This window comes from Ailuropoda melanoleuca, chromosome 4 (genome assembly GCF_002007445.2).
Source record: "Ailuropoda melanoleuca isolate Jingjing chromosome 4, ASM200744v2, whole genome shotgun sequence".
In the NCBI taxonomy this organism is placed as follows: Eukaryota; Metazoa; Chordata; class Mammalia; order Carnivora; family Ursidae; genus Ailuropoda; species Ailuropoda melanoleuca.
Genome location: NC_048221.1, coordinates 79,987,487 through 80,263,164, shown reverse-complemented (window position 1 = coordinate 80,263,164; position 275,678 = coordinate 79,987,487). Strand labels below are relative to the sequence as shown.

Below are 275,678 nucleotides of genomic sequence, written 5' to 3'. Positions count from 1 at the left end.
AAAAAAAAAAAAAAAGTATGGTTTTCAAAAGGATGAAGAGAATAAAAGTATTGTCTTTAGCCTTAGAAAAGAGGGAACATAGTTAACTAGCTTACCAAGTATCTGAACCCTGTTCCACAGTGCGCTGTTCTAATGAACCAGAGATCGACCTATATTTTTTTCCTTAAAATTTTTGGTGAGAAACTGATAAAATGAGTAGGGTTCACAACACCATCCTTATTGATATGATTGAATTTGTTTTTCAGAAAATAATTTTGAGTGGTTGATAAAGGTACATTGAATCCCAAAACTTAACTCATCTTTTTTTTTTTTTTTTAAAGATTTATTTATTTGAGAGAAAGTACAAGTGGGGGCAGGGGCAGAGCAAGAGAATCTCAAGCAGGCTCCCTGCCAAGTCTGGAGCCCCACATGGGGCTCGATCTCAGGACCCCAAGATCATGACCTGAGTCAAAACCAAGAGTCAGGTGCTTAACCGACTGAGCCACCCAGGTGCCCCAAAACTTAACTCATTTTTTGTTCAGTATACAGCCCAGAAACATTTTACCTGGGTTTCTAGTGTTTCTTCTTTGCGTATTATTTAACTGAGATTTCCGGCAAAACTAGTTTAAAATCCTTAAAAGCAGCAGATTATGGTGTATCCTTTAAAGAAGTGGCATGTATGTTTCTTCTTAATAAATTCCTGAATCACAACTTCACTTATTAATAATGAGCGTACTTCACACCCAGGCATTTGCAGTTATTATTCAGAATGGTTCATTTAGAATTTAAAAGAATTTAGAAGTTACTGCTGTGAGTTTGTTTCACAAAAATTACACCATTGGAAGACTGCGGAAATAGGTGGAATTCAAGTTAATAGTTTATCAGATCTGTGTATGTAATATAGTCAAAGGAGTCTTGTGTTTATTATTTAGGTAAGACTTATCCCATTTTGATGCCAGTTAAGGAGTCATTAAGTAACACCTAAAATTTGTTAAAAATGTAATTTCAACATCTGCCTTCTAACTAGCTGTGTGCTCTTCATCAGGTCATCCAACCTCTCACATTTTCAATTTTCCTTTTCTATAAAATGGAGGTAATAAAAACTAGTTCATAGAATTGTTAGGAGGATCAAGTGAAACTATACGTTAAAGCACTTTTTAAATTGTAAAGTGCTATGTAAATGCAAAAAATAAACAGAAGACATAAACTAAATCTAGTTACTTTCAGATGTTTTGTAGCCCCCCAAAAGGGTGCCTTTTTATTCCATGTTTTGTCAGGAGGCCTGGCTCATGTGTAAAGAAACCATTTATTTTTGTAATGTGATTTTGAAAAACCTTTTTTAATCAGCGTTGGAACTATAAAAAAGTTATTTTACGTTTTTCTCCACTAACAATCATTGAATCATATTTGAATTGTAAATTTTGTCCTTATACAGGAAGATATCAAGTCTCTTACTGCACATATAGTTGAAAACTTTTATAAAGCACTTGAATCAATTGAATATGTTCAGACATTCAAAGGATTGAAGACTAAATATGAGCAAGAAAAAGACAGACAGAATCAGAAACTGAACAGGTATTGTTTAAATATATTGCATTTATAGTCTATAAAATTATATCCAAAATCTTTTGTTTGGCTCTGACATAAGAAATTGACCCAGGAGTATTCTTTCCATCATTAGATACTACAGGGTTGTGTAGAAGGGTAGGATATTCTCCCTACCCTAAATCTTCTATATGAAAAATGCTGCATATCATAAGATAAATTTTTAGTTTAATTTGCAGTGTTTTGGAGTGTTCTCTGGTTACATCTTATATCACAGTTGAGGTAATTATGATGTAAATTATACATAGTTAAAATTACTTTAGCTCCTCTTGGTTATACATATTTATTCTCAAATTTAATCTGGTCACAAACTTTAAATCATTACTCAGTGTTTGTGATGTTTCTTACAGTGTACCATCTATATTGCGTAGTAACAGATTTCGCAGAGATGCAAAGGCCTTGGAAGAGGATGAGGAAATGTGGTTTAATGAAGATGAGGAGGAGGAAGGAAAAGCAGTTGTGGCACCAGTAGAGAAATCTAAGCCAGAAGATGATTATCCAGATACTTATGAAAAATTTATGGAGACAAAAAAAGGTATTAAAATTTCAAATTTTTGAATAATGTATCATTTATTAGGTACAGAAATTATCAGTTGCTTGTGAAGGTTTGGTCATAGTATATAAAGCATGAAAGACATGAATTTTATAGTGAATCAGGACCTTTTAAAATTTCCACATCTGTTTCCAAATCTGGGAGTTATTTTCATGTTTTAAACTGTTTTTCTTAAAGCTTGCCATTTTGTGATGCTCTTCATTTGCTATTCAGAATTACACTGTCTACTTATACATTGCCTTCTATGAACAATCTTGGATTTATTTCTGTACTGAAATCTCCAATTATAATAGAGGCCATATAGATCATAGAAACTTTCCAGAGCACTTTGCCTTTTATAGCTGTGAGGAAACTAAGTTCAAAGAAGTAACTTTGCTCTTTGAAATTTGAAAATCATTATAAAAATTTCATAAAGATATACTATCAAGAGAAGTAACATTTCCCATCTTTCAAATATGCTTAAGTTGTTTATAAAACTGAGATCTTACCTTTCAAAAGAATTAATCACATTAATTTTATGGCCTGAAAAATCACCATTATTGGAGTACTGTCCTGCATATATCATATAAATGTTTACTAACAGTTTACATTTTGAAAGGCAAAAGCATTTCCTGTTTGTGATTTTGAATGTGAGATTTTCTAAAAGCATTTCTCCTTAGTGTTTCATTGATTCATTACATTTTTCCTGCAACTGTTGTTCCTAACCTCACTCATCATTTACTCATTAATGCCCAAAGTTCTATTTACTTCAGCCTGGCAGAGCAAACAGCCCACCAAAATGTCCTAAGGAATAGGTAACTTTTGGTAGCCTGATTCTTCTGTCTTTATTCGTTACAGGCACTGCCCTGACTACTGTGAAAAGGGGCAATGATGCTGTACTTGAAGTACTGTATCCACTTAAGAATCATATACAAAAAAGTAGCAACCAGATATGAAAGGATAGTACACACCTACGTCATAAGAGAAACAGATAAAGGAACCTGGAATATTCAAGAAGTAAAAGACTGATAGACATGATCATAACATTGTCTTTAGGCATTTGAAATACTTATGGGGGAGATTATCAGGTCTCTCAAGGACTATAGAAGTAGGGTCAGTGCAGTAAAGAGAACCTGCAGAGGGACAGTAGAAGGAAGAGTCAGACAGGTAATGAATCCTTGACACGTTCTGGATACAACAGTGTAGAATTCTAGTGTAGGATGGCTGATTCTGGTATATGATTCTTAAGGCCTTTTCTAATCCTGAGATTTCTAAGATTCCAGCTCATTAAAGACTCACCACTGTACACATCATGCTCTACTCTTAGCTCTTATGAAGCAAAAGCAGTGTTTTACAAGTTCCTAAGTTATTGTTATTTTCAGTTGCTTTGCTTATTAGGAATATTTACTGAGAAAGATAAAAATTTTACTTTCACTTTAGCAAAAGAAAGTGAAGACAAGGAAAACCTTCCTAAAAGGACATCATCTAGTGGCTTCAAATTTACTTTCTCCCACTCTGCCAGTGCTGCTAATGGAACAAATAGTAAATCTGTAGTGGCCCAGACACCACCAGCAAGTTCCAATGGATCCTCTTCCAAAACTACAAATTTGGCCACATCAGTAACAGCCACCAAGGTATGTGAAATTATTCTGTACACAAACTTTGCTTTTTCCATCTTTAAAATTATTTCATGTTTACTAAGAAAATTTGGATAATAAAAATAATTTCAAAGAAGAAAAGAAAGTTGTACACATTGTCATCGGAGAACATGACTGCTAATAACATTTAATTGATTCTTTAGGTATATGGGTTTATCTGACATGTAATTGAGGTCTTTCTATAAACACAGTTTTGTATCCTGCTTTTATTTTTTTTGTTAAAAGAATGTTTCTGTGTTACTAAAACACTGTGGATGACTACAGAATTTCATTTTATTTAGCTGTATTATAATATTTCTAAGTAACCTACCCAGTAATATTTTGGAGCACGTAAGTTGATTCTGATGTTTCATTGATAGGACTGCTGCTGGTGGTGTTGCACTTTATTTTCTTGAACTGATGAGTAGAATAATATTTTCATACATACTGTCAAATACCTCCAGGAAGTTTCTACATGTTTACATTACCATAAACATTGTATGAGTGTGCTTGGCTCACTGCAGCTTTGCCAGTGTTATTATAATTATTTTTAATCTTTGCCCATTAGGTAGTGGAGACAATATAGATCTCATTCCCAGTTGTGTGTCCTTTGTTAGTAGCAGAGTTGAATATTAGCCTTTTGAATTTGCTCTTCTGCAAGTTGGTCTGGTCTTTTTTTCTCTACTATATATTTCTTGATAACTTTCTCTTTCTAGAGTAAATAATTGCCACCATTTTTTCATCTGTTGCAATAGTTAGGTGCCTGTCACTAATTCTTTATTACCTTTCAGGTTAGTTTCTGCCTTCTCTTGACGTCTCCAGTCTGGTTCCAACCTAGATCCTTTGTTCTCTAGATTTGCTGCACAGCTCTTGTCTTCAGGCTGCGGAGGCCATTATCCTGATACTTCTTTTGCCTCTCTTTTTCTTGTATTGTTTCCGGGTCTTATGTCTCTGTACTCTTTCTTGATTTTCCCTCCCATTTTGGTGGAGCACATGCTCTGATCATTGTTTTCTGAGAAAAGAATCCCAGGAGAGGTAAAATTTGAGCCCCTGCATCTATGAAAATGTGTTGATTTCGTTCTACTTGACTGCCAGTTTAAATGAATGTAGAACCAAATCGGACATCATTTTCTTTTAAAACTTAGAAGTTATTATTGCCAAGAAATCCAAAGACATTCTTATTTCTGATCCTTTGTGTGTTGAGTTTTTATTTTCTTCTTGGAAGCAGCTAAACAGTCATGTCCTTCAGTTTGGAAACATTTTATATTATTTCACTGTAACTTACTGTTTGGATGTTGGGCCCTCTATATTGATCTTATAATTTTCATAATTTTTCTCTCCTGTTACTCTTTTTTTTTTAATCATCTTGTTCTGTTTTCTGGGTTATTTCTTGGAGTTCTTAATTCATTATCCTTCCAAATAATTTTTTACTAACGACTAAGCAAAATCAAGTTCAAGCACCCACACATTATTCACCCTTTTTGACACTAACAGCAGATTACTGAATACATTTGTACTCCCTCTTTTTGGGGGGACAAGGAGAAAACAGTGATTGCTCTTGAAAAATAAATTGCTCATCACTCTAGATTATGACAAAAGTTTGAAATTCACTGTCTGTTGATTGCCACAGTTGAGTTGATTAGTTCTTAAAATTAAATAGATCAGGTGTGAACTTGTCTGTTTTCCTTGGCAAGGCATTCTAAAGCTCTAATATGCTTTTAAAAATTGCAGTCTTTGAAAACTTGATAGTTTTCAAGGCTGGTGAGACATTAGCTACTAATGAAATTACAAAGATTTTTTTTTTAACTTAGCTGTAAAACCACATTTTCCTTGAAGAAGAATATTTACCCCAAAAAAGAAAGAAAAATGCTTACAAAATCATAATCAAAAACTATTAGTGGGTGCTAAAACAAACTCTTCTTTTGCCACAGATTAACAAAAGAGAACGCTGAATCTTGCTTTCTCACTTAACAAACTTACCTGGGTGAACTTTCCATATTAGAACATAAAAGAACTTCCTCCGTAGAATTCCAAAGTATGATATACTTTAATTTATAACTAACCCTCTTGATGCATTTTGAAGTTGTTTCCAGTTTTTTGCAGTTAAAACAAATGTGACTTTCTGCACAAAAGATTTCATATCCATGTGTGTTTCTATATAGAATATGCATTTACAGTTTTGAGTCGTTATTGAATTTAGTCAGTAAAATGGAAATATGTGGATAGTTCCTTAACATGGTATATCTGGCCAGTACCAAAAGATAGCTTAATACTTATGGACATATTAGAAGCATTCCCACCAAAGTTGGGAACAAGGTAGGATACCATTATGATTGCTATTATTTTTTTTTTAAGATTATTATTTATTTATTTGATAGGCAGCGAGAGAGGGAACACAAGCAGGGGGAGTGGGAGAGGGAGAAGCAGGCTTTCCGCTGAGCAGGGAGCCCGATGCAGGGCTCGATCCCAGGACCCTGGGATCATGACCTGAGCCGAAGGCAGACACTTAATGACTGAGCCACCCAGGAGGCCCTGATTGCTATTATTTAACCATTGTTCTGGGGTCATAGTCAATGCAGTTAGTCGAGATAAAGAAATTAAAGCTATAAAAATTAGAAAATATAAAAAACATCACTTTTGCTGATGATTTTGTAAAATTTTATTAATCATGTTTATGGAAGATCTGTCCTTTATTTTTTGAGTAGAGGATAATTCTTGAATTCTCTCTCCTTATGTTTTTTTAATATGATTAATTATATTAATAGTTTCCTAACTTATAATTTGTTAGTTCATTCGTTTGATTCAGAAAAAATGTCATTGTGTATTCGTAGGTGTTTGTTATCATTATTCGTTTTTATCCCTTCCTTTGTATTGGAAACTTTTCTCAAGGGTAATTGGCATAAGTGATCTTAACTGCAATCTGAGAGTTATTTTAAAACAAGTATGTTTATGTTTGTATATTAAAGTCTGGAATCTGTCAAATGCTTTACAGGGTGCATATCTGGATTTAACTTCTAATATTTCACATTTTATATTTTTATTTTCAATAGAAATTATCATTTTAATGTATAGGAGTTTGTTTATGGCATATATGTATAGATAATAGAGATAAAATTGATATTAAATTGTGTAGCTGTTTCAGATAGAATATTTATTAATCTTAAGCAAAAAGTCATTTTAAATGTTACCCATTGGAAACTGAAATGTTTGTACATTATGATATATAATCTGTAATCCTAAGCATGATTAAAACTTTCCTTGATAACTCGTCATTTTTGTGAGTATCAGACTGGTGCCTTTTTAGAAGGTAATTATATCTTCTATCTCCTCCCGTTTGGCTTAGAAACCAAATGAATAAGAATTATATTAGTAATAGCAGCAAATGGCAATTATTGAACACTAACTACATACCAAGCACTGTGCTAAGTGCTTTTTATGTTTTCTTTTCATTTTATTTGCAAAATAGTTCACTGAGATCTAAGTACTGTTACACAAATTTTACAGATAAGGAAAATGAGTCATAGAGATACTAAATCACTAGCCCACAGTCATACACCTAAAAAATGGTGGCATTGGGGGGCGCCTGGGTGGCACAGAGTTAGCGTCTGCCTTCGGCTCAGGGCGTGATCCCGGCGTTATAGGATCGAGCCCCACATCAGGCTCCTCCGCTATGAGCCTGCTTCATCCTCTCCCACTCCCCCTGCTTGTGTTCCCTCTCTCGCTGGCTGTCTCTATCTCTGTCAAATAAATAAAATCTTTAAAAAAAAAAAAATGGTGGCATTGGAATTTGAAATTAGGCAGACTACAATCAATACATTCTTAACCAATTTAGCCGTACTGCCTCTTGCTTATCAAACTTAAGACTTGTGTGTTATTAAGCTGAGAAAGCAGGTATAAGTATATGTGGTACAAATAAGTTTAATTCCCAGACTTTCTGATAACGGTTTCTAGCTGCTCAGTGGGCTTTGTTGATGATTACAGTGGTTCAGTTATATATTGGCAAAGTGTTACTGCCAGATGTCTGGGTTCTTTAGAACTTAGCTTTGAAGTATGAGTTATTTTAGTTGTATTTATTTATCCCCTTGAGTCTGAAGGGTTTAAACTAAATCCAGTGTTTACAGTAGCACTCTTAACCTGTGGGACATATGTATAAACTTCATGGGATGGATTCAAAATTAGTGCAAACCTGAGGACATTTAATTTCCTGGGTAATGTCTAGAGCTTTAGTAGGTTTTCAGAGGGGTCCATGACTCATAAAAGGCTGAACACCTGAATTACCTCATCCTTACTTTCCTTTTGGTTAGAGAGATAGCCCTAAATTTTTTAGTTGTTTGTTTCAGGAACCAATTTATTTGTTTATTATTATCAAGAGCATAATGAAAACAATGGTATGCACTTAGTAATAAAATACATATGTGAAGTACGGAGACAAAAGGAAGCCCTGACTGACTACCATCTCTAATTTAAACATACAGAAATGAACTAGTGCATTTCCACAGTCCTTCCAGCTCCCCGTGTCATGATGATTTGTGAGTCCTGCTATTTGGAGATAAATTTTTCCACAGTGAAATTTTGCTGAATTGAATTGAACTGTGAGGTATCGTTAAAAATCCAAGAATAAATAGAAAAGTTGAGGGTAACTTAAAGTGCCACCAGTGGTACCAAGTGTTCATAATTTTCAAGCAGTTCCTTTATCAAATTCAAATATATCTGTTTTGAGATATGTATGATTAGATAGTTTAGAAGAGTTATTTGTGATGTCTTTAAAAGTGACTATTTATACTAATAATTTTTTTCTTAAAAGTTACATATGTTAAAAAATTATTTTTATTCTTCAATAGGGAAGTTTGGTTGGTTTAGTGGATTATCCAGATGATGAAGAGGAGGACGAAGAAGAAGAAACATCTCCCAGGAAAAGACCTCGTCTTGGCTCATAAAATATTTAGTGGGGATCCTCAGTGCGTGGTCTTACTAAAATGCTGCAGCTGTTCAATGAGCTGAAAATCTGAATCAGAAAGCTTTCTCACTTGAACTTATAAATATACATGGAGTAGCAAAAGATACTCAGTATATCAGCTAGGAGAGTTTAGTTCTGTAAAAAACCAGGCTTCCCAGGAACTTGATTGCTTGCTAGTAATTAAGGGGTTTGCCTTTCAGGCTGTCAGAAAAAAGAAAAAAAAAAAAAAGGATAGTAACCAGAACCTGGGAGATAGCTTCTTCCCGAGGAAACTATCAGGTTTGGGAATGGCTTGGGGGAGGGAACAAGGTTAATAAAATATTAAATGCAGGGTTGCTCCAGGGGGGTATCCGATCTAGAAACAATTACAAAACTTTAGTTACAAACCCAATAACATTACTTGTGTAATGGTGCTGGCCATGTTGTTCTTTTAATCAGTTGCCTCTTTTTAAAAAAAAATTTTTATGAAAACCAAATTCAACTATCATAAAAATGAAGTTATGCTCTTGGGACCATTTTTTGAAGATTAACAGAAATTCAGCCTTATAGGTAGTTGGAGGGAAGTATTCTCTGTGTTACAGTACATGTTGAGATTTCTACACCAGGAATTTTCAGTATGATTTTGATGAAAACTAGCTGGATTCAAAATGGACAGTCTTGTTAATATAACTTTACAGCACTTTTAGAGATAACTGATGCCAAGAATCAGTACAGTAGTATTTCGAAATGATTTTCCCTAGAAACTTGGGAGTGGATTGAACAGAATGTTTCCAAGTGTCTCCCAGTACATACAATCTTTTGTGCAAGATACTTTGAAGTCACTTTCTGCTTTGTTCATAAAGTTTCTCTCTCCAGGGCTGCAAGCAAGTTTTAAAGTATAATTTATAAAGACTCACATACAAAGACTAGTGCTGAATTAAGTGGCATTTAATATCTAGAGGCCATTTTGATCCAGGAAGTTACTTCAGTATCAAAGTCAGTATGCAGCACATGAAGTTTTTCCATAAACAAACAAGGGTGTAATATGAAAGCTGCTTTTTTTTAAAGAGTAAAAGCACATTCCATGTACGTAAATGAATTTAAAATAAGTTGAGGCAAACAGTTAAGAGGTTTTATTTTTAGAACAGCAAGTTAACTGTAAATATTTTAATGTTAGTTCGCTCATCTATGATCTGAGATCATGCTGAAGTGAGAAAAAACATCCCCCAAACTACAATTTAAAGCATTGGGAAAAAAACCTAAAAGCAGGAATTCCAGCTACAATCTTCAGATCACCCTTGTAATGTGTTATGGGTCCATTTTTCCTGGAATAGCTTAAACTGAAGCAGTTTCCCCTGTTTTGGAGATTTTGTAGTTAATTTTAATTTTGGCTATTGTTTGGAAAAGATGGGCTGTCTGTGTAGATATGAAGTATAGTTTTTCCATAAAACAGATGTTTATTTTGTATTAAAAATACCACTGTACTTGTTTTACACCATTTGTATACATGTGGTGATATTAATGCTGAACTGTAAAATTCAGGAATTAAAATGTGACCCTGTAATTCTATGATTGTTGCTTTTGTTTGGTTTGTTGTAAATATAAGTTAACTCCATTTTGAGATTTGTCCATTTTATAGTATCTTTTAAAAGCCAATAAATTATCCATAGATATTTATTATAAACCACTAAGTCCTACACCAATCTGAATGAAATAATTCTAAACAAACGAAGGTTGACTGCACTTTAAGAATTACTGATTCTACTTACAGAACGTGTGCCTTGGGCAAATGAAGTCCGAGCACCAAAACGTCACAGCATGGGGCTAGTCTCACCTCTTTGATTAGAAGTACATATAATGAAAAGGACCTTCCACTTTATAAGGCAAGTGACTCAGGATAATTTAAACTAAGATTAGTAAAGTTACCATCAAGCAAGTTCTGTGGCCCTTTTCACTCTTCTTAGCTCTTAAATTTCCTCTTGTCATCTAAGAAACCCAGGCTTAAAGCATTTCCCTATTTACTCTTGACTCTTCCTGATTAAGTAATTTTAAAGTTCCAGTAGGAAGTATTATCTTTATACCTTATGAAATTTTTCTTTAATTTTCCTTTCTGAAGAATTGCCACAAGTCAGATATTTAAATCATCATCATCATCTTAGGAATCTTTCTTATCATCGCAGAAATGTGAATGTTTTGTTGACTTACAGGATAACAGTTTTCATGGTACATATGCTCACCCACAATGATATGAAAACAGGGCTTAAAATATCCCTTGAAAGAATAACTATTAAGTTTCCACATGTTAGCTGCTGTCTTAACGACTACCCTCAGGCAGATCAGGATTTTTATATCTCCATCTTCACTCAGTGAACCAAGCCAGAGCCCACATTTGTATGCCTGAGGTTCTCTTAAAATTATATCTGTAAACATGTATCCACTATAAAAACTATTTTTAATAAAAAGTTACATGAAACAGATTTCTGTGTTTTAATCACTAGTTTTTCCTTTTGTCCATCTAAGTGATGAAAATGTACCAAATGTAATGCTGGTTTTTCTCTGCAGGTTGAAGACTGGAGCTAAACAAATTTTGGTATCCTTTTTAAAAGTTTGTAACTGTAGATTTTTTAAAGAGATAAAATGGAATTATAAATTAAACTTCAGGAGCAACCCGTGACTAGAAAAGGGGGTGCTTGCTGGAAGACACAATACAGGAAGTTTTCTGAAAGAAGGGTCTCTCCTACTCTTCTGGTTCTCTAAGCAAACAGAAAACCACCCAGGACCACTTCACGTAAAAAAAGACCTACTACACCCATGGCTGCATTCTCCTCAGTAATCAATTGTTCCCTTTACCTTGTTTAATAGTAGCTTTTCTAGAAAGAGTAATTGAATATTTTTAACATCCCTCACATCCATTTTCCAAGTGCTGTTTGCTCCTGCCCAGGAAAACTGGTCTGATTGGATTTCTTCTTGGTATACCCACAACAACTCTAACTCACCCAGTCTCCATTACAGCAGCCACACATTTTTTTTAACTGAACATTTTGATAATGTAACTTCCCTGCTTTAAAACTTTGCGGTGACTTCCCACTGACATAATAAAATTTAAAAGCCTCACATTCCTTACAAGGCCCTGCAATTCAGTATCGTGCCTATCTCCAATTTCATAGGCCAGCCCTCTGCTCTCATTCTGTGTATACTCGCCATACTGCCTGCACCTCACTAGCCGCCTCCTTTCCTGCGGTAGGACCTGAGTTGTTCCCTCCCATTTCTCCCTGCAGCTAGCCTCCCAATCAGCTTAAGCATGGCTTTCTCAAGGAAGCTTGGCCAGCTCTGCTTATATTACTGCACTTCTCCCTTTGTACACTTGGCTCTTCTGGCCTTCCTCACTAGCCCCGTGAAGGCAGGGACCCTGATGAAGTTGAATGTATCCTTGGCAGCCAGCACAGTGCTTAGCACAAACAATAGTAACCAAGTTTGAATGAATAAATGCACTATCAGGTTTCTATACCCTCTCTCTCAGCCCAAGTAGCTGTCTTCCCCACCACTCTTTACCTCGAAAGTTTAATAAAGTAATAATAATGAGCTATATTTGCATTTACAAACACAAGTATTTGAAACTAACAGGCTCAGTTTAAGGATTAAATAATTTATTTTTAAGAAAATTTGAACTTCTGTTTTGCTAAATTGTTTTTAAAGTTACTTATTAATAACTTCTTCTTTAAGTTTCTCTGCAAGCAATCTCCTCTTTAGTAATGTTTGCTTCTCCTCTGCTGTCATTTCTGGTTTCTCTGTCATTTCCTTCAAAACAAAACAAAAAAAATTGGCTAAGGTGTAAGATGGGTTCATTTGTCCAAAATTCCCAACATACTGCCTCAAAGAGCATTTTCAGTAAATAAAAAATTAAAAAGCTACATGGTGACTGGGTTCCCTAAATCTCTTCTTATGCAAAAATCTCTTAGGGAAGAAGGCCTCTTGGAGGTGGTGCGAGGGTACTGTGGCTGCTTTGTGGATAAAATATTTCAAAAGGCTTAGGTCAAATAGACTGCTGACCCTTGAGCACTCAGAGCAGGCAGGACAAGTAAACAAAAAAATGTATAATGAAACCGCTATCATTTCAGCCTCACAAAATCTTCACATCACAACCACTTCACTGCCTAGAAAAAACAGGTGCTACAGTAGCAGGGAGGTTAATATGACTGCATCTACAAGCAACGTTCATTACCAAGGCTGTCTTGCACACATTCTGATTTTGACAATTCCAAACCTCTAGATTTGCAAAGTTTGACACATTAAAGCTAGCCATACCTCGGCCTGCCCAGCAGATTTTCCTTTCTGCTCGGAATTTTGTATCTGCTTAGTCTTCATATCCTTTCTCATGGACATCAACTTATCTCTCTTCTGCTTGAGGTAGCGCTCTCGTTGTCGGAGCTCTTCTGTTCCAAGTGTTGATAAATTCTGGGTCAAAAAAGAGAAGGAATTATTTAAATTCAAGTCCACATAATAAGCGGCACAGATAACCACTGGCTTATTAAACTCAAAATCTGAGTTCAAGATAACAAAAGCCAAGCGTATGGCTGTTCACATTGTTTGTTCCTAGTACTTTGTCATTTTGTTCATAGTTCTTAAAAAGTAATGTTTTTTACTTACTGCTATTGGTCCTTCAATGCTTGCATGTTCTAAGCCAGGGATCTTCAGGCCTTTTTGTGGGAAGGAGGAAGTTTCAGGCAGCATTTCCAGCTTTCTTGCCAAAGGTTGTACTGACTGATTAGCAAAATGCACTTTAACTTCTGGCAGTAATTAAATAAAGACCAATTAGAATATTATAAGAAATACTAAGTATTAGGTTGGTTCACCAAAATGCCTAGTGTTTTTTTTCTCACTGTTTTTTTTTTCCTCACTTTCTGTCAACACACACTGATTCAATGCCTATATTGTTTCAAACACTGGGTGGGAACAATAAACATGGTTTCTGTCCTCAAGAAGCTTGAACTGTTACTCATGAATAATGACATTTCAACAAAAACCAAGCTCCTGCTGTTTGGCACTACAGCTACAAGAAGTATAATTCTTGTGTAAAGACTAAACTACACTACACTGTAGTACAAGGTTGCCTCATAAGCTAAACAAACAGGACACTAAAATCCCTTACTGGTAGTGTAATTGGTTGCAGAACTTTTGCTTACAGAAAAAACTTATGTAAATGATCCTGTATTTTCAAAACAATGAAGTTAAAAGCTACAATTTTTTGTACTGGACAAGTAAGTGCCAATAATATCAATAATCTTTGTAATACATACTGAAGATAACTTTAATAAACCTACTAACACTAAGAAAATGTAAAGAATTTAAAGTTAAGTAGAACTTAGATTTAACAGAGCACTCAATATTTTCCAGTTATTTGGTGACTGTGCTAAGAGACAAGATTAACATGCTAATTGCTTTTCTGAGCCATCTTTTATTATAGGACAGGGCGATTTTTTTTTTTGGAAGATAAAACATTTTCAGGGTAAGTACATGAACTATGAAAGCGGAGTACGACAAGACTCATAAAAAAGATAGCAAGAACTAAAAGGATGTGCGAACATGATATACATGTCTCAAAATGTTTAAAAATCTTGATAGCACAGTAAAACTGGAAATACAACTCTGCAGGAGCAAAAAACTTGCCAAAGGACCACGGCTTTAGCATGGAGTGAGTGCACTGAGGGCAGTGCGAGGGAGGCTGGAACAAGAAACGCTCTTAAGGCTCTTGGACAGTAAGGAAAGTCTCCATAGAAGAGATGAGGCTGTAGCTAAGCTCCAACCAGCCGAGATAGGGAGCTAAAGAGCTTAGAAATAAAGACACACTCAAGCAAGTTGGTGGCTGCAAACAAGAGTTAAACATGCCATTCTTACTGATGTTGACTTGACAGAGAGGAAGGCTTAGCCCCCACATATGGAAGCACACACCTGAAGAAGGGACAATTCCATTCACTTCTGAGGAGGGGGATCCCAGGCACATAAGTATTTATATTCAATTCACGTACTTGTTCAGGATAGTTCTTGCCTGGAGTGTGTTAGTTATGAACATCTTGTATATCCTAACTCACACCTAGAGAGGAAAGTACTTGAAACCAAAACACTTATCCTCTCTGATTTCTAGGAAAACCAGGGAGCTTAAAGAAAGATCATCTTATCTCTGGCAACTCTTTGCATCAATCTGAGAACAGATGCCATCCATTTCTAGCAGGAACCAAGGAAACACAAAAAAAAAGGAATTAAAAAGGAAGTCAGACTCCTTTTTGATTCTTCCCAAATTAGATCTTCAAAATGGACTTCCATCACTGTATGAAATGATTTCCTGGAATATCAGATATATCCATTTTTAAAAAATAGAATCGTTTTTGAAAACTAAAGTCATTACTTTAGAAATTATTTGCCATCTGTTCTGTGCCACCTATGTGCATACCTGAGTTCTATGTGGTTTGAGATTAAGGTTTCTAGATCTTCACTTAGTAGTCAGATAAGGAACTAGACAAAACAAATGTATTCAAATTATGTCAGACATAAGACTGAAACAGCGTGTACTTAGGTCTGTACAAAACAAAGTTAAATTTGGGCCAGCAAATTTAAAAAGAGCTCAGACAAATCTAAAGCAGGTGCTTTCATAAACACCTGAAATTATTCTACCTAGAATCTGATTATGAAAAAAGAAAAATGGCTAAATTTGCTAGGAAGAAAGAAGCAAGGTAATTCCATAAAACTGCTTCTGTTTCATATGCCCCATTGTTTTATCAACTAAGAGTACAGTTCCTTAAAATCAATGGGTAAATATCAAACCCATCTCATCTCAAGTATAAAAATTCTTCTAAAGTGTAAAAGAACACAAGATTTAGAGGCAGAAGACCAAAGTAAGTTACAGTTTTACTACTTAAAAGCTCAGTGATTTTGGACAAGTCACTCAATTTCCTCGAATTTCTTCTCAAACAAAAATAATAAGACAACAGAAAAATAAAGATCATAACATCCACCTCACAGTTGTATGGCTTTCTTTTTAAATGAGAAAAGAACATTTATTTAAAACCAGAGAAATGCATGATAAAATGAATTGAATTCATGATCATGACTCAACTTCTGTTTCAGAATTACTTGTTTTCTTATAAAGAAAATGAGAATGTATTGAAAATGGATTTGCCATATTTCGTACAAATTCATCCACAAACATTTTCCACAAGGATTCTCATCAATTTTAGTTTCAATATTTCCTGACTAAACATCTGGATCAAATGGCTACTTCTTGTTTTCTAGTTTTATGCTTTAATTCATTAGGAAAATAACTTAATATAACCTTTCCAAGTTCAGCTTCTAACTCACAAACACTATGTAACTGCGGTCAAGGAAGAGAACACAAACGCGACGTGCACGTATCTTGGATGCCATGGCTGTGGCACAAAGGCTGGTGGCCCTCTCAAGGAATTTCGCTCACTGCTCTGGGTTCCAGGTTTCGCTTAGAAATCTGAGGACTACACCCTCTCTGTCAGCTGAGTATTTCCTACCTGCAACCTCCATAGCTAAATTAAAAAAGAATTTCAAATACCAATGGCCATTCAACACTCCCTCCCAGGGGTTTTGAAGATTAAGTAGGTATGAGAAAGTAACTCTTACATATCCATCTTGTTAGCAAAAGTTCAATACACTTCAACCTTACCTGAGGGTGGGTGTGCAAAATGTTCACCATCCTCTTGGGAATTCTTCATTTTTGCAGTTTCATTAGCATGCACTGGAGGCTCTTCTGTATCAGCCTCTGATAACTTCAAAAATCCATAATACAATTTAAAAAAACATATAGATTAATATTGACTAATTCACTACTTAAGGGATCCAAAGACATTACTTTAAAAATACATTGTCTACTAAATAGATAATGAACAAGAGATTTTCCAAAGTTTTTAAGATGTTTCCAGCATTTTATATCTTTTCTTGAGGTAATAAACATTCTCTAAGTGCTAAGAGTAACTAACTAGTATGTCTAGGACTTTGGACTTAGCAAGAAGTTAGGTTCAAACCCAGGCTTCACCCTTACCACTCCTGTGACCTTGAGGAAGAGACCAAAAATACTCTAATAAGAGAAAGAAATCCACTGAATTATAAGGTGTTTTGCCACTTAAAATAATCTATATACCACTACCATGGTATGCCTCCAGAAGCTATAAATGGGTTTATTTCCATTTCTAAAATGGGATAGTAGATTTAAACCAAATAAATCGTTTAAATCTTGGAAAAAACTAAGTAAACTGGTAATTTTTCCTAAAAACTGAGGAAAATGTAAACACATGTAGCTTATTAGGTAACTCATGTCATAAGCCCCTAGATGCTGTGTAATAGACACAGGAATCCTCATTATCACACTATCAGCTCTACTCTTGTGTGCTTCAAAATTTCTATAATAAAAAGTCTTTTTTAAAAAAGTCTTTAAAAAACCCATACATATAACCCCTAAAACATAATATTATTCAAGAAGCCAAACATAGTTTGCTTATAAGTCAGAGAGTTAATACTAATGTCTTCTGACAGCAGTTTTGAGCTGATTTCTGGGTTTTTTTTTTATCATGTTATGTTAGTCACCATACAGTACATCATTAGTTTTTGATGCAGCATTCCATGATTCATTGTTTGCGTATAACACCCAGTGCTCCATGCAATATGTGCCCTCCTTAATCACCGGGCTTAACCCATCCCCCACCCCCTCCCCTCTAAAACCCTCAGTTTGTTTCCTGGAATCCATAGTCTCTCATGGGTTCATCTTCCCTTCTGTTTTTCCCCACTTGATTTTTCCCTTCCTTCTCCTAATGTCCTCCCTGCTATTCCTTATGTTCCACAAATAAGTGAAGCCATATGATAACTGATTTCTGGTCTATACTCTTAAAAGGTTTTATTTATTTATTTATTTATTTATTTATCAAAGAGATAGCACAAGCAGGGGAAGCGGCAGGCAGAGGGAGAAGCAGACTCCCCGCTGAGCAAGGAGCCTGATGCGGACCAGTCCCAGGACCCTGGGATCATGACCTGAGCTGAAGGCAGACGCTTAACTGACTGAGCCACCCAGGCATCCCCATTCTATACTCTTATATTTAAAAATATTAGCATCTATGAATTGCACCTCCATTTACTAAAAGGAGATTTATTTAAAGATACATAAATCACCTCTTAATCCTAAAACATCTCTATTTTTTCTACTCTTCATGGGCTACCTTTCAGTAAAATAAGGCTTTTCAAAGACAGTGCATGATACACGCGTGTATAATAGTGTTTGAAGGAAAAAAAGGAGAATGACTTTTGAGTGATCGAGAGAAAGTTTATACTCGGTTTCCCTTTCCCTTCAGAGAGATCTGGGAAAACATAAGAAGAGAGGCAGCTAGAGCAGAGGAGAGGAAAGAATAATTATTAGCTTCCTTCATCTCAGCCAGATACATGTTTAATTTATCCTTAGGGAAGATTAGGCACTTTATGAAAACAGTTCTTAATGGAAAAACAGTATGCCAGGGAATATCATAACTGACTCATTCTGCTTCAGGCTGATAACGTTCAAGTCTTCAAGGGACCCTCAAGGGTAACTGTAGTTGCTCTTTCAAAACAGTAAAAGAATCAAAGAGAGGGAGAAAGTAAAATATTATTCTTAATTGTCCCTTATTCATAAAATTAAGGGGAATTTTTATAAGGAATCCCTCATAATATGAATGATATTACAATTTTTTGTAGTTCATCTCCGTGTTTAATGGGTACTTAAAAGGTAGGTTGCTGCATGGGTTATAAAGTGAATATGGTTATAAAGTCACATATAAATGCTTAGAATTGCCAAGAGAATATAATCCTCTGAGGAACCGTGTAGTTCCACAGAAGCAGCAAAGCCAAGGTATAAACTTAAGAGATAACAGCAATGAGGGGCCCCTGGCTGCTCAGGCAGTACAACAGGCGACTCTTGGTCTTGGAGCCATGAGTCCGAGCCCCATGCTGGGTGAATTTACTTAAAAAACAAAGGGTAACAGCAATGAAATACTTCTGTTATACTAATACGTTCTGTAAGCACCTGCTTTTTTCTCTTCCTTTCTTCCTCCTGGTCATATTCCTCTTTTGATTTTCTGAAATATACAAAAACAAGGTAGAAAAGTAAATTTTCTTTTTTGGTCAAAGAACAAATATCCAACAAGCAACATGCTAAACTAAGCTCACAATATGTGCAAGGAACTTTGAACCAAGATGGAAATAATCAGGCTTTTCTTAAAGCAGCTTAGGGTTGAGGACAAGATGGCTAGGGGCAGAACTATAGGATGCTAGAAGATGGCCCTACGTGTGGTTAGAGTTGAAGAGAAAGGAAGGGCTCCCAAAGGACAAGGCCCCATTCCGCAGGTGACACAAATGGCTACAAGTATCCTTCTGCCCTAAGCCTATACATTCTCAAAGGAGATTTAAAAATTAGGTATTGCAATTGCTGCTCCCTTCCCAAACTCCCAGAGGGGTCAAGAGACAACAGTCTCAAGGGAAAAAAGAAATGCTCCTTTAGAGGCCTGCATACTTCATGCCAGGAATTTGGCTGAGAATCATGTAACTGAGGCAAGGAAGAGACTGGCAAGACAGTCATCTGGGATGGACACTTCCCACTGTCCACTTTTCCCTTGCAGGTTACCTGCCACCCTGTCAGCTATTTGGTCTGTGGAGTGTGAATGAACATCCAGCCTCCTGCTGTTAGACACCTGCAATGAGCCATGTCTAAATACCAACGTCCAGAATCCATGGAGTGTCTTGCTCACCAGGCTGGGTCTACTGGCTGTTTCCTGTTCCCATGGGGGGGAGATAAGCCCCTCCCAATTAGGCAGATATGGTAATGAGACACTTGAAAATCATTTCTTCTGTCCATTAAAAAATGTTATACACAGTTATAAACAAATACAATGATAAATCATTTTTATGGGTTTCAGGAGAGAATTTAGTTATTTTTCACTAGTTCATAATATTTTGAGGGTAGAAAACATATACAGATCATATCACAATATTACTAATGATTCATTCAAAAAACAATTAAAGAAGGATACCTAAGAACTTCCCTCAGGATTTTCATCTCTTCCTGTTCAAGGTCACGGACCATGTCAGAACCATCTGTTAAGCAGTCAGGTAATACACCTGTTCGAAATCAAAGACCACACAAAAGAATATGAACTCAACTGAAAACATTTATTGCTCAGCATTCTAACTCATCAAGGAGTACAAATTAGTTTATTAATAGCTTTCACTTAAAAAATATTCTTAGCTATTATCTAATTATTGTCTTTTTTACTTTTTCTTGTTTTACAGAATCAGGCCCACCAAAACCCCACAGTATTACCTAGAAATTCTCTTAGTAACTATTTGTATTACCTATTAAAAATAACCATAATATAGCAATTAAAATTAGTTAATATAAACTATCACCTTCCCTAATCATATACTGAGGATAGACCACTGAAATCATTAAGCTCCTAATAATGAAAGTATGCTCTCAGAAGTATCTCTTAAGTGTGAAAAGAGTTTACAAGACAAAATATAAAATACTCTGTTAATTTAAACAGCATGTTAATACTCTTCATTCATACTACAGCAAATGCTGCTGAAAAGGGCCCCGCTTACTACATGGGAAAAAGCACGGTGCTAAGCACTCAGGGGGAATATAAAGATGAATAAAACAATTTCTGCCCTCAGAGCTCCTATCCAGATATTGGGCCAATATCTATAAACCAGGGCAATACCAACTTCAGCCCAATGCAAATAATTCATGGCAAGTAATTTTAAGTATTGGTTGAATTTACTTTATTACCTACATTTTCCTAAGAAGCAGGTAGACTGGTAATCAGTGTTCTATTCATATCTATAATTAGTATATTCCCACAACATCGGCAGCAAGTCTCTTAATTTTTACCTTCCATTTCTTCATCCACAGATGACTATGGGATTTTGGATCTGCTCTAAATTAAGGTAGCTTCATTACTCTAATCCCCTTGATGTTTAAATACCTTTTTTAATTAAACTTTTTATTTTGAGACCACTGCAGATGCACATGCAGTTGTAAGAAATAATACAGAGAGATGCTCTGCATGTACCCTTTATTCGGTTTTCCCCCCATGGCCTCACAACCAGAAAACTGACATCTATAAAACCAATCTCAAGTGCATTTTTGCACTTTTTCCAGCAAAAGATATACAATTAGTATTCTCTGGTAGTAGTTCTGGGGAAAATTAAAAGAACTAAGGAAAGAATGATACAACAGTATGCAATACTTTAAAACCATCAAAATAATGCTCTGATTTGCATTTCCCCCAAAATTCTTTGATAAAATACAACCAAGAATCCAGAGAGCCTTTGAATTTTTCTTACCACAAAGACAATTTTCAAACAGTCTACAGTTTTGAGTATACTCAACATTGCTGTCAGGTATTAACTCCTGGATCTAAGTTAAGCAACATTCTTAAGTGCAAGTATTAAAAATGCTATGGCAGAAACTAAGTATTAGAGTTTATTTAAATATAAGCCAACAGTCCCACCCTGTGGTTTGACACCAGCCCTATTCCGCGTCATTGCCTCATCTCCCTTGCTAATATAAGCCAGATTTGTTAATTATCACACCACCAAGTACTTAGAGGCCAAGCCCTAGCCCACCACAGGAGAGTGATTCACAATCCTGTCTCATCTCCCGGGCCAGAGGGTTTCAGAAAAGCATGTGACCCCAGTCTTGACCAATAGGACCTAAAGGGGAAGCTCCTGAGGGCTTCCCTGCAAGTTTTGTCTTGCTAACAAAAAGAGATGTATGGGAAGAAATACCCCTTTTCTTCAGGAGATGCTATTGAGTCTCATGCAATGCAGCTAGAGGGCAATCAGGAAAGAGGATCCTAGAACAGCAGAGTGTAAAGATGCAAAGTGTCAGCGTTCTTGATGATATCGCTGCGTCACCAACTTAACCAACATGGACTATCTTCCTTCCCTCCTTCCTCTGGACTTCTTGTTCTGTGAGAAGATGGTTTCCTACTGCTTAGGACATTTTCATTGAGGCTTTTTCTGCTAATGGCAGCCTGAGGCATCTGGCTGATACAAGCTATATGTACTTCGTCCCTTTATATTAAAGTCTAAATGAGTTTCCAGTTAAATTCCAAATTGATAACTATAAGGAGTGCCAATATCAAGTTCACTAGCTCTTTTATCAAAACTGATTCCTGGGACTCCAAGGTGGCTCAGTCATTAAGCGTCTGCCTTTGGCTCAGGTCATGATCCCAGCGTTCTGGGATTGAGCCCCGCATCGGGCTCAGTGGGAAGCCTGCTTCTTCCTCTCCCACTCCCCCTGCTTGTGTTCCCTCTCTTGCTGCCTCTCTCTCTCTGTCAAATAAATAAATAAAATTTTTTTTAAAAAAACAAAAAACTGATTCCCCCCTAAACAATTTTAACTATAACATAAATAATTATTCACATCCTCTAACCCATAGGTCAGAATAAAGCATAATTTCAGAAACATTCAGAGAAAACCATTTTATAAAGTAAACCATGGTAGAAAGACAGACTGTTTTCCAAACTTATTTACACCAAAGCAACAGCACAGTGTCATCCATCATTCAGGGTTAGGGTGATGTTATCTCCTACCCACAGACATCAGCTCTCTCACCTGCTGTGAACAGCACCCTAGGATTTTACAGGATGGTTATGGCTATGGTTGGGCTCTAAGAGATAGTCTCTACTCCAGCACCCTAGGATTTTACAGGATGGTTATGGCTGTGGTTGGGCTCTAAGAGATAGTCTCTACTCTCATAATGAGAGGAGAATCCACAAGGGCCCCCTCACCAGTGCAATGTTTGCCCTGCAACAATGGAAGCCTCTTACTGCATGTTTCAGACCCTTAAAAGCAAACACTACAACTAAACTGTAGCTCTCATGTCTTCAAGAAACAATTTTTAAAAAGGTCCTGCTGCCAAACCATTAACGAGTATATAGGCATGGTCAAGAATATCAGTGCAGTTTATCGAGCAAAGGAACACATAGATATTAAGGTCACATTACGAGGGCCAGAAATCTGAAAGGAGGTAAGAATCTGGATTGAATCTGGATTGAAAAGGAGATCATACAGTAAGAAGTACGGTGAGAAACTCAGACATGTTGAGTCAAGATGTCAAATGTAATTCAAATACACAAGAAGAGAACAAAAGCAGGATAATCTAGGGGCAAACTGAAATTAGACAAGACAGTCAGGGAACAGATTAACTAAAGAGGGCTAGTAGGGCTTTGAGTTCCGTTTTCCTTTCCCTGATGGTAGTGTGATCATACCTGCCCATTGCCCTAGAACAGTTCTCAGTTTGGTCCCAGGACTAGCAGCATCCCTGGGAACTTGTTAAAAATGCAAAGCATTTGGTCCCACCCCAGACCTACTGAATCAGAAGAGGGAAACAACCGTATGTGTTTCAACAGCCCTCCACCTACTCCCAAAGCTCACTAATGCTGGAGAGTCACTGTCTCCTACAAAGGTCCTAACAATGATAAGCCCGAAGGAAAAGACTAGTCACCTTCTCTCAACAGTAACTAAAACTGTGACCATTCAAAAATATTGAATTTCATAAACAAAATGGCTAGGAAGAAAAATCAAGCCCCTGAGACCTAAAACATCATTAAATCAAATTCTGGTCTGCTTTCTTTGAGATAGCAAACACAAACTGATCAGGAAAGTTTACATTCTTAAATCTCTTCAGTTCAGTCAGCAAACTTGAAATACATGTATACAAAGCAGCTACATTTAAGACCATAATAGAATCAGAACAGTCAAAACTGAAAAAAAACCCACATTTAGCACTTAGATTTCTAAATTCAACATTTTACCATTTCTCTCTTGAATTATTCGAATGGCTTGCAGCTGCATTTCAATGTTTTTCTGGACCATCATTGCTTTAAAGATAGTAAAGTCTTCTGCTGCCAACACAGGTTGCAAAATGGCCTACGGAAAGAAGTCTGGAAGTTAAACGAAGATTCAAGTTTTAAAACTATTTCCACACAGATCATTTCTATGGCAAATCATTTCTATTAATTCAAGAATGCTGTATTATTATTTATGGTCAGATGACTCAAAAGGAAAATTTTTAAGATTTTAAAAGCCTTTAATGTAAGGTTCTCAAGAGGCTGACTCCCCAACCCCCAGGCCTCCAAGAAGCTAAGGCTGACAATGGTGATATATTTTCCAAATGAGCCAGTCCTGAGTAACTCTGAAAAACAACACACAAATTAGGCTTACTTTTTAAGGTCACCACTTCAGTATCTAGATTTGTTTTGCAGCCAAAATAACGATACCTATTTGGTTTTATTTCTATCACCTGAAATTTACTGTGAATAATAAATCGGTAACTACAAAATTATCCCTTAATTAATAGAAGTACCATGTTGAATAAAAGGAAAAGAAAAAAAATGGAGTCTGGAAAATAAGTGTAATGAGATATTAGTCATATGAGAACACAACCGTCTCGTATGTAGAAGTTTCATGTAAGAGGTAAGTTAGAGGGGCGCCTGGGTGGCACAGCGGTTAAGCGTCTGCCTTCGGCTCAGGGCATGATCCCGGCGTTACGGGATCGAGCCCCAACGTCAGGCTCCTCTGCTGGGAGCCTGCTTCTTCCTCTCCCACTCCCTGCTTGTGTCCCCTCTCTCACTGACTGTCTCTATCTCTGTCAAATAAATAAATAAAATCTTAAAAAAAAAAAAAAGAGGTAAGTTAGAAATTATGATGCAAAATTATTTTCTGGATGAAACAAAATGTGATAAATTAAGGGAAATAATGAAGGCATCTACCCTGGAGTACCCAAATTAACACTTCCTTAACTACTGGGAGCTATTGCTGTATTAAAGAGCAAACAATTCCCAAGCTAATTAATAATATGTAGAATAAGATTTGCAATGTGTGAAAACCCAGAAGCAAGCACTCAAATTTTAGGCACCTGACTAAAATCTTATTTCAAGCTTTACGTGATATTAATGTAAAAGCCGAACACACAAAATCATGCAGAAGCAACCAAGGGTGTGCTATTGTCCACCAGGCAGGCTGCAGCAACAACATCAGACACATCAACAAAAGCTCTATCAAAGAGCTCTAAGCAAAGAGGAAGGAGCCCTCCCCCCAGCAACCAGCTCACACCCTAGGCAACCGCAGTATATAGCAAAGCAAAACAAAACTCAAAAGCAGCTCTCTGACATTTATGAGGAGCCAACTGCAGAAAAAAATGATGGAAAGTTTCTTTCCCCTAAATTCACATACACTGTTCAAAAGACCCACAGCAAGGCATAGCAGATAGGCTTGACTGAAAGTTGCTGCCCAAATCTCAGTATTGAAAACACTTGTGGACAGTCTCTGTGATAGATTAGTGATGTCTGCCAAGACAACTTTATGGGCTTAAGTCCCCTGTAACTTTGTTCTGGGGCTTCCTAGACTCCTTAAGGACTTTATCCTCATCAATAATAAACATTTGGGGGCACCTGGGTGGCACAGCGGTTAAGCATCTGCCTTCGGCTCGGGGCATGATCCCGGCGTTGTGGGATCGAGCCCCACGTCAGGCTCCTCTGCTGTGAGCCTGCTTCTTCCTCTCCCTCTCCCTCTGCTTGTGTTCCCTCTCTCGCTGGCTGTCTCTATCTCTGTCGAATAAATAAATAAAATCTTTAAAAAAATAATAATAAACATTTGAAGAGCAATGCTGTTAACAGCTATTAACAATGTATCAACTGGAGCTTCTAACAGCAAGTCAGAGTTTGAGTTGATCCTAACATGTGTACCTTGATGCATCTAAGAAATGCGTATTCCTAAGCTTTTCCCTAAACATAATGAATTTAAATTTCTAGAGGATGGGTGCCGTGCTCACTTCGGCAGCACATATACCAGAAGGTGGGTGCCTGTGCATCTCCACAGATAATTCTTATAACATTAAACCTCGAGAACCATTGACACATTGGAAGAAAATGAGCCCTTGATACCAAAAGCCATTTCCAGCTTAACCATGCACCAGCTGTGTGACTCTGGGAATGTCATTTAGTCCTCCGAGCTTCAGTTTCTTCATCTGCAAATTGGTACTATAATAATAATAGTAATACAGTATTTTGTTGCATCTAAGACTCCAGATTAGTAAAATAAGCCTTTACTTCTTGTACCAACTAGGAAAGAAAAAAAAAAAAACCCTGCCAATTAAATTATAAAATGTCATTCAGTGCAAAATACATTCTCATTTCAGAGGTATTACGATATGAAAAATTCGCATTTTAGCTTGAAAAAATATAATACTAGCTTTCTGGCTGGGTTCTGGTCCTGTTGAGGCTGGTTAAATATCAAAATGGTGTACTAAACAACTTTACAGCAAGGGGATTCTTCTGGTTCAAGGAAATGGATAAGAGCTTCCAGTAAAGGCACTTAGAGGAACTAAATACAAGAGTTACTTCAAAAAACTGGCAAGTACTTTAAAAACAACAATAATCATAAGTATCCATTAAATTAATTGAAATGTCAAACTACTTTGACAGAAGACTATGAGGTAAAGCAAACGTGATGGTATCGATGTTTGAGAAAAGCACATTAACAAAAAAAAATGAACACTGAGTATTTAGGAATCTGATTTACATGAGTTTATAAGACATTCAAATATATTCACACTCAGCCTAAGGTTATCCTATTATTATATCTGCTTAGAGTTCATCATACCATAGTTTTGAAAGGTACAAGTGATTTCATGTACTTACACTACTCCATTAATAGACTGAACTACCAGGAGAAACAGATGAATTCGTAATTATAGTTGGAGACTTCAATACCCTCTATCCGTAATGGACAGATCCAGCAGGCAGAAAAATCAGAAAGGACATAGTTGAACTGAACAGCACCTTCAGTCAACCTGATCAAATGACATTTCTCCCAAGACAGAAAAATACACGTTCTTCTCAAGCACACATGAAAAATTCACCCAAAACAGACTACATTCTAGGCCATAAAACACAACTTAATAAATTTAAAAGAATAGGAATAATACAAAGTATCCTCTCAGACCACAATGGAATTAAACTAGAAATCAATAGCAGAATGATAGCTGGAAAAACCTAAAATAATTGGAGATTACACAACACACTTCTAAATAACACATGAGTAAAAGAAGTACAGTTCACCCTTGAACAAGGGTTCAAGGGGTTTAGGGGCACTGATCCCTACGCAGTCAAATAACTGCATATAACTCTTGACTCCTCCAACTTAACTACTAATAGCCTACTGATGGCCAGAAGCCTTACCAATTACATAAACAGTCCATTATCACATATTGCATATGTTATATGTATTATATACTGCATTCTTACAATAAGCTACAGAAGAGAAAACGTTATTATGAAAATTATAAGGAAACTAAAAGGCAACCTCCTGAATGGGAGAAGATATTTGCAAAGGACATATCCAATAAAGGGTTAGTATCCAAAATATACAAAGATCTTACACAACACCAAAAAACAAATCATCCAATTAAAAATGGGCAGAAGACATGAACAGACATTTCTCCAAAGACATATGGAGTGGCCAACAGACCCACGAAAAGATTCTCAATGTCACTCATCATCAGGAAAATGTAAATCAGAACCACAATGAGCTATTGCCACATACTTGTCAGAATGGCTAAAATTAAAAACACAAGAAACAACAACTGTTGGCAAGGATGTAGAGAAAATGGAACCCTCGTGTGCTGTTGGTGGGAGTGCAGATTAGTGCAGCCACTGTGGAAAGTACTATGGAAAAATAGAAATATTATAGGACCCAGTAGTCCCACTACCAGGTATTTACTCAAAGAACACAAAAACACTAATTTGAAAAGATATATGTACCACTATGTTAATTGCAGCATTATTTACAAGAGCCAAATTATGGAAGCAGCCCAAGTATACACTGATAGATGAATGGATAAAGAAGAGGTGGTATATAATAGATATAATGGAATATTATTCAGCCATAAAAAAGAATGAAATCTTGCCATTTGCAGCAACATAGATGGATCTAGAGAATACAATGCTAAGCTAAATAAGCCAGTCAGAGAAAGACAAATACCATATGATCTCGCTCATATGTGGAATTTAAGAAACAAAACAAATGAACAAAGGAAAAAAAAAGAGACAAACCAAAAACAGACTCAACTACAGAGAATAAACTGATGGTTATCAGAGGGGCGGTGGGTGGGGGAGGATGAAATAGGTGAAGGGGATTAAGAGTACACTTATCATGATGAGCCCTGAGTAATGTATAGAATTGTTGAATCACTATATTGTACACCTGAAGCTAATATAACACTATATGTTAACTATACTGGAATTAAAATTTTAAAAAAAGAAAATCATAAGGAAGAGAAAATACATTTATACTGCTGTGCTGTATTTATTTTTAAAAAATCTGTATGGAAGAGGACCCGCAGAGTTCAAATCTGTGTTGTTCAAAGGTCAACTGTAGTCTTAAGAGAAATTTCTTTTTTTAAAAAAGAAATTTTTAAAATTTTTAAAGAGAAATTTCTAAAATATTTCTAACTAAGTGAATATACAACTTATCCAAATTTGTGAGGTGCAGCAAAAGTAGTGCTCAGGGGAAATTTATAGCATTAAAAGCATATATTTAAAAAGAATAAATATCTAACATCAATAATCTAACTTTCACCTCAGGAACTACAAAAAAGAATAAATTAAATCCAAAGTAAGCACAGAAAAAAAGACAGTAGAAATTAGAGAAGAAATCAATTAAATGTAAAATAGAAAATCAATAAAACTAAAAGTTGATTCTTCAAAAATATCAATAAAACAGACAAACCTCTAGCCAGGTTAACTATGAAAGAATGAGAGAAAAGACATAAATTATTAATATCAAGAATGAAAGAGGGTGCATCACTACAGATCCCAGAGACATTAAAAGGATAATATAGAAATATTATTGACAACTCTACATCCACAAATTTTATAACCTAGACGAAATGGACCAATTCCTTGAAAAACACCATCTGCCAAACTCACACAAGAAGAAATAAACTATCTGAATAAGGTAATAGATAGATAGGAATATTCTATCTATATCTATATCTATTAAAGAGAAGGAATCAATAATTAATAACCTTCCAAAACAGAAAGCACCAGGCCTAGCTGGGTCCCCTGGTAAATTCTACCAAATATTTAATGAAGAAATTATACAATTCTCCACAAAAAAAAAAAAAAAGATAAAACTTTGAAGAAAAGTTATAGATTCATCTTATTTCTCAAAAGAATAACGATCACATATTTATTTGCAGAAGTTATATAGCATAACCTATAGAACTGATGTAAAAGCCTTTCTACTGATTCAAATTATTAAGGAAGAAAAAGTATGACTTTGAATTCTACTATCTCTTCTATATATAACTTACTTAGTGTCCATGCTAGTGTCCCAGCAACCCTCCCTGCATGATTCAGGTTAGGATTTACATGTATTTGAACATGCATATGAAAATTAACCCTTAGATAAGAATCCTAAAAAAAAAAAAAGGAATTATACCAATTCTTCACAATCTCTTGTGAAAATAGAAGCAGACAGAGTACTCCCTAACTTATTTTATGTAGCCAGCATTACACTAATATCAAAACTAGACAAAGACACTATAAGAAAGAACAATATCTCTCATGAACACAGACATAAAAATACTCAACAAAATATTAGCAGATTGAATCCAACAATTTATAAAAAGAATTATATACCATGACCAAGTGGGATTTATTCTAGTTATGCAAGGTTGGTTCAACACCCCAAAATTAATTAATGTAATTCATCAATCACATCAAAAGGCTAAAAAAGAAAAATCATATGATCATATCAATAAATGAAGAAAAAGCATTTGACAAAATCCAACATCCATTCATGATAAAACTCTCAGCAAATGAGGAATAGAGAGGAATTTCCTTAACCTGATAAAGAACATCTATAAAAACCTGACAGCTAACATTATACTTAATGGTGAGAAACTAGATGCTTTCCCTTAAGACCAGAAACGAGTTCCCTCCCACCACTCCCATTCCACATTATACTGGAAGTCCTCGCTAATGCACTAAGAAAAGGAAATTAAAGATACAAAGATTAGGAAGGAAGAAATGAAACAGTTTTTCTTCACAGATGACAGGACTGTCTGTAGACAATCCCAAAAAATCAGTTTAAAGAAACTCCTGGAACTAATAAGTAATTATAGCAAGGTTGTAGGATACGAAGTTATTATACAAGGTTTCCTATATACTGGCAATGAGTAATGGGAAAATGAAATAAGAAACAAAATACAATTTACATTAGCTCCACAATAAAAGAAGGTACTTCGGAATACATCTAACAAAATACACAGAAGATCTATATAAGGAAAACTAAAAAACTCTGATGAAAGAAATCAAAGGTAGTGTAAATAAACAGAGAGGTATTCTATGTTCACAGATAAAAAGACTCAACATCGTTAACATGTCAATTCTTCCTAATTTGATCTGTGGATTTATGCAACCCAAACAGAATCCAGCAAACTATTTTGTAGACATCAACAAACTGATTTTAAAATTTATGTGAAAAGTCAAAAGTCCCAGAATAGCTACAAAATACTGAAAAAGAACAAAGTCAGAAGACTGACACTACCCGATATCAAGACTTACTATAAACTACAATAATCAAGACACTATTGTATTGATGAAAGAGTAGACAAACAGATTAATGGAACAGAAAGAATTTGAAAATAGACCAACACAAACATAGTCAACTGATCTTTGACAAAGAAACAAAGGCAATCAAACAGAGAAAAGATAGTCTTTCCAGCAAATGGTGCTACAAGAACTGGATATCTACATGCAAAAAAAATGAACCTAAATACTGATTTACATCTTTCACAAAAATTAACTCAAAATGGAACACAGACTTAGATGTAAAAAAAAAAAAAAAAACCATAAAACTTCTAGAAGATAGCATAGAGAAAATCTAGATAAGCTTGGGTTTGGCGATGACTTCTGAAGATGCAACACCAAAAGCATAATCCACGAAAGAAAACTGATAAATCACGGACTTCATTAAAATTAAATTAAAAAAAAAAAAACTTCTGCTTTGTGAAAGACACTGTTAGAGAAGGAAAAGACAAGCCACAGAAGAAAATGTTGTGAATATTTGCAAAACACATATCTGATAAAGGAGATTTGTATCAAAAATTGTATATAAAGAACTCTTACAACTCAACTACTAGAAAACACCCCAATTTTAAATGGGCAAAAGTAAACCACTACACACCTAATTAGAATGGCTAAAATCCAAAAAACTGACTATACCAAGTGCTGCTGAAGAAGTGGAACAGGAACTCCTGTTCATTGCTGGTGAAGATTTTAAATGGTACGGCTACTTTAGAAGAGACTTTGGCAATTTCTTACAAAGCAAAACTTAATCTTACTGTATGATCCAGCCATCTTGCTCCAAGGTATTTATTTGCCCAAATGAGTTGAAAACTTTACGTCCACACAAAAGCCTAAATATGAATGCTTGTAGCAGCCTTTTCATAATTACCAAAGACTGGAAGACACAAAAATGTCCTTCAAAAGGTAAATTAGTAAACTGTGGTATATCCATAGAATGGAATGTTACTCACCAATAAAAAGAAATGAACTATCAAACAACAAAAAAACATGAAAGAACCTTAAATTCATATTGCTTAGCAAAGAAGCCAGTCTGAAAAGGTGCATGGTATATGAATCCAATTATATGACATTCTGAAAAAGGCAAAACTAGAGAGCCAGTAAAACACAGTGGTTGCCAGGAGCAAGGATAGAAAGGATAAACATGTGGGAGACAGGGGGATTTTTAAGACAGTAAAACTATTTTGTAAGATACTATTTTATTGTTAAAAAACTATTTTGTAATGGTGGATATATGACATTGTGTATTTGGCAAAATCCACAGAACTGTAGAACACACAGAGTAAACCTGAAGTTAATAATAATAATAATAATGTTTCAATGCTGACTCATCAATTTTAACAAATCTACCACACTTATGAAAGATGTTAATAATAAAGGACACTGTACTGTCTGCTCAATTTTCTGTAAACCTAAAACTGCTCCAAAAAATAAAGCCTATTAGGGTGCCTGTGGGGCTGAGTTGGTTAAGCCTCCGACTCTCAATTTCGGTTCAGGTCATGACCTCAGGGTTATGAAATCAAGCTCCGTGTGGAGCCCTATGTCAGGCTCCGGCTCAGCTTGGAGCCTGCATGAGATTCCTCTGCCCCCTCCCCCTGCTCTCTCGCTCCCGTGTGCACATGTGCTCTTGCGCTCTCTTTCTAATAAATAAATAAAATCTTTTAAAAAAATAAAAAATAAAGCTTATTAATTTTTTAAAATCTTACTAGTACTCACAGGAAATATTGTTAATTATCTTGTATTTTTAGAAAATGAAAGTTACACCACATATGTAACATTTCAATGATACAAGTTATTGGAAAAACAGCATAATTTTACCAAATCACTATCATAACACAAATGTTTCTGAAAGTGTTAATTTTTATGTTATAAAAGTCAAAGCAAATCAAGTAAGAAACAAAAGCAAAAAATGCCGTTTGTCTCTTGCCATATAGAAATCTTTTGCAATACAGTACATAGAAATCAATGATGAACTTTATCCTCAACAAAAAATCACAAGGAAGTCACTATGAAGGAAGTCACTTTTGCCTACTTTAGTTGGAAAACACCACAAAATTACAAAATTCAACTGAAGATGGCTGAAATAATAAGTATCTCAGTAGTTATTATAGTATCATATTTTCTGAACAGTTAATTCATGAGACTGTTTTAAGAAATCACAGATTGAGCAGAAAAACATGCTCTTACAGGTTTTTTGTTGTTGTCTTAAACTAGAGTTCTTCATCTGATGCACTCTGCTCACTGAAGTCAGCAGGAGTAGAACGGAGTATGGCAGGAGCAGTGGCCTAGGTGTAACAACTACCAAACCAGGTGAAAAGAAGTTTGTTAAGTGGGCTTTAGCAGCATAATTCAATGGGAGCTGATTTAAACAATCAAAACCAAACCAAGTAAACCAAAACAAAATAAAAATTACCTCCTCAATAACCTAGGACAAGCAACTGGTTCCTTGAGTTAATTCTTAGGTACCCTATATTGGCATAATGGAATCAGCATTCTGATCTTTCTGTATAAAGACTAGATTCTTGCTGCAAAGCAGTAAATAAAATAGCGTTAAGCTGTTTTTCTGGTAATGGAGATGGCCTTGTGCTGATTCAGTCATGTTGCTCTTCAGTATCCAATGCTAAGTGTTTGCTCCAGAAGAGAACACAGCTAACTAGTACACATGGGGATTGAACCAATGACCCTGGCCTAATTAGCACACTGCTAATCAACCACCAAAATAGCTAGTATTAATTAGGAGCTGTTTCCATTTATACACCACCTTATAAACGTCAGGAATTGTGCTAAGTGCTTTATGATCATTATCTCTTAAATTTCACAAAAACCTTTCAAAGCAGATACTATCCAGATTTTACAGATGTGGAAACTGAGAATCGGAATGGATAAGAAAGGAAAACAGCTCAACAATCTTAGAGCTACTAAATGAAAGATCTAGGACTCAAATCTAGGTTGGTCTGTATCAAAAAGCTTGCCTCCTTGTACGTAGCAAGACCATATTACCAATCAACTCCAAATGAATCAAAAGGTTTTGTATTCAGAGCAAAAGAGAAAGATGTGTTACTCTTGATCTGAAAACAATATTAAATTGTTTAAATTTCTGAACATCTTAAAAAATTGTTTAAATTTCTGAACATCTTTAAAATTCTGAACATCTTCATTCAATTTAAAGTTATCCGAATAATGAAAACAATAGGTGGATATGTCTGCTATTAGCATGAACAACTTTATTCACAAAGTAACTCAGGCTCATTCACAATGACTTAACTAAGAGGTTGACAAATATTAACCAAAGTAGAAAACATTCCTGAAAAACAAGGAAAATAAAAACAAATATCAACATTTTATAAGAAACCTAAATACTAGTTAATAATTTTCAAATTATTCCTGCCCACCTAAAAAGGGTAAGAAAATAATGCCTGTTATTATTCCTTAAACTTATAGTACACATAGAATCAAAGCTATTGGTGAACTGTAAAACAACTTTCACTTTATAGCATTATTAGCTAATAAAATCAGATGTTTGTTTACATTAGTTGGGGCAAACCAATAATATTTAAAAATATTTTTTCAAAATGTCATATTATATTAAGGATGTTCTATCTCTAGAATTAGAGATGATCGCTAAATAAGAAAAACTTGCATAACAGAGAACTATAGCAGGAAGTGCTGGATTAAATAGTAGTCAAAGCACCCTCTTCTAGGCCATGATAAGAAGATAATTTAAGTTAATCAACATTTATTAAGAACTACCTACCAGTAACTAGGTTCTCATCTATGTGCTAGACCCTGGGAATGAAAAGATACTAAAAACAACTCAAAGGGATTTATTATCTAGAAAGGAAAACAGACTTGTAAGAAACTGTAACTCGGGACAGAGTACCAAAAAAGTAAAAATCTCCAGTGAGGTAGAATGAGTGCCAGTCTACCCTAGTGTACTAGAGTTCAGGAAAGCTGCCACAGGAAGTAACATTTTAGCTAGGCCCTCATGATAAGAGGGATTTATCTGGTAAGGAAACGATACTGAGCTGGGGAGATGAGGGCCAAACGCTCCAGGGTTAGGGAATAGCATGAGCAAAGCCAGATGCATGGGTGCTTACAAGATCAAGGGGCCTGGAATGACAATAGTACATAATGTATCAGGAAACTACAGCAGGAGGAGACTGAAAATATAATTTAGGGTCACGTCAGAGATAATCCTCACTACCACCTGGCCAAGGAATTACAGTTTATTTAGTAGAACACGGAAAGCTAAAACAACTTGTTGAGAAGGCTACTTGGGTAGTAGTAACATATCCCTATCCTGAACTTCGGAGGACGGGCTTGCCTGGGCTCGTACCCTGCACTACTACTTACTTAGCAGTGCACTTTGCACCAGTCACTGAATGTATCTGTGCATTAGGTTTTTCATTTCTAAGTGGAAATAAAATAGTGCCAAATTCTTAAGGGGCAGCAGGAAGATTAAATGAGGTAATACATGTCAAGCGCCTAAAACAGCAGCTAAGATGAGCCCTCAGTAAATATTAGTTATAAATGCACATGATATTTAATTCAAACCAGCACTGCAAAACTAATGAGACAATAAAAGTAGTTCCAGGGGTACCTGGGTGGCTCAGTCAGTTAAGTGTCGGACTCTTGGTTTTGGCTCAGGTCATGATCTCAGGATTGTGAGATGGAGCCCCATGTCTGGCTCCATGCTCAGCACAGCTTCTGCTTGGGATTCTCTCTCCCCCTCCCTTTGCCCCTGCCCCTGCATTCTCTCTCTCCCTCTGTCTCTCTCAAAATAAATAAATAAATGGATTGTTAAAAAATTTTAAAAATTTAAAAAATAAAAATGGTTCCAAGAGAAGGAAGCCCGAGGAACTGTATACTATAGAACTGCTAAGATTAAAAAAGGGGCAACTGAAAAACTGTCAGAGATCTATATAAATAAAACAGTAGTATATAAACAAAACAATAGAACAGTATATATAAATAAAAACTGTGATCTGTTATAGTTCTGCATTCAGACAGTTCCTTTTAACTGCGTTAGTTCATTAATGCCTCAAATTATCTTTTTTTTTTTTTTTTTTGAGAGGGCGAGAGGGAGGAGAGGGAGGGACAGAGGGAGCAGGAGAGAGAATCCCAAGCAGGCTCCAGGCCCAGTAGGGAGCCCCACACACTGCTTGATCCATGACCCTGAGATCATGACCAGAGCTCAAATCAAGAGTGGAACACTTAAACAACTGACCCACCCAGGCGCCCCATACATTATCATTCCTTGAGGTAATTATAAAAAAAAAACCCACATGTGATGAATTAGCTTTTCACTCATACAATGTCTAAAATAGTACACTTCAACAATCAAATATAGCAAATTTAAGTAAAATGCTGGACATTTTTATTAAAACTGTATGTTAGCAGAATGACACAAAAGCAGAACCTGTGATGTATGGGTCTTTGCAAGAGGAGAAGTGCATGCTTCTTGAAATTGATCTTCATTAATTCCAATTTCTTTGAGGTAACTTTCCAACAGCTTTTCAACCTAGACAGAGAAAGTTTAACTTTTATAGTTTACATAGAAAAATTCCAAATGTTGAGTTTAGAAAAGAATAATCAAATATTTATTAATCTACATAAAATTATATTATATGGCAATGACAATATCTTTCAAAAAAAACACAAACAACGAAAAGTTAAAATTTTTGCAGAGAATCAAATGAAATTTTATTTCCTCTACTTGAAATAATTGAGGTCAGGGTTATGACAGTCAATGTGGTACAACTCTTCTGCTACTCAGAGGCATTTTTAAAAATCACAAGACAACCATGGCAAATTGATCATTAACACTTCTCTAGATGCATCAGCAGAAGATTAATAATAAAATTTAAAGATTAGATGCAAGATCCCTTAAAATAGTTGTCCTAAATTCATTTCTTAGATTCTAGAGTAGAAGAAATAAGAAGTCAAAAGGATGAAATGCTCAGAGAAGCCTTAGGGCCTGATAGAACTGGTAGTACTATTTGGGTAGATTGGATTTTTTTCATTCTTTTTTTTTTTTTTTTTAAGGAGGCTCTACTACCAATATGGGGCTTGAACTCACAACCCCAAGATTAAGAGTCACATGCTCTACAAGAGAGCCAGTCGGGCCAAGAATGGATTTTCTGAATTAAAGAATTTTAAAATGGAAAAAGTCCATGTTTTTAATTTAGAAACAGTATTAATTTTTAATATTATTTTAATTACCTTCAAAAATCAGTGGAAAAAAATACTCACTAGTTCTTTGTATTCCTGATGAATCTCTGTGTAGGTCAATTTGCTTTCTTCTTCATCATCAAAAACTAAATTTAAAAGAAAAATATTATTGTATACTGTACAAAAACAAATCATTTCATTAATGTAATATAAAAGTGCACTCCTTACATCTTACAAGAGAATTCTCATTCTTATAGCTCTTCAGCTTTGAATTCTTTGAATTAAAAAAAACTCTGTGTATATATATCTATATGATATATACATATATGTATATTTGCAATAGTATTTTATATATATAACATAAAACAGTGTTAATTGTGAACAAGTTTTTTCCTATTTAAGATCTATTTCAGATGTAAGACAAACACTAATTTGTTACTTTCAATAATAAAAGGCAACAATTTCTTTATAAACTTTTAATGGAATATTATTAATAGTTTTTAAACATTAATTCCTTTTACAACAGGCTCCAGATTATGTTTTCATACTCAAAATTTGCTGATGCAAATTTTACTGAAAGTGACTAGGCCATTTTTGTTCCATATAAATCAGTAATGAAATTAAAATAAATAAAACCAAAACAAAAGTTTACTCAATGATCATATGTGTGAAACAATGTGGATTAGAAAGATCTATATCCCATCAAGAAGCTACAATCTAATTAAGGAAACAGGCCAAATTCATGAATTGTTAACAATAAATTTTTTTTAATTCCCCCTAAATGATCTAAAATGCAAAATAACTTCTTTAATTTTCTATTTAAAGCTCTTCAATGACTGTTCTTTGCCTAAATAATAAATGCAAAATCCTTAGAAGGCCAGACAAAACCACCAAGTCTCATCTCCCATCACTCCAAAACTCAAACTTTGCACTCTTAACATACACCACTACTCGGAATACCACCGAACATAACACACACAGTGCTTCAAACTCCCGTACATTTGCTCAAGCGTTCCTAGGGTTTTTTGCCTTTACCCAGTCCTCTTCTCCCAACTATTCTTCAAGACATCACAAATGGCATTCTCCAAGAACTGCCATCCACTCCCAACTCCTGGGCTGGTTAGATCCCTTCCTCTGAACTCTTAAGATAGCACACATTGCCTTCCTTTATTATAAGACCTGCCACTTTAGATTTAAATTCCATTTACCTGCCTGTCTTCCCCACTAAATCATAAACTTCTCAACCACAAGGATTTTGTTTCATTCATCTTTCTATCCCCAGCTTCTGGCCCACAGACACTCAATAAGTGTTAATTGAAATAAATGCTGATATCACAGGTTGTACAAAACTAATCTTTAAAGAATAGCACACTGACAACCTAAAGTCACTGAAGTATTAACACTTATTTCTTTTTTTTTTCATATTTTTTTTAAGATTTTATTTATTTATTCGACAGAGATAGAGACAGCCAGTGAGAGAGGGAACACAAGCAGGGGGGAGTGGGAGAGGAAGAAGCAGGCTTATAGCGGAAGAGCCTGATGTGGGGCAATCCCATAACGCCGGGATCACGCCCTGAGCCGAAGGCAGACGCTTAACCGCTGTGCCACCCAGGCGCCCCTAACACTTATTTCAAGTGACACTGGGCTGTTACTTCCACTTCTACTGGCATCTTCTCTGTATAACACGGGGCAAACACACAATATAGCAGCAACTTAAACTGTTTCCAGTTCATTCTAAAACCAAATTAGTACATTACATATGTAGAACGCTGAGGATTACTGCTTCCCTGTAAAATTACACAATCAGATGTATTACTACTGAGATGCAACCACTTTTGACATTTGGGGATAAAAAGAGCAATGCTTTTTTTTTTTTTTTTTAAGATTTTATTTATTTATTTGACAGAGCGAGAGTGCACAAGCAGGGGGAGCAACTGAGGGAGAGGGAGAAGCAGGCTCCCCTCAGAGCAGGGAGCCCAATGTGGGACTCCATGCCAGGACCCTGGGATCATGACCTGAGCCGAAGGCAGATACTTAACCATCTGAGCCACCCAGGCGCCCAAGAGCAATGCTTTAATTTTTTTTCATTTTAGCATTTAGTCTCCGAGGGGTAAATGAATCAAAAAGTAACATAATTCTTTTTTTTCTCCCAAAGGAGGTCAGAATTCCACATGCTTCATCCATCTCAGAATTTTAAATTCTTAAAAAGATCACAAATCAAAATTATTTTGAACTTCTTTAGAAATTACGCATAAAATCAATACTTAAATACTAACTGAATTTTGATTAGGGCATAGTTTTGATTTGGTAATGAAAAGATCCAATGGTCAAACTAACGTTTATCTTTACCAGATTCATGGACTCTTAGGGTTGAAAGGCCTCTTAAAAGGTCATCCAGGATAACTAACCATTTGATGGTTGAATTCCCCTCTATAACATCTCCATTAAGTTGCTGTCAAATCCATTTAAACACTGCTACCCTCTGGAGAACTCATTAGCTTCTGAGGTTGGCTAACTTAACTGGTATACATTCTGCTATGGAGCACTTTCTTCATAGAAATTTGTCTGTGGCTTGTACCCACTGACCCTAGCTCTATGCCACTGAGCCTTACAAAACAAGTCTAAACCCTCCAACATAAGGCAGACATTCAAATGATTGATGGATATTCCCACCCTACAAGTCCTGCCTGCTAAGCAACCATGGTATCAGTTGGGCATTCATTCATATGACATGATTTCTAGCTCCTTTCCCATAGGTGGGTTCCAATTTGTCTCTGAGAACTGAATGCAGAATCTAAGCGTGAATGATCAGGGCCTGGAGGTCCTTTGCCCTCATAGGGAATATTATGCCACCTTTATATACTTCACTTGTTAGAAGATACCCCCCATTTTTGGTATATCTGAGAGTCCGAGTGCTCAGTAAAGGCAAACAGGCCACTGGGTCGCCAGCTCTGGGCCTGCTGGAGTAACAGCATGCCCTCCCTTTGTGATTAACTGTTTAGATCAGAAGCAACATAGGCAAACCAACACCTCTCCTCCCCAGTCCCTGGGGGAAATTGTTGAAGCCCACCCAAACAGTGCACCTGCCCAAGGAAGAAACGTGCAGGATAGGGTGAGAGACCGAACAGAGGACTGAAGTCTAATGATTTTCGGATGTGTGCTTCGGCCCAGGGAAAGGGGAGTCCCCGTCTTCAGTTCTGCGAAGGAGGACACTGGCGCAGTGACAGCAATATTTTCTACAAACCAGCTCTGAACCTGGCCAACAGGGGTAAAGACCTGAGAGAGGAGAGACGGTTCGTTCGTGGCGACCACTTTCCTGCCGATCTCTGGTGAGAGAGAGGCGAGAAAGAATTGTCGGTTCGGGATCTTGCTTTTACCTTCACATTTCTGCTCCACAAAGTCCAAGATGGGGATGCACCAGTCCGGGCCTCGCAGGAACCCAGCGATGCTCTCCACCACCCATTCCACCTCATCTTCTTCCGCAGCCATCCCGCTCGGGGGGCGCCGCGGAATCCTAGGCCAGACTCCCGGAGCCTGCGTAAGGCCCTTGGGCCGCAGGGGGCCGAGACAGAATGGGAGAAGAAAGAGTGGTCCCCGCAATCGCCCTGCTACCTGGACGAAACCTACAAACCAGTTAACGTAAAATGGTCGCTATGGCAACACGCGCAGCCGCCCCTGACAGCCTCCCGGAAGTGAAGACAGCTTCCCCGGAGCCTGCGATCTCAGGGAGGGGCATTTGAAGAACGCTTCCGATTGGCTGGAAAAGGACAGTACCGGATCAAAAGATAGCCTTCCGCTCATTGGCCCGGAGTTGCTAGGGCTGAGAGCAAAGGTGTCGCCATTGGCTGGAGGCCCTAGAAGGACTAGATGTTCCCTCTTCGAAGTGCGTGGGAGTCAAGGCTTGGAAATGGCGCAGTGAGGTACCTGGAGTGACGGGTCCTACCCCTGTAAGGGCTTCAGAGGGTTGGGTTCACCGTTGTATAGAATGCGTGTCAGTGCCAACCATTTTCAAACCCACTGGGCCAGAAATCTTTGTTAATAGAAGGGTTGTTTGAAAATACAAAGCCAAGCCTCGTAGCTCTGTAAGATTTGCTGATTGGCTCTATCTTTGCATCTCATAGCTCCAGGCCGGTCTTTTCACCTTTCACGGGTAAATAGAAGAAACTAGAATTAGGAGATTTTCAAGGGCAAAATCTAACTTAATATTCATTTAAATAAATGTTTGCATAGCCAAATCTTATGTCAGACAACACTAACTCAAATTTTTAAATTAGGGTCCATTGTGGAATGGGTCTTCAGAGGTCACTGCCAAGGTGTTCGGTGACCCCAAATCTCTACAACAGCCTTATATATTGTTATACTAGGTATTCAAGATCTAATTGACTATTAATCAATTCATGAATGAGGCCGCAACCTATCTGGCAAGTAGAAGAGAGTTCCAAAGGGCTACAGGAAAGGAAAGGTTTCTAAAGGCTTTTTAAAGGTTTTAAAGGTGTGGAAAAAAGGAAATTGTTAGCAAAGAATCCATTGTTTGAGGCAAGGTCACCCTCCTGAGGGGGACGGAAAGAGTTTATCAGTAAATTTCCTAATGCTGACCGAGAAATTCCCATGTTGACTGGTTAGAAGTTAGGTTTCTAGGCTGAAATGACAGGTTAGGTGGGGTTTTTTTTTTTTAAGTCTTGGTTTACTGGTTCTGGGCCTTAACCTAAGTGACACCATTTTGGTCCTGTGGTTTTCTTTTTAACGATATATTTATATAAATGAGATCATATTATATGTACAGTCACGGAACTTTTTTCACTGTGAGGTCACTTTTCGTGTGAAAATATAGAACTACTTTTGCAGCTGCATAGTGTTCTATAAACTACCATTTAGTCTATTTTTACTTTGTGTATATATATACACACACAGTATCTTAGTGGATGCAGAAATGTGATCATTACTTTGCAGTCTTTTTCTCCCTCCTTGATGTGGGTGTATGCTACCATTTTTTTCTTACAAACTGCTGAAATAAACATCTTGTGTGTCACTAAGAGCTGTTGATTTTATGTGTGTCACTAAGAACTGTTTTTATTCTAGGGGGTAGATTCCAGCAGAATTGCTAAATGAAAGCATAGATGTCTTGATTTATTCGACTAATCTTCAACTGCTAGATTAAATTACTTCAATGTTTAAAACTCATATCATAAACAGTTCTGTAATGAACATAGTTCACATAAATTTTTGAACCCAAATCTCATTATTTCCTTTGAATAAATTCCCAAATGGAAAATTACTGAACTTATTTTTTAAATTCTTCTGAAAAATGTCTTTGCCAATCTACTAGGTCAAAAATAAAACATAGTTTTAGTTTGCATTTTTTAATTTGAAATTGAGCATTATTTGACATGGATTAGCCTTTGTGTTTGTTCCTGGGTTATCTTTCCATATCCTTCGACCATTTTTTATTGGGAAGTTATTTTTTATTATTGATGTATAAGAGCTTTTTATACAATATTATAAGAATTTTAACCCTTTAACACATGTTGCAGTGACATGCTTGTCTTTTGTCTTTTAATTTATTTCGTTGTGCCTTTTGCTATATGGAAGTTTTGTATTTTCTGTGTAGACTTGAAATGGGAGATTATAAGTTAATTTTTTTCCTTAGTGAATAGCTATGTTCCAAACACCACTTGCTGGAAATGGGTGTGATAAAGTGTTGTGGTTTTTTAATTACCAAGTAGAGGTAAAAGGAAAGAAGGATATCATCATTCTTAAGCCAACCTATTGTGACACCAGAGGTGGATTTCTGTAGTTTATTATTCTGTTTTTCTGTTTCCTAAACCAGCTTAAAATAGAAATCCCACTTTTGTTCTGCAAGTTTCCTCTTTTCATAAAGAAGTTGCTTGTATGGTTTCTAATGAGCCTAGAGGCCACAGAATGCTATTCAACTGCACTTGGCATTACTTGGCATTAGAGTCTTCATCTTCAGTGTCTTCCAAGTGCTTTCCCATTTCACTAGAAGCAGACAATAACTGGGATGCACAAGCTCTCCTTTGGTTTATTTTCTTGGCCTTATTCCTGAATGTGGACAGTGTGGATTTCCTCAGGCCTTGAATTTTTCTCATTTATTTCAAAACCTTTAAGTGTTTCAACTTTCACCTCAAAATGTAAGGCTTTTCTTTTTATTCACTACTTGGGATTCTTAGCACCAGTATGCTCATACAGTTTTAACAAAATGCATTCAACATGTTCATCATGAAATAACACAAACTCATCAGAACAATGCACGTACTTAGGGCAGCGCATGTGGGTGCGCTGGGGTAAGAGTAAGAAGACAATGTGGATGTGTGTTGTGCATTTTACCCTAGGTTACTTTGTTCAATCAAGTAGTGTTTTTCCAGTTTCACAGTAGTGCAAAGCATAGTCCTCTCTTGAAAAATCACGACTTCTTATTTTGGCAGTTATATTACTTTTTATCTCCTACATATAAACAGATTTTCATATTGAAGGCATGTGTTGTAACAAGAGAGACCAAAATAGATAACATACACACATAAACATATATATGCACTCTTCACACACAAATATATATATATGTATATATGTATGTATGCACACACACACACACGTAAACATACACCCCCCTACATTACTTTTACCATAGGGTTGATATGGGTTTAATTATAGAACACATAAAAAGCACTTGGGACCATGCTTAGTAGTTAGTAAATGCTCAATACATATTAGCTATTACTGTTATATATAGTGTAGTTTTTTTTTTTTAACATCTTGCAGTGTGGCAGTAAGAAACCATTCTTTTTATTTTGCCTTTCTCCTTCCCCTGCAAGTCATTTGTGTTCTTCATGACAGTTCTGCTGAAATCTGCTCCTTTCCATCCTCTGTATGGGAACTGAGCCTCTGCCTTATGAAAGGGTCCAATCTTCTTTTTGAAGATTTATTTACTTAGAGAGAGAGTGCACGCAAGCAAGGAGAGGGGCAGAGAGAGAGGGAGAGAGAGAATCCCAAGCAGACTCTGTGTTGAGGGTGGATCCCAATGTGGGGCTCGATTCCATGACCCCAAGATCATGCCCTGAGCTGAAACCAAGAGTGAGACCCTCAACTAACTGAGCCACCCAGGTGCCCCTATAAAGTCCAGTCTCAACAAGATGACTGCATTCCTTTAGGTTTTTCAGGGACCGTGTGAGTAACAACTGCTCCCATTTGTGTAGTGCTTTGTAGTTTACATAGGGATTTATGTCTATTTGACTCAGTGCAACCTTGAAAGCTAAATAAAGATGGTATTAAGATTTTTCCCATCTTACAGGACTGCTAGGGTTGCTGCAACAAAGCACCACAGACTAGGTGGCTTAAATGACAGAATTTTATTTTCTTACGCTTCTGGAGACTAGGAGTCTGAAATCAAGGTGTCAGTAAGGTTGATTTCTTCTAAGGCCTCTCTTCTTGGCACGTGGATGCTGCCTTCTCATTGTGTTCACATGGTCTTCCCTCTTTACCCATCTGTATCTAAATTTCCTCTTCTTATAAGGACATCAGTTGGAGGGGAGACAGAATATGATATCCTGAAATACGCCACTTTCAGAATATTGATTATTTTGAGCTGAAATGGAGGCAACTGAGTGCTCTCTATTCTCTCGCCATCTGCATAAAAGTAGGGCATAAATTTCCTGGAGAGTACCAGGAAGAGGAGAGGTGAGGAGAGCACTCTTATCACTGCAGGCGAGGAGTCAATACTGAGATGAGTTCGCATAAACAGACTTGACTAAAATAACGCTTAGCTTACGTTAAAAGATCTTTGTCCCCCACACATATTTCCTATTCATTTTTGCCCAATTAATGCACTTAAGAAGCCCAAATCCCCTTTCCTTTGTCTAGTTACTTCTACACAATTTATAACCTTCTGTTAAAAAGGTATGTAAGCCCCCAAGTCTGTCTGCTCTTTGACTTTTTTCACTTCTTTTCTGTGAAGCCCCCATGCATATACAATTTTGTTGATACTTAAAGTTAGGTATTTTTCTTATCCTGTTATTCTCTCCTGTTATTCTTTTGTCAGTTTAATTCTCAGGCCCCAGCTACTAAACCTAAGAAGGTAGGGGAAAGGTTTTTCCTTCCTTTCATAGTCATACTGGATTAGGGCTCCCCGCCTCAGAATGACCTCGTTTTAACTTAATTATCCCCATTTAAAGGCCCTCTCTCCAAATACAGTCAAATTGTTATGTAGGTGGTTAGGATTTCAACATATGAATTTGGGGAGAGCACAACTCAGCCTACAACAGATGGGAAAACTGATACTTTTTGAGGTCCAGTTTCTTGCCCAGGGTCAGAGCAAAGTCAGGGTTTACACATCCCTGTACTTGCTACTTAAACAACAAGGTACTTTCCAACTTTCACTTTATAATATAGCACAGAAATTTTTCTATATCAGTGGAAATACATGATTCTTTTTAATGTTATCTAGTGTCTTAGCTCAGGCTGCTATGACAGAATACCAAAGACTAGGTGGCTTATAAACAACAGAAATTTATTTTTCACAGGTCTGGAGGCTGGGAAATCCAAAATCAGGATGTCAGCAGATGTGGTGTGTTTGGCAAGAGCGCACTTCCTGTTTTATAGATGGCTGTCTTCTAGCTGTGCCCTCACAGGTGTAAGTAAGGGAGCTCTCTTGGTGTCCCTTTTATAAGACCACTAATCACCTACTAAAAGGCCCACCTCCTAATACCATCACATTAGGAGTTAGGATTTCAACATATGAGTTTTAGGGACAGACAAACAGCTACTTTCCCCTTGTATAAACATAATACAATTTAGTTAAACAATCCCGTATTGACCTAGGCTGTTTCTTGCTATTTAAAAAATAATTTAAAAAACTATTTAAAAAATAATTCTACAGTGAGCATCCTTGTAACTAAGTCTTTGCACCTAATCATCATTTTGTGAAGACAGATTTCTAGAAGTAGAATTGCTAAATCACACCATATGCAGTTTTTAAAGACATTTGTACCTATGAAGGTTTTTTTAAGAGAAAGTATTGTGCATTCTGCAATAATCACAGTTAAATGCTAAGTAATTCTTATCCTTTACATCCATGAGTCTACACATCCATACACGTGCACAAATATATCCCAGATTGGAAATTGCCAGTTTAATCAAAGTATGACCAGAGAAAAGTGAGTTCTGGAGGAAGCAGACTCTTTAATCTCACAAATATATCTCCAACACAATGCTTGGTGCTAAGAGACCCACAGTGAGTATTTGATGAATATGTGAATATTGATCAGAATATATAGTGCCTCATATTTGCCTAAAAATAATCCATTTCTTTTTTCTGACCCTGGGAGTGAGAGTAAAGGCATGACTACTGGCAGAGCAGGTTTTGTTTTTTTTTTTAAATATTAACGAAACATGCTTGCCATTCTAGATCAAATGGCTTACAGTTATTATTAGCAATAGGCTTAAAAATGCCTGTGCAATAGAAATGTCATCTTCATATATAATTTATAGAACAGGTAAAACATCACTAATGAACTATCTAATTGCTACTCCAAATGGTATGATTTCAAGTAAAGTGAGAGGGGGAAAAAGGTCACTGCTTTAATCCTATAAATTGCTTTAGTCTGGCTATAGAACGACTTTTTAAAAGTTCTAAATTACAGGGGCGCCTGGGTGGCACAGTGGTTAAGCGTCTGCCTTCGGCTCAGGGCGTGATCCCAGCGTTATGGGATCGAGCCCCACATCAGGCTCCTCTGCAATGAGCCTGCTTCTTCCTCTCCCACTCCCCCTGCTTGTGTTCCCCCTCTCTCTGGCTGTCTCTATCTCTGTCAAATAAATAAATAAAATATTTTTAAAAAAAAAGTTCTAAATTACAGGTTATTTGCAAATATCTTTTCTTGATTATTTGGTCTATGTAACAGCATAGGGATGGAGGAGGTTTCCATGGGTTGGCAAATAAAAAATTACCCGCCGTATCTTCAAATTCTCCAACGAATCCTTGGATTTTTATTGCATGTGCAGATGTGGCATCACAGAATTTTCATTCTCCTTTCAGTGTCTTTTGTTTTCTGCTCCTCATAATCTATAAAATATCTAGCAGCTTGATATAAAATAGCAGCAAAGAAGGGGTGCCTGGGTGGCTCAGTTAGTTAAGCATCTGACTCTTGATCTCAGCTCAAGTCTTGATCTCAGGTTGTGAGTTCAAGCCCCATGTTAGGCTGGGTATGGTGTCTGCCTAAGAAAAATTAAAAAAAAAAAATAGCAAAGAAATAACGAAAACACAATGACTTTTCAAATCATGGCTAAATGCATACATTTGGTATAAAATGGTCATAGCTTAAAAACCTTTCTTTATTGGGGGCGCCTCGGTGGCACAGCGGTTAAGCGTCTGCCTTCGGCTCAGGGCGTGATCCCAGCGTTGTGGAATCGAGCCCCACGTCAGGCTCCTCCGCTGTGAGCCTGCTTCTTCCTCTCCCACTCCCCTGCTTGTGTTCCCTCTCTCGTTGGCTGTCTCTATCTCTGTCGAATAAATAAATAAAATCTTAAAAAAAAAAAAACCTTTCTTTATTAATGGAGTGCATACCATGTGCCAACCACTGTGCTAGACGCTCAGAATAAAGAGCTCTGGATCTGGTACCTTCTCAATTCCAAGTGCATGACAGATTGCTTATTTTCATTTCATCTCTAAATGTTCAGGGTCTTTTTGTGGCATTTGTTCTTTTTATTTCACCTCCCTTTATTTATTCATTATGGGGTTTTTTGTTCACTCTTTTACTTATGTGTGTGTAAATAATTTTCATATCTTTTTTCCCTTCTGTTTCCTTCTACCTTTTATTACCTGCTAAGCTGACTCTTACATTTGTCTCCTATGTGTTTTCTCACCTATTTTTGTTTTGTTTTCTTCTAACTATTACTGACTTTTGGGGAGGGTAACTAATTTATAGACCATGTTTATAGTGTTTTATATCTGGTTTTTGTTCTCTTAAAATCAGCTGCAGTCTAGGTTAATGGCCTCTAAATTTTTTTGACCAGATAATCCATCAGTAAAAATTTTTTGAGTACTCCCCTTAATATATGAATATATATTTACTAATGAGCTACATAGATGTACATACACATATGTGAATATACACAGTTGTATAATAGACAATTTAAAAACAAAACCTGAAAAATTGAAATTGACAAAGGGTGAGATAAAAATATATAGGTTGAAATTCTAATTTTCCCTGAGTACCAGTGGATCATCTAGTGCACCCACTGTGGAAGCCCCTAGTTTGGATTTGATAAACTTATAGCTTGGTCTTCTATCATTGTAAGGAAGCCACTGAGCAACCTGTTTGTTCTATTCCCTTTTGGAATATTATGGGAGGAAAGAGTAAAGACAATTTTGAGAGTCATCTTTGGAGTCCAGCACATTGAAATCAAAATTCTCAAACAAAAAGAGTAATAAATGCCTCTTGTACCTTCAGAATAGGTAGAACCATCCTATCTGGGAACCATGCTGATGTGGGAGGCAGTAGATAATTAGCTTAATACCGGAACATTTCTTAAGGATGGCAGGGAAACTCTCTTTTATTTATTCATTTAAAAATTGTATCTTTATTGCTTTTTCTGTTGGAAAAGTAATATATGTGCATTGAAAAAAGCTCAAACATTATAGAACTATACAATGAAGAAAGTGAAAGTCTCCAATATGTTCTACCACCTAAAGAAAACCACTGTAATTGTGTGGTTATTGGCCTTCAGATTTTTTAAATGCACATGTTAACGTGTATTATTGTCTTCTTCAACCAAAATGAGACCATTCCTATTTATACAACAGTTTTTACTTCATTTTCCAAGAATATCTTTCAATAGTAATACAAAGAAGTTGTTCTTTTACATGGATGCATACTATTCCGTTTTATAGGGATATCTCTTTATTTTGTTTATGCTCATGCCCAATATTTTGCTCTTATAAACAATGCTACAATAAACAATAGTATACATGTATTTCTGCATTCTTGCCTGAGTAGTTTCAGAAAAGAGAAGTGAAATTCCAGGTGTAAGGATATGAAACATTTGTGGAACATTAAAATTTTCTATCGGTACTACCAAATTGCCCTGCAAAAGGAATACCAACTGATACTCCCACCAAAAGATTTGTGTGTTTATTTTTCCACACCTTTTCAGCACTAAAAACTATTAGTGTTTTAGTGATTTTTCGTAATGTGAAAGCTAAAATATATTTACTTGTTTTTTTAAATTTTATTTATTTGAGAAAGAGAGTGAGCATAAGCATAGCGAATGGCAGAGGGAGAGGGAGAAGCAGTGGAGCTCGGGCTCCATCCCAGGACCCCTATGATCATGACGTGAGCCGAAGGCAGACCCTTAACCAAATGAGCCACCCAAGCACCTCATTTACTTGTTTTAATTTGCCTATGTTTTATTGTTAATGAGATTGTGGATTCTTTCATATATTCACCAGCCATTTATATTTGTGAGAGCAAAGATTCTTTGTTTTGTTTCCTTTTATTGCTCAAATTTGCAAATATATACAAAAGAACTACCATGCTTCAACAGTTAACATTTTTGCCAAACTCAAACACCATGTCATTCCATATAAGAGTGCTTTTAAGTAAGACTGGAGGATATCATTTAGCGCCCTTTGATCCAGGCCCTCACCTCTAATTCCTTGGCTAACCAGAAAAACTGTGAACTAAAGGAGTAATGAGAGCCAACCCTCGGTGTCCTGTAGCAGTGAAAACCAAGTTACTGATGCAGGCCACCAGATGGCAGACCACGGGGAAAAAGAAAAAGGAGAGGAAGAAATCTAAACCTACCAAGACCCAGCTCCAGGATGACCAAGTGTTACAGAACTTGGTTTCCTGTTAGTATTGGGGGAAGGGAGGGAAGATTAGTCAGAGGCATTGTTTTAAACCATAGTAATGTACTTAATTATCTGATAGTAATGTGGTTTATTATGTGATGTATTTTATTATCAGATAAAATATCTTTTGTGTTTTTCCCCTATAAAGGTTATTACCATTCTAAAGGCCTCCAAAAATAATGTCTTAATTGGAATTGCACCAAACCTATAAGTTAATTTGAAAAAAAATCAAGATCTTTGTATTTCTTTTTCTCATGAGAGAACATGATGCTCTCCCCACTTATTTAGGCCTCCATTTGTATCCCTTATTAAGGATTGCAGTTTTCCTTATAAAGATCATGCATATCATTCATTAAGAATTTTACTGGGGGAGGGCGCGCCTGGGTGGCTCAGTCTGTTAAGCATCTGCCGTAGGCTCAGGTCATGGTCTGAGGGTCCTGGGATCAAGCCTCAGGGTCCCGGGATTGAGCCCCACGTCAGGCTCCTTGACCGGGTGGGGAGCCTGCTTCTCCTCTGCCTGCCGCTCCTCATCCCCGCTTCCCCCCACCCCGCGCTTGTGCACAGTCTCTCTCTGTCAAATAAATAAATAAATAAATCTTAAAAAAAAAGAATTTTACTTGGGGATGGGTTTATTTTACGTATTTCTAACCGGATTTTGATGATTTTACAGAAATATATTGGTATTTGCAGATTAAATTTTAATTTCATTTTTTATTAAAGTAGCTATAAGTTAGTTCTTTCTAGTTTTCTTGCTATGCAATTATGTAATCTGAAAAATACCATATTGTATTTGCCTTTCCACTGTTTATTTCTTTTATTTCTATTTCATGCGTCATTATATTGGCTAAAAAATGACATAAAAATGTAAAAAATTAATAGTAATGATAAATAATATAGCTTTATTACATATAATTGAGTTATTTGGAAAAGATACTCATGTTTATTTTAAATTTATATAATGGCATGTTTTTATTAAGAATATAAATGGGTATTGAATTTCATCCAGTGGCCTTTCAGCATCTCCTGATAAGATCACATACTTTTTCTTATTTAATCAATTTATGTGGTTATTTTATTAATGTTTCCTTATATTGCCAGTGTTTTGTGTCTAATATTCATAAGTAAGTTTTGTCTGTAAATTTTGGGGGAGTGTCATATCTTTATTGGATTGTAGTGTTAGAGCTATATTTAGCTCATAAAAGAATTGGATAACATCCAATAATTTTCTGTGTTTTATGTTCCAGAATAAATATATAATGATTTTTATCTGTTTTATTATTATTATGTTCCAAGGCAGTTCTGGAAAGAATGCTATTTTTAAAATTTAAAAATGAAAATCAAGAAATGCTTGTATTACAGTAGAGACATTTTTACAATTCAGAACCTTAAAGAGCTATAATAAAGGTTATTTTCCCCACCCCAACATGTTAAAGAAATGCCTGCCAAACCCATTATAAAAGATTATCTCTGTCTGGGTGTGCTACGGATTACACTATTACATAAAGCAGACAAAATCCTTTATTTTTCTCAGCTGTTCTGCTCAGTCATGGAAAGAATAAAATTATGCCTAGTGATTCAGCATCTGAAATATTATACCAAGTCAAAAGTTGCTGCCTATATAGTTTTCACAAGAAGCTATTGCATTTCTCAGGTTCTGGTAGATAATAATATTCCAAGGAAGTCTTTCTTGGTTGGGGGTGGGAAGCACTAAAGAATTTGACCCTTGTTTTATCTGGCTATATGACCTGCCTCTAGAAGTAAGTCATGGCTTGGATAATAAAAAAAGTAGTTGTGGTAAACTTCTACATGAATAATATTGATAAAGCTTCATTACGACCCTTCTCATGACCAGTCACAACATTGTTCAGCAGAACTTTCTGGCATGATGGAAGTGTTCTGTGTGTGCAATGCATACCTGTGTCTGTTGTGGCTCCAAGGACTTAAAATGTGGCTAATGCCAATGAGGAACTGAATTTTTACTTTTATTTAATTGTAATTAATTTAAGTAGCCACAAGAGGCTAGTGGTTACCATATTGGACGACGCAGCTTCAAAGCACGAAATTGAATGAGTATAAATACATTAAGGACCCAGAATGTTTTCAGCACGAAACATTCCTTATTGTGCATAAATAAATTTCACTTGCCAGTATTTTGACAACTGAAAATCCGTATCGGTCTCTGCTCTCTCCTCCAAAATCACTTATGCGTGCATTTAAAAAGTTGGTTTAATACTCTTCTCCTGTCTGAGACACCTTTTCCCATTCTGAGAAGTCTCTGTTTTTCCTCTCACTGGCATTTTGCTATTGTTGCTGCTCTTTGTTCACATGCTTTCAGCTCTGCTGTTAGGTGTCTTTGTAATTTCGCATCTGAATTTTTGTTAGTTTCTTTAAATAAAGCAATTGGGTTTAAATACTGACATGAACATGGATATGACATGTATGATGATGGATAATTATATCAATAAACCGGGCATGGGTAAAAAAGAGTGATCAAGAAGAGTTGGCAAAAAATGTAATGAGAACTTAAGAATAGAATTGGCGCTTTAGTATGGAAATTGCAGCCATATCATTGAACTCCTTTTCAAAGATGAAGCCATTTCACTGAATCCATTACTGTAATTACACTTTAAACTTACTAAAAATGTGTATCGGTATACACCAGTTTTACACGTAGTCTCCACACCCAGCTCCATTATTATTAAAATTTTAAGATTTGGTGGTTACATGATTATAGCAGTACTGCATTGAGTTGCTTCTTGTATTTCTGTAGGAGAAATTTGAACATATATTGGAAACTTTTTATGGTTCCAAACGACCTAATAGGATCAATGAATTATTTCAGTGAATTATCTTTTCATTAACAGATTGCAAAGTATTATTTTTAGAGAGGTTGAAACAACCATTCATTTGAAGATAAAGCTTCATCATTTAATAAATTAATTCATCATTCAAGTCGTAATCTTCAGCAGTTGAGAATAATGGTAGCTACCTAAATATAAAAAACCAAAAGCTCGGGGCGCCTGGGTGGCACAGCGGTTAAGCGTCTGCCTTCAGCTCAGGGCGTGATCCCGGCATTATGGGATCGAGCCCCACATCAGGCTCCTCTGCTATGAGCCTGCTTCTTCTTCTCCCACTCCCCCTGCTTGTGTTCCCTCTCTCGCTGGCTGTCTCTATCTCTGTCAAATAAATAAATAAAATCTAAAAAATAAAAAAAAAACACCCAAAAGCTAATTTTTTAATGAAATTACCTGTGGCTAGAATCCAAATATTGAAAACACTGAAATATTGGACTGCCTGGGTACTTAAAAAAAGAACCCAAGTTTCTATCGAGATGCTGAGACTGGTGGTGGAGGCCAACTCTCAGAGGGATGAAAGAGGTGGCAAACTCTTCAGGAAGGAGCAGAAACGAAATGCTACACCTCACTCGGATCAGTAACTGAGATTAGCCCAACATTTTGATAAAATATAATCTTATTCCCTGGGTCCCCCACCAACTCACAAATTTAAGTTTGCATTGTATCTTAGGAAAAGTTTTGCTAACAAAATAATGGCATGAACACAGGAAATAACAAAAAACATGAGACGATTCTTTTTATCTGTTTTTGCATGATTACTTCATTTTAAAAATGAATGTAATGTAAGATCATTTTTTTATGATGGCTAATAATATTAGCTGTTTTTGCCTGTTTGTTTTTTCAGGTAAACTTCAGAATTATTTTGCTAAGTCCTCCCAGAAGTATTTTTATTAGGATTTTGCCTAATAACTTGAAGTATATTAATTAATTGGTGGGGGAAATGACAGTATTAAAATATTAGTCTTCTGAAATATAACTCTTCTTGTACTTAATATCTTTCAGGAAAGTCTTCTCATTTTCTCCGTATTAATGATATATTTTTCATTAAAGGTCATTAACATATATTCATGTCTGCTGCTACTGTAAATCAGGATTCCTTTTTAATTATATATTTCAAACTGGGTATTGTTGGTACATATGAATGTTATTTCAACTTTATATATTTCCAACCATTTTACCCAAACTTTTAAAGTATTCTATATTTCTCTCCCTGAAATGGAAGTTTCTTTTGTTGTCTATTCTTTTTTTTAAGATTTTATTCTTAAGTAATCTCTACACCCAGCGTGGGACTCGAACTTACGACCTGGAGATCAAGAGTCGCATGCTCTACTGACTGAGCCAGCTGGGCACCCCTTGTTGTCTATTTTCTTAATCAAAGTAGAACCTACTCATTTCATACATGTCATGTTTATTACAGTTTGAGACTTACTAGGGTTGGGAGCACTGGCCTATCACGTGTAGACAGACAGAAGGCTCTTTCTAGCAGATTTAGGATAACAAAGGCAAATCATACTCCAGAATATCTACAGATCAACTTAGAAATAGTAATTTCTGAGGTGTCTGGGTGGCTTAGTCAGTTAAATATTCTACTCTTGATTTCAGCTCAGGTCATGATCTTAGGATCCTGGGGTAGAGCCCCATGTCAGGCTCCCTAGCCAGCAGGGAGTATGCTTGTCTCCCTTTCCCTCTGCTTGGTCTCTCTGTCTCTCTCTTTCAAATAAGTCTTTAAAAATAAAGATTTAAAAAAAGAAATAGCAGTTTCTTCTCAGACATTCAAGGATGCATAGGGAAGATTTTGTTAGAGAAAAAATTACCCTACGGGTGTTCAGAATTTGTTGCCATAAACTTCTGAAGCTTTTGAAGATGTTACTGTTATGTTGATGTGTTGGCAATAAAGTAGGCATTTAATTTAATTGAATGAATGAATATCTGTAGCACTTTGTATGCCCTGAGGATATAGTGATGAGCAAAAATAAAGCTTAAGGGAAGATAAGACATTAAATGCTCACCCAGATAAATGCATCATCTGGTCCTGGAGTGGAGAATTTTAGGAATCCAGAAATTGTGGCAGCCACAGGAACCCCTTCAATTTGACCTTAACCACCCACAGGAAATCTAACCCTAATTAATGCTTTTTCTTTTAGGATTTCCCATCTGAAATCCCTGATCTGTGAAACAAAGGCTGGAAATAGACTTTAAGACTGTCCTACTGGACACATTTGTCAAACAGATGAAGAACTAGGTTAGACAGCCCCTAAACCATCACTCCAAATTCAGTTAGATAACTAAACTTTCTCTTGCCTGACCAACTTTGTCCCCCACTTGCAAATTATGAAATATTCTCAATGCCTTTTCAAGAAACTAACAGAGCCTGAGACCTCAGTCTGCAGCATCTCTGAACAGCAGATCAACCTAGCTATTTATATTGCGCATTGGCTGAGGACTTTTCACTTGCCCATAGGCACTGTTCAGAGTGTCCAGACCACACACTGGGTATATCTCAACTGTACCCTTGAAGCGGGACTCAGTTGAACTCCATGATCCATTGCTTTTGGGTGGAGCTCCATGTGCCTAGGACTAGGAAGTGCCTAAAACCTACCTGATAACATATATAGTCAGTCCAATTAATCCAGTCAGGAAAACAGAAACCACTGTACATAGTTCAAATAGAAAGGGATTTAATTCTGGAAAATGGTTACAAACATGTTGTAAGGGCTAGAGGAGAAAGGGAGAGAAAGAAAGGAATGTCACCCAGAGATGAGCAAGCTGCTACCACCACTCCGCCTGGAGCCCTCCAGCTGCGTGTGCTGCCAGAAAGTTACTGTGTGGCCTGTGTTAACTCCACCTTCAGAGAAGGGGCTCCCCGTGGCTAGTGCCAATCTGCCATTGAGACTCTTCAGCTACTGGGACCAGACTAGAATGGCTTATTCTTTTCTCCCACCAGTGACTCCCATTGGCCACATCTGACTGGAAGCCAGTGGGTAAAGGATTTGGGGAATGGAGTTATAGGCTTCCAGCCCCTGCAATTACAGACTACAGAAGGGAGAGTGTGGCATTGTGCCAACAGAAAGAAAAAAAAAAACCTGGCACAATAACATCATTTAGGTAGATGTTTATCATTTTTAATCATTTCTGTTTGGGGGATAATTACTTCTGAATGGATTGGCTAAGTGTAAAGGACTAATCACTTTCTGATTATTTCCTGAGAAATCTTGCTATTGAGGCTTATTAAGGTGGCCATAGCACAGACAGCTAGGGAGCCAAGAGTGGTGGAGAAAGGGAAGAATGGACAGGACAGAACAGGTCCAGGGGCAGACATCTGGATAATTGATCTGAGAGGCCAGCATGCATTTTGAAAAAGACTCCACCTTTCTAATGAGAAAACATTTTGCCTCTAAAATTGAGGACTGAGGTAGAACAACAATAAAAACCTTTTCTTTTGTCTGAGTAGCAAGAGCCAATGAGTTTCACAAGAAGAAAAAAATCTAGCTTACTAATTATATGTAAAATCTCCTTTAAAATAGAACAAAAATGAGTCACCAAAAATACAAAAGCTACATACATTCGCATCCTTCCATGTTTTTAGATAACTAAGTAAAACAGCATAACAACGTTATGTCCCCAAATTAGCTTCCTTTCATATTCCACCCAGGGATATCCACTAGCATTTGTAAAAAGCGCACATTACCATCAGTTGATACCTGATGTGGAATTTGTTAAACTTCTTTGTATTTCCTCCACCCTCACTCTGATTCACAAAATGCTTTGTTGGAGTTTACTGAGATTTTGTGGCTTATCTGACTCACAAATGAGTTCATTCCTATTTTGTTAGTTGGCATATAAAACATTCAATGAGCAATGCTGAGCAGGATGATATTCTATGAGTAAATATGTATAGATCATTTCAAAGATTGTTTTGAAAATTATTTTTAGTAAAGTACATTTAATTTTTAGAATCTTGGGAACTTAAAACATTAGGCTTTAAAATGAACTTTGTCTGCTCCTTGCCAGAGTGTATAAATGGGAGTTATAGATACCTTAAGTTAATGACTATATTTTGTGGGGTACCAATCTGAAATGTTGTTCTAGAAACTTCTGTCAGAATTATGAAATATTTTAGAATTACAAAAGTTGGAATGGGTTTCTGGAACTACTTTTTTTTTAAGCTGCCACTTGCTGTCATCATGAAATACATACTATTATAACCCAATGAAAATTAATATAAAAATAATAAAGTAAGTGTATATATATTTGCATTTAAAGTTTTCACGTGATAAAAGGAAGAATATTTTGGTCAGGTATTTATGTTTATGCACAATGCTCTCCCAGTTCTTATGGAACTGAAGTAGTCGATTCATTTAATAATTAATCCTCCTAGGAAAATACTGGAAAGGTAAAAGCAGTGGATCAAGTTATATTGGCTTGTGTAACTTAAACTTTCCCCTCTCTCCTCTTCGAGGTAGTAGGGTGAACATTCAAGACACACTCCTAGAGTGCTTTCACACACTACCAGTACTTACTTGCATTCAGGCCATCTGCACAGGTGTGGCTATACTGTTTGTTCAGACAATGAAACATGTCCATACCCATTGTGGTAGGTAGAATAATGGTCCTCAAAGCGTCCACTCCCTCCACCTCTAGAACTTGTGAAAATGTTACCTAACGTGGCATAAAGGACTTTGCAGATGTGATTAAGAATCTTGAAATTAGATTTTTTATATTATCCAGTGAGCTCAGTCTAATCACATGCCTCTTTACAAGGGAACTTTTTCCCAGCTAGGATCAGAGAAAGATGAGACTATGGAAGAAGAGTTAGAGGGAGATACAATGTTGATGGCTTTGAAGACAGAGGAAGAGGCCACAAGTCAAGTAATGTGGGCAGCCACTAGAAGTTGGAAAAGGCAAGGAAACAGAATCTGCCTTAGGGCCTCTGGGAGGCTCTGTTGACGCCTTGATTTCAGTTCAGTGAGACATGAGCCTGATTGGTGACCTACAGAACTATAAGATAACAAATTTGTGTTGTTTAAGCCACTAGATTTGTGGCAATTTGTTATTGCAGCAATAGAAAACTGATTATACATAAAGCCACTGCCTTAAGCCCACTTGCTGCCTTGGCCATCCTGCCCTTGCACTGGGACTCTTAAGCCAGGAACAAAAGGGGACACCCCTGGCATAGCAGAGTTCCCTAGAGCCCTGTTCTGACACTGCATCCAGCTTTTAGTTCTGACGGGCCTGTGTCCAAGCTTTACCAGTGTGAAATGTTTTGACCATAACTTTTGATTACAGGGACCTAAATCAGTGACTTTCAAACTTTTTTGACTCCAACCCACCTACAGTAAGATATACATTTTGATGTAAACCTGATATACACACAATTCACACACACACACACACACATTATATAACTCAAAACCAATGTTTCATGAAACAGTGCTTATCTTTACTACATGCTCTGTACTCTGATATTTTCAATTCTATTCTCTTCCTTTTTTCTTGAGACAGAGAGAGAGTACATGCGGACCTCAAGAGGGAGGAAGGGGCAGAGAGACAGGGAGGGAGAAAATCTTAAGCAGGCTTCATATTCAGCACTGAGTGCCATGCGGGGCCCATATCATACCCCTGAGATCAAGACCTGAGCCTGGTTAAGTATCACTTAACCAACTGAGCCACCAGGCACCCCTATTCTCTTCCATTTTTTAATGTAAATTGCAATCCACTAAACTGATTTCATGATTCCTTAGGCTGCAACCCTGGACTGAAAAACACTGACCTAGATCATGACAACTCTATGGTCAGGATGTAGAATTTCTGCTGGAGAATACATTCTGTTTTATTTTAAAGGAAGCATAAACATGTGTTCAGAACTTAATTTGTTCCTATATGTAACCTTAATTTGTTATTGTTATTTATTAATGTACCAAAAACATATTGGTTTTCTGAAAGTGAACGTCAAACCCATGATAGTTTATAATCAGTAAGAGAGAAGGACCACAACAGGGAGAAACAATTTTTAAATGAATAGTCATTGGGTACATGTATTTAGTGTTCTGTTTTCTATGTTGTATCTCTCTCCTTTTTTTCCTTATTGCTATTTATAGCAACAGCATTATTTCAAATACTTATAGTTCGTTTCAGTATCCCTGAATTTAGAGGTCCTGGAGGAGTTTACACATGCATTTAAAATCATATTTGTTACAATTCAATTAGCTTTTCTAGGTGTTGGTAGCAAAAGGGTTTGAAGCTTGTGATACATTAGTTAGCTTTCACTAGGTTATGAAAAACATCCACCCAACTCCCGGTGGCTTATGACAGCAAAGTTTTATTACTCAATCACCACACATATTGGCTAAGCTCTGTTCTGGGATCTTCATTCTGGGTTGTAGACTGAAGGAGCAGCCCTCTATATGAGACACACTGGTTCATGGCTAAACCCTGGGATGTTTCTTAAAGCTTCTGCTCAGATGGGGGGGGCATACATCACTTCCACATACATTCCACACACAAAGCAAGCCATAAGGCTAAACTTGATGGCTATGCAGTGGTGAACACAATCTGTTTAAAGGCAGAGCAACAGATAATAGGGAACAATGGTATAATCTAGGCCTGTGTTCGCTCCCATGATGCTGCAACCAGAAGGGTTTATCCTTGCATCTCTGTCAATTCAAAACTCTATTTTATTGTTGGATTATATCTGAGACTTACCATTATAGCATTTATGCTTCCCTTTTTAATGTATCTTCAATCACGCTATAATGTTGTTTGTTTCCCTTAATGCTTTTTGCTATAAAATCAGTTGTGCTATCATGTTTTTATAGGCCACACATGGCTGTGGCTACCATAGCTTATAATAACATTAGGAAAACAGTGTTTTTCTAGCTTAGCCTACACTCACAGCAATGCAAGACCCCATTTCTCTCTCAAACCTCACCAGGCACAGCATGTGCTTCTGCAAGGAGTCCAGTGGTGCCCAGGAGGATCCCTCCCGGGACCTGTGCAGCCTTCCTAGCCTGCTGAGAAGAGAGCAGTGTTCCCTCCCACCTCCAGATGTCTACAGAGCACAGCTGCTTTGCACAGCTCACACCTTCAGAGGCTCCAGGGATTTCACTCTTTTCTAAATTAATAGCCATCCTTCCCTAGGGCTTTGGCTCAAGTTTCTAGTTGCTGGGACACCACTGGATAGAGAATAATATGATTAATACTCAAAATTACTCTGACAGCCGAACCTTCTATTTCAATAAAGCTTCTCTCTCCCTCTCCCCCCTTCCCCCTTTTCCTTCTCCCTCCCCTTTCCCCTCTCTCCCAGCCCCTCCCCACTCCTCCTCTGCTGTGGATGCTTGTATATCCTCCAGTAACCAACTCCATCCACCCTGGAAGCTGTGAAACTGATAACATTTAAACATCAGGTTTTTATTATGCTCGTACAGGCACTATGAATTGTAGGCCATTCCCCTTGCTTTATTAAAATTTTCTTCTTTTAAAAACTCGATAATCACACATGGGAAAAATCAATAATATAATAGGGCTTTTAATGAAAACCATTGTCTACTGCCCCATCCTCTCCCACCCCTAATTCGATTTCCCAAAAGGAACCACTTTTAATTGTTTCTGTTTCAAGGTTTTTTAGTGGTTACTTCCCTAGTTCTAAATAAGGGGACTTTCCTGCTATTTCTTGATTTATTGGTAAATCAGTACATTAGGTGAGAAGGTTAATACCCCTATAAAGGTTGACATTTATTTTTTCTCTAGTAACCCATATTTAAGTTTTCCCTGTTTGTTTCATAGGCTGCTTCTAAAAATTAAAAACTACTGACAATAACAACAATGTAAATATTGTAACTACGTAAATATTGTTGATAGAAATATTAGATACTAAGATTTCATTTTCCTGTCCACAGGGACCCTTAGAGATCATGTAAAAAAAAGATTGCTCAGATTTAAGATACCAATTTTACTTGGCTGGTTTGATTTTATATTTCCATCTCTTTTCACTTAGGCTGAAAATCTGGCTTCAATGATGATAACATAACAATCAGTACCTAGAGCTCTGTTACTCTCTTTTCCCCAAAAGTTTATTTTCAAAAATGTCAAACCTACAAAAAAAGCTAAAAAAAATAGTACAATAAATGTCTGCACATCTTTTATCTAGATTCATAAATGGTTAAAAAATTGCCACATTTGCTTTATTTCGCTTTTATTTTTGCCGAGTCATTTGGAAGCACATTGCAGACAGCTCGACAATTCACCACTTGCATTTTCTCCTACAAGGACATTTTCTTACAAAACCGAGATCCCATTATCAGACCCAAGGAATTTAATATTAACATACTGTGACATGACCCATATCCAGATTTCCCCAGTTATCCCCCAAAATGTCCTTTGTAGCTTCTTTCTATCTAGAATTCGATCAAGCTCATTCATTACATATAACAGAAATACCTCTTTAGTCTCTTTTGTTGTCCCTTGCTTTTTTTTGGATGGGGGAGAGGGGGTGTTCAGTACATTTGACACTTTTGCAGAGTACAGGCAATTGCTCTGTAGAAGAATGCCCTACATTCTGGATTTATCTAAGTCCTTCGTCATGATTAGATTCTTAAGATTAAACATTTTTTGTAAGAATATCGTAGTAGAAGTATGCACTTCCCGTCGCATCACATCAGAAGACACAAAATGCCAGTTCATCTCATCGGTGATGATGCTAATGATCATCTTCTTCAGACGGTAGCTGCTAGAATTTCTCCAGTGCAAAGGTATCCTTCCCCTTTGTAAAAAAACAGTCTATGGGGTGACTCTTCAAGACAATGTAAATCTCCTGTTCCCCAATCACCTTTAACTTGATGGTTTTAGCATCTCCTGATGACCCTTGCTTGAATCCGTTACACTGAGGTTTTATTTATTTATTTATTCATTTACTTAAACATTTTGTTTATTCATTTGCGAGAGAGAGAGCACGAGGTGTCGGCGGGGGCGGGGGGTGGGGGTGTGGTGAGGAGGGACAGAGGGAGAGGGAGAAGCAGACTCCTTGCCGAGAAGTGAGTGTGAAGTGAGCAGAAGTCCCAGGACTCTGAAAACATGACCTGAGCCAAAGGCAGATGCTTAATGGACTGAGCCATCCAGGCTCCCCTAAACCAAGATTTTTTTTTAAAGATTTTATTTATTTATTTGTTTGGGGGGGGAGGGAGATAGAGCATGCACAAGCAGGGGGAGCGGCAGGCAGATGGAGAAGTAGGCTCCCTGCTGAGCAAGGAGCCTGATGTGGGACTTGATCCTAGGACCCTGGGATCATGACCTAAGCCTAAAGGCAGATGCTTAACCGACTGAGCCACCCAGATGTCCCTCCCCTACATGGAGATTTTAAAATGATAATTTTTTAAATCATTCTTTCATAATGACTGCATAGTATACCAGCCTTTAGAATTGTATCATTATTTATCAGTCCCCTATTGATGGATATTTAGGTTGTTTCTGGTATTTTGCTTTTACAAACAATGCTGCAAAGAACACCCTGGTATCTGTATGCAAACGTGCAACTATAATTGTTAGATGAATTCCAGGAAGAAAATTTGCTCCATCAAAGGCATTTAACGTTTTGATAGCTATTGCGATGTTACCCCACCACCACCACCACCACCAAAAGAAGGGATACAGATCTCCATTCCCACTATTAGTGCATAAGACTGCCAATTGTTCCAATTCCCTGATTTTTTTGACTCTATATTTTTGCTTTATATGTACTACCACCTCCTATTTTTCCAGCTCACTCTCTCTGTACCTTGACTCCCACAATTCCACTGCTCCTGAAGCCTACAGGTTTTCACCACTCTTCTCTACTTCCTCAGTTTATATTCCATGCTCCATCATTGTAATTACTCATTTGCATATTCACTCAAATCCCTTACTCCTCTCTCCCTTCACTGTACTTCATGACCAAACTCCCACCCCAGTTAAAGCCAACTCTCTTCCTGTGTCATACCCGGCAGCTAGATATGACTGGAGAAAAACAACTCAGCAGAAGACACTCGCTGTAAACTCATGACCTCAACTTCAAACGGGCCTTTAATAAAGTCCCAGTACGTGCTCTAGCCCATTCCTCTCTGCCTTTTCTAGAGGGCCGTTTCATTTCTTTCCTTTCTCTTCAACCTCCAACATCTCCTGATCTCCCATTGATGATTTTGCCTCCTGCCTCACAGAGAAGAGAACTTGCACAGCGACCACCACAGCTACTGGCCCACCAGCTTCCTTGCCCCCAATATTCTGCCCTCTGTCCTGTAACTGAATATGACTTTGGTTCTCCTTTCTCGAGCCACCCCTGTACTTGTGCATTGCATTCCACATACTCAAGGTTCTCTCTCCAGCAATTGTTCTTTCCCTCTCCTGCATCACTGAGGTTTTCTCCATACTGAATCATTCCCATTAGGATCAAGCATTCTGTAGTATCTCCCATTTGGGAAAGAAAATCATCTATTGACTCCAATCTCTTCTACCCAGCATCCCACTTGACATTATTGTAGTGAATACTATTGTGCTCCATCAAGAGTCCCTCCTTAGGGCCAAAACTCCTATTCCCCAGCTGCCGGGAATATCCCCTGCCATTAGCTCACAACCACATCATTCACTAGGATCACCTCTTGGCCACAAAGAACTGTCTCTCCTAAAGCTATAGCTCCTCCTAAGAGGCAGCCCATGAAGTGACTGTCTAAGGCAGGAATACAAAGCCTGGCCCTCTTGGCTCAAATTTGGGACAACTCCAAAGAGTCATTCCTGCTCCAGAACTCCCCATAGGATGACTGAGGCCTCAGCTGAAACTTCACTAGGTCAGCTTTTCCACTGTCCAGTCTTATCTTCCTCACTTCCTCAGAGGTATCTCTCTAATAAACTTCTGCGTGCAACTTTCCCCCTAGGAATTTGTATGTCGGGAACTTAGAGTAAAACAATGGTCTACCAGAGGTGGCAGTAGCCTCCAGTAGTTGTGACATTTACAACATAATTATAGACTATTTATTTGTTTAAAAAGCCAGGTCATTTGTTCTGTAGAATTTTCCATATTCTGGATTTGGGTGATTGTGTCCCCGTGTGTATTCTTATTTCTGATACTTTCTGTAAACTAGTAGTTATAGGAGAGTATAACCAGTATGGTAATTTTACTCTGCTAGATTAATTAGATTCACCTCCACCCATTTAAACCCGTTATTCTGAAACTCTTTTTTACTTTTTTTTTCCTACGCTGTAAAATTTAAATATTGATTATCTGATGCTAAGAGATAAAAATCAAAGCTCCCCATGATCAGGAGAGATCATTTATGATTGCATTCCACTGCCCCAGCTTCCAAACCCCTTCCACACAAACCCACACACAGACTTCATATATGTAACCGAAAGGCCTTCCAAATTCTTAATGAAAACTGGGAACAAATAACTGGAGAATGTGTTTACCTAGGTTTACAGCCTTAAACACTAAACACCTTCCTCTCAAAGCAGAGTATGATTATCTTGTTCTCATCAAGGAAGGGAACCAAAGAAGGGATTATTTGCATATAGAATTCCATGTTGTTACTAATTTTAAAAGCCATCCTGGCTTTCTTCTGTCAAATGGTTTGATTGTGGATCACATTCTTTCATCGACAGCTGGTGTATTCTAAGTCAATTAATCAACATGCATTTATCAAGCACCTGCTGTGTGATCAACGTCATTCTTGGAGAATTCATGCTGATTAAATTCTCCCTAAAACAATCAGGAAGCTGTATCTTATTTCTGCTCTGCCCTCATCCCCACCCCCAATTCACACAAATGCATTCCAAAATCAAATAGATGCTCTTTTTGTAACAATTTACTGTTTTGAATTATCTACACAGTGCTCCATTCTGTTCGGAGTTGATAACACTCTGGACAATTATGATTTTTCTAAGGTACTAAAAGCACTTTTGCATAAATGTATATACCCTTTTGTGTAATTATGTTCTCTTATGTGTCTCCTTTTAAAGAAATCTAAGAGTTTTTGTTCATTTTATCTTTTTGTTAATGTCATTACAAGTAACAGAAACCAGCTAGAGCTGGCTCAAGAGAAAATAAAAACTTATTGGAAATCTTTTAGGCTCTCTCATGGAATCCAAGAAGAACTAAACTACCAAACGGGTCTCTGGAAAGGCAGAAGACAGGGAAGCTCTGGGGACCCTGACAACAGCTGCTCACAAATCTTCCCTTTGGAATTCTGCCATTAACAGGACTCAGAGCCAAACGTCTCTGATCTCTGTGTATCTCAGTTCAAAATTCAAATTCTCGGGCAGGAGGATCTGATTGGCTGTGCTGTGATCAGCAGGCTGCTGCTGCTCCAATCAAGGATGGCCAGGAGACAGGGTTGCTTTCTCCGTATGTGCACCTCTAATGCAGAGCCACCAGCCGTGTGTGGCTACGGAACACTTGCAAGGTGGCTGGGACACTGAGGAAATGAATTTTTTCATTTTACTTGTTATTCTTTTAAATTTTGAAACTGAAGCAATGTAAAATATATTTCCATTACCTACAACTTCATTGTTTGGGTGGAACCACATTTTTACTTTAATTGCTAAAATTTACCATCTGAACTGAGATGTGCTGCCAGTGGAAAATACTCATCAGATTTTGAAGACACTGGTGAAAAAAAAAAAAAAAAAAGGACAAAGAAGAAGAAGAAGAAATATTCCATTAATAGTTGTATTTATTTTTATTTTTATTATATTTTGAAATTATAATATTTTGGATATCGTGGGTTAAATAAAATATTAAAATTGCTTTTAACTATTCTTTCTACTTTTAAAAAATATTACTACTGGAGGATTTTAAACTATGTATGTCGTGCACAGTATATTTCTCCTGGACAGCATTCTTCTTATAGCTATGAAGGATCCATTTCTGAGGACAGGGGCAGTTCCAAGATACTAGACAAAAATTCGCAGCAGAACAGACACCCTCAAAGGGGTCAACTACATAGTACAAAATAACAGATTTCTGGGATAACCTAATGTACTCAATCGATAGTGGAAAACATCTCTTCAGCATTGTTTGACTACTTCATTGCAATATTCATTATATCACTAAGGAATATTGAAGGCTTTAGTGTTTGATGGTACAAATTTCTGTCCAACATTTCTAAACAAAGCCTCTGTTCTCATGGAGCTGAAAATCTGCTAGAGGGGAGAGAGCCAATAAGCAGGTAAACAAAGACATAATGCTGTGATATTAATAGATGCTGGGGAGGGGGAATGTAAGGAGACAGAGAATGACAGGGGATGTTCTTTAGCCAGATGATTAGGGAAGACCTTCCTGATCACTGACATTGAAGTAGAAAGTAGAATAAAGGAGAAGGGGTGAGTCATATGACTCTCAGAAAAAGCAGTCCTTCAGGCAAGTGGAATTGAGTTCATCATGTTTCAGGATCCACAGGGAAGCTTCTGAGGCTGAAGAACAGAAAGGGGAACAAGGTGGAAAGTGAAATCAGAACAAGTCGTCTAGAGTAGGATTGTTCAAGGCTCTCAAGACAAGTGAGTGGAAGCTCTTACAGTGTTGAGAATCGCATTTACATTTTCCTTGGGTCCACAAATTGTACAGGCAAGACCTGATGTTTTATGACCCAGTTTTCATGTGGATTTTTGTTCTTATGGTTTTATCAAAAATTATTGACTATTACTTTACTTCCTCACCATCTGTCTTATGAAAAACTAATTTTGAAAAAAATAAAAATTTATGAAAAAAAATTGGAAAAATTAAATTAAATCCAGAGCTACTTATCTCCTGAATTAATTTGAGTCTTGAAAAACTTATGTGTCCTTTGCTTGAATAAAATGTTTGTACAATTGAGCTGTAGAACAAAATTATTAACCTTAGAGAATCCATTTTATCCATGATAGAAGTCTTTGTAGTGATTAAGCATACTTTCCAAATTTCTTGAATGCAAAGCTTTAGAAAAATAATTCACTCAGCTGCCTATTGCCCAGACACTCATAGAACCTAAAGGCAACCCTAAAGGAGACATGAATGCAGACACACATAAATTCGTAAAACTTGCTAAGCATATGCATGAATAATATATATAGAAGAAGTATATATATAAATAATAACTGCTGATTACACATACTAACTACCATTTTTAAGGCATTTACTATATATCATTCACCTGTGACAATCTGTACTAGTCTGCTAGGGCTAGCAATATGCCACAGACTGGATTATTTAAATAGAAATTCATTTTCTCACCTTTCAGGAGGCTGGAAGTCTAAGATCAAGATGTCAGCAGGTGTGGTTTCTTCTGAGCCCATTCTCCTTGACTTGCAGATGGCAGCCTTCTTGCCATGTCCTCATGGGGTCTTTCCTGTGTGCATGCTCAGTCCTATGTCTCTCTGCATGCACAACTTTCTTATAAAGACAGATTGGATTAGGCTCCACCCCAAAGACCTCACTTGAACTAAATCACCTGTTTAAAGATCCCATCTCCAAACACAATCACATTCTGAGTAACTGGGGGTAAGGGCTTCAACAGATGAATTGGAGGAAGAGGGAAAGAAGCAACTCAGCCTATAACACTGCCACTTACCTATGAAGATAAAATATTGGATAAGATGGTACTCCTAAAATAGGTGACAATGTGATGTGCTATTATAGAAGTATGTAAAATTGGTCACATATCTTGGAAGCACAGAAGAAAGAGGGCAGATTCTTCTTTGATGGAGGGCCTGGAAGTAATCTGAACACTTCACGGAGGTGGTTACATTTGAAGTGGCTTCAGAGGACAATTAGGCAGGCATTGTATACGTTGTGCCAGCACCCATGGCCACTGTGACTAAATTATACGTTGCCCCTTAACTATTCAATATATTATAATGAGAAATAAGTAAGAAGCAGTAAGATGCTATGTAAATGTTCAGTTTTTCTTTCTTTCATAAGTTAATTAGCTAAATTACTATATTCCCTATTCCTCCAGAATACAAATTGCTAAACAAAAATCTAAATACATAATATCCTGTTTGCCTTCTTAACTTATAGGCTAATGCTTGGCAAAATATTTTGTTATTTCCCTTTGCTTTTCTCACCTGTCTTTGCTTTCTTTAAGTTTTACAAAATAATTTAAATAAGTCTTGAATCTTTTTTTCTGGGATGGAGGAAGAGATTCTACAGGAATTTTACATGTGATTGCTGTGCTGAAAATAACTACTAATTGTGGCAGGAACTTTATGGAATATATACTTACCAAAGTTCTGTATTTCTCTCGGGTTAGAAAAGTCCTTGAATTGACTTCAAGGTGAATTCTTTATTGCTCTTTTGTTATAATACCCATGAAATTGTTCTCTTAAAATGAAAGACACTTGCAAATTTTTTTTAAAAAGTTCTTCTATCAAGATAGCTTCTATAGGTCTAAAGATCTTTGTGTAGGGGCGCCTGGGTGGCACAGTGGTTAAGCGTCTGCCTTTGGCTCAGGGCGTGATCCCGGCGTTATGGGATCGAGCCCCACATCAGGCTCCTCCGCCATGAGCCTGCTTCTTCCTCTCCCACTCCCTGCTTGTGTTCCCTCTCTCACTGGCTGTCTCTATCTCTGTCAAATAAATAAATAAAATCTTTAAAAAAAAATAAAGATCTTTGTGTAAAATTGCATAGCCACTTTTAACTTTCCTCCAAATTATTCCAGATATTACTCCTGGAGAGAGCTTTCTTTTCCTAGCGAGAACTTTTGGGTTTTGTTGACATGCTTTTCCCCCCAGAGAAGTTGGTTGGACAGGAATCAGTTTCTGTGGTCTTTTGTGGTTTCTCTGGCTTACACTATGATGTTTGGAACCGATCTGTAATGTACTCAGAAATTATATTCCCACTACCTTTGTAAGCATGTCACTGGAATAAAATCCCAACTCTACTCCATTAGGAAGAATTAAAGTTTTTCTACTAAGTTAGAATGTTTTCAATTTTCTTATACTTTTCTCAACTCTTATTGCTGTGAAAACTACATCCTGAAGTGAATGTATGAAACTATATATAGCTAAAACACGCTAGGGGCGCCTGGGTGGCACAGCGGTTAAGCGTCTGCCTTCGGCTCAGGGTGTGATCCTGGCTTTATGGGATCGAGCCCCACATCAGGCTCCTCTGCTATGAGCCTGCTTCTTCCTCTCCCACTCCCCCTGCTTGTGTTCCCTCTCTCACTGGCTGTCTCTGTCTCTGTCAAATAAATAAATAAAATCTTTAAAAAAAAATAAAAAAAAATAAAAAAAATAAAACACGCCAAACAAATAATAGAGACTCTTCCCTAGAGGAGCTCATAATCACAGAACAAGTGGCATCTTGACAACTTGTGTTGTTTTTGCTGATGAATATTTTATCTTAAATATTAAAATGCCACATTCCTCATAATTGTCATAGCTTAACTGGAAAGGACTTGAAAAATATCTTGTTTTAAAATTTAGCAGATTAAATGCAATGTGCTACCCTGGATTTGATCCTGGAATAGAAAAGAACATTAGTAGAAAACTGGTGAAATCCATATAGGGCCTGGAGTTTAGTTAATAGTAACATACCAATGTTAATTTCCTAGTTCTGACAAATGCACCCTGGCTAGGTAAGATGCTAACGTTAGGTGACATTGGATGAAGGACATACAGGGACTCTCCATGATACCTTTGTGACTTTTCTGTAAATCTAAAATTGCTCCACAATAAAAAAGATTATATTTTTTTAACTGAAAAAAAAAATTAGCAGAATGTTGAAGTTATATTTTCCAGTCTATCTCCATGAATAAGAGGGGCAGACCCACAAGTCCAGGGAGCCGGATTGGATTTGGGACTATGGGGGAAAACAAGGCATAGAAGCAAGATGCAAAACCAAAAAGGCTGGAACCGAAAGAGCTTCCGGGTGAGGAGGTTCAAAAATGACAGAGGGCTCTCGACTGAAGAGGAAATCCTCTAGGTTGCCAGTATAGGAAGTCACTAAATGCTAATATAAAGCTAGAAGATTATGGGGCGCCTGGGTGGCACAGCGGTTAAGCATCTGCCTTTGGCTCAGGGCGTGAACCTGGCGTTATGGGATTGAGCCCCACATCAGGTTCCTCTGCTATGAGCCTGCTTCTTCCTCTCCCACTCCCCCTGCTTGTGTTCCCTCTCTCGCTGGCTGTCTCTATCTCTGTCGAATAAATAAATAAAAATCTTAAAAAGATTTTAATAACAGAATATTTTATAAACACAAAACATGTGGATAAGAATGGTGATGGGTAGTAGGGAGGGCACGTATTGCATGGTGCACTGGGTGTTATACGCAACTAATGAAGCATCAAACTTTACATCGGAATCTGGGGATGTACTGTATGGTGATTAACACAATATAATAAAATAAAATTAAAAAAAAAAAGAATGATGGATCACGCACTGACAGATGCACCTTTTAAATAAAAGTGCTTTTTAAATGTAGACTGTACCCGTCAAACATGCGGGAGCTGTCGGTTGTGCAAAGCGAAGGAAGTCGCTGAGAATTTACACAATCAGCTCTTGCCTTTCTGAGGTTGTGAAGTGGGGTGGCAAAGTCTTCAGCTTTCCTCGTTCTCTGGTTCCGGCTCTTTCTCATTCTGTTTGAGATCACCCTGCAATTTTTAAGCATGAGGGTGTGATCCTAAGAATCTTTTCTACTCATACATTTTCAGTTTTAAATTGGCTAATTTTTATACGAAGTGCTAACTTCTTTTAAAAATAAAGGTAAAATGGTAGCTCCTAGTCGACCTCAGCATGGATGTCCAGCCCTCCTGCGCCTCTCCAGTCGGCCTTGTGCGATCGGAGGTGGGCACACATGACCTGGTCCAATCAAAAAAGGCACCCGGTTTCTGTGGACATACGGACATACCAGGATCGCGCGAACGTGGAGAAGCCGAACGTGGAGGAGCGAGGAAGAACCCCGCTGGGCTAAGAGGAAGGGACAAGCTTGAATCCACACTCACCTGTCTGAAAGCATGAAGGCAACAGCCAACGGTGAGACCCCTTCTGCCTCTAGCAAGCATTCCAGGACCACTGAGAGTCAAATAATTCTTGCTGAGTTGAAAAAGCTGAACCCTGTGTCTCAATCTAAAATTAATACAAAAGCATGAGGCAGGAAACACACCAGAGACTCGGTAAAAATTAGGGAACCGTGTCTCCATTGCCCCTTTCTCTTATACAGCTGTGCTCTTCCCTGCCAAGTATAATTAGAAGTCATGTCCATGGCAGACTAGGGGCAGGTTAACCATCATGGGAGAGAGCCCACAGGGTGGGCAAAGCTGAGATCTATTGCTAAGAAAATGAAACTATGGGGACAAGGCAACATTTCTGGTATTGGTGCTTAGTTTATGAAATCTCCACATATGAAATTGGCAAAAAACCAGCTGAGATCTGAAGAGGATCGTATTGCCAGAAAAACCCAACTTGGAAACAAAGCCCTTGACCGTTCAAAGCCTAATATCCAGGCTCCATAATGAGAGCAACAAGAAGTTGGGGGCTAAGGCGCTGCCATCCTAGAACATGATGGGGAAGGGAGACTTGTTTCCCACATGTGCGGATCTAGGGGCAGCAAGGTTGAATCACTGAAGAACTTACTTCACTGCAAGGGAAGCAATTGGGATGCTATTTCTATTGTAGGCCCAGGAGGAGCCCCCTTTCCACCTGACCAGGAGGAAAGCCTATGGCCCAGAGATACTAGACTTTAAGACGAGGTAGTCACTGGATGAGACCTTACGTTGTCTTGTTGCGAGATGAACAGTACGTGGGGCTGTTAAATTAAATTCAGGGTGGGACATTTTTGGAATTTGCCTTTCAGAAAGGCAAAAGTGTGAATGGTAACGGTGAACTGTGATAGCGTAAGTGCTGCCCGATACCTTCCTTAATTTGGATGGCCATAATGCTATTTCTTTCTTGTGGTACCAGATTCTCTCTTCTGGGACAGATATGGGCACATGCCAGAAGCCCACCCAATCTTAATCCTGCATTCCCCAGACATGGTGATGAGTATAGAGGTGGGCATGAGACCCACACAGAGGCTGTGAGTCCCTCACAGGGTTTGATATGTAGACATTGGGGGAGACAGGTCTCTTTGCAATGAGATTCCTACAGCAGATGCTGTAAGCCTAGAGCTGTGGGCAACCTAATTCTCTGGCAGTCTGGAAGAGGGAAGAAAATGAGGTCACTACACAGAGGAGGCTGAGCTGAGATTTGGGGGAGGGTGGAAGAGAGAGACTTGATGATATAATTTCCACCTGGGCTTGAAACCAAATCTTTCCATGAACTTCTCTTTCCCTCCTTCTCCCTCTCTGTTCAAATCCTTTCCCTTTTTGGCTTAAATTAATTTGAGTTGTGTTTCTGTGAATTTCAACTAAAGTAGTCTTTATGTATTTTTATTTTTCTAGATATAAAAGTAATGCATGCTCACTCTAAAAGGAATTTGGAAGATACAAGTGAGTAAAGAGAAAAAAGAAAATTTTTCTCTCATGCTTTGAGTATAACCAGGCTAACATTTTAGAAATTTTGCAGTATTTGAAATGCTTGCTTTACATTGTTATGATCATGATAAATTTATTTTGCATAGTTATGATTATAATAAATATTCAAGCTTAATCTCCTGCTTTTCTACTTAATATTATAACATTTTCCCATGTTCTTAAACACCTTATAAATAAAATTTTCTAAAATTTTCTCAATTATTTGATACTTTTGAAATACTATAACCATTTTGGATTATAACCCTAGCATTTGTTTTCTGAAATATAATTACTGGGACTAAATATTAGAATATTTTAAAGGCTCAGGATATCGGGGGGGGGTTGTTGAGGTTTTTTTTAAGATTTTTAAATTTATTCATGTGAGAGAGAGATTGAGAGCATGAGCCAGGGGGAGGGGCAGAGAGAGAGGGAGAAGCAGACTCCATGCTGAGCAGGGAGCCCAACTCAGCCCCAATCTCAAGACCCTGGGATCATGACCTGAGCCTAAGCAGATGCTCAACATACTGAGCTACCCAGGCGCTCTGGCTCATATCTCTTTTATTTTATTTATTTTATTTTTTTAACAATAAAACTTACATTTATTAAGCAACCACTGTGTGCCAAGCAGCAAGGAGGGGTCTGCATGCCAGCCAAGTCCCAGTGTTCAGGGCCCCCTCCAATGTCATGATCTATTTTAAATATGATTCCTTATTTAGATGAATACAAATATACACAAACGAGAATTCTTTCTTCGTGGATAATCAGGATTAAGTGAATGAAATATATAGGATTAAGTAAGAGGGAAAATATTAGATAGTATTAGACCCTCAAAGAATAGTTCCTTTTAAGGAAAAAACTATCATGAATTAACCCAATTCAGAATTTAAGCCACATAAAATAATAGAAGTGAAAAGAAATAAAAACACGGATATTCAATGATGACATATATATACATTCCTCCCTAATTGACATAATATTTTAAAAGTGTAATTTTACCATTTTTCCATCATGAAAGTAAGATATAAAACAACACATGATACCACTGACAACTATTTTTTTTTAAGGATTTATTTATTTATTTGAGAGAGCGAGCGTGGAGGGAGGGGAAAGGGAGAGGATCCCACTCAGACTGCAGGCTGAGTGCAGAGCCCTATGTGGGGCTCGACTTGGGGCTTGGTCCCATGACCCTGAGGTCAGGATGCTGAGATCATGACCGGAGCCAAAACCAAGCAAGAGTTGAATACTTAACCCAACTATGCCACCCATGCATTCCTACCACTGACAGCTTTTTAAAAATGATAATGTGCATTGTCATGGACATACAAATACAAAGTTGGGAAGGGTACAAATTAGTTTAACCCTTTGGGGACAATTTGACAACTATTTTATTTTTTGCTTTAATGAATAAGTAACCAGTCATTTAAATTGCTTTATAATATTCCATTAAGTGCAAATATTTACTTAATCTATATTCTATTTTTAGATATTTTGATTGCTTCTAGCATTTTACAATTACAATAATGTTTTTTATGTATTTATTTGTAGTAATTTAATGCATTTTATATAATTTTAATATGATTTATTATATTTAAATATATTATGAATTATTTTTTTGGACTGATTCCCAGAAGTGAGATTATTGAGTCAAAGGTAACTGAATCACAATGAAGAAATCAAACATTTTCTGGTTCTTGATGGAGATTGCCAAATCACTTTTCAGAAAGAGCTTATCAGTGTACCATGCCAACAGCATCTTGCCCCTAATCTAATCAAATTAATCTATTACATTATTTTAATAATGTCTCTAATCTATTAAATTATTTTAATGTTTTGTTCATTTAAGAGGTGGACATTGGTGGTTTTAAATTTTTTAATTACAAGCAAGGATCAATTCTTCCTGAATATTTGTGTAGTTATGTTCATCTTCACTTACATGATTTTTTTTTAAGATTTCATTTTATTTATTTGAGAGAGTGAGAGAGAGAGCATGCGGCACACATGAGTGTGTGAGGAAGGTCAGAGGGAGAGGGAGAAGCAGGCTCCCCCCACTGAGCACCCAGGTGCCCCCAAACTGACCATTTTAAGAGTGAAAAGTGATATAAATACTACATTATACTGGGACAGGGTATGTAAACTGGGATGGTGGCAAGCAAATAGCAAAGCATGGTGACTTCTTTTTTTTTTTAAGGAATTATTTATTTGAGAGAGAAAGAGAGTGGGTGGTGGTGAGGGGCAGAGGGAGAGGGAGAAATTACCGCAATGTCTCACTGACAGGACAGTAAATCCAAGTGCTCCCCTGGTACAGAAACCAAATGAGCACCCTAGGGTTTCCCCCTACACTTCCCTCTTACTTCCTTGTGTAGTCAAGGGGTGGGCATGAGACAAAACTAGACCAAGCTACACTTTCTGTTCTGAAACTCTTTTTTTTTTTTAAGATTTAATAAAAATTCTTACTGTGGAGAATGTAGACATACACAAAAGTGGAAAGAACAATACATTAATCTCCATAAACTCTAACTAATTCTTAACAATGATTATTCTGACTTATCTATATACTTCTCCATTTCCTCCAGGTTGCAGGGTTTTTTGAAACAAATCTTACAGATATAATATCAAGGAATATTTTTCCCTGTATTACCAATATAAGCCATTATACTAATACAAGTTAGTTTGATGAAAATACTGCTTTGTGCTAGAAATGATACGTTTAAAAGTCCTTTCAGTGCCCAGTACTGAAACTGACAACACCTGAAAAAAAGTATTTTCTTCACTGGAGGAAAAAAGAAATGTCAAGGTCTGGTGACCTGTGTTTCTGTAACTCTGTCTATCTCTGTTACTCCCAAAGTCAAACATTGTTGCATCAATTTTATTTAACTTGATCAGATTTATTTAAGTCTATATATTATCATGTATCATTTAATCCCTAAAAAGATTAAAAGCTATATATTTATGTTTCATTGCTCTAAAATTACTCTACTGAAATTTTCAGTATTTGGCTATGTTAAGATTATTGTTAATTTTTTCTTTATTGTGGATATATATATAACATAAAATATGTTATTTTAACCATTTTTTACATTTTTTATGATTTATTTATTTATTTGAGAGAGAGCATGTGAGTGAGGGGAGGGGCAGAGGGGGAGAGAGAGGGCCCAACACAGGGCCTGACCTCATGACCCTGAGATTGCCACCTGAGTTGAAACCAAGAGTTCAACATTCAACGACCATGCCACCCAGGAACCCTGTCATTTTAACCATTTTTAAGTGCACAATTCAGTAACATCAAGTACATTCACAATGTTGTGCAATCAGGGACTTGATATTTTGAGCAGCATAACACAAGGGGAGAAGTACCCAAACCAGACCACCCAGGGATCCCTATTGCTGAAACCCTCAAGATTGGAGGAAACGAGCTGTATAACCAATACTCACTGAAAGTTGCCTTCTGAACTAGTTGGGCTAGTTTGGACTTTCCCTTGAAAAACATGATTGCTTCTTCCTTTTTCTTCCTCTGGAACTTTAGTTATAAATGTCCCAAGGTTCTTACAACATTACAGCCTTTATTTATCTCAGAGAAAAATATTGTCCTGTGAACTTTACAAAACACAATGTTCTTGTTTGTGTTTCCACTTGAATATGTCTGAGCCATCTCCCCTTGCATAACGCTCTCTCTGGACATCCCCAAAGACGAGGAGTCATATACTCAACAAACAACTGCAGAACTACAGACATCTAACGGCATCCAGCATGTCCTCCCATCCACTTTTGCATCTCTTTTTTTTTTTTTTAAAGATTTTATTTATTTATTTGACAGAGATAGAGACAGACAGCCAGCGAGAGAGGGAACACAAGCAGGGGGAGTGGGAGAGGAAGAAGCAGGCTCATAGCGGAGGAGCCTGATATGGGGCTCGATCCCATAACACCGGGATCACGCCCTGAGCCGAAGGCAGACACTCAACAGCCGTGCCACCCAGGCGCCCCCACTTTTGCATCTCTTACCTTATATGTTTGCCTGAAAGGTTTTTTTTAATTGAGGTAAGATTCACGTAAATTAATAGCCATTTTTAAACGTATTTATTATTTTAATTATTTAATTATTTTAATTCTACTATAGTTAACATACAGTGTTATATTAGTTTCAGGTGTACAATATAGCGACTCAGCAATTCCACACATTATCCAGTGCTCATCACAAGTACGCTCCCAATCCCCTTCACCCGCTTCACTGGTCTCCTCGCCCACCTCTCCTCTGGTAGCCATCAGTTTGTTCCCTGTAGTCAAGGGTCTGTTTTTTTGGTTTGTCTCTTTTTTTTTTTTTCTTTGTTCATTTGTTTTGTTTCCTAAATTTCTTAAATTTTACTGTGATCATACGGCATTTGTCTTTCTCTGACTTATTTCACTTAGCATAATACATTCTAGATCCAACCATGTTGCAAATGGCAGACGGACACTTAGGCTGCTTCCATAATTTCACTATTGTAAATAATAATGCAATAAGCATAGGGGTCCATATATCCTTTCAAATTAGTGTTTTTATATTCTTTGGGTAAATATCCAGTGGTGGAATTACTGGATCATATGGTAGTTCTATTTTTAATTTTCTAAGGAAGCTCCATATTGTTTTCCACAGTGGCTGCACCAGTTTGCATTCCCACCGACATTGCACGAGGGTCACTTTTTCTTCACATCCTCACCAGCACTTGTTTCTTGTGTTTTTGATTTTAGCCATTCTGACAGGTGTGAGTTGATACCTCATTGTGGATTCGATTTGCGTTTCCCTGATAGTGAGTGACATTGAGCATCTTTTCATGGGTCTGTTGGCCATCTATATATCTTCTTTGGAAAAGTGTCTGTTCAGGGGTGCCTGGGTGGCTCAGTCGGTTAAGAGTCTGCCTTCAGCTCAGGTTATGATCCCCGGGTCCTGGGATCGATCAAGCCCTGTCTTGGCTTCTTGCTGCTCGGCAGGGAGCCTGCTTCTCCCTCTCCCCGCCCCCTCTCTTATTCTTTCTTGCTCTCTCAAATAAATAAATAAATAACATCTTTAAAAAAAAAAAAGGAAAATGTCTGTTCATGTCCTCTAGCCCATTTTTTAGTTGGATGATTAGTAGTTGTTTTTCTTCTCCCAGCACCATTTGTTGAGGAGACTTTCTCTCATTGCATATTCTTGCATACTTAGTAGAAGATTAACTGACCATATAATCATGAGTTTATTTCTAGGCTCTCTATTCTGTCTCTTGATCTATGTGTATATTTTTTGTGCCAGTACCATACTGGTGTTTTGATTACTACAGCTTTGTGGTAAATCTTGAAATCTGGGATTGAGATACCTCCGGTTTTGTTTTTCTTTTTCAAGATTGCTTTGGCTATTTGGGGTCTTCTGTGACTCCATACAAGTTTTAAAATTATTTGTTCTAGATCTACAAAAAAATGTTGTTGTTATTTTGATAGGTATTACATTAAATCTGTGGATTGCTTTGGGTAATATGGACATTTTAACAATATTGGTTCTTCCAATCCGTGAGCATGGAATATATCTTTCATTTGTTAGTGTCATTTTCAATTTCTTTCATCAATGTTTTATAGTTTTCAAAGTACACATCTTTCACCCCCTTGGTTAAGTTTATTCTTACTATTATTTTGGGTGCATTTTTAAATGGGATTGTTTTCTCCCTGCTCAGTGTGGAACCTGCTTCTCCCTCTCCAACTGCTGCTCCCCCTGCTTGTGCTTTCTCTCGCTCTCCGTCAAATAAATAAATAAAATCTTTGAAAAAAAAAATATGGCCAACTTAGTGAGTGTGGAGTGGTATTTCATTGTGGTTTTAGTTTGTATTTCCCTAATGACTAATGATGTTGAACATCTTTTCATATGCTTGTTGGCTGTTTGTGTATCTTCTTTGGAGAAAAGTTCGTTCAAGTCCTTTGCTCATTTTTAAAATGAGTGCTAACCACTTATCTGCCCATACCTTGATCTTGGATTTCCCAGCCTCCACAGCTATGAGCAAGAGGTGTTTGGTTGTGTATGGGCCACCCAGTCTATGGTATTCTGTTGTAGCAGCCTGAATTAACTAAGACAAAGGCATGACGATTTCTCCTATGTTTTCTTCTGAGAGATTTTTTTAAAAGATTTATTTATTTATTTATTTATTTTAGAGAGGGAAAGAGAGATCACGAGCAGGAGGGACAGAGGGAGAGGGAGAAAGAATCTCAATCCGACTCCACTTTGAGCGCAGAACCCAACACAGGGCTCAATCTCACAACCCTGAGATCGTGACCTGAGCTGAAACCAAGTGTCAGATGCTTAACCAACTGCACCACCCAGGTGCCCCTGTTTTGAGAGTTCTATTGTTTATAGTTTTATAGTTTGCATATTTAGGTCCTTCAACCATTTTGAATACATTTTTGTATATTTTCGTATATAAATGTACTTCATTTTTTTGCACATGGATATCCAGTTCTTCCAGACCTATTTGTTGAAGAGACTGTTCTCTCCCTCATTGAAAGGTTTTGAAACCTTTGTGAAAAATCAATTCGCTGTAGGTATATGTGTTTATTTCTAGACTATGAATTCTATTTCATTGATTTAAATATCTCTCCTTATGCAAAAACCACAGTATTTTGATTACTATAGTATTGTAGTAAGTTTTGAAATTGGAAAGTAAGTTTCCCATCTTTGTTCTTTTTTTTCAAGATTGTTTTGGCTATTTGGGATTCCTTGAGACCATATATGAATTTGAGGATTGGCTTTTCTATTTCTTCAAAAAAGGCTTGGAATTTTGATAGGGATTGCACTGAATCTGTAGATCACTTTGAGAAATACTGTCATCCTCATAATAGCAAGTCTTTCAATCCATAAATATGAGATAGCTTTCCATTTATTTAAGTCTTCTGTAACTTCTTTCAGCAGTGTTTTTAATTTTCAGTCAGTAAGTTTTGCTGCTTCTTGGTTAAATCTATTGCTAAGTAATAAATTAGCACCAACCTCAGAATTTCTGATTCAATAGAACTAAAGTGGGGTCCAATAATTTGCATTTTTAGCAAGTCCTAGGTAATGCGGATGCTGCTGGTCTGGGGGCCACATTTAAGAACTACTGATTTGGGCTAAGACTCAAGTGATAGATTTTTGGGAAAAAAATTCTCCAGGTGATTTTCAGTGTGTAACCAGGATGGAAAAATTACTTTCCTAGTACTATTTCCTCTCTAATTATAGAGAGACAGAGAGTACAGAAAGCCTAACCCTCCTAAATCAGGACACTTCGATTGAATGACAAAGTAGGGAAGGAAGAAGGAAGGAACACCAGATAGAGTCCCAGGGTGAATCAGAGACTCTCTGACAGTTTTGACCTCCATGGTGGGAAAAGAATGGTTGGACTCAGTTCCTAAATTTTACTTCTGCTCGGTTTCTAAATTTTACTTCTGTTCAGCTTTTAATCTCTACTTTTCTATGATTATAGAACTAGGGGAAAAAACTGTTTCCTGAAATACTATTTGACATCTTTATATCTGGATAGAAGTGCTATCCAGAAGCTTTACTGAGTATCTAATACCATAGGAACGTCGATAACTCCTGGGATGAATCTTGCTTTTATTCTGGCTCTGCCCTTCCATCTGATAAATTATTTCTTGAATTCAGGTAGCAACTGTTTAAAATAATATGGTCAGTAGGAGATGCAGCTAAAGAACATCATTCCCCCTTGCACTAAACCATTATTGATCATATGAACCAAGGCTTCTCAACAAAATGGCACACATAGAAATGATAATACAGTGTTTGTATTGCATACTGGGGCAAGAAGCTTACAGCTGACAATAAGCAGCCAGGGGTTCTGACCAGCTGCTTCAAGGACTTAGAGCAGTCAATATCTCAATGAGCTAGAACCAAACCCGTTGCTTAGAAATCTCTGATGTAGCCAAAGTATCCATCTACTTCATATAGTTGCAACCTTCCATAATACATAGTGTTTAAAAAAGATATCCTCAAGAAGCCATTGTTGAAAAACAAGAAGTCATTGTTGGCTTAACTACCTTATAAATAACTTTATCTAGATTTGTTTAATTGTGCATTTACTCATGATATGTGTGAATTTGTTCCATGATACAGTTGTATGATAAATATTGCTGCAGTCCTGGGGTAATACAATGGCTAAATCGTGGAAGGAGCCGAGATGCCCTTCAACAGATGACTGGATAAAGAAGCTGTGGTCCATATATACAATGGAATATTACTCAGCTATCAGAAAGAACGAGTTCTCAACATTTGCTGCAACATGGACGACACTGGAGGAGATAATGCTAAGTGAAATAAGTCAAGCAGAGAAAGACAATTATCATATGATTTCTCTCATCTATGGAACATAAGAACTAGGATGATCGGTAGGGGAAGAAAGGGATAAAGAAAGGGGGGGTAATCAGAAGGGGGAATGAAGCATGAGAGACTATGGACTCTGAGAAACAAACTGAGGGCCTCAGAGGGGAGGGGGTGGGGGAATGGGATAGACCGGTGATGGGTAGTAAGGAGGGCACGTATTGCATGGTGCACTGGGTGTTATACGCAACTAATGAATCATCGAACTTTACATTGGAAACTGGGGATGTACTGTATGGTGACTAACATAATATAATAAAAAATCATTAAAAAAAAAAAGTCTAGAACATTTAGGGAAGGCCAGGGTGGTTACGACTTCAGGTGTTCCATAATCAGAAACAGTCCCTTGAAAACAGGTGACTCTACTTCCTCATGCCAGACTCAAGCGTGGGCAGGTTTCCCAAGCCAGCACCCTTCTGGGACTCCATGCAGACAGCTCCCCATCCACACCTTGTGTATAAGTGGGACACAGATCTCTGCCAAACCCTCCTCCCCATCCCCTTGGGGGAAGCTCCCATTTAATTGCTTTTTGGGTCCATGTATACTTTTCTTCAGGCCAATACAAAGATGATGGAAATGATTTCTAATAGGTGAGAAGATAAATGTAGTTTTCCTAATGGAGGTGGAATAACCTTTCTGTTTTCAGTCTTTTAAAGTGAATGGCTAAGAACTGGGCCAAAGATGCTGCTGCATGAGCAAATTAGCCTGCCTCCAAAGAAAAAGGTCTCTGCTTCAGGAACACGTATTTACAGCTGAAGCTCAAGAAATTACATGGTGAAATAGTATTTAAGATTAAAGACTTTTCTGGGGTGCCTGGGTGGCTCAGTCAATTAAGCAGCTCACTCTTGATTTAGGCTTATGTCATGATCTCAGTGTTGTGGGATCAAGCCCTGCATCAAGCTCTGAGCTCAGCAGAGGGTCTGCTTGAGATTCTCTCTCTCTTTCCCTCCCCTCTGCCCCTCTCCACCCCACTCATGCTCTCTCTCTCTCTAAAATAAATAAGCAAATCTTTAAAGAAAGAGTCCTTGAAGACTCTTTTTTTAGTTATAGAAATTCTGCTTTTATGTAAAAATGTGGGATACTCTAATTATGGACAGATTATTGCTAGTGATACGTACAGTGATAGAGGTTTTCCATATTCAAATTAAAAATAAACTCTTTCAATGTTAGGTGAAACAGGTCTGGGGCTAGAAGGGGAGAGGTGGATCTGCACAGCGTTTGAATGTGTGAGTTGGTCTAAGTGCAAAACCAGAGGTGGACTGCAAGCAGACATAAAAACTAATGCCCAGAAACTAAGCTGGATTAGAACAGGAAAAAGAGATCATAGAACTGTGAAACTAGAATCAGGCATCACGAAACCAGACTGGATAAAATCCCAGAGACAGTTTGAGAATCTAAGTCATCAGGGGGAATGGAGCAACTTCTCTCATCTTTGAGATCTGATCCAAGCCAATTTGTCAGTTCATGAATTGCCAGCTTCTTCTAGTAAAAATAACGGTAATAATTCCAGATATTGAAGGTGGTTCAGAACTCTCCTTAGGATAATGCTTCCTCTCCTACAGCATCATTACTATGATTTCTTATGACATAATCCAGTCTCAGACCTAAATTTTCCACAGATACCAACATGTATTAGCCAAGAGGCTGAAGAGAGTGGTCACGCACACACAGTTCCTCTGAACTCAGTGAAGTCCACACATCTTGTTCTTGGCAATCTAGCAAGATAACTTGCCGGAAGATTCACTTGGAGGCCAATACACTGTAGGCTGACAGGATGAGTCAAACTTCCAATCATCTCAAGTAGAAGAATTCTGTATTAAGAAGGGTGACACACGGGGCGCCTGGGTGGCACAGCGGTTAAGCGTCTGCCTTCAGCTCAGGGCGTGATCCCGGCGTTACGGGATCGAGCCCCACATCAGGCTCCTCTGCTAGGAGCCTGCTTCTTCCTCTCCCACTCCCCCTGCTTGTGTTCCCTCTCTCGCTGGCTGTCTCTATCTCTGTCGAATAAATAAATAAAAAAAAAAATCTTTAAAAAAAAGAAGGGTGACACAGAAGGAAACAAGTTAACGCTAGAGGCACTGGGTGCTCAACGGCTGTTGGGCTTCTGGGCTGCAAGGTGCTTATCCTCCATTTATGCAAAGTGGAAATAGCTGGGTAGTATAGTTATGCCCGATAGTACCGTTATGCCTGTAGTTATAGTTCATTATAAAAAAAATACCTGCTATCTCTTGGTGCAGGTTCAGATAGCAATATGTAAAGTACTGCACAAGCCTCCTTTGAGGGATGGACTAGTGATTAAGGTCCTTGGACCTGCTAACTGATCACCTCTACCTGGGGTGTGGACTCCTGACCAGACTGTTAAAAATGTTAAATCATTGCCTCTGGGATGTAGATTAATGTATGAACACCTTTACATCAAACCAGTGTATTTTTAAGCAAATTCCAGACAAAATATCAGACACCTTTAACTAATAACGTTTAAATCTAATTTTATTTCTCACAGTATTTTTTTTCCCTCCCAGGGTGGAAGTGAGATTGGTTTTAAAAATAGTTACCATGACTCAGAAATGGAGAAAATGCAGTGTGCCTTACTATTAGTCAAGGGGCAGAAATCCTACTCAAATTAATTTAAGCAGAGCAGACATTAGCAGATCGCGGTCCTGGTGAGAATAGGGAAGGATCCAACCAAGGCACTCTGGACCCAAGGACTCAAAGGATATTGAAACCTCTTCTCATTCTCTTTTTCTGTCTCTCTTTCCCTCTGCATTGTGTTTCTGCCTCACAGGTCTATTTCTTACATTTTGGCCTCTTTCTCTTCTATTTCTGAAAAGACTTTTTACAAGGCATTCAGCCCTTTTAGCTTCAAGTCCTAGCTCCATGACCCCAGAGCCAGGGGGCTCCTCTATTTTAATTTATTTCTTTAAGATTTATTTATTTATATGAGAGAGAGAGAGAGCACGTGCCTGCGACAATGGGGGGGGTGCCGAGGGAGGGATGCTCAAGCATACTCCCTGGTGAGCTAGGAGCCAACTCAGGGCTTGATCTTGAGTACCTGATGAGGAAAGACGTGGGTTATCTCAATTTGTGTCGCCTGCTCTGGATAATAACCCCTGGATCCAACCCTCTGGCAGGAGGTTGAGGTACCTCAAGTCTGGGTCACTTGTCCTGTGCTTTGAGGGTGGGAGAGGACTGTAATCAAAAGAAAGGGTGGAGCCAAACAGCCCCAAACTACCCTACTTCAGCCTCCCCCACCCTCCCTATTCTTTCCCTGCTTTCCTTGGCTTGTGTGTGTTAAATTGGATATTACAAAAAACAAGAAGAATTAAAACTTTTATGTCTTAAGATTTTGTAGCACATAAACTTTGATCCACCTCCTGTTTTTAGCTTGCAGAGACCATGCAGAACAGCTGGCATGAGAACTTTCTGGGATTTCCTCCCCCTTCCCCCCACGATACCATTACAATGGAAGTCTGAAGGTTTTTATAAGCAGAGGTGGGCTAACATTGATCTGGGGGGAAAAATGCCAATATGCCATAGCAGCAAATATCATAACCAAAATACATGTCCTTGAAACATTGAAATTAATTGAATTGGGGACTGGTTAAGATGGTCTGTTTGCACTCTTAATCATCATCTATAGATTTGAAGCTCCTGGGTTTTCCTGGTGAATGATGCTCCTGATAAATATCTTTCTGTTTTGTGGACAATAAAATGACTCAACAAATGCCATATGTAGTATTTAGTTCTCAAGGAGACCTACGGCCTAGTTGGAACACATCCTATTTGCCGTGCCTACTGGAGGGTAGAATGAACAGATTGCTGGTAATAGCTCACTCCACATCGTGTCTGTCAGACATCATGTGCCAGGTGAAAAACTGACCACATGCAATGTGGACACCGTTATTTTTCCACTTCTCTCCGTTACTGGGAAGCTTCAAAGAAGAACAAAGAGAACAAATTGTGAGAACGCTATTCAAACAACAAATTGTGGTGAGATATCTGACTATTACATTATGATGACTAATTTATAGCAGGGTTGATTAAAACTTGACAAATGGTATCAGTTGCAATTTTAAGTGTTAATAGAAACACTTTGACGTCATTATTCGCAACTTTCTGGCATAAAATTCTATTATTAAATAGATTCTGAAGAGCAGTGCCACTGCAGCAAAAAGACATTCCTATTCATATAGGAAAGACAGTGGCCTAGTGTAGGTGGATCAGACCAAAATAAAAATGGAGTGACAAGTGATAACGTCTAACTTCTGCTACTTAGGACCTAGTTGGTTGCTGAGAATTGCACTTAGGATACTGAAAGTGCATACTGTTCTGTGTGCATGAGTGGTATAGCACCTGGATACCCAAAGTGCAGGATGGGGTCCTGCGGCAGGACCCAGGAGCTTGTTTAAAATGCAAATGATTTGGCCCTACTCTAGACCCACTGAATCAAAAATTCTGGGAGCCGGGCCAGCAATCTGTGTTTTACAAGGCTTCTGCATGCTTCTGGTGCACCCTAAAGCAGAGGAACACCATCCTAATTAGTGATGAGCACCCTCCTGGCGGCTTGTGCCACTGCCTGAGCGGTAGAACTTGGTGATGTAGATGTGTGTGACGCACGGCTCTCCCTGTCTGCTGTTGCTACTCGCGGCAGTAGACCTCTAGTAGACCTCTAGTGTTGCAATGACTTCTTTCACCTAAACCACACCCCCCCACACACACACACACTAGATGGGTTGAGATAGTCTCATTTTCCTCCTCCATTTTTGTAAGTCATTCACAAGAACTTCTCAGGTTGTTTTTCCTTCTGGAGTTCTAAACTCTGTGATCGTTACCCAGTGCCATATAGAGACAATGCTATCTCTAACAGCTGATACTCCTAAGGCATCTTTTCTCTGTAACAGTTATTCTTTGAAAATTCATTCTTATTTTTAACTATTTTCTCACAAGACTGGAAGACTTGAATTTCCTATGTTACTTAGTACCAGGGCAAAATCATTTCAGCATGTGTTCTAGCCAACCCTAGCCAATTCACTCCTTACTATTCATATATTAATTAAAACTTAAATTGTAGAAAGGTACTTTTTGAACCAGTGATCAGTCAGCATCAACAAATACTTAAGTGTATGTTACAACCTATACGCTGTTCTAGGAGCAGCAGAATATACATAAAGGACCTCAGAAATGATCATCATTTAACAAAATAGTCAAGGAGAACATATGAACTTGAAAAATTTAATGACAGTATCAGGGAGGAGTAGAAGAGCTATCTCTAGGCATTATATGATTAATTATAAAATAAATGGAAAAGTCAGTGGAGAGGAAGAGATCACTGGATTGAATAGATCTGGGCAGGCTTCACTCAAGATTCCTTCCCTGTGCACATGTTTACAAAATACCTGCTCCAAGAAGGGCCTTGTGCAGGTGCTGTAGATAATGTGGGACTTGAGCCAGGCATCTGGGAAAGGCAATTCAAACGTCAGGAACAGCACGAGCAAAGGTGTGATATGAGGACTTAATACAGTAGGTCTGCCAACCTTATCCTCACCTAGACCCATAACTGACCATCGCCAACCCCTGGGTGTATGGTCTTTGGAAGTTGATGTTGAATTTTGATGATTTTGTCATATACACCTGGAACAATGGCGTATGATTTACCAGCTCGTCAGAATTGCTTTGCACAAACAACAAGATTGCTGGTGTGCACTGGTTTCATTGTTAGGGTCCTGAGTTTCAGTACAGTCATGTACCAGAATGTGCCTATGTGACCAGACCTTCATAAAAACCTCAAACCCTGACACTTGAACTGACTCCCCTGAATGAGGACATTCTGCACATGTCCTCTGCTAGAGAGAAAGCACATCCTATGTGGCCCTAAACAGGGAAGGACTTGAAAACTTGTGTCCGATCTCTCTGACTTCTGCTGACTGCATTATCTCTTTCCTGCTGCTTGTTCTCTGTACCCTTTGCTGTGGTAAACCTTCGCCATGAGTGTTACCTGATATTGAGTCTTATAAATACTTCTAACGAATCGCCAAACATGGGTGATCATGGGACTCCTGAAACGTGGTATGCAACAAAATTCAAAACGCACATGATTTTTGGGGGGCGGGCAGAGAAAATAAATATTTAGATCTGTTGGGAAAATTCAATTCTTTTATTATTTCTTTTTTTATTATTATGTTCAATTAGCCAGCATATAGTACATCATTAGTTTTTTATTAGTTCAGTGATTCATTAGTTGCATATAACACCCACTGTTCATCACCACACATGCCCTCCTTAATACGCATCACCCAGTTACTCCATCCCCCCCATCTCCCAGAAAATTCAATTCTTGATTGTTGAATATAGGTAAAGAGTATGTGGGTATTCATTGTACTGTCAAGGTTCTTGTAGGTTTGAAATTTTTCAAAATCTAAACTTGTAAAAAAAAAAGGGGGGGGATAGTATTAGGAAAAGACTAAATACTAAGAAATGTTAGCAATTTAAAAATCAATTATTGCATACGTGCCTGGGCATATTTGTACATAGAATCATAGAATTTTAAGTTGTCTTGAAGAATAGAAGTTTTACGTGCCACCGTTTAGTCAAACCTATCTATCTTTTCTTGTTTGTTTGCATGTATATTTTGGCGAGAACTCTTGTCTTGGACAGATGGGGGGCTGAGGGGCATGGTAGAGCCCTGAGTGGGCAGGCTGGAAGCAGGCATGAGGCTGTGATAAATGGAGCCAAGAGGATAATTACCAGGTCAGTTTCCTATGGAGTTACTGGGTCAGTAGTGCCAAGACCAATAGTCTAGGGTCAGGATGCCAAAATCAGAGAGAACAAGGAGAAGAGGAATCTCAGGTTCAAAGCTGATCTGTCTGACAGAGCAGGCAATGCAAAGAGAGTTCAAACAGGGAGGAAGGCAGATGAGCCAAGAATGATCTCTGACAAAAAATACATACAGCCACAATTTCTTTTTTAACCTGGTTACTGCTGAAAGAGTTGAGTATAACCTGGAGAGACCGATGCAGCTAGGGAGTGGACATTTGTAAGGTCAAAGAGTTCTGTCTCACTCTGAGATTGAATCAATCTTTGCTTATATTTTCTTCTAGCTTTATTTTTTGAAAATTTACACGTAAGTGTTTAACCCCTCTAGTTAAACTATAATATCTATACGCATGGGTGAGATTGGTTTATACTGTGCTAGCTTCTTCAGGTTTTATTAATAGGCTATGCATAGTGGTCAAGCACATGAATTCTGAAGTCAGACTCCAAGGGTCCCAATCTTGGCTCTATCACCAATAAGTGGCAATATTACTTAACCTCTTGATATCTCACTCTCTTCTCTATAAAATCCAGCTAAAAATATTACCTACTATAGGAGGTAACTATTCTTGGCACAGTTCTGATAGAAGGTAGGTACTTTATAAGTTTTAATTCTTTTATTAGTATTTGCAGCATCAGAAGGAATTACAAATAAGAAAAGAAGGAAGGCTGGAATGAGCCCTATGATGTTGGATTGGAATAAAAAGTATCAGAAGCAGGACAGGTAAATAGAGTTTTTTGCTGTTGTCCCAGCACAGAATCAGTTTTGACAGTCATTCACAGGTGAGAATACCTTTGTGGGTGTCTGGCAGTCCATTGGAGAAGTTCCAGCACATCACCGGAACAAAAATCTGAGAATAGACACAATGAAGAGGGCAAGAAGAACAGTTTTACTTTATTTGCATAAATTCTGGGGATCTGATATACAGCATGGTGACTATGATTAAGATTACTATTATCGTATACTTGAAATTTGCCAAGTCTATAGATCTTAAGCATTCTCACCGCACAGACAAAAAATTTTTATGTGAAGAAGTGTATGTATTAATTGACCTAATTGTGATAGTCATTTGACAATGTATACATGTATCAAATCATGTTGTACATTTTAAATATATATAATTTTATTTGTCAACTATACCTCAAACTGGTTTTAAAAAGTTTCAGTATGAACTAATGGTTTTTGATAAATAAAGAGAGGTGTATGCATATATATAGATATAGATATTAATTTATGTGCATAAAAATATATTTCCTAGCTCTGTCTGCTGAGAGGGCCTAGAAACAATGATACTGCAGTAGCAACAAACATACTTGGTGCCCAGATTTTGTTTGATAAATACACTTTTCCAAAAAATAAAGAGAAACCTAAGCTCCTTAGAGAAATGGCTGATTCCAGGGTCTGAAACAGAAAGAGAACAAGAGGAACCTGGAACGATCTTGTAATGCCAAAAAGTAGGTGGTCAAAAAATGATGGGGGCATGTTGAAAGAACATAGGAACCAATATGAAGGGGGTCCCAGTGACCAAATCTGGGATGATTTAAGGAACAAAATAAATCATGATAATAACATATTTATAACCCATGGAATAAAAATAATGTCCATGAGGCCATCTCATAAAAAATTGGTGGAGTAGGGAAAGCTCTTCATTATAGTAGAATTTCAAGGAATAAATGTTGAAGAAGTGATGGAAACAGGTAATCACCATTTGCCAAACACATAGTAAACATTGTTTCAACCAAGAATCATTAATGGATGCTAAAATCAGTGGGCTAGAGTGTAGAGAAATGGGATTTTTACATAATGTCAAAGTATCTCCCCAGAAAATACTTACTGATGAAAAAGAGAAAAAGTGTCAAGGTCACGACAGACGAAGGAAAGTTAAGAAACTATCCCAGATCAAAGAGACTGAGAAGACATGATAACCGAATGTGTTGTGTGATCCTGAGTTGTTGCCTCCTTGTCCAAGGAAAGGAAGACATTAGTGGACAGTTGGCAAAACCTGAATATGGTCTGTAGATTAGTTAGTGGTATTTATTGGTGTTATTTTCTCAGTTTTGATCATTTTAATGTGATTGTGCAACATTTAACATTTGGGGAAGCTGAGTTAAGGGTATACAGGAATTCCTCATACTATTTTTGCAACTCTTTTGTAAGTCTGAAGTAGTTTCATAATAAAAAGTTAAAAAACAAAAAAAAAATTTTCCTGGTCACCAAAATCTTTCCAGATTCTTCTAAGATATGTATTAGTAATAGACATTTTATATACAGGCAGCTTGGTTCTGTTTTACAGAACTGGGATTGTATTATACATACATACTTTTTTGTTTCCACTCAAGAACTGTATTCAATTCTTTTTGGGTGTTGGCCCATCTCACAATGATCTAGTTTAACTTCCTTCTCCTTGAAGATGGGCCCCAGACAACCATCTCTCTACTTGTATGACTTCATTCCCTAGTCACAGATGATCACATCATGGGTAGAAACCCAACCCTGCTCCATCTGATGTTTTCTACCAGGAATTTGAAATTGGGGCCATAATATTCTTTTTCAGACTGATCCACTGTCTTGAGTGAAGGAAAGTTTAAAACTTCAAAGCAGGAATATAGCTGGAAACTGATGGGTGAATTGAGCAGCAGAGATGGTTGCCAGGCAAGAAATGACAATTCAACAGAGAAGCCAAGACAGGATATGAGAAGGCATTTCCTGGGTTCCTGGTTGCTAACCATTTTAATATCCCATGCTCCGTCTGAGGTACTTCTGCCCTCAGATTCTAGAAGACACATTGAGTCCTTAGAGTACATTCTCCTTTCCAGCCCTGGCCAGCTGCCAAGAGGCAGACACCACACTAGTTATGTTTACAGAAATAATTTTATATATAAAGAATTGCTAACTAGGTACTGATGAATTGAAAAGACAAAAAGAAATCATGAAGGTATCACAGAGGTAGCAACTGCAGGAAGCAGATACCACCATTAGGGTTGGAGGGAACAGAGGAACATGGTTGGGACTGTTAAAACTTGAAAGCTTGGAGGAGGAACCAGGAAGAAATGCTTCAAGAGTCCCAGCCGCAGCAGCACAAAGCACACTAAGGAAGGTGCATTGGAAGCAGAGAGGCAGTCAGAGGATAATTGGCTGGGCAGCTCAGATCATTTTCTGTCCCTTGCAAACAAAGGGTTCTAACGAACAAAACAATATTTTATGCAAATTTTGCATGGTAATATATACATTCTCCAAGAGGATTTCAAATGGTTGCACAGTACCTAATTATATACCTGTACCCCAATGATTCACAGGCCTCTGCTTTTAAATCTTTCGGTTGGTTTTAGTTCTTCACAATTATGTACAACATTGCTGTGAACATCCTTCCATGTTCTTCATTGTACATTTATCTTCATATGGTTCTTTAGTTCTCTGAATAAATTCATAGAACTTGCAGGTCAAGTAGATGCACATTAAAAACAAAGCTTTGTGTATTGAAAATTGTCAAATCTACAGAAAAATTACATGAATAGTACAATTAAGCCTAGGTTCAACAAGTATTGACTTTCTCCACATTTATTTTCTTTTTTCTTTTTTTTTTTTTTTAAGATTTTATTTATTTATTTGACAGAGATAGAGACAGCCAGCCGAGAGAGGGAACACAAGCAGGGGGAGTGGGAGAGGAAGAAGCAGGCTCATAGTGGAAGAGCCTGACGTGGGGCTCGATCCCAGAACGCCGGGATCACGCCCTGAGCTGAAGGCAGACGCTTAACCGCTGTGCCACCCAGGCGCCCCTCCACATTTATTTTCTCTTTCTTTCTCTGAATCATGTAAGAGTAATTTGCGTATAATAAAAAGATGTACGCTTTATAGTCATTTTAAAAATTTAATTCCAGTATAGTTAACATGCAGTGTTAGTTTCAGGTGTACAATATAGTGATTCAACATTCTGTGTGCCAATTAGTGCTCATTATGATAAATGTACTCTTAATCCCCTTCACCTAATCTACCCATCCCCCCACCAGCCACCCCTCTGGTAGGCTATCAGATTGTTCTCCATAGTTAAGAGTCTGTTTTTGTGTTTGTCTCTTTTTCTTTGTTCACTTGTTATTTTTTTCCTAAATTCCACATATGAGTGAAATCATACAGTTTTTTTCTCTGACTGACTTATTTCACTTTGCATAAAAGGGTATGCATTTTAAAAGCTTTTAATTCATATGGCCAAAATGCATTCCAGAAAAATTGCACCAATTTACACCTATTAACGGCATATGAAATTGTTTTTTCCCTATCCGCTATGCTTCCATTTCTGGCCAAATACAGTCTTAATTACTGTAGCTTTAAAATATAATACATTTTGGGGGCGCCTGGGTAGTGCAGTCATTAACCATCTGGCTTTGGCTCAGGGTGTGATCCCGGTGTTCTGGGATCGAGCCCCACATTGGGCTCCTCCGCTGGGAGCCTGCTTCTTCCTCTCCCACTCCCCCTGCTTGTATTCCCTCTCTCGCTGGCTGTCTCTCTCTATCAAATAAATAAAATCTTTTAAAAAATACATTTTGGAGGCACCTGAATGGCTCAGTCCGTTAAGCATCCGACTCTTGATTTTGGCTCAGGTCATGATCTCAGGGTTGTGAGATCGAGCCCCATCTGGGGCTCTGCACTGGGCGTGCAACCTACTTAAGATTCTCTGTCTCTGTCTCCCTCTCCCTCTGCCCTTCCCCAACCTCTAAAAAAAAAAAAATTAATACATTTTCATTATCTGGTGGACCAAGTTCCCCCATATTTTTTCTTTTTAAAAATTTTGTTGATTAATCATTCAGATATATGTAAACATCATTTTTAAAGATTTGAAAAGTTCCCATGAAAAAGGTCCTTACAAGTTAAAATTGCATACTGGAAGTATTTTTATGGGTGAAATGACATGTCTAAGACTTGCTTTATTCTTTTTTTGGAGTAATTTTATGTACAGTGAGTTGCCATTATAGTAGGTATCCTGGATATCTGCAGTTAAGGTAGGTATCTTGGATGACCCATTCAAGGAAGTTCACTTAATCCAACTTAATGAGGCTAATATCCTAGACGTACTGACGGAAACACTTTCGACGCATATTAAGGTGGTATTTCCGGATCAGACCGGGGCGGTTTGAACAGACACCGCAAGAACGCAAGAAGGAGAACCCAGGCCACATTTCCTCGGATGGCTCCAATAGAGCTGCTGGTGACCCATCTTGCTCTCTCAGATGCAATGAGGCAAAAAGTAAGATTTGCTTTAAAATACACTAGCCAAGAGAAGGAAAAATGGGGGCAGGATGTAAATAGATAATACAAGATCAGCAAGATAGTGATAACTATTGAACTGTGTCATGGGTTTATTATACTAATTTCTCTCTGAAATTTTCTGTGCTAAAAGGTAAGAGAAAAAGAAATTCTCTTAAAAATTTCATTAAATAATAGATTAAGGGCACCTGGGTGGCTCAGTTGGTTAAGCATCTGCCTTCAGCTCAGGTCAGGATCCCCAGTCCCAGGATCAAGTTCCTGGTCCGGCTCCTGCTCAGCAGAGAGTCCGCTTCTTGCTCTGACCCTCCCTCCTCTTGTGCTCTCTCCCTGACTCTCTAAAATAAAATAAAATAAAATAAAATAAAATAAAATAAAATAATAGATTAAATAGGAATCACTTGCCGTCATTACTATATAAAATCTTGCTCTTAGTATTCACAATATATTTACTTATTGGCTTAATCCCATAACAGACATGAAGTAATTTCAGAATTTCTAACTCATTCTCTTCTGAAAAACAGAATTGTTAACTCTAGTACGATATTCATGCATGGTTCTTTTTCTTTTCAGGCTTAGTGAAGGGTGTGCAAACTTTTTCTCTGAAGGGCCAGATAGCAAGTACTTTCAGTTTTGGGTGTCATACCGTCTCTTTTACAACTACTTAACCCTGCCATTGTACTTCAAAAGCAGCTATAGACAACACATAAATGAATAAGTGTAGGTGTGTCTAATAAAACTTAACTTGCAAAAGTAGCCAGTGGACTGGATGTGGTCCATAGGCCGTAATATGTCAAACACTGCCTTAGACTATGTAGTCAAAATATTGATGTCCAAAGTTACCTGGATGAGTTTTCGTCTGTCCTTGTTCCTTCAGTGCGATTAGGTTATTCTTTTGTAATATGGTTGGGTTCATTTGTTACTATATGTATTCCATTTTGGTGCCTCTCACATCCTGGTTGAGTTAAATAATTTATTTTTTGTGTATGTGAAACATTAAAATGGTTCTAAAAGTCAGAGCTATACAAGGTAGTTTACCTCCAAAAGTATCAGTACCCTCTCAATCCTTTTACCCTGTTCCTACTCCTCTTCCATCCTTTCCACTTTGCTTCCACCCACTCCCTGTAGGTAAGCAGCCTTACTAGTTTCCGGCTTATTCTTCCTCTCCCCACTCCCTTTCCTTCTCTTCCATTCCCCTTCCTTTCTTTTCCTTTTCTGTCCCTTCTCCTCCTCCCCTTTCTCCTTCGTCCACAAATAAGCAGACACAGATGTATTTCCTTTTCCTGTTTTTCTTACATGAAGATAAATACCTTTTTGTATTTTGCTTTTTACACCTAAAACTTTTATCCTGAAATCAATCCATACTCGTTCATAGAGATCTTTCTCATTCTCTTTTATAGCTGTGTAATATGCCTTTGCGTTGTTGCACTATAGCTTGTTCAATTATTCCAAGAGGAGTTACTTTTAAATTATATACAGTTTTTTAAAAAAATGTTTTACACAAATATACACATATCAAATTATATGACATATCAAAGTATACAGCTCAATGAATTTTCACAAACGGAACTCACAGGGTAACCAGGTCAAGAAACAGAACATTATTAGTGCCTCAAAAGCCTGCCTTGTGCTTCCTTCCTGTCACTGTCCTCACTACCTACGATAACTAACTGCTATCTACTTCTAAGACTAAAGATTAGTTTTATCTACTTTTGTTCTTAATATCAATGGAATTTTCCAATATGCACTCATTTGTGTCTCACTTCTTTTATTCAACATTAGACTGTGAGAATCATCTATATTGTTCTGTGTAGATCATTCATGTTGCTGTATAGTATGCTATTTACCCATTTTTTAAAAGATTGATTTATTTATTTTAGAAAGAATGGAGAGGGGAGGAAGCACATAATCTTCAAGCAGACTCCCCACTGAGCACAGAGCCCAGCATGGGGCTCAGTCTCAAGACCCAGGAGATCATACCTGAGCCGAAATCACTAGTCAGATGCCAACTGAGCTACCCAGGCACCCCTTATTTATCAACTTAACTGTTGATGGGTATTTGGGGAGTTCCCAGTTAGGAGCTATTACAAATAGTGCTGCCATGAACATTCCAGCATGGGCCTCTGGGACACATAGTTACACATATCTATTGGATATTTACTTAGGAGTGGAATGACTGTATTACAGAATATACACATTTGGCTTTAGTCTATGCTGCTGAACGGTTTTCCAAAATACCCGTTTACACTCCCACCAGAAATATGAGAGCTCTGTTTGCTCCACATCCTGACCAATCCTTGGCAATTTCATTTTAGCTTTTCAGGTGGGTGTGTAGTGGTATACCACAGTGATTTCAAGTCACATTTCCCTGATGATTAACAAAGTGGGGTACCTTTTCATATGTTTATTGACCATTGGGATATGCTGTTTTATGTACTATCTGTTCAAATCTTTTGCCCTTTTCCTATTAGTCTACATTTTCCTTTTTTTCTTCTTCTAAGAACTTTAAAAAAAAATATTCTGGATACGGGTTTTTTCTTGATATCGTAGGTCGGGTTCCCCAGGAGGAGATCCTGAGATGAGGATTCTAGCGCAGGAAATTTAATTAGAAAGTGCTCCCTGGAGAAAAGAATATGGGAGTATGAGAAGCAGGATAAGGAAGGGGAAGAAGCCAAGCAAAGGTATGACGTCAGGCAAAGTCCCACTGAGGGTAGTCTGTCCCCCAGGGGACCTCTGGGTTGTTAGTTATACCTCAGAGTTTGTCCCTGATTTAGACAAGAGAGCTGGACTTTCATACTCCTGATATGTAATTCTGATACATGCTACAATATGAATAAACTTTGAAGACGTTATGTTAAGTAAAACCACCAGAGCAGAAGGACAGACATTGTATGATTCTATTTATGTGAGGTACATAGTTTAGTCAACAACGTAAAGACAGAAAGTAGAATGGTTACCCATACCTGGGGATCAGGGAGAAAGAATGGAGAGTTATTATATAATGGGTACAGAGTTTCAGTTTGGAATTATGAAAAAATTCTAGAGATGCATAGTAGTCATGTTTGCACCACAATGTGAATGTACTTCATGTCCCCGAACTATACAGTTTAAAATGATTGAAATAGTAACTTTTATGTTATTCATACTTTACCTCAATAACAATTTTTTTTTAATTAAAAGGATCATAGACATGATCAAGTGGGATTACTCACTGGGATGCAAGGATGGCTTAACATATGTAAACCAATAATTGGTTTGATTCACCACACTAATAGAATGAAAGATTAAAAAAAATATGATCTTGGGGGGCGCCTGGGTGGCACAGCGGTTGAGCGTCTGCCTTTGGCTCAGGGCGTGATCCCGGTGTTGTGGGATCGAGCCCCACATCAGGCTCCTCCGCTATGAAGCCTGCTTCTTCCTCTCCCACTCCCCCTGCTTGTGTTCCCTCTCTCACTTGCTGTCTCTGTCAAATAAATAAATAAAATCTTTAAAAAATATATGATCTTGGGGCACCTGGCTGTGTCAGTCAGTGGAGCATACACCTCTTGATCTTGGGGTTGTGGGTTCAAGCCCCACGTTGGGTGTATAGAGATTACTTAAAAAAATAAAATTAAAAAAAATTATGATCTAAATAAATGTAGCAAATGCATTTCCCAAAATCCAACACCCTATCATGATAAAAACTCTTAACAAATTTAGAAAGAACACACCTCAGGGGCGCGTGGGTGGCACAGTGGTTAAGCGTCTGCCTTTGGCTCAGGGTGTGATCCTGGCATGATGGGATCGAGCCCCACATCAGGCTTCTCCACTATGAGCCTGCTTCTTCCTCTCCCACTCCCCTTGCTTGTGTTCCCTCTCTCGCTGGCTATCTCTATCTCTGTCAAATAAATAAATAAATAAATGAAATCTTAAAAAAAAAAAAAGAAAGAAAGAAAGAACACACCTCAACATAATAAAAGCCATATATGACAAACCAGAGCTAACATTATACTCAATGGCGAAAGGGTAAAAACTCTAAGATCAGGAACAAGACGAGGCTGCACACTCTCATCACTTCTATTCATTACAGTACTGGAAGTCCTAGCCAGAGCAATTAGGCAAGAAAAAGAGATAAAAGACATCCAAAACAGAAAGGAAGAGTAAAACTGTCTCTATTTGCAGATGACATAATCTTTTATATAGAAAATCCTAGACTCCATCAAAAACCATCTTAGAACTAATAAACAAATTCAGTAAAGTTGATTATACAAAATCAACATACAAAAATCTGTTACATTTTTATAAACTAAGAAAGATGATCTGAAACAGAAATTAAAAAACAATACCATTTACAATACCATCAAATACAATAAAATATTTAGGAATAAATTTAACCGAGAGGTGAAAGATCAGGTGGAAGTTCCAAACTATAAGATATTGATGAAAGAAATTGAAGAAAACAAATAAATGGAAAGACATCTCATGTTCATGGATTAGAAGAATTACTATTGGGGCGCCTGGCTGGCTCAGTTGGTAGAGCATGCAACCCTTGATCTCAAGGTTGTGGATTTGAGCCCCATATTGGGTGTGGAGATTATTTAAAAATAAAATCTTAAAAAAAAAAAGAATTACTCTTGTTAGAATGTCTAGGGCGTGATCCCAGCGTTATGGGATCGAGCCCCACATCAGGCTCCTGTGCTGGAAGCCTGCTTCTTCCTCTCCCACTCCCCCTGCTTGTGTTCTCTCTCTCTCTGGCTGTCTCTATCTCTGTCAAATAAATTAAAAAAAAAAAAGAATGTCTATACTACCCAAAGTGATCTACAGATTCGGTGCAATCCCTATTATAATTCCATTGGCATTTTTCACAGCAATAGAAAAAATAATCTTAAAAGTCACATCAAACCACAAAAGACCCCAAACAGCCAAAGTAATCTTAAGAAAAAATAACAAAGCTGGGTGCATCACAATACCTAATTTCAAACTTTATTACAAAGCTATAGTAATCAAAATAGCATTGTACTGGCATAAGAAAAGACATAGACCAATGGAACACAGGACAGAGCCTAGAAATAAATGCACACGTATGTGCTCAACTATTATTTAAAAGGAACCAAGAATCCTCAATGGGAATGATAGTTTCTTCAATAAAGGGCTTTGGGAAAACTGGATATTCACATGAAAGAATGAAACTAGACCTCTCTTTTATACCACTCACAAAAATTAACTTGAAATAGTTTAAAGACTTGAATGTAGTACTAATAAAAGTAGAGGAAGAAAACATAAGGAAAAAGTTCCTTGACTTTGGCAATGGTTTTTAGGATATGGCACCAAAAGTGCAAGCAACAAAAACAAAAATAAAGTGGAACTTACACAGACGAAAAAGCTTCTGCACAGCCAAAGAAACTCACCAAATTGAAAAGGCAGCCTACAGAATGGGGGAAAATATTTGCAAACCATATATCTAATAAGGAGTTAATGTCTAAAACATAAAATGAACTCATACAATTCAATAGCAAAAACAAACAAAAAAACCCCAAAAAACAAACAAAAAACCCCCAATCTGATTAAAACATTGGCAGAGGATCAAAAAGAAATTTTTCCAAAGAGGACATACAGATGGCCAACAGGTACATGAAGAGGTCTTCAATATCAGTCATCACCAGGGAAATACAAGTCAAAACCACAATGAGGTATCACCTCATACCTGTTAGGAAGGCTAGCATCAAAAAGACAAGAAGTAACAAACGTTAGCAAGGATGTGGAGGAATTGGAACCCTTGTGCACTATTGGTAGGAATGTAAACTGGTGCAGCCACTATGGACAATAGTGTGGAGGTTCCTCAAAAATTGAAAATAAGGGGTCCATGGGTGGCACAGTCAGTTGGGCCATAGACTCTTGGCTTTGGCTCAGGTCATAATCTCAAGGTCATGAATCAAGCCCTGTGTGGGGCTCTACACTCAGCGAAGAGTCTCCTTGAGTTTCTCTCTCCCTCTCCATTTGCTCCTTTCCCCAGCACGTGTGTACTCTCTTTCTCTCTAAAATAAGTAAGTAAATCTTCGTTAAAAATTTGAAAATAAAACTGCTATATGATCTAGCAATGCCACTTCTGGGTTTATATCTAAAGGAAATAAAATCAGGATCAAGAAGAGATACCTGTACTCCCATGTTCATTATAGCATTGTTCACAATTGTCAAGACATGGAAGTAACCTCAGTGTCCACTGATGACAGACAGAAGGTTAAACAATGGAATATTATTAAGCCATAAAAAAGAGAGAAATCCTGCCTTTCGTGACAACATTGATGGAGCTTAGGGGCATTATACTAAGCAAAATAAGTCAGACAAAGACAAATACTCTGTATTCTTACAAGTGAAATCAAAAAATCTCTTGCAAGTAGAGAGTAGAATGGTGGTTGCCAGTGATTGGAGAGTGGAGGCAATGAAGCAATGTTGGTCAAAGTGTACCAGTTTACAGCTATAAGATGAATAAGCTCTGGAGATCTAACATACAGAATGGTGACTGTAATCAACAACACTTTATTATGTACTTATAAGTTTTAAGAGAGTAGATCTTAAATGTTATCACCACACAGAAAAGAATGGTAATTATGAGAGGGGATGGAGGTGTATCTTGTATTGTAACCATTGTGCAATAAAAATGTGTATAAAATCATCACTTGTACACCTTAAACTTACATATGTTATATGTCAATAATATCTGAAGAAAGCTGGAAAAAATTTTAATTGGTTTCCATCTCATCTAAATTATGTTCTAAAAGCTTTTTAATTGACATGTAAATGTAGCCCTGGTATCTTATTAAGTGGGAAAAAAGACTACTATATATTGTCTATGATATGATCTCATGTGTGTGCACATGCGCAGGTGTGTCTGCGTGACAGTTTGGAAGCATCTAGGTAGTTGAGATATTGAGTGGAATTTTTTTTTCCATTTTTTTTCCTTTTTCTCTTTTATCTTATTACCTGTAGTGTCTGATTTTCCTGCAGTGAAGACATATTCTTACAAGGTAACTTACATAAATATGTTATAGTTTTTGTTAATGTGTTTATTATTGAATATATTAAGAATTGTGAATTAGCTCTGTGTATATTTTGTATAACACATGTTAATATTATTTATGCATTGGGACCACTACATTAATGGTAATTTAATTTTATTTTTATTCTTACATTATGAATTTCTTGAGATTCTTTTTTTTATCCTCTACTCTTAGCGCAGTGACTGGCACACAGTTGCAATAGAAACGGAAATACTGCAATACTGTCAGCTAATGAAGTATGGAATAATGCCCTAGACAGTAACTTCCTTTCCTTTCTGCCAATAGAGGGCAACATGAACAAGTTGCTGGATTGGTGATCGTGTTCATCTTCTCACATCTATCAACAAAATTCAAGAAAGTCAATATTAAACTTTCAACAAACAAAAGCAGCATAAGTTGAATCTATAAAACTTTAGTAGGAAGAACTCCTGTCTGGCTTCTCTGCCTACAGTCTCACCTCTTTCCAACGCCCCCACTACAGTGCTGCTAGAATTTTCCTCTTAAAGGAGAAATCTGATATTCCCTTCTCTGTGCGTGCGTGCGTACGTGTGTGTGTGTGTGTGTGTGTGTGTGTGTGTGTGTTTTAAGCTGCAGTTGAACCCTATTGCCTATAGGAAAAACCAATTCTTTAGTGTGGTATTTTGCTTTCTTTATGATATGACTTCAACTTTCATTGCCCACCATTCTCCACCCCTGGGAAAGTATGTTTTTTAGCCGCATGAAGCTATTCATGACTTCCCAAACACCCTGTGCTCCTCTGTAGTTTGATGCATTGCTTCTGTAGTTTTCCCACCAAAAATTCCCTGATCCTCCTCTCCCCATTAAACATCTACTTTTCATTCAAGGGCTGGCTGAAAAGTCATCTCTCTGTGAAGCCTTTCTTGACATTCCATTAAAACTGAACCTTGTTTTTCCTTCAAATGGCACATATCACGCATTGCACTGTTTTAGAATAGCTGACTATAATGTCTCTGAAGGTTCATGTGTCATAAGGAAACATCTTGTTCATCTTTGTATCCCTAGTGCCTGGGTCATAATAAATACTCAAAATGCATTTTCACTGGCCAGAAGAGAAGGAGCTAAGCAGGAAGTTCTCATATTGAACAAAACACACTGGATAAAATTTTAGATTGACATTGTGGCATGTAGCTGGTGCTTCTCACATGTTCAGGAAGTATCAGGCATTACTAAAGGGTTATTTTTTTTGAAATATACAGGAATTTTTTGGTGAATTTGAATTTCTTCACCTCTTCTTAGTGGCCAGATTTTTTATGTAGTACTTGTCAAGAGAGGGTCCTTTCATACAGAAGTGCAGGGATATTATGTCGTTTAGAGTGTGGAGAAATCCTAGTAGCACCAAGTCACTTGATTTCTAGGCCAGGTGGAATTCCACTTTCCTGCTTCTCTGGAGACAAGGGATGATCTACGGTCTGTGTGTACTCGGCACACTCAATAACCGATTCCAGTCTCATTTACGCCTTTATGCTGAGATCAGCATTTAAGAGTACAATGAGGGAAGAGGAAGCATTCCTTTCATGATTCCACCTCAGACTTGAGCACCACACTATGTTTAAAAACACATGATATATATACCGGTAAGTAGACACAGATGATGTTTTGTAGAGGTAATCATTACTATACCATCTGTCAGGTTCTGCAGTTGGTTAAAGAAAAGAAAAGAAATTCGTTTGGCAGGAGTTGCTCCTCACAAAATCCTGTTGATTTTTGCCAATTCCGTGTAATTCGATATGCCCTTGCAAAATGAGTAAAAGAAAAGTGCTTTCACATTGTGCTACAGGAAAAATATGGCCATTGTTCTTATGACCCTTGTTAAATAAATTTAAAAAAAAAAATCAAGTGTGAGTTAGAGAGGGCCATAGTAAAAAAGAGAGGGAGAGAGAGAGAAATAAAGGAGAGACAGCTGGGTAACTAATTCAGAATTACCAAAACTCCAAAGTCGTTTGTAGCTATAATATAATTGATATACTATTGCCCTATCTTAAACTAAAAAGAAGAAAGGTGAGATCTAAAGCCTTCTGGGATCAAAATATGCCCATTGCAGGACTTGGAAACCTGTTGTTAGACTTACGCTAGTACATTTCCACAGAAGGTGTGCATGTGATTATGAAAGGTGACATTAACGTGCAGACGATTTCTTCCTAATTTAGACTCAAAGTTTTCACATGATTAATGTGAGATACAGAAGATGGAGCCAATATTACCCACTAACATTATTGCAGCCAGTTCCATGGCTGTCTACTATGTTGATTTCACAGTGATTTTGGAAGAGGCTAATTGAAATTTATCAAATACAAGTAAAGAGCCTAATTCTGATTTGTTGTCCATTTTACTTTCATTAAACAAAATGATGACTAAGGATTTCAAATTGGAATACATTCCAAACAAACGTTGGTGAATGGGTTTTAGTGAAGGCTGGTTTGTATGTAGTGCTTCCAGTTTCTGCTGTGAGTGGAGGATACAGGTAAGAGAATTACAAGTAACCCATAGTCATATTAGCCTAATTTTGTTATTTTCTTTTAAAATAGTATCTTTTAATAAATTATATTTCCTGCTACTTACAAATCAAGTCATTTAAATGAAAGTTATGAAAAATTAGTTATTTTCACAGAGTTATTCGTTCAACTGCTACAGAGCACATACTATGCAGGGTGCTGGTACTATAGATCTGTCAGCAAAAAAAAAAAAGTTTTGGTTTATACCTTGCATGAACAGGTCATATATGTCAGGGTATAAGCCACAAATTTTGTGGCATTTTATTTTTAACATGTTAATCAGTTCCCTCTGTTTCATCATGGCGTTCCACCAAATATTTAAGCTTCTGTTAATTTGAAAAGAATTGCCCTCTTGTTTGGCTATCAGAGAAACTATAAAAATGGTTCTAGGTGTTATCCACACTTTCCACATGCAACTCTGTGCTAGATAGCTTCATTTTGGGGTTTTAGTTCCAATCTCCCTCTGTCTTTCTCTGCCAGGAGGCTGACCTCTGTGGCCTGCATCATCTGGGTTCTCTTGCTCTTTGCTTCTCATGGCATTCAGCAGCGGGGAGCACTGGCTGGTAATATAAGTGAGAAAGATAGAGACATTGGGATATTCTTTCCCAATTTTTTCTTCTGCCCCATGATGATGGCAGTGGCCCCATTCTCTGTGGACCTAGCTTCTGTCCAGTCGCTCCTCTAATAAGACTGTGGTCTTGCAGAATTCTGGTAACAGTTTCATCCTCTTGCCCCTTCTGGCGGAGGACTGAAGGGGATCCCCGCTATTGCTCATCTCTGGGCGCTTTACCTACCCTCTGTTGGTTCACTTAACTCCCCACACCTTAGTTGTCCCTTCACAAAATTCTGTTTAGTTAAGCACCTTCAGAGTGCCCCCTGTTTCCTGCTGGGACTCAAGAGAATTCCCCCCCCCAACAAAAAATAACTTCATATCTGGGGAAAGGTTTTCCGTGGTAACACGAGAGATTGAGAGCAATTTGAACTATATCTGATAAGCCAGAATGATGGAATTCCGTTTCCAAGCAACTTGAAGACCGTCTCTTCTGCACTTCCAGAACATAATTATACAATACAGTTGGGTGGTTAATTTAATTATTTATAAAGTTAATTAACTGACTGGAAAAGAATTCAGTCCTGATTTTCCGTTTTACTTTGCACCCAGTGTAAATAGAATGAATAGTAGTTGAGAGGTGGACAAGCAATGGCCTAGGGGCCGAACCTGACTCACTAGCTTTTTTTGCAAATAAAGCTTTTCCACAACACAGCTTTTTCTTTACCCATAGTCTGTGGCTGCTTTATGCTAGCACGGCAGAGGTGATCAGTTGCAACAGAGACCCTATGGGGTCAGAGACCCACGAAGCCTAAAATATTTACTACCTGGCCTTTTACGGAAAAAGTTTGCCCCCCGTCTGAACTAATTGATTGAATGATGTATTTGCCATTTTATTTCATTTGGCCTCATTTAGATATAACCTTCTTTGTGTCTTGTATATTCAGTATGCTATCTTGCACATATGGTAGCTCAATAAATATTGATTAATGAAGAAGGTGAGAATGCACTGACAAATATAGAACTCATAACCTTAGTTTTATTCTAAATTCAGAGAATACATTTTTATTCTTTTGCAGTTCTACATCTTTTTCTAGGAGTAGAAGTATTTAATTGTTTTAGCCCACATTTATTTTCAGTAGCCTAAAAGCACCAGTGCTTTCTGTAGAAACCTACTTGCTGGTTTCTGTCTGTTTTATTAATGATCCATCATTTATTCTGACATAGGCTAGGTTCTGTTTTAATCAGGTAATGCTGATGCCTGTCTCTAGGATGTAAATGGGTAGAAAATAGAAGATGGGAGTAGGCTTACAGTCAGAATAAGAAAATGATTTTTCCCCCTTTTAAAAGTCCATTGTATAATATTTCTCCTTTTCTATACTTGTTATTTTCTCCTCTATCAGGTTTTCATTTGCTTAGTAGCTTTCCATCAGTAGCATTGGAAGTAGGAATGAGTCACCACCTATTGCATGGGATTAAGGAATTAAAGGAGGAACCATGCAAACATAAGGAACTGATCACCTGATAGGACAGTCATACCCTGGAAATACCTGGTAAGTGACCATTAACTTACAAGATTATTTCACGTCCTATCACAGCAAACTAGTTAAAGGAGTAGGATAGCACCACCTCACCTAAGACCAAGAAACTGAAAGAAAGAAGAAACATTACACCAAGAGACACTTTTAGGCATACCATAAATACATGGACTATACTCATAAGAGAGCCTATCAGGTTCTCACTAAAAAATTATTCATTCTTTTAGACTGTTTTAACAATCTGTGAATTCCCTACACACAGAAAATGAGAAGCAGAGAATTAAAATGGGGACTATCAATAGAGATATTGTCAGCAACAAAAACCGAGAGCTATTCAATGTAAAATTCAAAACTCAAAACATAGCTGTCTTGGGTTTGTGAATGTAGGTCAAACACTCACGCACTTCTTAAGGGCCTGTGAAAGCATAATTATATTAAAAGCACAACAGTCATTTAGGTCGATTGTGAGGTTATATTTCTTTAATAAAAGGTCAATTTCTGTTCAGAGTATGCTGTCCAATAAAGTTTAGACAGTGATACCTTTCTAGAAGATTTGCATCAAAATGATAACAACTGAAACACAGTCTGGGTGCTGAAAAGGTTAAATACCATTTATATGCTGCTGAGAAATAAAAGAATACATGATGTTTACATATTCTCCTAAGATTTTCTCTGAAAAAAAGTTATATAGACTTGGGAAAAACCTATCTTGAAAGCCATTTATTTTATGATCTCAATGTCTTTTTAGTTCTTCAAATTCACTAGCAAGCAGTAATCACTTGCTTATGCTTCCTCTAGGTCATTAAGTTAATTAGAATAGTCCTCGGAAGTTGCTTTGCTGTGAGCTCTTGCCAATTGTTAGGAATTTAAACCGGTCACCATGTTGAAAGAACACTCTTTGACATATTGACTGAAAGTGCCCATAATAGCAAGGGGCTGTCCTAAATGCCAGGGGCACAAGGATGAATTTAAAAATGTCAGTCTCCAAGAGTTCCCCATTTACTCAGAAGAGCATGTCAGCAAATCAGTGCCATTTAGAGCAAGTTACAGAAATAAAGGGAGGTTAGATACTATGCAAGGCACAAAACAGGAAGTGGTCAACTCAACCCAAGGAAGAAGAATGTTTCACAGAGACGGGCACTTGAATCCTGAAGGACGAATGGGAGTTGACCTGGTGAGGAAGCAGAAAAGACCTTTTCAGACAGGTGTGGTAGCATGAAATATAGTGGGGAATTAGTGCTGGTTCACTTTGTTTGCCACAAAGCAGTAGGGCATTTGAGAGGAACCATTGAAAGTGGGCTGAGAGGAGGACCCCTCTCTCGGCCTCGTCATCTCTTTCCGAGTTTCCTTCCCTCTGTGCAGTTTACATGTGGGACAGAGCAGGTCTACTGTCTAAGCAGATGCCCAGTAAGAAATGATACCAGTATGCCCATTTTACAGTTGAGGAAACTGACGCTCAACTGATGCTCAAAGAAGTTAAACCACATACCTAATTCTTCTCTCCTTCTCATTAGATAACATTTCTCTTAAAACTACGTTAGATAATTAAGACATATGCCTTTTGTGATCTTAGGTGAGTTTAAAATCTTATTCATTAGCTCAAGAGGACTTAGAGATCTTGTTGAAAAGTGTATGAGAGATTGGATATCTTGATGGCGTTTCTTCTTATATATTCATGAAGTAATGGTGCCAATCTTTAAAAAAAACAACCCAGCTTTTTTGAGAATTGACAATTCAGCCGTGTAAGGTATCCAGTTAAATGATTTTTAGTATATTCACAGAACTGTGCATCTATCACAACTTTAGAATATTTTCATTTTCTCAAAAAGAAACCATGCATCCCTAAGCCACTAACCTCATTTCCTCCCAACTGCCCCAGATCTAGGCAACCAGTAATCTACTTTTTATCTATACAGATTGGTCTCTTCTGGACATTTCACATTAATGGAATCATACAACATGTAGTACCTTGTGACTGGTTTCTTTAAACTTAACATTATGTTTTCAGGATTCATCCATGTTGTAGCATGTATCATACTTTATTCTTTTTTATTGCCAAAACATTCTATTTTATCGATACAATACATTTAGTTTATTCATTTATCATTCATGGACATTTGGGTTATTTCCATTTTTTGGCTATTACAAACAAATGCTGCCATTCTGCTATTGTATTTGTGTTATTTTTGTTATACTTGCTTATGGAGTGATTAGCTCTGTAAATATGTGTCACCCAATATGTGTTTGGGGTGAGTCTATCACTTACTATAGTAGATCAGCATGGAGGTAAACATGGGTGCTTTTGGTATACAGGTAGTATCATGTATGTGTAACCTGCAGGGGAAGCCTCAATTATAATACACAGGAGGGAATCTTTCTCTAGCGACTTCTAAATGGGATCATGGTCCATAACAAACATTTAACTTCTGATCAGAAGAGAGCTGAACAAATAACTTGGGACCTAGTCAGATAGGTATGATTTTTCCAAAGTCCTTTCCTGTTGGATTTAACTTTCGAAGAAAGGATGAATTCAGGATAAATAAATGACTACCAAGGTAAATAAAAAAAAAAATACCGGGAAGAAATCTTGAGTAATCTCTTCCTAAGTGAAAGGAAGATAGGAGGAAACTTTTGGATTTAATCTTACAGGATGTTGCAATTTGAGGACCATTAAATTGTGTATAATGTACAATCCCTTTTTTGCCAGACAAAGAAGTTTCCTGATTGTACTCTTGAGATATTATAAAGCATTTCTAAGGCTGCTGTTAAACTAGGGAATTGTGAATTGGTAGGTTTTCAAATAAGTTACTCCAGACCTCAGTCTGGTCTAAAGCTTCCTGTTTTTACAATTAACTCCTCATGTTTCTTTGTTGAGTGTGTATGTGTGCGTTGTGCGTGTGTGTGTGTGTAAAAGCTAAAGATAGATCAGGAAGCATCTGGGGCCATTTGGCTGTAGAAGGGAATCCAGATTTGTGAGGGCTATCTACTACATGTAAACTGAATACACAATTCTATCTTAATGTGCTAACCCTTCAGTCATCACTGTCCAAAATGCCCCTAGCTTATTGTACCTGGTATTAATTCTTTATGAGTTTTTCATCTATGGATGAAGCAAGTGGGTATATCTGAGGATAACCCCCAGTATACGCATGAACACTTCCATGTTGTTTGGTTGAGCTTCCTAGGGATTACAAAGAAAAGTGGGCATGTCAGGCATTGGGCTGCTCTGAAAACCATGCTTTCTTCTTGGTGCCAGCTCTTTCTTGGTCTGCCTTTCCAAATAAAGGATTGTGGTTAAGAAAGAGTCATCAAGAGCAAAAGGAAAAAATTGCTAGCGACCAGGATGACCCAAAGCTGTGTACTAGCCCAGGCAACGCAAGGCTCTACTCTGTGTACACCTTGCAAAGTGCCACATGAATGCATCCTAACTTTAATTAAGATTCTGGAAGGGAATTTCTCTAGTCTCAACAGCAAGATCCTTTCTCCTCTAACTAAAGTAGGAGAAGTTACATTTCAAGTTTTTTCCTAAAGATTCATTTGGGGGAATAATGATGAAAAGAACATCAATAACATTTATGGAGCACTTACTATAGATTGCCATTTAATTTAACCCTATTATTAGCCCTGTTTTATATATGAAGAGAGTGAAGCACAGAGAGGTTCACTAGCCTGCCTAGGCTCACACAGCTGGGAAGTATCAGAGCCTGGAATTGAAGCAGGCAGGAAGACTCTAGAGCCCATGCTCTCAATTACCTAATTAAGAAATTTTGCTGTTTCTTAGTGTTATAAAATATTTTTACTGCTACTTTAAAATATCATATAAGTACTCAAAGTAGAGATTTATGTAAATGTAAACAGCAAACAGTACAAAACTGTAATACTATATTTATTTTCTCAAAAAAAATTTGTTTTACATGCCCATTTTGTCCCAGGGAAAAGGTTTTTATGTTCCTTCAAAATGAGGAGTAACATTTGATTTTGCTGGGGAACTGTTACAATTACTTTGATGATTCCAGTCGTGCATAGCATAGAGATTTAAGACAAATATGTAATCTGTTTGTCACCCATCTTGGATGGCTTCCAGATGTTTCCTTTTAGTAGTTCTTGATTTTGTTTGGATTTTTTTTTTTCAATAGCCAAATAGTCAAACAACAATGTCTGAATCACGTTTGCTCCAGTCAGGGAATACCAACATGCTGAAAGACAGCTTTGGTTATTTAAAATCCTACTACATTCACTTGCAACTTTGAAGAGCATTCATGCTTTAGTGACCTGGATTTTTTAAAGAGAAGAGGAAAAAAGAAAAAAGCAAGCAAAACCAAGTTTGCAGCTTAAGTCCCTCTTTTGCTATTTGCTGCACTGAGTTTTCCTACTCCGTTTTGCTGGCGAAAGCACGCTTAAGAGATCAAATCAAACTGTCCGAAAAAGGCTGTCTGCATCCCTCCTGTTTAAAAGAGAAGGATTTCGTTCCCTCTCCTTCACACATCAAAGAAGGCACTCGGGGAGGAAATAAACCATAATTAGGCATGAGCGACCGAGCAGACAGACCCCTTCCTCTGCCTTCCCCATCCCCGCCCCCCACGCCCTGGCAGCAGTCCTGAGCTCAAGCGAGGCGCGGGTCACCGCAGCAGCTGCAGCGAGCGCGCGTCCACGCCCGCGCCCGCCGCCAAAATCTGGGCGGCGGCGGGCCCGGCCCGGGGGCGCGCGCGCTCGGGAGCGCGCTCATGCAGCGGTTTTCTTCTCCCACAATCCAGAGGCTGCGGCGCGGGAGGGGCGGCGAGTCGGCGGAAGGATATGGGCGCGGAGGGAGAAGCGCGCTCCCTTTGACGGAGGGCTCGTGGCTCTGGTTGGGCGGCGAGGAGTGGGGTGTGATGCGGCACTGCGGTTCTGAGGCCGTTACTCCGGCTCCTCCAGAGAGGGCGGAGGAGGAGGCTGGAGCGCGGCGGTGATTTTGTGCTAGGGCTTCCCAGAGGCGCGCTGAAAAGGCTGCGGGGGTCAGGAAACTGGGGGATTAGGGACAACATTCAAGCCCCCACCCCCCGGGAGGGGAAGGGGGCTGGAGGCGAGGCTTGAGGGCGGCGGAGAGATGGTGTCTGCTCGGGGAGAAGGGGCGAGCCCTGCCTGTCGTTGGTGAGGGGCTGCGGGCAGGGGAGGCTCCGCGGGTCGAATCGGTTCCATGCCCACTGGTGGGTGGAACGTGTTGAGCGGAACGCGGAGGTCCAGCCTGGCTGCCGCTCGGAACCCGTAACGTGGTATCTAACGTGGTATTTCGTTTAGACCACGTTGGGATTAATTCATTGCGGGCTGCTTCGCTGGTCTGGTTCCTCCAGGAGCTGGGCAACCTTGACGGGCTTTTTGTCTTGCTGCTCCAGCCCCCTTTCCCTTCCTCCTCCTCCAGATGCCTTTTCTCTGCCCCTCCTCGCCCGGTACAGACATTTCCAGCGCAAGCTGCCGCTCGTGGCTGCTGTCGAAGCCGCGTCTCGGGTTTTCGACTCGTTCCCCTCTGGGGTGTTTTTTGAGGAGGGAGAGTTTTTCTCCCCTCCACGATGGGATTTTCTTCCTGTGCCAAAATGGACTTTCATTGATTTCTACTTACTTCTTCAACGTTTAGTGATCTATTCCGTAGGCGTATTTTTGTGGTAGTTCCCTTTTTCAAATACATTATCTGTAAAATGGAGAACGAGATTTTTACTCCCCTTCTGGAGCAGTTTATGACTAGCCCCTTGGTCACTTGGGTAAGTAGGGTGTTATTTATTGTATATTTTGCTGCATTATTTGTGGCTGCAGAGATGGAGACGGGCGTTCGTGCCCTTATGATCATTCTGTTCTAGGTTAAAACGTTTGGACCTCTGGCTGCAGGAAATGGGACCAACCTGGATGAATATGTGGCTTTGGTGGATGGGGTATTCTTGAACCAGGTCATGCTCCAAATGTAAGTGTTCTTTTCTTCTTCTCTAGGTAACTTGTTTTTTTTTTTAAAAAGGGCATACTGAAAACTTAGAGACTTTATGTTTGAAGCTCCTAATTTGGATCTTTGGCCAAAGGAATTCAGGTGGTTTAAGAATTGGACCTTGAAAGGGGTGATAGTCTTATGTGCCCACCAGCCCGTTTATCACAACCTAATAATTATACCTGTTAGAATTGTGAAACTTTAATTTTTATTCTGCAAACCGTATATTGTCACTTATTGTCTTCAGTGCTGAAATCCAAACCACATTGTCCTCTGATCATTTGGTAAGAAGAGAGAGAGAGAATATGAGAATTGTTTCCTAAGGGAGAATAAAGCCTCTACTGTGAAGTTGTGTGTATTTGATGCAGAAATGTTTCTTATTAACCTTTGTATCTAAAAATAAGTGGCTCAAATTTTGAAACTAGTGAAGTAATAACAGATTTCAGAAGAGAAAATTTCAAATAGTTCTGATTGGTGAGAACTGTTGCTGTAGCATTTAAGTGCGTACAGTAACTCAAATCTTATGAGATTATTACGTGAATTAACAGATTAATATTTGGGAGATCATTTTAAGGTATTTTTAAGGCTAGTTGTGAAATGCCGGTAACTGACATCTTGATGACAACGAAATAATGATTTAGTGGGAAAATCTTTGTCTTTTATGTTTGTGATATTGGGTTGTATTAAGTAGGAAAGTGTTTTTAGGATGGGAATTGATATCAAAATCATGTTGGTAGCTAGATCAGTGAAATAACCATTTTTATCATTATAGGTGTTGTAGCACACATGCATTCTAAGTACATCAGTGTAGGTTTTCTAAGTACGAACTCTGAATGTTATAGTTGTACTCCAAAATATGTGTATTTAGCCTTTTGTCTCTTGAATAGAATCTGATTACAAGAGTAGTTTGTAACTTTCAATTTCAAGGCATTCTTACCTTTTATATATGTGGGAATTAAGTGCATTGTTAATAAATAATTGTTACTAAGGAATAAGTTCACAGTGAATAGACAAATAACATAAAGTATCATTTCTGTATTTTGTAGGAAATTGTTTCTTTTTAGATTTTTTATTTAAAAGAGGTAGAAGTCAAATTCAAAAGTGTTCCAGTGGTAACTTCTCAGTCTGTGTGCTCAGAGATATTTGTAGTCTGTGTGCTGTTTTTCATGTATGTGTTGATCCTTCAGGGAGGTATTATACTACTGTATGCTTTCTGAAGGTGTTTTATTTGTATAGGCACCCAAAGAAATATATATATATATATATATGTTATTTAAATGTGTGTATATGTTTTTTTCTTTAAGAAAGGAAAAAGGAATGTTGACATTAATTATTTCCAGGGATAGTAAATATATTTTTGGCAGCTCTCTCCCTGAAACTATTTTTTATCTTTGAAATATCCCACTATTCCCTAAGCAAAATGGTAGAATAATTAAATTGACTTCTATTTTAAGGAACACACATGACAGGAAGGGTAGCCATTACAGTAGATACTCAGAATTTGTTCCCCTCTCTTGTTTTTAGACAGAAAATTTGAAATTGTATTCTGAACCCTTAAAAAAAATGTTTTTACAAAATAGGAAAATACATTATTTTAGTTTACCACTTTATTTTATTTATTTATTTATTTATTTATTTATTTATTTATTTATTTTTAAAGTGGGTTTCATGCCCAAGGCATGACCCTGAGATTGAGAGTCTCATGCTATCCTGACTGAGCCAGCCAGGGACCCCTTGTTTTCCACTTTAATGTTTTTTTATTTTAATGATTCTTTTTCCAAAAAATACTTCAATTTTTTTGAGTCCTGAATAGTTAGCGGAGGTGCTAAAAACAGACACTTTAATTTGTTTCCACTTTGAGTGCAGTTTTATATTTAAAAATACATATGTATATTTTGAAAGTAATGGTGTTCAAAATAGTGCTTGCCAGGGTTTTTTTTGTTTTGGTTTTGGTTTTTTTTTTTGGGGGGGGGGAGGACTAGCTCCATTCCAAACCTCAAATCTGCTTCTGTTTTCAGTTCCACCTCTCAGTTTCTTCAAAAGTTTTTTCAGTGTCCTAATTCTGTTCTGAATGACCTATATAAATTAAAGGAAAAGAAAATTAAGAAAAAAAAGGAAGAAATAGGCATTAGTTTTTTAAAAATAGTTTGCTAAAATAAGATAAATTTATTTTAATGAATTATTTACCTAATAAAACAACAAAATATACATTGTTTTTAAAGCCGTATTTTGCTAACTTTAAAATCATTAAGATTTCTGGTAAGTACTTCACTCAAGTTAATGTTTGATTTAATGTACTCTATTAAATTGTCAGTTGAAATTGTACCCAGTAAGTTAAACTAAAAGTTAGACTTAGTGTAAGTCATTTCTGACTTTGTTCTGATTTGTTTACAGAATTTGTGAGTGAGAACCCTTTCTAAATGAAACTATATACTTTTCTTCATGTTTGTTTTGCTTGGAGTTCGTTGAGCTTCTTGGATCTGTGGGTTTGTAGTTTTTAACAAATTCAGAAAAATTTTGGCCATTATTTATTTAAAAAAATACATATTTATAAAGATTTAAGTGTGTGTGTATTTTTCCTGCCCCCACTTCCCTTTTTGGAAGTCCAATTACATGTAAATCAGGCTGCTTGGTGTTCACTGATGTTCTTTTCAGTTTTTTTCAGTCTTCTCTGTTTCATTTTAGATTATCTTGCTATGCCTCCAACTTCATTAATCTTTTTTTCCTGTAGTGTTTAATTTGCTGTTAATTGTGTCCAGCATATTTTTCATTTCAGACATTACAGTTTTATTCTAGAATTTCAGTCTTTTTTTATATCTCCCATTTCTATAGCTTTCATGCTTTGTCTTTTCTTTTCTTTTCTTTTTTTTTTAAGATTTTATTTATTTATTTGACAGAGAGAGACAGCCAGTGAGAGAGGAAACACAAGCAGGGGGAGTGGGAGAGGAAGAAGCAGGCTCCTAGTGGAGAAGCCTGATGTGGGGCTCGATCCCAGAACGCCGGGATCACGCCCTGAGCCGAAGGCAGAAGCTTAACGACTGCGCCACCCAGGCGCCCCATGCTTTGTCTTTTCTGTAGCTTCTTGAGCATATGGAATATAGTTATAACTGGATTAATGTTTATTTCTACTAATTCTATCTGTATCATTTCTAGATTGGTTTTGATTGATTTTTCTCCTCATAAAGGATTGTGTTTTCTTGCTTTTGCATACCTGGTAATTTTTTATTGGATCTTAGACTTTGGAATTTTACCTTTTTGGGTGCTGGGTATTTTTTTTTTTAAAGATTTTATTTATTTATTCGACAGAGATAGAGACAGCCAGCGAGAGAGGGAACACAAGCAGTGGGAGTGGGAGAGGAAGAAGCAGGCTCATAGCGGAGGAGCCTGACGTGGGGCTCGATCCCATAACACCGGGATCACGCCCCAAGCCGAAGGCAGACGCTTAACCGCTGTGCCACCCAGGCGCCCCAAGGGTGCTGGGTATTTTTGTATTTCATTAGGTTTCTTGAGCTTTGTTCTGGGATATAGTTAAATTACTTTGAAATAGTTTGATCTTTTCAGATCCTGCTTTTAAGTTATATCACATAGTACCACTTTGTCACTCTACTGGCAAAACCCTCTGAGTAGTCTGGGTGGTAAGAACAGGAGCTATTCCTGGACCTGTGTGAGCCCTGCCTGGGTGGTGTTCCCTCTAATCCTTTTTGGTGGTTTTTTCACTGTTCTTGGGTAGTTTCCTCACATGTAGATACTAAAAAGTACTCACGGAAGACTTGAGGGATACCCTCGGCAGATGTCTGGATTTTTCTGTGAGCCTCTCTACTCTTAGGTACTCTACTTTGTATATGACAGTCATCTTGCTGTTTATAGATTAAGTTGCATCTCACCTCAGGGAGGTCATTGCTCTACCTGTGTTCTCCATCTCTGTTCTGTGGCCTAGGAACTCCTTCATGGTACTAAGTTGGGGCAGTTGAGGATTCATCTGGTATGTTTCCCATCTATCAGGGATCTACTGTCCTTTGTTGCCTGATGTCCATTGCCTTGAAAAACACTTAATATATTTTGTCCTGCTTTTCCAGTTGTTTCAAGCAAGAGGGTAAATTTAGTTCTTGATATTCCATCTTGGCCAAAGTGGAAATCTATTTATATACTTATAATTTACATGTTTGGCTTGCTACTCTGGTACTCCTGCTTTCAGTTGTGACATAGAAATTTTTTATAGAAGGCTTATGGTAGAATTTTTTTTTTTCATCTACAATGTGTACTAAAAGTAAGAATACTGATTAGTGACTTTGGATTTGCCATTTTGGACCTTGTTTATATCGACTTCTTCATGCAGTTTACCACCTCTGCCTTATAATTTTGAAATCTGTTCACTGGCTTGGGATTCACTGCATTTAGAGATGAATCCTGGATTTCACTGAATAGCTCCTTGAATCAAAGAATCTCTGTAAGAGCCTGTGACATGGCATCAGTCCTCTTTAATAGGAAGGGGAAGCTCTTTAGAGATTGGGAATGATGGGCCAGCTCTTCTGCATGCCGCAGGGCATTTCTGTACTTCAACCAAATGAAATCTTTCTTTCTCAGTGCTAGTTATCGGACATAGGGCTCTATCTCTCTATATATTGGACTCTGTCTTTCATCTTTATTCCTAGCATAGTGCTTGACATACAGTAGGTACTTGATATACTTCTGTTGAATGAATGAATAATGGAGAGGTAATGTGGTAAAGTCTATAATGAATTTGGGCTTTGAGTCAGACAGACTTTAAGTCAGACAGGGTTTAATTCTCACTATGATACTTGTTAGTGTATGACCTTAAACAATTTACTTAGCATTTTGAAATCTCAGTTCCTACATCTATGAGATGAAAGATGATGTTTCTTTCATTTAATCTAATAAGGCACAGATGGTATCTATTTTCTGTTTTGTTGACCACTGTATCCCCATTGTTGGTTGCTGTCATAAGTATTATCATGTGCTAGGCCATACCTACCTATTTCTGTTTTGTCAAACAAATCATGATCATTCACAGCTTAGTTTTGCATAATCTCTGTTGGTGTCACCTCTATATAGCTGTATGATCTTTAGCAAGTTACTTCTCAATTTCATTTCTAAACAGGATAAAAAGAATCACATATTTATGAGAATCAAATAGGATAATTTGTGCACAGTGCTTAGCATGTAGCATGATTAAATTATTGTTAGTATTGATCTTTGTTTTATTTCTATTATTATTATAATCATTTTTCCGTACTGCCCTTTCCCCCTTTTTTTTGCCTAGCAAGTTTTTACTCATTCTGTGACACCCTCTGAAGTCTCTTGGCACAGTTAGTTGCTCTCTCCCCTATCGTCCCATATCTGTCTTTACCAAATTGTGTTAAAGTGCTGCAGCTGCTAGATAGTTAGCATTTAGATGCTAGAGATTTTTGTTATGTGTCACCAGCACCTAGCATAGATTTGGCATGTCACTAGTTTTTATTAAATGTCAAAGGAATGAATGAAACACTTTAGAATTTTATTAACTTTAAAAATTTTGAGAACTCTAGTTTTAATATTATAGAATTTAGTTTGTTTTACCTTTTTTTTTTTAAAGAGAGAGCGAGAGAGAGAGCATGAGCAAGCGTGAGTAAGCATGAGTGTGGTGGGGAAGGACAGAGGGAAAGGGAAAGAATCTCCAGCAGACCCTCCCTGAGCAAGGAGCCCAGTATGGATGCGATCCCTGATCTCACAACCCTGAGATCATGACTGGAGCTGAAACCAACTGAGCCACCCAGTCTCCCTAGTTTGTCTTCTATTTCTCTCTTCTTTTGTTCTTTCTCTGTCTTGTTATTTAATTACTTTTATTGAATAGTTTCCCTACCTATGTTATGTCTAGCTTGAGTTGAGGTTGTAAGAACAAGTCATAATCTATGCTTTTATATGGTATCAGGATATACAGTGACTGGGGTCCCTGGGAGGCTCAGTTGGTTAAGTGTGTGCCTTCGGCTCAGGTCATGATCCCAGGGCCTGGGATCGAGCCCCACATTGGGCTCCCTGCTCAGTGGGGAGTCTTCTTCTCTCTCTGCCTCCCTCCCACTTGTGCTCATTCTTTCTCTCTCTCACTCAAATAAATAAATAAAATCTTTAAAAAAAAATATGCAGTGACTTCAGTTTGGCTTCCAATAATGTTACTGATGATATCCAACATATTGAGATTTTTGTCCACAGCCGTATATTGGACTAAGGCCTTTAGAGCAGTCTATTGTGGTTGTCTGATTCTCTGATTCCTTATCTAGTTAAGCTATAAAAAGTGATAAGAACCTAGAGAACAGAAAGTAGTTGCTACATATGGGAGTATTTTTTAATTTTTTAACTGAAAATTTTCTCTATAATATGTATTAATATGGGAAACTCATAAAGGAACAGCAATTCTTTTTTATTTTTATTTTTTAATTTTTTATTTTATTTACTTATTTTTTTAAGTAATCTCTCCACCCAGTGTGGGGCTTGAACTCACAACCCCGAGACTGAGTGGCACACTCTTCCAACTGAGCCAGCTAGGTGCCCCAAGGAACATCAGTTCTTAACTACACTCTTTCAGGACACAAGTTAACCTTCTTTTAGGATTTGTGAAACAGACTGGTCCCACTCTAAGCATAATATTTCAATATTTTAAAATGATATTTGAGATTTTAATTGATATTAAGAGATGTCTGTTTAGTATTTAATTTAGTCATTACCAAGCTAGCTATTTTTAGAGAGTTGGTATGGTATAGAGGAAAAAAACTACCTTGAAAGTTATAAATTTAATTCCTGGATCAGGATGGTTGGTGGAGCAGTCAAAACACACACATTTCCTGATTAGATTACTATATTACATGGGTGTGGTTTGTGGCACCCCCGAAACATTTACAATATAGCAAAACCAAAGATCACTGATCATCATAAATACTATAATTAATGAAAATTTTGAAATATTGCAAGAATTACCAAAATGTTACACAGACACACAAAGTGAGCAAATGCTGTTGGAGAAATGGTGCTGATAGACTTGGTTAACAGAAGATTGTCATAAACCTTCCATTTGTAAAAAACGTAATTATCTACAAGGTGTGGTAAAGTGAAGTACAATAAAAAAAGGTACGTCTATATTCTCTTTCTTCCTTATTTTATTCCTGTGCTATCTTAGCTCTATTTTGCTAGTTCAATATTTAATAAAACTAGGTTGATGAAACTCATCAACTTTATTCTGACACTTGTGAGACTCAGGGAAGCATTCATTTACCACAATAGGCCTAAATATTTAAAGGTTATAAACTAGGCTAATAAATTGTTGACTATGTTCTGATCTTTTATCTTGAAAAATATACCTTCATAGTGACTTAAAAGGAAAGATTCAAATTAAGAATTTATAGAATTGAGAATTCCAATATTCAGCTTCACATCAGAATGTTATGGAGCCCAACCTCCTCCCCACATCCGTATCTCTAACACCACAGAGAGGTCTCATGTGCATGCCTGTGGACATCCTGCATGCATGCGCAAGATCCAAGCTCTTCCAAACAGCAGTCCTTTTTTTTTTTTTTTTTTTTTAAAGTTTTTTTTATTTATTCGACAGAGATAGAGACAGCCAGCGAGAGAGGGAACACAAGCAGGGGGAGTGGGAGAGGAAGAAGCAGGCTCACAGCAGAGGAGCCCGATGTGGGGCTCGATCCCATAACGCCGGGATCACGCCCTGAGCCGAAGGCAGACGCTCAACCGCTGTGCCACCCAGGCGCCCCCCAAACAGCAGTCCTTGACACAGGGGTATATACATCAGTAGCATGGTCCATCCTCAGGACAGACCTAGGAAAGATTCCTGTGCAAGCCCTGTAATTGGGTTAGAGATATTTGGGCAAGAAATTCCAGAGTTCCTGGTGACTGCAGTGTCATCTAGAAGGGGAAGTGGATGGATATATCCTCTTGTTTCCATAGATTGCTTGTCCAGTGGTGAGGGGCATGGCCTGAGGAGGGCCAGAGTGGGTCTCGGGGCTGAGATCTGTTTTGCCAGAATCTAAATACAGTACTCAGTGAGAAGGGTGAAGGGATGGTTCTGTCAAAGATCAGTTTAGTCAGTGAGTAGTTTCTGAGTGCTCACTGTATCACAAGCTATCTGGTAGGTGCTGGGATATGATGCTGAATAAGGTATGATCTTTGCTCACTAGTAAGGGGGACAACATGCAAATAAACTGCAGTGTGCTACATGTGTTACATAGTGGAATTATGTTCTTGAAATAATGTTGGCACAAAGAGGAAGAGGGAAAATTTGAACTAGGACATGAGTTGAATAGGACCAATTTGGTAAGTTGGAATCAGAAACAGTGGGAGTAGGAGGAAAATGGCATAAAAAGAGGCATGGAGATGTGACTAAAAACAGTAGAATCAAATAACTATAGGTTATTTTGTATAGCCGAAGCATAGATTTTTTTGCACATAGGAGATGAGTTTGAAGAGGTGGGGATTGGGAGACTGTCCTTAGATACCATGTTAAGAAGATTGGATTTTTTTCCTGTAGAGACATGTGTTACTTCAGAGTCTCTCTGGAGAAACAGAACTATCAAGGGGTGTGTGTGTGTGCGTGCATGCATGTGTGTATACAGAGAGAGAGAGAAAGATTTATTTTAAGGAATTGGCTCATGAGATTGTGGAGGATTGGGTAGTTTAAAAATTGATGGGGCAGGCTAGCAGCCTGGCAAGCTGGAGACTCGGGGAAGAATTGCATTGAGTTCAAAGGCAGCTTGCTAGAAGGAGGTCAGCCTTTGTTCCAATAACACCTTCAAATGATTGGATGAAGCCCGCTCACGTTATGGAGGGTAATCTGCTTTACTCAGAGTCCATTGTTTTATGTGTTAATCTTATCCAAAGAAACACCTTCACAGAACATCCAGAATAATATTTGACCAAATATCTATGCATTGTGGTCCATCAAAGTTGACACATAAAATTAAACATCAAAGCTAGTGTTTCTTAAGCTAGGTCCACAGATATTTGGGGGGGGGGTCTGTGGTAATTTAGGAATTTTAATTTTGTGTTTTCATTTCAGTAATTTAAATTCTTTTTCCAGAGGTGGTAATAACAAAGTTCTTTTGCAATGATAATTCACAATTGAGAGATTTTTTTTTCATAGAATAAATAAGACTGGTGTCTTAAGTCACTTTCTCATACTGGGTCTTTGGACTCTTAGGATATCTGTAGACTAATCCTCAGAGATTCTTTTTTTTTGTTTTTTTTTTTTTTAAGATTTTATTTATTTGTCAGAGCACAAGCAGGGGGAGCGGCAGGCAAAGGAAGAAGCAGGCTCCCCACTGAGCAAGGAGCCCTATGTGGGACTCGATCCTGGGACCATGACCTGATCCAAAGGCAGACGCTCAACTGACTGAGCCACCCAGGCATCCCAAATCCTGATTATGGGTAATTTTGTTTTTTAAAAAGGTGTCATTACCTTATTTCAGCTTGAAAAACAGTAATATAGGCTATCCAAATCATAAAAGGAATTGAAACAGATAGCATTTGCATTTTAGAAGGATTGAATTTGGTGCTTAGGGGGGCCAGAATAGAGATAGAAACAGCATTGATGTTGAAGTGATAGGGAAGAGAGCATGGAAATAATGGGACTTGGTTACCAATTTGATACGAAGAATGAGAAAGGGATTACTGGGATGACTACTTTTTACTTGGGTAAGGAGCAGATGGTAGTGCCCTTATTAAGTAAGACATTACAGGAGGATAAAAATTTGAGGGGAGGGGAAGTGTAGAAAATAAGTTCTGAGTTAATTTTGGAGTGTCTGGTGAACAGAGAAATATCTTGTGGGCAGGTGGATATTCATAGGTTTGGCGCTCAGGGGAAAGGTCTAGAATAGAGAGAGATACAGGAATTTGCTTTTAAGTTTGTGATAGAAACTAAAGACATGGTGTCAGAAAAAAAACACAGAAGGGGCCAATGATAGATCCTAGGAAACAACAACACAGCAACATTAAAAGGCTGGAAGTTTGAGGAAAGAAAGAAAATTCACAAGCCTGCTGGGAGGAAATCACAAAGGGAGTCAGTTAAAGATGAATGCAAATATTGTCATGTAAGGTTGATGCCTTATCTGAGATTTGGAAAGCACGTATTTGTGGTGGAGCCAGTCAGCATAGTTGAGTAACTTACCCAATGATACTTCACTGCTCAGAAACTGACAAAAAGATCTGTAGAGTTTACTCCGAATTGGGGATGGATAATGTAGACAGACGTAGGGTGGGGTATCCAGGTGAACAGTTGAAATGAATAGAGTGTGAGCATTAAAATGAGGAGGAAAGCAGGTGTCATCAGGAGAAGACTGATAGACTGGAGGTCACAATAGGATGAAGGAAGAGAGTAGGATTAGAAGGAGAAGGTGAGGGGCGCCTGGGTGGCACGGCAGTTAAGCGCCTGCCTTCGGCTCAGGGCGTGATCCTGGCGTTCTGGGATTGAGCCCCACATCAGGCCCCTCCGCTATGAGCCTGCCTCTTCCTCTCCCACTCCCCCTGCTTGTGTTCCCTCTCTCACTGGCTGTCTCTATCTCTGTCAAATAAATAAATAAAATCTTTAAAAAAAAAAAAAAAGAAGGAGAAGGTGAGAAAGGGTGACTAGGAGGTTGAAGTCAGAGGGGACTTTCAGAATTTGAGATTTTGAAGGTTGCAGTTCTGAATGATGATTTAGGGCCAAGGTTAGACCTTACTAATGGGTGGATAGAATGGAATAGAGTGAAAATAGCTAAGGTTGAGAAAGAATTTATTTCCTTATTCTTGGTTTCTTGATTAAGACCAGTGGTAGAAATGAGTATTTTGAAAGCTGGGAAATAAATAGCTAATTTTAATGGTGTTATAATTAAAGGAAAATTTAATAGGAAGGAAGAAGACTAGCAATTTTAATTTTTCATATTAGTATACTGCTTGTTTTAAACATCTAACTTTCTGGAATATCTCAGTAGTCTTTCAGGAAATTTAAAACAATAGTGTATTCTTAATGTAATTTGCTTTCCTAGTGAAGGCTAGAAAAAAGTGAACGTCACGTTATTATTGACAACATGACTATTTTCCTTTCCTTGGGTGGTAAAGGACCAAGGAAGATAATTTAGTTTTAGGTGTTGGGTCCTACTCATTGTTTAAGACCTGGATTACTACAGAGTTGTGGAGGATAAGAAATTGTGAAGAAAAAACAATGGAGGCAATATTCCAATCTATTTTTGCCAAGACTGGTTATAAAAGGGTAAACCACAGTAAATTCTCTGTTAACTTGAATGGTGAGGAAAAATGGAGTGTTGAGTTTTCTCATAATTGAAAGTTATTTTTTTTCCAACTCTGTATTTTAAATCTTTGCAAATGAACTGTATTTCCACCTTTGTAAATAGAATATACATGTCAGTTGTTTTAAACTTAGGTCTTTGTGTAAAGTATTGAATATATATATAATTAAGATGAATCCAAGGGGGGCGCCTGGGTGGCACAGCGGTTAAGCGTCTGCCTTCGGCTCAGGGCGTGATCCTGGCGTTGTGGTATCGAGCCCCACATCAGGCTCCTCTGCTATGAGCCTGCCTCTTCCTCTCCCACTCCCCCTGCTGTGTTCCCTCTCTCACTGGCTGTCTCTATCTCCGTCAAATAAATAAATAAAATCTTTAAAAAAAAAAAAAAAAGATGAATCCAAGGGCACCTGGGTGGCTAAGTCAGTTAAGGGTCTGCCTTTGGCTCCGGTCATGATCCTGGGGTACTGGGATGGAGCCCCACCTCCCGCTCCCTGCTCAGCCGGAGGCCTGCTTCTCCCTCTCCCTGCCACTCCCCCTGCTTGTGCGTTTTCTCTCTGTCAAATAATAAATAAAATCTTAAAAAAAAAAAAGAATCTGTAATGAATGGTGAATGATCCCAAGTATGTATTTGAAAGCAAATCTCTTGTTATTTTTTTTTCTTTTTTAATTTGTATGAGTTTTTTATGTTTTTTTTTTGTGAGTAAAAGAGAGGATGTGTATGTTAGTGTGAGTAGATTAGGGAGCCCTGCTGTTTAGAAGTTAGTTAGAAGTTAGGTTTGGGGGGCACCTGGGTGGCACAGCGGTTAAGCGTCTGCCTTCGGCTCAGGGCGTGATCCCGGCGTTATGGGATCGAGCCCCACATCAGGCTCCTCTGCTATGAGCCTGCTTCTTCCTCTCCTGCTCCTCCTGCTTGTGTTCCCTCTCTCGCTGGCTGTCTCTATCCTGTCAAATAAATAAATAAAATCTTAAAAAAAAAAAAAAAAGTTAGGTTTGGCCTCTAGAGGTATAGATAGGGAAGTCAAGGGAAAGAAGTTAGATTTTTTTTTTTTAAGATTTTATTTATTTGTTTGAGAGAGAGAGAGGTCAGGTGCGTGCGCAGGAGAGCAAGGTGAGGGTAGGGAAAGGGACAACCAGACTCCATGCTGACCGCAGTGCCCAATGCGGGTCTCAATGAAGGGTTCAATCCCAGGACCCTGAGATCATGACCTGAGCTGAAATCAAGAGTCTGATGCTTAACCCACTGAGCCACCAGGTGCCCTAGGAAGTTAGATTTAATTCAAACCTTGAAAATGATTGGACTTGAGCAGCCATAGGTGAGGGGAGGAGGGTATTTTAAGCTGGGGAATCAACATGAGGAAAAAGCATATTATACTTATGATTTGGGAGGTGGTGAGGAGACTAGCCTTGGTAGAGGATCCATCCAAGTTGGGAAATAGAGTATAAATTTGCATAGACAGAGTAGGCCAGATTATGGGAAACTTGAAAAATAACCAGTATGATTTAGGCTGCACATGGCAGGCATTGTAGAGCCATTTAAAATTACTTATTAGGGAATTAAAAGTGTTAGGAAAATCACTTTGCTGTTAGTTTGTAGGATAGATTGAATATGGACTCTATTTGTTCATCCTGTATTTATGAAGCACACTATATACTATTGCAGTATTGAGACTACATCAGCAAATCAGTGAAACTTGTGCTAGTGCTTGGCACAAAGATGAGGAATAGGCAGGAACAAGTAGGTGATAGTAGAAGATAGATGGGTAGTGACGGATAGCATTCTGTCCTTATGGTGGTGAGGTTCTGTTCTAGTCAGGGTAGGACGTATGAGTGGAGAAGAAGCAGCAAGTTCAAGAACTTGAAAAGGAATTGATGGAATTCTAGATAGTGTGTGAAAGGGAAGAATGAAAGATGATATGCCAAGGTTAAAGCTGAACAGACAGACTTAAAATTATGTATTTCTAGAAAAGTGGATGTTAAGTTTGGATACTTAATTTTGCGTGAGAAAATAAGGACATTTATTTTATTTAACTTGCAACTGAAAACATTTAAATGTGTAATATAGCAATATGTTTTGACAATGATGCCTAATTTTATATGAGAAACATTTCAATAGCTATGTATTTGTACTCTTGTTTACATTTTCATTACTGTTAGTACATATTTCATTTTTTTATTTAGTGAAATAGTTTTGAGGTTATTTTAATTCTTTTGGATTGTCAGAATGCTTTAAAGTCTGCATTTATAGGATCTAACTTATCTAGGAGATTTAACAATTCCCAAAAAATTGAGCTGCATTTTAACTACTCAGTTGTTAAAATTTAGCCATCTTTGTGTTATACTTCTATTAACTGTAATGATTCGAAGTTTTTGTCTGTGCTTGTAGAAAGAGCTCAGGCCAGTGTTTTGGGGCAGTGCTGTTCTCAATAAATTTTTCTGTTACCTGAGAGTATTCATATAATTGCTCTGTTTTATACTTTATTCTGAAAAAAGTCTGTTACTGAGTTATTTATTCTGGAAGAGAATTTTGGTCTTTGTATAGTTCTCCAGAAGTTTTGTTTTTATTTTTGTTTTAATTGTGCAATGCATAAATTAAGTCCAGTATTTATTGAGTGTTGCACATTTTTCTTTTGAATATCCCATTATCCATCAACTTTGCGTTCCCACCTGCTTTCACAATATTCTAAAATCTTATGTCATTTATTCCTCTGTCTTCTAAGAACCAGGGACCCATTTTATTAAATTGGAGGTTCCTAAAACAGTTAATTTCTCTTGAGCCATTTGTAGACCATGCTGCAAAGTCTTTAATTTGTCTGTTAATAATTCCTTACTTCCCTACTTGTGTACCTTTCCTCTACCTTGGTTTTCAGTTCACGTATTTTCCAATACGGTACTTGGTTTGTGTATGTGGGTTGTATTTCCTTTCTATTTTGCTAGTACTTTTTATTGTATTCTTTCATATCTGTTTTTAGCAGTGCTTTTTTATTGGATTATCTTCCCCCCCCCCTTTAATTGGTGGGCTTATAATGGAGTTAGTTTGTGATCCCTTTGGAGCCTTTTATGGTACACTGAAATGAGCAAATTAAGCCAATATTGTGGTAATTTTATTCTGCTCCTAATAGAATTCTTATAGGGACTTTTACAGTAATTCTGTAGAGGGACTTTTTTTTTTTTTAATATTAGAGAAACTGATGATGCAAAAAGATTTTCTTGAAATCCCTGGGTGGCTCAGTCAGTTAAGTGTCTCTCTTCGGCTCAGGACATGATCCCCTAGGGTCCTGGGATCGAGTCCTGCATCAGGCTCCTTGCTCAGCGGGGAGTCTGCTTTTCCTTCTGCCTGCCGTTCCCCCTGCTCGTGTTCTCCCTCTCTTTCTCTGACAAATAAATAAGTCTTTAAAACAAAAAAAAGATTTGTTACTGAATTTTAAAATTTCTTATTTAAGGTAAGTTTCTATGGCTGTATATTTTAGTTAATTAGAAGAGATTGTACTTTTTAAAGTTTTTTGTTTGTTTTTTAATTTTAGAAGGCTTTCTTGCTTCTCAAAAATAACCATTATACCTGTCACTGGTGATTAATCAAGTGAACTACTGAAATTATCCTAGGAGGGCTTATGGACTTAAGATTAAGAATTCTTTCTCTATTGAGTTGATAGTATGTGAGTGAAAGCTGTACCAGTCAAATCTATCACTGATCAAGTAAAATACCTAATTGTGTATCAGCTCAGTTTGAGATTTCTTGAGTCTCTAGAACTGATTGGATTTGGAGCAAATGCTACCCCAAAATACCAACTAAAACAAATTTCTCTCTGACCCTATGATAAGGTTTAAGGACAATGGATGAAGGTTCTATCACAGATCAGTGATGCTTGTTGGTGCTATAAACTGTTTTAGTTACTGACCATGTGGTTGACCACCATATAAAAGAATGTTCTCTTACCTTAAGAAGACACTGATTAGCCATAACAACAAATCCTCAGGTCTCCATACCAAGAACAGGAATTGATTTGCCTAGTACTGCATCTCAAAGTGAGACCTAACAGACCCCAGCTAGTCTACAAGGTTGAAATTATTTTTATAAAATATTAAGATGTCATCTGCCTTCTTTGCTTGTGTTGCGAAAACACTGATGGTGCAAAAGCAAAGATGGGTAAAACTGCTGACACCTTAACATGAATCAAGGAGTGGTACCAAGCTGTACTGATAGTCATTATATTCTTCACTCTGTGTACTTTGAGTTAAAAAGAAATTGAGTTTCACTTTAAAATGTTCTTGGTGAAGCAGTAAAAGTTATTATATTGAGCCCTCGCATATATTTGTTTTTAATATTCTATAGGACAAATTGGGACGTATGCATAAAACACTTCTGTTGCATAATAAAATGTGACAATTATCTCAAGGAAGAGTACTTATAAATTTTTCTTGAGTTGCAAGCTGAAGAAGTCTCTGTTTTGTGGAACACTTTTTTTTTTAAAGATTTTATTTATTTATTTGATAGAGACAGAGACAGCCAGCAAGAGAGGGAACACAAGCAGGGGGAGTGGGAGAGGAAGAAGCAGGCTCATAGCAGAGGAGCCTGATGTGGGGCTCGATCCCATAATGCTGGGATCATGCCCTGAGTCGAAGGCAGACGCTTAACCGCTGTGCCACCCAGGCGCCCCTGTGGAACACTATTTTTGTTTGAAAAAATGACTAGTAGACAAACTGGCTCTTCAGGCTTGATTATTGGGCAGACATTTTTTCCAAAATGAACAAAGTGAGCCTGCCATTTCAAGGATAACAACTGATTGTGGTGTCTGTGATAAAATTTGAATTACAGAAAACATGAGCTTGGTAGCTTCTCAATATTTAAAGACACTTCAGATGAGATTGGAGGTGATATTAATTAATGTGATTTTTCATATTGAATAATAAAATGTTTAATGTTTGGAAAATCTGTATAACTCAGTGGACAAATATTTTCAAAATGACCATTCATGATAAGAAATCACACATATGTAAGACATGTATTAAACGTGCCAGATAGATCAATGGATTTTAATGTATAACAGTAAGAAGAGTTCGCTGATGGGGTTTCATATTCTATATTGCAACCAACCTTTAAGAAAGTACTACTGTACTGAAGTTTGGTAGTATCAAAGAAGAATATCAGTAATTATCTGAAAGGGCTAGCTATTGAAATATTCTGCATATTTGTGAGAGGTCAATTTTTTTCACATATTTTGAACAAAATAATATGTCACAACACATTGGATGCAGAAGCAGATTTAAGAATCCGCATGTTTTCTCTTAAGCTAAACATTAAAGAGATTTACAAAGTTGTAAAAGAATGTCACTCCCCACTAAAATTTTTTGTTTTTGGAAAAGATAGTTATTTATTGTAAAAAATGTTAATATACAATGAATTTGTTATTTTTAGATGGATTAATAAATTATTTGCTTTAAAAAAAATAAATAATTTGCTGTTCTTAATTTTAATTTATGACATAGTAAATATACATAAATATAACTCATCTAAACAAAAGCTCTTTAGAGTTCTCAGTAATGTTTAAGAGTGGAAAGAAAGGGATTCTCAAATTGAAAAGTTGGAAAACTGCTAACTTAGTATTTGAAGGGCCCATGTGGCTCATTATAAGAAGTAAAAAGTAAATAGATATTCAGTCATTTTATCCAACTCACATAAAACCAAAGTTAATTATATGTATAGTATTGAATTTTTATTCTTTTTGTGTCCGTTTGCAATTTTTAAATTAAAGCATTAGTTCTCTTTGTTAAATCAGTGAGTATAATGCTGCTAGTTCAGTCACGGGCTAACTAGAAAATGTCATAGATATTTTTCAACTTTTGAAGGTAACTTAATGTGTCTTAAATTATGAGAAAGCACATGAAGGAAAGCAGTGTGGAGATCTCTGTGTGGTAATTATGTGTTACACACCTCCAAAAATGACTGCTCAGTCTTTGTAAAGATCAAATTAGTTAATATATATGAAAATATGCTGTAGATATATACAAGATGATATTGATACTAGGTTTTATTGGTTGCCATCATGTGCAGTGACTGATGTGAGAAGGGAGAGAAATTAAGGTGAAGGGATACTTTTTTAAAAAACCACTTATTTCCCTGGGGTGCCTGGGTGTCTCAGTCGGTTAAGCGGCTGCCTTCGGCTCAGGTCGTGTTCCCAGGGTCCTGGGATTGAGCCCCACGTCAGGCTCCCTGCTCAGCGGAGAGCCTGCTTCTCCCTCTCCCTCTGCCTGCCGCTCTGCCTGCTTGTGTTCTTTCTCTATCTTTCTGTCAAATAAATAAATAAAATCTTTTAAAAAACCAAAAAAAACACTTATTTCCCTGATATACTCAAGGCAGAGATATCTTACTGCTTAGATAACTCTATATGGTGATGATGCTTACCCAGTTAATTATTTTTCATAAAGCAATCCTTCTGGTATATGCACATTTGAAGTTAGATATGCAAATACTTACCTCAGATGTTTCATAGTGACATGCAAATATTATGTAGTTATATGTTACCATAAAAATATCTCAAAATTTTTTAAAAAATTCTGTTACGTGGACGGCACTGGAGGAGATAATGCTAAGTGAAATAAGGGGGAATGAAACATGAGAGACTATGGACTCTGAGAAACAAACTGAGGGCTTCAGAGAGGAGGGGGGTGGGGGATGGAATAGCCTGGTGATGGGTGGTAGGGAGGGCACGTATTGCATGATGCACTGGGTGTTATATGCAAGTAATGAATCATCGAACTTTACATCAAAAACAAGGGATGGTACTGTATGGTGACTAACATAATATAATAAAAAAATATTAAAAAAAAAGATACCATTGGAAAGTTTGGTTCTATTACCAAAAAAAAAAATCTGTTACAACTAGTTTTATATTAGAATGGCATGATCAAAAACATGAGCACATGTAGTTGTGAAGCACCAACACTAAACAGATGGTCCAGGAGGATACATAACAGGCTTGCAGTCTGGGTAGAAGAGCGCAAAGCCATTAAAACTATCAGATTTCTGTTTCTCATAGATATTAGTCAATGAATAAGTAAAGACAGATTCCTTGGTTATATAAAGACCAAATCTTAGAATGTTAGTGTTGCAGATTTGCTAACTTTCTCTTCATCTTTTACCCTAATTTAAAAATTACTATGTACAGTGGTAGATAATACTATTGTCTGCTTATTGAAATTAATGCATCTTGTCATAAGTAGGTCATTTATAAATGTAAAATTGCTTGAGGCCCTTTTATTGCCATGGTGTATTTAACTTCTGGCTGGACAGATTTGAACTATATTGCTAGGCTCTTTGCCTCTAAAGCATTTCTCGGTTTTCGTTTTATAAAAGGAAATGGTTGATCTGTGATTATGTTGGCTCAGACATAGCTATGTATGATTAGAAAGTTACTTGCTCACATTTCATATGTGTATCATTCAATAGCTCATCTTTTATTTCCAAAGATAAATTCTAAAAAAAAAAAGAATGCTTTCAAAAAGAGTTTAATCAAAACTGCATTGATCATGACTCTATTCTGAATTAATCTTTGTTTAGTATTTTAAGTAGTAAACATGAAGGAAAGACAGAGTATTTAGAATAATAGACTAATCTCTTTTTAGAGCATTCTGGATTCATACTATACCCAGTTTGTTTAAATTACTGTACTATGACTTTTATTGTAAAAAAAAGAAGAAGAAACTTAAAATACAAGCAGGAATGTAGTGCTGTCTGTCTTTACATGGGATGCATACCTTTTACAGATGAAATTTTTAATACTGTTTTATTTTCTTATGTTTATTCATAGTCTGACAAATGTCTTATGACTGAATCTCTTGCACTGAATCCTACATGTATAGCCTCATTAAATGTGCTTCAGCTAAGTAACAGATACAATCATTTATCTTTTTTCCTAGAAGTAAATAAGATGGACAGGCTTCATGAAACGATTTTTTTATGGGTATCTTTACTCTCTTTAAAAAATGCTTTACGTATTTAAAAGAATTAGTTAATACTAAAAGGTTCATAGTGGAGGCGCCTGGGTGTCTCAGTCGGTTAAGCCTCTGCTTTTGGCTCAGGTCCTGATCTCAGGGTCCTGATATGGAGCCCCTTGTCCTCTGGCTCCCTGGTCATCAGGGGACTCTGCTTCTCCCTATCTCTCTGCCCTCCTCCCCCTGCCCCAACTAGTGCATTCAGCACACGCTCTCTCTCTCTCTCTCTCTGTCTTGCTCTCTCAAATAAATAAAACCTTTGAAAAAATAAATAAATAAAAGGTTTATAGTGAAAAATGGTAATCCCTGCCCTAACTTAACTCTCAGTTCTGTTTCTTAGAGTAAAAACCTAACCTTTTAAAAGCAATTTCTAATGTCATTTAGTCCCATTTATGGTGATAATATGCCTACCCTCGTATTTCTTGATTTATCCCTTTTAGAGACATTGTCTGTTGGCTTCTGGATAATGGTAAATGAGATTTTAGCTTTTTTTTTTTTTTTTTCGGCTATCTCTATATCTTCTTATCCTATCCTTCTAATATATTTATTACAAGTTTAGTTAAATCAGTAATCAGTATTCACATTAGTATATCTGTATAATGTTTTCTGCAGACCTACATTTTTTTTTGAAAAAAAAAAACCTGTTTTCTCTGAAGTTACTGATTTTCTTGATGTACATAATTTTCAGTAAGTCTATCCTTAAGTAATCAGCTATCTTTCATTGAAGTGGAGATTAGGACTTTTCAGGCAGTTTCACCTGAGGGTAGTCCATCCCTCTTACATAAAGAGATTGCATTTTTAGGGCAAAAGGGCCTGTTTTCTGTGATCCTAACATATGTCATTATGACCCTAACCTAAATTAGGCATCAATCAAATGGGAAACCCAAGCCTTGTAATTGAAAGTTTATTGTTCTCTTGGTCCATGCTTAAAATGCTTAGCAGTTATCCTGGTCTCCCAAGTCCAGGTTTATGGATAGGCTGTGATGTATTACTCAGATTCTAAACAAATGAGAACTTTCCAGTTCTGTTTGCATACTAAAATAACTCTCAGTATGTACAGTGTGGATTAGAAACTGAAACTGAGACTCTGAGTATCTAGTATCAGCCTGCTCTACGAAAGAACTGCGCTATTCTAGTGGATTTCCAAATGAGTCTACTAGCCCTCATAGAAATCCTCTCAAATCCCAGGTACTCACGGCAAAGATTTGTAAACACAAAGCTCCACAGTTTTATAAAAAGATGCAGGAAACTTTCATTCCCCTATCTTTAATAATCCCTGTTGAATGTGAAGTTAATTTTAGGTGTTGAAATACTTTTCTGCAAATTTTTCAAAATACTTTCTCTTGCATTTCTAAGTTGCATTTTTTAGTTTTTCCCAGATTGCTAAAATAATTTCATCTGATATACTTAGTGTATAAAAACTAAACTGTTCTCCCTTTTTATAGTCAGGATTGTCTTGTTTCAAGGAATCTTTTTCAAAGGCTGAAAAACTTAATATTAAATTTATAAATAAAATTTTCTTTACAAAAAGTTTTTAAAAGATTTTGAGCAAACCAAAATTCTAAATTCTTAAAACTTGCCAATTCTTAGAAAAGCTTTATACAAAGGAGGCCAAAGGCTTTTTTGGCAACTGAATACATTTTGAAATACCGTGTGAGGAATGTTGGGCATAAAAATTTTTAAGAAAATCTTTAAAACTTTAAGAAATATATCAATTTAAAGAATGCAGAGAAATGTGGTAACAACTGTCAGGGACAAAGGTAATAGTTACATTATAAAATTTGTTAAAGTGGGAATGAAATCACTTGTGTTTATTAGAATATCACACATCCATTTCAAAGTATAATCCAAATTATATATTGTCATGTAATAATGGGTTTGCACTATAAATTTGTACCGTTTTTAAATCTATATATATTCTTTTTTAAAGATTTTATTTATTTGAGAGAGAGCATGAGCAAGGGAGAGGCCGGTGAGGAGGGAGAAGCAGACTCCACTCACACGGGGCTCAATCCCAGATCATGACCTAAGCCGAAGGCAGATGCTTAACCATCTGAGCCACACAGCACCCCAGTTTATATATACTTTTAGTAGTAATATTGAAATCTTTCTCTCTTTTTTTTTTTAAGATTTTATTTATTTTTCAGAGAGCACAAGCAGGGGAAGTGGCAGACAGAGCAGGTAGAAGGAGAAGCAGGCTCCCTGCTGAGCAAGGAGGACTTGATTCCAAGACCTTGGGATCATGACCTGAGCCGAAGGCAGACACTTAACCAATTGAGCCACCCAGGCATCCCAATATTGAAATCTTTCTTAAATATTTGTTGTCAGAATTAAATGTCTGGGTTTATTAAAATATCAAAGTGTTTTTTAGGTCTGTTATCAGTGTATGAATAGGAGGCAGTCACAGGTGAGAGGTATGTAAGAGGTTTCAAATATAGAGTAAGGAAAATAAAATTTAAAAGAAGAAGGCTAGAGAGATATTTACTGAATCTCTATGATTGCAAGTGAAATTTACATAATTGTAGGTTTACCTAACATTTTTGTTACTAGGGTTGTTCTTACTCTCCTCTCCCAATTACAATTATCTGTACACTTTTCTCCACAATGATAGATTGACTAAACTTCTATACATGAATATGCTTTTATACATGAATATGGCCATCAGGTACTCAATGAGTATTTGTTTAACTTACTAAGTGTATCACAGTTGATTATATAAAACAAGATTTTCCCTTCAGCATTCTGAGTTTTTAACCATGACTTCCTGACCATGCTGCTGTTTGTCTTTGTTTGCCATCACACATAATCTGACTTCTGCAATACAGTCTCCTTGTTTTTCTAAGTAACTAGTTCTGGTTGGTGCTTTTACTTCAGAGGCCCACTTTTCCAGTTATACTCATTTGCCTTGGGCTACTCATTAATTCCCTTGCACTAAGCATAAATCAGTCACAGGTCAGATTTGGCCTGCCTTACTACTATTCTTCCTTGTTCTGTAGATCTCAAATTGTAGGTTAGGACTCTGTTATTCAGCTGATCTTTGGGATACAAACCTTTGTGGGGAGTATCTATTCTGGGCTTCCAAATGAGTTGTTAGCTTGGAGAATGTCATCTCATAACTCTTATTAGGAAGCACCCATTTTTTAAGCACTATTCTTAGTCTCAGATTATTTATTATTTTTATTTATTCAAACAGTGTTGTTAGGATATGTCCTAACTTTTAGAGATAAAAATGTGAATAAGATATGACTTCTGCTGTCAAGGTACTTATAGTCAAGTGAGAAAGTGAGAGATATAAAGGTAATTAAATATTAGAAGGCCTATGCTAGAGTATGTACCAGAAAGGGGGAATGGTTGTTATACTGTTTACTCAGTCTAGGATTGTGAGGATGACTCAGTATTAGAAGATGTAGCAATGTGACTGACTACATTAAGATATTAAAGAAGAAGAATCAGATGGGAATAGATGTAGGAAAAATTGGGTAAAATTCAGCACCCATTCAGATATTGAGTAAAGAATAGGAGGGAACTTGGAGCGCCTGGGTGGCACAGCGGTTAAGCGTCTGCCTTCGGCTCAGGGCGTGATCCCGGCGTTATGGGATCGAGCCCCACATCAGGCTCCTCTGCTATGAGCCTGCTTCTTCCTCTCCCACCCCCCCTGCTTGTGTTCCCTCTCTCGCTGGCTGTCTCTATCTCTGTCGAATAAATAAATAAAAATCTTTAATAAAAAAAAAATTACAGCAAACATTATACATAAATGGTGAAACAGTAAAAGCTGTTTTATTAAATTTAAGAACAAGATAAGGATAGCTCTTGTCTTCATTATTTGTTAATGCAACAAGTAAAGAAATAGAAATGAGGTGTCAGATTGAAGAAGAGGAAATAACTGCTATTTGCTGATGATAAAAAATTTTTTTATACTGGAAAACCCAAGAAAATGAGCTAAATAAACTCAGTTTTGAAAGCTGGTTAATCAGAAGTGCAATCTACAATAACTACAGTTTTCCTGTTACACACTAGCAATGACCAAGTACACAATAATAGAAAAACTCATTTCACAAACCAGAACCTAAATAAGAAAAAAAATTTATTTTAAATGTATGAGATTTTTGTGGGGAAATTTAAAAATTTTACTTATGCAAATGTCAATCTTTTCAAATAATTATTATTAATAAGATCTTAATAATTCTCAACCAGGTTTTTCCTAGAACCTTATAAATAACCTAAAATTCAGAGAAAAGAGCAGTAATCAGGACAATTTATAAAACAAAAGAGGGGAGCTTACTGTAATAGAATCAAGATACTAATAAACCTAGGAGCTTACTGTAATAGAATCAAGATACTAATAAACCTATAGTAATATTAAAAAGTTTTTAAAGACAAGAATAGACAAATGGGGTAATGGGATACAACAGGCTCCAAAAGTAGGCCCACACTTCATGGGAATCTAATATATCATAGAGATCAGTGAGAAATAAGCTCTTTAGTAATTGGTGTTGGGAAAATTGGTTATCAATATGGAAAAACTACAAATTATATTCAAGACAACCTCCAAAAGCACCAACAGACAACCTATGAGAATAAGAAGGTTTAGCAAGGTTTCCAAAGAGAAGAGCAATACACAAAAATTGATAGCATTCATATAGTAGTAATAACCTATTAACAAAAATATTTTTAAAATATTACATTCACTCTAACAGCAAAAACTAGGAGGCATTTAAGCATATATGTAATAATTCTTCCTAGAGAAAATTATAAATTGAAAAGCTCAGTGATTGATATGACTCCAAAAGCACAGGCAACAAAAGCAAAATTAGACAAATGGGATTGCATCAAAGTAAAAATTTAAACAATAAACAGCAAAATGAAAAGACAATCTACAATAGTTGTCAAAGTCATTATAGTAATAGATTATGATCCATTAAATGTTATAGGGAACCATGAGTGTGTATTGATATAAATAAATACAAAAATTGATGATCAGATTATTGACATAGTTACAAAGTATGTCTTCACAAAATACTTAATAATTACAAAAGAAAAATAACTATCATGGAGAAAACTGGCAGTTGCCAGTTTAATCAAGTTATAAAAGGGAATGTCATCAGTAATGAGACAAATTGAAGTCATGCACCATCTCCTAGGATGCATTGAGGAGAGCACTGCATCTCTTCTGTGTTTTTGGTGTCAAAGATAAATAATCTGAACGTCATTATGAGTCAGACACTGTCTAATCAGGTAAACCCAATTGAATAATATTCTATGAATAACTGGCTTTAATCTTTTAAAATGCCTAGGTCATGAAATTCGAGGAAAGACAGAAGCTGTTGCAAGCTGAAAGAAACTAAAGATAAAAATTCAGACTACTGAATGAAAAGTGTGATTTTGAATTAGATCCTTTTCCAACAAAGGATATCAATTCATTATTTGGGAATGACAAACTTGAATGGATTCTAAAGATTGGATGATAGGAAGATATTATTGTTAACTTACTGATTTTAATAATTATATGTGTTTATAGAAAATAAGCACTAAAATATTTGGGGATTATTGGATATCAAGTCAGCAACTTGATTAAGAGGTTATTATTCTCAAGAGGTTCGGGAAAAAGACTACTTGTCCATGCAACATTTCTGTACGTTTGATACTGCCCCATAAATCACTTAGACTCTATTCTTTTCATCTGGTTTATTTTTTTTTCCCCTCTGCTTTGGATTTTTTTATTGTGTGTCTCCAAGTTCACTAATCTTTTGTTACACAGTTTCCTATCTACTGTTATGCACATGCAGTGAGTTTATCGTTTCATATAGGTAATTTTTAGCTTTAGAAGTTCCATTTGGGTTGTTGTTTAGTTTTGGTTTTTTTTTGACAGTTTCCATTTATCTTCATATAAAGTTCATGTTTTCTTTGTAGTCCTTTACTGTACAATTGACCCTTGAATAACAGGTTTGAACTGGATGGGTCCACTTATACACAGATATTTGTAATAAATACAGTACAGTACCATAGGTGTATTTTTCTCTTATAATTTTCTTTTTCTCTCTAGTTTACTTTGTTATAAGAATGTAGTATATATATATACATACACAAAATATGTGTCAGTCAACTTTATATTATTGGTAAGGTTCTGAGCAACAGTAAGCTATTAGAATTTAAGTTTTGGGGAAATCAAAGTTTTTATGTTGATTTTTGGCTGTGCAAGGGATCAGCATCTCTAATCCCATGTCATTCAAGTGACCACTATATTTATAATGGCTTTTTAAAAGTTCTTGTCTGCTCTTCCCATGATCTCTTTCATTTCTGAGTCTGTGTCTATTAACTTTGCATTTTTCTTTCCTGGTCATGAATCACTTTTCTCCCCCCCCTTCTTTGCATGTCTAGTAATTTTTGATTGTATAGTGGACATTTTGATTATTACATTGCCAAGTGTCTGGATCTTATCCTCTAAGGAGTGATGAATTTTGTTTTGGCATGTTGTCACCTTGCTTTTAATTAGCTTGATCCTTTCATGGCTTATTTTTTAAGCTTTGTTGGGGAGGTTCTGGAATAGTTTTTACTCAACTGCTAGATTATTCCTATTTTTAAGATACTTTTCTGAGGTTTCTCTCCTAAATGCTCTGGGTGTTTAAAAAGGTTTCTTTTTCACTCTGGCTGGTCAGAACTTGAGTTTCTCTCGGCCCTTTGTGAGATTTGGTGGTTATTTAGCTTATAGCATTCCTGTGGTTGTCCTCTACTCAGCCTTGTAGAATTTAGAGTACACATGCACAGCTTAGTATTTAGCCAAAATCTTCACAGCATATATTTGGAACTCTCTTATATATTAGGATAGTTTCCTGTCTCTAGTGTTCTTTTCGGAAAATTTTAGTTCCTTCAGTTTCCTTGAACTCTAAGTTTTGGGTCCTTAAATTCAGTGAAACTTGGGCTACTCCTCCCAATACCTCATTCTGGAAAGTGCCTCATTGCTTCAGTAAAGAGAACCTTGTGAGGGTTTATAACATTGCATTACCTGCTGTCCAAAGTCTGAAACTGTTGTTTCATGTTTTGTACGGTTTTCTAGCTTTTTATGGCAAGAGGGCAAGTTTGATACTAGCTGTTCCATCCTATTTGATATTATAGCTTACTTTGGTGGTATTATTTTCTCATCTAATGTTGTGAGCAATCTCACTGTATATGGTTGAACTGATCCAGTGTTGGGGATTGACTGTTGTCTTGGTCACATGACAAAGGATCAATATGTTGGAAGTGCTGGCAAGAGAATAGCTGAAGTAAAGCAATAATTCTCAGAGTATGGTTTGAGGATCTTCTCAGGGGTTCTGTAGGGTCTTTCTACTTCAAAGTACATATCTGGGTAATGCTAAATTTTCTTCATGTACATGAACCAAAATACCACAAACAATAGATGAATGCAGAAACAAAGATGAGCAAGCCTGTTTTTCAAATTTAAACCAGATATTAAAGAGATGTGTAAAAATAATAAAACAGTGCTACTCTTCTCACTAATTTTTTTTTACTTTGGTATTTTTAAGCATGCAATTTATTATTATAAAGAATGAGTTAATAAGTAAACTACCTGTGAAATCTTCTCAGTTTTAATTTCTGTCACTGTAAATATAGTCCACAAAAAAGTTGTTTGGAACCTAAAAGTTTGAGAATTATTAAAGCATCATACAGTCTAATCTGTCTGGGGAAGAAACTGAAAGCATTGGGGGTCTAATGGACTAGGTGAAAAAGGGAAGGATTAAGGAATGAGAGGTTCTATTCAGTTCCTCTTCTCTATTGTATAGGTATCAATTTCTTTATTCTCTTCATTCTTGTGTGGAGGTGTGGCTGTTAAAGTCATAATCATAGGACGGTACTGCGTCCCAACAACTGCTTAGGTTCTTACTTTATGATACTATGCGCTCAGCCCTTGCATGGAGAATCCTGATTTAATGGCTGCTATTTCACTTGGCTGTCCTCCAGCCTGACCTCTTGCCCCTAATGAGGAACTAACTCATACCTGCTTATGTTGCGGCATCAGCTTCCCTTCTATTCTAGTGCTGCCACTTGTACTTGGGTTTCCTATTCTTAAAAAGAACATAAATGACTGTTTGTCTCTGTCTGGCTTATTATCAAATGTCTTCAATGTCCATTTGTATATTGAAAATGGCAGGATTTCCTTTCTCATGGCTGAATAATAATTCTAATATATATATATATAAAACGTATATATACATATGTGTATATATATGTATATAGTTTTTGTGTGTATTTCACATCTTTTTTTGCATTAATCTGTTGATGGACAGTTAGGTTGTTTCCCTGTGTTGGCTATTGTAAATAATACTGAAGTGAATATGCAGATATCTTTTCGAGATTCTGTTTTTATTTCCTTTGGCTTATATTTTGAGAAATGGGGTTGCTGGATCATATGGTAGTTCTATTTTTAATTTTTTTTGAACCTCCACAGTGGTTGCAACAATTTACATCCCTAACAACAGTGCAGAAGAGTTCCCTTTTCTCCACATCCTTGCCAACACTTATCTCTTATGCTTTTGATATAGCTGTTTTAACAGATGTGAGGTGATACCTTATTATAGTTTTGATTTGCATTTTTTAAATTTAAGTACTTTTCATGTATCTATTGGCCATTTGTAGGTCTTTTTTTTTTTTAGAATAATGTCTGTTCAGTTCCTCTGCCCATTTTAAAATCAGATTGGTTTTTGCTATTGAGTTATATGAGTTTTCTTATATTTTGGATATTAACCCCTAATCATATATACGATTTGAAAGTATTTTCTCCCATTCCATAGGTTGCCTTTTCATTTGGTTGATGGTTCCCTTTGCTGTGTAGAAGCCTCTTAGTTTTATGTAGTCACGCTTGTTTATTTTTGCTTATATTGCCTTTGCTTTTGGTGTCATTGAATTTCACATTCTTAACCATGGTCTATTTTTCCTCAGTTTCTGTTACCTCAGAATCATTCAGCCATTTGCTTTAATTGAATATATAAAGTTTACCCAAGATTAAAGTATTAACCCATATCATAACTGCATTCTTTAATTCCTGTGGGACAGTGCCCACTCAAATATAGTCCCTATTATTCAGTGAGGAGATACAGCATTTTTTGGTTATTAGCTCATATTTTACATTCTTGGTTTAAATAGATTTATTTTGGGTGATGGAAATACATATATATTCAAAGGCAATAAGAGGTAGATAGAGAAGCAAAATGAGAATGAAAGGCAACATCTGACTTATGTTTCAAATTTACTTTGCCATTGTCTTAGAAATATCAGATGCATTTATATTAATTAGAAACAGAATACATGTCAAATTTTCTCTGTTAATGCATATGGATACACAATTTTTTTCAAGAAAAATGTATTTTATGGTTATTTTCAGTCATCTGTATGTTGATAGGTATATTTCAGTGTAATTTTAGTTTAAAGCATCTTTTTTAAATTTCTTACAGTAATCCTAAATCGGAGAGTCAGAGAGTAAATAAAAAAGTCAACAATGATGCCTCACTTAGAATTCATAATCTTTCCATTTTGGTGAGACAGATAAAATTTTATTACCAGGTAAGTGCTCCTTTTTTTTTTGTTTAGTATTTTAATAAATGCTTGTCTATTCACATTTTTGTGTAATAACAAGAGGTGAGAGTATCACTCACCTAACATATGCTAAATGCTTATTATGTGCCAGATACTGGTTCATTTGCTGGAGATAGAGCAGTATTGACATAATTTATTTCTTATGCAATATTGAAGATACAAGCAAGCACTTCATAATTATAATTTTAAAATAATTTTAAAAATAATTACATTTTATGAATTTTAAAAACCAGTTTCTAAGAGCTTGAGTAGTGCAGCACTTTGTTAAGCTACTTGAATTATGCCTTTGAAAAGTATACTTTTTATTGCCCTTTTTAAAACTTAAATTGGATGCATATTTCAGAGTTTAAATATGAGCATTCTTCAGGCTATCACTATACCTCTAAGAATCACTATAGCTGCATTACACAAATTTTAGTATGTTGTATTTTTTTAAAATGTTTATTTTTGTGCATTTTCTCATTTTTGTTGTAGTTTCTTATTCCACTTGAGTTATTTAGAAGAAGTATGCCTTTAGATTTCTGAACATAAAGTATTTTTCAAGCAACCTTTTTTTGGTTTTTATTTTTGATTAAAGAATATAGTTTGTATTATACTAATTCTTTGACATTTGTTAATAATTACTTGGCTTATTACGTTGTCAGTTTTTATTAAGGTTTGATCTGTGCTTCAGAAAGATAGGTATTGTCCAGTTGTTTGGGTGCAGAGTCAGAGCAAGCTTGTTTGTTAATTGCATTTTTCAACCTTTTGTGGCCTGATTAATTTTGTCTTTTGATCTATAAGTTATAGAGAAAGGTAAGTTGGAGTCTCCCATTACGATAATGGATTTGTCAAGTTGGCCTTTTTCCACTTGAAAGCTACGTGACTAAATGCAAATGAGTTCTAAATTTTTTAGTTATTATGGAGAATTATACCATTTATAATAATTGTTTCCACATTTTTTTTTTCTACTGGTTTCAATCTTTTCACCCTCCTGTTTTTTTAAAGGCCACTCTCAAAATTATACCTTCCATTCTTACCCTAGCAAAGGCTGAAATTAATTAATATCTTTACTCTTTTATGGAATAGTACTATGATCTTAAAATACTTTAACTCATATTATTCCCCTTTATGATTTTTTTAAGCTCCTGTTGTCTTGCATTTTAGTGCTTTTTTAAAAACCTCATAAATTAGATATTAAAAGTACTGTTAAATAAATAGAATCAATGTTCCTTTAGATCAAACTATGTGTTTTCCTTTTTTTTTTTTGCCCTCTCATGGTTTTTGTTTTTTGTTTTTGTATCTCAGAACTGTCTTAAGTATCATTTTCTTACTGAAGTATATCCTTTAAATGTTTGTTTAGAGAGGGCTTGTTGATGGTAAAGTTTCTCAATGTTTATTTGTCTGAGAATGCCTTTATTTTACCCTTGTTCTTGAAAGAGTTTTATTGGGTATGCAGTTCTTTGTTAACAATTAGTTTTCTCTCAGTGTTTTGAAGATTTTATTCTTCTGTCTTGGGATTCCTTTTTATTCTGGAGAAGTCGGCTATCAGTCTAATTTTTGTACTTAGGTTAAACTGTCTTTTTTCCCTCTTAGCTGCTAATATTCTCTTCTGTAGTTTCTTTCCTATTCTATTAGTCTGATACCTTCAGATATTACTATTACATGTTTATTAGACTTTCTTATTCTATCTCCCATGTTTGTTAAACTTTCTTTTACCTTATCAATCTTGTGCGGCATTTTGAGTATTTTTTTCAGGACTGTTTCTCCACTTTGCTAATTTGCCTCTCATATGTGTCACATCTTCTGTTTAACCCACTGATTAACTTTTGACTCAGTAATTATATCTTTCCTTTGGAGAAGTTCTGTTTGATTCTTTTTATCTTTGCTTTTTCATTTTGTTTTTAATCTTTTAATTCCTTTTTTACTTTAGAAATTAAAAAATTTTTTATTTTAGATTTTATGCATGATAATTCCAAAATCTGAAGTCAGATCTGTGGGTATCTGAATATACCTTTTGTTTTCAGCTTGCTATTTCTCATGGTAGTGGTGGCAGCAGCGGCAGTGAAGAGTGTGTGTGTGTGTGTGTGTGTGTGTGTGTGTGTTAATTGTGACCTTATTTTGGGTGGGAGGGGATTTATCTGTGGGAATACTTTTGTGTCTGGGCCAAGGATGTATTGCTCCATAGAGGGTTTGTTTCATTTGTGCAACCAACCCAAAACCACTTTAATTTATTTTAAGTAGCTCTATATTATTTTAGAAGCAATAGTTGTATACTATAGAAAACTAAAAAATTGAGAAAATATGAACATAATTCCAGTGCCTGGAGATTACCACTGTTAGCATTTGAATATATGTATGCTGGATCTCTTTCTCTGCATTTATGGGTATGTAAATTATGTATTTATGTGTTTGTATTTTTTTTAAGCTGATACTACGTTATTGCAAATCCTTAGAGAAATAACCCTTCTCAGTCTCTACCAAAGGCCAAGAAAAACAACTTCTTTCTTGTTTTTGTAGGGTTCAATTTTTTTTCTGTTTTATCTTTTAACTGAGGATTATCTTTTTATTTATTTTTTTTTAGTTCAGTCATTTGAAAAGAATTTTTAAAAAATTATCTAGTATTTTTGGATTTCTTCCTTCCTTTCTAATATCTAGTACTCCTTGTTGCCAGAAATAAGTCTGTGCTAGATTTTTTTATAAACTTTTTGTATTACTGGCCGATATTCCAGCTGTCATCTTCCTCAAGTTGATTTGAGTAAATAAGACCTCTGTTTTGTCTTTTAATGTTGTTTCATATCAGTATTTTTAGATTTGAAACAAATGAATAAATTAAGTGATACAGTGACTTATTTTGACAGTCATCAGTTTTGTTCTTATTTAAAACAATCCTATATTTTTGGTTTTATATTATCTTTAGGGAGATGGAGATTTGCTTTGAAAATTTCAGTGAGATTCCTTGGAAGGCAAAGAGATTTCTGCATCGGAATCTTAAATCAGTTGTCAATGCAACCTAATTCTGTATTGTATACTATTGCTTTTGGATTTTTTTTAACACTTTATTGAGATACAGTTCATATATTGTACAATTAAGCCATTTAAAATGTCCATTTCAGTCGCTTTTAGTATATTTAGAGAGTTGTGCTGCATTCAGTACAACCAATTTTAAAACAATTTTGTCACTCCAAAAAGAAACCCTGTATCTATAAGCAGTTACTCCTATTTTTCCCTATCCTGCACATACATATACCACCACCACCACCACCACTACCCCACTACCCCAGTGTTAGGCAACTGCTAAAATCTTTTTTTGTCTTCATAGATTTGCCTATTCTGGAGACTTCTTAAAAATGGAATTATATACTGTGTGGTCTTTTGTTACTGACTTCTTTTACCTAGTATAATGATTTCAAGGTTCATTCATGTTGTAACATGTAGTAGTATTTCTTTTTTATTAAACTACTGTTATCTTGTTTTTTGTCTTCCTCCTGCCTAAAGCCAGGTGTTGAAATTACCTTTTTTTTTAATGTTTTTTTATTATATTATGTTAGTCACCATACAGTACATCCCTGGTTTTTGATGTAAAGTTCGATGATTCATTAGTTGCGTATAACACCCAGTGCACCATGCCATACGTGCCCTCCTTACTACCCATCACCAGCCTATCCCATTCCCCCACCCCCCTCCCCTCTGAAGCCCTCAGTTTTATTAATCGTGTTAATCTAATGATGTTGTAGTCATCAAGAAATTTGGGGAGGAGCAAATTTGAAATCAGTTCAACAGTTTAGATAAGTGGTTCTCAATGGAGGGTGCTTTTATCCCCTCAGGGACATTTGGCGGCGATTAGAGACATTTTTGGTTGTCACACACAGGAATATTACTGATATGTAGTGGGTAGAAGCCAGGAATGCAGCTAAGTATCCTATGATGCACGGCACAGTTTCCTTAAACTAAGAATTATCCAGCCCAAAATGTTAATAGTGCAAAATTGAGAAGTCCAAATGTTTATAATGCCAGGTGATTTTAGTATTAACATTTTTACTTTTGTTGAGTTATCACCATTTTTTTAGATGCATCTGTAAATACTTCATTAACATTTGCTGGGTGACCAGTTATTATACCCTTTTCTTTTCATTAATCTAAGTTTGAATACCAGTGGATTACCTTAGTGCCAGAAGTGATTGAATATCTTAATATTTTGTCAATATTGTTTCAGATATTTAAAACACAGAATATTCTGAAGGTTGAAATTCACCTTGTACCATTCCCTTGTGTTTTTCCTTTAGAACCAGTTTACAAAACCATTTCTGCCATCAACCCAGTATTTCATATTCTGAGATAAAATGTTTCCAAGACACTTGTAAAGTATCTTCTGAAATAGATCAGTCGTCTTATTTACACAATTAATTGATTTACTAAATTTTTTTCCTCATTCATGTAACTAAGACATTCATGGCCTTGTTTAATATAAGACATTTCAAGTTAAAGTCTAAATCAGTGCAGTTCTTGTCACCTGTTAAATTACCTATCTGTTGGAAAAATCAGATTTTTCCCCAAAATTTGTCTTATATTTCATACACTCCTCAGAAAAAGTATTGAGGTAAAATATTTTAGCACATTATGGTGGTTCTGATTCACAAAAGGGAAGTGAATTTAGGTAGGTTAAAATTCACAAGTGTGTGTCTACAATTTTTTTTTTTAATGGGTTGGTAAGAATCAGGGTTATTTTGCAGAAATGATTCCCAGGGAGAAAAGAAAATTGACAGATACCATGAGATGATTGTTAGTGGAAGGAATTATTTCACTGTATCTTTTCACTAATGATTGGTAAATTTAAGTGTCATATTCTTTTTTTTTTCCATTTTATTGATTTAGAATATGTAAAAGCTCAGTAAAAATTATAATGTCATTCACATTTCCCCTCTGTTTGGCTACTTGTAATTGGATGCCAAGGCATTGGGGCTACAGTGGTAAACACAACAAACCATGTCCCTATTCTCATGGAACTTATGGTTTTATTAGAGGGGTAATAGATGAGTAAATAACTAAATGAAATAATTTTGATTATGATAAATAAGAACAATGAAGGAGTAATGTAGGAGGTCTTGAGAGAAATAATAAGATTAGATTATGAGAATTTTATTGAATATACACTTCTTCATGTTTAAGTGGCAGCCCAGAACTTTTCAAATAATCACTTGATCCATATATAGCAAACATTTCTTTTTGTCTGGAAAATTTTCAAGTCAGAAATAAGGAAGTTATAGCTATTACATAAAATTTCCTAGTCTTTGATTTTTTTTTAAGTTATTTTTATTCCTATGAATGAGGAAGAGATAGTGAATTCGATTATCAGAGACACAGTTTACAAGTAAAAATCTTCGTCCATTTTTAGAATTCTTGTCAGCAGCTAGTGATTGCCTTGACTACTCTGGCTGCAGTTTAAGTAAGTATTAAAAGAGGCAAGATGGTTCTTCAACCACCATTAAAATAATAAGCTAAATCATTTGAGGCTCAGAAAGAAAAGAACACTTTACTATTAGGAAATTTAAATTTATTAGGAAGTTTTTGCATGGTTGATGTCATATTAAAAACAAAATGATCTGGTACCATAAATCTAGTTGCCAGAGAAAGCTGGTACTTTTTAAGGTTTTTGTTTAACATCTGTTATAACAAGCAACATTTGGATTATTAATAAAACTTAGTAGCCAAGGAAATGAGACCTTTTGTTTTTTATACAACAAATACTTTATATTCCATCATATTTTTGACACTTTGGTCAGATGGTCTTTCTTTTAATGCCATCCGTTTACTTTTCTATAGACTACTAAAATATGGTAAAATAAGTCTTTTTTTTTTCTTTCTCTCTTTTTTTCTTTTGTTTTAAAGAGAAAGGGAGTGGGAAGGGACTGAAGGAGAGGGAGAGAGAATCTTAAGCAGGCTCCTTGCCCAGTGCAGAGCCTGATGCAGGGCTCGATCTTACAACCCTGAGATCATGACCTGAGCCAAAAATCAAAAGCCAGACACTTAACCGACTGAGCTACCCAGGTGCCCCTTAATGCTTTTCACTAGTAACACAGATAAAAGGACAAACACAAATATTATAATAAATGCAGGGGTGCCCTTCGGCTCAGGGCGTGATCCCAGCGTTAAGGGATCGAGCCCCACATCAGGCTCCTCTTCTATGAGCCTGCTTCTTCCTCTCCCACTCCTCCTGCTTGTGTTCCCTCTCTCGCTGGCTGTCTCTATCTCTGTGCAATAAATAAATAAAATATTTTTAAAAAAAATAAATAAATAAATGCAGTTATGTTTGAATTTTTAAAATAGGCTGTAGGAGTCCTAAAGAAGACACTCTTATGTTTTAGAAATCTTTGAAACTTATATTTAGTACTATATGTAATGTGCAGTTTAAGTAATAACATTTTGCTCAGTATGTGACTCAAGAAAGGGAGATGAACCCAGACCTTTGCCAAGAGTGTTTAATTTCTTACTGTGAAGGTAGTTTATGGATAACTTATAGGAAGAAGGAGAAACCTAGTTTAAGTTATCTTTAAAGAATAAATATTGTCTGTGTCTGGCACAAACATGAAATAGTCTTTCTTACAGTGCTTTAACAACTGAACTTTAATTCACAGAAACTTGTATATCAGGAAAAAAGTTTTTAGATGGTCAACTAAAAATACAGTTAATATACCATTTTTTAATAGAAAAGTTATTAGGAGTCAACAAAAAGTAATGGGAATAAAATTATTTGTATCTCAGAGCACCTCTATTATTTTCCTATTAACGTAATTTCTACCAGTTCTTTCTTATTTGATCTTTTTTCTTTTTATTAAGTATTGCTGTTCTCCAGACTGTTTTCATATGAGGATAGAATTTCTCCCTATTCTATGAAACTTTACTTAAATGGTCCTGAAAATTCTCAGATTCTCTGTATTTGAATACTTGCATACCTTTAAAAATTTACAACCTTCTTATCTCTACCTCCAGTTATCCTTTTCATTCCCTGCCTTATCATTTTTATCCTTAGCACTTATCATTAAAACCATTTACTTACTTTTTTTCTGTCTACCCCTACTAAAATGTGAATTCCATGAGAGCACAGATTTTTTTAAATTCATTGCTGTATTTCCAATGTCTAGTACAGTGCCTGGCAGATAATAAACGCACAGTAAATACTTGTTGAATGAATAACTGCCCTGTTTTTTTTAAATTTTATTTATTTATTTGAGAGAAAGAGAGAAAGCACACAAGCAGGGGGAGAGGCAGGCAGAGGGAGAAGCAGGCTCCCCGCTTAGCAAGGAGCCCAATGCAGGACTCGATCCCAGGACCCTGGGATCATGACCTGAGCCGAAAGCAGGCAGTTCACTGACTGAGCCACTCAGGTGTCCCAGCCCTGATTTTCTTATAACTTTCTTAGCTCTTTCAGTTGTATTGCTAAAATTCTTTCTCCATACATTTTTTATATGTTTCTTAACACTTTTCTAATAAAGTGAAGTATCTCTACTAGTTCATATGCATACATATATTATCATCCTTAACCCTTCAATTAATGTGTTCCTACCACTTAACATCATATTTATCTTGGGCTCATTTATATATTATTTTTCCATTTCTTTAGCGCCTTAATGATGAGCATCTTTAAAACTAGGTGAAGTCTGGGAAGTCTGAGGATATATAATAGATGTTTAACAGTAGTAATCAGGTTTTTTACCCTCTCCTGTCTTTTATGTCTTCTATATTTTTTGACGTCACTTGTAAGATTAGAACAGAGAAATAGGAATTTTTACAAAAACGTAACCAGAATCCTTGGAAGAACCCATAGAACCAAATAGAGGTTTTAGAATAATTTGGTTTTTTAAAATTTATGTAGTTTTTAGCTGCCTTGCCTAATATTAGTACTTTTGGGCATAACAAACTTAATACTTAGAAATAAAGTAAAAGTAGAGTAGAAAAATAGATTTTCTCCTATTAACTAATATTTCATAACCTTTATCATTTAAAAAAAAACTTTATATTTTCATTTTATTTCCTACCCTTCCCAGCAAAAGTTACATACATAGTAAGTCATGGAACTTTTATTTAAGCCTAGGCATTCCAACTGTACTCCACCAGAATATGCTATGTTAGGTATCAGATTCTTCTATACTAAAGTACATTTTTAGATACATGGAGATAAGTTTAAATTTAGCCGTTTCCTGTAGCAATTGTGTCATCCAAATATAATAGAATTTCACAGTGTAAAAGTGAAACACATGAGGTCATTAATGACACCATATGATGAAAAAATCCAATAAGAGATTGCTTTCGTGTTTGTGAAGAGACTGAGTTAGCATGAGACATGGAGTAACAGAGTAGGCAGAGAGTGGGGAGCCAACTGAGGAAGAGGGTGGAGGAACAAGGTAGTGACCATATTGAAGATTACTATTCACCTGGACAGTTTCGTTATAACTGTACCAACATAGGATGTTACATCGCAAATCAATATAATAAATTGCCTTGAAAAGTTGATGTTTTCTAGTATGATTTATCAATTTTCACTCATATTATTCCAAAATAAGAGGTATAAATGAGAACTAATCCTTTATCTTGAAGTTGAAATAAAGTTTTTTTCTAATAATTCAAGGTCTCTTAAAATTTAATGCCTCCTTTTATGATACTGAATTGGAATGTCCTTTGTTCTGACTTAGACTATCTGCTAAATGGAATAGAGACAAAATAGTGATTGCTTTATTAATATATCTCTTATTTATGATTTCTTTTACATATGTACAATGATAGTCCTGATAATTTTGCTTCAAGGCAAGGAAACTAAAAATTAGAAGAATTAGAAATTCATTCCCTTCAGTCCATTTAGCTGTAACCTGCTTAGATAATGGCATATTCCATCTTGAGGTAACTTGCTTCAACCCGGAAAATTCATTTATTAATTAACCAGACTCGGTCTCAGTCTTTGGAGTAAATGATTTTCACGGTTTTTGACACTTATTCTTAATTATTTATCTAACCAGATACACATACAAAGCATATACTTTTTCTTTAAATGTATGCATGTTTTTGGTAATAGTTTTTTAAAGGGCTAGTAAGTATAATGCTGAAGAATATGTTTTGAAACTTTCTCATATATATCTATAAAGAATTAAAGATAAAAGGTTAATTCTGATGAGCCTGTGGTACATGTCACATACTGACTATGGGAAAATGCTCTATGGGATCTAGATTTACACCTTAAAAAGCAATACAAGTTAACTTTTCATGGTATTTGCTCCCTCATCATAGTATTAAGAAAAGAGTGATTCAGAAAGAATTAAATAGTTTAAAAAACTTACTCTTCAGTAACTAGTAATGTTTGAATATGTAGTGAAAGCCAAATTGTAAGGACATTCACAGTTATTTCTGTAATCTTGCAAAGATTTAGTAATATCACAGGACACCTATCAGTCCTGTAGTCTAATTCATTCCAGACCCTTTGTAGCATGTCATTATTAATAATGACAGGCACATTGTGTTCCTTCATTTCCTCAAATAAGGAGTACGATAAGTGGAAGATGCATAGTTGATTTATTACCTAAAAGGAGTAATATGAAAGCATTCAATTTTTTTAAATCATCCTGTACTATCAGAATGTGTATATATTTTTCTCACTGAAAGTTTGACAGAAATCGAAGTAAAACGTCTATTGTAAATAGAGGGGAAAAATAATGATACACCTAGGAAGAGCTCAGTTGCATGAAATGATCATAAGACACAATTTTTAATGAAGTAACTAGCTTCCTTAATTTTAATAGAGGTTTTTAATTCCCTTAAAGAGAAATAATAAAAGATCAAAAAAAGTACACATGCTTGATCTTTTTATTGAGGAATGTTGTTTAAGTATCTAACACCTAAAACTCAGATTTCCAAATAATAAATATTAGACCTGTTCCAATTGGACACTTATTTTGTAGGTATTATTTTTTACAAAATTTTATTGATTTGAGAGTGAGCGAGAGAGAGCAAGAACATGGGCAGGGGCAGAGGGAGAGGAAATGGGAGAAGCAGACTTCCCACTGAGCAGGGAGCCCAATGTGGGGCTTGATCCCAGGACCCTGGGATCATGACCTGAGCTGTGGGCAGACACTTAAGCAACTGAGCAATCCAGGTGCCCCTATTTTATAGTAATAGATATGTTATTAAGTCTAGCTGATACTATTTTTGTTACTTAATAACATTAACTTAAAGTTACAAAAAGTTTAAGACCTTGGTGTCTTTTTTTTTTTTGCATTTTTTCGTTATTTTTTATTTATTTTTATTATGTTCAATTAGCGTACATATAGTACATCATTAGCTTTTGATGTAGTGTTCAGTGATTGATTAGTTGCATATAACACTCAGTGCTCATCACATTACTCGCGGTCTTTAATACCCGTCACCTGGTTGCCCCATCCCCCTACCCTCCTCCCCTCTGTAACTCTGTCTTCCTCTCTGATTTCTTCCCATTCAGTTTTCTCTTCCTTCCCCTATGGTCCTCTGCACTATTCCTTGTATTCCACATATTAGTGAAACCATAAGTCTTTAAGACCTTGGCTAACTTTTTTTCACATTTTTAAAAGCTTTTTAATTGCAGTATAGCCTATCTACAGAGAAGTGCCCAAATCGTAAGTTATAGCTTGTTAATAATTATCTAATCAGCATTACCCATATAACCTTTGGGATTTCTTTTACAGGAGACTTTGCAGCAATTGATTATGATGTCATTGCCAAATGTCTTAACCATTGGCAAAAATCCTTTTTCTGGTAAGTATTAAAATTGGCATAATGTGATACTAGTCTTAACTTTGTGTAATACTGTAACGCTTATAGAGATCTTGCTTATTTATATGAACATGACAGGTTTTTCATGACCCTAGGGAAAGTCAGAGGTGATACTCCATTTTGTAAAGAGAAAATAAACAGAATATTTGTAATATGTAGATGAGATCAGACATACATTTTGTTTATGTTAAGTCCAGTATTTTTTCAACTCTACCAAATAGATACTTTTCTGTAATGATTTTTAGTGTCTCATTATAAACAAGTACAGAAGATAATGTGGGTATAAGATCAAAGGAACATAACCTTAGGAAAGAAATGATTTTGAAGTAATTTCTAGGTTTGTATTCCTACATCTGCTTGCATTACCAGAGCTGTTTGAATCTAAGATTTTACTGACTGATGTTGTAGTTTATATTACACTACTTCTAAATGGAAAGATGAGAAGCAGTTTTCTTAGATCATTTAAATTATTTTCTTCAGAAGTTTCTGCCTTTTGTCAGATTTTAAATGTGACCTGTTCAGAGTTTTGATTTTTAAATAATTAGGAAATTAGCAGCTACTAACCATTTCAACAATGGACTTACTCTTTTAGGCTACCCAGAACCCAAATCCAAGTATATTTTCTCCAAACCCCACCCCCCATTCTCATTCAAACCAAACAAAACTAAAGCCAAAATAAAAACTAAAATCAAGCAGCTATTTTTCCTGAGGAAATTACCATTTAGATGAGGTGAATTAGGAGTTTAGATAGTCTTTAGAGGTATTCGAGGATATTTGGTTATATAAATTAAAAAAATGAAAAAAGTTTATATGTAGAATGGAATTATTTTCAGTTTTACATGCATTTAGGAATTAGCTACCAAATTATAGAGACCAGGAATATAAAGAAAATGGTCTTTACTCTGGAGGATCTTGTGTTTTGGTGAGGGATACACAGATGACTGGGAAATCATGTAATAATTAATACAAAATAGAGCTATGTAAAAGTATTAAGGCATATAAAATATGGAGCCATTATTCTTAAAGTTGGTAGATTAGTGAGGTTTGGGGACCATTGGTGGGCTGTTGGCGAGGGAAGACTACGCTGAGATGTTAGAGCTGTGCCTAGGATTATGATTAGTAAGTAGTTCACTAGAGGGATGAGTGTAGGGAAGAAAGACAAGGAAAGAGAGTGACAGAAGTGAAGGCAGAGGAGTGTGGATGTGTATATATTTGGGGAAAGGTGATCAGTGTGGCTAAGAAAGTAGGTGGTTTCCTGGAGAGTAGGAGGAAATGTTTGAAAAGAAGATTTGTACTTTGTCATAGACGATTGCCCTGATGGTGAAATTTAGCCCAAAGAAGTGACTTTTTTTTTTTTTTCCGGCTGTATGTTTTGAGAAAATCTGAATTGAGTATTGTTCAACAGCAAATGTACTATCCAGTTCTGTTACAGATCATTAATTTTATCCAGCTTATCATATACATTCATTTTATCAGCTTTGCTGTAACATTTAAGGTTTTGATCCTCATAAGCCTACAGTGGAAAGCCATTTAAATTTTATAGATAGCTGAATCATATAAGATACGTGTTTTAGAAAGAAATGTTAATAGGCCTAAGAGAAGCCAGACCTATTAGGAACCATTTGGTTGAATTTGTGGCATGTCCCTGTATCAGCAGGTAATTTGGTATACTGGTGTGGTATAGTCATTTATGGAAAACTAGTGAATTTATATAGTTAGCATACTTTAATGTATAGAGCCTTGAAAGCCATTTTATCTATGCTGCAGCCCTTCAAAATTGACATCCTTGCCCATTTCTTCTCTTACCATATTGTGCACACAGAGCTACTTTTTTGACTTCTATACTTGCATACTTAATCCTCGGGTCAAGTTGTTGTGAATATTACCTTTAGAAGGGATTCTACCAATGTAAGAAAGAGAGTTGAACTAAAGTAAAATATAGTACTTAGCAATCGTTTTTATTGCAGAACAAGGCACAGAAGAAGTTAAAAAGTTGCTTTTACTTTTACTGGGTTGTGCAGTTCAGGTAAGTTAAAATATTTCTTCGTATTTTAATAACTTTATATGTTTTTTCAGGCTCTAGTTTCTGAAAGACTTAAAGATGGACTGTTGCCTTTCAAAGTCTTATGTTAGGAACTTTTAAATAACTATGACCTTCTAAGGAGATTTTGAAGGAAAACACTCCATTATTTTATTTCAAACTGTACTTATATTATCAGATAGTTATATTTTTAGAAACTGTATTTTTTTTTATTTTGAGACTTTTACTGGCCTTAAGTTTTTCAAATTTCCTTAGAGGTATTCTTAAGAACTTCTCCCAGAATATCCTTATGATTTATGTGTGCGTGTTTGTATGTTACAGACGGGAGGATTAACAACAAAGAGAGGCAGAAATTATGAAAAATGTTATTTAGGAGTCTGGATTATTATTATATTGCCCTTTTGATGAGTGATTATAATAATAGCTATGATTTATTGAATACCTACTTTGTGTCAGGTATGATTCTTATATAGGTTTTCTTATATCTTTTTTCATATAAGGAGATTGGTGTTTAGATAGGATGATATTTAAGTTACCCAAATTGAGACACTTGTAAAAGTCAGAAAGGGTACTGCTAACAGTTAGAATGGAACTGCATCTGTAAACTGGGGCTTTGTCTGACAAACCAAGGCGGTTGCTCTAGATTCATATTGCCAGCAGGCCAAAGGGTTAAGTTTAAACTCTGGTCTGACTTCAAAACCTATTTCACTATGTTGATTTTTCCTTTAATTGGCCATTTTTTGGATAAGCGATTACAGTGTTAAACTATCTTAATTATTTGCGGAATGAATTTATTTGTAAACAAATAAATAACTGTGACAAGTAATTTTTTACATACATATGCCAGAAATTAGAATTCCAAGATAGTGTGGCTTTTGGAGCTAACTGCTTGGGAGCTATATACTTACACAACGCATGTTATTAAAGTTCCGTGGTCTGTAATATACAGGTGTTTACTTCATAATTGATTAAATATTCAGTAAATATAGTGTTTGTGGTCATTGCTGTTCCAATTTGGTCATTGGATCCTAAATTAGAAACACAGCCCTTAATTATTTACAGCCTTCAATACGGTATTTGCTTTTAAAAATACCCTCTATTGATGGATGTTATGTAAATTTAAATAACATAGTGAAAGCATAAATTTTGGTTGTAACTTCTGGTTACTATTTGGTTGTTATTTCTGGTTACTAAAGTTGACAGTGGGAATGGAGCAGAACTAAGGACTTTCTATGAACTGTTTAGGGAAAGCCTAAAATATTAAAGAAACCATCATTATTACCATCTGTAAAAGCAACAATAAAAGCTTATAAAATCTAAGCTGCTAGCCCCTACCCTATTTTCTATAACTGTAATATGCTATATTTAAGATAGAATTTGGATTTCATCCTGTCGATATTTGGGAACCACTGACATCAATGTGTAACATTGGATAATGACATCACATGTGTAACAGTCAGAATCACCTGTCAGTCTTTAACTGTCTATAAGAACAATTAGAAATCTTTGTTGATACGGAAGAGCTAAAATGTACTTCAGGACAAGAGACTATCGGCAAAATCAGTCAGCTAACAAGTATTCTTTGAACGCTTTCTAGAATGTAATCTCTGTTACAGAAAATCTGTCCTTGTGTAATTCAACAAATTAAAAGTCTAATGTTTAACATAATATGTAAGTGGCAGAAATATGTTTTTCCACATCAGGATTAGTTTTATCTGTTATACTTGTGATTCATAGGTAGAAATAGTAAGTTAAAGTTTGCTGATATGATACTAAAGTCCACCAAAGGGCGGGAAGTGTCAAGAGATACTATATTCATGAAAAGAAATAGAAATGGAAGGAAGCATAAGGAAATTGGAAAAAATTTGTTTCTTTTGAAGAAGAAAGTATGAAATTCTTAAGGGGAAGCAGCATTCAAAAACAGTAAAACAGTCACTGTTCAAATTTATAAATTTATAATTAAGAATAAATTTATAATTAAGACTTTTTATCCTCAGTTATACATAAATCCACAGGAATAACTTTGAATACAAAGAAGACTGCTCAAGGCCAGGGCTTAGCTATTTCCATTATTGACTAATTAAACCAGTCTAGTTCCACCAGAATCTTTTTTAGTGGATAACACATCTTCTGAAGCTGTCAGAGCATCAGCTAAAATTTTTATGGACACATCGCTCTGCATCCCATCCATGAAATAGTTGAGAGATTACCATGCGAAATCATCCTACACAGAAGGAAAAATGTTTGCAGTGTGTGTTGTTTACAAATATTTTTCTTCAAAGACCATGTAAAATTCAGAAGAACTTAGTTTAATATTAATACTGGCTATTCAGTATCCAAAAATATTATTTATTTTGGACTTCCCAAGGTTGCATAGTGTTGAAAGTAACTGAGTGTCAAGTGTGGTTGGAATTAAAATTTTGACCTTTATGTGTGCCCTCACAAGCAATTCTAACACTAGTATTTGATTCAGAAAACTTTTTTTGAACTTGGACAGCTTGAGGGCTACAGCCTGTTGTTTTCCTACCAGTTATCTGTAAAACATCCTAAAAATTAGCATTTTAGAACATTAATTATCCCATTACATTTTGAGGAAATAAAACAATACATAGCTTGGCTTTTTTTTTGTCTGAGAATACATGAAAATAGCAAATGTAGCTTAATATAAAGAGAGAATTTTTTGCTGATACTGTTTTTTATTTTTTAGTCGGGAAAATTTATAATATTATAAAATTCACCATTTTACTAAATTTTTAAGTGTACAGTTCATCAGCATTAAATACATTCGCATTGTTGTACAGTCGTCACCACTACCCATCTCAGAACTTTCCTCATCTTCCAAAACTGAAACTTTATACCTGTTAAACAATAACTCCCTGTATCTCTTTTACTCCCAGCCCCTGGCAGCCACCATTCTCTACTTTCTGTCCCTATGAATTTTACTACTGTAGGACATTAGTGGAATCATACAGTATTTGTCCTTTTATAACTGACTTATTTCACTTAGCATAATGTCTTTAAAGTTCATCTGTGTTTTAGCACGTGTCAGAGTGTCCTAACTTTTAAGACTAAATAATAGTCATAGTATGTATATACTACATTTTGTTTATTGATGGACAGTTGGGTTGCTTCCACTTTTTGCCTATTGTGAATAATGCTGTTGTAAATTTAGGTATACAAACAGCTGTTTGAGTCCCTGCTTTCAGTTCTCTTGCTGTCTATCCAGAAGAGGAACTGCTGGATCATATATGGTAGTTCTTTTTTTAACTTTCTTAGGACCTGCCATACTGTTTTCCATAGTGTCTGTACCATTTTACATCCCCACCAACAGTACACAGGGTTCCAATTTCTCCATATCCTTGCCAACATTTATTATTTTCTGTTTTGGGGGCAAGGGGAAAGCCATTATTTAAAGAGGGGATTTTAGTTTTTTATTTTATTTTTTATGTGCTTATTTTGGTTTTACTTTTGATAGAACTATGATCTATTCAGTTATTGGTGTTCTCATTCTTTTTTTTTTTTTTTTTTTTTTTTTTTTTTTTAAAGATTTTTTATTTTATTTGACAGAGATAGAGACAGCCAGCGAGAGAGGGAACACAAGCAGGGGGAGTGGGAGAGGAAGAAGCAGGCTCACAGCAGAGGAGCCCGACGTGGGGCTCGATCCCACAACGCCGGGATCACGCCCTGAGCCGAAGGCAGACGCCCAACCGCTGTGCCACCCAGGCGCCCCTGGTGTTCTCATTCTTACTGAAAACACTGTAATGTGTTTCTCACTTTATTGTTTTCTTTGTTTTGGGTACTCTTTCCTCTATTTTAGTATAGTTTTTCCTCATAATCCTGTCTTTTTTAATGAGAGAAAGCACTGAGAGTACCAAGTGAAAATGTGAGGAATTTGAGGAATTAAGAGCTTAAACTCTCTGGTGAAAGATGTAGAACTTTAGGGTTAATGCAATGCTTCCTCCAGGCCCCAACTTCCTACCAAAGTAACTTTTCTTTTTTTTTTTTTAATTAATTTATTTAAGAGAGAGAGAGAGAGAGAGAGAGAGCAGAGGAAAGGGCAAAAGGAGAAGGGGAGGGAATCTTTTTTTTTTTTATGATTTTTTATTATATTAGCCACCATACAGTACATCCCCGGTTTCCGATGTAAAGTTCGATGATTGATTAGTTGCGTATAACACCCAGTGCACCATGCAATACGTGCCCTCCTTACTGCCCATCACCGGTCTATCCCATTCCCCCACCCCCTTCCCCTCTGAGGCCCTCAGTTTGTTTCTCATAGTCTGTAGTCTCTCATGTTTCATTCCAAGGGGAGGGAATCTTAAGCAGACTCCATGCTGAGCAAGGAGCCCAGTGCAGGGCTCGATCCCAGGACCCTGAGATCATGACCAGAGCAGAAATCAAGAGTCAGGTGCTTAACCGCTTGAGCCACTTAAGCAACCCCCCCCCCCAAAAATAACTTTTCCGCACTTTTCTTTCTGCACTTTTCTTGGAATATCATGGTAATCTGCTGACTTTAGGTATCAGCTGCTATAATATAGCTAGAAATAACTTTAGTGTCCATAACACATTAAGAACTTTATATAAAGATAAAAGAGAGCTCAATTTTAAGTGGAAAAAACCAATTTGCTGGTGATTATTTAGTCTTCACAAGAGTCTTCATAGATGGAAGTAAAACTATTTCTATGTCTATTTTTAACACCAGACTTCTTTATGCTCTAGAATGGGGCTGTCAGTACAGTAGCCAGGGTGAGCCACGTGTGGCTAAATTAAAATTAATTGTTATTAATTATTAATTATTATTAATAAAATGAAAATTTCAATTTCTCAGTTGCACCAGCTACATTTTGATATTCAGTAGCCACTTATAGCTAGTGATTACTGTACTGGACAACACTGATATAAAATGTTTGGTCCGATTATTCAACTTCAGAGTGTTATCTTCTCTCATTCTCTTTTCCATCTTGATAGTTTTTCTTTTTTCTATCCCTCAAAATCCTATAACCTTTATTCTGTATTCTTTAAGAAGGCCTAACCTATTTATAAAGCATATTTGGAATTCTTAAAAACTTTTAGAGTTTGAATAAAGATGAGATTTAATAGAAATTGTGAGGATTTTAAGAGTAAAAGAAGAATTCTCATTGATTTTTGTTGAGACTGTGTTGAAGATGAGCTCCTAAAGATAGTATAAGTGAAGAAACAGTGACTATAGGGCTTAGAAGGAAAGTGTATGTGTTAAGTTTAAACTGAAGGCAGACAAATATATGGCAGTTGAATTGGGAGACCCTTCCAATGAGTCATAGTCATCATAAACCTGCTATTTTATGTGCTCATTGGCTCGAAAACCACACTTGGGCAACATCTTTGGAAGCATTAAATTTAAAAATTGGGCATACCATACCTAAAAAGTTAATTATGCTACATATGTACTATCAGAAAGTCATTCTTAATTGTTCTCACTAGACCTGTCAAATATTATTTACTAGATAAAAAAAAAATTCTTATTTTTAAATTAACTAATTTTCATCCCGTCCCCCCAAAACTCAATTTCCTAGTTACAGCTAGAAATTGTACATTGTTAGTAATTTAATTTTAAGTATTATTATTTCATTCTAATAATTTTGTTTTTACAGGACAGAACTGTTTGCACCGATGGGAATGTGTTAAGTTAAATTGTAGGCAATAGAAGTAGAATGTTATAATTTGATATAATAAATATGTAGAGTACAAAGCAGAACCTTGCTAAGTTTCTTAATGATCAAAGAACCAGTTTTTCTTTTTGTGATATATTCTCTTCAGTAGTAGTTGAGTAATTGGCCCAGGAGATGCAACTAAGCTAGACAAGGCACTGCTGTCTATTTTGTATGCACTTCTCATTTGGTAGCTGCAAGAATACAGTTATACCAGCAGTTGGATTGCAGTTTAAGAGATGTAGACGGGAGGCAGAGATATTAAGATGCATGTTAAACTGTTATTCAGTACTTACTAGAAAGAAAGAGATTAGGTTTACTTCATAATATTTTTAATTTATATAAAGATTTTTAAAAGTTATACAATAAAGAACTACTGCCTTTATTCCACTCAGTACATGTGTACTTGTATATATACTCTTAAATTTTTGCCCCTGGTAACTTTATGTTATGGTAGAAACAAATCAAATATTTATTGTACTACCTTATAAATGTTGAACCAGGCCTCAAAAGTAGGTTTCTTTTATTAAGATTGATAGGATGAAGATGTGAGAATGGATTGTAAGCTTGAAGTAAAAATTGCTTACAATTTTTTTTTCCCAAGAAGAAAGGCTGTTTTGTTTGATGATAGCCAAAGACTGACTGAGCTTTTTGGCAGTATTCCGAATTCTGCCACTGACTCACTGTGTTTTTTGGCAAGTAACTTATCCTCCCTGAAACAAGTTCTTGATTCTTTACTTTTCTGTTTGTAAAGTTAGCATAATAATATTGTACTGACCTCAGATGGGTTGTGTAATGGTTTCCCACTTTAGAACTTTACAGCATAAAAATAGTATGGGTTTTCAGTGCTGTGCTTTTTAAATAAATATTTCTAAATTGTTATCTTTTCATTAGGTAAGTATATTAGACCATTTAAATGCAAAACAAACAAAACCCTCATTGTACTGTTCAAAACATAACGAAGTTTTTTGGCCTGATGAGTTTTTGGTTATTTACAACATGTTATGACTATAGCGCATAAAACATGAATAATCATTTTATTAATTTCTTTTAGTGTCAGAAAAAAGAAGAATTTATTGAAAGAATTCAAGGTTTAGATTTTGATACAAAAGCAGCAGTTGCAGCACATATTCAAGAGGTAATAACCTACACATAGTTTTTATATACTAATTTTTTTGAAGCTTGTGGTGTATTTATATCTCTCCAAATACTTGAAGTCCTAGGGCAAGCAAGAACAAATCAAGGTCAGATACAGATGAACCCTGCTGTTAGACAAATTATCGTCTTCCCTTTAGAGGTAACTTCTTAAACGAATCCTTATGGCACAGTGCTAACTTCAGTGTACTGTTGCCTTTATCCATAGGGACGTTAGGTAGAAAGTGTTTGAGGAATGAAGTGTATGTCTTTGTTAGCACAGAATGAACAGTATTGTAAATGGAAGCAGCAGAAAGTGGACCACTGCCTGTAATTCAAAACTAAAGTGAGAGGTAAGATGATAACCTTAGTACTAAGCCATTCCAGTGATTTCCGTTTGAATGAATGGACACAGTATAATTTTTATTGAAGATATTACTTGAATTATAACGCATTAGTGATTTGTAACATCCATATAAAAACTAAATCTAGGACATATTGTGCAATAATAAGTAATTAAGTTAACAGATGGATTTTAAAAGCTGCTATTTCTGTATCTATCTAGTCTTGAGCTTTTAATCTTATACACTTAACAAGACTTTTTAGAACTAGAGCATGTTAAACTCTACATGTTGATTAGAAAGAGAACTAAGGAAAGGGAGAGAATTTTTAAATAGTAAAAACTGGTAGTGTTTAAAATATTCTCTATTTGAATGACCTGTGTTGCATATATCATCTTTCTTCTTCGTTAGCATTCATAGAGTCCAGCTTTCTTGTCTGTAATATTGTTGTCAACAGTAAGATATTAGAGCTCCACAAGATAGAGGGAGGGTTTTTTTGGTAGTTTCCCCTTACATACGTTTGTCTGTTTATGCTAGCTTTGTGGTTTGTATTTTATTTTGAATGAATGCTAAGTATTGCAAGTTACTAAATTTGCCATCATTCTTGAAAGTGTTATTTTTGCGGTTTCTTGTGAAAGTTAAAGCAGAATATCAGAATCACAGTGAGAAAAGGAAAGCAAGAAATAAGTATTTCATTTATGTAACTTTTCCATTCTTTAAAAAATCCTTATATTAGTAGTCCTTTTCTCCTAAGGTTCTGTGACAGTGTCATCTTCAGACTCTACAAAGATGTAGGTTTTCAAGTATAAAAATGCAATAACATATATCCTACAGGATTAAAAAACTTTGGCTTTTGAATCAAGCACAATAAATTTAGTCTTACCTAAAGAAAAGTTCAACTGATTTTGTTAAAACAGTTGTCAAACATGCCAATATTACCTTCCCCTAGTAATGCCTGAATTAAATGTTTAACTTTTTAGTTGACAGGAAAACAAATGTAAATTTATTTATAGATAATATTTAGTAAAAATAATTCTTATTTTTAGCCTTTTCATCATTCATTAATTTCAGATGTTCTTTAGGCATCATATTTGCTTCTCATATTTTTATAAGGGATATATGATATTTGAGCTAATATAGTACTAAAATGAAATCAGTTTTTAAGTATTAGCCATTCTAAAAAATTGTTTATTTTGGTTGCTTTGCTAAAGATAACCCATAATCAGGAAAATGTGTTTGATCTGCAATGGATGGAAGTGACTGATATGTCTCAAGAGGAAATAGAACCACTCTTGAAAAATATGGCATTACATCTAAAAAGACTTATAGATGAGAGAGATGAACATTCAGAGGTTTGTAAACTTCTTTCAGTATATTGTGAAAGTTTGCTTTTCAAAAAGAGTGATTTCAGAGGGTTTTCAAAATTGATACTGTTTCTTAGGAACAGGTAATAAAGTACTTTATGTCTGTTTTTTGTGCAACACAGGAACCAAAAACGGGTAGATAAGAGCCCCAAATTGCTAGTGAAGAGATTGCGATTAGATTTTTTTTCCCTTCTTTCTTTTAAATTATTATTCTGATTTTGTTCTTGTGTGTTTTTAAGTCATCCCCACAGCTCTGGCAACAGTACAAAAGTGTGAAACTGAAAATACTATTGATGTAAATGGAAAAATCATTGCCTTGAAGCATGAGAATTTGCTTAAGGTTAATTTCTTAGTATTATTGCCACATTTGAGGTTGGAAAAATAAGTTTAATAAAAGGAGAATAACAGGTGTTCTGAATAAAATGTCTCACAAAAGGTCTCAAATTTTTGTAGTCAGTAAATGAGGTGTGATTTTAAAAAAGAATTATTATAGGCTCCTATAAGAGTACTTTGCTTTTTTAAAAGAGTAAAATTGTACTGGGTATTTTGCCTGCACTCTCTGAAAACAGCTAATTTTATAGGAGTCTAGACTTCAGTGCATGTGATGGTGAGTAGTATTTTGTTAATAGCAGACCAAAGTACTCTGCCATTCAGAAGAATGTGTAGCTTTGATCAGTTTTTCCATTTACATGGGAGAGATAGGTGTGCATGTGGGGGGGTGGGGTTAAAGATTTATTTATTTATTAGAGAGAGAGCATGAGCGGGGGGGGGGGGCAGAGGGAATGGGAGACAGCATCTCAAGCAGACTCTGCACTGAGCATGGAGCCCAATGTAGACATCAATCCCAGCACCCTGAGATCATGACCTGAGCCAAAACCGAGAGTTGGATGCTTAACTGAGTACACCACCAAGCCGCCCCTGGAAGAGACAGTTTTGAGCTTATTTACAGAGAATTTGATTACTCTTTGGGCTAATGAAAGACTTGCATAGAAGAAATTCCTAAAGGTTTTTTTTTTTTTCCTGAACAATATAGATGGGGATTTTCAGTTTTTCTTTAGGCATTAAAAGAGAAGAAAAGATGGGAAATAAATACTTTAGAGCAACAACTAAATTTTTAAAAAAATCTAAGACAGTAAGACCAAAGGAAGTGTGAATTGGAAAAAATGTCCCTGATATATATCAAACTCATCCTGAGATACTGAGATTACTTCATTTTCAATCGGAGTTTTGACCCATATGCTTTATCTTCTTATATTAGCACCTTTTTACCGCTTTATTAATTTTCTACAATATTCTTCTATTTTTATTTCTTCTATTTGTGTTTTGATAAGATGTCCTCCAGCTTCTGAGGGCATGTATGCATTGTTTGACCTCACTTCCATGAAGTTATTAATATAGGATGAAGAAGGAGGATATTATTTTGGAGAAATGAGAACAAAATATTTGTCATTATATGATTTATGTCAAAACTAAGGAATATGAAACACTATACCGATTGTTTGAAAAACCTTTTAAAATATATTATCCTGCCTGATTAAGCATTTTGGTTGAATTTGTTTTTTTAACAAGAAATAGTGGTCGTGCTCTCTTGTCTCAAGGTGTTTGGAAACAAGTTGCTAGTTGGTTTAAACCCAGTTCTCTAGGGGAAAATTTTTTAATTTGGGTCACCAGTGGACTAATTAGAAAAGATCCTTAAAAATAATTATGAAAAATATTGGACAAATGTAAGCACAATATATAAATGGAATAATTTTGTAGCAATCAATTGGCTTGAAACAGGTTCTTCTTTAGATTTTTCCCTTTAGCTCTTCTGTTTTTCCCTCCAAAATATTTTATATAAAATTTTTATATAAAAAATAAAATAGAAGAAAGTTATATGTCACACTGAATAAACACACTGAAAGCGTGTGTATGGTTGTTTCTAATTTCTCTACAAAATTTACCAGCCATGCTGAAGGAAAGAAAGGAGTATCATATTCATAACATTTTTTGGAACATTCAGAGTACAAAAGCATCATGTTCATTTTTAAGTGCAAAGAAAACTTACAATAAAAGACTTTAAAAATTACAAATAAAAATCTGTACATTAAGATATCTTTAAGGCCCTCCCATGTGTGTAGCATTATGCAGAAAGAAAAATGGAACTTCCAAGAGAGGAACCATCACATCAGGTCTTACACATACATCTGGGCCTTTCCAGCTTGCAGACCCATCTCTCTTAAGGGGAAGGTGTGCTTCTTGTTTGTGCCGTGCTTATCCACAAACACCTTGTTGAAGGAATAGAGTAGGAGTTGCAGTAACAGCCTGACTGGCAGAGCTAGTGCTGGAGGCATAATTTTTGCTCCTGTCCTGTTGATGGGGCTCAGGAACTTGCCTGTCAGGTCCACCGTGGTGATGTGTCAAAGATCCAGGCCATACTGTGCTTGTGGAGACATTCCCATCTGCAGCCAGTAGAGGAGGGCTGTAGATAAGGACACAGTGAAGAGTCTCCTTTTCTCATAAAACTGGTATAGGAATCATAAAACTGCTCTTCTGACACCCGCATTGATGTTCATGGCTGTGCAGGTGGGCTCCGTGCCAGTCCCCATTAGGTTGGATCAGCAGACTCGACCAGGGTTACCCTGTAGCTTATAGCCACTTATGCAAGAGAACTAGCAGGTGGCTGTACTTATTGCTGCTGCTGGAACACATCATGTAAGCGTACCCTAGGGTGTTGAGTTTACTTTTTTTGTCTGACTCTTACTTTAACGTGAAATTTGCAAATGTCCTCGTTCTCAGCTCTGTCATAGACTGTACTGGGTTTGTGACCTCCTAGAAAATTTGAGCTTTGGGTGATACCTTTTAGAATAACATCAGTTAGAATTCTTTCTGCTTTGTTTCTTCCCTCAGGGGTCTCCAAGGAACCCAGACTGGCAGCTTATTAAGTTAAGCAATGCATTTCTTCATACTTAGCCACTTAATTCTAGGAGGTTCCATATCAACAAGGGAAGCTAGTTGGCTGCTCCAGGGCTTTCTGTCCATACATGTTGTATATCCTGATGAGCAGTAATACTCCGGGAGTTAAAGTAGGCACCATCTATGCACTTAAATATCCTCCATTTGCTGCCATGGCAAGGATTAGACATCACTTTTCAGTCAGTATTCGGAAGCTTCAGGCTGCTCACAGGGGATGCCCTTCCTTGTCAAAACAGAGTCCTTTTTTTCTGTTTTGATTGATCTTTTGTGGTAATTCTTTTATTTCATCTAGAAAGTGTAATTTGTTCACTCTTCTTAATTATTCTTCACTCGTATTAATTCTGTGTAACATGTATTTCTTAAATCCTCCTCTTCTACTAAAAACCAAATAGATTTTAATGAATTTAAGATCTCTTTATTGTCACTGTTTATTTTATGCCAAGCATTGTGTTATGTGTATAAGAAACTATCTTTGTAAGTCAGTACAATAACCCCATCTTAAAAAAAGAAGATACTTGAGCTCAGGGAAGTTAAACTGTTTCCCAAATCTGATTCCAACCCCTGTGTCCCAGTTTCTAAAACCTTTGCCCAAAACCATGATTGTGCTGAGCACACCTCTGATTCTTTTCTTTAACTGGGAGTTCTGTAAGTAGAGTTATTAAGTCACTTGAATTTTTTTGTTAGCTTTGGTATATCTTTTTATGTTATATATATTCTTCAGGGTATATTAATAAATACCTGATTTTTGCAAGATCTTGTGCTAAGAGTGCTTGGGAGCAACAAACTGACAAACTTTCAAAAAAGGATGAAAGATTGTTACAATCTGCTGGGGAAGTTACTTTAATAAAATAATTCCGTTTTTTTTTTTAAGTTTTTGTTTAGGTTCCAGTTAGTTGACATACAGTGTAGTACTAGCTTCAGGTGTAGAATTTGGTAATTCAACACTTCATACAATACCCTGTGCTCATCACAGGAAGTGCACTCCTTAATCCCCATCACCTGTTTCACCCATCGCCCCACCCATCTCCCCTCTGGTAACCATCAGTTTGTTCTCTGTACTTAAGAGTCTGTTTCTTGGTTTGCTCTCTCTCTCTCTCTTTTCCCCCTTTGCTCATTTGTTTTTTTTGTTTCTTAAATTACACATATGAGTGACTTATTTCACTTAGTATAATACTCTCTAGCTCTATCCATGTTGTTGCAATGGCAAGATTTCATTCTTTTTTATGGCTGAGTAATACTCCATTACACACACACACACACACACACAGAGACACCACATGTTCTTATCCATTTGTCAGTCAGTGGGCATTTTGGACTGTTTCCATAGTTTGGCTTTTGTATCCCCTTGAATTGGTATTTTTGTATTCTTTGGGTAAATACCAAATTCTTTGGGTAATTATGGTTCGGAGGGTGGTTCAATTTTTAACTTTTTGAGGAACCTCCATACTGTTTTCCAGAGTGGCTGCACCGGTTTGCATTCCCACCAGCAGTGCAAGAGGGTTCCCATTTCTCCACATCCTCACGAACATCTGTTGTTTCTTGTGCTTTTGATTTTAGCCATTCTGACAGTTGTAAGGTGACATCTCTTTGTAGTTTTGATTTGTTTTCCCTGATAATGAGTGACATTGAGCTTCTTTTCCTGTGTCTGTTGGCCATCTGTCTGTCTTTGGAAAAAAGGTCATGTCTTCTGCACGTTTTTAAATTGGATTATTCATTTTTTGGGTATTGAGTTTTATAAGTTCTACATAGATTTTGGATACTAACCCTTTATCAGATATGTCACTTGCAGAAATCTCCCATTCTGTAGGTTGCCTTTTAGTTTTGTTGATTGTTTCTTTTGCTGTGCAAAAGCTTTTTATTTTGATGAAGTCCCTATAGTTGATTTTTGCTTGTGTCTCCCTTGCCTCAAGAGACACACCTAGAAAGAAGTTGCTACAGCCAGTGTCAAAGAGGTTACTGCCTGTGTTCTCCTAGGATTTTTATGGTTTCAGGTCTCACATTTAGTTCTTTAATCCATTTTGAATTGATTTTTGTGTTTGTATAAGTGGTCCAGTTTCATTCTTTTACAGGTCACTGTCCAGTTTCCTAATGCCATTTGTTTAAGAGACTTTTTTTTTCCATAGGATATTTTCTCCTGCTTTGTTGAAGATTAATTGACCATATAGTTGTGGGTTCACTTCTAGGTTTTTTGTTCCATTGACCTACGTGTCAGTTTTTGTGCCAGTACCATACTGTTTTGATCACTAGACCTTTGTAATATAACTGTATAAAAAGTCTGGAGCTGGGGTGCCTGGGTGGCTCAGCTGTTAAGCATCTGCCTTTGGCTCAGGGCGTGATCCCAGCATTCTGGGATCGAGCCCCACATCAGGCTTCTCCGATGGGAGCCTGCTTCTTCCTCTCCCACTCCCCCTGCTTGTGTTCCGTCTCTCGCTGGCTGTCTCTCTCTCTGTCAAATAAATAAATAAAATCTTTAAAAAAAAAAAAAGTCTGGAGTTATGATGCCTCCTGCTTTGCTTTACTGTAATAAAATTTTGAAAGCAATAAGTACCCCCCCAAAATCGTGTATCTAAATCCTATAGGAATTTAGAGAAGGAAGACATTACTTACAGTTGCTAGTGGAATGTCTAGCATCAAAAGTATCAGAGAAGGCTCATGAAATTAGATTATGCTTTAGTAACATTTTTTGTCAGGTTTTTTAAAAAATGTTTGGAGGCCTTGAGCTAAAGAAACTACTACCATTAGAGAAAAGTCAGATTGTCTACATAATCTTTAATGGAAAATGCCTCTGGATATTCTTAACTCTTAGTACAAGGTTTCTTTCTTTTTTCTTTTTAGGAAATATTTCGCAGCCCATAGTTCTTTTGTACACTGGCATCTGGAAACTCTCGATATCTCCATAATACCACGTACTAAGTTCAGATGTAGTACGTGTCTTGCGTACTTTTCTTGAGTTTTCCATTTTGTGAATCATTGAATTCAATAATTTTTTTTAAAGATTTTTTAATTTATTTATTCAACAGAGATAGAGACAGCCAGAGAGAGAGGGAACACAAGCAGGGGGAGTGGGAGAGGAAGAAGCAGGCTCATAGAGGAAGAGCCTGATGTGGGGCTCGATCCCATAACGCCGGGATCACGCCCTGAGCCGAAGGCAGACGCTTAACTGCTGTGCCACCCAGGCGCCCCGAGAACTCAATAATTTTGAGCGGCTGTTTTGGGCTCAGTACTATGCTAAATGAGATCAGAGATACAGAGGAGGTATAAGAAAGGTTGTATCAGGTTTATGGGGGGAAACCACATTGTAAATGAAAAACACAAGATAGCATATAATTAGATTCTAATTTCTTTGTGCATGAAACAAGTATTTATTAAGTACTATGCACAGGCACTATCATTAGGTTAAGGAGATGTTAGAAGGCAAGATTAAAGATAATGGAGACAGTAAGAAAATAAATAAATAAAACTTGACTCCATGAAGACTGAGCCTGGACTACTAATGGAGATTACTGGTAACACTATTCACAGAGACAGGCACTTGGGCTGGGCGTGTAGTGTAGGTGGATAAGATGAGTAGTGTCAGTGAATGTATAAACTACCCTTCAAAAAGTAGCAATGAAAGAGAAGTAGAAGGGTAACAAGAGGGAAATGTGGTCTTTTTTTTTTTTTCCTAGATAGAAGATACTTGTATATATTTGAAGATCAAGGAGAAAAAAGCTAGTAGGAAGAGAGAAGCTGAAAATGTTCCAGAAATAAGGAATATGTATTGAGAGCAAAAGATGCATAAAAATGGAGGATTTAATCTCAGGTGGTTTTGTTTCTTTGACAAGTTGGAGGAGAGGTCATTTATCAGAAGTGATAATAGCAGTTTACAGATGGAGGCTTAAGTAGAAAAAAAATATGTTTAAAACAGTCATTGTAGAGAAATTTGTCAAGAAATTAAGATTTTCAACTAAAGGATTGATGGGCATTGAAAAGAGCTTAACTGAAAATAGATGGCAAGATGTGTTGTAGGACTGTGTATTTTCTTGTTTGTTTTTCTTTTAGAGTTCTTTATTAGCTTGGAGAAGGAATTTTTAAAAAATGATGGTGGGTAAGGAAAATGACATAGTGTTTGAGTCAAACTTGAATTTGAATTCCTGTTACACCTGTCATTAAATGTGTGACTTTGTTAAGTTAATCTATATGAGCCTCAATTTCCTTATTTTAAAATAGACATAATGCCTCTATTGTAGATTATAGTATTGGATGAAATCTTGTTGGAAATTCCCCTAATTGGAATTCTATAAATATTCATTCCCTTTTGTTTTTCCCCGAAGAGTGGGCTGTAGTCAAAGAATGGCATTGTAGTGTTACATTGGAAAGTAAGGATGACAGTTAAGCTCTTAACTGTAGTTTCAAGCTGAGTAGAAACTCTAGAGTAGCCAGGAATAATCTGTACAGAAAGGAGGAGTTGAGTGATGAAGGGTTCAGGTGTAGGTATGGTGCCATCAGAGTAATCCTAGTAAAGGAGGCATGGCACAAGAGAAGAGGAATGATTCCTTCATTGGAAAAGTCTGTATGTATTGAATAAGGAGTGGATGTGGAGTTGTAAAGAGAAAAGGGACTGAGAAGTTGTGTTCTATACCTTATTAGTAGGGATACTGGAATTTGTGAAAGCAGTAGTTGGGCAGACCTTGATTAGGTGCTGAAATATATCCCAAGGATGAAGAAATGAATTCTTATGGGTGGTTTAAAAAAACAAAAGAAGAAGAAGAAGGATAAAGTAATGATTTAGTGAGGGCATTGTAAGACTTGGTGATAAGAAAGCAAAAATGGTGATTTCCTGGTCCTGAGGTGGTTAACCCACCTATTCTACCTGGAGTAAAACAGTTGAAATTACTATCCAAGACAATTTTTGTTTGCCTGAGAAGTTTGAAAGAATAGCTGAGAAACTGGTCTAGAATAAGAGAATTTTCCAATAAGAGGAAAATTGGAGGAATGGAGGAATTTGAGTGACGTAAATATAAGGTTAAGTAGCCCTTAAAGTTCAGAATTGGGAAAAGTAGAATGAGATTTGTGTCCCATGGAGAGACTAAAGAAAGGAATAAAGGAAATGTTGAGATGGGAAGCAGATTACAACTAGTATTGCAAGAAAGAGAACAATAGAATATGGAGTCAAGAGATTGGACCTGGGGGCGCCTGGGTGGCACAGTCATTAAGCGTCTGCCTTTGGCTCAGGGCGTGATCCTGGTGTTCTGGGATCGAGCCCCACATCAGGCTCCTCCGCTGGGAGCCTTCTTCCTCCTCTCCCACTCCCGCTGCTTGTGTTCCCTCTCTCGCTGGTTGTCTCTCTCTGTCAAATAAGTAAATAAAATCTTAAAAAAAAAAGAGAGAGAGATTGGACCTGGAGTCTTGGCATTGCTACCACGAGTTTTGTGATCATGGACAAATCAGTCTCTATGCCTCAGTTACGTTAACCTGCAGAGTTAAGAGATTGAACTAAACCTCTGAGGTTTTCTTGGGTCCCTCTGAGATCCCTGTTTACAATTCTACAGCGATATTGTAGAATCCTGCAGTGATGACAAGGGTGTATTTCTGTGCTGTCCAATACAGTAACCACTAGCTACATGTGGCTGTTATATACTTAAAATGTGGCTAGTATGACTAAGGAACTGTATTTTTAACCTTTTAAATTTGTAATTAGGGATGCCTAGGTGGCTCAGTTGATTAAGCGTCTGCCTTCGGCTCAGGTCATAATCTCAGGGGCCTGGGATCAAGTCCTGCGTCAGGCTTCTTGCTCATCAGGGAGCCTGCTTTTCCCTCTGCCTGTGGCTCCGCCTGCTTGTGCGCGCATGTATGCATGCGCTCTCTCTTTCTCTCTCTCTCTCTCTCCCCCCTCTTCTCTGACAAATAAATAAATAAAAAATAAATAAAATCTTTATAAAAAATAAACTTTTAATTAAATAGCCACTTGTGCTACTGGCTACCATATTGGACAGCATAGTTGTAGACCTGTTGCTCTTGGGTTGATTTCTTTCCTATGTCAACAAGTCTTTTACACCTTTCTAACAGTTGCTGTTTAGTGTAGTTATTTTACTACAATTGATTCCCTTTGTTAAAAAATTAGGAAGGGGGAAAAATATTAAGTCTTGTTCTAACGTTATCCAGTAAATAGCTAATCCATGAACTGTTGCATGAAACTTTTTAAAAAGAGAGCTAACTATCACAAAGTTATTTTTGACTGGTGAATTGGTTTTGGTATTATAGGATAGTACTTAGTGAATAGTTTTGGTGTGTTTCATTCTCTGATATGTGGAATACTAACAGTGATTCTGTGTTTATTTCTATGTTTCCTTAGACTATCATAGAACTCTCTGAAGAACGGGATGGTCTTCATTTTTTACCCCATGCCTCTTCATCTGCACAGTCACCCTGTGGTTCTCCAGGCATGAAGCGAACGGAAAGTCGACAACATCTGTCGGTGGAACTGGCAGATGCTAAGGCAAAGATAAGAAGGCTTAGGCAGGAATTGTAAGTTGGTGATTTTAAAGGCTTATTGAATTTACATGGTCGCAAAGGTGACCTAAAAATGTTTTTTCAGCTTATGGAATATGGATCAGTTTTTCCAACTGCTAGCTTGTGTCATAGTTTTCACTAGTATTTGTCAAAATGAAAAATAAGGAGACTGGCATAATGTTTTTCTAATCCTAAATCTTATCAATTTAAAGATTGTCCTTTATTCTGAATTCATGTCCTTCCTACCTTTCTTATATTAAAACGATCTTTCTTTTATAAAATATTGTTCTTCCTTGGCAAATTGGGGTCTCCTTAATTTTTTAAATTTTATATTCTTTGACATCCAAAATACTGGCAACCACTGATTCAGTCAATAAGCTTAGTTCTTTAAAAATTAATGTTATAAAAGACTGAATTGTTGGCATACAGTATTATACAAAGTAATTTTGTGTGTGTATCTTCTGTGTTGAGTAATTGAAATGCCTGAGTCATGTACTTAGACATGGTAAATATTCAGATTGGTTAGTGCTGATGAAATTACATTTATTTAACTTTCAAAGATCATTTGAGAAAAGTCAGTGTAAATGTCACATAAGTATTCCCTGGTGAATCACATGTAAAGGCATAACGAGTCTCTGCTGGAGATTTTTTATTTTGTACTTTAAAAAGAACAAAGGATTTTTATGTTTGGGGCCTTTTTCTCTTCTTTTCTTTTTTTTCTTTTTGGTTTATTTTCCTGGAATTTGGGCTTCAGAGTATAGATTTAAAATTTAAAGCCACAATATAACAATTAAGTTTATTTACTGATTGTTTAAAGCAGTTAGTTTAAGAAAGTGATTGAATATGCAAGGTAGAAAAAATATACAGTCTATAGGAAAATTTGAAAACAAAAAAAATACAGCTTTCATTGTGGATGTCTGCACTATTATGTATCTATTGAAGTGAACACGCCCAGGATATTCTATAAACAGCTGCACCAGGAAAATTAGGGAAGAGATTGCTGTTATTAGTTTGACTGGCAGCTAATGGATAGCCTAAACAGTGAACACTAGTTCGTGCCATATAATTTAGCACAATCTTCTCCAGTCTTTAGATAAAGCATGCAATTAGAACTGTAATGATGGTTGTGAATTCATTTAACATTTTGCACTATATTAGAATTTGATTTTTAAATGAAATTTACTTGGCCATGGAGTGTATTAAAATCCCAAACAACTTAGAGAGATTGATAAAATTTGGTTTCTCATATGCTGACTGGAAAATGTAAGAATATTATTAATGAGTAAATAAATATGCCAGATATAGCAACTATTCCCAATAACTAACATTTCATCAAATACCATCTTTTTGTCCTTTGAAAATGTGTTTCTTCACAGATTTCTTTTATTAACATTTGTTCTAAGTCTTTTTGTTGGGACAGATCTTTCCAAAATAATGAAGTATGGAAATCGTGGTGGTTAAAAATAGTTCCGGTTGCCTTATACCTAATGGAAATAAATAATTGTAATGAGAACATGCAGATTAACTAATAGCATACTTACTTACAGGTGGTACATTATAATATAATTGCTTTTAGTTTATTAATATGCAGAGTAAAAATGTAATTTGCAATTTGGTTTTTTTCTTTTCAAATTTTTATTTAAATTCTTGTTAGTTAACATATAGTGTAATATTGGTTTCAGGAGTAGAATTTAGTGATTCATCACTTACATACAACACCCAGCGCTCATCACAACCAGTGCCCTCCTTAATACCCATCACCTGTTTAGCCCATCCCTCACCCACCTCCCCTCCATCAACCCTCAGTTTGTTCTCTCTATTGTTAAGAGTCTCTTATGGTTTGCTTCCCTCTCTTTTCTTTTTTTTTCTTTCCCATATGTTCATCTGTTTTGTTTCTTCCACATATGAGTGAAATCATATGGTACTTGTCTTTCTCTGACTATTTCACTTAGCATTATGCACTCTAGCACATTATTGCAAATGGCAAGGTTTCATTCTTTTTGATGGCTCAGTAATACTCCGTTGTATATATACACACCACATCTTCTTTATCCATTCATCATGGATGGATGTTTGGGCTCTTTCCACAGTTTGGCTATTGCTTTTGTTGTTGTTGTTGTTTTGTTTTAAGATTTTATTTATTAGAGAGACAGAGTGTGTGTACACACAAGCACAGGAGGGGTAGAGGGAGAGGGAGAAGTAGGCTCCCCCATAAGCAGGGAGCCCAATGCAGGGCTTGATTATAGGACCCTGAGGTTATGACCTGAGCCAAAGGCTTAACCAGCTGAACCACCCAGGTGCCCCCATAGTTTGACTATTGTTGATAATGATGCTGTAAACATCAGGGTACATGTAGCCCTTCGAATTATATTTTTTTATCTTTTGAGTAAATACCTAGTAGTGTTAATTGCTGGATTTTTACTTTTTGAAGAACCTCCAAACTATTATCCAAAGTGGCTCTACCAGTTTGCATTCCCACCTAATTTGCAATTTGGATGGAAGAATTAGTTTCTTATAAATTTCACTTTTATGCAGTAATTAGTACACTATCGAAGACTTCCTTTAATAATTCTTTCTGCCTCCATGGATCCTGTATTTTCATAGTTTTCCTGTCATACAAATTATTAATTCTTTTTTTAATAACAGCTTTGTTGAGATCATTTATATCAGAAAATTCATCCTTTAAAAATGTAATTCAGTAATTTTTAGTATATCCATTGAGTTGTGAAACCATCACATACTATCTAATTTCAAGACATTTTCATCACCCCAAAAAGAAACTCCATATGCATTAGCAGTCATCCCCCCACCCTCTTTGCCTTTGGCTCCTGGAAACCATTAATAATACTTTGTGTTTCCTTGGATTTGTCTGTTCTGAACATTTCATATAAATGGAATCATACATTATATGACCTTTTGTGACTGGCTTCTTTCACTTAGCGTAATGTTGTCAAGATTCGTCCATGTTGTAGCAAGTATCAGTATGTTATTCCTTTTTACAACTGAATAATATTCCGTTATATGGATATACCACCTTTGGGTTACCCGTTTATGAGGTAATTTATATTTGGATTGTTTCCACTTTTTGGCTATTATGAATAATACTCTTATGAACATTGATGTGCACGTTTTTTGTGTGGACATGTGTTTTTACTTTTCTTGGGTATATACTGAGGAGTGGAAATGCTGGATCCTATGGTAGTGCTATGTTTAACCTTTTGAGTAACTATCAAACTATTTGGCTGCACCTTTTTACATTCCTACCAGCAATGTATGAGGGCTCCAGTTTTTCTGTATCATCACCAGTACTTGTTATTATACACCTTTTTGATTATGCATTCTAGTGGGTGTGAAGGGATATCTCATTGTGGTTTTGATTTGCATTTCCCTGCTGATAGTAATGTTGAGAGCATCTTTTCATGTGCTGTTTGTCATTTTTGTATATCTTCTTTGGAGAAATGTCTATTCAGATCCTTTGCCCATTTTAAAATTGAGTTGTGAGATAAATTTTTAAACAGATAGGTGAAACCCTGCAGTTGAAACCCATAGGAGTTTTGGTCATTTCTGACTTGGAAGAGAATAAGGAAGTGGTGTCAGGAAGATTTCATAGAGATGGTTACCTTTCAGCTAATGTCAGGCATTTACTAGGTTGAAAAGGCTCAATTGGGTATTCTAAGCAGAAGGAACTACAGCAGGTTCAGTAGGCTATAGGACAAGCATCACAAGAAATGAAGTTGAAAATGATGGTGTGGATACATGAAAGGTCTTATATGCAGTACTCCGAAGTTTGGACTTTAAACAGTGGGAACCAATTGAAGATATTTTGAATAGGAGAATAACAAGATCCGTTTTATGTTTTAATGAAAAGTTGCTAGCCTAGTGGTTGACTCTTGGTGAATGTTCACATTGAGAAAATAAATTCTGATGGCAGTGTTAGGTAGGTTGAAGGACAGTCCAGATAAGAAGTGGTATGGACCTGATGTAAGGTTATAAAAATGGGGTTGGAGTTGGGGCGCCTGGGTGGCACAGCAGTTAAGCGTCTGCCTTCGGCTCAGGGCGTGATCCCGGCGTTATGGGATCGAGCCCCACATCAGGCTCTTCCGCTATGAGCCTGCTTCTTCCTCTCCCACTCCCCCTGCTTGTGTTCCCTCTCTCGCTGGCTGTCTCTATCTCTGTTGAATAAATAAATAAAATCTTTAAAAAAAAAATGGGGTTGGAGAGAAGTAAAGGAGAAGGGAAGGTCTTGGGTATAATTCCTAGTTTTTTATAATCATCCATGTTCATCAGGGATATATTGGCCTGTAGTTCTGTTTTTTAGTGGATTCTTTATCTGGTTTTGGTGTCAGGGTAATGCTGGCCTCATGGAATGAATTTGGAAGTTTTCCTTCCTTTTTTGTTTTCTAGAATAGTTTGAGAATAAGGGTATTAACTCTGCTGTAAATGTTTGGTAGATTTGCCTATGAAGCCATCTAGCCCTGGACTTTTGTTTGTTGGGAGTTTTTTGATTACTCATTCAATTTCTTTGCTGGTTATCAGTCTGTTCAAGTTTTGTATTTCTTCCTGTTTCAGTTTTGGTAGTTTATATATTTCTAGGAATTTACCCATTTCTTCCAGGTTGTCTTAGTACAGTATTCAAACAAATGCAAATTAGAATAGTAACACAGCATTTTTTAGTTATTAAATTGTTTTCCATATAGGCACTTTTATCCTCTGCTGGTTGCATTATAAATTGGTAATGACCTTTCTGGAGGGCTGTTTGACAGTATGTATCAAGAACCTTTAAACATGTAATGTACTTTTAGAAATCTGGCCTGAAATATATAGGGTTTTTTGGGGGAGGGTAGGGTAGGGTTTTTTTGGATTTTTGTTTTGTTTTGTTTTAAGTAAAGTACACCCAACAAGGGGCTTGAACTTATGATGACCCAGAGTTCAAGCATCACATGCTGTTTCAATTCAGCTAGCCAAGTGCCCCTAAACATACAGTGTTTTATGTATACTGAGGTTTATTTACCAAAACATTATTCATTACAGTGAAAAATGGAATTCAGAAAGGGACTATTTCTTCATTAAAAATTATAGTTCTCAAAAAAAAAGTACAGGTATGATGAGATGTCAGCAATGGATTGTTTTATACAATGAACATTTACCTTTTTTAATTAAAGAACAGAAGGTGGAAAAGTAGAATTAGTGAATGGAAACTTGAGTTTGAGCATCTTGGCTCTGAAAGGGAGTTAGAAAATGGGAGAAGTAAAGTAGTGTAAGAAGAATAAAAAGAATAGGAGAAATTTGGAGATGTTTATGGCCTATAGGGAAGAAACCAATAGGGATATAAAGATTTTATGTATCTGTGTGGCAGTGTATACTTTCCTTTAGGCCACTGTAAATGTTGAAAATAGTTGGAGATCCTTTAAGAGTGCTTAAAAACTGTTCCAGTGTATTGTCTTTGAGAGGGGGAAAGACAAAAAGGAGAGTGAGAATGGGGGATGACAAGAAAAATGAGAAAGAAACTACTTTAGGAACTTAGAGGACGTCAGTCATTGAGGTCATTAGCCTTTGGGGAATTTAAAGGGGAAATCTGATTGATGACATGTAATCATAAACATTCCTAATACCCATTGCTTTGTCTTTTCCCGCTGGGTTAGTGTATGGGTAATAGGATTTTCAACTAGATATTCAGTAATGATAATGTATTTGTGTTAATGCAGATGCTGATCATGGTTTTCAAAAACAGTAAACTGATTATTTAATAAATAATTTTTTCATTTAAGGGAGGAAAAGACTGAACAGTTGTTAGACTGTAAACAGGAACTTGAGCAAATGGAAATAGAACTAAAAAGGCTACAACAAGAGGTTGGTACCTGAACTTTTATTATATGGGACCAGTAAGTAATTGGAAATTGATTTTTGTGCTTAAAATTTATAACCTTTACCTTAATGTTTTATGAGGTTACTGAGTTTTAAAGGTGTCTTTTTCATTGTTTTTCTGTTCAAAAATGCCAGAGCCCTGGAAATCAAAATCTTTGGACTTTCTTTTTTCTGTATCAGTGCTATTCAGACTTCCCTAGAATTCAAAGGGTAGTTCAAGTTTCTCTTTTCATGTATTTGGCTTCCGTGGGCTGGAAAGCTGAACAGCTCTACTGTAAACTGTTTTGCTTTATGTGTATCTCCCTAAGTCTCTGGTCTCTGATAGCGCTCTATGTTAACTTCAGATAACAGAATGCTTTTTAATTTTTTACTCTTTCCTAAGTAAGATCAAAATTTTTTACCTTTTCAAAGTTACTTTTATTTTACTAAAGCTTTGTGGGTTTTTTTTCATCTTGAACCAAGATTGTTTAAGAATTCACTTCTTTTAATGTTTGTAGTTTCATTTTTATTTGGAGGTAGGCATGAAGTCTCCTTTTACCCATAAATGGTAAGGATTGTGGTAAAGCTAGACAATTATTTCTTCTCCTTACTTTCCCTAACTCGCTATTTTAAATTCAGGGATTACTCCACTTGCAGAATCCTAAACTGGGACCTTTCCAGATGAATGAGACTGGGAATCATAATCTTCATTTCTAGATATGCAGTGACTGCTATTTTGGTTCTTCTTGGTAGCATGGTTTTTTGTATGTGTGCTCCCTGTGAAACGGTGGTGATTCTCAAGCTTTTTGGTCTCAAGGCTCTTTGTACTATTAAAAATTAATGAGGATTATTTAATGTGGATTATATCTACTGGTATTTTCTGTATTTGAAATTAAAATTTAGCATTTAAAAAATGTTTATTTAAAAATAATACTCAACCCATTCCATGTTAACATAAAAATTATATGCTTATAACCATTGTTTTGAAAAAAAACTTGGAAGAATCCTACTCTTCTACATTTTTGCAAATCTCTTTTTTTAAAATCATTTTTGCAAATCTCTTTAATTCCTGGCTTGATGACTACTAAGTTCTCATATCTGTTTCTGCATTCAGACTATTAAGATATCACATGCCATGTAGCCCTGGAAAACTCCACTGCACCCTCATGAGAAATGAGAATGAAAAAGACAAATAATGTTTTAGTGTTATTATGAAAATGGTTTTGACCTCATGAACTCCCTGAAAGGGTTTCAGGGACGCACAGATGTCCCTGGGTCATACTTTGATAAATTGTTCTAAAGGATTACAAGAGAGCTTTTAAAGATTGAATTTTTGATATTTGTCTAAAATGTTATTAAGGTAAGCACTAATCACGTGCAACTAATATTCATTTGGAAGTTTAGAAAAACTCAGCAGGATTTTGGTATGTTACAACACATCTGGATAGAAACATAATTTCTCTAAAGTAACTAATGATCAACTTTAGTAATACAGTTTGCCTCTTCTGTGGTTTCATTACCCTGTATTTTAAAGTTAACTTTTGTACCTTAAATTAATTTCAAATGGTTATGTTAGCTAGAGGTGAGCTTATTTTAAAATATCCTGAGTAGTTTTTACATTCCTAAGTAGTGATCATTATTTAAAAATTTGTATGTAAGCATGTTTGTATTTGCATATGAACATATTTTAAAATAATTTGTGTTCTTGATTTTAAAAAAAAACTCTTCATATATCTCCCTGTTTTATTTTTTTATTTTTATTTTTATTTATTTATTTATTTTTTAAGATTTTATTTATTTATTTGACAGAGATAGAGACAGCCAGCGAGAGAGGGAACACAAACAGGGGGAGTGGGAGAGGAAGAAGCAGGCTCATAGCAGAGGAGCCTGATGTGGGGCTCGAACCCATAACGCCGGGATCACGCCCTGAGCCGAAGGCAAACGCTTAACTGCTGTGCCACCCAGGCGCCCCTATTTTTTTATTTTTTTAACAGGCTTTAACTCACTTAATGTTTTTCGTATGTGGCAGCCACAGCTGGAGCCTGGGTCCTCTGCCCAGAGACTCTGGTGTGGGTCTTTACAGAATGGTCAGAGAATTCCTGATAGGGAGACTTGGTGAACACGGTCTTTTTCCAGAGGTCAGGGGTGAGATAGCTGTAGGTCTTGGGAATGGCCTCAGAAGTTGCCTTGGTGAAGTTGCCCAGGGTGGCAGAGCAGCCCCTGGCTGAGGTATAGCAGTCATCAGTACCAGCCATCATCAGTAGCTTTCCTATATCTCCATTTTTGAGGTATAGTTTACATACTTTGAAATTCACACTTTTAAAGCATACAGTTCATTGGGGGTTTTTTAGAAAATTCATTGAGTTGTGCAACCAGATATTATCAGTTTGAAAATAGAAAATAATATTTAAAATACTAATATTTATTCATATTTAGAACATGAATTTGCTTTCGGATGCTCGTTCTGCTAGAATGTACCGAGATGAGTTAGATGCACTTCGAGAAAAAGCAATCAGAGTGGATAAGCTTGAAAGTGAAGTCAGCAGATACAAAGAAAGACTACATGATATTGAATTTTATAAGGCAAGAGTTGAGGTATGTTGCATAATTTAAGCTATTCACAATTATTTTGTTTAGAAGTTAGGTTTTTCAAAATGCACATAATAAGCAACTTTTGAAATGTTGAACAAATTATAAATACTTTTGGTGCTTATTTTATGGTCAATCAGCATATTGCTTATACTTGTAAAAAGGGATCTTTGGACATTATTAATTTTATTGAACTGTTTGGAGTTCTTCTTTCATTCTTTTATTTAGCTTGATAGGTAAGGAAGACGTGAAGTCTTTCCCTCATTGTCAAAATACATACTTCTACTAATTTCAAACTTGTTTCTAGAAGTGAAACTAAAGCATGTTTCTGATCATTGGTAAACTCAGAATACTAAACTAGGATTAATGAAGGCACTCTCCCTGTTCCCAATTTTGTGTGTGTGTGTGTGTGTGTGTGTGTGTGTGTGTGTGTGGAAAAGACAGCTTTTCTTACTTAATAGTTGCAGTTCAGTGTTACGTGAAGTTCAGTTTGACAGCAAGAATTTGACAATCCTTGCTTCTACGTTCCGTTTTTCTTTCTCAGTTAATTTCTTCATTTCTGCAAGCAGAGGAGAGTTTTATCAGTTTCAGTATGGTGATAAAAAGGAAGGAGTATACAAAGTCAAGAAGTGAAAACATTATAAGAAAAAGTAGTTAGAATATTTTAGCCTGAAAGTTGCCAGAAAATAGACCCAGTAGATAGCAAAGACAAGGTGCTTATTAATTCTTTGCCATTTATTTAACTGGTATATGCATGGCACTGTTAAGAGATCCTTCTAAATGCCACTGTTTTAATATACTTTCTTTAATATACTTTCTTTTGACTTTATAATTTATAAAGTCAAATTTATAGTTTGACTTTATAGTTTATAAACCACAGACATGTAGTTTAGCAAGACAGATTTGTGAACACATGTCTTCAAAACATATGTATGGATTTTAAGCATTTTCTCAAGATGCTGATATAAAATATTTATTGATAGGAGCCTCAGTTTATGATCTATGTGAGTCTTAGGTCAAGTATTGGTATTTCACTCAGAAACCCAACACCTCACTTTCAAGTTATAGTTTAAGTAGAGAGAAATCTTTAAATCTACTTCAGCAGAAATAAGAATTAGCCCTGATTCTGTGGAGATTTGTGTCTTAAATATCAGAAAAACTACTTATTCTTAATTCATTATCCTTGTGACTAAGAAATTTAAATATACCCTGACAGTTTTATGTGAAATTATAGTAGTGTTACTCATCCTAGCATAAGTACTGAGTATTATGTTTGCATAATAACTTAAATTCTGAGGGAAAAAAATGAAACCAGGAAAACATCAACTGTTATCTGTTGTTATTCAGTAGCTTTTACTCCTGCATGAAGAACTTTTGATAAAGACAGCTTAATGTCTTATTTTACAATACAGACTTTTTGTTTCAGAGCTTTGAAAAATTAACAGATATTAACATATTTATGATAAAACCTATTTGAAATTTTTATAGGAATTAAAAGAAGACAATCAAGTTTTATTAGAAACAAAAACCATGTTGGAAGATCAATTAGAAGGAACTAGAGCTCGTTCTGATAAATTACATGAATTAGAAAAAGAGAATTTACAACTAAAGGCTAAACTGCATGATATGGAAATGGTAAGTAATGTAATGTTTAACAGTTGCATGGCCTCTTAGGGAATCTCTCAGATTCATCTGATTTCCGTATAATGACAATGATGACTAGCTCCTGTGGCTTTAACAGAGAAGTGGCTAAATAAATTAGATGCTTCCAATTCTTTATAAAAACAGGTTAGTATAAATTTCTGCTTTTGTTACCGAGTGGTATTAATTATTAATTTTGTCTTCTGCTTTGAAAAAACCCTAATAAGCTATTGTGTAAATATGCCTTTAAAATATATAAATAGGGATGCCTGGGTGGCTCAGTCCATTAAGCATCTGCCTTCGGCTCAGGTCATGATCCCAGGGTCCTGGGATGGGGCTCCTTGCTTGGCAGGGAGACTTCTCCCTCTGCTTGCCACTCCCCCTGCTTGTGCTCATTCTCTCTCTCTCTCTCTGACAAATAAATAAAATCTAAAAAAAAAATTTTTTTTAAATAAAATACAGAAATAAAACTGTTCATTAGGGTTGCCTCGGTGGCTCAGTCGGTTAAGGTCATGATCCCCAGGTCCTGGGATCGAGCCCCACATCAGGCTCCCTGCTTAGCAGGGAGACTATTTCTCCATCTCCCTGTCCCTCTGCCCCTTCTCCCACTCCTACTCTGTCTCTTATAAATAAATAAAAACTTTTAAAAAAAATTTAGAAAACTGTTTGCTAAAATTTAGCATTGGGTCAGAAATCATTTACTATATATATTGAAATACATGAAGAAGAGTTTTCATTGTCCCCAAGGATCACTTTAAAAGGACATCAGACAGGGGTGCCTGGCATGCTCAGTCAGTGACTCTTGATCTTGGGGTTGTGACTTGAGCCCCATGTTGGGTGTAGAGATTACTTAAAAATAAAATCTTAAAAAAAAAGAATATCAGACACCTGATTAATATAGTGACCAGTATGAATAATTATAACTTATTATCTCCTTCAAACTGAAAATTTTAAGGAACTCAGAATTTACCCTCATTTTACTCAGTTTCTGATAAATAAAAGTTATAATAGAATATTTAGCTTGAAATTGCACTGTTTGACAGCTTTCATTTCTCTTCCTGCTCCCTGACAATAAAAAAGGAACGTGATATGGATAGAAAAAAGATTGAAGAATTAATGGAAGAAAATATGACCTTGGAAATGGCACAGAAACAAAGTATGGATGAATCATTACATCTTGGCTGGGAGTTGGAACAAATATCCAGAACTAGCGAACTTTCTGAAGGTATTCCCAATATTTTTTTATTTAAATGAGTAAATAAATTCATGAAGTTGTATTTATGCTTACGTTTTTTTATGTTTTTTTACAATTCTTTATTTTCCCCTGCTGGAGATACCTAGGAGGCCAGATATCTCCCTAGGTACGATTTCACAAATAATATGTTCATTTCTATGTTCCTGGGTCTGGTCCTTATCTTTGCACGTCTTCCAACTCAACTTTACAAGCGTAGTAACAGATTTGATCAATCATTTAGGCACTGTTTTATATTAGTATCACAGGAAGCTGGGATTACCAGTTTATTTATTTTAGGAAAGAAGGTCATCTACTCAATAGAAAAGTCATATTAGCTGGTCAACCTATTCTTTAACTATAGACAAACTTAAAGAGGAAGTCATAACATAGTGGAAGATTCTTAGGCGAGTATGTAGCCAATGTAAAGCAAGTTAAGGATCTTCATGGTTACTTTCATCGATATATGTACTTCATTTTAGCACTATACCTACCAATCAGTCCAGCCCAATTTTACCCTAGAGATAATGAAAGACCACCAGATAAATTTTTAACTTTTGGCTTTTTTCCTTATTTGGGTCATAGCTTTGAGTATGTTAATACTGGTTTACTTTATAGAAATTATGCCCATGTCACATTTATTTGCATGAGATTAGTTCCATAATTCCTCAGTTACCCAGTGTTAGATTATTTCACCTGTTTTCCTTCCTTCCAGATGTTTATTAAGCATCTCCAATGTGTAAAATATTATACCAGGCCCTGAGGATATAGTGGTGAAGTAGACATAGGTTTGAGAGAGCTTATAGTCTGATGTTTACAGGATAATTACTTCTTTTTTTTTTGAAGATTTTACTTATTTATTTGACAGAGGGAGAGACAGCCAGCGAGACAGGGAACACAAGCAGGGGGAGTAGGAGAGGAAGAAGCAGGCTCATAGCGGAGGAGCCTGATGTGGGGCTCGATCCCATAACGCCGGGATCACGCCCTGAGCCGAAGGCAGATGCTTAACCACTGTGCCACCCAGGCGCCCCAGCAGGATAATTACTTCTACAAGTGGATCCTCATATTTATTATCATTAGGCTTTCCTAATTTTATACATGATAACCTAATTCCAAATTCTGGGACCCCATTGTAAATTCACTACACAGTAAGTGTTGATATTCAGCCAGTGAGCTTGCTGGGATGTGTTACTTAAAGTATTTGTGGAACTTTTTTATTGTATTTTTTGTGAAATAAGTTATAAAGAAAACAGACTTAATTGTTTTCTCCTACTAGTTAAAGTTACACAGTTAAGAGTTTCTTCATCTGTTATGTGGGAACAATATAATAGTAGGTGCCTTGTAGGGATATTGCAAGGATTGAATTCATTACTACTTATGAAGCCATTAGTAGAATACCTGGTAAATGGTAGGTATCTGAGTGCTTATTATTATTATTTTTGTCATCATCATCATCATCATCATCATCATCATCATTACAGTTGTTCTGCAATTCGTTTTAGGATCCTAGACCTAAATACTTGTTTTAATGTGGTGTGTTGTTGTTTTTTTTAACTATACAAGGGAATTGCTTTCTAGAAGATTCGTAAAATGTGGGAAAATGTAAAGAAATGAAAGTCACTAATAAATTTCTGCAATCATTTTTTACATTTCAAAAAATTTGCTTCCAAAATGTTTCTACACACAAATAGATATTTTAGACACACAAATGTTTAAACACCAAATGTTTCTACACACAAATAGATATTTTAAACATCATCAGATCAATGTATATATACAATGTAGGTTCTTTTTTTCACCTAAGATTATAATGTAGGCAGCCTCCCATGTTGTTAAAAATGTGTGGTAAGGGGGCACCTGGCTGGCTCAGTCAGTAGACCATGCAGCTCTTGTTCTCGGGGTCTTCAGTTCAAACCCCATGTTGCCTCATAGAGATTACTTTAAAAAAATGTGTTGTAAGCATCCTTTTTAATTATTTATAGTCTGACCTGAAACATCTTTGAAACACAGTCATAGTATTGAAAGTATTACTAAGGTATATTGAGTATTGTAGTCTAATCTTGTTTAATTGAAATGCATGACTACAGATCATGAAGTAAAGTTTTACTGAAGACTTGGACAACTAGTGGAATTTAAAAAGTCATTGACTATCAATGATACCAGCTTCCAATTGAAGAATAATATGCTAACTAAAACAAAAGTTAGAAATAAGAATTGAAGCTTTCTTTACTTACAGTCTGGGGGATATGTTACCATACCTATTTTTGAAAAGAATGCATGCTTATATGCTTGTTGGGAATATATTGTTTTGTGTATGTGTGTGTGTTTGTGTGTTTCTCTACTTAATGATGGAGAATTTCAAACATACACAAAGATAGATAGACCTAGAATGCCTTCCTATACTTCTCCATTTCCCTTCCTGAAATCTAGGGTTTCAAAATGAATCTAGGTGTCATAATTCACTTTAAATCCTAATTTTTATATCATCAAAATATCTAATGAATCTGCTATAAGGTTATTAAAAATAATTATTTTTTATTTGTATCATATACAGAACTAGAAACTGACTTATTTTTAAAAATGTAATTATGCTAAAATCTACTTAGAAATACAATTTTTTAGCAAAATGGTATTCATGTTGCTTTTTATACTCAAGTTTAGCAATGATTCTTCATTTAGAGAAAGACTTTTTCAAGGTGACCAGTGTATACTGTCTTGCCTTCCTCAGAATGAGGATTAGGAAATTAGGATTTTTTCCCCCCTTAGACTGTCTTCCTTTAATTTTTGAAGATGCAGCATAGGCTAGCTATATACTTATGTGAATCACACGATAGCTCAGTGAGACACACAGAACAATAACTATGTTTTGTACACGTATCCTAAGATTCACTGAGGTTAAACTGGCTTGGGCATTGTCAAGTAGTTTCTCATGGAACTGGAACTGAAACTCTTATCCGTTCAGTCTAAATTTTGCGCTTTCTTTTCTCTAGAATGCTTATGGGTGCATTAAAAATTCAAGATTTACCCATCTTTTATCTTTTTTTTTTCATTTGTCAATCTTGTATAACTATAAATTTTTTATGAAGTTAAGGACCAGATGATATACATTTACACTCACTATTTTAAATAATAATGAGTAAATATATTTTTACCAATGACAGTATTTTTCATTATTATAGCACCACAAAAATCCTTGGGCCATGAGGTGAATGAGTTAACATCAAGCAGGTTATTGAAATTGGAGATGGAAAACCAGAGTCTGACAAAAACTGTAGAAGAACTTCGGAGTACTATGGATTCCGCAGAAGGCAACACTTCCAAAATCCTAAAAATTGAAAAAGAAAATCAAAGACTAAGTAAAAAGGTAAATAAAAACTAATGTTTAATGTAAGTTAAAGAATGTATGTAAAAGTATAAATAGCCCTGTGGTTGAACGTATATTTTCCAGTTTTTAATGTACTCTAATTATTTTAACTTACGGAAATTTTCTAACATACATAAATGTAAGGTGAATGAACTTCTATACTCATTCATCTTCAACAATTATTGACTTATAGCCAATCTTATTTCTACCCTTGTTTGCTCTCCCCACAACCACTAGATGATTTTGAAGTAAAGCCTAGACATGGTATCATTTCACCAATAAATATCTCATTATATATCTCTTAAAAGTAAGGAATTTTTTAAAAATCAAAAACAGTGACATTATCACACTTAGCATTTCAGTTTCTCCAAATCTATTGGGATTTTTTTTTTTTTTGCATTTTCTTCAAGTCTGAATTAGAATAAGATCAATATGCTCAATCAACTGATGTCTGTTGTCTTTTTTAGTGTAAGGTTTACTCTTTTTATCTAGTAATTTTTCTGTTAAAGAAACCAGGGGGTTTAATCTAGTTTTCCCACAATCTAGATTTTGCTTACTGCATCCTTTTTGTGTCATTTTGCAAGTTCTTTTGTTCCCAGTAGGTCTTATTTTATCTGTAGGCTTAATCTGGTTCAATTGAGGTTTTAGTAAGAATATTCATAAGGAGTCTGTTTCAGTCAGGAGGTACATGTCTAGTTGTCTTTCTTTTTGTCATGTTAGTTGTCATGAAAAATGTTTGCTTGGATCCCTTAATTCAACAGAGGTTGCAAAATCCTGATGAGGAACTCTCATTGGAAAAAGCAAGATGAATGTTTGATTCTTTCCCTTTATTTACCAGTTTCCTGGTAATTAATTGGTTCTCTCATATCCTTGAGATAATTAATGAGTGATTTTTTTGTTTTAGTGTCTTTATGAACTCATGGATTTAAAAATATTTGAAGTGTTTCAGTCTACTGCATTTGATTTTCTTACATCCTACCTCTCTAAGCTGCTTTCTGAATCCCTGTGACACAGCCTTAGCACCTGATGTGAACCTTTGTGCTTTTGCCATAGTAGGCTTCTCTTAAACATTTCCTGCCCCAGATCTGGAGATAGCCATTTCTCCAGAAAGCCCTTGTTCCTTTTAGTGGAAAATAGTATTTAAGGACCACAATTTAGGCACTGTGAAACCTGAATTTTAACTATGTTTTGGTTCAACAGAAATATTCCAGTTGTGCAATAGCCCAAGTAATTTATTTTTGAGTATCTTTCTGCACACACACATACACATATTGTAGATAAATAGAATTGTATTATGACAACATACATGATATTTTTATCATGAATACTCCCATCACATCTGCTCCCCAATATGTGCTTTCACTTTTGTTTCTGGGTCTTGGTCACAGTGAACAATACTATAATAAATATTCTTATACATTTGTCCTTATGTATTCCTTTTCATTTCTGTATCTAGTCAGCCATGTCTAGTTTTTTCTTTAGGTGCTGGATTTCTAGAATCATTTATGAAAATCTCCCTAACCTTTAGACCAGTGGTTTTTGAATTATAGAATGCATCAGAGTCACCTTCAGGACTTGTTAAAACACAGATCGCTGAGTCCCATGCCCAGAGTTTCTGATTTGGTAGGTCTGGGCTAGGGGTAAAGAATTTCTCATTTCTAAGAAATTCCAAAGTGATGGTCTTCCTGGTTTTTTGGAACCATGCCTTGAGAACCACTGCCTTAGATAATGCAAATAGACTCCTTGATTATTTTGCCAGATTTTTACTCTTTTAAAACATCTTTCCATCATCTTTAATCCATTAACCAAATAATCTTAATAAGCATTTAACAATCAATGTCATATAAAAGTAGGAGTGGCCGTTTAGAACTTGAAACAGTTTTATTTTGGTTATCATTATAACTGGGTCTGGAAATTATAATTTGACTTTAAAATTAGCTTTGGGGGCACCTGGGTGGCACAGCGGTTAAGCGTCTGCCTTCGGCTCAGGGAGTGATCCCAGCGTTATGGGATCGAGCCCCACGTCAGGCTCCTCCGCTATGAGCCGCCGCCTTCTTCTCCCACTGCTTGTGTTCTCTCTCTCGCTGTCTCTATCTCTGTTGAATAAATAAATAAAATCTTTAAAAATAAAATAAAATTAGCTTTGAATTCTAATAAATTTTTAGTGATTCTAGTAGTTTTTTTAATAAATTCATTGTATGAAAGGTGCTTTTGTAAACTGAATATTTCGCTTGAATTCCATTGATGTAAAACAACAAATGAGTTTAATTAATAACTGTTACCAATATGTTTCAATCTTTAATGGGAGAACTGGATTCATAATTAATAAATAAAAGCCTCCTGAACATATTTATGTTAATTTGAGTAACTGGATAAGATTTGTGACTTGATGCTTTTGAGATATTACTGGAAGATGGTGTTCTGTATATGGTTATCTTCCATTGATAATAAAATAGGAAAATTCAACTTGCTTTATGTAGGACTATTCAAATTTTTAGATTTCTTCACTGTTGACATAAGGATTTAATTAATATTTAAACTTGAAATGGAATATTTTGTGTAACTAAATCTTTATTTTCTTTTATAACCTGCTTTGAATATGTTGTATAATAATGGGAAAATCAAGTTGGCATAATTTAAACTGGAATTTGCTGTTTTATCCTTGTGAACCACATACTTGATCATATCTTTAAAATGTGTAACTGAAAATACATTTAAACCTAGACTAAACATTTGCTGGAGTTCTGTTCAGCCCTTTTTTCTCTAGTAGTATTCTCCTTTTTTCTCCCTCTTTCCTTTTTATTTTAAACCTAATCCCTTTCTGTTTTCTCATTAAACTTAAATCACTATTTATCTTTCATTCATGCTTTTTATATTCTCTTCTTCCTTCTTGACTGAAATTACTTGACTGTAATTAAAATTTTATAAATCTCCTCAAGCCAAAAGAGTCTTTCAGTAAGATTTGTACAGTCTTCATATAGCACATAATTACCATATATTCATTTGGATTTATCTTTTTGTTTATAAGTAGAAATGTACCCTTTAAAGATGCACAGGTTAAGAAAGTCATGTCTGCATATTTTATACAGGTGCTAAAAGTAGCATGGAATATTACTTGAATTTCTCCATTCAGTTCTTAAATTTCACCATTTGAGTATTAAAACTGTATTTAATTTTTTATTTGAAAATTATCTTTTGTTTTGACATGTTTCCACTGTTGTAAAGTATTTAATGATACATTGTTTTTTAATTTAATTTTCTCTAGGTTGAAATTCTTGAAAATGAGATTATTCAAGAAAAGCAAAGTCTTCAGAATTGTCAAAATTTAAGCAAGGATCTAATGAAGGAGAAAGCTCAACTTGAAAAAACAATTGAAACACTTAGAGAAAATTCAGAGAGACAGGTTCATAAATTTCCTATTAAGCATATACTTTGAAATGCATTAACAAAAGTTGTTTTAAAGTTTAGGCAAACAAAAATGTTCATATAACATGAAAGGGAAATATTTTAGAATTGCTTAAATTTTAGAGCAACTATGGTTTTACTTCATTTTCTATCCTATCTATTTTAGGAAAGGTGAAGAGAAAGCTGAGAATTTTTTAAATAGCCAGTGGGCTTTATAATTATCTGGTATAAAATTTTACAGTACCTGTGCTTTCATGTGTCTGTGGAATAGGACTGAAGATTATAAATTTCGTGAGTGGAGTTGGGGAGAAATGCAGCTTACTCCAACCCTGTTTAAGAAGGAGATGTGGCAGCAACCTCTAAGATGCATTCTCATTTGCTTTCCAGTGTTTATTGGTCATTCTCATGTTATGCTTTAGGAAACTGAGAACTGGATATATTGAGTGACTTGCTATTTTAAAGTCTCTGTTATTTTTTTAGAAGTAAAATGATTTGTTTTATATTATCCAGATATAGTCCTCAGGCTACCTGTAAAAATATAGGTTTCTGTAGAACTACAGAATAAAAATTCTGGAGTTAAGCATGCATCTGTATTTTTACAAGGTTCTCAGGGAATTATTTAACACACTGACTTTTGAGAACCATAAAATTAGACCATGATGTAAATTGGATGGATTAGTTTTCAAGTGTACCAGAGGATTTTGTTATTTTGATGTTTCCAAATTAGAATTCTTAGGGGAATGAATACACACCCACATATATACATATAGATATAGCAATATTTATTAAGAACCCACTGTGTATATGCATTGCAAATTTATTTAAAGAAAATTAAAACTAATATTCATAAAGAGATATGTGTGTACATTTCACCTGTATTCTTGTTTAAATTTGAAACATGTAACTATGAATAACCTGGAGATCACTTTGATTAATATTAAATACATCTCTCCTAACCATTTCTTTACATTATAAACTCCCTAAAGAAAGAACTTTAATGACCTGGCAGTACATGTACACAGGGGTCCCTCAGTAAATATTTGTCAGAATTAAAAGTAAGATAGATACATTGGTACTCTTTTATGTTCTGATTTCCCTTTTAGTTTTTGGAAAGGAAAAACTGTAATTTAAAATATTTAGTTTATGCTCAGTTAAGTTTTTAATTTTCTCCTCTGTTCTTTGTAATCAGATTAAAATATTGGAACAGGAAAATGAACATCTGAATCAAACTGTGTCTTCCTTAAGGCAGCGCTCCCAGATAAGTGCTGAAGCAAGGGTGAAAGATATTGAAAAAGAAAATAAAATTCTCCATGAATCTATCAAAGAAACAAGTAGCAAGCTAAGCAAGATTGAGTTTGAAAAAAGACAAATTAGAAAAGAATTGGAACATTATAAAGAAAAAGGAGAACGAGCAGAAGAACTTGAAAATGAGTTGCATCATCTTGAGAAAGAAAACGAATTGTTACAGAAAAAGATAACCAATTTAAAAATTACTTGTGAAAAAGTTGAGGCCTTAGAACAAGAAAATTCAGAGCTAGAAAGAGAAAATAGGAAATTAAAAAAAACATTGGATAGCTTTAAAAACCTTACTTTTCAGTTAGAATCCCTAGAAAAAGAGAATTCCCAACTAGATGAGGAAAACTTAGAACTGAGGAGGAATGTGGAATCTTTGAAGTGTGCAAGCATGAAAATGGCTCAGCTACAACTAGAAAATAAAGAACTGGAAAGTGAAAAAGAGCAACTTAAGAAAGGTTTGGAACTCATGAAAGCATCTTTCAAGAAGACAGAACGCTTAGAAGTTAGCTACCAGGGTTTAGATACAGAAAATCAAAGGCTACAGAAAGCTCTAGAAAACAGCAATAAAAAGATTCAACAATTAGAGAGTGAGCTACAAGACTTAGAGGTGGAAAATCAAACATTGCAGAAAAACCTAGAAGAGTTAAAAATATCTAGCAAAAGACTAGAACAGCTAGAAAAAGAAAATAAATCATTAGAGCAAGAGACTTCTCAACTGGAAAAGGATAAGAAACAACTAGAGAAGGAAAATAAAAGACTCCGACAACAAGCAGAAATAAAAGATACCACATTAGAAGAAAATAATGTGAAAATTGGAAATTTAGAAAAGGAAAACAAAACTCTTTTCAAAGAGATCAGTATTTATAAAGAATCCTGCATTCGTCTGAAAGAATTAGAGAAAGAAAATAAGGAACTTGTGAAAAGAGCAACTATTGATATAAAAACTTTGGTTACATTACGAGAGGTAAATATAGTTGCCTAAATTTAAGGCAAATATTTTTTATATTTTTAATTTAGGGCTTTGTTAAGTTTTATTGGGACCCATCAGAAATTTGCATCATTTGTTTATGGTTCAAAGTAGAAATTTGGAATTACATCTAGAAACAGTTTCTAAGTTTCCTACTTTTGTTACACCAAGAAGTACACGTAAATTTTATTTTTTAAGATATTGTAGTAATAAGATTTCCATGTGGTATCTCACTTATTACATTATAATTTTGTATTTTGTTTCAAAATAATATTAAAATATTTGATCAAGACTGTTACTAAATGCTAACGTACAGTAGGAAGCATGACAGCTACTATTTATAGAATGCTAACTATGTGCCAAGTACTGGGCTATAAGGGCTTCATAAGTTGTAATTATGTATATTTCTATAACTTTTACAACTTATCCTCTATAGATACTATTTCCATTAGATTAAAAAGCATTAGAGACATTAAGTAACTTACTAAGGATCACACAGCTAATAAATGGCAAAATTGGGTTATTGGAATCAAGTCCAGATCTTTCAGACTCCAAAACCCAATGAAGTTTGACCTCTAAGCCTGAGAATGCAAATCAGGTTGAACTTAAGAGATACCACTAAACAATTGGTAGTTGCTTGGATCTGTGTGTTGAGAATTGTGGAACTTTCAGTAGACTGGCTATAGGTCCTGTGAAACATAGTATAGATCAGAAGGCTCTTTTTTGCTATCCGTATGCTATACTATACATGGTAACCCTTTAAGTTGAGTTAAAAATTTCTTAGCATTCTGGCAGAAAGTCCTATTGGGAAGTCTGCACTTCTGCTAAAGAGACATTGAGAGGGACCCATTATTAATTTTTTGGTTTTTTCTCTGTTGTTGTGCAGTCCTACAGTCATGAATGACAGGTTCCTTGGGTCTGAACTTCTAAAAATGTTCCTTTTTTCTTCAGATCAGTATCTTAGGTCTTTTCCACTGGCAGAGGGGTGCTTGTGGTGTAAGAAGAGTGTTATATCCAGCATATTTGCATAGGAAGAAATATGCACTAAAGTTCTAGCTCATTATTAAAAAGTTAATGGATATGTATCCTTTTTCTCACAGTTTTCAAACCTAAAATGTTCACAAGTAAAGAGTTTTTCCTTTTAGTTTTTAACACAAAAAGTTAAAAGATATATTAGCAAAAAACAAAAAAGGAAAACCACATTGTTTGAACTAGGTTATTTTGTTGCTTAACTACTTTTTATTGATGAAGGAAAAACTCAACAACATTTCTGTTTTCTTGGTTTGAGTTATATGTATTCCTGGATAGTGGTAGTTATAGTCTTGGCTGAATTTGTTAGATGTTCATGGTCATGACACTTTACATGAGTTTTGCATTCCTTTTAAAATAAGGATTTGGTAAGTGAAAAATTGAAGACTCAACAAATGAATAATGATCTTGAAAAATTAACTCATGAGCTTGAGAAGATAGGATTAAATAAAGAGCGACTCTTACATGATGAGCAAAGTACTGATGACAGGTGAGTATTAAGTCTGTTTGGCAAACAGTTGCATTATTATTTTTTTGCTCAAACATTCTTTCCTGTACTAACTACAGAATATATATGTATTTCACTCTGTTTCTGGTTCCTTCCCATAGAGAAAGTTCTATAAGAGAAAAAAGTAAAAACCCAGATAAATACAACCTAATATTGATACAAGAAAAAAATGCTAAAATATTAGTATAAATAGCTATGTAATAGGAAAAGAGGATGCCACCCAGGTAGCAGACCACCAGAGGCTGTAATTACCTATCAAAGTAGAATGAGACATTGAAAACAAACAAACCCCTCTCTCGAAATACAAAATTAGTTTTTTATTTGAATCGTGTGCTTAAATGCCTCAGTTCTTTCATTTATTTTGTGTGCTAAAAGTGGACTTAAAGAGAGATGGAGGAGAACCATGAAACAAAGGAAAATATACTGAGGTAATTAAGGTATAAAAATAATGTGGAAAAATAAGGCTTGACAAACAGAATAAAAAATTATATACCTTTTAATTTTGAGAATGATCAATACAAGCTTAAAAATTTTTATTCTTCCAGGGGCGCCTGGGTGGCACAGCGGTTAAGCATCTGCCTTCGGCTCAGGGCATGATCCCAGCATTGCGGGATCGAGCCCCACATCAGGCTCCTCCGCTATGAGCCTGCTTCTTCCTCTCCCACTCCCCCTGCTTGTGTTCCCTCTCTCACTGGCTGTCTCTGTCTCTGTCGAATAAATAAATAAAATCTTTTTAAATAATAAAAATAAAAAAATAAAATACTTTAAAAAAATTTTTATTCTTCCATGGTAATTATAGTCTATTCGACAGATTTCCAAGTAGTCTACTGTTTAGCATCCAGTCAGCCATGTGACTCCAGCTAGACTAGAACTGTGTATTGTTAAAAATATTGTTTTATGTAGACTAGATTTTAATTCATTGTAATTTTTGTAATATAATTTTGTCTTCTTGTCTACCCACTATTAATGTTCTAGTATTTATATTCTATATTAAGTAAATGTATATAGGAAAAATTAATTCTGATTATATGGGTTTTGTTTATGTAATTTTGAAAATATTCAAAGTTAATAAAATTGATAGTCAAAGGTTAGTTCTGTAATAACTAATAGAAGTAATTTGAGGGGCGCCTGGGTGGCTCAGTAGGCTAAGCGTCTGCCTTCAGCTCAGTTCATGATCCCAGGGGCCTGAGATTGAGCCCTGCATCGGGCTCCCTGCTCAGTGGGGAGTCTGCTTCTCCCTCTACCTGCAGCTTCTTCTGCTTGTGCTCTCTCTCTCTCAAATAAATAAATAAAATCTTTAAAAAAAAAAAAAGTAATTTGAGGCATTTATTATAGCAATGAATTCAAGCAACCATAATTGGATTAATCATACAACTATTTCATGAGAAACTATTTTTGGGTTAAATAGATAGTTAAGAGCCAGTTGATTTGACTACCTCTTAATGTAGATACTAAATATGCATCACTTATTTATTCATACTGATTTATTACTCATCATGTGTAAGACATTTAGTAGAGGGGGGACAAACAGTATACCATGTTGCTACCCTAACTGACCCTATAGAACCCAACTGTAGATGGGTCCTTCATATTATCTGCCACCTCTTCCCAAACTTTAGTTCAAATAACTTGTCAATGTTAATTGAGCTCTTTTCATCTGCTGATCATCAAGCATCAAAGAAATGATAATGCTTCAGCTGAACCTTAAAGAATGAGTGAAATTTGCTAGTTGGAAATGGTGGAGAAGGGAATTTCATGGAAATAAAGCACAGAGATGTGCTGAGTAATTCTTAAGAGTGACGCGAAAGACAGATTAGGAGAAGAGCAGGGGCGCCTGGGTGGCTTAGTTGATTAAGTATCTGACTCTTGATTTTGTTTCAAGTCATGATCTCAGAGCCCTGCATCCAGCTCCAAGGTCAGTGAGGAGTCTGCTTGAGATTCTCTTTCTCCCTCTGCCCTTACTTCCCCCCTCTCTCAAATAAATAAATCTTAAAACAAAAAGAAAAGGAAAGGGGCAAATTGGAGGCACAGAGGCCAGTTAGGAAGCTATTAAAATAATCTAGGCAAGATGTGATGCATTCATTAATCTACACATTTATGTATATAATGAAAGCTTTAGAAATGGAGCTAAGGGTATATATTGAACTAAATTTTTTAAGAACTGGGATTGAGACCATGATCAAATTTGGTACATCAGGAAAAGAAGTGTCTTAAGCCACTAAACCAGCTTCTTTCTCAAGCATTACGTTAGCCTTAGTGTCACGAAGAGAATAAAAGCTCACAGACATAAATTCCATCCCCTCTGTCTTGGAATTTATATCTGCATCTGTCTTTACCTCTAATCTCAGATGGTGTCCCTAATTATTAGTCTAACCTTTTTGTCTTTCTCATTGATGTCATTCCCTCTGACCCTTTTAAGATTCAATTAAGATATTCTTGCCATCAAGGAATAGATAGTCTAAGTTGCGGATTTGCATATATAGATAAAATGCAACGAAATAAATTTAGTGGTAGAGTTACAAATAGAGTGCTAAACAGTCTCTCTTGTCTTTCTCTTCTAACAGCTCTTTTCCTATGTCTTCTCTTTTCTTTTTTTTAAATGTTTTTTATTATATTATGTTAGTCACCATACAGTACATCCCTGGTTTTTTATGTAAAGTTCGATTATTCATTGGTTGCATATAACACCCAGTGCACCATGCAATATGTGCCCTCCTTAATACCCATCACCGGCCTATCCCAGTCCCCCACCCTCCTATGTCTTCTCTTAATATAGTTTCCTAGAGTTATGTTCTTAGGCCTCTTAATCATTTATTCTGAATGCTATGCATTGCCATCCATTATCTTACCTGATAGCCACATTATTCCCCGCTTAGTGGACATCTCTGTCTGGACAGTGTAGAAGCAACTCGGGCATCACGCATTCAACATATCCAAAGTTAGATTCGTTAAATGCTTTAAAAATGTCTCAAGCCAGTTTGCTCAAGCCAATACCAAAATGGGTGAGATTTGTTCTCTGTTCTCAATGAATTTAAAAACTGGTTGAGCAAAAAACATATATGCAAATTAATTACAGTAAAAGAATATGACAAAATTTCTCATATATGTACTTAGGTTTTATTTGGTTTAGTTATCAAGGTTCTCAGGTATAAGAATTAATCATAATTCCTGGTTTGTGACTGACTCTCAAACTATATTCATGCACTGTCCTTTCTGTAAAAAATGTTTAATTACAAATAATATATTTATGAACCCACCATTCAAAAAGATAACTAAAATATTGACATTCACATCTGCCTCTAATTATGAACTATGTTATTTTTGTATTTGGATAGTAGGTACAAACTTTTGGAATCAAAATTAGAATCCACTCTAAAGAAGTCCCTTGAAATAAAAGAAGAAAAAATTGCTGCTTTAGAAGCTCGATTAGAAGAATCCACGAATTATAATCAGCAGTTGCGCCAAGAACTTAAAACAGTAAGTGATTTCCCTAGAAAGAATTTTCATTGTCAAATATTTGGTCAGAAAAGTGTAAAGTAAGAAAACAAAAAAGCAACGCCATTATTATTCTATTTCTTGCTTTTTCTTAAATTTGAGAGTAACAGGTCTTGGTCATTTAGTCTATGACAAACTATATTTTATTTATGCACTGTAATTTGTTTAATTCTATTTCATGTGCATATGTCCCCCATGCAGTTAGAGACATATCAGTATTGTGGAATGGGATGGGGAAGAGATAGTCTTACTATCTCTTTTTTAGAAAACCTCTCAATGTGATATTGACGCTTCACTCTGACACACTTCTTTTGAAAATCCAGGTGAAAGTTTGATAGGCAGAGATGTGGGTATGGGGATACCACGTAGAGGGAAATAGTGTGTGTGGTATAAGAAAGCATGATCTCATAAATTTGAGGTTTTCCCCTAGTTCCACTTTCTTGTGATATTTGGAATTATTCTGTGAAATAAACAAGGCAGGAGCAACTGTCTGTTTTCCCTTACATAAAAATTGCAATCAAAGGGGCTTGCCCATTTTTAGGGCTAGTATATGGTAGATAGGCAGAATCATGTTCTGGTTTTTTTCTCCCTTTTATCATCTCTGTGGTACCACCAGGAGTTGTTTTACAATCAACTAAACATTCAGATTGAGAAGATTACTGTGAGCCACATTAAGAACCGTTTGATTCAAAACACTGTTGGAAATACAAATATATACCAGGGCTCTGTCATGGGTCCCTCTTCTTATAGTTGTCTGAAAGTCATATTCCCACCAGATGACAGTTCAGGTACAAGACAGTGAGATTCGTCTTTGAGACTTCATACCCCATAGTAGTCATCTCTTACAAAAACTCTGAAGGCATAGATATAAGATCTCCACTATGGATATACTAGTATTAAGAGTTGCTGCACTCAGGGAAGTTTAAAGATATGGCTTCCTGTTAGGTATTTATAGTTCTTGTAGTCTAAATATAATTTACCAGTTGGATCATTTTTCTTGTATGCAATCTTGCCTGGTAACACAGAGCATTCCAATTTTTTCAGGTTTCTAAGGACACAGTTACCAAAGATGAATTTCTCATACAAAAAAGGGAGAAGGTTTTGTTCCCCATTTGCCCACACCATCATTTTTGGTATTTGTACCATGAAACATATATTGTTACAGGAAAAATTCTAGAATTTTGCTTAGTTAACATGAAGGATTACCCAAAAAATAAAATTTGGTGCCAGATTTAATTAATCTGTGGTATCTAGGTTGCAAAGAAAGTCAGCTTCATGAAGCTACTCAGCCAGTTGGGGTACGGGTTGATATATATGCATTTCAAGGCTAGGGGGCAGAGATTTAAAGTTTCATCATTTTTTTCCACTTCCAGCCATTTTGGCATAGCTATTAGACTAGCTACCTGCCATAAACAGGAAATTAGGCTGCCATAAAACTGAAATTAGACTGTGCTAACTTTTAATACTGTCTGTGAAGAGGTACATCACTTGAAGACTATGAAAGTTAAATGTGAGTTGAAGGCCTGAAGTAATTGCTAAAATGCATGACAAAAAGGTATAGCTAATATGCCAGCAAAGGAGATAAAATAGAATTATAAAAAGTTAAAAAAACAAAAAACCCACAATAAAACGAGGAACAAAAGTACAGATTGGACAAATAGCAAAATGGCAGTTTTAAACGAGATCAGTAATCACATTAAATATAAAAGTTCTAAACATCTCGGTTGAAAGGCAGAGATTAATAAATTAGATTAAAAGGCAAGACCCACCTATATGCTGCCTCTAAGAACATAAATTAGATATTCTGGTTAAGGATACAAAAGGTAAAGGGACGATTTTTGAAACTTAGTTATAAGAACAATGGGCTAAAAATAAGAAGCTTTCAGTTTTATTCTGAACTCCCCTTCTTAATAATGGCATATGTCCATAGGTTTTATGAGCCTAGAGAAAAGATCCTGTGGGAAATTAATGTAAAATAGGAGACTGGAAATGATATCACTCATCTGTTATTAGGATATTAAATTTTTTAAAAAACTGGAAAATTAGGATCCCAGAACACCTATTAGATCACTCAGCCAAGCTTTACATTATATTCTGTTTTGGGCACCTTTTTTCTTTAATCTCACGTCATTTTCTAACTCAGTAGTAGCAAAGGTTATTGTTGAGTCATAAGCTTTCTTAAGATTTGCTTTAGATATTGAATTATTTTGACATTCATATTTTTGACTTAATATAAAGTTTGGGTTTTAATGTAGAAATTTGTGATAAATGTCTCCTAGGATAAACTAATGATTCAAGAGAAGTATAATAACAATCAGCTTGAACTGAAGAGACCTATTAAGTTAATCAGTAATTTTGGTAATGTAAGATGACCAAGTTCTCAGTTTTGAGTTGACTCTCTTAAAGTAGGATTTGGGGGGCGCCTGGGTGGCACAGCGGTTAAGCGTCTGCTTTCAGCTCAGGGCGTGATCCCGGCATTGTGGGATCGAGCCCCACATCAGGCTCCTCTGCTATGAGCCTGCTTCTTCCTCTCCCACTCCCCCTGCTTGTGTTCCCTCTCTCACTGGCTGTCTCTGTCAGATAAATAAATAACTAAAATCTTTAAAAAAAAAAATAAAGTAGGATTTGGTTGTAATCACACCAGAAAACCCTGGATAAGATAAATCCTCGGATTGCTCACTTTTTATAAAATAAATTACAGTAATTATATGTGGATTAGGATCTTAATAAAGAAGTCATCAGTTTATCTATTAATATTGCTCATTTCTGGCAACATATCCTTCTTAAGAGGGGAGACATATATAGATACTTCCTCAGCTTTAGGTATCTCTTTAGAAGAAATGATCTATGTCAAGTCTTCGTTTGTCCTTCACATGGAGATCTCTGAAATTTCTAAATCCAGCTATAAATGGGTCAAAAAATAATTATTAATATTTAACAACATGTCTGTGTCCAGTTAATCGATTCTTTAGTGATATTTTCATCATAAACAACAGGATCTGAAATTACAGAATATATTACTAGAGTATGGCACATAAGCAGAGTATATTTAATATTTTCTAGGAAAAAAGGATTTGCAGTTTACAAAGTGTAAATTGTGATCGTGATAGTAATGATAATCATACATATTATTTATCACATTTTTAAATAGAGTCTCTTACATTCACCAGACAATTGCAGAGTCTAATTGTGAGAAATGGTAACTTTGGTGATTCTTTTTCACCCCATTAACGTATTTTAATTAAAATTGTAGGTGAAAAAGAATTATGAAGCTCTCAAACAGAGACAAGATGAAGAAAGGATGGTACAGAGCTCTCCTCCAACTTCTGGTGAAGATAATAAATGGGAGCGAGAAAGTCAAGAAACAACTAGAGAGCTTCTGAAAGTTAAAGACAGATTAATTGAAGTAGAAAGAAATGTAAGTATTTTTAAATTTTTAGTAGGAAAAGGTTTTTTTTAGAATTATTGTTGATATATAACTTAGAAAGTTTATCTAATCTGGTCTTATATTTTCTTAACTGATTTTATTAAAAAAGAGTGAATAACTAATAATTTAATATACTTTTCTCCATCACGCTTATATAATCCATAAGCCAACTTTGTCAATTCTGTTGTGAAAATGTAACCCAAGCCCATCTACTTTTGTCCCATCATTGCTGCTACCACTCTAGGTTAAGGTACCATTATCTCTTATCTGGATTATTAGAATAGCAGCCTGACTGGCTGGCTTCCCCCCTTCTACTCCTGGCCAAATCTAACCCATTCTTCTTGCAGTAGCCAGTTATTTTTTAAAACATAATCCTGGTTATGTCACTTTTCTACTTAAAATATTCAGTGGCTTCCCCTTCCAATTAAAATAGAATCCAAATTTTTCAGTGTCCTATAAGCTCATTCCTGACTTTGCCTTGCCTATATTATTGGCCTTATACCATGCCACTCTTCCACCCCTTCTGTTTATTAATCTTGAGATATTATTACTGTCAGTACCTGGAAAACACAAAACAGTGCCTGGCATATAATAAGTAAATCAATTGTAGTCATATTTGCCTTTTCTGTTTGTTCCTATTGGCCTTTTTCATTTGTTCCTATTTCCAGAGATTTATGTTTGGGTCTTCTACCTGGAACACATGGCTGGCATTCAGGCCTCATATCACATATCTCCTGCAAGAGGTCTTTCCCCCCAGTGAAGTAGCTATTTGAAACCTAAACCATTCACTATCATGCCACTGCCGTATTTAGTTTCTTCGTAGCACTTCTCACTAGTGAAATTATATTTATTTGTTGGTTGTCTGCTGGAAAAAACCTCCTTGACAGCAGGAGCTTATCTCTTTTTTTTTTTTTTTTTTAAACCACTGTGCCTTTAGTATGTAGAATTAAGCCTGGTAGATAGCAGACAGTGTAAACACTCACTGAATAAGTTAGAGAAATATTTGACAACAAACAGTAATCAAACTAATTCACCAAACATTTATCCTTTAAAGATGAATTAGCTTAAGGAATTTATATACTAAGAAGTAAAATAGTTGTGGTTGTTGTTATTGTTTTAATGTGGCATGAATTGAGAACTTTAAGCCATAATGCCAAAAATTAATCTCCTACCCTGTTGATTCCTATTTTCTCATCCAGAAGTAATCACTGTAAACAGTCCTCCAGAAAAATGTTTGTAACTTATCTGTGTATAGAAGTGTATTTCTTTTGGGGTGCCTGGGTGGCTCAGTCACTTAAGCGTCAGACTCTTGATCTCAGCTCGGGTCTTGTTCTCAGGGTCGTGAGTTCAGAGTCCCTGTTGGGTTCTATGCTGGGCTTGAAGCCTACTTATTTAAAAAAAAAAAAAAGTTCTTTTGTTTTTTCTTCCAAGATTTAAATTTCAGTTAACATATTGTGTAATATTAGTTTCAGGTGTAGGATTTAGCAATTCATCATTACATGCAACACCCAGTGTTCATCACAAGCGCCCTCCTTAATACCCATCACACATATCACCCATACATCCAGCCACCTCCCCTCCAGTAACCCTGTAATTAAGAGTCTGCTTTCTCGGGGCTCCTGGGTGGCACAGCGGTTAAGCGTCTGCCTTCAGCTCAGGGCATTATCCCGGCGTTATGGGATCGAGCCCCACGTCAGGCTCCTCCACTATGAGCCTGCTTCTTCCTCTCCCACTCCCCCTGCTTGTGTTCCCTTTCTCGCTGGCTGTCTCTATCTCTGTCAAATAAATAAATAAAATCTTTAAAAAAAAAAAAAAAAGAGTCTGCTTTCTGGTTCGCCTCTTTTTTTTTTTCTTACGCCATGTTCATCTGTTAATGTTTCTTAAATTCCACACATGAGTAAAATCCTGTGGTATTTGTCTTTCTCTGACTGACTTATTTTACTTAGCATAATACTGTCTTGCTCCATCCATGTTGTTGCAAATGGCAAGATTTCATTCTTTTTTATGGCTGAATAATGTTCCATTGTATACATATATAGCACAACTTCTTTATTTGTCATTTGATGGACATTTGGGCTCTTTCTATAATTTGGCTATTGTAGATAATGCTGTTATTAAACATCAGGGTGCATGTATCCCTTCGAATCAGTGTTTTTGTATCCTTTGGGTAAATACCTAGTAGTACAATTGCTGGATTATACCGTAGTTCTATCTTTAACTTTTTGAGGACCCTCCATACTGTTTTCCAGAGCGGCTGCACCACTTTGAATTCCGACCAGCAGTGTAAGAGGGTTCCCCTTTCTCCACATCCTCGCCAATATCTGTTGTTTCCTGTGTTGTTAATTTTAGCCATTCTGACATGTGTGAGATGGTACCTCATTATAGTTTTGATTTGTGTTTGCCTGATGAAGAGTGATGTTGAGCATCTTTTCATGTGTCTGTTAGCCATTTGTATGTCTAGGAGTATAATTCTCTTACAAATTTACATCTGTGGAATCATGCTATACAGTATTCTTATTTGCATGTTTCAATTATGTTATCTTAGAAATCTCTCTAATTTAGGCAGTTATAGATCATATCATTTTGTTTAATAACCACATATTGTTCTGTAGGGTGGATATTACCATAATTTATTTATATAAATCCCAATCGATGAACATTTAGGTTATTTTCAGATTTTGCTGCAATGAAAATCCATATATAATATGTTCATAGGGTAGTAAATTCCTGATGGCAGAATTGATCGGCCAAAGCGTGTGTGTGTGTGTGTGTGTGTGTATGTGTGTAATTTTAATGATATCATCATGTTAGCCTTTGAAGATAGCATCAGTTTTCAATTCCACTAATAGATTACCTGTTTTTTTATTTTTATTTTTTATTTTTTATTTATTTTTTAAGATTCCATTTATTTATTCGACAGAGAGAGAGACAGCCAGCGAGAGAGGGAACACAAGCAGGGGGAGTGGGAGAGGAAGAAGCAGGCTCATTGCAGAAGAGCCTGATGTGGGGCTCGATCCCACAATGCCGGGATCACGCCCTGAGCCGAAGGCAGACGCTTAACCTCTGTGCCACCCAGGCGCCCCAGATTACCTGTTTTTTTAGATAAACGTTTGGTGTTACCAGCCTTTTAATTTTTGTTAAAGCAATAAAAAAAATTTATTTTCATGTTTTAAATTAGCAAGCTATTTTACATCTTTTTATCTATCAGCCATATATGAATACCTATTTTTAATTCTTTGGTGATTTATATATATATTACATATAATCACTATATATATATTAATTTATATATATATATATGAACATATATATACACACCTCCATCACTTGGATTAATAGTTGTGTTTCAGAAAATTCAGCTGGCATGTAAAAGTTCTATAAGGTAAATCTCTTTTCCCATTGAATTCCTTTATAAATTTCTATTGGAAAAAAAATTACTTGGTTGTCATTTTGTAGCCCTTTTATTTTAGATAATGGTTTATAAAATTGGCTAGCCTTATATTAGACTGATAATTTTGGTGCATTTGCCAGTATATTTACTGACCTCCTAACTTTTCCATTGTAAATCTTTTCCAGCTCTGAGATATCCTTTCTACTCTATCTCTTACTCTTTATAGACTGTAGGAATTTTTCTTTTTACTATAGGGATACCCCGACTTGCCATTAGAACTTGTACATTTTCAGCTGAACTACAGTAGTACTTAATGTATGTAAGTGAAAAATTGTTCACTTTTTGGTGTCTCAAGATGGTATATAAATATATCAGTGTTCATATTATTTTTCCATTATAAATTTTTTCATCCTTTTTATTTGAATAAATGAACACAAGAGAAGTAAAATATCAAAACCCATCTTAAAGCATTTTGCTTTCTCACCTTTGATTTTGTGATAAAATGTATGGGTTAAATCATTACTTGCCTTTTATACAGTAACATGTAGTATATGTAACTTGAAAGCCTATAAAATGAATGATTTCATTGTCCCCTATGTAGATATGATAAAAGTGGTATGTTGTGATTCAGTCGTAACTTCTTATGCATATTGCAATTATATGCAACAAATTCTGGCCTTTTTGTATATAACATTTTATTTCAGTTTTTTAGAGGGTTCTTTGTTTATACTTTTTGATGCTAATTTTTTATGAAAAGTTATTTAGAAATAATCCTGAAAATATCCATGACAAACATTTTAATATCTGTCACATTAAATTAATAATCTGTGATTTGCATAGTAATTTACTGTTTAACTATAAAATTGAAATACGGTCAAATGTACTGGAAGAATTGAAAATTGTATGCTTTGTTTGGATTTGCTCCAGAAGTCCTATAGATAGAGTTTTAGCGAGTGTTTTATACCATGGGGAAAAAAAAAATCTCTAAAGAAAATATGTAACATCTGTTAGGTCAATTGTGGACTAAATTTTTTAAACACATGGTTAAAATTTTTCCTGCTTCTCTTCCAAAACTGTGCTTATTAAAATAATTAGTTTTGCTGCTACCCCCGGGACCAGCACTCTCATATATATATAATTTTTTTTTTTGCCTTTGGGCAGTTAGAAAATGTGTACTTTATTAGCTAGACACAGTCCTACATACTTTTGAACAGCACAAAAAGCATATAACTAACAACCCCATTCTAGTTTCTTGTGTTAATATATTGATAATGAAATATTTTATTTTTTGGACATTATAAAGCAGACACCATAGAGACACAATAGTAAGGTTTTAGTATTAGTGCTTTCTTTCTCTTAGATTAAATCTCTCTTTACAATTTGGGATAGAGGGGAACTGTTAACTGTTAAGTCTTTTAGGATTGTTGGGATTTTTTTTGGATTCTAACAACTATTCTAAACAACTATTTTGTTATAAAATTCTAATATCTGTTAAACAGAAATATGTTTGTTACTTTTTAAAATATGTGTGTTTCTTTATTAAGAATGCTACCCTGCAAGCAGAGAAACAAGCACTGAAAACTCAACTGAAGCAGCTGGAGACACAGAACAATAATTTGCAGGCTCAGATTCTTGCGCTTCAGAGGCAGACAGTGTCCTTACAGGAGCAGAATACTACTCTTCAAACCCAGAATGCAAAGCTTCAGGTTGTAATGTCGTATTTGGGGATATGCAATCAAACTTTTGAATTACGCTCTTAAAATAAGGGTAACTAGACCTGGTAACATTATTTCTTAGTAATCGAATTTAATGGAAGATAAATTAAAATATATCTACTTAGCGCTCTGCCAGGCTTTCAGATATCAGCATTTTTTTTAAATATCAGAGTCTCTAAAGTATTAACTAATAAATTCACTCAATGAGCTTTGCGCAGTGGCAGTATCATAGCCAATGAAGTTTATCCGAGGCACAATCATTGCTAATTGAAAACTTTTCCCAACAAATCACTCAGTTAATATAAATAAAATAAAGCTAACTTTATCTTTATTTAAAATATTTAAAAAATATTTTTATATTTTATAATTTTTATTTAAAATATTTAAAAAATATTTTTATATTTTAAAATTTTTATTTAAAATATTTACGGGAGTGCCCAGGGCTATGGTGGAGCATGACAACTGCACAAGGAGCTGGGGGAGCTGTAGCAGCACCTGCCAGCAAGGCCCTGCATAAATAAACAAAATGAAGTGTTTATTTAAAACATAATTTTGTCTTTATTTTATTTGTATTTACTTTATGGCTTCTTACCTGTTTCAACAAGTTGATTGTAATTAATTAACCAGAAACCCTTACTTGAGAGTATGATTGCAACATACCATTGCTTATTTCATTTTTACAGCTTTCATATCAGTTATTAGAAAACAACCCAGCATGACAGTTTTGTCTTCGATCTTTTCCTTAGTTCAGAGGATCCATCTTGCACTTAATGCTGCAGTGTCTTTTCACATAGAATGATCAGGTCGGAAAAAGTACAACTCTTTGAAACCTCTTAAAGAGCCAAAGAAAAAAATTCCATCTTTGAATCTGAAAGTTCTTTCTGTAAATCTTTTCCAAATGGCTAAACATATACTAATATAATATAGACTCTTGAGAAAATATCCAGTTGAATTTTCACAAGTCATTTTTCAGTTCTGTCTCCTCTCAAGTTTCAGAAAGTGATAAATTAGCATTTTAAATTCTGTACTTTACATGAGTGTAATACAAATTGTTTATAATCACCTTCATTTAAAATAATTCAACCCAAAACACATAATACTATGTATCTCATAATATTAAATTAAGTAATATAAATGGATAATATTAAATTGTAGCCTTGTTCTTTCAGATATTAAAAACCAGATTTTCTCGGTATAATATGACTATATATGCTGTGATATGTAGAGCTTCCTAAAGTTAATATTATCTTTTATATTTTTTTATGTTGCCATTAGAATTTTATTTTTGAATAATTTTTAACATGGGATAATTATTTTATCTGCAATAAACACATACCACATATTTGCCTCTTCTAGAAGAACAAGGTAACTATTTTTCTTATGTCTGATGACAGTATACTTTCTTATAGGTTGAAAATTCTACCCTTAATTCCCAAAGTACTTCACTTATGAATCAGAATGCACAACTCCTAATCCAGCAGTCTTCCTTAGAAAATGAAAATGAAGCTGTAATCAAGGAGCGAGAAGACCTGAAATCTCTCTATGATTCTCTGATCAAAGATCATGAAAAGCTGGAACTTCTTCATGAACGGCAGGCTTCAGAGTATGAGTCTCTCATCTCAAAACATGGAACTCTAAAGTCTGCCCACAAAAATCTTGAGGTGGAGCATAAAGACCTTGAAGATCGGTAATTTACTATCTCATCTTATGTTGTTAGTTTAAAACCAGTTTTTTTTAGATAATATAAATTTTATGTTAAACAGATCTAAGATAATTTATATAGGAAATTTATGTATCATGTTTATGTGATACTAATAAATTACTCTTGTTTTCTTCATTTCTAAAGTATTTTCTTTTTTCTAAGGAAATATTATAAAACAAATACCTAATATTTTTTCCAGTTACAATCAGTTACTAAAACGGAAAGGACAATTGGAAGATTTGGAAAAAACACTGAAAGTAGAACAGGAAAAAATGCTGCTTGAAAACAAAAACCATGAGACTATAGCTGCAGAATACAAGAAACTTTGTGGAGAAAATGACAGGTAATAAATGTTTATATATTTTAGTTTTGTATTATTCATTACATCCAAAGTATATACTGCCCCTTTGCAGTACCATCTGTAACTTAAATTTTTTTAAAAAGACCCCAGAGCAATAAGTAAATTACCCAGCAAAATCATGCAGCTAGTTATAAAATGGCTTGAAACCTAGATCCCTTGTTTTCACTTATTGTTTCTCTCTTGATTTATTCAACTAATTAAGTTTTTAAGCCACATTATATAATGAAATTTCTGTGCCTTGACAGCATTTAGATACTTGATTGTGACAGATGTAATGAAGTCTGATTCTTTGTGTCTGTCTGTCTTTGCTAATCTGGTATCTCAGTTCTTGTCTTTCAAAGTTTTTACAAGTGAGCAGCTTCCAGTATCCTAGCTGATTTGTACTTTTATTTTTAACTGTCTTAGTTATTAATGGTCTCATATTGCCATGAGGCAGTTATTTTTTATTTGTAACCCTGGGAAAATCAAAACTTGCCAACCTGTAATCAGGCTTCATAAGGGTACATATCAAAAGGTTTTTAGAAACCTTTGAAAAGTTTAAGCAGCCTGAACATTTGCGTTGCACTTATACTTAACCGTAGCTGAAGTGCTGAAAGGCAGCACACAGAATTCAAATGGGGGTCATTCATTGACTCTTTGTCCTATTATGAATTTAATTTAATCCATTTTTAGAATGTATTTCTTTCCCTTCACAAAAAAAAAAAAAAAATCCCTAAGCTTCTAGAGCTATTTTGATTTCCATGCTCAGTGGTTTTTAATTTAGTAATTGTTACAACTAGAAATACTGTACTGGGTGATTTGAACTTTCAATAAGCTCTACACCAAGCTAGAATCAAGAAGAATGTATCTTCATGGTATGTGCAGTAGAAGACCAAGTTGTGACAAGTTATAGAATATAAGGATAGGGTCATTTTTATTACACACTTAACATTGGGGAAGGTATTTACTGTCAAAGTCCCATCTTAAACCTAACCTTTTCCCGTTGTTGGGATTCACACCGAACTGGGACAGTTTGTGAGCTTGGGGGCCTTCTCGGAATCTAATTGTATTCATTACTGAGGAGCCTTCTGAGAAAGAACTCAGCCTACATGATAAGAAGAAATTGCACATGATGATCTTGAACCAGGAGACTCTGCAGGCTTGGAAGGAAAGGGTGTTCTGAGTATTTTCTGTCTCTCAAAGCTGTTCTATCCCAGCTTTTATGCACTCATGTCAATGTTGTAAGGCAAGAAAAGGCTTTAAGTTAAGCCTGAAAGAGCTCTTTCACCAAAAAAAGATATTTATGAAGACTTGTCTCAAGAACAATAGTTTGTTTACCCATTCCTCTAACTAACCTAAGTTTTAATCTTTTATAATGCCAAACCAGGAAAGTTTCTTACATGGACTAGTTTGTCTTGGCCTCTTTAGAATTGTGTTCACTGAATTACATTTTGGTGTTCATGTTCTCAGCTTTAAGGGACAGTGTAAAAAACTCTCTTAAAGAGTTCATTTTAGCATTTGCCTTAGAGGTGATGTTGAGGACATTGTATATGGTATCTTTTCATATATCACCCCCATGAAGCAGTAGGTAAATCAATAGGTAAATCTTTGATCTCCCTAGGTATTGATAAATACCGTGTAGCTCTCTGTGTGTCTCAGTGAGGTCTGACTAGCTGTTATAACTTTTGGCATACATTCATTCATGGATTCGACCTATTTACGGAACATTTTCTGTATATTTCTGGTCTTGCCATTTTATTTTTTTTACCAAGTCTTGATTTTTTAAACATATTATTTTGTTATTTATTTTATAATTCTTGTAAGCTGACTCAGTTCTTTGGGTATTGAGTTGAAGTAAATTATTAAATGTTTCTGAACAAGTACCATCTCTTAATGCCATAAGATAAAAGTCTCTAACTAGAGCCAGGTCAGCAGACCAGATCCAGGCTGCATCCTATTCTTGTTTTTTGTTTTTGTTTTTGTTTTTATTTTTTTTCAGATTTAAAAACAGATTTTATTGTATAGCTCTTCTACATGTTTTTTATTTTTACTTTTTTAAGTTTTTATTTTAATTTCTGTTCTTAACATATAGTGTTATATTAGTTTCAGTAGTATAATATAGTAATTTAACAATTCCATCCTGTTTTGGTTCAGCTCCCAAACTAAGAACAATTTTTGCATTGTAAAAATTGGGGGGTGCATAGAGGGAAAAATAGCTTTTTATGAGCCAACATGCAACATACAACATGCTAGAAGATTTCAAGGGAAGAGTAGTCTGAATTTTTTAAATATAGTTTTACAGAATAGAAACTGATTTTTAATGAGGTTAGTCACTGACAAAAGAGTCTTTTATATTCTCTGTCTGAATGTGATCCACAGCATTTTCACGTTGTGTAAATTACAATGAAAGCTATTAAGGGAATCTAATTCTATTTCTATCATGATTTCTAATTATAGGTTGAATCATACATATAATCAGCTTGTAAAAGAAACTGAAGTTTTACAAACTGACCATAAAAACTTGAAAAGTCTTCTAAATAATTCCAAACTGGAACAAACAAGATTAGAAGCTGAATTTTCAAAGCTCAAGGAACAATACCAACAGTTGGACATCACATCCACCAAGCTAAATAACCAGTGTGAGGTGAGCTTTGACAAGTTTCTTCCTTTAGGAATCAAGACATGCCTAAAAAATAATCATATTAAAATGAGAATAGCAGTATATATTTGGTTGGGTATTTCTAAAAGAGTTGGTCAGGGGTAATTGAAATTCATAAGTAATTCATAAAAACTTCTTTTATTATGAATTTCAACAATCGGTTACTATTAGTTTAAACTTACGTGTCCACATACTTTGAAAATGTAAAATTGTGCCCTTGTTTAATGAACCACCTGGTACGTACTAGTAAACCAAAAAGGTAAAAATCTCTCCCTTTGTGGAGCTTATATTCTGGTGGAAGGAAATAGACAATAAACACAACAAGTAAGTGAAATATATAGTATTTCAGTGTTTTGTAACATGGCTATATTGCACTTTACCCCAAAACTTGGTGATGTAAAACAACCATATATTAGGCTCACAGATCTGTGGATCAGAATTTGGACAGGGGGGGCGCCTGGGTGGCATAGCAGTTAAGCGTCTGCCTTCGGCTCAGGGCGTGATCCCGGCGTTACGGGATCGAGCCCCACATCAGGCTCTTCCGCCTATGAGCCTGCTTCTTCCTCTCTCATTCCCCCTGCTTGTGTTCCCTCTCTCACTGGCTGTCTCTCTCTCTGTCAAATAAATAAATAAAATCTTTAAAAAAAAAAAAAAAAAGAATTTGGACAGGGACGGTGGGGCAGGTTCGTTTCTGTTCGACTTGCAACTGGGTCCCCAGCCTGATGATTGAAAAGCTACATGAATGTTTGGTGGTTGATACTGGCTACTGGCTGGAGGCATCGGTTATCTCTCCACATGATGTCTCCCCAAGGACTGGTTTGGGTTTTCTCACAACATGGTGATAACCAGACAGAAGCCATCTCTACTTTAATGATCGAACCTCAGAAGTCATGCAGCATCATTTCCCCTGCATTCCATTCCTTGAGGCAGTCAAAGTCACATTCAGGCTCAAGGGAAAGAGAAAATAGATTCAGCCTTTTGGTGGAGAATGTCAAGATTCTTAAAAGAGCATGTGGACTGGGCATACTACTCTACCTATTTTGAAAATTGGTCTGCAACATACGGTATGTTACAAGGTAGATAAGTTATGTGCAAGTAAAAATGAAGTAGGATAAAGGGGATAACGAGGACTTCCAGCATTAGGAATATAAATTGAATATAGATAAAGGAATATAGATTGAAGTTTTAATAGGCATCCTTGAGCAAAGATAACTTTATTCTGAGTAAAACAGGGGAGCCATTGAGTGTTTTGAACAGAAATGACATTGGCCTTATGTATACAGTTTGTGTTACTAACATAATTCCATGCCTCTCTTTTGATGGTTTGGTAAAACAATGAGTTTTTAAAGTATAAAAGGATACCGAAAGCCTTAGAAAATCCTTAAATTTTATTGGTTGGCCCCAAAATCATTGAAGTTTGAATATAGCTTAACACCTGAATTTAATGGCATTTTTAAGAAATAAGCACTTAAGCTAACCTTTAAAGGGAAATAGGAATAGATTATCAGAAAAGTAATACTTAAAAGCATTTTGTCTGAAATGATAAACCAATAGAAAGAAAAATTAGTTTAAAATCATAATACATTTAATTACCCAACAAGGCTCAGAAAATATAGAAGATTCATTATGCCTGTGATTTATAAAAGTCTAAATAAAATATAATTGGAGTGATGGACTTACAGAAAGGGGAAGAGGACAAATCAATTCCCCAAGGAACAACAAATTGGGCAAAATTGTCAAAAACAACCATTGTAGTACCTGGAACTGAAGGACAGGTGTACAACAAATTGAGAAGCATTTATTAAAGAAAAGCCACTTGACTTTGTGTAGGAACTATGGTTGTCTGAGGCATTTTATCTTGTGATTTCTCCCATTCCCCTCCCCCTACCCCGTTCCAGTACCTGGTAGTTCAGGTGAGGGGCATACTGTGAAAATCACCAATTTTGCTACCAGAGCAGACTGACTTGATTTGAGCAGAGCACAAAAAAGTCCCCATACCCAGGAGAGTTGTCACAGGTCAACTCTCAGTTGGTCTGAGGAATATTGGTTGCAAGGAATAGACCAGCAAGTTGGTCAAAAATGTAACTGGGAGATCCAGGGAATGAGATATCCAGCTATAGTGAGCCTTGATAAGGTCCTGCCTGACACTGGTGGCCTGGAAAGCTGTCCAGGAGAGACCAGAAAGGACCTAGCTACCTACTTATCTCTGGCTGATAGTCCCAACTCAAGTCAAATTTTAACCCTTGGCAAGGGGCTAACTCAAATGATAACATGATTTAGGGTGAGTAGGAAAATGAATCCAGAGTGTAAGAGGCCAGGATAGCAGTTAATCTTTGTGGGAAGGGACAGTAATTAGAAGAAAACACAAGGTATTTCTGGAATATAGTTAATGAGTTCTGGAATATAGTTAATGTTTCTTGATCAGTGTGCTGTTTTCACACGTGTTCACTTTGCACTAATTCATTGAGATGCAGCTACATAAAATTTGTTCTCTTTTCTATATATATGTTTTATTAATTGTTGACACAGTAATTAATGCTGTACAACAACACAGAACCCTTGGTGTAATGGACAGTAAACATTTATTTTTGCTCATGAATCTGTGGATTGCCTGAGCAGATGTGCTGATGGCATGTATTAATATGACCAAGGTAATTTGATCTTAGTATGGCTTGTCCTACATCTGCAGTTAACTGGCATGTATTCTGAGGGCTGGCCGGCCTAGGGTGGCCCCGGATGGCATAACTCTTCTCTGTGCCCTGTGGTCTCTCATCCTCCAGCAGGATTCCAAGTGGAAGCACATAAGGCTTCTTGAGGCCTAGGCTTGGAACTTCCATCACTTCCACTTCCTTCTTGTTGCTAAGGGCATTCCAAAATCAAAAAGAGGGAAAATAAATTCCACTTCTTGATGATAAGAACAAGAAGTCACAGCACAAGAGGGTATAGATACCTGGAGGAGAAAAACTACGTTCAGTTTTGCATGAATCTACCACATGTTGTGTTTCAATTTAACAATATATAGATAAAACAAATACAACACAGTAGTGATAGTGGTTAGATCTAAATGGCTATTTAGGGATATTCATAGTATTTTGCTGTCTGCTTTTCTTTTTTTTTTTTTTTTTTAAGATTTTATTTATTTGACAGAGAGAAGACAGGCAGCGAGAGAGGGAACACAAGCAGGGGGAGTGGGAGAGGAAGAAGCAGCCTCCCAGCGGAGGAGCCTTGTGGGGCTCGATCCCAGAATGCCGGGATCACGCCCTGAGCCAAAGGCAGACGCTTAATGACTGAGCCACCCAGGTGCCCCTACTGTCCGCTTTTCTGTATCTTATGGAAAACAGAAAATATTTGTTTCTTTTTTTTTTTTTTAAGTATAGATCTCTGGGCTCTACTTCAGACTAGTTGAATTTGAATGCTAGGACCCAGAAATCCACATTTTTTAAAGACATAGGTAGATTTATTTATTTGAGAGAGCACACATGCGTGCACAGGTGCAAGCAGGGGGAAGAAGAGAGGGGGAGGGAGAGGAAAGAGGAAAGAATCTCAAGCAGACTGCAAACTGAGCATGGAGCCCCAGGTGGGGCTCGATCTCACAACCCTAAGATCATGACCTGAGCCGAAACCAAAAGTCAGAAGCTCTACTGACTGAGCCATCCAGATGATCCTGGAAATCTACATTTTTTAATAGTCTCTATGAGTGATGCTGAATTTTGAAAATCACTGCTTTGGGCTTTCTGACTTCTCCTGGAATCTCTGCCTGACCAGGGCATATATCTAGTTTTTTCTGACTACAAAGAAGCAGCCCAGTGCTGCTGGCAGCCCAACTACCAGTAGTATCAGCTAGTAATACCAACCATTGACAGGATTATCTGAGTCCATTTGATCAATCATAAAAACTATATACAAACTTTTAAGGTTCCTAAAAAACGGTGGTTGAGGAAAGAATGAGGTATATTAAGTACCTACTATATGTTAAAGGCATGACACAAGATACTTTACATATATTATTTAATCCTTACAACAGTCAGGGGTGTGAGTTGTTATTCTCATTTTATAGATGAGATCATCGAAGCCCAGAGAATTAATTTACTTGTCCAGTGTTTTGTAGCTCCTTAAATAGAAGACCAGGTAGCTTTCAGACTATAAGTTAAATAGTCTTAAAGAAACAAGTGTTTTTGGAACTAGATAATTTATTATATGTTAAACCCAGCGTTTGTAAGAATTTTTTAAAATGTGTACAGCACATAACTCAGTATTTAGCTGTCATTATAACTAAAATCATTCATGTTCTGATCAAACTGCACCTAATTGTTCAAGTAGCAGAACACCTAAGTCTTTTTATTAAGATTGATTGATTTTAGAGAGTATGTGGGAGCGGGAGGAGGGGCAGAGGGAGAGAGAAAGAATCTCAAGCAGACTCCCTGCGAAGCGTGGAGCCCAAAACAGGCTTAATTTCCTGACCCTGAAATCATGACCTGAGCCAAAACCAAGAGTCAGACACTCAACCAACTGAGCTACTCAGGCACCCCAAGACTTTATATTTTTCAGATGTTTTGGGTGATTTATGTTAAATGTAAATGTTGATTTTTTTAAAAAATGTTTGTGTTTAAACAGTTGCTAAGCCAGCTTAAAGGAAATTTAGAAGAAGAAAATCGGCATCTACTAGATCAAATTCAGACATTAATGCTACAGAACAGAACACTGTTGGAGCAGAATATGGAAAGCAAGGATCTCTTTCATGTTGAACAAAGACAGTACATGTAGGTACCAAATAATGTTGAAATAATACTCATGATTTTATTATTGCCAACTGGTAACAGAGAACACTCACTGCTAATTTTTAAAAATTTTTCTACATTATTATTTCTCTGCACATTTTTTTGAATGCTTATGTTCTTGGCACTATGGTACTAACCAGAAAAACTAACATGAAAACACATAGGTTCTGCTCTTAAGGAACTAATAACATAAAGCAAGAAATACAAATAATTGCTGTAATGGAAGTAAATGTAGGAGGACATAGAAATACAGCAAATACAGGGGAAGAAATACCTTAATCTGGCAGAGACAAAGTGGACTTTCCAAAGATGGTTACTCCAGGTGAGACTTAAAGGCTCATGGGAGTTTGCCTGAGGAGACATACCAGGCCAAGGAAGCACAACTGCAATAACATAGAGCTGTGATGAGGGTCTATTATGGTATGGTGTAGGACCTAAAAATTAGTAGTTCTTGCTGGAGCAAAATTGAGGAAGAAGGAGCAATAGAGAAGTGGCTAAAACTTAGGAGCTACTTCACAAAGGTTTTTCCATGCCATACGAAGGAGTTGCTGAAAACATTGAGCAGGGGAATAAAACGATCAGATTTGTGTTTTTTTTAAAAAGCATTGATGGAGTTTTAGAGTATGGATTGGAGGTTCTGAGAGTAGAGACAAGGAGTAAGTTTTAGAAAGACTGTTGTAATAATCTAGTGAATCATAATTCATAAGTGGTGGTAATTGAGATCAAATACTAGATGTAAAAGATAGAATTGATAAGGCTTAATATTGGTAATTTATGTCTCCATTAGTAGTAGAGGAATCTGGTAAAATCAGGAATTTGGGCCTGAGCAACTCACTGGATAGTTCTTGTGTTGCACCAATATTCATCTTTACTAAATTCTTCTCTTCCCCTATTCCCTAAATGAAAAACACTGTAGTATAATAGAAATAGCACAGATGTTGAAATTAGGCAGTTCCTAATTCAAATCCCAGTTCTCCTAGTCACTAGCTATGTGACCATAGATGGGTTACTTTGTTTCTTTGATCATTGGTTTCTTTTTCTCTAAAATAGAGCTATAACATCTACTTCCAAGGTTATCCTGAGACATAAATAATATATATGTGCCTTTTAGGCATGATATATATGATGGTGAGCTAGGATGCATGTGAAACCAGTATACAGCATACATTTTTCGAAGCATCAGTTTTCTTATAAAATTTGGGTCAAGGAACATAATTTTTATATTAATAGACATATTATGGAGCAAAAAGCAGAGTTTGCATGAACTTTTAAAATAAATGCAAAACTTCAAAGAAATTTCACATTTGTGGCTTGCCACTTTGGACTACACCTTCAATCCTTTCAGGGGTATGTATTCCTTTATTCTCTGCCTTAAGAGGTTTTTTGCTTAAGAAGCAGTAAATATATGTAAAGCTCTTGACATTTAAGTTTTCTGTCCCTGAAACAAAGGCATTATCTAAAGCTTTATCTTTGGATATCTTTAGAATATCTTAATGTTCTGGCCTTGGTGAATAATCCATTTCCAAAGTTTCAGTAACTATCTATATAGTTGACTCAGAAATATTAGTATCTATTTTGACTTTTTGAATTGAAATTAAAAATATCCATCTTATATGTCAGACAGTTTTAGCTGAATGCCTCTGTCACATGGTCCTAGTAGGAGTGACAGTGAACAGGTAGTACTGAGAATTTGGAGATTCCTGATGATATTTCAACAGGTAAAAAGAGAAAACAGTTGGGAGGTATAGACCATCTGCCATTGTGCTGTGGTGTAACTCTTGGCAGCCTCTGTTCACAAAGCATCTTCTTCAAAAAAATTTCTCAAATCCATTTGTTCCGGTTCCCACTACCCTGATTCAGCCTAACCACTCATCAAGACTACCTCAATAGCCTCCTGGATGTTTTCCTTACTACCATCCTTTCTGATAGATACTATTTCATTATGGAGTTAAGGTACCTACAGCGAAGATTTCATAACGCCACTTTGTAATGAAACCTTCAAGCTTCTGATTTACTATTGAGCAAAATCTAAACCTGAAAATCCCTCACTGCTTCCCCTCAACTAACTGCTTAATTTAGCATTCTTATCTTTTCAGTCTATCTAATACGGCCATTCTCTCCATGAGGCTTTCTTCGGTCATCCAAGATAGAAATATTTTCCTTTTTATAAGTTTCTTTTGTACTTAACACAGTGCTTTTATTTTGACACCCCTACTGCCTTGGATTGAAATAGTCATTTCTGTATATTTGTTCTCTCTCTCCTATTGTATTATAAGCAGAGTTGGGCTCCTTATTGTCTTTATATATTCTTTGTGTCTTCCTTATTGTAAATGATCACTAAATAGCTGTTGAGTAAACAACATCGCAGTTTGGCATCACAGTTTTTTTTAGATCATTTTACTTTAGTCTGTGATCTTTGATGTTGCCTATGTAATATATACCATCAAGGACATAAGTGAGACTAAGACATGGTGAAACTAGTGTGTTCTTGTATTGCTGAAGGCAGGAAATAGTTCTCCAAAGGTAAAGTAAGCCTAAGTAATTCTCCCGTAAAGGAAAAACGTCTGTTTACATGAAGATGTGGTTGAAAGATTATTTATTATATCTACAATTGTAAGCAAACTATTGAACATTTTAGTTTTTTACTTGTACAAATTATTTTAAATCACCCTTCATTCCAAAAACGATGTGAGATACTAAAAGATCCAAGAATAGGAGAATAGTCACTGTTAATATAATGTCACTTAACAGCTATCAAAAGATGTTGAGAGAATTCCTTTGTCACAATGATAATATGGAAAATTTTCTTCAAACAATGTATTAAAGAATTGAATTTTAAATTCTATATCCTTTTATTAAGTGTGCTTGTAAATATAAAGGAGAAACTTGGAAAAAATCCCATTGTTAATACCTAAGACTTAGCTTTCAACTCTACTATCTATATTTGTTTATGTTTTGGACAGGAGTTAGGTTGTAGTCACAAAATTCAGTATTCATAACTGTACAAAATATGGTACATGTCCTAAAATGCAATTTTTATTTTTATAGTGATAAGTTAAATGAATTAAGACGACAAAAGGAGAAATTAGAAGAGAAGATAATGGATCAGTACAAATTTTATGATCCATCTCCTCCTAGAAGGTACTGTGAACCAAATTTTATTCATTTTTATTTTGGAAAAAAAAGAAAGTTAAGACTTTTAATTTTGTGAAGGATTTATATGTTGAATTTTAGACTGATAAGAGTTTTTTAAATTATTCTATTAGGAGAGGCAACTGGATTACTCTAAAAATGAGAAAATTGATAAAGTCAAAGAAAGATATTAATCGGGAACGTCAGAAATCTCTAACATTAACACCTACCCGCTCAGACTCCAGTGAAGGATTTCTTCAGCTCCCCCATCAAGATAGTCAAGATAGTTCTTCAGTAGGTTCAAACTCTTTAGAAGATGGCCAAACTTTGGGGACCAAGAAAAGCAGCAGTGAGTGCTTAAACTCTTTAAACATTTGTGATCTCTAGTATTGATTTAAAATCCTTTCAAAAGATTTCTTTTAGCTTATAACTTCAGCAGTCCTTTGGGGTAATAGTCTGATGAATGCATTTTTTAACTCTATATGATTATAAAATTCATTGTGTACTGCAGTACTGCATAACTACATGATTTTCTGTATTATGTGTTTAGAAATATACCAAGCACAGAAATACCATCATTTAGCCAGGGAGGTAAAAACAATGTCGAAAGAACATTAAGAGCCAGACTATCTCTGCCACTTGCTAGTTGTATTAATATGGGCACGCCTTTCACCTTTGTGTCATACTGCACAGGGTGATTGCAAAGAGCAAGTGAGAAATGTTTATGAGTTCATCTTGATAATTATTTGTAACTAAATAGAATAATAAGGCATTTTATAATGGGATTTTATTCATATACTTTGGTGTCAAATTGGAGCAAAGTTACATTGGTGAGAAGCAAAGAAAAATAGATATAAATATGAAAAGAATGTTATTCAGTGATTTAGAAGTAACTGAAGGTTGTAAAAATTGTTGAGGATTGCTTGGTAAAGGATCGATTAAAATTGATGTGTATAAACTGTATAAAATTGTGATTTAATTTTTTTTGTTTACAAATATAGCAGTATCACATCATAACATGCCCTATACAATTCATAATATTTTTATTTCATTGCTAGTGTGCTTAACTAAACAAAAGCAAAGTAAAAGCCTAAAGAGGTATATTTTAAGAGAAAGAGAAAAGAATCCAGTGCTAGACCCTTTGAAGATGTCCAATAAGTTGACTACTAACAATGTTCTTCTAGAATATGTAAACAAGATACTTTGAATCCACTCATACTATCACCAGAGTCACTAAATTTAAAAAAAATATATTTCTGTGTGTATATATGTATATGTATATCTATATGAAATAGAGCTATGTAATTTCACTGCTATTCTTTTGAAGTAAGTAGGCAAAAACAGCTGCTACTTCCCCCAAGGATAGACTCTCCTTATGTCAACCCTCAAACAGTCAAAAAACTATAGATAGTGCTTTGGCCTTAGGGGAATTGTCTCTGAAAAGACAGTGTTTTAGGGTGTAGGAGATGAGACATTCATTATAGGGTATATTTCAGAATACAACTATAGCATCCTAAAAACTAGAATCCATAAGTGTTCATGCATACATACATACTTGTGTGTGTGTGTATGTGTGTGTGTGTGTGTTAGTCTCAAGAAAGTGGTTAAATTCTGTATTTCCACACAAGATTATCATTACCTGGGTCTTTTGCTATCTAGTCTTATCAGTCAAATCTATACGAAATCTCTGAGTATTCTTGTAGAGAAACCATCAGCTTTACCTTAAAAAGATGCCAGATAATTCATAATTTTGTTACCTTTAGATATAAAATATCTGACATCTTATTAAATGAGAAATGGTAATAAGTCTGCTTAATTTTTTTTTCCAATTAAAGGAAGATGTTTCGTAAGGGAATGATTTTTGAGTAAGCTGTACACCCAACATGGGGCTTAAACTCACAACCCTGAGATCAAGAGTCACATGTTCTACCGACTGGGCCAGCCAGGCACCCTAAAGAAAGATAGTTCAATTCAGATATGATAATGTAACACAAGAAAGGCACAGCAGTCCTTTTTGAGGTCAACTTGTCTGTTTTTAATATAAGGCTGACATTCTTTCATACTCCCTACTGGAACATCCAGAATAAGAATCAGAAGGCAGTAATATTCTCCTTTCCTGCAGTTATTCAGTTTTAGAATGTTTTAAATAAACAAAACTCAGCAATGCTAATGTTCCCGAATTTCAGTATGTTGGAAAAAGAACATTGTATATCTACAAACTAGTTGACATAAGAAGGATCATATTCCACCACTGGCAAATTTAAAATTCCTTTTATCCTGTCTGTCAGTAAAGCAGTCTTTGGAAAACAGTTGAAACAGAAGTATCTAAACAAGACAACACGTGCATGCTGCAACCACTCAGCTTTGTTTTAGCTAAGTGTCCATTTTTACATTGCTTTCAGTTCATTTCTTCTTAATCATTAAAAACAGCTGTGTTTACCAAGCTAGAAAACAAATAGGTCAAATTAAAAGCCTAAATGAATCATGACTATTCCTAATAGCAGTCAAATAAGTTAAAAAGCTGTATGTCTATTGCATTCTCCTTAATGGAGAAGAACTTTTGATTACTTACAAGATGATGGCAAACCTTGAGAAGGAGTATAGTTAGTAAGGCTATGTACAATATGCTGTTAAGTCTTTATTCACATCCTCTCCCTAACTCCTAAATTGCAGTTCCAAAAGGTGTAACAGTTTTCTGTATGTGAATCTTGTTAAAATATAACTCAAGAATGTTAGTGACTCTAGTGAGCATTTTAATTTTTATGCTAATGACCCCTACAGTTATAACCCTAATTTTCATTTACAGAATTTTTCTGCACAGCGCTACCTTTGTTTTTCTTTACAAACTCACCCAAAAAGCCCTTCAAAATAGCTAAAAATGTTATGAGTACATATTTCTCTGTCATTTTCACTTGCATTAGGGTGCCTCTTATCTTTTAGCCTTAACAGAGCTTAGTGCTAGCTTTTCTCTTTTCCCACCCATGCTTTCGCAAAATGGAATAAATGTAATTGCTCATGTCATCTTTTGGAAGACTTTGCTCAGAAGAATATTTTCATGGTGCTGTTAAATAGTGCACCAGAATTCAAATTAACCCCCCCCCAAAAAAATTACCAATTTTCTTTAAGAAAATAATGAAAGTTTTTAAAGTTTCTTTAGATTGTTTTAAACATTCCCTGGGCACCCTAGTTTTTGTTAATATTTATTACTAGAATACTCTTGTAAAATGTGCATTTTCCCGAGTAACTTTTTTCCAAGATGAAGTCTTTTTATTTAAGAAGTTAAAATAGAGGATTGAAAAGCCTTATACATTTTCATCATGTATACTGTGGCCCACCAATAGCCCTAATTTTAAAGGTATACCTTTACAACTTAACTAGGAAAATTGTTCCTTCAGTAAATACTTCTAATCAGTTCCTGTATTTGTAGGACTTTAGCCAATCCAAGCTTTCAAAGTATATGTTCCTCATCATTGTCTTCAGTGCTTTCCAAGTATTTTAAAGCGTCAAAGTACATATTTCATATTTCATTATCACTCAGCAGCATGAGAATAATAGCTTAGTATAGCATACATAGCTGAAACTCAGACATTCATTTCTGTCCTTAATTTCAACATTTAACTCCCATCTGTTCTTCTCCCTTTTTTCTTTCATTTTTTCTGTTTCTGTTTTTCCTCATGCTCTGACATTAAAGTGGTTGCACTGAAAAGACTGCCCTTTTTGAGGAACAGACCGAAGGATAAAGACAAAATGAAGGCCTGCTACCGTCGTTCCATGTGTAAGACTTTATGACAGTTCAGCTTCTTTCAAATGACTACACTGGCTTCCATTACTAATTTTTCACTAACCTTTCTCTGGACTGTGCCAATTCTCTTATTTTGCAAAGTGCAGTCTTCCTCTAATTCAAGGAGCTGGAAGAATTTTTTTTTTTTAAACTGGCACTGAATTCGCATTATATGTATGTTCACTAATACATATACATGCATATATGTTTAGTCATACATGTAATATAATTTTCCAGTGCCTTCTAAAAGTTGGCAGAAAACAAAAAAACCTTTAATTTTCTATGCCATAGAGATTTTTTTCCCAAAGATATTTACTTAAGATATAACAAAACCTTTAGCATTAGGAATTTATTTTCTTAATGAACTAAATTAAATACATAAATAAAATGGCCTGTAACCCTTGAAAACATTTGTCATTCTTTATATATTAATACTCTGTTTTTTTTTAAAGTGGTATGGGTAATTAATTACATAATCAAATTAAATGTCACTTTGGATATCATCTCTTTCAGGTGTTTATTGAATGGTATACTTATTTGATTCATAAAATGAATGATTTCTTCAGTAACCTGCTCTGACCAAGGACTCTTTGTCATTTTCAATAATGATGCTGTATAAGAACTGCTCTCCATCTTACCTTTATTCATTCCATTTCTGTCATCACAAAACCACATTATGAAGGCTTCTAATTATATTGCACATCACTGCACAAAAGCATGGCAGTTGTACAGAGTAAAATTCCTTTTCTATCTTTAAAGGGGGTGGAGGTGGGATAAAAATATTTACTGAAATTTATCAGCCTTTGGCCTACTCATTTCATTCAGCTGAATGCATGTCATAATTGAATGACCTTGTGGTTATAGTCTTTGATGTTCACTTGCATTAATCCATAGACAAAAACCAGATCATTTATAATACAAGATAGAAATAAGAGCAGATACATTAACCATGCTGATTCATTTGCTTTCATTTGCATCCCAGCCATGAATGACCTGGTGCAGTCCATGGTCCTAGCAGGAGGACAGTGGACAGGTAGTACTGAGAATTTGGAGGTTCCTGATGATATTTCAACGGGTAAAAGGAGAAAAGAATTGGGAGCTATGGCCTTCTCTACTACAGCCATCAACTTTTCAACTGTCAACTCTTCTACAGGCTTCAGATCCAAGCAGTTGGTTAATAATAAAGGTATAGGCCGTCTGCTCTTTGCACTGTGGTGTGACTGTTGGCAACAGGAATTTTAATTTGACTTTTCCATGTATACTTTTTTGACAGCAACAACCTGAAATAATTTACCAAAACAGTCTGGATTCATTTTGAGAGAATTTTCAAATCATTTCAAAAATTTAAAATATACAAATATAAAATCTTTCCTAGGCCTTTCATAATAAACAGCTAATGAACTAACAAGAAAAGGAAAAGTAAGCCAAGTAAAGAGTGAGAAAGGGAAAAAGTGATGATAGAAGCTTTAAAAAAAAAAACAAAACTGAAAACACTACAACTTCAAACAGGGACAACCACATAGAACAACCCTGGCTCTTGCTTTGCTTTGCAGGGTCCTTGGGGAGATTGTTTCACTGCTTCTGTGTTAAGCGAGTCAACTCTCATCACAGCTATTCTGTTTCTTATTCCTAGTTCCAGTTTCTGGTTAAGTCTATGAAACAAGTTAAATCAAGATGTATTACATATGATTGAAAAAGAATATCCATGTCTGCATATGTGAAATTTTATAATTTTTTGTATAAAAATATTTTTATATCCATTTTGCTATTTTATGTAGATACTACATCCTTTGAAGACATAAGTCCACAAGGTATTAGTGATGATTCTAGTACGGGATCAAGAGTTCATGGTAAGATATGAACTTTACTTAGAGAGTACATATTCCATACAGAATGGGAATGCTGAGGCCCTGGCATTGATTTGGTGAATGTGGCATTGCCAGCAAGCATGTTTCTCTAACCTGCATCTCATTGCTACTTCTGCCATTTCTTCAAACCTAATACTCCCCTTTGCCCCTTTTAAGGTTGTTGCTTCATCTAAGTAGTCTCTCTCTTGGTCAAGGTCATTTATAAAGTATGCCTGCACAGTGCTCGAAGGTAATTTTGCCATTTTGATATAAGGTTAAAGTTATGAGAAACACATTTTACCGTTGGTTTAAAAAATATTTAGTTTGATAAAGGATGAACTCTAAGAGACCACATTTTCTGCAGTGGTGAGCATTTCAGATTTTTAATTTTTTGGAGAGATCTGCAAAACCTATCTTACCAAGCTAAATTATTAATAATAAATGGATAACATGTTGAGGGAATTTCATATGTAAGCAGGATTTTAAGAAACAGGATAGGGTCATGTTAACTGTGCAGTTGTTTCCCTTGTACGGATAGGAATGCAGGACATTAACTGTGCAGATGCTCATGTTCCTCCTATTCGTGACATCTCTGCAGTGTGCAGGGTTCCTTGTCTGATCTGTTGTAAGTGACCTAATCACTAGCACTTTTTTTTTTTTTTTTTGGCATGTCATTCTACTCAACCAAAACAGTTTTGGTATCCATCTAGAAATCATTTCCAAACCAAATATGCACTTTATTTTCTTTTCTTGGAGTCTCAACTAGTGTTTCAGAAGAGTCTTATTCTGTAGTATCTAACTGAACTATCTGGAAATGCTTTTGCACTCTAATCTGTAAGATTCAACTCTGGGCACGTTCAGCCTGTGACAGTATGCATGATTGCTTCCTCAGAGCATTCTGTGGTCAGAATGTAAAAGTTCAATCTCATTAGCTAGAAATTTTATCACACTGTCTCCTGATCTTTTCATTTAGCTTCAAGACCAGCCAGCCTTGATAGTGGCAGAACATCCACTAGCAATAGTAATAATAATGCTTCACTCCATGAAGTCAAAGGTATGCTGTAGGTAAAATTATTAATATTGTCCATCTGTTTCCAGATTTTATAATTAGAAGATTGATGAAGTTTCTGGAGTAAAGTATGAAATCCAAATCACCTATGCATAGTTCCTTGGAACATTTTATACTTCTTACATTGTAATACAGTGTATACAATGTATATAAATGTAAAAACAGGAGCAGTAATTTTGGTTGCCATTTTTCATCTTCACAGATAAAATATTTTTTTGTAATTTTTAACTTCATGTAGGTCCTTATTTTTCTTACGTTTTGTCTTCGTCATAAAAATGGTTGTCCTTAATTTTCTCATGAGGCATGTACCATGAACTCCCATTACGGAAGTGTTTTAGAAATACTTTTAGCTTAATTTATTCATGAAATAAGGGGAAATATTTTTTTTAATTCGAGAAGACAGTTGTGTTTGTGTATAACAGACAAATGGATGCACATAGCTTATATAAAGAATTCAGGGTTTTTTTCTTTATTTTTTTTTTTTTTAAAGATTTTATTTATTTATTCGACAGAGATAGAGACAGCCAGCGAGAGAGGGAACACAAGCAGGGGGAGTGGGAGAGGAAGAGGCAGGCTCATAGCAGAGGAGCCTGATGTGGGGCTCGATCCCATAACACCGGGATCACGCCCTGAGCCAAAGGCAGACGCTTAACCGCTGTGCCACCCAGGCGCCCCCTTTTTCTTTATTTTTAAGTGTGCATTCTAAGGTAAGGTTTTTATGTAAATGCTAGAGGCCTTGACTAGTACTTTTTCCCTGAAAAGGTATACTGCCTACTTGGATTCTGGAATTGTTTAATAGATTATAAAAATTGGTTAAAGTAGTTACTCTCTGTAGTCCAGAATTGTCAAATTATAATGCATGTATTCTGTTGCTTTTTGTATTATAAAATCATTTTGTCTCAGTTGTAATTTTATCATTAATGCTATGACTCTGTTGCAGTGGTCTGAAATATCTGATCTCAAGAAGGGATTTTTTTTTAGGGATTATTTTTTTATTTCTATTATCATGTTTTTATATCCAGTAGAAAAATTTAGTCTGAAAATACAAAGTATTTCTTTTCTGATTTGAAAATTTAAGAAAATCTTCCTTCTGTAAAATGTTATATAACTTGAGCCAAATTCTTTCATGACCCATTTTACTCTCTATGATTAGGAGAGCATGGAAAGTTGTATTTTCCATCATGATACTGTATGTATACAGTTTGCTGTCAGTTAGAATCCACGTAAGGAATAGCATTAAACATTAGGGAGCTTTTTTCCAGAACTAGTAATTTGCATTTTATACAGTTACTCAACCTCAGTTGAGTCTTTTAAGGCTATGTAGCCACATACCAACAGTGGAAAGCAGAACAAGCAGATGATTCAGACATTAAAGAATAAAATGTAAAACATATTTCATTTTGTATTTTGACTAGAACTTGCTAAGTAATTTTATCATATCTCCACTGATTTTCCTTTATATGCCTGCTATTTAAATTTTTTAAAAATTCTTTAAGGTTATTCATTCAGGATGAACAAAGAAACCTTCAAATAAGGAATGATTTCATAGGGAAGCAAAGAATTAGAATTTTTAACATCTGAATTTGTATTCTGGTTTTAACGTTCTGAAATAATTTAAAATCCATACAATTGTGTTTTGTTCTAAACTGTGAGGTGTTTTACAGTTACTTGAACCTGAATTTTTAAAAATGTATTATTTTTTTATTCACTCATTCATCAAATGTATTGAGTGCCTGCTTTGTAGTTTGGCTCTGAGCGTAATGGTGAAAGCAAGTTCTGCCCTTGTAGAACTTAAAATATTTGTCAAAATGAGACTAGGGTAGACAATGATGAACACAGTGCACGAGGCATTTCTAAATAAAGCTTGAAAGTCAGTTTAGCTATTCATAAGAATCCAGTCAACAAATGTCATTACTTACATAGTTTTAATCTCATTTCTATTACCAAACTCTTAACACACCATTTACTCCAAAAGCAGGTGCAGTTAATATCCAAAGCAGGCCACAAAGCCACAGCAGTGGAGAATTTAGCCTGCTTCATGATCATGAGGCTTGGTCCAGCAGTGGTAGCAGTCCAATCCAGTATTTGAAAAGACAGACCAGATCAAGTCCAATGCTCCAGCACAAAATGCCTGAATCATTAGAGAGTCGAGCACATCACAAGATCAAAACTGGTTCCCCTGGAAGTGAAGTTGTTACTCTACAGCAGTTTTTGGAAGAGAGCAACAAGCTTACCTCAATACAGGTTAGTTTTATCTAGTAGGACCTTAATTTAGATCGACACAGCAAGTTAAATTTCTGTGACTGAACTGTAGAGCTTCTTTTTAAGTTAAGGGGTGCTTAGCAATTTTATATCATAGTCTGCTGTATCAGGAAAGTAAAAGCTTGGCTGCATTCACTAATCTGTTGTGATATCTTTTTTAACAGATAAAGTCTTCAAGTCAAGAGAATCTTTTAGATGAAGTAATGAAAAGTTTGTCTGTTTCTTCGGACTTTTTGGGAAAAAACAAACCAGTTAGCTGTGGTCTGGCCAGGTCAGTAAGTGGAAAAACCCCAGGAGACTTCTACGATAGACGGACAAGTAAGCCTGAACAATTTGTGAGACCCAGTCCTCGAAAGACTGAAGATGCCTACTTCATTAGCTCTCCAGGAAAACCTACACTAGGCACTCAAGGAAAGATAAAATTAGTAAAAGAAACTTCTCTGTCACGACAATCAAAAGATAGCAATCCTTATGCCACTTTACCTCGTGCAAGCAGTGTGATCTCTACTGCCGAAGGAACTACTCGAAGGACAAGCATCCATGATTTTTTGACCAAGGACAGTAGACTGCCTGTATCAGTCGATTCACCACCAGCTACTGCTGATAGCAACATCACTGCAGCATCTAGTGAGTACCTTTTACACCAGTGGTCCTCTCATACACTTCACACTGCAACCCATGCTGTAGGTTCTCATGCACAAAATGATTTAGCTACAGATAAGCCCAAGTCTCTATATGCCCAGGCTAGAAACTCCAGAACAGAAAAGTCACATTTTCCAAACCAAACTTTTGCCATTATTACTATGTCAAATGATGCATTTGGAATATCAGCTGATAGCGTAGAGTCATTTACTGTGGCTCATCCATCTCAGCCATTTTTATCCCTGAATACGGAACTAGTTAGTAACATAAGTGGGTTACCTCCCAGGCCAATCACCAGAGTAACTGATCAGTCTTCTGCCTCTTTGGATAAAGCTGCAAAGAAAGATAATGAACAGTTTTCTGATAATCAGAACCTTAGTAACAGTAACCCACAGTCTTCTGCAGATAGCAGTAATCTTATCACTTCTGCATGCTTCTATCCTGATGACACAGAAGCTGCACTGTTGGTTTCTGAGGATAATCAGACTGTTTGGTATGAATATGGTTGTGTTTGATCAAAACTGCACAATATAATACTGATGTTACTTGATATGCACTGTGCTTTTCTAATCTGATTTGAAGAGCTGCTGTTGAAAAGTATAATTTGGCTAGGCTTACATTTTTATTTTTAAATTGTGGCATAGTATTGACTTGTACATGATGGCATGTGTATAAATATGAATGTATAACCACACCAAAGCCTGCATGAAATATTAATTGCATTTGTACACCTTCTGCATGATTTTAAAAACCTTAACAATACATGCTCCTTTTTCACATTTCTTGTCACCAGATACAAGATTGTTACTTTGATACCTGGAAGCATATTAAAATAGTTGCATGCTATAATTACCAAGAAGACATTTCCAAGTCATATTTACCTTGTTGCTCCCGAAAAAGAATGCTCATTTTCTCCCTCCCTCCATTTTTGCTCCCCTTCCCTCCCTCCCTTCCTCCTTCACTCTTCATTCCTTTCCTACCCCAGAATGTGCACTTCCTGTTGCACACATACTGTGTAAAAAGATGTCATCTTCTTTTGCCATTTAACTATGTTTCTGTCCTGCTGTTTTATTTCCAAGGATATAGTCAGTAACTCCATTAACACTTTATGTAGTAAATATTAACTACTGCCCATATTTATAAAATTGTTCAGATTTAAAGCATTGATACTCATAAATCTAATGTATTTCTTTAAAAACCCCATCAGATTTACATGTTACGTATACATTGACTAGGAGCATTTGTGTTAATTCTGTTTCTTCACTTTCCTTCATCTGATAAATGTAAGAGCTCAAGGACCATCTTTCCTTCAAGATGACTTTTTTACTTGGAATCAGTTAATACATTAGTTTTGCCAGTTTTTTTTTATATAGAGTCAAAGAGAAATAAATCAAATCATACTCAATGTGTTGGAAATTTGCATTTTTACTTCTGTTCAAAAAAGGTAGTAAGTTTAAAAAGTAGTGAAGATTGTTGCTTCTGTATTTATTAAATTATATGTGTCTCCTTAAAACAGCTTTTTAAATGAGTACATTGTGCTAAAATAAAACTAACATTAGAATTTAAATAAACAAGTGTGTTTTTAGTGGAACAAATTTTAGAACTACAAATAAATACAAACTTTTAGCTAAGAAAATAACATATAAGATAAAGAAAATATTTTCTAACTCTGACTCCAGTGTCATAAACTTTAAAATTATCTTGCTGTGGTTGTAGCACTTTTAAAGCAAAATAAGCTAAACTTGAATCTCTTAACTCCCAGAATTTAAAAAACAAAACAAAACAAAGCCATAACCCTGATTCACTTACTCCTGGAGGAGGAGATCTTAGCTCTTTTTCTGGAATGTTTTTGCCAATTTGATTCAGTCTAAATATTACTGCCAGTAACTCAGCCTGGCATCTAGAAAGGAATGCTTTGAAATGTAACTTTCTAAATGGGAAGAAAATCACTATTTTACACATATTGTTACATTATTATTAATTGGGCCAAAGGAAATAGAATCCATAGAGAATCTTTGCTTAACAAAATTTCTCCTTTAAATTAAGGCATTCTCTAGTACTTATACACAAGATCATTGTGAGGGCTAAGCCCTCTCCCTTTTTATCTTTGACTATGCTTCTTTTCTCACAGCCAGCTATTACTAAAAATGGTTCTACTGCAAATAATCACATAAGCACAATCAGAAAATTTTCATATTTTTTAGTACGACCTAATATATTTTGTCCATGAATAATACATCTATCTATCTTATCAGTTGTTTCACTGCTAGTGCTAACATTAAAAAGGTTTTTGGCATCTCTTCTTTTTTTTATAACCTAATAATAAAACTTAATGGTAAATATAAGTGAGATTAGTTGAGGGGCCACATATGATTAAAATGTAATGATTAGTGTTACTTCTTTTCCACTTTGAGTCAATAATTATTTTATAACCATTTCAACTCTTTACATATTATAAATCTGGCCACATACTTTAAATTTAACATATTAAATTTATTTATGCAAAATATATGAGAAATCATGTCCTATTATATTAAAACTGTGTGGTTATTTTACAAAATTAGACTTACAGGAAAACAGTATTTCCAATACATATGGCTATAGTTTATAGTATAACATGTTTTCAAAAGGAACATATACACTGTGCATATAAGACAGATCCATACCATGTCCATGTGTCTTGAGGATTGTCTGTGAGAAAACAGGCTAGACTTCCTCCAGAGACTATCACCAGAGCTATGGAGTTATAAAATTTCCTCAAAATACCAGTTTCTTCCTTACGTTTTCTTCATAGCACTTGGAATCAAATATTTAGCATGGGAAGAACCTTAGAAATTATATACAGCCAGTGTTTCCCAAACTTTAAAAAATCATCGTACCACTTGCTATAAGTCTTAAAAAGATGCACCAGTATTTTAACTTTTTTATTATTGTTTTTAAAAATAAAATTAACCAACTCTGACTCAGTTGAGCAGCTGCACTTTTTTCCTCTAAGACATCTCCATAAATATCCTACGATTTCATAAAGGAATATTTGGAAAACTATTTGGAGATTCAGTACCCTGATTTTAGATGAAACTGAGTAGCATTCACATTCCTACCCTGGGTTTCTAGAAATCATACCTTATTATTTGTCTGACATTGTAAACTGACATTGTTAGGCATTGGGTCCCCTTTGACCAAAGCAGTTTTAGCTGTAACAGTGAAAGTAGGCATATTATAAAATTTTTCTCAGTAAATAAAACAAATACTTCATTGTGGATGTTTCTGTGGCAGCATGCAAGATTATTTTGTACTTTAAAACTATTTGTGACCATTTAGTAAATAAACATAGCAAGTAAACCTATCTGATGCTACTAAAAGGACATAAGTATATTATTTCCAGCTTTTAAAATACAACAGTTTTTAAGTAATAAGATGTCTATCAGATTAATAAATTTCCCAGAGTTAGATTCTTTCTCCTTGCCACACTCAACAAGAGTTCATTAGTTTCTTAACTTCATGAATTATATTATGTTTAACTTTTGATTAAATAACATGAAATGCTTTTCTCCTGCAGATGTGGACAAAGTACAAGAAAGCAGAAATTCAAAAAGCAGGTCTAGGGAGCAACAAAGCTCCTAATTCTATTTCCCACTACATGACATGTGGGCCAAGTGGTGAGTTTCTTGCTTAAATGTAAATGGGATTAGTCTCATTTATAAAACTAACCGTGTTACTTATAAGAACAAGTGCACATTGCATTAACAGATGTAAATATTGCTTGCTTATTTCATGATTTTCTGTCCTACTTGTCAAGCAAGATTTATTGGTTGCTTTAAGTTTTTGCCTGTCAGTGCAGGAAACAGATGTTTTTTATTTTTTTTCTTAAATTTAATTTTACTTGTGAATAACGTTTTAGGAATTCCTTTTTTAATTTGAAGTCTTTTTCTTTTTTTCTTTTTTTCTTTTTTTGGTAGGAATACAACTTTCCCACAGTGTTTTTGATAATTGAGAATGAACAATAAATTTAAATATCTTTTATATGAAGAGCCACTCAAAGAAAAATTGTCTCTGACTTTCTGTCACTCTCTCATTCCTATAGAAGAAATATCTGGTGCATGTTGTTCTAATAGTGGCTGCTCTGTGTTTTATATCTCTCTCTTATCTTCAGGCTTTTCTTATATTTTCTTTCTTCTTTCTACCTTCCAACTAAATACAGAGAGAAAAGTGTCCTTCAGTTTCTCAGTGGGAAGCCTTTATTTCTGAAGTAACAAGACACCCAACTATAGGAATCATTTTAAAAATCTTTAAGGAGACTTTAAACAATCCATCGTGACTAGAGCAGGCAAGAAATACAAAACCTTCATTCCTTCCTTGAATCAAGGAGCACTACTGGAGTCAACTGCCAAAATTTTTAGAAGGTTTTAGGACTTACTATACACTGTATTGATAAGATCTACTGAATAAAGGATGTTCTCTCACTAAGGACCAAGTGTTTTAAGGTTCCAAGAAGTACTCCAAGAACAATCTACTTCTTTCGTCATTTGTTTATGAATTTATCCATGTTTGCTTAATGCTTCTGCTAAGTATTAGCCAAAATCTAGCCATTTCTATTTAGTTGTGTAAATCTAAATTAAATGCTGTAGTATGTTGTGGAATGTACTATATATCAGGATACAGAACATTGTTTTGGCATGTCAGAGCCTTATTTGGTTAGCAGACTGCATGTGTTGGTATTCTTTTTTTAGCCAATTATTTTGATGCACTGCAAAAAAATTCAGTTTATAAGATAAATCTGAAAAATAGGAGCTATAAAAATTTACAGTAATATTAATCTTTCCGTATTCCCCTTTAAGCAACACTAAGCATTCACACATGGATCCAAGGTAATTAAAAAGAGTTTTTCTGAAACTTTTTTAGTAAGGTGGTTTTCCAGCAAATTGCATTCCCAAGATAATGCTGTTATGTTTTAAATTCATTTCCCTTCTTTAGTATTGGGTTATGTATGTGTGTTTGTTTTTTTAACATGAGAGCTGACTGTTGCTTAAGAAGTTTTCTTATGGCAAAAAAAAATGTAAATAATTTACTATGATCTGCATTTTGCCAGGAACTCATTTATTTTTAAGGTTATCACATATTAATAAGAACTTTTCTGTTTTTGTCCTTTATAATATTACATTAAAGTTGATAACTGTTATTGGTACTTTTGAAATATTTGTATGCATTTGTTACCTTAAACATTTGAAAGAAGCACAAAAAAAGTAGATTTAGTTAACCCAGGGATACATCAGTTTTTTTGTAGCTCCAATTTTATATCACAGTTTTATTTTCTTATGAAATCAAAAAATGCATTGATACTTATTAATGCAAATTCATTATTTAACATAAATATCAGAATAATCCTAAAGGTCTGAAATGAGAAAGATAATGACTTTTTTTATTTTAACGGTATACTTCTTAGGCTCTCATTACCAGCTCTAAAAATCTTTTTGGAATAATTCCATATTCATAGTATATGGTTTAGGAACTATGTGTTTCATCACTAACCTAGTAGCCATGAGAACTGTGTGTCTCTCTCTCCCTGTCTTCCTTCCCTTTCTTTTTCTCTCCCTCCCCCCCTTTCCTCTCTCTCTTCCTCTCTCTCCCTCCCTCCCTCTCTTTTTGGTAGGCCAGTTAGCAGTATTGTGTTCATAGTCTACTTTCAGAAAGACTTAATGAAAAGAAAGACAGCATGTATAGTTGACCAGAAATCAAAAAGGAATTTAGAGAACTTGGACTTAACTTAATGCCACCATTAACTTAGGTTTTGCCGCCAAATAATGCTGTAAAATTAAATCACTTTTAAACTCTTGGATGAAAGGTGCTATGTAAATGTAAATAAAAAGGATTCTTACTAAAATACAACTATTGCACAACAGACATATTTAAAACTTATTCTCTAGACTTTGAAACATCTCTCTTGTGACTCCCTGGATTCAAGTATCCAGTTGATAATGGGCATCATGGCAATCTAGAGATACTTGCATGTAAAAAATGTAAATTCATTTTTAGGTGGATAAATTGAAAGTAAATATAGAAGTTATGTTTTAGCTAAATACAGTAAGTGGGTAACTTAGATTTATATTAACTAGCATCTAATTTGCACAACTAGGACACATCCCAGGACAATTACTGAAAGTTGGAATTTAATGAGTAGGAAGTGGCCCAGTGAGGGTGAATCATACCACAGCTTGACCTCTCCAGAACACTAATGTCCTAAAATAGAGAACCTGTTGACTTAAGCAGCACATTGCTTCACATAGAACATGCTTAGGGGCAGCCTACATAGCACTGAGTCTGAGGAGGCTGACTCTGAGAAAGTGCAGTTAGAGACAAACAAGGGGGAACACTTAAGACCATAAAAGTAGGAATAGTCTCAGTTATATTCATCACCTTCATAAAATTTCAAGAAAGGACTAGATAATCACCTCATGAATATTTTACTTTCTCCAAAAGATTCAGAAGCAAACTTAGTAGGAAGTTACTCCTTTCCCTTAGATAAACGGCTTCTGCCAAACAAAATAGTATGGCTACCGAGAAACTTACTGGGGCCACTTTCCTGACTGGGGCCTGACATGCTTTTATCTGGCTGTCTTCTAAATCAACACCTAACACCCCACCCCCCACCCCCACCGTAATGGCTTCCACAAAGAGCTACAATAAAGTGCTTCAAATCTGGCCATGTGGAAAGGTTTGGTCCACGTTTTTGAACTGGTGGTTACCAAAGAGTTCATGTAACAGGTTTGTATGTAGCACCTTTCATGCAAGGCATGGTAAGAGCCTATTAAAAAATCACTGTGCATATTACGGAATTGCAGCCACCTCACAAATGAAGTATTACAGCCTGCACTGTCTTAACAGTTTATGTCAGGAAGTGAAAAAGATACTGTACCAAATCTGGAATTACAATGAGGAGTAATAATGTATGCTAAGTGACTTTGTATTTTAAGTTACTTTTATGAGAAAAGTGAATTTTTGTGCTTTTCTTTTCTGCTACACTTCGTCCTGAGATGTATTTTTTCTTTAAGCCTTGAATGAGTAATACAAAAGGAGCCCATTTTGTGATATAAACCTTGATGTACATGTTGAGATATTTGGACAATGAAAATGCCTTAAAAGGAATGCTTATGGATAAAGTTGCACTTATAACACCCTTTAACAAAACGTGATTTTAAATTGTCTTTTTCTTTTCTACCAAGGGTTCTCTTTCAATGTTTGCCATTGTACTTAAATTGTTATTAAATACCAAATCAAATAATATAAAAGCTGTAACATTTCCTTTAAAAGTAATGTTACTGAGGGATTTGGAGTTGAATGGCAGTGATTATTACTTGATAATACCTGTTACCAACCACAGGAAGCCAGTTCCTAACAAACCATCATTGGTTTGATTTGTCTTTTTAAAAACATTTATTTTTCATTTTAGTTTTAACTGTATTACTCCTAAAAAATTAAGTTGGTTTAACATTCACTTAAACTGATATAAAAATAAAACAAAGAGGTGACTTTTATAACAAGTGGTTAATAATCATTTAAAAATTGTAACATATAATTTAGCTAAGTATCATCTTTCCTTTCCCTTTGCCCTGGAAAAACTTTTTTTCAGACACAACCCATAATTTTGTTCAGATGATTCTTTCTAAATTTTTTAGGGATGAGTATTGGAGGTTTGGGAAAAGACTAGAATCTTATCAGTTCTGTTAATCCCCACATAGGTGTTTAAATACAATATATTGCACAAAGCGTCTTTCATTTTCATTTATAGATTTTGGGGAGGCAGAATGTTAGAGGAGGCAACCAGTTGTGTATTCTGGGGCAGGTTAGTCTTTCTGAGCCTGTTTTCACTATAAGATGGGAAGGACATGGTCTGCTGTCCTCAGTCTTTGATTCTATTCATTAAACCTTCATTTTATGTGCAAAGCAACCTAAAATTTCCTCTTAGAGATGTAGTAAACAGCAGGTAAAAAGTTAACATGGCACCTTAGAATAAGTTATCATTTATAGAAAACATTTACTAACCCCACATCTCTTAAATTCATTCTTTATAGAAATTTGGCCATGAGTAGACTTGTAGTTTCTAATCCTATATATCAAGAAATAGCGTTTTTACTTTTATTTTCCTTTTAGTAACACAAATTGGTTACACTATCACTACCAGATGGAAGTTACTTTTGAGTGACCAAACTTAGTAAAATATGGTTACCTCACGACTATCCCATTTGATTGTACCAGAGGAAAATAAGAGAATTTTCTTGACAAGATCTCTAGACTATTTCTATAGTATACTCTACCTCAGCTCTTCAACTAATGAAGATTTTGTTTAAATTTAATCGAAAAAGTATATTTCTCAACTAGCTTCTATAGAACTGACAATACATAATCCTGAGTTCTTACACTGTTTCAGATGCCACAATTGAAGGGGGGGGTGAGTAAAATTTAATACAGCCTACAGAACAGAAAGTGTGGTCACAGTTCTAACCTCTCAAAAGATTAAACAAATCTTTCCTTAATCCTCATTCCCCAAAGATAACCATATCAACAATTTAATATATTCCTATATCCCTTTCTATTTTTTCCCCATATGTACAATATATGTATAATTTTACATATGCTGTTTTTGCAAGTTGCTTTTTTCAAGTAAACACCCTAAAGAAGATGTAAGATACGTAATCTTACCTAGCCTTAGTTTTGTTGTTAATCTCCTCTTAATTGCTGAAGGCATTCCTGTAATGAATAGTGCTAATGGGGAATGGGAGGTGGACTCTATGAATTGACTAAAACTACCTCAATATATCTTTCTAAAAGCAGCTTCTTTTATAGGGCGCCTGGCCAGCTCAGTCAGTACAGCATATGACTCTGGATCTCAAGTTTGTGAGTTTGTGTCGTACCTTGGGTGTAGAGATTATTTTAAAAATAATTATAAAAGCAGCTACTTTTAGATTAAATGTTCCTCCTAAAATGATTTAGTCACCAAACCAAGGTGCTAAATATTATTATCAGTTTTAATGCTTTTTATAAATTACAAATAAGAAAAATAGCTTTTGGAAATAAATGTATTCTAAATATCCGCCCACTTAGTTGTTTTTATCAAAATTTATTATTATGGGATCATGTCCTGTCTTCCTCACAAATGTGAGAAAGTCTTCAGGGCTCAATCCCATGGTTGCAGCATTGGTCATTGGATGAAAGTACACCTTTTCATGTCCACCTTCCAAAAAAGCTGAATCCAGAACAAATTTCACATCTCCATCATCACAGAAGAGTGCCAAAGGTGTGGCACAGCCTTGGCCAACTTTTAGTTTTTCCAGCATGGCTGTTTCATCAGCAAACCGAAGATTTCCACTCCCAACACCTAACTGCTTGGCAAGATCATTTAAATTAATTTGTCTATCATGAAGAACTGTAACCAGCCAATAGCCTTTTTTCTTCTTGTCTTTAAGAAATAAGTTCTTACTATGTGCTCCTTTCAAATGCTGGATATGAGGCATCATTTCTTCAACTGTAAACACCTGAAAAATAGCACATGAAAACTTCAAAAATATGCATGTACACATACTCTGCTTGCTGGGTAAAAACAGCAAAGTTTGGGAGTACTCAATGCCATGGATGTTACTGGTAGGGACCCATTCCCAGCCCGTTACCAAATAATACACCTTGGGATTTCAATCCCTCATCTCAAGACCTCTTAGGCCAGTTCTCTTTTCCAATGTGCTGGCCAAGCACTCCTACTCCTAAAGTTTTTTTTCTTTAAACTTTTGGTACTGAAAATTTACAGCAGCCCAGATTCCTATTCCTTAGCATTCCATTACATCCAGACCACGTGACAACCTCCACTTTACAAATATATAACCACAATGAGGGTGAGATCATGGGCAGAGAATGAGACCCGAATGGGACCTGGACTAATAACATCAGAAGAGCTGGCAATAGGCACAGGTAAAGAGGGAGTGTAACGGTACTATATGGGCGGGAAGAAGGTCATTGAAAATGATAGTTTTGATGTTAAATTTGTAAAGTTGATTTTAAAAGCATCTGTCTACCCTTCGAAGATCACCATATTTAGCTATTAACTGTTACTCAAGCTATGTTACTATGCCCCTGCACCATTCAGGTTACACCGGTTCCGCGAAATGTCTGCAACTCCTCACATCAATACATGAATCCACGTTCATACCAAACTCTCTAAGCTTGGTGTCCTGCTATATGCATGATGCCTGATACACCGCTGACACTACAGAGACGGTTTACCGCCTGGTAACTTACACCATAAAGACACACTGACCCAAACTTACCAGCTTAACACGCATAAGTTCTCGAAATGTGAACAAATCGTTCCAAGAGAAAAACGGTGTTTTCTCACAATAACATCATATTCCCGAAAGGCCTTTGATGTTCCTGTCGGGTCCCTTTTGTGCTCTGAACCCGGGAAACGTCCTAAAACGGACGTTTCTGCGGCACCTTACCGCTGGGGCATCTGGTCTTCACGGCCCCGCCCGAGAAACGCCGCAGCGGAGCCCACCCGTCCTGCAGGGCTGTCCCGGCAGAAGCACCTCACCTCCGGGTGCTCCACGACCTCCGTACGGATGGCTAGGGCGCCGAGCCGCTGCTCCAGCGCCGCCCGCAATCCAGCGCCCGCCATGCTGCCGTCGTGGCCAGCGGAGAGAGACTGCGCGGAAGAGCGGTGAAAGGGCCGTGACTTCCCGCTCCGCGGGCCGACTGAAAGCAGGGGCAGAAGTACCCGGACGGACCAGGGGGCCCCGGAAGTCCAGTGCGGCACCTTCCGGAGGCGGACCCGTGCGGTTGTAGCGCGCTCCTCTCTCCGTTTTCCCCGCCCCCCACCGCCTCTGGAAGTCGTCTGCGAAGTCTGCCAGGCCGGAAGAGCCGACGGCGTTCCTTACTCCGCATTCCACCGGAGGAAGGCACATGCTTTTTCATAGCCTAACCCCGCTTCAGGTTCCCTAGGCTCAGCATAACTTCCATTTAAACAGAATCAGGGGGCGCCTGGGTGGCAAAGCGGTTAAGCGTCTGCCTTCGGCTCAGGGCGTGATCCCGGCGTTATGGGATCGAGCCCCACATCAGGCTCCTCCCATATGAGCCTGCTTCTTCCTCTCCCCCTCGACCTGCTTGTGTTCCCTCTCTCGCTGGCTGTCTCTATCTCTGTCGAATAAATAAATAAAATCTTTAAAAAAAAAATAAAAAAAAATAAACAGAATCAGGGCCACCTAACAAAGTTAAGCGTAAGGGAGTGTGGGAGAAGGTCATGGAGAGGATGTGACCACGGGCGAATCCCCAGGCAGAGAAGCTCCGTACCCTTTCCCCTGTTCTTGAAATAAATGTACCTTCTGTCCGCTGTTCCTATACCGGGAACCACTTGAAAGACATTGCCTTGACAGATTAAGGTGTTATTGAAACCAGTTTTGTGCCTGAAATCCCCTTAAGGCCTCTGCGTAGACTCGAGATTATAGCAGGTGGGTGCAGAGATCGCTGTCTTGTGGCTGCCCAAGACAAGCCTCCTGTTAAGTTCCGTTGCTTTTTAAACTTGGCACTAGTCATTATGGAGTGGTCTGTCTTTTTTCCAGTCTCTCCTTGCCTTTACCTTGTGTGGGAAAGGGGACAGTTTCAGATTTTACCTGAGGAACTTAAGAGGTTTTTGAACCAATAGGGAGAGAGGAGGGGGCCAAAATGCCTATTCTTATACGACTTTTCAATTTTTAATTTATAAATTACAATTTTACATTTGACCTTTCCTGAAAGTTACCTTTTGTTATTATTCCTCTATAGATAATTCGCGGTGGCAACCACAACTCACCTTTTTTTGGAGGCAGTTTGCCTACCTCTTGGTGGGGGTTTTCCATTATCCTGTGAAACCATCAGTCACCACTTTCTTTAACTAGGTTTCTTTCTAAAAATGAAATTAGCATTAGAATAGGAAAGATCACTCATTTGAAGATAATGTCATATCCCAAATAATTGTCCTTAAATATTTGAAGATGTTCAAGAAAACCCAAATCAAATCATGGTGAACTGAGAGTAAACAGGGGAAAGAAAAATTGGAATCTGATTGTAACCAAGAAAAGTAAGTATGTCCAAAAGTAGGATAACATTAACCCAGGGTAGGATCTCCATGACAGCTACAAAAGAGGAACGCAAAGAGCCAAAACTGGCAGTGGCTTCCCTCATATTGTCTAGGCAGTGGAGTTTTCTGACCTAGAAGTCTCTGGAAATGAACTGCCATCTATCAGTTATTCAAACCTGTAATTCTCCCGCCTAGCACACCACACATACACACACCATCACAGTTCGGTTTCTCAAATCCTTTCACTTGACCACCTCCATCACTCCAGCCCAAACTACTATCATTTCCCCACTTGACTGATACTAATGTTCTCTTAATTTCAGTCCACCTGTGGTGGTATGACCAAGTGTCCTGCTCCAAGCAAGTCTTAACAACGAAAGATATTTATTATAAAATGGAACTAAATCTGTCTATGGTCAAAGAACTTCACATCGCTGTTTAAAAACTATCCTAACCCCGATTTAGTGCAATATTTATTGATATGTTATTAAGCATTTATGTCAACATTGTTTTAAATACAAAAGAAATGCTATCTATCCTTGGTATAAAATGCAATCTCAAATTTACACTGGAAACAACAACATGAAACAGATGAAATTCAAAATGATCAGCATGAGCTTGAGGAGCCAGATATTTTGTCACAGAACTAGAATTTTTAAAAATTAAAGAAATCTCAATTCTAAGAGAGGAATAGCAGCTGGTAAATGCAGTTTACTGAATTGTTTTACAAACAGGAAAAGACTTAATAAGAAGTTTTGTGGCATTTATACAAGAACATATTGAGGTTAAGACTCATTAGGAAGAGTATGGATATTTGACAGAAAAGGACAGAATCTAGAAAAAAGAGCTGGAAAATGGAGTTATGTCAGGGTCCATGAAACTAGGACCCCCATCTAAATTTGCTCAAAGTGAAAGAAACAGTTAAACTGTAGCCTACGTGGCAAAGGAAATAAAAAAGCCAAAATATTTATCAACACCGTGGAGACTGGGTATCATGGCATTTATTAGAGGAAGAATGTTAGAAATCCCCATTATTGAGTGAAACAAAGGACAATTCCAGAGCAGGTAAATTTAAAGCCATCCTAGGAAGCCATACATACCCCAAACAAATGAAACAATGGGGAAAAGTGCTTGCTTTAATCTACGTCTCTTCAATATATCTTTTGGAACATCTCTATGTGCTGTGCTTTCTGCCCTCAAAGACTTCAAAATCTAGCAGAGAGGACTGAAACATTCACAGATGATAAATCCAAGAAAATGTGACTATGGGATGATGTGGTTGGTTTAGGAGCCCAGAGGAAGGGTGCTAAGACTCAGTTGGTGCATCAAGGAAAGCATTAGGGGAAGATGGCACCAGTTCGAAGAATAAATAGGACTCTGCCAGGAAAAAAAAAAAGTGCTCCAGCTGAGGAAACCCCAGGAATTGAGGGATGGAGGTGAAAAAGCACGGTATGCCCCGGGGCGGTATGATTTGGTTTGACAGTAGAGCAGAATGAGAGGCCCATCAGCAGAAGAGAAGGCTAGAAGTTGGCACAAAGAATTGTACCTGCTGGGGCGCCTGGGTAGCGCAGTCGTTAAGCGTCTGCCTTGGGCGAGCCCCACATCAGGTTCCTCCGCTGGGAGCCTGCTTCTTCCTCTCCTGCTCCCCCTGCTTGTGTTCCCTTTCTCACTGGCAGTCTCTCTCTGTCAAATAAACAAATAAAATCTTAAAAAAAAAAAAAAAAGAATTGTACCTGCTACATTAAGGAACGAGGAATATCCCACCATGAAGGGCCATGTTAAATAAATTAGGTGACATCTTCCTAGGGAATTCTATATTCTCAGTCATGCTCTCCATATTTGAAAATATAGGGAAACACAATTCAGTAAATGGAGAAAATGAATTATAGGAGAGGATAGACAACACAGCCCCGATTTTGCTTCAAAATATACATAGCTGTATAACAGTAACTAAAAAAACTAAATTAGCATCTTTCCCTAATCCTACTCTACAAAAATTGGCTTCTAAAGGCCAGTGAAAGGGATTCTTCCCAGGTCAGGAGAAGATGGAGGATGGTTCCTAGAATAAGAAAGGAGAAAGCAGCTGGATCTAGGAGGAAATTTAAGTTTCCTCAGAGTCAGAAAAGAAGGTGAGGACTGGAGTGGAAAGGATGGGAGGGTAGAGAAGAGTCTCTCTTTTGGCACTTTGTCCCTCTAGTGGGTAGCAAGATGGGAAACTGCTGTTAGTGGAAGGCAGTCTACTTGGGGCAGCACTTCCTAAGAAGATGAGACACAAGTACATCTAAGCATCATTGCTCAACGAGGAGCCATCACAAAAAAAGACAATAACCCCACAGTCCAGTTCCCTGACTCCTCCCAAGTCTCAGGTTCCTGGATGATCTGTGGAGAAAGGAGAAAATCTTAGCGATAGCCTCAGATTAACGTTCCTTGCAGCTCCAACATGTGGGGACGTGGGCCATATTATATTCAACTCAAAATATGATTGAAGATCAGCTATGGGCTAAAGGGAAAGCGGTGAGCAAAACCAGGCAGAGACCCTGCCCTTGTGAAGCAAACAGTATATTGCAGGAGACAGATATTAGTCAAATAATCACAGAAACAAATGTTACACTGCATGGGTAGCAAGTGCTAAGAAGCACACATATGCAATGCTAGGAAAGTCTGTAATAGGGGAATCTCACCTCCTCTGGGGGAAGGAGGAGTGGGTCAAGGAAGGCCTCTCTGAGGAAGTAAAGCAAACTGAAATCTGAAAGATGAGTAGGAATGAAGAGGGCAGAGAGAGGAGAGAAGAGTGAACCAGGCAGAGGAAACAGCATGACACTGTGTGCAAGGGTGGGAGGAAGCAAATCAAGGAAGAGGCATTGAAAGACGGTCAGTGTGATTGGAGTTCAACAAGCAAGGCTCCAGTTCCCACACGCTAGAGCTGGGAACTAAAATTCTCACCTGCTAAAAATACATTTCTTAAAGTGGTTATCTCTGGGGATGCCTGGGTGGCTCAGTCGTTAAGCATCTGCCTTCAGTTCAGGTCATGATCTCTGGGTCCTGGGATTGAGTCCCTCATTGAGCTCCTTGCTCAGTGGGGGGTCTGCTTCTTCCTCTCCGCCCTGCTCGCTGCTCCCTCTGCTTGTGCTCTCTCACCCTCTCTCTGAAAAATAAATAAAATCTTAAAAAAAAAAAAAAAAAAAAAAAAGGGGGNGCCTGGGTGGCACAGCGGTTAGGCATCTGCCTTCGGCTCAGAGTTTTATGGGATCTAGCCCCACATTGGCTCAGGGTGTTATGGGATCTACCTCCTCCGCTAAGAGCCTGCTTCTTCCTCTCCCACTCCCCCTGCTTGTGTTCCCTCTCTCGCTGGCTGTCTCTATCTCTGTCGAATAAATAAATAAAATCTTTAAAAAAAAAAAAGCAAAGTTGTTATCTCTCGCTAATGGAACTGTGGGTATTGTAAAAATTTTTCTTTGTATTTTCTATCTTCTGAAAATTTCTGTTTCCATGTATTTTTATAATGGGGGAATCAATAAGTTATTAGAAATAAAGAAATGTAAATCATGTGTCCACAAATAAGATCACATGAGGGTATTTTCAACAAAGACTTCGAAAGAAATAAAGTTAAAATGTAAAAAAATTAGGGGCGCCTGGGTGGCACAGCGGTTAAGCGTCTGCCTTCGGCTCAGGGCGTGATCCCTGTGTTATGGGATCGAGCCCCACATCAGGCTCCTCCGCTGGGAGCCTGCTTCTTCCTCTCCCACTCCCTGCTTGTGTTCCCTCTCTCGCTGGCTGTCTCTATCTCTGTCAAATAAATAAGTAAAATCTTTTAAAAAAAAAAAATTAAAAAAAAATGTAAAAAAATTAATAAGTGGGCAGACTAAATTTAATTACCTCCCAATTAAAATATGAAATGGGTGAAAACATTTTGTTTTCTTGCCTGGAGAAATATTGGTTTCATATTAAACATAAAAACAAAATGCGTGTAGTAGATGACAGTTGATTAAGCAGAGAAGTAGCATGTTTCCCTTTTGTTCACTTTAAACACTCATTTAAAATTGGATGGTCCTAAGGAAGCTTTGTTTTAAAACTTACAGGACTCTTAGTTAGGAAAAATTATCCAAAACCTGGAAATAAGCGAAGGGATTACTGCTTGCCCTTTCAGTGTCCTCCTGGGATTTGTTAAGCATACACTCCTGGGGACTCTCTGATTCTCTAGGAATGGTCACCTTTTTTGACTTGGTATTTTTTTATTATTTATTGAAAATATTTATTTATTTAAATATTTAATTATTTAAAATATTTACATTATTTTTTAGTATACACGTATTGTACAACTCTGTAAGGGTAGATCTTAATGGGTAGAAAACTGGTAGTAATATAACTGAGTTTTGTCCCATAGAGGTGTGAATGATTTTTGTCCCATAGCAAAGATAAACCCAAAAGTTACAGCTTTATTTTGCTGTAGGATATTAACCAATTTTGTATCTATATTAGCAGTCTTGTTCAAGCATTCATTCTTTCAGCCATTATAAATACTTGGCACTCCCCAGTTCTCTTTGAATGAGGTTTACCATCTTGTTGGTTTCCTTGTTAATGAGTGAAATACATCTTTACACACATGATCACTTCATATTTATTCAACATTTTTAAACTCTTCAAAAATAATACTCTAAGAATTTAACCTTCTTAATTTTGTAATAAAGATATTGATCACCAGAAAGTTTAAGTGTCTTATTCAAACTCTTCATACTCACTGGGGAGATAGATAGGACAAGAATGTGGGAATAAGAAATGTAGGTTGGGGCGCCTGGGTGGCTCAGCTGGTGAAGCGTCTGCCTTTGGCACAGGTCATGATTGATCCCTGTGTCTTGGGATCGAGTCCCAGGTTGGACTCCCTTCTCAGGGGGGAGTCTGCTTCTCTCTCTCTCTCCCTCTGCTGTGCTATCTCTCTCTTTCTCAAACAAATAAATAAAATCTTTAAAAAAAAAAGAAATGGAGGCTGGTATGGGGGTACAAACATTCTAAGGTCTGAGGACCTAATGTATAACAATGTGGTTCTAGTTTATAATGCTGTATTGTATAACTGAAATTTACTAAGAGAGTGGAACTTAAATGTTCCCAGTAAAAAATAAATAAATCAATATAAGCAAATTTGTGAGGTGATGGATGTGTTCATTAACTCAGTGGAAGGGGAATACTTTCACAATGTATATGTATACCAAATTATTGCATGTACACTTTAAATATCTTACAGTTTTGTAAGATACCTCAGTAAAGCTGGAAAAAATGAAATCAAAGACTTTACAGCAAATAGACATTTTTAAAGAGATGTAATTGCATATGAAGAAATCAGTGAAGTTGAGGAGACTCAAGAGGAAACCCATAGAAAAGCTTTATGTAATTTGGTTGTTAGTGGAAAATAATAAAACGTGGGCAAAGGCGATCCTAAGAAGTCGAGAAGCAAAATGTCATCATATGCATTCTTCACGCAAACTTGCCGGCAGGAGCTCAAGAAGAAGCAACCAGATGCTTCAGTCAACTTCTCAGAGTTTTCTAAAAAGCAGTCAGAAAGGTGGAAGAGAAAGGAAAATTTGAAGACGTGGCAAAGGTGGACAAGGCTGGCTGTGAAAGAGAAATAAAAATTTATTTATTGTCAGATTCTGAAGACTGGGAATTGTTGTCTTCATGGAAGACATAAATAAAAATTTATGCCCCCCCTAAAGGGGAAACAAAAAAGAAGTTCAAGAATCCCAATGCACTTTGGGAGATACACAAGATACTCTTGTTGTGAGTATCGCCCTAAAATCACAGGAGAACATCGCGGCCTATCCGTTGGTGACACTGCAAAGAAACTGGAAGGGATGCAGAGTAACGCTGCTGCAGATGACAAGCTGCCTCACGAAAAGAAGGCTGCCAGGCTGCAGGAAGTACACGGGAAGGACATCACTGCATACTGCACTGAAGGAACGCCTGATGCGGCAAGAAAAGGGACTCATCAGGGCCGAAAAAAGCAGGAAAAGAGGAAGCTGAGGAAGACAAGGAAGATGAAGAGGGTAAGTTGGTCTAGTGCCGTTTCTTCTTTATAAAGCATTTAACACCCCTGTACACAACTCACTCTTTTTAAAGAAAAAAGTTGAAATGTAAAAAGAAAAAAGAAGAAAAGAAAAAGAAAAACTGAATCATTGGTAGACCTCAAATCGGCTAATGGACCAAGAACAACTGTTTGTTTTGTTTTGTTTTTACTGTTCTTTCAAGTTTGCTCATCAAGCGGGTTTTACGGCCTATCATTTAATAGTCCTGAGAAATGGTTCTCACCAAGAAGATGGCAATATGAAACATTATTCGTGGTTAAGTTGGCTCCTCCTATGTCCAAACATGTTTTGTTTCATGGTTAATACGATCAGACTTTTAGAAGGCTAACAAAAGACATGAGATGAAGTGGGAATAAGACCCCTTCTGCATCCCTCCCCTTTCTCGGCAGTTTAGTCCTAAAGCCATTAGAGGTGAGGGTAAGACAGGCATCCACAGATGTAGGGCAGGGATGGGGTGGGGGGTAGGGTCCGGTGGCTCTGCGTGGGTGTAAAGTTAGATTACCGACAAGTTGCAAAGACAGGAAAGAGAGTTCCTCAATATCCTTTGTTCAGTTTCCCCTAATTTTAACATTTTACTCCAACCAGGGTGTTGAGGATATCCACTTCAAGGGGTGCATTGGCCTGGGGAGTACAAGCTGAAAAGAGGTAAGGAGAACATAAGCTCAAGGAAGGGGGTTGTGACCAAATTGAAGATTGGTTTCATACAAGGGAATTGCTCAAATAATTAAATATGTCAAGGTTGATGAAAGTCAAGTTTCTCACTGCCAAAAAAAGAAGTTACAAATATGGAAAAGGAAAAGACCAGAGTGAACCCATGATCTTAGATTGGAATTGGTGATATTAGTAAGAATTTATGATTTTCAATGTATATGGTTGGAAATGTGTGCATATATGTGTATATATTCCCTAGCTTCGTCCACAGAGAGAGATTGATAGCAGTGAAACTCCAATAACAATGAATACACCTAACACCCAGAGCTTAGATAGTAAATACCATTCTCCACTGAAAGGAAACAGAGCTTCCAGTTTCAGGCATTATTTAGGAGAAAGAACTGAACTGGCATGCAGAGGTGTGTGCTCGAGACTATTCATTGCGAGGTGCCTTGCTGTCTCAGCGGGGGGGGGGGGGCGTGCAATTTTTTTTCTTTAGCCAAGTAACATGCTTTTATTTTACTATGACACATAAAAGGAAGAAAAAATATGCCAATGTACATTTCCAATTTAATAGAGCAATCTCACAAGTATTTATATTTAGGAAAAAAGACACATCAATGACTAAGTTGTTAGCAGGATAAATTACCAAGGAAGACAATCAAGCCAAACATCTCTTGTAGGTTATTCTTCCATGAAGACAACAATTCCCAGTCTTCAGAATCTGACAAAATTAAGTTACTCAAATTATATTTCTAAGGATACAGTTTTAACAGAAAACAAGAAGTTGAAAACTCTCATATTCATTTAAGTCTCTATATCTTACAGGAAAGTGAAATTGTTATTTTTCCAAATATTCCCAATTGAAAGCAAAAAGAAAGCTTATACAGCTCAATTTTCCCAGTAAGCAGAAACAGAAAATGTTATTTTACTAAACACTAGAGAAACAAAAAACACAGTATTAATCTTCCGCACAGATTAAAGCAAATGAAAACAAGCGAAAGCACCCAAAGTTGCTTTGCTTCTTTAAAGAACTCTTCTCTGGACAATACACTTAACACTCCAATCCCTTTCAATTCCCTCATGGAAATCCTGAGAAAAAGTATTTCTCCTCCCATTACCACTGACAGAGAAAACCTCATCCTTGAAGGCTCTGTCAGCCAGTCTTAATCTTAGCCCAATTTTTATTTTGCTCATTTTTGCCTGTGGCCTTCTGTCCAGTTTTCCCTGCTTAGGGCCCCTATCAAAATCTCTGGTTCTTCCATCTACCATGAAGTAGGTATCATTTTTCATTTCATCTAAATCTGCCTCCCTTTAAACCCTCTAGGTGTTGCTAAAGGGGGTGGAGAGTGGGGAAGAAAGCAGAGGGAAATAAGAGCAGAGCATGCAATCTTGACATCAGGGTTGTAAGTTCAAGTTCGATGTTGGGTGTAGAGATTATTTAAAAATAAAAAAATTTTTAAAAAAGAATATTCAATGCAATATTGTTTATAAGTTAAATACTGGGAACAACCCATATATGTAGCTATGTAAATATGGCACTTATAGATAATGGGATCTTTCTCAGTCATTTGTAAAGGATATAGATCTATGCTCACCAGCATGGAAGGTTTCCATTACATATGTTGTAAAGATAAAAAGCAGCATTTATATAATGAATCTCATTTATATATAATTGCATGCGTACATGTATTTAAACACAGAGATAAATGGAATGATGTTCACCAAAATAATACAAGTGGTTACCTCTGGATAGGTGAGATTTAGGATTTAATTCACTTTCTTTTTTAAAAAGGAAATTCTACATTTTGGAATAAATTTATATTATAGAAAAGTTACAAAAACAGTGGAAAATTCTCAAATGTCCTCCACCCCGTTTTCTCTTATGTTTATATGTTATATCAACTATGATACATTTGTGAAAATTAAGATGTTAACACTGGGGTATTACAATTAACTAAACTACAGACTTCATTCAGATTTCACTAGTTTTTCCACTAAGGTGCTTTTCTCTTCCAGGATTGTCTCTAGGATTCCACATTGCATATGGTCATCATGTCTCCTTAGTCCCTTTTGATCTGTGATAGTCTTTCTTTTTCATGACCTTGACAGTTTAGAAGAGTTCTGCTCAGGTATTTTGTAAAATGCTCTTCAGTTTGGGTTTGTCTGATGTTTTCCCCATGATTACAGTAGAGTTGTGGGTTTTGAGAAGGATTCTACAGAGATAAAATGTCCTTATCACATCATTTTAGGGGGTATGTGATATCAACATCACATCACTAGTAATGTTTACTTTGGTAAGTTGGTTAAGGTGGTGTCTACCAGTTACTGTTTTTCCCTTTCCATACTCTGTTCTCCCAAAGCAAATCACTACGCCCAGCCCTCACTCAAGTGGTGAGGAATTAAGCTTTACCTCCCAGTGGCTGTTATATATATATAAATATAGATAAGATATAGATGTAGATATATAAATACAGAATTCTTCTGTAGGGAGAATTTGTTCCTTCTCCCCTATTTATTCATTCAGTCATTGATTTATATCAACGTGAATGCCTATATACTCTATACTTCGGGTTGTAATCCAACAGGGTGTTATTTTGTTGCTCAATTGTTTCCAGCTTTGGGCACTAGGTGGTCTTCCAGGACGGTTCCTCTGTTCTTTCAACTGCCCTCATCCTTTTGTTTGTTTTTTAGCTACTTTCTTTCTATATATGGGGGAGGGGAGATATTGCTTGAATTTTCTACTAGTTTGATCTTCACGATTTAGAAAAGTATCAGTTATTTTCACTTAAAACTGGGGGGAGGGGATATGACTACTACTTTGGTATTCTACCAACCAATTTCTGCTTGTTTCGCAAGGGCTTGGTAAAGCAAATAAGCAAAGAACAATTTGTTGCAGAAATTGCACTTTACTGGGTGTCTGTAAATGGTTAAGTAAAATGATAGCAAATGGAATGAACTTTAATAGTTTTCAAGTGAGTGTTAGGTTCATTAAAAAAATTTCCAGGACAGAGGTTTCCATTAATCATACAGCAACACCGACTGCACACCTGTGGCAGGCAGTGGGAAGATAAAAAGGGGGAGGAGGGACGCCTGGGTGGCTCAGTCCGTTAAGCCTCTGCTTTTGGCTGGGGTCATGATCCCAGGGTCCTGGGACCAAGTCTTGCATCAGGCTCCTAGCTCAGCGGAGAGCCTGCTTCTCCCTCTGCCTGCGGCTCCCCCTGCTTGTGCTCTGACAAATAAAATTTTAAAATAATAATAACATAAAAAAGTTAAGGGGGAGGAGGCATGAGTTAGGAGGCCAGATTATGGGAGGGAGGTAACGGTAAGTATGTTTTTGAGTAAGAAACTCTTCTGTACCATATCATTAGCTGAGGGTAGCGTTAGACCTTGAGGACAGAGATAAAGCAATACTTATACTCGAGAAGTGGTGCAGGTTGTGGTCAAGGGGACAGCCCAAAAGACATAATGTCCAATCAGGGTGTGGGAGTGCTCTGGGAGGAGGCTGTAATAACCGCAACTGCAAATCCTAATTACGCACCAGGTGTTCTTACAAACCTTACTGCTCTTCTATGAAGCAGCTGCTATCATTACCATCGTGCAGAACCGAGGCACAGAGAGTTTACATAACGTCCCCAAGCCTACAGAACGGGGAACGAGCTGAGACTGGAACTCTGGCTACCCACAAATGAGGCGACTTTTCAAAGAGAAGGCGCCCCTCGCCCAGTACTAACTGTTCCATCACCACGTTCCCTCGCATTTTCCCCTCCTTGTTAGGTATGTGTCTTTTAAAACCGTATCATTTCTCCCACATTTCAGCACCAGGGCCGCTCGAGTCCCAGGGTAGCAGTAAGGGACTCGCAGAAAGTGAAGGGACGTGCAGAAGCGACTGCCGAAGCGCGGCTGACCCCAGGAGCCCGCCACAGGTTGAAGTAGCGCCTCCCCGCCCCTCCCCTGGGCGCCCACTGGATCACCTCGGACAACCCCACTCCTGGCCGCAGCAGCATTCGGGCTTCCGAATTCCGGGAAGGACCGCTTCCGGCGGTACCGGAAGTCCGACGGGGACCGTTTCGGGGACGGACTGACGGGCTGCGGTCCCGGATGCTCAAGGTGATCTCTGCCTTGGTTCAGGATCCGGACGCCCAGGGCTTAATGTAGCGGCGAAGTGAGTGGAGTTCCTTTGCCGGGTCGTCCCGGGGGTCGTGTATTGTTTGGCCTGAAGTGGGAGTGGCACCAGCTGTAAAACACTGAGCGATCGGAAGCCTTTCCGCGAGGCCTTTATTCCCTGCGTGACCCCGCGTCAGGCGTAGCGAAAGTGGCTCCCGCTCCCCGCGCGCCCCGCCTGCCTGGGGACCAAGCTTTCCCGGCCCGGGTTCGAGGAGCCGTCATTTTTCTACAATGATTTCTTTTTACCTTTCAGATAAATTCCAGCATTCAGCCGTTTCCACCAACGCAGCTACGTATTTCCAGCATCTCTTTTCAGATTCCACGATAAGGATATCCTCGCTGCGAAAGCACCGAATTGGGAGTCAGATACCTGTCTTCTAGGCCTGTCATTAACTGATGTTATGACATTGGAGAAATCTTTTTGACCTCTCTGGACTCTTCATTTCCCTTTTCTATGAAATGAGGAGCTCGGAATAAGTAGTAACAAGTAAGGTTCCTTCCAATTTTCACACCTGGATTATTGCCCCCAGTGTGTTTATCTGATTCCTGCCTCAGTCGGTGTTTTGGTTAATCTCCATGTAGTGCTTTTCTTTCCATTCCGTTAATTTATGCTCTTGTCAGATCTGGTTTTAGACTCATTAAAAATTTTTTTCCTAGAGGAATCCCTTTACTTCTTAGGCCAGAAACATGTACCTAAATAAGATATTAAAAATGTGCCATTCTTGGGGTGTTTTCCTGTGCTTGAGAATCTCAATATTGGAGCTCTTTAAAGACAGTAAATTCTGAAGGAAGGGACTCTGGCTCATTAAACTTTGAATCAACATCCTCAAATGTAATGTCTGGAAGATGGTACTCAGGAAATGTTTGTTGAGAAAACATGTACATCTTACGTTGTTTTAGTTGCTCTTTTCTTTTTTTATTTTTATTATTACGATTTAAAAAAATTTTTTTTAAAGATTTTATTTATTTAACACAGAGACAGCCAGTGAGAGAGGGAACACAGGCAGGGGGAGTGGGAGAGGAAGAAGCAGGCTCCCATCGGAGGAGCCTGATGTGGGGCTCCAGCCGCTAGCTCAACGACTGAGCCACCCAGGCGCCCCACAGTTGCTCTTTTCTTTAAAAACAAAAGCAAAGCTGTAGAAATGCAGTACTGAAAGCAGAAAGAAGACTCAAGGAGGAAAATAACTATACTCTTGAGTTCTGAGCTACACTATTGAGTTCTGTTGCAGTTTTCTCTTAGGTAACTCTTCTTTCATTCCAAGAATAATATTCAAAAGGTATTATTCAACAAATATTTATTAGATGGCTTCTTCCCACTCTAGAAGCGTCTTTTTTGGGGGAGGGGGAGGTGGGAAGAGGGAAAAATATTAAGGCTTGAAAGACAATTCCAAGGAGAGAAAGCATATGCAGAGGTTCAAAAATTAGATGACAAGCCATTGGAGATTTGGTGTGTGGGGGGGGGACGGTCTGAATAACAAAAGCTCAGAGATAGGAGGGAGGGGACCAAAAGAATATAAGAGATGAAGTTAGAGTTTAGCAGAGGACAGATAATAATTCCTTATATAGCATGTTTTCGGGAATAATAGCCAGCCACTGGAGGGTGTTTGGCAAAGAGCTGATGAGTTCAAATTTGCATTTTAGAAAAATCACTCTAGTTGTGATCTGGTTAGTTGATGTTTCAAGAATGTAAAAAAATCCCTTTGTAAGTTGTATTTCAGTTCTATTGTCGTAGATACGTTAACAATAATGATAGTTAACATCTAGAGAGTAGTTAGTATGGAATTCCATCTCCCTGATTAGCCCGTGAGCTCTTTCAGGGCAGGAATCGAGGTCTACTTATTGTTGTAACTCTAGCACAGTGTTTTTCATGGAGTAGATATCCAATTAATATTTGCTAACTTGATTTCCATATTAACCAAGATATTATTTTAAAACTTTTTCCAGGGGAAACATGAACCAGAAGGTGTTGAAATTGGAGAACTTGCTACGATTTCATACTGTCTTTAGGCAGCTGCACAGCCTGGGTCAAAGAAGAATATTAGCACAGTGGAATCATGTGTTTTCATCTGCTTACCCGGTGTGGACAGCTCAACTCTGTATCCGGCCCTGGCAAACAGACGCACTCATTGGGGCGGCTTTATCTCAATATAGGCTTCTAGTAACAAAGAAGGTAGTTATAGATTTCTATCAGTTACTATATTATTTGGTCTGAGATGGAAATACCTACAGCCATGAGTAGAAATCCATTTTGGGTATTTTGTCATTTATAAAATCTTTATTCCTTAATGCTGCAGTCCAGGCAGTAAATCTTTGTGAAGAAGGGAAGTTCTAGCTTGTTGTTCAGTAATGCTGATAAATTTGATTACTTGGAAATTGGTATGTAATAGTGAATTAGGAGTGCAGGACTGTAAATTTTTAGTCTGAGGTTTAACTACTTGTTGGGAGTATTGGTATAAATAGGAGCTGTTATTGTGGTAGGTATTCCAGAATAAGTCTACACTGTTAAAAGTTTTTTCTTCCTTCTGTATGCATCCTGAATTTTTAATAGGAAGGAAGATCACAGAAATCTCAGTTATTTTCAAGAAAATCCAAAAAGGAGGTGGAGGTATGGATTGGAATGACCATTGAGGAACTGGCCAGAGCAATGGAAAAAGACATAGGTGGGTCAGATAATTTTGTAAGGAAAAATATGGAAAATGGAATACCTGGCATTTTTATTTGCAATGAGACTAAAACATTCAAAGATGAAAATTAAACTGATGGTTTAAAAGATGTTAAATCATTCTAGTATTTCTCACTTTAGGTCACAAACTCTATAATTAGTTTCTTGTCTCTTTGCCAAGTACAGTTCTCTAAGATTTTGCTTTTAATAAAAGTGGAAAAGATTTTCTTATCTGTACTAACCCTTCTTTCTCAGAAATTCTGTAGGCTTTAGAGTAAGTCCAAAGAATGTTTTTGGACTGAGGGACTGTATTTATACTTACTTACTTTCCCTTTTTTGTCTATAATTCCTGATTTTCTTTTTTCACTCATTGTAACAATATCTGTAGTGCCAGCGGAAAAATATTTGCAGTAGTAACTTTTAATAATACTATTTTTATTTATAAATGTGTAGCATCATTGTTACTGTTTTTATTTCTTCATTACACTCTTGGCGTATTTATTACCAATTCATTGTAAACTGACATTACAATTCAGTAAATGGGGCGCCTGGGTGGTTCAGTTGGTTAAGCATCTGCCTTTGGTTCAGGTCCTAGGATTCTGGGATTGAGCCCTGCGTCGGGCTCCCTGCTCAGCGGGGAGTCTGCTTCTCCCTCTACCTTTGCCTTCTCTCCCCCAGCCTGTGTGAGCATGTTCTCTCTCTCCAGTAAATAAGTAAAATCTTTAAAAAGAAAGAAAATTCAGTAAATAAGAAATCGCCTATTTTTGTAGCAAAATAAAGCGACAAGGCAGACTCTTGGAAAAAAAATAATAACTCATATTATTGAGCTATTACATGTACCAGTACTTTTTACATATTACTCATGTAATTCTCACAATGTACTACAGGTAGGTGTAATTACTACCCCCTTATAGGTTGAGAAACTGAGGCATGGGGAAGATAAATAATTGACACAGTTTGTGGTGGAGCTGGGAATCGAACTCAAGGAGTATGGCTACAGAAGCCATGCTCTTATTCACAGACCAAATTATCTCTCAGGAATTGTTATTTTGTAAATTACAGCAGAGCTAGAATTTTAATGTATTTCCTGCCTGAAAGTGTTACCCCTCTTTGTACATGTACATCCTTACAAAGAATAGAAAATTCAGCCAGTTTTGCATTTTTGTAACTTTGCAGTTGGATTATGGAATCATTATATTAAAAAACTTTAAGAGAACAAATACATATGGCTGTATTATTGACAGTTTTTCCAAGGAAAACTGTATTGATATAATTTATAAATAATATTGATAATAGACGTGATTTTTAAAACTTACTGTTGTCAATTTTCATACATATATGAAAGCAGAAAGGAATAATAAGCATAATATATGCATAAGCCAGTGACAATTATTAATGTATCAATTCACAAATATTTCTGTATTTATCACTTAAAGATGAGGATTCTTTTTTTTTTCTTTTTAAAGATTTTATTTTTTTATTTATTTGACAGACACAGTGAGAGAGGGAACACAAGCAGGGGGAGTGGGAGAGGGAAAAGCAGGCTCCCCGCTGAGCAGAGAGCCGGATGCGGGGCTCGATCCCAGGACCCCAGGTCATGACCCGAGCCTAAGGCAGACGCCCAACAACTGAGCCCCCCAGGCGCCCCTCTTTTTTTTTTTTTTTTAAATATATTTATTTATTTTAGAGGGAGAGTGAGAGAGAGAGCTGCTCAAGTGGGGGGAGGGCCAGAGGCAGAGGGAAAGAGAGAATCCCAAACAGAATCCCTGCTGAGCAGGAGCCTGAGGCAGCTCTATCCCAGGACCCATGAGATCACGACCTGCGCTGAAGTCACAAGGTGGACGCTCAACCAGCTGAGCCACCCAGGCTCCCCGAGGATTCTTCTTTTTAAACATTGCCCCCCCAACCCACAACTGTAATAATTCTTTTGTATTGCCAAATAAATAGTGTCATTAAAATATAAATTCTACGGATTGTTGCTCTAGACCCAAAACTGATATGCCATGATTTAAATACAAGTTATCTATTTGAAGCCTATTTAATATTATATTTGCATCTCATTTGCATTAAGGATGGTGAATACTTTTGGGGCACCTGGGTGGCTCAGTTGGTTAAGCATCCGGCCCTTAATGTCAACTCAGGTCTCCAGTTTCAGGGTCGTGAATTCAAGCCCTGTGTTGGACTCCATGCTGGGTGTGGACCCTACTTTAAAAAAAAAAAAAAAGATGGTAAATATTTTTAACTACTATATTAGCAATGTGAGTAAATTTTTTTTCCTCCCCTGGTTCAATTAAAATAAGATGTAATATTTCTGGTTGAAATGCTTTAGGCACTTTTCTATTTGTAAATATTTAAGTCTTGGATAAAGATAAAATAATATGTTGATACTAAATGCTGTTAATACAGAGGGAAGGAGATTATCTTTGTATAAGCTACTTTGAAAAGTTTAGGTTAATGTTGGAAAACTGTAGCTACTGGGTTATTAGGGATTTTAGCATTATTAGAAACAGAATTGTACTCATTATAATTTATATGTTTAGAGTTTTATTGTTCTCTGAGTGAATATCCATATAGAAAATTTGCACTGCGGCATTCTTTTAAAATGTGCTTTCTTGGGAAAGGATGTGGTAGAGATATACATAGGAAAGGGTTTCTTGGCAATTATTACAGGGTAGGATCAGTGATGTGTAGGGCTGGCTACCACCAGCTTTTGGGACGATTGCTAACTTCTGAAGAAGTATGTGAGCTGGTAAACACAACCATTACAAAAATTAAATCATAAACAAGGGTAATAAATACTCCTCAAACCCCTTCACTCCTTATTTTACTGCGTTTTGCTATTTTCTGTGTTCTCGAGGTTATTTACACCCATGTACCTATATGGTGGAAGTACTGTATAATGGTGTGCCTGTGTCTTTCCATCTCTGTGTTCAGTGACTTCATGTTGGTAGCTGAAATCAACCATGGTGGGCGTATTTGCACTATGGAAATTGAGAAATGCTATAACAGTCAGGGATTTTTTTCTCTTTTTTTGGAGAGTCTTGTGAGTAAACATTTACCTGCACACTAGTGAGTAGATGTTCTTTTCGTATAGTGTTCTTCTTATTTGAGGATCCCTTTCTTTCACATCTGTTTCTCGAAATATATATTTAAAGGGTGATTAAGGGGCGCCTGGGTGGCTCAGTCGTTATGTGTCTGCCTTTGGCTCAGGGCGTGATCCCGGCGTTATGGGATCGAGCCCCACATCAGGCTCCTCCGTTATGAGCCTGCTTCTTCCTCCTCCCACTCCCCCTGCTTGTGTCCTCTCTTGCTGGCTGTCTCTCTCTCTGTCAAATAAATAAATAAAATCTTTAAAAAAAAAAAAAAGGGTGATTAAAAGTCTAGAAACATAAAACTACTTATTATTACCACAGATACATTCATTTATCATCTACAGGGAAATATGATTGAAATGAAAACAAAGTACATTAAATAAAATGTAAAAAAGAATACCGAGTAAATATTTTTCATATGTTTCAAGACTTTGGACACCCTAAATAGGTACATACATACATACATACATACATACATAAATAAATAATATGTACGTATTTTTATTCTGAGACTGTGTGTGTGTGTGTGGGTGCGCGCACGTGCGTGTGTATACATATAGTTGATCCTTGTTATTTGGGGATCTTGTATTGCCGAATTCTCTAAAATGTATTTATAGCCCCCAAATCAATATTCAGAATGCTTTTATAGTTATTCCTGGTTATGCGTGGAGCAGTGAAAAATTTGAGTTGCCCAATCACGCATTCCTAGCTGAGGTTCAACAAGGCAACATTTGGCTGTCTTGCTTTAGCTCACACGTTGTAAACAAGCTTCATTTTGTTGCTTAGTGTCATGTTTTCACATTTTTGTCCTTTTTGTTGATTTTGATGATTAAAATGGCTCCTAAGCATAGTGCTGAGTGAACTGCTGTTTAGTGTTACTAACTTGCAAGAAGGCCATAATGTGCTTTACAGAGAAAATACATGTGTTAGATAAACTTTGTTCACATACTGGTTTAGTGCTTTTGGCTATGAGTTCAACGTTACTAAATCAATAGTATATAATAAGGTGTCTTGAAACAGAAACACATAATATGTATTGATTGGCTAATGAAGATGTAATCAAGAATTGGAGGAACCGAACCTTGTATTTCCCCTTGGAGTGATGGTTTAGTAGTTGTTAATTCAGTATTCGTGGTGGGTTTATAGAACATACTCACCATGAATAATGAGACTCGACTGTATATGCATACAGTTTGTATGTAACTACAAATTTTCAAAGGACTAGGCTGTGATAAATTACTCAATATAAATGTATACAACATGTAATGTTTTATTGGTAGCTCAGATGATTCTTATGGTACATAAATATTCATATATTTATGAATGCAGTAATGTAATAAATATAAATGAACCATATTTTAAAGATTATTTTCTTTCAGGTTGTGTGTGATTTGTTAACATCAGAGAAACAGCTTATATAGTTATTCTTTTCATTTAGTCTACTGTTCATGTATAGACATTTATTAATAGAGGTCACTTTTGTAAACATTTAATTCATGATCCTAAAAGGTCTTATCTGTTCCACCCAGATTATGTATATGAAGCTTTAATGAACACTGCTATTGACATAGATTCACTAGAAGCACACTCACGTTTAGATGAAGGCAGGATCAAAGAAGTGGTAAAGATGACGGGGATGAAGTTAAAATGGAGCAAATTAAAACAGGACAAAATCAGAGAAAATAAAGATGCTGTAAGAAGGTAAAGCTTAACCATGTATTATTGGGGGAAGGAAACCACATAGTTTTATTCACACTTTATAATGGAGAGATATACCTTAAAATTTTTTTGCTGTTAAAATGATGTGGGAGTATAGATTAAACATTTCTTCAAAGCGTTTAAAAAATTAGAAAGTATATTCAGGTTATAGAACTCTGAGGGTTTTTTTTCTTAGTTTGCCGAGTGTGTATATTGATCCTGAACTTAAAAATCTTATTCCGTCTGCTTATTGTTATGAGATGCCAGCTGTACATGGGCAGTTATTATATATTTTGCCGTAGGTCATTATATTTATGGAAGAGGAAGATACTTACATCTAATCAAAGCTGAATGTTGGGTTTTATTGTTAATGGTAGTTCACAGAGATGACTGCAAACCAATTCACTGGCTGTAAAGTTATTTAAGAAATGAAACTCCTTTGCTGTTAATTGTAGGCCTCAGGCAGATCCAGCTTTATTAACCCCAAGGTCCCCTGTTGTTACTATAATGGGCCATGTTGATCATGGGAAAACGACGTTACTTGACAAACTACGAAAAACTCAAGTGGCAGCAATGGAAGCTGGAGGCATCACTCAGCATATTGGTGCCTTTCTTGGTATGGACACACATTTCCTTACAATGTGCCTGGAAACCCCACATACTGTTTTCGTAAACCAAATGTCATAGTATGATATAGACAAATTCAAAGTAAAAGGGAAGCCTAAAGCTTAAAGCCATTAGTCTGATGAAATCTAGAGCAGGTGGTTAATAAAGCTTATTTTGTACATTCTGTAAGAAGAAAATTATATTACCTTTTTTATTCTGGCTCGTTCTTAGTTTGGTTTAATGAGCCTACAATTCTTCAATGCTAGGTTGTGATACTGTTGCTAATAATAATTAAATAATAGCTACCATTAACTGAGCATCTAGCATGTGCCCAGCACTGTGGTGAACACCTTATTCATATGTTTTTTTCTTTTTTATCTTCACAAAAACATCACGAGGTAGGTATTAATATTCCTACTTATAGATAAGGAGGTCGAGGCTTGTGTAGATTAAGTTACTTGTTCAGGGTACATGGCTAGTAAGTGGCAACCCAAGATTTACACTCAAGCTTCGGGTTGGGCTCAAATCCTGAGCTCCTAACCATATTAAATTGCCTTTGTTGCTGAAGGCAGTTGTGCAGCTGATGTTTGCTAATGAAAGGGAGACTGCCTGTGTAAAACTATTGGTCTGTTCTCTCTTCAAAATAGATACCAGTTGGTATATTTATGAAAAGTATATTCTAGAAGTAGAGTTTTAGTTTGAAATTATTGCATGAAAAGAAAACCCAAAAGGTTTCAGTGCTTTGCTATTTTTCAGTGTGAAATGATGATCTGTATTGTTCCTGATTAAGATTATTGAAAGGAATAAGTCATTTTAGAATTATTGATTCTGTTTGATAATTTCACATATATTCCTTTGTATTAAGAAAGTACATATTTGAGTCCTTGGTGTTCTTGGATTTGTTTCCACAGTCTCTCTGCCTTCTGGGGAAAAGGTAACCTTTCTCGATACTCCAGGACATGCTGCATTCTCAGCAATGAGAGCCAGAGGTGCTCAGGTCACCGACATTGTCGTATTGGTTGTAGCTGCAGATGACGGAGTGATGAAACAAACTGTAGAATCTATTCAGCATGCCAAAGATGCTCAAGGTACCGTGTGGCTGACTTAATGTGTAGCAGAAAAGAAGTTGCTTTAAAAAAAAGGTTTTACTACTTAAAGTCGCTGTTCTGGGGCCCTTTACATGTAGCTCATTTAATCTTTCTGGCAATCCCAGGATTATTATACCTATTTACAGATAAGGCTCAAAGACAGTTGAATTGTTTTCCCACAGACATAACTACTAAGAAGAGTGTAGTAGGATTCAACTGGGGATGTGGGATCACAAATATAGTCCTTCCAGTACTGTTTACTTACTTGGCATGGTGTGAGAATTTAATGGTTTCCAATGTTAGAAAACCTTTTTATCGTGGAAATTTTAAACAGGTATAAAAGAAAGACTAGAATAATGAACTTCTATGTATCCATCACCTAAATACATTAGGAGTTGCAAAGTGGTGATACTCTAATTCTGTTATTCCTTGTTCATTTATTGTCTGGAATGCTTCTCTAAAGAGGAACTTTTCAGGGCACCTGGGTGGCTCAGCTGGTTAAGGTCGTGATCCTGAAGTCCCGGGATCAAGTCCTGCGTCTGGCTCCCCGCTCAGTGGGGTCTCTTTTTCCTTCTCCCTCTCCCTCTGCTCCTCCACCCCCTCTCCGCACTCGTGCTTGCTCTCTCTCTGAAATAAATAAAAAAAAAATTTTTTTTTTTTTAAGATTTTATTTATTTATTTGACAGAAAGAGAGACAGCCAGCGAGAGAGGGAACACAAGCAGGGGGAGTGGGAGAGGAAGAAGCAAGCTCCCATGGGAAGAGCCTGACGTGGGGCTTGATCCCAGAACTCCAGGATAACGCCCTGAGCCGAAGGGCAGACGCCCAACAACTGAGCCACCCAGGCGCCCCATAAATAAATAAAATATTAAAAAAAAAATAGGGGCGCCTGGGTGGCACGGCGGTTAAGCGTCTGCCTTCGGCTCAGGGCGTGATCCCGGCGTTATGGGATCGAGCCCCATATCAGGCTCCTCCGATATGAGCCTGCTTCTTCCTCTCCCACTCCCCCTGCTTGTGTTCCCTCTCTCGCTGGCTGTCTCTATCTCTGTCCCATAAATAAATAAAATCTTTAAAAAAAATAAATAAAATAAAAATAAAAACTTTTCCTTCATATGCTTAAAATAGGTTCTTATTTGGTCAAAGGTGTAACTTTTAGAAAATCACTTAGCTGTCTTCTCCCTTGCTTCTTCATTTAAAAACTTCAGTAATAGCCACCTCTTCCAAACAAGTACATTCATTCTTACTCTGATATGACCCTATACCCCCTGAAAAAATACTGCTATCTTAAGAAAATGTATCTGATGGAGAGTGCATCATAATCCCCTAGGTTTGTTGGCAAGAGAAGAAAAAAAAAAGGTTGACAGTCACTATCTAGGCCAGTTCTTTTCTTACAACATGAAAACTAAGAACCAGAGAATGGCAAGAACTGCCTCCACTTACAGTTAATTTGTATCATGTCCACATTTGGAATCTGGTCTTCTAGTTTCCAGTTGTTACTCTTTTTCCTTTTTAATTCCTCAAAACTACCTTAGTGGAATGGACTATGTTCATAATGATTCTAGGGAATATAATGAAAAGAAGAGAGTGATAAATTTGCCAGGGATTCGCATAACAAAGCAGGTGGTTGAGGTAGGATAAATTTCTTACATTATGCTTTCTATACCTGTTCTCTTGTCCCTATTAAGTTCCAGCTCATCCATATGGAATGTACTATTTCATAATAGTAAGTTGTGGATTGCATAACTTTCTTGTGTCTATTTTCATTTTCTCTTCTTTGATACCTGAGAAAATTGCAAAGTTGGTGAAACCCAACCAGAGAATTATCTCATAGCATTTTATGTGATTTCTCTAATGGGAGGGTATGTTTAATATTGACAAGTAGATTATAAGATTACTTGGTTCATTCATGAAGTAAACATTTATTTGGGAATCTATGTGTCAGTCACTGAGTATGTATGAATAGAGAATTGCTGTAAATCCTAAAAGAAAGTTTACAATAGTACTATTTAGTTTCACCCCAGGATGAGATGTTGGGTTTTAACAATGACTTAATAGCTCCTGGAAAGAAGACATAAATGATCTAGTGATTTAGAATTGGATTAAATCTTCTCTTGATTTTTTTTTCCTGGGGATTATCTTCAGTGTAGTTGCTGATCTTCCATTCAGGTTTAAAGATAGACCTTTCTCTACCCAAAATGCAATTTTTTGTTTGTTTGGTTTTTATCATCTTAGGTATCTATTCTTAATTCAGAATCTGCTTATAATTATAGTTTTGACTTCTCACATCCAGAATCCTCCTTGCAGAAAGCAGAGTAGAGGGGGTCTAAAGTGGGGTTTTTTAGGTCTTTTAGTTTAGTACATCTACTGAGTAAAGAGAAAGCCAGAAAAGATTGGTGTCTTTGATTGTCAATACCTGGCATTGAAGGTGTCCGCATCTGCACTCTTGTTAATTCTCTTTCAGTTCCTATCGTCCTTGCCATAAACAAATGTGACAAAGCTGAGGCTGATCCTGAAAAAGTGAAAAAAGAGCTGCTAGCTTATGATGTGGTCTGTGAGGATTATGGAGGTGACGTCCAAGCAGTGCACATCTCCGCGCTCACGGTAAATGCAGGCACCTCAGAGATGATGTGTTCAGATGGGCCTGCTCTTCCTCAAGTACATAGTGCACAGAAACAGCAGCTTGACACATAGCATTTCTGTTGTTGTTTAAAGGTCCTCTGTAGTACCAGGCAAAGCTGGTATCATTATGTATATATTGGTTTGGCAGATTAGAAAGTAGGCTCAGAAAGGTCAGTTGCCAGTCCAGGGTTACACAGCTTAACAGTGAGTCCAGCTCTAATGCTTTTCTTATTATGAGATACTTAGAATGAGAACAAATGGTAAATGATGTGAGGATAGGGTGATAGTAAGCTGCTAAAGACTGTTTTAAGCAGAAATGAAGTCCAGTTTGTAATAGGAAGTGCTTGTTTTTATAGTGGAAAAAATATAGAATAGATCTTAAGGCATTTAAGGGAGATTTAAACAAAAACTTCGCTGATACAAAGATAAAACATTTGGGTTCAGTGTTTTACTGAATGATTCAGTGTTTCTGTGAATTAAATTGTTATAAGTTTTATATTACTATGATGAATTCCATTTTCTTTCAAATGATCAATTATTATTTTCTGATTGAGAAACACCAAGGAAGCTAAGTACCTGTTTTGTGACAGCATTTTCCAATTCTCTTATCCTATACAGGTTGCTGTGAAGTAACAATTTCCTTTTTTGTCCATTCTTACCATATTCCATGGTTTATACATAATATATGATACTTTTTTTTCCCTCATCGTTCACTGAAGGGATGGTACTATATTTGGCCACCTTCCTCTAGTTAGGTCTCATTTTATCGTTAATGTTCCTAAATTTGTTACCTCTAAGATGCTTAGCAATCCTGCCTCCATTAATAGTAAAGCCATGCCTCTTTTTCTCTGAAACTCATAAAATACCACCTTGCTTTGTTATCTTTCCACTGTACCCCAATTGCTATTGTACTCTGAAAGCCGCATGGCAAGATTAAAACGTTTGAAGACATGGTCACCTTTTCTGCCCAGATACCGGGGGATGAGTAGATAAATGTAAAGCTGCTTAGGCAAACTTGGAGGCATGGCAGAGATGATTCCTGGGGAATGGAGAGAATTGAGAGGGAGTGGCAGGAAGTTAAGATGAGGCCTTTTATTTTCCAAGTAGAGACAGAAGACGCTTCATGCAAAGAAACACCCCAGCCCTGCTTTTCAGGACAGCATTTTGTAAATTGGAATAAATACTAGTAGTAAGTGGAGAGGTGAGCAAGGTATTTCATCAGCTTTGTTTACACTTGTCCCCATTGTTTTATACTCTGACAACTGAGCAATCTCTTAGCTGACACTGAGAATGGAAAAATCTCTTGCCCATCAGTTCCAATTCCATCACCATTTAATCAGCTGTGTGATCTTGGAGCCCTAGAACTCATAGTAAACATAGATCATTAAAGGTGAAGCAATCATCTAATCTAGGTTCCTCATTTTACAATTGAGGAAAGGAGATCCAGGGAAGAGAAGTGATTCTTCAAGGTTGCACAGCTGGGTGATTATGGAGTATGTCTTAAAGCCTGGGTCTGGTCCATACTTTTTCTCCTTATTTATTTAATAAGAGTAAGTAATGTTTGATTTACTTATTTTATAGCATTCTTAAGTTGATCAAATGAAATAATAGATGTAAAAGCTTGTTCAGTTGGAAAAACTTCAATGCAAAGTAGCATTGTAAAGAAAGTGAGAGGAAGAAGACACAATTGTAGAGACAGATGGAGGAGAGAGAATGAATGAAGCATGTGTTTATGAAAGGGTGTTAATGAGCACCACTAGTGGCCATCCTTTTATTTTTATTTTCATTTATTTATTTATTTATTTATTTATTTATTTATTTATTTATTTATTTATTTATTTTAAGATTTTATTTATTTATTCGACAGAGATAGAGACAGCCAGCGAGAGAGGGAACACAAGCAGGGGGAGTGGGAGAGGAAGAAGCAGGCTCATAGCGGAGAAGCCCGACGTGGGGCGATCCCACAACGCCAGGATCACGCCCTGAGCCGAAGGCAGACGCTTAACCGCTGTGCCACCCAGGCGCCCCGTGGCCATCCTTTTAATAAAATAGCCATTCTTCCTTGAAAGATCTGTCCCTGGATCAGGTTTTTTTGCTTTTCCTTCCTTTGTTCTTTCCTCCCTCCCTCCCTTCCTTCCTTCCCCCTTTCCTTGCTTCCTTTCTGATTGGATGATTCATGCTTTTAATGCTTAAGAGAAAAGTATAATAAAACTGTAAAGGGTTGTTTGGCTTTCTGACTCTGGTATATAAATTTACAGGTAACATTTTATCATTGTATAGTAACACTTTTTTTTTTTTTTTGTTAAAGGGTGATAATCTAATGGCTTTGGCAGAGGCAACGATTGCTTTGGCAGAAGTATTAGAATTGAAAGCAGACCCCACTGGTCCAGTAGAAGGAACAGTAATAGAATCTTTCACAGACAAAGGAAGAGGGTAGGACTGTTAAAATGCTTGCTTTTTAATAATTTTGTTTCATTATTTTTATAACTTGATTATATAACTGCAGTATTTTTATTATATATTATTATTAGATATGAACAGTATTTTCAAAGCATTTTTTTTTTTTGGTTTTTTTTTTTTTTTTTTAAGTCGAGGAGTTTATTAGGGAAATATGAGAGGGAAAGATACCTCAAGTGACAGAAAGAAAATTTGGAAAATGTCCCTTCAAGCCAAGTGGGGGCCTGGCCTTGACCTCCCCAAAAGGACAAGAAACTGGTGGGTTAGCAACATTCTCTGGTGGCCACCTTGCCAGGGCGTGTCTCAGCCAGGACTGCCTCCCACCACCCCACCAAAGGTGGAAAGGAGACAAAGACTGTTTATAGAATCAATGCAGAGGCAATGAGAGCTGTAAGGAAAGTCTGAGAGAGAGAAAGAGAGGTGGGAAGGACCTTAACAAAGAGTCCCAGGCATTTGGCTCTGAGTGCCTCAAATACACTGATAAACAGTTCTACAAAATGTTACTTAAAAGGTAAAATGCCTATTGTTGGTTCCAAGAGCTCCCCTAGACGCCTTCCCACATGCCACATCACACACCGATGTACACGGCAGAGCCCAAAGGCCACGCTTTTGAAAAAAGAAAAACAAGAATAAGCCCTGTTGCTCTTTAAGGAGAGAGGAAGGAGCTGAGGCTGCTGGGGCCTTTCCCTCGTTGGCCTGTGTTCCGTAAAGCAACTTCCCAGCAGCAGCATGGCGGACTTCTAGGTGAGGGTCTCACCTTTTGTCACCCGCGCTTCAATGTATTCTATTCTCCGTTCGAGGGCTGTCAGTTTCTTGTTTAGTGTTGCAAGTCTTGAACGACAAGACATATCGATCGAGTTGAGAAAGTCCGCGATTTTCTTGATGCTGCTGGTGATGACCTCAGTGTATTCCCGGTTTGCCCCGTCCTGGTGAATCTCCCGCTGCACCGGATCCTCTTGACCCGCCATGGCTGCCACCTGAGGACTCAAAGCATTTGTTTTGAAAAGCATTTTTCACTAGCACACAGAACAAAAAATGCAGTTATCAGTAGGTCATAGCAACTATCTGTAACATCTACTGGTCACATTTAGATGATGTAAGTAGTTCAGTTTGAATTTTTTTCCCTCACTGACTTAACTGAATTGTTATATAAAGCCTCATAGACCAATAAATTGGAATGAAACAGCAATTGTTGCATTTTAGGGTTCCTAAATTCTTTATGTCCTTCCGCATTAATACAATATATAGGAAAGTCTTTGGATTGCTCTTCTCTTCTTTAATTTTTCTCTCTATCAGCAAGAGTTTCAATGCTTAACAAATTAGGTACAGAAGGAAGATTAAGATCCTGTCAGAACACTCAGCTGTCTGCACCCTCCACTACCATAAGCTTATAAGAAATGGTTTTTGTTTTTCCATTTAAAAAAAATTGTGATAAAAGAAGCATAACATTAAATTTAGCACCTTAACCATTTTTAAGTGTATAGTTCAGTAGTATTAAGTATATTCACATTGTTGTACAACAGATCTCTAGAACTTTTTAATCCTGTAAAACTAAAACCATATACCCATGACACACTAATTTCCCCTCCTTCCTTCCTTCCCCAGCCCTTAACATCTATCTTTCAGTTCTCTGTTTCTATGATTTTGACTAGATACTTCATATGAGTAGATTCATACAGTGTTTGTCCTTTTTGACTGGCTTATTTCACTTAGCATAATGTCCTTGACATAGGTTCATTCATGCTGGAGCATATGACAGGGCTTTCCTTCTTTTTTTAGCTGGCATAATTTTACATAATTGTATGTACTCCATTTTCTTTAGTCTTCAGTTTATGGATGTATGGTTTGCTTCCACCTTTTGGCAATTAAATAGAAATGTTTTTATAGTATGAAAACCTGCTTGAGAAGTGGGATTAACCCTGTGTGTACATATTATATATATTTAAGTCTCATGAAGATATCTTTGCTCTACTTAAGAAAGTGTTCTTATATCCTGATTATGGCATTAAGAATATATACATTTGTTTTCATTTTAGTCCTGTTACTACAGCTATAATTCAAAGAGGAACTTTGAGGAAAGGCTCGATTCTGGTTGCTGGAAAGAGTTGGGCAAAAGTACGCTTAATGTTTGATGAGAATGGAAAGATAATCCATGAAGCTTGTCCCAGCATGCCAGTGGGAATTGTTGGCTGGAGAGACCTCCCTTCTGCAGGAGATGAAATTCTTGAAGTAGAATCTGAGGTATATCAAGCTTAATTCCTATATATTAAATATGATACAGTGATTTTAAGTATTAATCTATAGTGTTATACCAAATACGTATATTTATGTTAGCAAATAATTGTAGACTGTAAGGGCCTATGAAGGGGGGGCCAGTAGTGCCCTTTTGGAATTTGGCTATAGAATTTTTTAAAAATTTGAGCTAACATTTTTAAATTAAATCATCTGTTATACACAAAGCCCCCAGATTAAAGTTTTATAAGTTTCTTGAAATTTATAAAATTAGTGGTTTCATGTGTAAGTTAAGCTAAGCTAAGTTGGGGAAAAACACAAAGCTTTTAACCCATAAGTTACTGGTTTCTATTTGGTTAAATAATGCCTGTTTTTTTCCCTGTATAGCCAAGGGCACGTGCAGTTGTTGACTGGAGGAAGTACGCGCTAGAACAGGAGAAAAATAAAGAGGATCTGAAAGTAATAGAAGAAAAGCGAAAGGAACACCAAGAAGCACATCAGAAAGCCCGTGAGAAGTATAGCAATATGCACTGGAAGGAGAGATCATTTCTAAAGTACAAAGAAAAAAAAGAACAAAAATCTTCAAAGTCAGAAGAGAAAGAAGAAAGGGATTCACACATACTTCCTGTAATTATTAAAGGTGACTTTAGAAAGATTGTACTTTACAATTCATTTTTGGAATATATGTATTTTTTCATTCTCACAATTAATTTGGGCCATTAAATTTAAGCTAAAATTATTTTGCATTTAGGGGGAGGTTTCGTTTTGTTTTGTTTAAGATTTATTTATTTATTTGAGAGAGAAACAGAAAAAGCAGGGGAGGGGCAGAGAGAAACTTAAGCAGGCTCCACGCTGAGCTCAGAGCGCAACATAGGCCTGGATCCCATGACCCGAGCCAAAACCAAGAGTCCAGTGCTTAACTGACTGCCACCCAAGTGCCCCAGGGAGAGATTTTTTTTTTTTATTGAGGTGTAATTGACATATAACATTATGTTAGTGTCAGGTGTACAACATAATAGTTCGATATTAGTATATATTGCAAAATGACCACTACAGTAAGTCTAGCTAACATCCATCGTCATACATAGTTACAGATTTTTTTTTCTTGTGATAAGAACTTTTAAGATCTACTCTCTTAGCAACTTTCAAATACGTAATGCAGTATTATTAACTGTAGTCGCTATACTGTACATTACATCCCATGACTTACTCATTTTGTAACTGGAAGCTTGTGCCTTTGCCCTCCTTCACCCTTTTTGCCCACCCCTCGCTGGGGGAGACTTTAATAAAATTTTTCTTGCTGATTTTGTTGTAAATGTACATTTGGTTCATTACACTTTAAAGTTAAATAGATATTTATAATGCTAAACCTAAATAAAAGTGGATTTAGTGGTAAATGGCATTCCTGTTATGGCTTTAAATAGATTTTTATCATTTTTGTGTCTATTAATGCTTCTTAACACTAGTAATTTTAAACTTCTGCTGCTTTTTAGGTGATGTTGTTGGTTCCGTCGAGGCCATTGTGAACATTATGCATACCTATGACGCTTCACATGAGTGTGAACTTGAATTAGTACATTTTGGTGTGGGTGATGTCAGTGAAAATGATGTTAACCTTGCTGAAACATTTCGTGGTAAGGAATCTCTTTCCTATTTGTTTAATTGTGTTCCCTAGAACACACTGTGAACCATTTGCTTTTGTCTTTTGTTGCTTGGCTAGTCAATCTGCCATTTACCCTTACAAGCATTCCCCCTTCCTGCTGTAGTCGAGCCCCAGCCATGGAGCCAAATGGAATGTGCAGTATGGCAGCCATAGCTCCACTTATTGTCCCGTACTGCAACCTTGGGGAATTCTTTCAAGCCCCAGTAGTGTTTCTTGTTTTTTTGTTTTGTTTTGTTTTGTTTTTGAAGATTACTGTCTTCTAACCCCTCCCAGTTCCCCACCCAGTCCAAGGTTGGTTATCTTTTATTTAGACTTTTGAATGTTCTTAATACTGTAATCAGCCTCTTCAGTACTTTACTTCATCTTTTACTTTTGTCTACCTATTTTTTGTTTATTGGTAATTTTACAAATCATATCTCTCTTAGACTAAAAGCTGTTTTTAGCTTTAGTATATGTGCTCCAGAGCGAACACTTTTTGGCTTTAAATGCCTGGAAGGCAGGGGGACTGTTTATTAGTTGAACTTAAAATATACAAAAAGTACAAAAAGGTGACTCGTGACTGTCACTTTAAGTCTAACACCTAGCAAAGCACTGACATTTTATTGAGTGATTAATGAATCACTTAGGAAGGAGCTACTTCATGACTAGACTTGATTAGAATTAGATGTTACCTCTACTACTGAAAAGGTGTTTTTAGTAATGCTGGTTAATTCCAAGTATTTTCTAGGCACCGATTGGCCTATACTATACTATGAAATGTTGGTACTGTGTTGAATGAATTCTTTTTTTTTTTTTTTAAAGATTTTTTAATTTATTTATTCGACAGAGATAGAGACAGCCAGTGAGAGAGGGAACACAAGCAGGGGGAGTGGGAGAGGAACAAGCAGGCTCATAGAGGAAGAGCCTGATGTGGGGCTCGATCCCATAACGCCGGGATCACGCCCTGAGCCGAAGGCAGACGCTTAACCGCTGTGCCACCCAGGCGCCCCATGAATTCTTAATGATAAGACTTTCAAGGTGGTTGTGTTTTTCTCTTAAGTTGTTTGCATTACTTTTTTTCACTTAAAGCAAGAGTGTTTTGCTTTTTTTTTTTTTTTTTTTCAAGATTCTGTTTATGTGTCAGAGAGAGCGCGTGTGTGCACAAGCAGGGGCGTGGCAGGCAGAGGCAGGGGGAGAAGCAGACTCCCTGCTGAGCAAGGAGCCCAATGTGGAACTTGATCCCAGGTGACCTGAACCAAAGGCAGACACTTAACCGACTGAACCACCCATGTGTCCCAACAGTGTTTTGCTTTTTTATTCCCTCCAAAGTATTTGCAGTTAAATACATTTTCCTTTTTTTCCCCCTAAAGATTCATTTATTTGTTTGAGAGAGAAAAAGAGAGTGTGTGCAGGGGGAATGGCAAAGGGAGAGGGAGATGGAGAGAAGCAGAATCCTGGCTGAGGGCGGAGCTTCATCCCACCACCCTGAGATCATGACCAGAGCCAAAATTAAGAGTCAAACAACCTACTGAGCCACCCAGGAACCCCTAAATACATTATTCTTTGGTAAAATGGTCAGCTCCATGGAACTTCTTTCACTTCTAAAATAACTCTTGAACTTTACCAATTAAGTAACTATTGCTCAGCATCTTTTGGCCAAGAGAACACTTACGAGTAAACCACAAAAAGTTGTAGACAATAAGATTATAATTTAGTAATACAGTTGTTACTAAAATAATGTAATAATATTTCAGCCCTAATCAATTTTTGTTTTCTTATTTCTCTGGTATAAAAATCAAAGTTTTGTTTAGCATACTGCCTTACACTGGGCACTTTTGTCTCTTAAATGGATGGGTTTAAAAATCATAAAGAAATTTTCCTTATTAAACAAGCCACAACAGAATTTATAAAATCCTTTCATTAACTTGAAAACTAGTAAGTTTTCATGAGAAAAAATTGTAGAATTTCTCATCTCCCCTACTCACTTTTAATTTACATAGAAGGAATTAAAACAATTTAGATGTGTGTTTCTGCTTGAAAGAAAAGTGTTTAATGCAGTATTTATGCTACTTTATTGATTGTATTTTTGCTTGCCAGGCGTTATATATGGCTTCAATGTGAATGCAGGCAATGTTATCCAGAAGTCTGCTGCAAAAAAAGGAGTAAAAATTAAACTTCACAAAATCATTTACCGTCTGATTGAGGATTTGCAGGAGGAATTGAGCAGCAGATTGCCCTGCATTTTGGAAGAGCACCCAATAGGTGAGTGTTCACTGAATGTTACACAATCATATCTTAGGTGCTGTAAGTAACACTTGAAAGCAAAGTTTAGGGGAAAATGTAGTTCACGTTTGAAAAACCTTCACTGTTCCAATATATAGCCTGTGACTACTATAGATACATTCAGTGTAACTTCATAGGTATTGTAAACACCTGCTGTCTGCAGTAGTACAAATTAGACTGGGATGGGAGGGATAAAGATTATATATAGTGTTGTGGAGGAAGCCATTGATTTTTGTCCTGGAAGCTGACAGGGAAATCCACCATGAGAAGAAAGTTTACTTTACATTAAGTACCATGTATTTAAAAATTTTCTTTCTAGCATATCCTTTGGCCAGATGGAAACCTAAATTTATCTGAGACTGATTGAACCATTTTATCTGTTCTTATGTTCCAGAGATTTTAGATTTTTTCTGACCTGCTAAATGTGACCATACAGAGATTTGTATGTTCTTGTACTAAGTGCAATTTGGGAAACTTTTTGAGTCCTGTGAGGGTTTTTAGGAGCCAAATAACACTAACACCAGTAAATTGGTATATTATAGTGTGTGATAGCATGTCATTATTATAGTTTAATTTTCAGTGAAAAAAATTGAGCTGAGTCACAGAATTAGTATTCTTAAGTGGATATAAATTACCAGTGGGGAGATTAAAAATAATTCAGGTAACAACAGATGATCTCTTCGAGAAAATATATTGAGGGACAGCTGAAAAATAGGTTTTTATGGAGCAGACAGTGAACTGTTACCTTCTAGTGCATTTTATTCAGCTAAAAAAAATGAATTCCACTTTTCTCGTTCTTCCTCTTGAAAAACGTGTATTTTTGTGATTTTCTTTTCCAAGAAAACCCAGGGATTTCATGGTGGGGTTTGTTTTGTTTTGTTTTAAGATTTTTTTATTTATTGAGACAGAGAGAAACTGTATGAGAGAGAAAGCAGGAGCCGGGGAGGAGCAGAGGGAGAAGCAGGCTCCCCACCAAGCAGGGAGCCCGATAAATGATGGTGGTGGTGGTGGTGGTGGTAGTGATGGTGATGATGATGATGATGTGGGGGTGCAGGGCTGGATCCCAGGACCCTGGGATCATGACCTGAACCAAAGGCAGAGGCTTAACCGAGCCACCCATGCGTCCCTCATGTTTGTTTCAAATAGCGGTCGGGAAAATAGTTGGCAGAGTCAAAGAAAACCTGGACTCCTCTCTATGCATGAGTTTGTTTTTCTCACACTTTTAATTCTTGCCATGCAAAATACGTGAAATTATGTTTCTCAGAATCTTGTTTTCTGTGCACTTAATTTCTTTTCCTTCTTAAGGTGAGGCTTCTATACTAGCTACCTTCTCTGTAACAGAAGGGAAGAAAAAAGTTCCTGTGGCTGGCTGCAGAGTCCAAAAGGGACAATTAGAAAAACAAAAAAAATTTAAATTAATCCGTAATGGAGATGTTATTTGGAAGGGTAAGTAACGTCACAATCTGTTTTTAATAGACCTCAAGTTGTCACCAAAACCTGACTCTGTATAACCATCTGAAATCTTTCACTCCCATATCCTGGTTCAAGGCATTCCTTTTTGTCAACTCAAACCTGGTCTCATTGACAGGCTCCCTCCCTTACAAGTTCTAAATTCTGATAAATCTGTAATAATAACCTAGAATAATAATCTTGATATATCAGTAATCTAACTTTCTAAGCTTCTAAAAATTGGCCCCAAACTAACTTTCCGGCTCTGTGTTCTGTAATTTTCTACAGCATTGTATTTGCTTACCTTTTGACTTTTTGCCTGCAGTCTTTTACCTGGTTTCTCTCATTAAGTCCTGAGTATGCCAATCCTCTGCAAAGTTAGTCTGCCTTTGAAATGGGGGATTTAGTTATCTTTCACTATAAACCAAATCTTGTTTACAGCAAACCATTTTCCTTCCCTAGTATTTAGTTCTATCATTTAACATGGTAGGACTATAAAACTTAAGAATTTCAGTGTTTATAATTTCAACACCAGACTATATAGCACTTAGTAGGTATTTATTATTTGTTGACTATATGTACCTTGGGTTTTTATTTTAAGGTTCATTAACCTCGTTGAAACACCATAAAGATGACATTTCAGTCATCAAAACTGGAATGGATTGTGGTCTCAGTTTGAGTGAAGAAAAGATAGAATTTCAAGTGGGAGATGAAATTGTTTGTTATGAAGAAAAAGAAGTTCCAGCCAAGACGTCTTGGGATCCAGGATTTTAAAACTGTATTAAAAATGTAAAGAATTAATGGGGTGCCTGGTAGAGCACGCAACTCTTGATCCCAGAGTTCAGACCCCACACTGGGTGATTACTTAAGAAAATAAATTAAAAACTGTGAACAAATATCTTGGTGTATTATAGAGAGCAACTAGTTTTGCTTTATTGAACATAAGAATTCAATAAAAAAAAAATAGCCTAGTGGTTACTCCGAGTGTTAACATAGATAACATGTCAAAATGCTACAGAAATAGGAAACCTTATTTAAAAGTATGCCTCCAAGTAGAAATCCTGGGAAGAATATGGTAAAAGGAGGATATTACTGATATGCCACTGAATATGTAATATTTATAATAAACTTCGAACTGCATGTTTTAGTTGAGTGGTATCAAGATAAGCAAACCTCCCTGAATTTAGCTCACAGGCAAAATATGGTGCCAAATACTGCTCAAAACTGTATTTCTCAATGTTAACAGCACTAATGAACAAAGTGTTTAAAATTCCAAGATTTCATTCTCAACATTGAAGAATGTTCCCTTGTACTATGGACAGCATATATCCCCAGCCAAACTACCCAGGGACTCAGAATAACATTTTTTAATTGACTATTAAAACCTTAGCCTTTACATTTCTTATATGAAACAAATAGGTCACAGCCTTTTTAGGCAAGATGTAACACCAGTTCATACCAATTAGTATTTCTCAAAGAGGGGGTGGGAGGGCAGCTCCCCACCACCACCATCCCAGGGATCAGGCAAGTCTGGATATACCTGGTGGTGGGAATGGGAGACGTGCTACCAGCACCAGGTGGGTAGAGGCCATGATGCACAGGATAGCCCCCACAATAAAAAAGAATTATCTCATCCAAAATTTCAACAGTGTGGACATAAAAAACTGACAGAAACATAAACTGGCTTATATCTACATAGTTGATATTAAATACAATCTTAATTCTTCTGCCAAAGTATATGTAGTTTATCAAAATGGTGTGATTGTCAAATTTTGATACTTAAAACCACTCAAGGGGCGCCTGGGTGGCACAGCGGTTGGGCGTCTGCCTTTGGCTCAGGGCGTGATCCCCGCGTTGTGGGATCGAGCCCCACATCGGGCTCCTCTTCTATGAGCCTGCTTCTTCCTCTCCCATTCCCCCTGCTTGTGTTCCCTCTCTCGCTGGCTGTCTCTGTCGAATAAATAAATTAAAAAATAGTGTTTTTTTTTTCTTTTAAAGAGGAGCCCGATGTGGGGCTTGTTCCCACAACGCCGGGATCACGCCCTGAGCCAAAGGCAGACGCCCAACCGCTGTGCCACCCAGGCGCCCCTAAAACCGCTCTTTAAGTCACTGGAATAAAATTCAACAATTAAATGTTAGTTCATGACTTTTATTATTAACCCATATACAATTACTTGTCTTCTGGCTTGTTGAAGCAATAGGTCAGACAACATTTGCCACAATAATGTCTGTCGAAGTGGCTAGCCATAAAAACTCCAGCTCCACATTCATCTGAAGGGCACTCCCGACGAAGGCGACTGATTTTGCCATTCTCATCCACCTAAAAAGTACAGACCTGCTGTTAAGATAATTTTACAACATATTCTGAAGTCTAAGTTACATGACTCAAAATATTCAACCTTTAAAATCACAAAACAGTGATAGTTTTTTGTAAACAAAGCATTCCAAATCCTCACTAGTAATTACTACAAAATAGTTCAGAGCCCATTAAAGTCTAGCCTTGTAAGTGGTAAGACCTAAAAACAGATCTGACTTCAAAAGCAGAACTTAGTTTGAAATAACAGCTAAAGGTGAACCTTATCATTTGAAGCTTGTCCACAAATACCAAACAGAAAAGAAAACTTTAAAAGTCTAAAACCAGAGACGCAAACAAAATTTATTAATCTACAGATAAATACATTTTTATTAGGGGTGCCTAGGTGGCGCAGTCGTTAAGCGGCTGCATTTGGCTCAGGGTGTGATGCCGGTGTTGTGGGATCGAGCCCCACATCAGGCTCCTCAGCTATGAGCCTGCTTCTTCCTCTCCACTCCCCCTGCTTGTGTTCCCTCTCTCGCTGGCTGTCTCTTATCTCTGTCAAATTAAAAAAAAAAATCTTAAAACACATTTTTATTAAGTTGGCTCACCTTATAGTATTTCAGGACGGCCAGTTTAACCTTCTTTCTCTTATGCTTATTCTTCTTGGGAGTGGTATAAGACTTCTTCTTCCTTTTCTTAGCACCACCACGAAGTCTCAACACAAGATGAAGAGTGGACTCCTGTTAATGGAAAAGGAGAAAACAGGCTTTAAAATAATTACATTAATGCTCATACTCCATTAAGAAAGGGGCAACTAACCTCACGCACCTTCTAACTGGAAGCAGTAAGCACACAATACCACAGATAAGGAAGTTTTTTGGGGGGGATTAACTACTTGTTTATAGGGAGATTAAAGAACACATTAAGTCACACCATGGGATGCAATCTACACAATCCAGAATGTGAGAAACTACAGCAGTTTCTGAAATGTTAACGCAGGAGTCACCTAGGCATCTGTTGCTAATCTAATGTTATTCTCCCCCAATTTTGTGTGTTGATCAAAACTTACAAAATAAGATTTACATTTAAAGAACTGCTCTTTCCTCCAAACAGACCTTTTGAATGTTGTAGTCAGACAAAGTACGTCCATCTTCCAGTTGCTTGCCAGCAAAGATCAGTCTCTGCTGATCAGGAGGAATTCCTAATAAAAAATCAAGTCACATCAGAACAAGTCTATCTGCTTAGATTTATGGATAATCCTTAATCAAAAAAGGGTATTAATAGCAGTCACTGAGTTCTTACTATAGGCTAGGCATGATTTTACATGCTTGCACAACTGACCTTAATACATGTTAATATTACCTTCATTTTACAGATGAAGCAGGCTAGAGAATTAAACAGCTCACCCGAATTCACACATGTGAAGAGCACCCCTGGTTGGCCCAATGCTCACAGACATTTGTTATTTCAAAACCATTTCACTTTGTCAATCCGACCTCTTCCCACCCCCAACAGCAGGTATGTCCAGTAGGTAGGCTGGCACCAGTACAGATTAACTTCACTCAAACAGAAAATATTACTTGCCTTCCTTATCCTGAATCTTGGCCTTTACATTTTCTATCGTATCCGAGGGTTCAACCTACGAGTTTAAAAATGCAAATGTACTGATAACACAGTAAGAAACTAGAACGCCTAATTCGATTTGGAAATTAGCAAAGAACCAAGCCGGTGGAGGACTGAAGGCTACACTGCAGAGATGGCCACTGACCAGGGGGAAGGCAACCGCCCCAGGAATGCCGCCGGCGAGCACACTTCCTGAGCCCAGGGCGGACGGCGGCGGTGGGTGCCCCACAGGGGCTCGCGTCTCCTTACCCCAACCGCGGGCCCCCTGCTTTGGCTACCTGACCAGAACTACTAAGAGGTGATAGCCACTTCAGGCATCAGAGGCCAGCCCTAGGCCCCTACTCAGCCAACCACCCTCAATTCAGGGCCAGTTTTCAGAACCCAGACTCCTAAACATATTCTACCGCAGAAAGCGGCACGGGTCCCTGACTCCACTTCAGGCCCTTATTCCGGCCTTGACTTCCCCACGCCACCGGGCCCGTACCTCGAGAGTAATGGTCTTCCCCGTAAGGGTTTTCACGAAAATCTGCATCTTGGCGGCGATTCCACCTGAAATTGAAGAAAAGGAAGAGAAGGGTCAGACCTGGAAACAAACAGGGCAACGGGTAGGCCGGCGGCCGGAGAGAGGCCCCAGAGCACACACTCACCGCAGATGGCGGATCGGAAAGGAAAGCAACGCGCCGGCCCACGGGGTTTCCCGGCGCCCCCGCCAGAGGCCCCACCTCTTAGGTGACCACGCCAAATGCCGGACCGCTGCTACACCGGCTGTCTAACCACATGCCAGATTGGGCATGACGCTTACTCCTTCTCTCTAGCCTGAACTTGTTTCTCATTTTGACCCTCAGAATGGTCTCTAAATAGTAGATTTAAACAAATGAAAAATGCCTTTTAAAGGCTTTTCCCATACAAGCCACGTGGCTAGGAGGGTCTTCAAAAGGTGAGGTTAAGGGGTCCTCACAGAGGAAAAGGGAGAAGGAACTTTCTTCTGGGAATTGTAGTTTTCCACTGCTTTCTTTTAGTTAGGACTACGTGTCCCAGGATGCAGTTCCACCCCTCCGGTCCCCTAGTAGCTATCTCCAAGTGTTGCAGTCAGTGTTTGGAGAAAGTTGTTCAGGTGAGAAGGAAGGACGGGAGAGGCGGAGTAATGGTTTGAAGTGGAAACGGGTCGGAAATGACTAGTAGGAAAGGTTAAGAGGCAGGAGAAGGATCGGGGAACGAAAGTATCGTTCACTCACATACAGAGGCGGTTAGGACGGAGGATCAGCGATGTGCCAGCAGACGCTTTGGCCTCCAAGGGAAGGGAATTCCCGGGGCCAGCTCCAGCCAAACAAGAATAGGTAGTAGCTTCACAACCTTGGGTTCATCTTTTTCTAACCTGTAGCTCCTCCCCGTTTTCAACCCCCCCCCCCCCCCCCCCCCCCCCCCCCTTTCCCGTAGGTGTGT

At 36.5% G+C, this 275,678-nt stretch overlaps 8 protein-coding genes, 2 long non-coding RNA genes and 4 pseudogenes across 26 annotated transcripts in view; 8 read left to right on the top strand and 6 right to left on the bottom strand.

The window, feature by feature from the left end:
- Positions 1-10,261, top strand: part of PPP4R3B (protein phosphatase 4 regulatory subunit 3B) — a 61,083-nt gene extending 50,822 nt beyond the window's left edge. The window contains 4 exon segments of the mRNA XM_034659157.1: positions 1,415-1,554; positions 1,935-2,119; positions 3,557-3,750; positions 8,595-10,261. Coding sequence (XP_034515048.1) covers positions 1,415-1,554; positions 1,935-2,119; positions 3,557-3,750; positions 8,595-8,690 — 615 coding nt within the window. The 3' untranslated portion in view covers positions 8,691-10,261.
- A 2,058-nt stretch (positions 10,262-12,319) lies between these two features.
- Positions 12,320-40,257, bottom strand: CFAP36 (cilia and flagella associated protein 36). Its single transcript, XM_002914036.4, has 10 exons — positions 39,937-40,257; positions 36,641-36,705; positions 35,808-35,909; positions 23,552-23,666; positions 19,759-19,846; positions 18,756-18,807; positions 16,377-16,479; positions 13,337-13,476; positions 12,995-13,144; positions 12,320-12,487 (listed from the first exon to the last, which is right to left on the bottom strand). Exons 1-10 carry the CDS (start codon positions 40,046-40,048, stop codon positions 12,386-12,388), a joined length of 1,029 nt encoding a protein of 342 aa, XP_002914082.1. The 5' UTR covers positions 40,049-40,257; the 3' UTR covers positions 12,320-12,385.
- A 108-nt stretch (positions 40,258-40,365) lies between these two features.
- On the top strand, positions 40,366-64,750 carry LOC117801970. The gene is made up of 3 exons (XR_004624893.1): positions 40,366-40,479; positions 45,094-45,203; positions 64,363-64,750. It is a non-coding gene; the product is annotated as an uncharacterized LOC117801970 (long non-coding RNA).
- A 5,226-nt stretch (positions 64,751-69,976) lies between these two features.
- LOC109488403 lies at positions 69,977-79,953 on the top strand. The gene is made up of 3 exons (XR_002141381.2): positions 69,977-70,240; positions 71,647-71,694; positions 79,817-79,953. It is a non-coding gene; the product is annotated as an uncharacterized LOC109488403 (long non-coding RNA).
- An 11,968-nt stretch (positions 79,954-91,921) lies between these two features.
- LOC109488441 lies at positions 91,922-92,100 on the bottom strand (annotated as a pseudogene).
- A 16,556-nt stretch (positions 92,101-108,656) lies between these two features.
- Positions 108,657-230,683, top strand: CCDC88A (coiled-coil domain containing 88A). 10 transcript variants are annotated; one of them, XM_034659155.1, is made up of 33 exons: positions 109,458-109,520; positions 109,617-109,717; positions 138,456-138,564; positions 149,283-149,352; positions 151,338-151,396; positions 158,153-158,236; positions 159,785-159,925; positions 169,227-169,399; positions 175,153-175,234; positions 177,665-177,823; positions 179,306-179,452; positions 180,539-180,683; positions 183,869-184,053; positions 187,319-187,456; positions 188,648-189,718; positions 191,113-191,240; positions 194,597-194,735; positions 198,007-198,171; positions 203,116-203,277; positions 204,696-204,973; positions 205,188-205,331; positions 207,786-207,972; positions 212,602-212,747; positions 215,814-215,906; positions 216,032-216,246; positions 219,589-219,672; positions 220,661-220,864; positions 221,457-221,528; positions 222,499-222,579; positions 224,570-224,838; positions 225,021-225,483; positions 229,058-229,157; positions 229,700-230,683. In XM_034659155.1, the coding sequence occupies exons 1-32, from the start codon at positions 109,458-109,460 to the stop codon at positions 229,120-229,122; spliced, it is 5,622 nt and encodes a 1,873-aa protein (XP_034515046.1). In that variant the 3' UTR covers positions 229,123-229,157; positions 229,700-230,683. The 10 variants fall into 10 exon arrangements, with proteins under 10 accessions (XP_034515040.1, XP_034515041.1, XP_034515043.1 ...); XM_011237761.3 differs by having other exon boundaries at positions 194,594-194,735; XM_011237779.3 differs by lacking the exon at positions 219,589-219,672 and having other exon boundaries at positions 194,594-194,735.
- On the bottom strand, positions 162,112-163,052 carry LOC105242379 (annotated as a pseudogene).
- Positions 203,493-203,646, top strand: LOC117802153 (annotated as a pseudogene).
- A 3,819-nt stretch (positions 230,684-234,502) lies between the features above and the next one.
- Positions 234,503-236,557, bottom strand: LOC100475860 (prolyl-tRNA synthetase associated domain-containing protein 1). Of its 2 annotated transcripts, none has more exons than XM_002914039.4 (2): positions 236,075-236,557; positions 234,503-235,028 (listed from the first exon to the last, which is right to left on the bottom strand). In XM_002914039.4, the coding sequence occupies exons 1-2, from the start codon at positions 236,156-236,158 to the stop codon at positions 234,594-234,596; spliced, it is 519 nt and encodes a 172-aa protein (XP_002914085.1). In that variant the 5' UTR covers positions 236,159-236,557; the 3' UTR covers positions 234,503-234,593. The 2 variants fall into 2 exon arrangements, with proteins under 2 accessions (XP_002914085.1, XP_011236096.1); XM_011237794.3 differs by lacking the exon at positions 236,075-236,557 and adding an exon at positions 235,812-236,068.
- Positions 236,558-243,006: 6,449 nt separating this feature from the next.
- On the top strand, positions 243,007-248,871 carry LOC109488424 (annotated as a pseudogene).
- MTIF2 (mitochondrial translational initiation factor 2) lies at positions 248,353-271,987 on the top strand. Of its 2 annotated transcripts, XM_002914040.4 has the most exons (15): positions 248,353-248,488; positions 248,744-248,977; positions 250,435-250,660; positions 251,039-251,150; positions 255,774-255,945; positions 256,398-256,558; positions 257,460-257,636; positions 260,096-260,235; positions 262,562-262,686; positions 264,747-264,951; positions 265,330-265,582; positions 266,436-266,576; positions 268,682-268,846; positions 270,173-270,313; positions 270,918-271,985. In XM_002914040.4, exons 3-15 carry the CDS (start codon positions 250,442-250,444, stop codon positions 271,088-271,090), a joined length of 2,184 nt encoding a protein of 727 aa, XP_002914086.1. In that variant the 5' UTR covers positions 248,353-248,488; positions 248,744-248,977; positions 250,435-250,441; the 3' UTR covers positions 271,091-271,985. The 2 variants fall into 2 exon arrangements, with proteins under 2 accessions (XP_002914086.1, XP_011236118.1); XM_011237816.3 differs by lacking the exons at positions 255,774-255,945; positions 256,398-256,558 and having other exon boundaries at positions 270,918-271,987.
- Positions 262,852-263,811, bottom strand: LOC100476372 (probable protein BRICK1). The gene has a single exon (XM_034659156.1). The coding sequence runs from the start codon at positions 263,718-263,720 to the stop codon at positions 263,451-263,453; it is 270 nt and encodes an 89-aa protein (XP_034515047.1). The 5' UTR covers positions 263,721-263,811; the 3' UTR covers positions 262,852-263,450.
- Positions 271,988-272,446: 459 nt separating the features above from the next.
- On the bottom strand, positions 272,447-274,967 carry RPS27A (ribosomal protein S27a). Its single transcript, XM_011237825.3, has 6 exons — positions 274,883-274,967; positions 274,720-274,784; positions 274,197-274,251; positions 273,728-273,813; positions 273,221-273,352; positions 272,447-272,636 (listed from the first exon to the last, which is right to left on the bottom strand). The coding sequence occupies exons 2-6, from the start codon at positions 274,765-274,767 to the stop codon at positions 272,487-272,489; spliced, it is 471 nt and encodes a 156-aa protein (XP_011236127.1). The 5' UTR covers positions 274,768-274,784; positions 274,883-274,967; the 3' UTR covers positions 272,447-272,486.
- Positions 274,968-275,232: 265 nt separating this feature from the next.
- Positions 275,233-275,678, top strand: part of CLHC1 (clathrin heavy chain linker domain containing 1) — a 40,210-nt gene continuing 39,764 nt past the window's right edge. For 4 of the 6 annotated variants that reach the window (XM_034659146.1, XM_034659145.1, XM_011237833.3 and 1 more), the window contains exon 1: positions 275,233-275,349. Coding sequence is in view for 1 of the 6 variants with exons in the window: in XM_034659143.1 (XP_034515034.1) it covers positions 275,275-275,349 (75 nt within the window). In the remaining 5 variants the exon portion in view is untranslated. The remainder of the gene's footprint in view (positions 275,350-275,678) is intronic. The other 2 variants (XM_034659147.1, XM_034659143.1) reach the window with 1 other exon arrangement.

What these genes read in the sequence shown, in the direction of transcription:
- CCDC88A (XM_034659148.1), top strand. Translation starts at nt 109,458, where the DNA reads ATGGAGAACGAGATTTTTACTCCCCTTCTGGAGCAGTTTATGACTAGC. An exon ending in AACCAGGTCATGCTCCAAAT is followed by an intron (nt 109,718 to 138,455) that starts GTAAGTGTTCTT and finishes AATTTCTTACAG; the next exon opens with TAATCCTAAATCGGAGAGTC. An exon ending in CATAAAGACCTTGAAGATCG is followed by an intron (nt 204,974 to 205,187) that starts GTAATTTACTAT and finishes TATTTTTTCCAG; the next exon opens with TTACAATCAGTTACTAAAAC.
- MTIF2 (XM_002914040.4), top strand. Translation starts at nt 250,442, where the DNA reads ATGAACCAGAAGGTGTTGAAATTGGAGAACTTGCTACGATTTCATACT. An exon ending in GCATATTGGTGCCTTTCTTG is followed by an intron (nt 256,559 to 257,459) that starts GTATGGACACAC and finishes TTGTTTCCACAG; the next exon opens with TCTCTCTGCCTTCTGGGGAA. An exon ending in TTTGGAAGAGCACCCAATAG is followed by an intron (nt 268,847 to 270,172) that starts GTGAGTGTTCAC and finishes TTCCTTCTTAAG; the next exon opens with GTGAGGCTTCTATACTAGCT.
- RPS27A (XM_011237825.3), bottom strand. Translation starts at nt 274,767, where the DNA reads ATGCAGATTTTCGTGAAAACCCTTACGGGGAAGACCATTACTCTCGAG. An exon ending in CTGACTACAACATTCAAAAG is followed by an intron (nt 273,353 to 273,727) that starts GTCTGTTTGGAG and finishes TTCCATTAACAG; the next exon opens with GAGTCCACTCTTCATCTTGT. An exon ending in CCGTCCTGAAATACTATAAG is followed by an intron (nt 272,637 to 273,220) that starts GTGAGCCAACTT and finishes TGTACTTTTTAG; the next exon opens with GTGGATGAGAATGGCAAAAT.
- CFAP36 (XM_002914036.4), bottom strand. Translation starts at nt 40,048, where the DNA reads ATGGCTGCGGAAGAAGATGAGGTGGAATGGGTGGTGGAGAGCATCGCT. An exon ending in ATCCTGAGGGAAGTTCTTAG is followed by an intron (nt 18,808 to 19,758) that starts GTATCCTTCTTT and finishes TGTATATTTCAG; the next exon opens with AAAATCAAAAGAGGAATATG. An exon ending in AATCTGCTGGGCAGGCCGAG is followed by an intron (nt 12,488 to 12,994) that starts GTATGGCTAGCT and finishes TTTGTTTTGAAG; the next exon opens with GAAATGACAGAGAAACCAGA.
- LOC100475860 (XM_002914039.4), bottom strand. Translation starts at nt 236,158, where the DNA reads ATGGCGGGCGCTGGATTGCGGGCGGCGCTGGAGCAGCGGCTCGGCGCC. An exon ending in AGGTCGTGGAGCACCCGGAG is followed by an intron (nt 235,029 to 236,074) that starts GTGAGGTGCTTC and finishes GCTATTTTTCAG; the next exon opens with GTGTTTACAGTTGAAGAAAT.
- LOC100476372 (XM_034659156.1), bottom strand. Translation starts at nt 263,720, where the DNA reads ATGCTTTTCAAAACAAATGCTTTGAGTCCTCAGGTGGCAGCCATGGCG.